Source organism: Chelmon rostratus, chromosome 19, assembly GCF_017976325.1.
Source record: "Chelmon rostratus isolate fCheRos1 chromosome 19, fCheRos1.pri, whole genome shotgun sequence".
Classification (NCBI taxonomy): domain Eukaryota; kingdom Metazoa; phylum Chordata; class Actinopteri; order Chaetodontiformes; family Chaetodontidae; genus Chelmon; species Chelmon rostratus.
The window spans coordinates 9,528,491-9,801,395 of NC_055676.1; the positions used below are offsets into that span (position 1 = coordinate 9,528,491).

A 272,905-nucleotide genomic window follows, 5' to 3' on the forward strand; every position below is an offset into this window, starting at 1 on the left:
TACTTATTGTGAACAACCTGTTGGAACTGGTCCAGGTGGATAATGGCTTCACAATTACATGCTTCAAAAACACACACTTTTATGTCTCAGTTGCTCCCAGGTTCTGGTCCCAAAACACCACATGGTAACCATTCCCCAAGGACCCCCTCCTCAAGAGGCTACTTCACCCTCTCAGGTCTCTGGGGACATATCGGCGTTCACAGATGCCGTGCACAGCAGGTAGAACTGGAGCCTCAGAGGAGAACCAGGAGCTACTGGAACTGACAGCAGCGGTCTTGCAACATGAAGCGAGTGTGCAGGCTGTTTTGGGTGCAGCCTGCACTGCTGTTGAAGTTGAAAGCAGCAGAAAACCACTAGTTTGGACATCAGACGCGGTGTTCTCCACAGCCTCAGAGCACTTCAGAGTCTGGACCTACGAAACGTCAGGGCCGACGCTGTGGCTTGACATGTGTTTGCAAAAATCTAACGGCTGAAAATGCTGCTTTGTCTCTGTCCTCCGTGTGAACCCTGAGCTGTTGGCGAGACTAAAGCAGGAGGAACTGAGAGATACTGGACCAGACAGTGATAATTCAGTTGACACAGGTGCCACCACGACCACGCAGCAGAATCATACAGTGGCTCTTACACACTAAAAACCACTGGGTCGTGCTTTTTTTACAAGCAACAATTGAACATTAACTTTACTTCAAACCCATGAGTGGAAACCACATAAGACAGGGAGTTGTTTTGACCCTGTGTTAATGTTCATTTTTTATATTATTCTTGGGTTATTGACCCAAACTACAGTATGGTATAGCTGCAAAAGCTGTTTTGAACTTGCATGTTGCTATTTGTTACTGACTGTTAATAATATGTCTATCCTTTGCAGTATCCTTTGCATGATTTTATAAAACTAACAACCAAGCTTATTGTGCCTAACCCTGGGTCAAAAGACACGCAAATGAATTCTACACCACTTAACACACCTCATGATGATGTGTGTCCAGGCATTATTTTGCTTAATGTCATTGCTGTAAGACCTGTCCACCTAAGCTGTTATTATATACTTATTCAGCCATCATCATTGTGCAGAGGGACCTGAAATATATGTTGGCAAAACCCGTGAGTGAGCTCTGTATCATCAGGGAGCAGCTTAATGTCAGCAGACTTGACAATGGTTTGGGGAGCACTAAGTCTATTGTGTTTGGTTCTAGACCCCGGACAAAAATAGCTGAGAGTTGTTTAGAGAGCTGAGGTCTTTGCATCCGAGTCTCCCTGTAATTACTCTAGGAAGATTAATGCAAGAATTAAATCTCGAGTCACAGACTAATCTTCCGAATAAGGATGGTCTTGCGTAGATTATTGGCATATCGCTTAGTTTTTTTTTTTTCCCTGCGATGTTAGTTCTTGTTAATACGAAGGTCAACCTGTGATGCTAAAAATGCTGCATGTTTCTCAGAGCAGAGCAATATTTTGGGTTTGTTTTTTTGAATATATTTTCTGATGTACAGGATGTGCATACACAAAATACATACATACAAAGAAAGGAACAGCCTTGGCATGAAAACAACAACCATCCATACACAAAGAAAGAGAAAAATGCCTTCCAGTAGCAACTAATATGCTAATACTTCTGCTAATGCTATGCTGAAGATGCTCATCATGGTGCATGTGCTTCATATTGTTAATGTTGGGCCCACACACAAACTCAACCAGGCACGGCTGTGATGAGGCCCCGGAGCCGATCTCACCAGAAGCACCGCAGCGTGTTTCAGAGGTGGGTCTCCGCCCTGCTCCACTGATGACACACACCTCGGCTTTTTCTGATCCTGAGCAAAGCAGGAAGGGAATAGAGAATCCAGTCAATTTTCAAACTAAATCTGCCTGTGCAGCCTCTTGATTGTGTATTAACAATAAACACAACTGGCTATGTAGCCTACTTACACATGGTTGAAGCACAAACATCAAGGAAAAATATGCAACTCTCCGAATCTCTGCATGACCTTCTGCTGCAGCGCGTCCCAGGCGATGCCGCCGCCCTGAGCAGCACATGTGCTTCACTCAACCTCTGCTTTTCATTTCAGCACCCGTGTTAAAAGGTTAGAGCAGCCACACAGGCTGTGTGAGCGGCACGGCCACAGTGGCGCGTCATGCACAGATTCGGAATGTCGCCTATTTATTCTTCGGGACACGTGCAATTCTGGTCAAAAATAGACTGCAGAGGTGATCTGTCGATAGCCATATTGACACGGTAAAAGCACTAGTACACCTTTCACTACCATGTCAATATCTCTTTCTGCAGAATATGTCACACGCAGGGAAAAGAATACATAAGAATACAGTGTTATTCTCTCTCGCTCTCTCTGTACAATGGTAAACAAATACCATGCCATCATCATTACTGATGGTCATTATCAGGCAAGCTCACTGTAGAAAGATAGGACTGCAAAGTAGCGGTGTGGACAGCACACGTGTGCAGATAGAGTAGGCAGCAGGAACAAGCTGCCAGTACTATTAAAAGCAGACACGAAACTTGAACATTTTCAAGGGAAAGGTTGAAATGTTGGTCTGAGAAGATTTTTCCATAGTTGTTGAATATTACTTTACATTATTACAGCCACTCTGTCAAGGGACTGATGAAGTTGTACAGGAAGGAAACAGTATTGTGAAAGATCATGTCATTATTTGGCAGAGCGTCAGGTCTTTCGATAGGCCACTGCACACCCTGGACTCTGACTCTTTCAAAGGGCTCACAGGAAGCTGTGGTCCTATAGTCCTATAATGACCAAAGAGCTTTTTACTTTTTTTTTTTTTTTTTTTTTTTTTTGCATTTACTTGGTTTTATCAGTCCTTCTAATTATGTTCCTTGGGTCTAATTTTGTCTGTGTGAAAAGAGGCACTTTGGTGTAGATTGCCATCTAACAAACTACCATGATGAAGAATTAGTAAGTGTTTAAAAGGACAGCGGTTTTAAAACTCTCCACTTAGTGAGAGTTATGTGTGAGTGCTTTCTACTTACTGAAATGTACTTAGAAAAAGTCTGTGAGACGAGAGTTTGTGCATATGTTCAGTGTAACAATGATTAATTCCTCCTCCCTGTTCATTGAGTGATTCCATTTAGCCTTAAAAACCTGTCATAGTGTGTGAGGTTGCAAAACTAGCTTGGCTTATTTTCAGGTTTCATTTTCCAAATAAAAATTTGGGGAATAATAATGTGCCTGTTTTGCATATAAATATTAATAACAGACTAAATCAGTGAATAATACAAAAAGCAGTTGAAAATCATGCTTTAAAGATAACATTTGCAACACAGCCAGTCTTTAACTATTTCATGTAGTTTTACTGAAAACAGTCTGGTGAATAATCAGCAGCTCTTCTATGTTATTCTCTTCACATTTACATGTTTTCTGAGCTGTGCTCATTGCAAGAAGTATGATGCTGAATATCTTCTTTCAGAAGGAATTAACAACGTTGACACAAATTCTGTGTAAAACTGTTAAAAACATAGTATTTTCGTTTTTTTGTTTCCTTTTTGCATGTAACAATGGGTGTATATCTTATTTTCATGGTCTTGGTGGGCAGAGGCAGCGATCCTTAGTGTGATAACAAATGCAGATTCTCAGCCTGACAGGTGTCCCGGCAGGATGTGTGAGGAGGAGATGAAACCGAAGTTAATAGGAAAAAGGAGGACAGCCGCATGACTAGGACATTGCTTCCATGATGCATTACTTGGCTGCATCCCCTATGGTGCAGCTCTTTATTATCTGTCAGGGTCACAGCACCATTGAACTGTGGGAGAGCAGGCAATACTAACTGGCCCTTCCTGTGTTGACGTTTATTAACACTGGAGAAATGAAGGCAAGGAGCCCACCCTCCCACACGTACTGTACAGGCAGAGATGAGAGCAATGCTGAACGAATCCAGCTGAAGCGGTACAGAGCAGCCTTTTCTCTACAGTTAAGCATACACATCAGAGCCATGCCTGACCCTGAGACGAACACAAATAGTCACTTGGAGAAAGGTATCAACAAATTGTTTTTATCATGCAGCTGGAGGAACATGGTGGCTGAGAGGAAAAAGACTACCTCTAGGCCTGTGTACAAGAGCCCCAGGCACTGTTTCAGAGAATCGCTTCCAATCTAGGACACAACTCTCACAGAACCTCTGGGCATCGGGATCACTCCCCAGTCTGACGAACGTGGATAGAAGAAAGTTGCGTATCTATTGCATGTGCAACCTCTTGCCCTCTCTCATTTCACCATCCAATAACAGTTGGCTCTCTTTTGACACTTAAAGGAACAACAGGCGAGGACACGGTCGATGTTGAACCTCTGGACATTCATCTTTTTTTATAGCAGTAATGTTGCTTGTGTGCATACAGCCCTCTTTCAGCCAGGATATCAGATTTCATTATGCTGTGCTGCAGCTAGGCTGTTGCAGATTTAATCAAGGGTCTAATCTTACTATTGTCACTAATCACAAACACATCTTAACATCAATATGCATTCCACACATGCAGGACCTGTCCTCAGCAAACACTGAGCAGGGTGCGCTGCATCTTGTATGAAATCAAGCAGTAAGAGAGAACCATGAATTAAACATGATCATCATAGTGGTGCAACTGAAACCCCCTGTTCTCTCACATCAAATGTAACCTGTAATGAATAATTTATCATAACACTATAAATCCACTTTAGAGCCCTAATTGGATTAATTTGATCATTAATTAAGGGGAGGATGATTGAGGGAACACCCCGCTGCTGTTGCAGAGCTACAGCTTGATTTTAGGTCACTCATTCAGTAAATCTATAGCTTCACATTTGGATACAAGGTAGAGATCTCACAGGCCTGTGCACAAACCAAAACATAGCAATGTCTGGCTCACGTATGATTGATGAGTTTAGCTAGAGAAGGGGTTGATGGAGCAATTGAAAGCTGTGTTAATATCTATAAATGATCATCTCTCTTCATCTCTCTTTGTCTAAAACAAATGATTTAATATGAAATAGAAATCATTTCTAAAGCCTTTTTAAATTGAGGCTTTTATGGTAATAGGGGCACAGTACTCCACATCCTGAAGTGGCCCCTCTCTAGCTCTCTGGTTCTTTGCAGTGAACCATTCATATGTTTATGCCATTGGTTTTCTTGTCTGTCTTTCAGTGTCTGAAGAGTTATGTAACAGGTGAAGTGAAGAGGATGCCGACTTTGTTTAATGAAAGATACCTCCAGACAATTGTTGTGGTCTTGCGTGAAGTCGTGACGTGACAGAAATTGTCCGGCTTTTCTCCCCCTGTCCCAACTCTGCCATGCCTCATTAATCATCCATCAAATCATCATCCTGCACAGAACAGAACTGTCTAAGAGGCTACCAAAAAATCAGCACTTACCCACAACCCATTCATTTTTCAAAGTATGTTTTATCAACAATGAAGTCCACATTTACAATTACATCATAATGAAAATGCATTATGAATTTTAAAGTCCTTTGCATTTTACTCAACTTTTTATGACAGTCAAATCAACTTCTCAAAACCTTCTGTCACAGTAGCAAGCAGCAAACAGGGGTGGAAATGTGTTCAATATTAAATGTGCATGAAGTAAATATACATATGAATAAGCTGTGTAAAATACATAATTCAAGCAAGAGTTTGTGTTTAAGAATTTATTAAAATGAGAAATCATATAAAATATGTAAAGTAATATTATGAATTAATGTCATACTGATCGTTCACGTGTCCAGTCCAGCCTCAGCTTCCTTTGACATCCTGGCTAACCTCATACCAAATGACAGGTGACAGTGAACATGTGGTCACAGCCAAACGCTGCTCCTTCAATTTACTGCGACTGGTGTAGATATAACAGCAGAGGCATGCAGGTCTGTGTCATTCAAGTAACCTTAAGGGGGGAAAAGGAGAGTTAGTAAGTGCTGTAAAAATATGAAGTGTCAGTAAAAAAGTGAAGTACTGTAGCAGTATACCACAAAAGTGTTCTTGAGTAAAAGTATTTAGCTACTTTATACTACTAATATAAAAATACTCAAAAGCATGAAAAAGACTCATGTAAATTGTAGGGTGTGGAAGTATTGGTGTTCAGTTATGATCTAAATTAAAGACAACATGGAGGAAAACTTGAAAGAAAGAAATCAACAACCTCCATCTTCACACATTGTCACTTGTTTGTCTGCTCTGTTGTTTATTATTTTTGGTCATATTCGTGAGCTCAGCATGCACGGTGTCTTCTCACAGTGGCGGTGAAGTTAAAACTTCACATACTGACTTGTACTATATCACTTGAGTTGACATGACAACACATCATAAGGCACAACAGCTGTGTGAGCAGGATGTCTATCAGCATGCACGGTGACTGCTTCCTGCTTCTGGTGGAGAGCGTCAAGAATGTCCCACAGGTTGCCTATTTATACCTTCCCCCTGAAAAAGGAGTGCCTCCCACAGCTGCTGGTGTACCCGTGTTGAAGTGCTCCAGAGCGACGGAGGGTATACACGTGATGTCACTGTTAAGCGCAGTCACCATGTCAACTCACTGTAAAACAAACTTAATTCAAATTCGACAGTAACAAAATAAAACTAATTACCCTCTTGTCTTTCCAGTCTTACAACAATCACAAACTCTGGTGTGGTTCATGTGAAAATATTCCAGCTCTAGACGTTGCTTTTCCACACTGGTGAAGCCCAACCTTCCTCTACTCTCCTAGTTCAGGCTCTCCTGTCCTGGCCTGCATCATCTCTGGAGTCAGAGTCCTGGTCGGAGCCGCTGTAAATCACCATGGCACCATTTTCCCTGTCGTCAAAGTGGTCTCCTTTGGTCTTGGGACTGTGATCAGTCTGAATCCAGCCATGTTCACTGGTCGAGGGCGGGTGATGGATTTAGCGTCTTGTATTGTGTCTTTCTTCATTACTGCAAGATTCTTGGACCTAACAAGCCGTCTCCTCGTTTCTCTCCTGAATCCCAGGTTGGTAAATGTACAAATGCACTTTGAAATTAAACGGGAGAGGTGTTGGCTTTTGCCAATATTTAGTCAAATTAAAATCTCAAGCTGATGGTGTGTCACAGCAATTTCATGGCATTCTATCCACTAGCCAACTATTGCTGACAGGCATTTCACTAAAAAACACAAATATCTACCTCATGGTGGCACTAGACGAAAAAGTCAAGGGACCACCAAAGTCAGCATGTCTGTAATGGCAATCAGTCTAATAGTTTTTTTTTTTTTTCAACACTCTGTTTATTGATTTTTAATACAATATAGACAACAAACAGACAAACAGACAAACATTTTCAACTACTGACTCCCCCCCTTAACTACAACATTCTCGGAAGACAAAGAATAGATAAATTATAGCAAGTTATTTATAATAATGTAGTACTAGTAATAATAATAACAATAATAATATAATATTGATGATACATACACCCCATACACGTACATCCATGCATGTATACGCAAAAATGTGTTGTAAACAAAGATTTTCTGAAGAGCCAGAATAAATAAAAATATATATACATAAATAAAAATAAAATAAATAATAATAATAACAATAAAACAAAACAAAAGCAGATATAAATAACCAAATAAATAAATTCACTATAACTTGGTCATAATACCATTCTCTTTTTTTTTTTTTTTTTTTTTTCTTCAACCATAGAGCTCCAGCTGTAATTGTAGATGCCATCCCTGCTTAAATTCCCCATTCAATTGTCAGGCATTCATACGGTCATGTTATTCATAAAACAGAAAAAAGGTGTCCACATTTCATAAAAATCCTCAACTTTACCTCTAACTATGTAAGTTAATTTCTGTAATGCCAGACTGCCAGACATCTCCCTAGTCCACTGTCTTGAGTTGGGTCTTTGAATTTCTTTCCAATTTAAAGCAATTACATGTTTGGCTTGCAACAGGCAGAAATTTATAAGTTTGCGCTTCCCCACAGATGCTGAAAAATTTCCAGGGTATATGTGTAATGAACATATTTCAGCCTCCATGGGGACAACACTTCCTGTTAGTTTAGAAATAAGTTCTAGGACCTCCTTCCAGAATATCTGGAGCTTCTTACATTCCCACATACAATGATAAAGGGTGCCAATTTCTTCAGTACACTTAATGCAAGTATCTGGAATATCAGGATTAAAATGATGTAGCTTAACTGGAGTGATATAAAACCTGAGTAGCCACTTATATTGCAACAATTTGCATCTGGTACTTGTAGTTTGAGTTTGGGCTTGTAAGCATGCCTTCTCCCAGTCTTCTACAGAGATATCTAGTTGGAGATCGTTTTTCAAAGCAGATAGATATGAACTGGAGTTTTCCTTAGAACCTGATAAGAATATATCATAAATTCAGTCTAATAGTTGCTGAGATAATTCAGTGTGGACCAAAGTGGTGGACCAACCAAACAACCAGCCAACATTGCCAATTTATCATCATTTATCACTCAGACCATGACATCTTCTTGCCAGTTGTCTGTTTTTGTTGTTGTTTTTTTCACATTTATTTGTTTTTGGACACTTCTGGGCTTCTTCTGTCATCCCCACTTTAAAAGACACAATCATATGAATTATGGATTATGTCCTCAAGCAAACTCTACTCACAGAAAGTGTGCATAAAGGCTTGAAAAAGTCAGCGGGAAAGCCCTGATATGCACCCACTGTAGATTTTATGGTGGGCAGGCCCTGAGCTGTTGTGGACTTACTAGAACTGTACATCAAAGTCTGGGAGTCTGTGACGGAAAGATTGGGCGAGAGAGACTTTAAAAGGAAGAAGGAAGGAGAGAGAGAGATGTGGAAGTGGAAGGGGATGCATTGGAGGCAGTGACACATGCACATACAACGTGTGAGAGTGATTAATTACAATTCGTCCTTTAGTAACATCGATTTGTCTGTCCAGGGTGATATTGACAAGTCCTCCAAACTAAATAAATGTTATTGGAAACATAACAGTAAAGCACACTGGCAGGCTAAATAGAGTTTACTACATTCAAACTTCCCAGGGGTGAGTGAAATTTGCATTTAACCAATTTAAGTTTGTAGACTATTTATGCACGGCAGGGTGTCTCAGGGGGAAGCAAAAACTCTATGTCAAACACCACAAACAGAATTTTTTTTTTTTTTTTTTTTTTTTGGAATTCACTTTTTAACACAAACAGAATTTTTAAGAGTCAGAAGAAGGGCGGTGTCTTGCACTTGTCGCTCGTGCACCATACTGGACATGAATCAGCAGGGCCTGCTCAGAAAGAAAAAATAATGTGGACAATTGGACACTGATGAATTTAAGATTTAAGGGAAACCGGCTTGGTTTTGGTCTGGTTTAGGAATGCTCCTCTTGCAAAAAAGAAAGAAAAAAATGTGGATTTTTATCTGTTTTCACAAAATTGAGAGCATATGGAAGGGAACGTAGACAGATGCCAATTTTGGAGACGCTCTGCCAAACGATCTGATTGGTCAAACATGATTTCCAACATAATTAGGTGGATTATAGTTATATGCTATGCCATATTGATTCTCACTTATGATAATCATTGTAGCTGGTAGTGGATGCACAAAGGCTATGAAACCCTAGACAGTCTATTCTGTATTCTGTTTATGGAGACAATGGGAATGTCTTCTGATAGCAGTAACTCTTTATTAACCTGTGCAGAGCACATACAATAAAGAGCTTTATCTTATTCACATTCCACAATCAATCGGCAGAAACACACAGAATAACGAGCAAAGAGATTAAATTAATGCTGCACTGACATAAACGAAATGTTAGTCCTTAAATATATTAACAATTAACAAACATTGTCTCCATTTTCAAACAACAGCCTACTAAATCCCACAAAAACACTCCCAAATCCCACTCCTCATTGATACTACATGATATTATTCAATTCTAAAGCCAGTTATTAATTATTATTATTTCATATATTTTTAAGAATATCAAGGTCTGCAGCTAATTTGGCACAAAATGATTCAACAAATCAACATCTTGAAAAGCCGGTCGATCTCTCTGACTGTGTGTTAAGCTAGTTTAAAACAAACATCAAAGAGAAAGAGTTTTATGTCAGTCTTGAAGCTCATGTGTCTGAGAAACATGACATCTGTTTTGGGGTTGCACAAGGCAGCTGCCTTGGCCCATTACTGTTCTCACTATACATGCTGCCATTTGGTGACAACATTAGAGAGAACAATGAATGTTTCCATAGTTATGCAGATGACACACAACTGTATATCTCTGCTGAACCAAATGATGCTGCAGCTATAGACTCCATTACTAACTGTCTTTAAGCAATAAATAAATAGATGAGCAATAATTTCTTGAACTTAAACAAGGACAAAATTGAAATCCTAATAGATGGCCCTAAAGCAAAAAGAGATATACTGTTTAATAATCTGGGGAAATTAACTCCCTGGATTGAAGTTGAGGTTATAAATCTTTTTCCAGCTCAGAAGCAAAACTGAAGTACAACCATTTATGAATTGAAGAGATGCTGAAAAACTGATTTAAGCCTTTATTTCAAGCTGACTCAATTAATGTAACTCACTATTTCTTGGCCTCCAGAAAACACTGAAAGGCTACATCTCATTTAAAACTGCAGCTTGGCTTTTAACCACAACCAATAGAAGAAAGCACATTAGTCCAGTTTTAGCTGCTCTGCACTTGCTTCCTGTAACATTCAGAACTGATTTTAAGGTCTTCCTCCTTGAGTACAAAGCCCTTAATGGACTAGGACCGAGCAACATTGCTAAGTCCCTTGTTCACTGTTTTCCTTCTAGAACACTATGATCATCTGCTGCTGGTCTATTAGAGGTTCTCAGCAACAGCCAAAAGAAAATCGTGGATGCAGCCTTTGTCCCTTACGCTCCAACACTCTGGAACACACTAGCTATAGATATCAGGGAAGCAGCTCACTGAATATTTTAAAAAGAAAGCTGAAAACTTATCTCTTCACTTCAGCCTTTAACTATGAACCTTTCAAACTGATTTTCTGCATTCTATGTACTCTATTTTTTATTTCATTTTACTACAACTATTCAGTGGGTTTTATTTCTATCTATGCATTCTCTGTATTCTGTTTTCATCCTTATTCGATCTTTTTTTTCTATTATTATCAAGTGGATTTTATTCTCTGTCATATTTCACATTTAGTTTCTATCCCTGCTTTTACTTTCATTCTACAACTTGTTTTATGTGAATCACTTGATGCATGCAATTTCTTTGTTGTAAAGCACTTTGAGCTGCATTTTTTGTATGAACGGTGCTGTACAAATAATGTTATTGTTGTTATTGTAGTTATTATTAATTTCTCTGGGAAATAGTGCAAAGACGATGAAACACTTTAGGTAAAACGTGCAGAGTAAATGGATGTTTTAACCTTCTGTTAATACAACGGTGAATGACTAAAGCTGCTTTTCTGCCGGCAGTCATGCTGTGAGACACAATATTCAGATGCTACAATTATCATAATGTTGTGGCTATATGACAAGTCTGACTGACTCTGGAAGCAGTAAAGTTGAGAAGTCTTAAGCCTTCAGCAATTTTTCATGTCTTTCTCCTCTGAACCAGCGATGAACGACTGCAGCAATGGATGCAAATAAATAAAAATAAAAATAAATGTGCGAATTTGTGCATGCGCACAAGCACATCAGTCAGCCTATGAAATGGTTAGTGTGCTACAGGACCATGTAGCTCTTAATGATTGTTAGTCAGTACAGTATGTTCTTTCATTACCTGGTGGATTTTGGTATTATGTAACACAAAAGAAATAAATAAGTATATTAATCTTTTCTCAGAAGAAGAAAGCAGTGGGATGATACAGCTGTTTCATGTCATAATTATCTCCGCAGCTCAGCAAATTGTTTTGTGCTTTGTTGTTCTCTCAAATATGGTGAAAATAGAAGTGCAATGAGGGGTACAAAATAAAACTTCTTTGCATTTCAGAGACATATGCAGTTTCTCCACTTCATTGATCTAGCTTCTGCTGATATGTATATTTAATTGGGTGTTCTTTAACTCTTTGAATGCTCACTGGCCACATTTTAATTGAAAGTCTTCCAGTTTCAGTAGCTATAGTAGTAGTGAGAGTATTTGTCCCTGCTTTGTGAACAACGGATTTGGTTGGCATCTTTACATATCCTTAAAGGGCACAAAGATAAAAGAGGATGTATACAGTACTGACTAACTGCAGTTTGGATGGAAAATAATTGAATGACCTTTTGTGGAAAATCTAGTTTGAGATTTCTCTCTGGTGACGCAGTGAAAGAGCAACCAAAAACAGTCAGTTGACTCGAGGCTGCATTCAGAATTTTAAGAAAAAAACGTACTGCCTCTAGCCTTTACTCTGAAAGCCCTATCACAGCTTGTGCAAGGGCAATTACAAACCTTATTAGACAATTACCAAAGAGACATTTCAAATAATATACTATTGTTGAGAAGAAAAATAATAATTAAGGAATAATCATATGCACATTTGTACTGGAGATTTTCTGCAATATAAAAACAATGCCTGGACATTTGAATATGTCTTTCCATATGGGCTAGTTGTGGCTCACGGTGGATTTATTTCATTTCATTTACCAGTGACCATTTTGCATGATTGTGTTTTTAGATTGGATGTCTCCTTTGATATTACACATGTGTCAGCTCGACATTTTGTTGCTCCATTATTGAGGCCCTGCGCCAACAAGACTAAGAGCCTCCAGCAATGCTAGCGGCACTGTGAGTTGCACTTAGGCACGGCAGGTGCTTTAGAGCTAAATGCTAAGGTGGGCATACTAACATGCTCACACTAGCAATGCCAACATGCCGGTATACATAAGCAGGTAAGCAGATATGATGCTCACCATCTTAGTTTTGCATGTCAGCATGCTGACAATTAGCATAAAACGGTGGCAAAATGCACAGCTGAGGGAATGGAAATTGTGGAAGTATGTGGTCATAACCTATTGGACAAATTGATTATGATCTGATGGTGATGAAAATTTGAAAAGTCCGAGGATCACGTGTTAGAGAGCATAAGAAGCTAATACAGCTAATCATGAGGGAATGCATGGATGCATGTGCCATATTTCATGGCGATCCATCCAGTAGCGGTAAAGATATGTCCAGTGTGGACCAACCGATTGACATCCATAGCCGCTAGCATGGATGAAAACTTTGCATCACTTTCAGCAATTAAGTTGATGTGTTCTCACAAAGTTAATATTTCTTATGTAATTAATAAAGGTGAGGGTGTCAAGTGGGGCCCATGTCTCACTCTTGCCCCAGGGCACCCATAGGCAGTAATCAGGCCATGTGTAGTTGACTCACATCTTTTGACCCCACTGGCATCAGAACCACCAGGACTTGAGAAGTGGAGATGATGACAAGAATGACACAACTAACCTGCTGCAAGACTTAAAAAAAATAGAAGAGGATTCTTTATTAATTTTTTGTAACTCCTGTTTTTTGTGAGGCTACATGTTGGGCTAAATATAGCAAGGCACGTCAAACCCACTTCCCCCTGTTATTATTTCTCATACATATAACAGTAGCAAATTGTGTTTTCTGCCTCAGCCTCAACCCTTGAGACTCAAATTACGCAGGGCGCGCGTCATGAATTCGGTAGTGTCCAAGTGGGCTAAAAAGGCGCTGAGCTCCCCTCCTCGCCCCTCCCTCCTTCCTCTGGATCAAAACGCTCTTTCGCTGTGGCGGCGCGTGCGTCAAAGCGCGCGGTCTCCGCCGCTGCTCGGGACAAAACCGCACGCAGCTGCTTTCGTTTGCCAGAGCTCGAGACCGCGCCGTCGGGAGGGCAGCTCGCGCGTCTTGCTGCAGGGATATCACCTCTGACGGACTTGATTGAGGACAAGAATACGCACATTTCACCCCCCAAACGTCTGATTTATGGCCGCGTAGCTGAGAGTCACAAGTGCTGCCTTTGCGGGAAACAAACTTAGAAATCCCAAACGTCCTCTCCGCCGCCGGTGTTCATGTGTTTTATGTGTTTGCGCTCAACAGTGAGGTAGACTTTATGCGGGCTGATTTTACCGGAGTGTCGGCGTGTGATTTATCCCGTGGATGCGGCTGTCGGGGTCGGTGTCTGAGCCCTGCAGGATCAGCCTGTCTTAGGGCATCATGATTTTTCCGGCTGTTCACAAGTGGATGAGGAATATTTCTCCGGAGATGCTGCTGCTGGTGCCGATACTGTGGTTTTTACCTCTGACTGGAGCGGCTCCGTCTCTGACTACCGAGCAGCTGGACACCGGGGTGGTAAGTTTTCTGCCTTTTCTGCACTGGGGTCGGAAGTTTTGCTACTTATTGGACATGGCGAGGGGGAAGTTTAGTGGCGTTTCTCTATCACACCCCTCTCCTACAGAGGCCAGTTTATCCTACTTTTGGATGCTGTCCTCTACATACTTGATCTGAATGTTAAGATCTCGCAGCAGTCCAGTGCACGGTGTCAGGCTGGTGGAAGCCTGTTCTCCACAGCAGGGATCAGGCTGCCTGTAATGGCTTGCAATAAATAAATGTAAATGTATTTGTCTTAGCGGAATATCGACCTCCTCCACAGCATGCTGACATAGTCGAAATACTGCACTGGGGCTCACTTCCAGCGCACCGTCAAACCAAACCATAAGATGTTATATCTCCCTTTTCTCTGTCATGCCTCTGAAAAACTGCTCCAGCGTGTCATCTGATGCCAAGTTTGAACAGTTGCAGGGTTTAAGATGGAGTTGTTCAAATGGAGATGTGATGGAGCAGCAGATCCTGCTGAAGCAGTGGAACAAAACAATGTTTGGCTGAGATATTAACACGTACACGGTGTGAGCTGGGAATTTAGTAGTTTAAATTAGTAGTATGTGTTAATTATGGAAATGAGGAGCAAATGAACATCTCTGAATATCCATCTAATTTGTTTTGGGAGTCGATGCTTTAATTATGACAGTTTTTAAACAAATTAGAATGGATCTAACCCTTCCAGTGAACTGTATCTGAGCAAATTAAGCCATTATATAAATATTTTCTCAACTGGTTAGATCATAATATACTTCGGCTTTATATTTGGAGCTTGATGAGCAGCCGCAGGTAAAACAAGTATCTGATAATTAGTAACTCTTGAGACAACATCCTAATTAACTGTTTGCTTTAATGGCTCCAAAATCAACATGCATTTATTGGTTGGCAGTTTTTCTCCACATTTACCACCATTCATCTGTCTCCCAAATCAAATCCACGTCTCAGCTCGCTGATGGACACTACGCTGCTGCTCATCCAGCCTCCGTCTCCTCAGCTGCACTGTTTTTGGGTACAGGCGCTTGAGGACGAACTCTGTTATCAAAGACACTGCTGAGGTATTTCTGTTGCTGGACCACGTCCCTGTGGACGTGTGCTGCCAGGAGACAGCCATTCATCTTCGCGGTTTTGGATACTCTTTGCTGCAGACGTGAATTGTACCCAATCCTCACAAGTCTGTTGAGGACAGTCACATGGTGTTGTGTGGGATTTAGGGTTAAACTCTAACGAACAGAGAGGAGCACTGAGTCATTGACTCCTGTAGTCAGGTACTGTCAGGATGTGCAGAGAACACATCCCTGGGTGAGCCGGTGGGGTGTGCAGCAGATTGATTATCTCAAAAACATGACTGCTGGATTATTGGTCAAACATAAATTTGATTGGTATACGTGCATCACTGCTAAATATTTTCAATGTTTTTACTGTTTAAAGTAGTTGCATTCAAATCGCAGATTCAGCATGTTGGGTGGTTGGATGCGATGGAGCTGGTATCTAGTCGGCCAATCCTTAAAGCTGTCTTGATACCGTATTATCCCTTATCAAGCTGTGTTTGAGTATGTGAGCAAGCACTTGGCCTCTCACTCACCCAGCTGAAACAGAGCAATGTGGGCATCACTGGCGTTCTTCTTCTCACCGCATATACAGTGTAAGCGCAAATTTCACTGGTGTTTTGTTCCTGGTTTGGATCACCAGCCACTGAGAACGCTCCCTGTGTTTATTGCTGGTGAGGTATTCACCTCTGCTCATCAGCTATGTGTTTACTGCGTCTCTCCATCATCTCATGCTGTACAGCTGGTTTATATGAACTCCTGTGCTGGGGAGCTGTCGCCCACAGTTTTTATGAACCTACAAACCAAAACAGTGAGCTGAAGCGAAAAGCTGGCTGGATGGTTATAAGCAAGGCTGCAACTGATTCTTATTGTGTTGATTGGTTGATTAGTTGTCTATAAAATTTCAGAAAATAATGAAAAAAAAATGCTCGTCAGAGTTTCCAAGGTGACATCTTCAGTGTCTTATTTTGTCTGACCAACAGTCCGAAAGCCCGTAGAGAACAGAGAAAAGCAGCAAATGCTCACACTGGAGGAGCTGCAGATGTTTTGCATTGTTGCAAATGACAAATGGCTCAAATGATTAACTGATTATCAAAAATCAGTGTTCCTCCTACCGCTGCCCTTGGGGAGTGGCTGCATTTTGCCGTCATTTACGGTCGCACTAGCTCTCTCCCCTCCTCTGGTCTCTCTCTGCGTTTCACAGAGGGTGGGGGCGCTGTTAGCACGACCTCCCACCCACCCCCCTTGTTCTCTGTCTGACCCTGCCAAAGCAGTCAACCTGGGGGAAACGCTGAGTTGTTTTCACCCTCGGAGCAAATGGGATCGTATACCTGAGTGTGATAACAGAGGCAGACACAGTTCTCAGGTTGTTGGTTTGGGGTAAAGGGGTTTAGGCAGACTGAGGGGAGTTGGGCAGACAGATGGACAGATGGGCACCCGTCCACAGACACACTCCTCCCTATGATGGGCTGATTGACTTTTAAATAAGAGTTCTGCATTGATGAAATTGCTCTCAGCTGTTGAGAGCAGGTGGATAATTGGCTGTTGACAGTTTGAGAGGGTCCTCCCGTCTTGTGTGCCCAGTTGTGTTCCTAAGTGCCACTCATTTGGGACTTGGTCCACAAAAACAAATGTCTACCCACAGAACCATGTCCTGATCTCCAGCTCTGCTGCTCCCCAGTCCCATTACGCTTCAGAGCCACCGCACCGCATCGCTTGGTTTTTAGTCGGGTTTGAGTGCTGAATTTATCCGTCTCCCTTCGTAACTGCTGTACGCCGCGTCCGTAATTAGCTGAACCACAAACTAAAGCACAGCTCTGAGCCATCCAGTTTCTAGTTTTGCTGTTATCCAGGCCAGTATATCACTGCAGAGCCTCAATTTGCAATTTCAGCATTTTAGAGAAGTGCTACATAACAGCTATAATGTAATCTGCAGTATGTTTTCTGCTCATCGTATCAGTTCACTCTTGATGCCTCATTTCTGTGCTAGCGCAGAACGACTGAGCTCCTCAGGGGACTATTCGCCGTTGGAAGCAGTACTACTTGCTTTAGCAGCTGTCATAAGATTGAGGTGACTAGATCAGCTGCCGATAAAAGCACCTTAATTACTATTTAATCTTGTTGAAACTGACCTTGAGGAATGTCTGTGCAGCATTTAATCTCCTTCAATGGGGAAATTTTAATTTCTGTAATTTCTTATGTGCTGTAAAGAGTAAAACCAAACGAGCGTGCAGCGTTTGTCTGATGGGACGGCCACACCCTGCCGGTCTGCTTCTGATTCTCATTTTGCTTTATAATTTCTTCAATGAGAATACCATCTGGTGGTCTGTCCGCCGAACAGAAAAGAAAAAAAAAGCCTGGTAGACGGCACCCTCCTCCACCTACTTCCACAGCTCTCCCTCCCTGCTAGGCCTCATAATACTCAGTTCTCTTGCAGCTAGCCTGCCCGGCACCAGCACCACCACCCCTCATTAGCTCGCCCTTTGCCTATCATAACTGCACATTTCACCAGTATCATATTCTGGCCCCTCAGTCTCTCAGTCTCCTTCCTTCAATTTTCTCCTTCCACTCAAGATTGGAGGCTTTCTTCTACTGGCACATCATGGTTCTTCTGATGAGGCCCAGGGGCTGGGGGGGGCTCAAAGAGAAGACTGGATGCAGTGAGAGTCGAGGGAAATCCTTGAATAAGTAATCAACCGGGGTCAACAAAGGAAAATGGATACATCATCTAAAGAGCGGCAGACATGAAGCTGGGACTATTTTTACTTTCTTGAATGCATCAGCATCATGATTCAGGGGCAGATTTCACTTTCGATGTCACACCTGTAAGATATTTTTAAGCAAATGTCCTCAACAGCTGTGGCAACATGACTGCAGAAAAGTAAACACATGCAAAATCCCAGTTAACCTGTGTTTCTCCTCATTGCAGTGTCATGCTGGATACATTTAGCACCGCTGTCCCGCTTCCATCAAGCCGTGTGACCTTTCTGTCTGTAGCAGTGTATCATGGGACGTATATTCAGGGCAAGGACACTTTTTTTTTTCAGGGACACCAAGTGGGAGATGACAGCGTAGTAGGAGGGAATATGTCATTGTGTGATGATGATGATTGACAGAGAGCACACGGGACAGTTCAGCATGTGATATATAGCACATCCTCTGCTTCCCAGGAAGAGGGAGATGCCGTGGAAACCAGTCCTTCAATCCCTCCTATCCGACCTGTCATCGCGGCTTTGCTTAGTGTTAAAGTTCTCCAGGGAGTTGCACGTTTCTGAGGAGATTGTCAGACTTTATAACCTCTTCAGAGGTGGTTTCAACAAAGATCTTAAGGGCCCTGACACTTTATTGGCTGCCGCTGTAGCGTGGCGGTCTGGGACTGATGTGTGGCAGCTGCAACACTTCTGCTTGATGCTTTAGTCAATGACAGCACCAGATAAATTTGGCTGAATTCTTGACTTAAAGTTGATCATGTAGGAGGAGCCCTGCTGGTTAAACAGAGCATTTTAGCAGAAGGTAGTGTGGAAGCATCTGAAATGAAGTGAACTTAACAAAGCAGCTCCTCCAGCGGGTTAGTGCAAGATTACTCATTTGCAAATGGAGTCTCTGTCGGCTAAGAGAGCCGCTGTGATGAATGTTGCAGCGGTATTCCTACATACACACTTGTGCGTCACAGAACATTTTGTCCCCCCCAGAGATGAACACCTGACATTTAGTTGATCCAGTTGTTAGCAAATTAGCAACTCACTCTAACAATCCCACCAGAAGATGAAGTGTCTCTTTAGGGGCACTGTTGTTTCATTTTAAGGCCTATTCAGACATTACACTTTCCTTCTGATGTCTGATGAGACACAATTTCATTGTTATGCGCATCACATGATCCCTTCTGTCACATTTAAGACTGGAGTTCACTAGAGGAGAGGTCACATTTACTGGCTGTTAAAACACCTTCAGACACCCTGTGTTCCCGGCTGAAGGACGGACAGCGCTCATAACGACAGACACAAGGAAGTGCTCAGAATCAGCAAAACAAGAGTTAGAGTGTAGACTTAAACAACAAGAGTATCGACTTCTTTTGCCCTGCTCATAGATTCATAACACTGCATGTGTGTCCTGCCCTCTCTTTGACCACAATGGTAAATCCCTGTTTGTGTGACTGTGGTACTACTGGATCTGACTGAACTGGGGCCAGTCTCACAAAGACAGACTGCCGCTTAGATCTTAACTAATGATCAGACTTCATATGGACATTTAAATCCATCCATTGCATATTCCGGGAAAATTAAATCTTTTTTTTTTTTTCCAAGCTGAAAAACACGGCTTGCTTTGCAACCACATCAAACAGCTCGGCTTCGTTCATGTTCATGTTTGCCCTCTGGTGGAATTCAAGAGCTACAGCGACATTTCACTCAGAAAATTTATTGTAACAAAACACAGGATCTACAGAATCTGAGGCTTTTTAGTGTGGCAGGGATCAGTACTTTGACTAACTCATCAGACAGCCTCAAGATAGTTTCCTTGGGCAAATTAAACATGGATTGTAGCTCTGAGTTAGCCGCGGTGTCTGGTAGCTACCTTATTAGCCTTAAAATAAGTCTTCTTTTCCTTTCAGTCAAAAACTGCATTTTTATACTGCTTCCATATACATCCATATCCATAATGTTGATGTACTGCACATTGTCACAATTTTTCAGAATAACCAGGACTATTTGAAAATGGAGAAAACCTATTATGATTGCTTCGTTAGGAATCCGTAATCCAACTACTCAGGGACATCTATAATCAAAGTGACTTTTACTCAAATCATGTCACTAACCTTTCTGACCTCATAGGGTCAAGGGTCAGCTACTAGAAAGTGAATTATTTACAAAGGCATTGTCAATGAGTCCTTTACAGCCTCCGCTGCCTTTAAGCAGAATGGGACACAGCCTTACTTTGATGCTCCGTGTGGACTGGATTGCCATAAAAATAACGCACAAGGAGAGGTTACAAGCAAGCATGATAGCTCTTTTCAGGCCAGGGCTTGTGCTATGTTGATTGACAATGAGATGGACCAATCAGTTCGCGTGCAAACCTCACTCTGTGAAACCGGAGCCTGGGGCTGAGGAGAAATTTGTTCATGTATTGGATGTGCATTTCAGAGTAATACGGGAAGACACTAATTCATTCTGTCTCTGCTGTGTTGCTTTATGTAAGCGTACAATGATTGAGCTGATCTGTGGAACAATACTGCTGTGACTCAAGAACTGTAGGCTGCATCTTAATCAGTTTATGTGCTTTTCATTTCAAAAGAAAGTGTGGATATCTAAAACTTCCATTCCTAGTCACAACATGGTATAGCTCTGCCCCTGCTATTTTTGTTTGATTTTACAGTAGTGATGGCTTTAATACTGTGGTCAAGTGAGTGCTGTTATCCACAACAGAGCTGCACGCGATATACTCTTTTTCCATTGGCTAGAACTGACTTCATTACTTCAGCAGGCCCACTCCAGGGCTCCCCATATAGAAACCTCAAATCAACTCCATGTGGACCGTTCTATTTTAACCCCGGGAGCCCCGCCTCTCCCTCTCGTCCTCGACCAGATCAAGGTTTTGGTTGCCATTGCTATTCAAGGGACCAACCAGGTCTTGTAATTACGGTGGTTTCTGGTGTTGCATTGGCTTGCACGCTGAAGCCTAAAATAATCCATAGCTCTGCCAGCTGAACTGCCAATAGACGGCTTTAATAGCACGATCAAGAAAACCCAAAAGCAACAACAAAGCTACTCTGAAATTGCTTGCAGGAATTGGCGGAATTATAATGAATGTGGTTTTGTGCGTGTCTGTGTGGATGTCAGTTTCTTCTCGCCGTAAAATGTGTGTGTGTGTGTGTGTGTGTCACTGCCACACTGGTGATCTCATAGCTTGTCTCTCATTAGCATTTGTCTTTTCTCAACAAGTCACAGTGGAGCTGATGATGGGAAAAAAAGAGACAACAAAAAAGGAAAGGGGAACCGATGACGATCGCTTATCATCTGTGGACTTTCAGCCCGCTCCTGGTCCCATTTCTCTGAAGGTCCGAGTGAAATGAAGAGAATTAGACGGGTGGGGGAGGAAGACCAAGAGAGATTGAGTGGGTGGCGAGAGATAAGATACGTCGCCATCCAACTATCACTAGCAATTAGGCCCACTTTCTTTTAGTCCAGTGTTGATACTCAACTTCCTATCAAGTGAATGTAATGAGCCACTAACAGTCTGCTGAGTTTCAAGAGGTACTCATGATTATGAGAATTGCAGTTTATGCCGGTGTGAGTTGCAGCCTGTACGAGGCTTAGTCTTGCAGCTGGGTCGACGTTGAGAACAGGGCTGTGCTCTTCTTGGTTTTTAGTTTAAAAATAGAGTCAAACGCACACAGAGATGAACACACATGTACGCGTGTGAATTTTTGCTCGTGCATATGCACTGTAGACATGCCAGTTGCCGGCACTCCTCAGCTAACACTGGGGAAACATTTTTTCTTTGTAAGGATCACTATAGTAACACCTGGCAGCTATTTTAATGGCTTTCATCAGGGTAAATGGACAATGCAGTGCATGCTTTAATGCATGTGTTCCTGTACACATACACTTTTAATATTGTACCATTTTATGATGTATGCCATCCCTGGTTTCTGTAAGATTTGATTGATGACTGCCATATTCTTGAATGTCACAGTGATTAAAAATGATCTACATGTAAGATTGATTACCTGATTGATTGAAGTTTTGTCAGAACAACAGTTACTTAATGGCGAATGACCTTTGGATGTGATGCAGTTTTAAATTCCTCAAAGATGATGCAATCAAATAAGAGGAAAAAAAAATCCTCTTTAGACCTTCCCAGAACTGTGACTGGAGCGAATATGATCCTTCTGAGACAATTATGATCGGCACATTTGTGCACATCAAAATAGTATTAAAGTTTGGAACTTTTTGCTTAGATCCTGTAGAACGTTAATTCTAAAATGCATGCAAGTACTGACATTTACAGTCTGAAATGTGCCCGAAGAGATATATACAGAGGCGCACGCAGAGACTTTAAAGGAACAAATTGAAGATTGAGTCTGTGATAGTTAAAATGTGTCAGGTGTGTGTATGTGTGCATGCTTGTGTGCTTTACATCCTTCTCCCTTATCGTCACTATCAGGGTGCAGTGGGTGAGCTTTATTCAATCCTTGTGTTTGTGGGCTTTGGCTGGGTGCCATGCCACATTACCGCCCACAGAGAGAGGAACTTCAAAGAAGGTTCGGGGGCTTTTTCCCTCCGTGGAGCCACTGAAACGCATGCCTCTTACATTAAGCTCCAGTTACAGGGGGATGGTCTAATTGGCTCTATCAGTTTGTTTATCTTTAATCTGTGGCTGACATTTTTTAAGTCCTCTTCCTCCTTCGCACCCCTCTTCATCCTTTTATCGTCCCTTGCTCCTTCATTCAGTCACAGAAGTTTTGATCCATCTATCCATCCATCCATGCTCTTATTTGGAGATGATTTATGACCCGTAATAGATGAGTTTTTGATGAATGTCTGTGCTCATACTGTATGTACAAGGTTTTATGTGTGTCTGCCTTTCGTACACTATTCTTTCTGTTGCCAAAATGTGCATTGCCATGTACCAAAATTGATTGATGATTTAGAGCTGCCAAATTTCTAACTGAAATGTTTACATGCTTATAAAATGTAGAGTGCATTGCATTTTTCATCTTTCAATACATTCTCCAAATCACCTTCCTAGCAAGGAAAAGTCAGCCATTGTTGTCTATCATTCCAAACAACATGTGAGAGTTCCTTTTATGATTTTACTTGTTATCCTAAACAAATATTAGCGATATTTACATTTTTGCTTGTTTAGTTTAAAATGATGTGTTTTGTGCGTGCAGTTCTGCTTTGGAACACCATCTAACACGAGAAGAAACTGTCAGGTTTGGTCTGGAAGTGTGAGCATGCACAGTTTACACATAAAACAATGCTTACATGTGCTCGATAAATGAGGCTCTACCTCGTTCCAGTACATGGAAATGTGTTCCGCAATGTCCTGCCTCAACCTAATTTCTCCCAGTAACCTTGTTTGCTGTCTGCATGGTGCCATAGTGTCCCTTTTTAGCTTTCCCCTTAACTCCTGTCAGTCACATTCTCCAACTTCTTTCTTCTCTTCTTTTTCTGTCTGTTTTCCACTTTCTGCATCACCCTGAGCATTATCTGTTTCTTCATTCTCTTCCCTCTCTATGTGTCCTTCCCTCACTACCCTCTCCCTCTGTGTCATTTCCTCTTTGTATTCTCTTAACATCTCTGCCTCTCCGCCTCCCTCCTTGCTGCCTCCAGGAACAGACAGGAGTTGAGCCTCGGCTTTCTGTACAACCAGCTGTTCCTAAACCAGGGATTAGATGATTCACTTACAGTCACATCTTAATCCCCGTTGTCACACTCACACGCACACAAACATGCAAATTAGGACAGATTTTCCTCCCAAGTGTCTGGGAAGTGACACTCACACCTCAAACTGAATGGAAACTGGGTGTCAGAATGAGCACATCCATCAGAATGTACTGAACCCTTTCAACAAGTTAGACTTGTGTCCCATTATATGCACATTGTGTTTGCAGAAAAGCCAAAACACTTCCTGAAGAGAAGTGATTGAGTGGGTCAGCAGGGTGGCGCATGTGCCATCTGCTTGCTCGAGTGTAACTGATGACTTTTATTGTATGCCATTCCTTTTCTCTGTTGTTTCCCTTTCCTGTTCACCATTCCTTATGTACAATACGCAACAGTTGAGTTATACCACATCCTCATTGAAAGTAAAGTCTCCTCATGAAACACAACAGTGGAACAAAGCCACAATCTTTATATTTACATACATTTAAGTGGCTTGTCTGCCAAAGCAGCAGTTAATTTTCTGTTTGGGTTTGGACTGTAAAAAATCTCTTGTAATATATAAAGACATAATGATGTATAGGCATAAATTCAAAGACTTTATGCTGAGCTGCTGAGAAAGAGTCCATAACTCTGAGCGCTCATTCTTTCCACTGTGTTGGGGATTATTTGCAGTGGTGAAGTATTCAGACCCTTTAGGTAAAAGTACTAATGCCACACTCAGAGGATACTCCACTACAAGTCATGCAGCCAAAACCTTACTTAAGTAAAAGTATGAAAGTATAATGAGTACATTTCCTTAAAGTAACAAAGTAAAACTACTCATTATGCAGTAAATTGTTTTTGGATGAGTTGTACTGCTGCATTAATGTGCATGCTGCATTTTATGTTTAAGGTTGAGCTAACTTTTACTACTTTATAAACTGTTGGGTAGTTTAATGTAGAGCAGTGTATCATATTCTGTTAGTTTCCATATGTTTGTAGTGTCGCTGTCCTGTGAGAACCGCGTATCCCCAAGCAGTCAACATGTCACAAGCTCCAAAAAACAGCCTGTTTTCAGCTTTGTTAACAACATTTCCCAGCTAATCCAAGAAGGCTTTAAATGGTTTAAGTAGTTTAAGAAGTGGGGTAATTTTCTCAACCCATAAAGGAGCAATAATCCTTCAGTTTATTACAAACATTCAAAACCACAAAATTGGGAGATTTGTGGTTTTCACTGGACAGGAAGGATATGATAAATTGTAATCTGAAAAGTAGCTAGTAACTAAAGCTTTATGTAGGGGAGTAAAAAGTACAGTATTTGCTTCTTAAACGTAGTGGAGAAGCTGTAGAAAGTTGCCTGAAATGGAAACACTAAAAAGATGTACTGAAAGACATTACTTGAGTAAATGTACTTAGTTACATTCCATCTTTGGTGTCGTCTCATAAAGGGATATAAGAGCTTGTATGCACTGTATTCTTTCTGACGCCTACTTCTTACAGAGGCTTTGTCATGTATCTGTTCAGCATATTTCCACTGGAAGTATTATATAATATATGAACAAATAGTGCTAATTATATCAACTGGGCCAGATAATTTGAAGTATAAAAAGAAAATGATGGCGTGAATGTCGATCCATTCAGTCACATAAGGCTCATTGTTCTCAGCTTTTTCTTATTTTCACAGAATAATATCCAGTTTTTTAAATGAAGTGAGTGTTTCAAACCGGATTCAGCCAGATTTCACGCTCCCACGCATCAAAAAGTTGTGTTTCCTGCTGCAACAACAAATCGATCACTTATTATCTATTTTCACTGCTCATTGCAGTTAAAAGCGACAAGACAAAGTATGCTCCTGGCAATCGAAAGTGAAGAGTGTAATGTGGAGAAAACTAAAACTTCACACACTCCACGTAATGTGATAAAATACAGTTTTGTCTGATAGGCAGTATACAAAATCAATAACGGAAGCACAAATGCAAGTCTGCCGCCGCCAAAACTGTCAAGTTGTTAACCAGTGTGAGCAGTCTAGAGGCCGCAGTACAATCAACTTTCACTGTAACAATGGAAACAGGCAGGAATGCTTCAAACACTACTTGTTTTGTTGGATATTCACTTGGTCAATATGTTGTGAATCCTGTCAATTTACCACCCCACAAAAACGGTAAAATGTGTATTCCTTGTCTCGCAAACCACAAAGGTGCCTCCGTGGAAGTGTCTATGCCAGCCATGTCCAAACTATTCCGTAAAGGGCCGTGTGGCTGCAGGTTTTCGTTCCAACCAAGGAGGAGCGCACCAGGCTGGACTCATTTAATCAGCTGATGTCCCTTTTCAGCTGATAACTAAGGGATCCCTTGATGTTGATTGGTTGGCCTGGTGTGCTCCTCCTTGGTTGGAACGAAAACCTACAGCCACACAGCCCTTTATGGAATAGTTTGGACATGCCTGGTCTATGCTGTCTGGTTGAACTCATACTAGAATTTCAGATTTTAAAAAAAGTGAAATTATCAACACACACACATGTCAGACTTCTGCAAAGACACTTACTAGGTAATAATTGTGAACTAGCTCATTGGGAATGTGAGATTTTAAACGCTGTATTTTTGGCCTTGTTTTTCTGCGAGTAGATAATTGTGTTTTTCTTCCAATCTGTGTGTATTAGGCAGCTGGTAATGGGACGCTCCCACTGCGGTGCAGTGATGAGGCTCAGGGGCTGAAACACATGCTTCTACTGTTGTGGAAATCAAAGGTTGTCGAGAACCGTGTGAGCTGGGATTTTTCTCTCAAAGCTGTATTTACAGTGAGTCGGCACCGGATAACGTTAGAGCTGAGGGTGCTGGCTTGCCCTCTTTTTAAGATCATGGTCACCAAAACAATACTCAAGGCCGGTCATTGATCTGCTCACGACACCTGTCTTGCCGGTTGACCTGACTGCACCTTGTGATACACGAGGGTCTCTGAAAAACTGCGAGCAGTGCTCCTGTGGTGTGCTGCTTTTCTTCTCTGTGTTATAAAGGTTTTGTAGCTTCAGTTCTCTCTCTCTCTCAATAAAACAATCCACCATTTAAGCATTCAATTTGTTACACTAATGAATTCAATTCTTTATACTCATTAAAATAAATGACTAATCCAAATGAATACATACCTATCTTAATTCAAACAGTGGATGTCCCAAAATCATTTGCTAAGTCTAATAAAGTAATTCCGGACCACTTTTTTTTATTATATTTGCTATGTTAATTGGCAAGATATGAAATTATGGTTGCTAATGTTGTGGCATGGCTTTTTTAAAACTGAGCTCCACTTGGAGGATTTCCAACAATTAGAAAACTGAGGCTGTAAACCCTGACTGCACACATGCATGAAAAAGGAGAGGAGAGAGAGAGGTCATGTTCAGTTTAAAGTGATGAGATGAAAGGTGAGGGAAACGCATCAGCGTAGACGAATGATTTCTTGGCTTGCATTAATCCTCACTCTTTTACCGCCTGGCAATCTAGCCTCAATTTTCTGTTCGATTAAACGTGTCATTCAGGCTACATGTCACCCCCAATTTCCCTCTCTTTCTATCCCCCTATATTCTCCCTCTTTGATCTTATCTGTTTGCACAAATGAGACTAAATCCTTCATTTCTTCTGCGAATTGTGTTTACGCTCAGGTCATGCCATTGGAATGGCTTCAGGAGTTTCTCAGTCAAACACACTTAAGCTTTCATTCCTTGGATCCTCACATCATCCCAGTGTAATACTTTAAATAAACCATCTCTCTCTGAATAAGCTGGTGATACAAATTGGGAAGCTGCTACAACTGCTTTGAATAATGATGGCATCTTCCCCAACACCCATGGATGTTCTGATAAGAATCGGTTGAGAGAAATCTCCTCAGTGGAGAGCAGCATAAGATGCAGAGGAATGCTTGATGTGATGTATTTGCATCTGTCTCATACGTGTTTGTTGGCTTACATGTCATTGAGTTGAAACTTTGCTCTATGTGCAGTCAAAGCTGTTTCTGTTTTAGGCAAAAATTCATTTTGGGGCCTTTTGTTTGATTTTTATCTGATCTTTATCTGGATTCGAAGCTCTTACCACTCACATCATGATACTAACTACCTAGTATCTTCTCATCAGTTATATACAAAAGCAGAAACTTTGTACCATATTTGCCCAGATATAAGATAACCTTGACTGTCAACACCTTTTTTGGAAAAATACTTTTTGTTTGTTAGAACACATTTTCCCACAGGAACTTTTAATCCAAGGATAAATCCTCACAAGTGAATAGTTTGATTGCTTATGACTGCCAAAACAACATACAGCACCACTGGAGAGTTCCAGTGACAGGCCGGAATGACGAAGGCAGACCTTCGTCCTCACATGGTTAACTTTGTGAACAGTTGCAGGTCTCTCCACAGCTACTTGGTTAGGTTTAGAAAAAGGTCATGGGTTAAAAAAAGTACAGTTCCATAAGTGACGCAAGTTACGTATGTTACAGAAACTCAAATAAATCACAGAAGTCACATGTGAGTCATTGACCCACCTGGCCATTATGTTCGTTGTTAGGGTCTTGAGTCATGGTGTGAATGGGTGTTAAGATGGCTGAGGAGGAATTTTAGGACTGCAACGACTCTCAAGGTGTGAACGACCCTGCAAGAGGATAAATACTTGGGACTTCCAACCAGAGTTAGAGCTGAAGAAGAATTTTGGATAAGAGGCGAAATGTCCTCTAGAACCTCAAGAAAGTCCAGTTTGTCAAGCCCTTACAAGTACGGCGAACTGGATGACTAAGAATCCTCACAGACTTTTGGTTTCACACAGGACAGCGGCCACCTGGGCGAAAGTCATATGGTTGTTTGGCCCATCTATCCACACCACTGTCCTCCATGTGCAGACTTTCTTGCTCTTTACACCACATCACCTGACTTCCTACTTTGCTCCTGTCATAGTTACTACAGCCTCTAAAGGTCACTGCCTAACATTAAACGCGAATATGGTTTGTAATAACCTGCTTGCACGGTCGACCCACTGTATATGGCCGTTTTTCTTGGTGAGAACAGTATGATTTCCTCCATGTAAATTAAATGCTGATGCTTCCACTGCGGCATAATGTAAATCCCACATTAGCTTGGCATGCTAACGTCTAGCTTGTCCAGGTAAGTTTTCAAGTACAGCAAATTCATTTTGCCTGTCAGTCACATACTCACACACTTACTCTCTTTTCTCGGACTGTAAGCATTTTCTTACCTCTTCATCACGATATTTCATGACTGTAGTAGTTCTTGGCTGCTTGACTGATCGTTTGGGTACCAGTCCATTTCTGCAGTAAAGATACTCCCAATGCAGGGACAGATTCCGCTGCATTCAGAGGGAGACGCGAACATGTAAACAGCTGTGGACATGAAAATATCAAGTCCCAGATTTTTCAGATGTAATCCCCCTCCCTCCCCAAAAAATCATATATTATATGTTATATATATATATATATATATGCCTGTCAACTGCTCAGTTATCACTTTTAGCTGTTCTTAGTCTCAAGCACCAAGTGGTCACACAGAACATGTCTCACTCTTCAGTACCGTCCAAAGCAGAATTTGACCAAACGTCCATGAGGAAGTGGTGAAATTCACTGCAGCAAAATTTAGTTCTGTGTAGAAGTGTAAATTATTGAATTCATGATGGCTGAATTGAGCTGCTTCACTTTCAGGGTCCTAATATTGTGCATGCTGGCTCACTACCATACCGTCATGATAGAGGGAATTTTGAAAATTGTCGGGCACATCAGTTGTTGTCGTCAAAGAAGTTCCTGTTTTTTTAAAAGTGAGCTCCTCCTCCCAGCCTCCCAGCCCCCCAGCCCATCACAGTCATACACCGAGCCCTGCAGAAGGGTAAATTCAGGACATTAAGCTTCAGTTAACTGATTATTTTGCAACACTTATTGTTGAACAAGCTCAACCAGGTTTGCTATAAACAGATTTAGGCTTTTGGCAACTTATTCATCCCTTTAATTCTACTGTTCCCATCTGTTCAGGCAAGGTGAAATCTTTGTATTATAATGGTCAAAATTTTGATGATCCCTGACAAATTGTGACATTTTTTGCATGCAACCGCCCCCCCTCTTTCCTCTCAGAGCAAAAACAAGAGTCTTCACATTTTGTTGTCAGCAGAAAGCACCCGAGAGGCAAGTAAAAGCTTCATCCTTAATTGGCATTAATTAATGGACTCACACGATGGTATCTCAGAACTTTCAATGGAACATTCACCTTTCAAGTAGCTTCCCTCTTCAAAAGTTTTTCCTCTATTCTAGGGCAGCTTCATAACCTTTTAAAAGTCCAGGAAGTCGGCCACAAGTCTGACCTCATCCTCGAGGTAGTAAGGAACAATATAAACACTTTAATGGACTGCGCTACTTCATGACCCTTTGAGAGTCAGCGGGGTCGTGAGGTTAAATGTCTCCCAGTGACTCATTTCCTGTCAGTGAGACTGAAGATGAAGGGACTCCACAGCTGTTCATCGGGGCTGAACAGAGAGGTATTGTGGGACATTGGAGGCCACATGCACGGGACCAAAACTGATTCTGCTGTTGAGGGATGTTGCTGTGGTGATATCATAGTCACAGAAGTCATTTCTTGTGTGCGTGTGTGTGTGTGTACTGACAGACTTACATTAAAGGTCCATAAAAAGGATGACATATCACAAGTCAGACTACAATAGTAATGGCATAACGACCACCTGGTAGTGGTGATGTTGTGAAGTACGCTGAGTAATGACTCCTATATTTTTAAACACAAAATGCATTTGTTTCTATTTGCAGCTCAAAGTTAAACAACGGTGAACTTTGACATGCAAGTCTGCTAGAGCCAACCAGAGCTCACACTGAAGCAGGAAACTCATTCGTCAACTCAGCAGTTGCACGGGTTTCAATTACAGTGAATGAGAGATGAGTGAATATTTGCAGAGGCTGATGCATGTGTGGAAATGTCCTAAGAGGAGTTACAGTAAAGTTCGTAGGAAGATAATTTGCCGCACATATTTACCTTTTTAGTGTTGCACAACATCAACAATAATATAGCTTATCTTTAAAATATTCATGGTTTCATGATGGTGTCACAGTTTAGTTTTACTGTTCATTCTCCATCTAAATGGAGAACTTATTTCCATGCAGCCAATAAAAGCGCTTCACGGTCACCTGACCATGTCAGACAACATCCTGTAGCAGCCTGCTGCACACTCATGAATTGTATTGATATGGTGGTATAAATTTCATTTATTTGCTGTTACATCTTGTCTTTCAGCATCTTCCATAAATGCTGTTAGTCTATAAACAAACTTTTTAATTGTGTATTATATACACAATTAAATTATACAAGATTTTGCATTTCATGTGTGCAGTGTGTCTTTGGCCTACGTACAGTCAATTATATGTAATTTAACAAAGAGGCAGAAATAGCAATAATAGTTCTTATACTTTATAAAAAACAGCTGCTGCATCTAGAACTGCAGCGTGCTCCGGTCCTGCAGGCCTATGACATTGTTGCACTGGGACGCCCCAGCAGCTCACCTGTTAGACTGGGGGGCCACATATCAAGGCTAAGTCCTTTCTGCATCATCAAAACAGAAAGAAGCAAAATTCATTAAATCACTTAAACACTGTCCTTTTCTTCCTCAGAGTCGCTCATCCACGCACTGCCTCAACCCTTCCGTTTCTACACCGCTACACTGATCACTGATGCATCGGCAATTCAGCAACACTTCAAATCTGTGCCCACATTAATCAATGTCTCACACACATGACGCTTGGCCTTCTGCATCAAATCTATTTTTCTTTGGCTGGGAGAATCTGTTTTGTTGCTGAAAGTCAGTAAGCAGTTCCCTCAGTCTGTTTGCTATGTCCACAGCTACACATTAAGAAACAGATTATTTAATTAAGGGAATTTGGGGTAACGCTCTATCTCAGACAGTGCTGCCTCCCATCTCCAACAAGCTCTATACACAAGTACTATAAATATACCATACCATAATATACTATAAATACCAGAAGAAAGATGTAGCCCTGCTTCATCTCACTTGCACTATTTGTAGTCCCTGCACTCTCTTTCTGTCTGTCTTCCTTCCACTCTGAATATTTCTCAGGAATTTGTAGCTTCTTGTGTACTCCAGATCTTACTGCATTAAAGGATTACGGGGACCAAGGTTCAGGATTATGGAGATAAATTATCCTTCACATGCAGATACTGCAAGACATATTTGGAGTAAGTCAAACCCTATAATACCCCCTCCATGCCTCAATTACCCGTGTATGTGTGCAAGAGTGAAAGGCAGAATGAGTGTGCAGCACGTGTCCTCTGTGAGTTGTTTCAATGTGGGTATAAATAAAAGATCTGAATGTGTTTGTGTATGCATGTACTATTTGGTTAGTGCATAAGTGTGTGTTTGCATACTTGTATTAATGATCTCAATCTTGTAGAAGGTGCTGTACTCTAGCGGAGCATAAATATAATATTTTCAAGATTGGTTGTGCATTTACATGTGCGAGCTTGTGTTTGTAGAGCTGTGTCTTGCAGTATATATTGTCACAAGTCATTGGAAGAGAGTAGGTGGATGCAATATGAATAGAATCTGATATCACAGTATATGTAGCTTTTTACTGTTCGGGTATATGAATAAACAGCAGCAGTCTCAAACTACTGGCCTTTAACTTGTTTAGGATTTACTGTTACAGTGCACAAAGTTTTTTTGACATTTTTTCACATTTGATTTTTCCCTTAATCTTTCATTTTGCAGTTATTTAAGTTACAAGCAAGCCTGCGCCAACAGATGTGTGATTTATATTTTAATCTCAGCCGTAATCACCAAAAAGCTATCCAGTAACCAGGGGTAGGAGGGGGTGGGGGAGTAACATCACAGCATGCCAATGAGGTGCAGACTTGGGGTCCAGAAATGTAATGGACCCCTCACTTATAGTTAAAACTACAAGCCACATACAAGTACACTACAAGTACATTTGTGCCTTTTCTCTCATGTTTACATGGGTACTGTAGAAAAAATAGTCTTTAGGTATAAATAAACGCTTCAGGGTGTGGTTGCGCCCGTGAGACACAGCTGAGATGTGAACCTGCAAGGAGCCGGAGAAGACAGCTCGTAGACTTTACCCAGGTGTCAAAGGTATTACACAGCCTGTCTGCAGTCTATATAAAAGTATGTGTGACAGCATCACAGCGTCATGTTCTGTTGATGCTTACCTTTCATATCACAGGCCGGATTACATGAAACACATTAACTACTCCACTCGAGAGCAAAGTTTTGGTGAGCAGGCATATGGAGAACAGGGGTACAGGGTGTCAGATCCATGGAAAAGAGACAGCAAACAGGTTTGTAATTACTGTTTTAAAATTCACTCGTCAGTCGTGCTGATGAAGGGGGCTCAGACAGGCTGCTCCATTGGAAAAGTCTCTAAATGCACAGCAAGGCGCAGATTCAAGACATTATTTTGATAACACCTTAGTCCTGATAGTAAATTAAACTCAGGAAAAACCAATTGTGGATCATGCCTTCAGTAGTCGATATATGATCGACATAAGCCTATTATATATCAACTGTAACATTTCCAAGCTGTCTCACAGGTCTGACAGCGGCAGAACAACTGCCTACTGTTACTGGAAGGAGCCTCGAACGTTTCCTCAGAGTCGATGGTTGATTTCATGGTTGGACTTCATTTATGCAGGACAAGCGGCAGCCAGAAAACATGCAGTGAAGGCAGAAAATGTTGCATGAAATGTCTGAATATGTATATGTGCATATTTACTGTATATGTAGGCGCAGGTATATGCATAGTGTGGGTACTGCAGTGCAGCCATTTTCTTGTAACCCAGGGAGAGAAAAGCGACAGATTTTAGTCTTCTGCCTTCATGTGTCTTCTGTTTGTTTGTAAAAGGGTGTTTTAGGTAACAGCTTAAGGCTGATGAGCTTTTAAGGGAGTCAAATCATATTTTATGTAAAGGTAATATGATGCTATGATAGCAAGTAAACATATGAATGTAAACAATGCAGGCTTTGCAAATGTTTTATGAGGAAGGAAATACATTCAGCACATTTTAAGACCTCAAGTGTCACTAAACGCAAACAGAAGCTTTGTTTACAAGAAAACACCACAGGGTCCTTTAAAGTGTTTAAAAAGATTGTCTGTCTTAGTAGTAATGGTTTTAAGATTACCTTGCCAAGTGTTAAAGTGGTGCCCCGGTAATTGGAGTTTGAGACCAGAGATGTCATGATACAGTATATTTCCTGGAAATTCATATCAGAAGCTGTTTATAGGTAAAGTTACCAACTGGTATTTGGCTCATCCATCGAAGTAAATACCTGAGATCAAAGTACTCCAACACATTAATGCAAAAAACCTGTTCATATAATCCATGAAGACCTGGGGCCAGTTTCACAATTGACTTGGAAGCATTGATCATGAATGCTGGCAGCGTCACGTGTGACAAATAACTGTTGCTTGCAAATCACTAAAATAAGTTAGCCACAAGTTTTGCATTTGTTTGAGTGAACCATGTCTAAATTAAGTAATGGGAGAGAAATTTATTTCATTGTGAAATATGGCCCCTGCTGATTTCCAACATTGCCAGAGATATCAGGGAAGGGACAGCTACCTCCGTATAAACAGAAACATCTCTCACAACTGACCGTTTTTTATTGTCTCATGATACAGCTACACCATATATCATCACAGCACCCGGCCAAGGAACTCAATGTATACAGAGCATGGAAAAAGTAAGAAAAGAGCACACATTGAAGTAAACAGATTTGTTAGAAAGGATGCCTTGAAACAGAGGGCTGAATTTGCAGAGTGTTCCACGCGGAGGGAAATTGATTGTTGTTGCAGTAGGTGGTACATCAGCAGACGAGTTTTAGGAGGCTGTCTAATTGTACCACAGTGAAGCGCATCAGTGCAGCCCTGTCTCCCACAAAGTATACAGCGAATGATGAATGTCATCTTATTGACAGGGATGAAGTGTTGTTCAGAGTGATTAAATGCCGCACAGCTGCCGGTATTCAAATGACACAGCTAAAAGAGGAAGGAAAACGCGGGTATGTCGTTTCGCAGAGCGCTGGAGGGACTCTGCACCACTAATGACGCTTTACGCACACAAAAAATGATGGCTATGCAGGAGACCTATAGCCTCAAAACGTGCTTTCACAGAAATATTTCTGTGCAACATTAAATATTAATGGCGATATAAGCAGCACTTGAAGTTAAAGTATGGAAAGAATATCAGAAAGTGTAATTTATTAATGGTTTAACACTCAAAAACTCAGTTAATCTGCTTCATTGGGATGGTGTGGGGGTTGGCTTGATCAGACTTGTTCAGTTTTGTAAGTTGCATTGATGTACCGTGAGTCACTCGCTACCAAAAATGTTGTGCCTGAGAAAATACTGCCATTCACACACTGTAAACTCACTGGTACTGACCAAGTCAGGCACACAACCACATGTAACACTAATTTTTTTTTTTTTTTTTTTACACTTCAGCGTTTGTACAGATGAAACAAACAAAATACACCCAGTTAATGCTTCAGGCACATTTTGTTATCTTTTGGCAGAGCCCGGCTGTCTGTTTCCAGTTCTTTGTGCGAGGCTAAGTTAGCCGGCTGCTCGCGGTAGCTTCATATTTACTGTACAGACATGAGAGTGTTATTGATCTTCTCATCTAACTACTGGCAAGAAAACAAGTAACCATATATCAAAACTTTTTGCTTGGAATTACTGTGGGAAGCACAGAGTTTTCATGGATTTCACCCTGGAAACGTCCACCGGTTGTTTTTTTTATATGTGGAGTAGGAGTGGGCAATTTGACCTAAACTTTATATCACAGTTATTATATCATGGTATTACAAAAACAAAAGGGATACTCCACTCAAAACATGATTTTACCACTTTACATTTTATGAGCAATGTAAGGTATCTCTAAGGAGACAAAAAAAAATGGATGTGCTTAGTGGCTCCAAATAGGAATGAGATTGAGGTCTAGATGTGCCTACACATGGGTGTAGTAACCTTCCCCAAAATGTAGGCTAATTAATAAATGTAATGTGATTAATTCTCAGGCAATGGCTAGGATTAGATATCAAAACAGCATTTATTTGGCAGAAAACCTGAAGCACCGGTCAGTGTACCACAGAGCATGTCTATGAAGTAAATTTACCTACAGCAGCAACAGTTGGTTGATGCAGAAGCATTTTTCCTAATTGCTTTAGGTCATATTAACATTTGAATTTCACACAGCATATCAGAGACTGGTGATAGCACAGCAACTATGGACCACTTTGGATTATGTTTTTGTACTCGGTCCTGATTTGTCTGTTTTACACTGCTGGTATTGCAGCTAATAGAACACCAATTAAAACACTGATTAGTCTATTGGTACTTATCAAAGATTATATTCAATTTATAACATGTATTCAACTTTGGTTTGTGGCAGAAAAGTTAAAAAAAGTGATTTCCACGTGTCCTTTTTAGGGCACAGTGTCTGACCTAACTGTTGTTTCTGATGGGTAAAATAAATGCATGACAAACCGGATTGATACGATTAGCAGTTCTCTGCCAGCAGTCCTCTCTTGCCTTATTTGCAGCAACAGTGTTGCTTTTTGCTCTAATAATTCATAGCTGTCCATAAAAACAACCTGTTCCAACCTGTTAGCCAGAAGAAAGCATAACCATTCATCAATTTCGTGCCGAAAAAGAGTGAAAAGCCCCTTTAATGAGAAGAAATATATAGAGATAGAGATTTATAGAGTTCAGACAAAACACGTGACTTCCTTGAAGCAGTTTACTTAATTCTGTATTAACATATTTCTTTATTTTCATTTGGGAAGGTTTGAACCCACCAATCAAAGCTGAATGGTAATATACCAGGACTGCACAGGTCATTTGAGCAGCAAGGAGGCTAAGTGGTAAAGACTCCCCGGGCCTGAGTCGGGACATGGGGTCAAGCCCCCACGTCAGCAAGCATTTGCCCTGTTGAAGTCATTGAATTCCAGCTTGAGGGCTGCTGGACTGCAGCTGAGCCAGAGCTCCGACTTCACTGCAGGGAGAAAACACAGAGAAGGAGGAGAAAGTTCATGTGGTTGTTTCCATTAACCGTTGTCAGCTATATTACAAATGGAGCAGAACTGCCCTATAGGTCTCATCATCGTCTCACAGGCAAACCCGCAGTCACATTTCTTTGTCGTCCAGAGTGCAGCTAGTTTGCATTCAGTGAAGTGTCCCTCTCTCCTTTCTTTCTATGCATTTAAGGACAAATTGCGCGAATAGTGGGCGGTGATTTGTTCAGAAATTAACACAGACCATTTTTGAGGATGGAAAGTTGAGACTTTGTGCTCCTTAAACCTGAACTTTACTGTGCTGTTCATTACTTTTGATTGCAATCCAGCCCTTTTTGTTTAATTAAAGAGTCCTATTGTGTTGGTTTTACAAATACTTCTATATTAATTTCTACAGAAATGGATGCCAGATAACTTTATGTGTAGCCGTAGTGTTTTTCACTGACTTTTCTTGTCTGAGCTTTCTAATCTTATGCAAATCCCAGCACTGAACTGAGCTCCCCTTCACTTGCAGAAGGTGTCTTTAAGGTACACTGTAAAGAAAGATATACCATATTTACTCAATAAAATTGAGGCAACAGATTGCACGCAATATTATTAATTAAATATTATCAGATTTGTAATTGAGTAAATTTTAATTAAATGAGACCCTTTGGAGTTAACCATTTAATATGAGTAGATTTAATTAAAATACAAAAAGGCAATAATTAAAACCTAAACAAAAATATTGAGTATATATCAAAAAGAGAAATGTCTAAATTAGTAAAAAGTATTAATAAAACATAATTAAATTCTACATACAAGTACCATGTAATTGAGTAATAATGAAATATCTTAATCAGTTAATTTATTTGAATTTACTCAGTGGATTTAATTAAATCGAAATATTATTCTTACTTAGATATATTGTGTTTATCTCATGATCTACATTTTAAGGTGAGATTACACTGGGTACCAGGAAGAACAGAGGAAATAAAACTCAGAAATTAACAAATCACACATAAAATGCTTGCCAAAATTAACATTTTTATTATAAAAGTTATAGCATTTCATTGCAAACTTTTACAAATTATGACCTTGAACACTATTTTGTGAAAACAAAAATGTGTACAGTTGCCAGAGTACCTGTCGAGAAGAACTAAGAAACATTAGGGCATGGCTACACTGTCCTATCATGGACAAGACAAGGTACCGAATTTCCAGTTTCAAATGTCCTGTGCTGTAGCCTGTAATGGGTCAGAAGATCACCTCTTGTCGTTGCTCTGTATCCACAGGTTTTACACTGCCATCTCATCTGGGGGCACATAAGAGAAACACAGTCATGTTAATTACAAAATGTGCCTTTCTGTTTAATTGCAGATAAAATAAAAACCATCCATGTGTCAATCACATGCATATGGTGTATTGTAGGGCTGGTTGGTATATCAATATTTGCATCTCTTTATTGTCAACATATATGTACACTGATGACATCCAGTCTAGCAAGAAATTAAATTTTAAACAATTATAGCCTACATTCTAGATGTGAGAGTTACTCCAAAAACAAACCTTGTTAATTTAACTTTATTTCAATATTTCATATTTTAAATGAATTGCAAAACCTAATTGTTGTACACTTGAACACATAATTACTATCATATAATAAGTGATTGACTAAATGTTTACTGAGTTTTATGCAAAGGTAGAACAAACAAACAGATCACAGCAGCATGTCCTGACACGCCCCCTACCCCACCCCCACCACACACACACACACACACACACACACCACACGAAGTTCGCTAAACTTTTAAACTATCAACCCTGCATATGCTGGACATAAAACGAATGGTACCACATTGCTCCTCACATATTGTCAGAAGAATTTTATTGACGCAACCGTGATGTTAGCTCGCCGACCTGATTCGACTTTTCGCGGCTGGCGGGAGATTATGAGTTAAGAGTAACAGTAAACCTCAATAAAATTGAAGCCCTAAAACGTAACACTGACTTAATGCGTTTTCGAGGTAACTTAACGTGATGACAAAACAGCGAAAGAACAGAGATAAGTGATAACGTTACCTGCGTGGTAAACGGTCCAACACAACGCGGAAGTTAAGTTAACGGAAGTGCAGCAAGTAGAGTTTGGAAATAAAAGCTCAATATACTTAGCGCGATAATCCTGATCATTTCTCGATATGGAAAAGTGTCTGATCGCAACACAAACCCCAACATGATTATCGGCAGGATTTAATAAGTACATGCCGAGGACATATGAATAACACTAACGCAACATGGGCAACACCATATCGGAATAATAACCGACATCTTTCAAAGTAAAAGCTTGTGCTTTTATCAGCAATACGAACGTTTCCATTTTGGAAGCGAAACACTATCACAATACTAGCCTATATTAACATAGTTAACATAGTTAGCTAACAGAAGCCGGCTTTCTGCTGCTGAGTTTCTCTCTCTCTGTGTGCTATGCTCTGCTCATGTTGTATTATAATTCAGCATGCACCATAGACATGTATTGACTTCACCATCCCAGTACAGACAAAATACGTTTACTTACCACAGTTAACCAGATTACATAGATGAGTAAAGTGGAGGAGGGTAACTGCCCATCTGCATGTTTTGCCTGCCAAATTCAAAAAGCGCGGTTAACAGGAAGTGCTTTTCAATTAAAAATTGACAGGTTCAATTAAGTTGGATTTATTCAATTTTCTCTCCGTTTAGAATTGCATGAACAGAAAGCTTATATTTAATTAATCCAAAATACGCTGGTTTTATTCAAGACATTTTTATTTGAATTTTACTTAAATAATCACGACAAAATCAAGGACACATTAATATTGAATATACTTTACCAAATTCATCAGTTAAAAGCTACATGACCACAGAATCATTTATTACAGTGTAGTCGTAGTGTTGCAATAGGTTGCTGCATTTTTTAGATCAGATACTAACTAACTTGAAAACCAAACCAATAGATGCAGTTAAAGTTTGCTCTGCACTTCTGTCAGAAATAAGGTGTCTTTTCTCAGCTGATTTCTTTGTAGTTTTGTCACTTTTCTCCAAAGCCAGCGACCAACCGAGAAGCTAGACTTAAAGCAAGACTCAAGACAAATAAAGATGTGAAAATCATTTTTTCCTCTCCGGTGGTTTTCTTAAGATGACCTTAAAGTTGTGATTATTTTTTTTGACAGGGAGCTTTTATTTGTCTGCTCTCCTCTATCTTCCTTGCACAAAATTTCCGCTTCCTGAATGAATAATTAGTTGTTTTGTCGCTTGAAGCAGCACTTGAACTTTACACCATGCCATTCAAGATGTTCTTTAGTTCTGCTTTACAAGTCTGGCACAAGAAAGTAAAAGAGTCACCATTCTTATTTTATGCAGAACACACGGCAATCAAAACTTTGCTGCAACTGTTGAGGCAAACAACTTACTACTGTAGCATCAAAGGCTGCAGAAAGGCTTCTAATTTGGTGGTATGCGGGTGTTGGACAGTGTGTGTGTGTGTGTGTGTGTGTGTGTCTGCGCTTAACTGTGTATCTTAATGAGCCATTAAAGAGCAGTCAGTTATCTGTGTCCTCTCAGTGCTAGTTGGACACTTGGAGAGGAGGAATTTGTTTTACAGGAGAGATTTTGTGTTTTTCTCCCGCTCTGCTCTCATTTATTTCTCCCATTTCTCTTGTCTTTATTTCGAGGGTGAAGACCTCAGAGGAAAAGCACCATTATTTTTTGGTTTATTACTTGAGATGCATGTCAAGCTTTTCTTTTTCTTCCGCTTTTATTCTTACAACTGTCGCTGTCATTGTGAGAGTGAAATGCTATTTTTACTGCTACTACTGAGTGGTTTTTTTATCATTCTCCTCATCCAGTAGTCTTCGATTATTTATTATTTAATTTATTTATCTCTGTTTAAACTCAGCGACTTGTGTGCAGCCTTTTAATCGTGCATCCAGCCTCACCTAAACAGAGTAACATCCCTGTATATAATTCAGCAGTGTTCAGCATGTTACTGAACTCGCTGGCAGGTTTTACAGACCCCACACCCCCCACCCCACCCCCCGTGAGCTACGGTGTCAGGTTTTAAATTAGTTGCTGGCTCCACAAAAAAGTTTGATGTAGCGAGTTTATGAGTAGTGGTGTGAAAACAGGGAGTTGCGGTTTTGTCGACAGCGCAGATGTGATCCATCACTTGCGCACCTTGCTCACAGGAGGAACTTAATCCTCCTCTTCCCTGTCTGTATGCATGCACAGCCGCACATCGCACGCAGATATGCACTCACGCACGCCGTTCGTACAGCTTGATTTAAAGATCGTTTCTGCATTATTATAACTTGGGGCTCATTTTCATTGAACTGTCTAATATCTGGGACTGTGCCAACATCGCTTCAACAATGTCTAACAGAGCAAAAAGACACATCAGTTGTCAGGCAAGATGTAATCAAGCCAGCAGTTTAGATAAATGACTGTATTTTGAGGTAATAATCCCTCACAGTGCACAGGAAAACCGTCTGTGCAGGCACAACGAAAGCAAGTCAGGTTGGTCCAAGATAAAGCAGGAAGTCACATGGCACTCTACACAGTACGTACAACAGATGTTTTAGCAGTTTGTACACAAAAAGGTGAGATATACGTTTGCTGTTTTATACAAGCAATAAATATTACATGACAATGACTGACTTTTTAAGATGTAATACTTTTTTCATATTTTGCAAAACCATTCACAACGTATATAAAATTCTGAATGCTCAAGCCTGCTAAAGTTAGTCTGGATTTGGCACACCGGCATTCATTCCAACCGTTCACATTCTTTTTATTCCATATATGTTTGGCCAATTTGCATTTTGTTTAAATCCTATACAACTTGTCTGAGCGCCCATGTTTCCTGCAGCATCTGATGTTGCTGAGTACAGTGTTACTGCTGATAGGAACTATGAATGGCTAGCAATGGAAAGCTTAATTGCCAAACTTCTGGAAACATTGTCATCGCTTTTGTTCTTTGTTGATCCATAGAGTCAATTTAACTTCCCTGCTTTCTTTTAGATTATTTCCCACTTACCCCTGGCATTACAGTATGAACCACTTTCAGGAAATTGTTGTTGTTCCTCATCCTGCCTTATGTTGCTGAGGGTCAATTCAATTTCCCTGTAAAGCTTTCCCATGCCGTCTGCAGGGATGGCAAAGCCAAGGAACAGGAGGCAAATACCAGCCAGCAGAGTTAGTCATTGAGTTAATGGGATATCGCCATGTTGTCAATACAGAAGGGATGCCTTACTATTGACCCGTGTCACTCACCACTGATGAGTGCTGATCAAATCTGCCATCTCTAATTGGCTGTCAGATCATGGGACGGGAGCAGGAGGCTTCGATGGAGCTGAGACAAATGAAGGGAGGAAACAAGACAAAGAAAGATCTCTAGGCAAGAGAGAAAGAAAGAGGGAAAGAACCACACTCAAGTTGCAGCTCGGTTGTACCCATCAATCTAAGTAGAACCAGCATCCAACCTGAATTTATGTGCAGAGACACAGACGGTAAACATGAACAGCTGGCAGGCCTTCTCAGCAGCTTTGGAATACTTGGAGTCCTTGAAATGCTTTGGATGACTCTTGAACTCTCGTGTCTTCTGTTTCCCCTCCAGGACTGGCTGAGTAAGTTTGGCTACCTCCCGCCCCCTGACCCAGTGACTGGTCAGCTTCAGACCAAGGAGGCCTTGACCAAGGCCATCAAAGCCATGCAGAAGTTCGGGGGGCTGAAGGAGACCGGAGTCTTCGGTATGTGGCTGCGTTTGTGGGGAATCACGTGGGAGAGTTGGTACTTTGGCTGGATGGACGCAAAATATATGGAAAAAAGAATGATTTATTGCAGTCCAGTTAGGAAAATCACAAAGTATAGCCTCAGAAATTTCCATAGAGCTGAACAAGCATCTCACTGATACATCCTCTCCTCTCCTCTTCAGACCAAGCCACACTGGGTCTAATGAAAACACCCAGATGTTCTCTGCCAGATGTTGCCGAGGCAGAGGTGACGATGGGCCGCAGGAAACGAGGCCTGACTCCTCAGAACAAATGGAATAAGAGGCATCTATCGTGGAGGTAGGAAGCAATGAAATATACGTAAGATCTACTAGACAAGGTTGCTATGACTGCAATACTGTAATTTACAGAGTATCCGAATAACATGTGCAGTAGGTTAGAGTACTTACCATTACTGTCTATAATGAAATATGGTGAAAATACACACGTCCACTAAAGAGTCATTTGTGTGATACTAAAAGGTCGACTGAGTTTTAAATGTGTGAAAAGTATAAATATTCAGTGGTTGTCTGGTATTACTCTTAAGGCTCAATGCACTGTTACAATTTTTAGGGTTATTAGGTTAGTTGAGTATTGAGTAAGGAGAATCATCCAGTTGAGTTTGTTTACTGTAATCAGTGTAATCTGAGCCTAATGCTGTCCTGTGCAGGTTCAGTCCAGCACATCAAATCAGTTTAGTGCTCTTAGCATTAAGTCAGAAACCCCCACCCCTCCAAAATCTGTGCATCTTCCAGTAGATTAGATTAGAGGACTCTTCCTCTTGCTCTCCAGATCAATTCTGGCTCAAAGGAAGGGCGTTCTGTAAAAGTGGCGAGCTGAATGGAGAGACCTTTAATAAATAGCAAACATGTCTGTCCTCTCAGAGGATGAACAAAGACGCAGATTCCTCATTAAAGTTATGAAAATGAAATGTCATTTGAAGTGATCTATCTATCTATCTATCTATCCATCTATCTATCCATCTATCTATCTATCTATCTATAAACTTCTCGAAGCGCTCCTGCAGTATAATCCAATTCTCTGTTGTTCAGCGTATCTTCAGAACATTCAAAGCTCTACACAATATTGCCAAATGCACGACTACCTCGTCACATCATCGTCTCTGCATTTCTCAGAAGCTTTGCCAGAGGAAGCATATTAAATAATCGATTGGAAGAGAGAGGATTGTTTGCAATATGGTGAACACGATGATCAGTAGCGGAGGAGTGGATAATGCTGCTGGAGCGCTTTGAGAGCTTTCTATGGATGTTTTGAAAAGTTTTTGGCCGTGACTCTGGCTCACTGTTGGAATCAATTCCAACTGCTGTGAATTCGAGCTGATGAAAGCTGTCGTCCTCTGCAAGAAGCGTGATTCAAACTTTTTAGAGGCGCCCGTCAAGCCTGTAGGTGGTGAGTATTTGGTAAAAGTTAGATTTGAGGTGGAGTATTCATTTTAATGGTTTGAGAAAGTCATATGTGTGACTCTCAAAAGAGCAAAGGCTCTGAGACAGAGAGAGGGCTGTTCTGTAGTTTCCCCGTGGTTAAAATAAAATGGTCATCCGTGATGACCTGCGGAGCCACAGCATAGTGTTCGACAGCTGAGGCGGAGGCACTCAAACATATAGTTGGTCTGAGCTATTTCACACAAGCTATGACGGCTGATTCAACAATGAGCTGCCATAAGCTGGTGTGTGGACCCCTGTGTGTGCACCACTGTGTGTGTGTGTGTGTGTGCAGACTATGAACACACTCATAATTTAAAAATCAGAGGAGCCTGCACACACGCATGCAGTATATATGCACTTACACACAGGCGCGTATGCATTGCCTCCCTCCTGGTGGGCTTTAACTTGCTTTCGTCTTTGTACTGCTGCCAATCATACAGCGCGCGCGCCTGTCAGCTAACTCCGCTTTGAAATAAGACAGGTTTGTCTTCAGTCCAGTGAAGCACCTTTGTATTCACAGCACTCAGATTTGTAGAACAGTGTGCTGGAACAGTTGTGGATTATGCGCTGGCTTCAGATCCAGAGAGATTTCCATATGTTTCAGATTTTCAGTAAAGCACCAAAACAAAGCATTGATATTATGCGTGGATTGGCCTCCTCTGTAATTCTCTGGGTATTCTTTCTGTTTCTGCCTTTTGCGGCTGATGTTGCACTTGCAAAGCGATTTCCTCACTGCCTGGTTTAGAAAATTATTTTCATCATCTAATATTTCATGGTGTCTCTGCTTCATTAGATTATATGGGCGAATAACAGGCCTGACAAAATGGAGATAATGCGCAAAACAGCTAATGAGCCAGATGCAATCTGACAGGCATAGTAAATGTTAGTATTCTGATCCACCACATCAGTCAGATTAAAGAAAAGTATAACTATTTATATCGCTGCGAAATACAAAATGCAGCAACATATCAATTTGAATTATTGTATAGCCAGGAAGGCAATTTATATGGACAAAACTGTTTATTGATTCTTTGTCTTTTAAGTCAGAAGTGAAGACGACATGATGTTAGGACAGAATAAGGAAAGGCCTAATGGAAATAGATGGATTCATATGTTAATCGTGTTCAAACCACAATTGCTGCTGCTCTCAAGGGCTGAGAGTTTACTGGCGGCAGGCATTTACAGGCCTTGGTGTGCATCTGATACTTTTGACGCTAAGGACTTTTTACAAAGGCTGGAAGCTGGCACGAAATACAAAAGATTTCCATACTGTATGCTCTTTATCTGTGATTGGTTTTGACAGTAGTTTTCATGCAGCACTGCTCATCCCAGTTCCCAAATTAGTCAATTAGGATTTATGGTATTAGAGTTTCATAACAGTTTGTTCATGAGTGAGAGTGTGATCAGTGAATGGTATACAAAGTTGACATTAATTAGAGCCGCAATAAGGCAACTGTCATGTTAAGAACATAATGAGGTTATCTTACTCACATTAAGATCGCAATCATTTCGAGAAGGACTTAGCTAGCGGAGCTCAGCTACTCGTCAGTCTTGCTGTTGTCACGCAGCACTGGACGGTGCTTTTCAATCTGTGCCCAGGCCACAACAAAGTGGACGAAATGTGGTTTGTTTCAGTCCTGTCAGAAAGTGTCTCTGCCTGTGGCGACTGTCAGACAAATCACAAACCACAACAGAAAAGATATTACAGTTCAAGACTTTTAACAACAAAGTGCTCCACGATATCACCAATGATCAAGAATTAAGTACAGTGTAAGGATTTGTTCAACAGAGCTATACTAGAAGGTATGAAGGTGCACAGGAAGTCCAGAAAGGTGGGACCCCGTACCTCCATCCTGATGCTAACAGCTCATATTCACCATAAAGATCGTGTGAGGCGTCATTGAGGATTGCTCGCCCTTTCCCCGCCACTCTGGACTCACACAGCAGCACCTGCACTCTTCCTGGACATATTAACAATCTTAACTGTAATCATCTCCTGTAAACAACATCTGTGTTTAAATCTCAAGCACTGTCCTTAGATATTTGCTATGTGTTCGCTCACAGCTTCTATACAGCCACCATCAGTAACTACTTTTTGGTGTGTCCTTTTGCTCGCTCTATAATTAAAGATCATTTCCTTACTCTTCCTTGTATTAGCGTGGCACCAATTAACGAATTCATCCACACATACACGATACACCTGCAGCAGCCTGAGCTCTCAGGTGAATGTAGACAACAGTAAATAAGTGTCCAAACTCCCCCGGGAGATAGAAGTGTCTTAATGACAAGAACAGAAGCTCAGTGTCCTCAGAACAACACAGCTCTGGAAGTGTGTCGTTCTGGCTCTGGTTTACATAGAAACAGGGACTTTTAGCGCCTGCAGCATTTCGAATGTGACTCTTTGTGACAGCCACAGAGCTAGCAAAGGTCCGCGGCGTTACGGAGAGACTGTTTAATCCCAATATCACATCAACGCACTGTAAGAAAGGACAACACACCTACTTATTCCTCACCTCGGCGAGACTGACAATAGCTTTTTGAATGGCACTTCGCTCTTCTCCTCTGCTTGTTCACACACATCAATCACATCATTGTGCTCTGAAAATGCGCAGAGTAGGTGGTGAGAGTCAGTTATTTCACGGAGGGGGGAATAAAGGATAAGGGGCTAAGCTGAGTAGCTATTCATTTTACGTACTCTGATTCAAGTAATGTGTTTTTCCGGCAATATAAGTAAATTATTTTTGTGATGATGTCTGTGAGTCTTTGTGCCCAGGCTGAGCCCTTAATCCCCGGTTTAACTCCTGCTTACCTCTTTTTCTCTTACACACAGGCCAGAACGGCACCCTGAGCTCAGCCAAGTATGTTGCAGCCGAGTTGTGTAGCAGCCCACTGTTAGCTCATTATCTCATATTGTTAGCCCATTATCACAGCAGACAGCCTGGCAGTCATTAGCAGCCCGGCTGATAGCTCAAACAGATAGGTGCAGCGAGCAGAGCGGAGGAGGGAAAAGATGGGGTGGTTGATGAGGATAATGAAGAGCAAAGAAAGACAACAAGTGGTAAACATGAAAGGGAATATTGCATCTTTTCTTGCAGGAGGTGGGTCATACTGGCTAAATGCTGGATTGCAACATCACCGACTCTCATCCGTCTCTTTAAACTTTTACTCATCTTTCTAATGAAGTAAATGAACTGAGCACAAGAATGAGCGATGTGGGGACATGAGCACGCGCTTAATGACCATGAAAAAAACCATCATGGGTGTGAGTCTGCAGTGGCATCATGCTCTTAACATTTTAGAGTGTATTATTATTGTGTTAATGTGCCCTAAAGCTCAAAGGCATTGTTTTGCGAGACCTGCACGGGGCAGCCGTTGTCAAGCACTCTAAACCCAGCAAGGCTTAGTTAAAAACAGTAGAGCCATATTCAAACTGGATGGATGTAATGAAAGCATTAAATGTGGCCATAGCCATAACTCAGCAGTAGGGGTCCATCAAGGCACTAATTATAGCCATAGCTCACAGTGGTTAGTGAGTGTTAGGAAATGCCACAGCTGTATCAAAAGGCATCAGTATATTCCTAGAAGTAGCTCAGAGGCTATAAAAGTAATACCATAAAGCTGCTAGCAGTAATAGCCGGGCAGACCACAGCATGACAAACGTTTTTTAATTCTCTGCTTCCTTTGGCACCTATGAAACAGTTGGATATATCTCGTTGAGGATTCATCAGCTAATTAACTTTGTCCAAGGCCCTCTCTATTTGCAAATGAATAAAAGCAAGTTGAATTTGATTTCCGCAGAACGTGGCACTCTGACCTGAAACTTCAAAGTGGCAGGGCTGAGATTTTCACTTTAAGAGGTTACTATAGCACCTCGTAAGGGGTAATCTCTGATATTTCTCACATCCAATTAAGGAGGCACTGTGGCTATAAACTGAACTTAGATAAGATAATAGTATAGTGATGCTAAAAGCCATGCTAACAGCTCTGTGAGGCTGCACATAGGCATAGCAGTTCCATTCTATCATTGGACAATCACAGATCCAGATCAGATCACAGAGTTTATTGACACCGTTGTGAGTAACTCCAGGTTATTGAAGGCCTCATTACTTATCTCCCTGCTGCCATTTGAGGGCACCAACCTGTGAAATTGCTTGATGGAGCCGTAAGAATAAAAAAATAATTGTTATGAAGTATTATCTTATTAGGGACCCATTGTATTTTTCTCCAGATTTCACATCACCATCTCAGGGTTGGTGTCTGTGACAGTCAAGATAGACAGAGAATGAGGGATGAGGGAGTCTCGGACTGAAAGGGGGAGAGAGGCATTTGTGGAGAGATGGGAGAGTCATGCAGAGCCTTTTAATTTCGTGTCTTTCATCTTCAGCCTGAATGACATCATGTGTGTGTGTGCGTGTGCGTGTGTGTGTGGCTGAGAGAGAGAGAGCGAGAGAGTGCGAGGAGGATGTGGCAGTGCGCTGCATGAATATGTGTCTCTGTCTGAGAAATATTTTCGTGTTTGTGAGTGTTTTTGTGCTGCTACATGTGCGCATCTACAAACACATATGAGCACATGAATCACAGTCTGCATTTGAGCTTTCAATTTTCAGGGTAATCAGCTTATGTCTGCGGAGGGTAGCGGAGCACAGGAGGTGAATATTATTTGTGTGTGCGTGTGTGTGTGCGCGTACTTTTTAGCATCACTTTTGATGTCAGCTCATGTCTCTGTGGAGCAGCAGAGCTACGGGAGGTAAGAGCCCGCTGAGAGGCTGAAGGCGGGGGACAGCAAAAGAGCCTTAGAGTTTTCTTCATCTGTTTCTCTCCCTCCATCCATCCCCCTCTTCCTCCCTCTCTGCCTCTCTTCATCTGAATCATCACTCTGCGCATGGAGAGGCCTATGAGAAGTACGTGGAAATTAAAAGTCAAGCAGGTGAATTGCAAGAGGAGATTGTGTGTGTGCGCGTGTGCACGTGCAAACGTTTGTGTCTTTCATTTCATCTTACGCACACATAGGACGCACGCACAGACACACATTTACCCCCACATAAGCCTAGTTTGCTCTTACTCATTTGTCAAATTAAGGTATAACTCACGCCAGGGATTTTAAATAGGTACAGAAAATGCAGTCCGCCTTAATCAGCCTTCTGTCTGTCCTGCTAATTTCAAAGTCCGCTAAATCACTTTCTCCTAATCTTTGGCGGAAGAAAGCAAGAAGCAGGCCTGTTTTCTGTCTTTCTAATGAAATAGTAGCCTGGAGCATCATTTTAAGTGAAATTGTATGCAGTGCTGAAATCAGGCGCCCTATTTGCCTTCTCCATTAGCTGAAATATTGTTTGAACTACAGTAAACCGCAGAGTGATGCAAATACATTATCTTTAATTGTCAGGTCTCAAGCAGTCAATCTAAATGTAATTTTCAGAAATGAACACAGCCTTACTCACTCCCACCATTTATCGTGGAAGGCGTGATGACCAATTCATCATAATGGGTTATTTGCTGCTGTAAGCTGATATAACTGCCTGTGGAGAGCATTCGCAGAGTTTCGTTTCTTTCAAACCTCGGATTTCGCCCCCCCCCCAACACTCGCGCCCGTGCATCACCGGCGTCTCCCTCACGCTCACAAGGCTGCTACACGAGCCACTTTAAAAAAGCTTTTGTAATGAGGAGCATTTTTTGTGGGTAAGGAAAAGGAGACATCAGATACTCTGTCAGAGATGGAAATGTGTCTGTGTGATCACTGATCCCTCTGAATGTAGTAGCCTGGAGAAAAGCTGAAACTTAAGGACTCATCATTCTCATGGAGAACAAACTCCGTGGTTCTGACTAAAGTTAGAACTGTGGAAGATGAAGCCATGGGGACTTGTCTGAAATATTTCTGCAATAGGACAGATTCCACTTTTTACTCCGTCTTCTGCTCACTCTGCCTCAAATTACAGTCGGTCTCTGTTTTCTAACTAATTTTGTCTCTCTTTTCTTCCCCTTCCCCGTTATTTTCTTCTTACCTACATCATCCCGTTCGGTCTCTAATGCAGGTGTAGGCCCCACAGGGTGTCCCTCTGAAATAAGATTAACAATATAATCTGAAATTGTAAATCGAGCCTCCCGTCCACATGCTCTCTTACACACTCAGTAACACGCACATCCTCACCTCGCTCGCTTGAATTGCGTCTTATAAGTTGGTGAGTTGTTTGCGGAGGGTAAGCATTTGCTTTCAAACCCCTGCGATAAGCTGTCAGGGTGAGCACAAGTTCGCTGAGTGATCGCTGGAGTGAGCGCAGGATAAACAATCCGCCTGTCATCCTGTTTCACCGAGCTGAGAGCGCCTCAGACGCAGGAGTCTGCAGGTACGGTCGTTAAAAATTTAACAAGTCTGACTCACACTGGGAAATGCTTGAAATGGTCAGCAGATATAGATGTGAAAAGCAACAAGTAAGAAGATTATGTCATATGTGATTCGATATTTGAAACTTTGATACAATACTAGTACAAGAAACAATATGTGATACCTCTTTTGATACCACGACAAAAAGAAAGAAAATGTCCCAGGCAAATAAAATAGGATATTTTTTTTCTTAATATAATGTTATTAGTTGAGGATCAGTTGATTTTCTTCCCTGCTGTTTCATTTGTGCAGCCTTGGTTTGAAAATCTGATTGCAGATCTGTTTTTTTAATAGCTTCGGTACTTTGGATACTACCAAATGCATCATATCATTTTAAACGTGGCATAAAAGTTTCACAGTATCGATTGATTGTGGGATTAGCAGCCCAGTATCCCTCGAAAATGATGCAGATAGTGTGTGAATCTGCAGCTTGATTTGCATTTGTATTGGGTGAATCTTTTTTTTTTAATTCTTTTGTCAACAACGCCAGTGTTGTTAAAACAGATAAAGAAAGATAAAGAACCAACAGACGTGGTAGATGAACCTTTGAAGCCATCATAATGAACCGCCTCTGTGCCACCACCATGACCAGAGATCCTCGACTTGTAAAAGAGAAAAAAATAATAATGAAAACGGTCGGGTGGAGGCTTCAGTCAGAGGGATGAGTCACCAGTCCTCAGCAAGAAGTCCTTAATCATGAAGAATTCAAGTGTGAATTGAAACAACTGTCAAACGAATGATTTGTTTGACAGAAACTTGGCTTTCAAGATGCCGGATTTAACAAAAGAAAAAAAGTGTGATGACAGAGGGTTTTTTATGAACGAGACTGTTTGAAGTGACAGGACTTCACTCTCTGAACCTTTTTGTGTCCTAAATGTTTACCCTGATTGGCACAGTCGGAGCTTGACAGTCCGTAGCAGGTGCCACTTGTCTCCGCTGATTACACATAATGAGGTTTTTGTGGTAGTATTGTTGTGTATATGCACCGTGAAGCACTGTGATACTGTCATTCTGAGCGTAGAAAGTTCTAATAATAAGATTGCAGTCCTTGATTTGACAACACTCGTGGTTACTGTGTGCGATTCGATGCCAGAAGAACATCTGGTGCATCTGTTTGCAGTGCAGCCAAACAAACTCATGATGTTTTAGTGAAGAAGTCGCTCAACAGTTGGCCTTTTTCCATCATGCCATCAGCAGCTGCACACAGTCTTGAACTGTGGACATAATGAAAGTACAGGAGTTGGCTACCTTGATGGGGGGTCGTAGAGGTGCCGCCTATCATCTGGCTGCTCCTTTTTCCTCGTTTACTCCGGGCAATATTTCAAACGTGCTCTGTTTCCCGAGAATCCCTCGATTTAATGAAAATCTTAAGAATAAGAACTTTAAGACTCATTACACCAGCGGTTCCCAGACCTTTTCTCTCACGCCTACGGCGGAACAACATTCACTCAGTCTTAATCGCCGTGCTAACATCAGAGCACTCTTTTTTTTTGGTGATTCTTCCATAATGAGCCATATTCATTCAACTTTCGCTGTCATTATGCCCCCCAGTGCTGACTGTTCTCCAGTCTAAGAACCACTGGATTTAGACCGAGTTGAGCCGTACTGCTGACAGTTTAGAGATAAAAAGTCATATAGTGTGTGATATAGAAGTATTCTGATCTCATGCTTAGTTATTATTTTAAAAGGTTTTATTTTTTACAGCTTAAATCAAGTTAACAAATGTATGCTGGAGAACGAGAAAAATATATTTAACTGGATTAAAACAGCAGCTACACAGAAAAACTGTGTGGTGTCCCTTGAGTAAGGGAGAATTAACTCATAAGCCGATTTATCCACTGATACTGAAAAGTCGCAGCTCCTCTGAAGTGCACTCACCTTCAGCTTTCCCTACAGAGTATACAGCCCTTTTTGCTATCGAGCATCTCTCCGTTCACCATTTCACCCACATTTGCTTTTTTTTTATTCTCAGTTTCATTGCCTCTTCCATGGAAATGGCAGCATAAATGCAGGTGGTTTGACAAATGGTCATTTTTTGTTTTGGCACAGGTACATGCAAGACTTGATGTTCTCCCAAAGATTTCTCGCAGCAGCTTTTTGTACATTTTATTTCCAGAATGTTCTCCTCTCACACTCAGAGACCAAAAACTTCTGTTTGTGCTTGTGGAATTCAGTTGTAGTGTAGCATTAAACTATGCCTCGGGTCTGTCTGTGACAGTCGATATGTGAATCAATATCCATGTTTGTGTTCCTTTTTTGATTGAGCTACAGTCTTGTCTCATTTGATGTGCGTCACAACACTTGAAAAAGAGGTCAAGATTGTCGATACTGTCCAACCGTCCAATACGTGGCGTGCAGCCTGGCATGATATGCTATCTGGATAACCCTGACCACCTACTGTATGTTGGTATATGCACTGAATGGGACTTTATTGGAAGGAAGTCATTTGAAACTGGACAGTTTCCCGTATCATAAAGTACATTCAGTGTTTTTTGATTAATCAGTGCAATCATATCAAAGATGACTCTTTCAGTGTGTGATCTTTAAATTCAAAAGTACAGCCCCTTGTTCATTTAAACCAATTTCTAGTAGGTTGTAAGCTGATTGTGGTGGAAAGACAAGGCGATGCTCCTAGGCAGCATTTCCTAGAGCGGGCTGATGGGACCAAATCGCCTCTTGTATTCAGGCAAAGTGCTTTTGTGGAAAGAAGGCGAGTGCATCATGCAGAAGGAGTAGGAAGAGGCAGACTTACGGGTGGAGAGAAAACAAAGGGAATGAGAGAGACAATGGGAGATTTGAGGACAGGAGATTTAGGAGAGGGGGTAGACAAACTTAGCATGACGTTTGAGTGGTTTTCTGTTTATTCTTGTCCTGTTTCAACTGTCGCTGACAGGAAGAAATAGCTTGAGAGATGTTGAGGTGATGTGAGGAAGGAAGAAAATTAAATATGGATTGGGAGGGAAAGGGGAAGACGGTGAAAAAGCTGATGAAATGTTCCTGAAAGCTGATGCTGTAATCTCCTCGACACTGTGTTAGAAACTTACATATTATCAGTACATGTGAGCAGCAGGAGCATGTAACCATGAAATACAAAAACAAAGGAAATTTTAGTTTTCATGCAGGTCTGACCCAGTGATACACACTGCGTAGCTTACCATTAGGTTTTTGTGCTTTTATGCAATTCAGAACTTCAGCTCCTGCTCTTTTTCTGCCAGCATCTACTATATACCATCCCTTCCTGTTTCCTTTTTCTACTTCCTCTCGTCTCCCATGCTCAGTTCTCTCTTCCCTACGCTTCGACCTTTCTTGTATCTTCTCCGTCTTCACGCTCATCTCCGTCACCCTCCTGCTGCCTTCAGATCTGCTCTTCGCTCACGGTGTGGTAGAGCGCAGAGCAAAGTGCAGACACTCGCAGAGGCAAAGCGCAGCACAGAAACTGTTCACCATGTTTCCAGGCAACAGCAACAGTGCAGCCGCAGACTGTTTCGTGTACGATGCATTTGAGCATTGCTACGTTTAACATACATAAACAGCTAAGCTAACTTTAGCATTAGGTTTAGCTAACTTTGTTAAATGTATGCATATTCACAAACATTAAATATGTTGACATTTCACCATGCACGACTCTTCCTGGCGAGATCGTGGTGTGTTTCTAATGTTATTATAGAGTTCAGGGAACTCTGAAGCACAGTATGAGTCCATTTGGGCGCCACCGCTCTCCCCAAACAATGGCACAGCCAGCACAGAGTGGTTTTACCTCTAATCATGTGTGGGCGCCTCCATACTTGACGCACTCCTCTTCTCTTCCTCCCACAGATTTTACCTCTCCTACCCTTTCCTCCTTTCATTTCCTTTTCTTCTCCTCATGTTTCTTGTCCATCATATTTCTCCATTTTTTTTGCGCCCCGCTCTCTTGTCTCCACTTTCACTTTGTTCTTCCATCAAGTCTCCTTCATCAGCCACCTTTTCTCTCATCTCCTTTCTTGTCCTCCCACTCCCCTGTGTCCTTACTTTCCCTCCTCCTCCTTACCCCCTTTTCTCTCATCTTCTCATATGTAATATATTCCCTCTCTTTCTTCTCTCAGAGTGAGGACCTTCCCTAAGGATTCGGCCTTACTGGGCAGGGACACTGTTCGAGCCCTGATGTACTATGCCTTGAAGGTCTGGAGCGACATCGCGCCACTTAACTTCCACGAGGTGGCAGGAAGTGATGCAGACATTCAAATCGACTTCACTAAGGCCGACCACAATGACGGATACCCCTTTGATGGGCCCGGGGGCACCGTGGCGCACGCGTTTTTCCCCGGAGAGAGGTTCACAGCCGGGGATACGCACTTTGATGATGACGAGGCCTGGACCTTCAGATCACCAGGTAATGAGCGTTGCAATCTGCTCTATTAATCCACACAGCGTGTGTGTAACATCCATTTGCTTCCAGCAGCACAGAGTGAAACAGAGTGTGTTCTCCTGGTATGTTTATGTTTGTATCTTCTAAAAGTGAATCACAACTTAAAGAGCTGAAAAACGACTAAGACTGACTGTAAATAGGAACTATTTCAACAGATTTGTTCATTACTTTCATCTTCATTTTTCAAGTATTTGTCCATCACAGCTATTCAACTATTGATCCATTACTTTTAGCTTCATTTCAATCTCTCTGCTCACTTGCTAACTATCAGGCACTCTCAGTTACAACTCATGGTGTTACTGTGTTACACTGGAGAGGTTGATGGGCAGCTTCCTGGTTGTTGCACAGCTTCCAGAGATCAACATCAGCTACTTTTAATCCTATTTGGCTCTTTATCTTCCTCCTTGCCCAAGCATTTTTAGTTAAGTTAGCTTTCCACGTCCCTCCTGGCAACTGCAGAAATACCCCCTGGGGTAACCCTGGTTGGGAATCGCTGCTGTAGGTGTGGTAGAGCGCTTAATTGCTTTCACCTTCATGATTAAAGTACTTGCAGTGTTGTGTGCACCAACATCCTTAAAATGTCTACAAAACAGTGAACGTTTTTGCAGTGGGATCTGTGCACCGCCCCGAGCGCCTGGGACATGTTTTTCAAAGCGAAGTTGCTGTTGAGTCATGCTGAAATGTTTAGCTGATTAAGGAATTTGTCAATGGACCTAAAATTAATCCTCAACATAATAATCAATTAACGGTTTAAGCTCGTAAATCAAAAGTTCCCAGCACTGCCTGGTTCCACTTTCTCAAATGTGAGGATTTGCTGCTTAACTTAGTCATTTTGTAATATAAATAATAAGTCTTTGGGTTTTACAGTCTAGGTCTGAACAAACGATTTGAAGACTTCATCATGGCCTCTCAGCACTTGTTATATGCATTTCTTACAATTTAAACTTTCACAATCGAGATGATTGAAAAACATTGTTTATAGGTTAACGAATATTAATTTGTTGCAGCTCAATATTTGAGAGTTAAAATCTAATTTTGCACACCACAAAATAAAAATTCTATTATCCTCTTGTATTGAGGTGAAGGCAGAAGTCTCAGATGTGCAAATCTCATAACCTGCTCCAAAAATCTAAATTATCTGCATTATTAAGTCTGTTATTACAGCCATCGACACGCAGGCTGTGTTTCCAGTGAACCCTATTCATTCAGTGCGTTTCTGCTTTGAGCTGTGTGGCCTAATAGATTGGTTTATGCAGTGTTATCCTGAATGATCTGGCCAAATTTCTTTCATCAAACACTTTTCAAAGAGCTTGATTACCCGCTGAGGGAAATCTGGGAGTTTGAAATGAGGACAGGATGACGGCGCCTCGAAATGGAATTCAATCAGCTCTGCCAATCAAAAATAGACAAGCTTATATTAGAAATATCCATTATTCTGCGACAGCTGTGTGAAAACACAACACAGTGCTTTTGTATTTTTGGCTTTGGAAAGTGGCCTCCGCACGTTCATGGATTCATTCATTCACTCTCTCACTCACAATACAATATCTGTCCCCTCTGCAGACATCAGTCACTCGCCTCCTCTTTGCACTCGTGCTGAACTGTCTGTGTCCTCGTTATCTTATGACTAATTGTGAATTCCAGAGCCTTTGCTGCGTTAGTGTTCACTCTGGTGCAAATGAAATTATTGGTTGTACAACAGGACCATTTTTCAAAATGCGACCAAATCGTCACGTTCTGATAAGAAACACGACGGTCTTGTCACTCAGCATCATCCTCATTTCTCCGCACTGTCCTGTGCTTTATTTAAAAAGGGGAGGGGGGGAGGCGGAAAGCAGGAAAGGGTCGGGGAGCATTATAAGTCCACTCATCCGGATTAAATGAGCGGATGGAGTGATCTAGTCGCACTGAATGCATCGTCAGGCAGAGGCTGTCACGGTGCGGTCACACGAATGACAGCATAAATCATTAACTCTCCTTTCCTCTGACTTGCTTTCTTTAGTCTTCCTTTCATCTGGATGACTGAACTTAAAATGACCTTCCTCTCTCCTCTCAGTACCTCCACCCATCCCTTCTTTTTCAAAGATGGATGGACAAAAGAGGGAATGGTGATAAGAAGAGAGGTGGAGGCGACGTGAGAAATAGTTTGGAAAGACGTTTTTGCCAAATAAGTCAGAAGGATTCAAAGTTAAGCTTGAAAGTTCATATTTGACCTTGAGGATATTATTATGACACAGCAATCAAAAGTCAAGGTCCGCTCACCAGTGAGGCTGTCATTGGAATAAGATTTGCTCAGCTGTAGTACTTTACAAACCTAAACCTTTTTGACCCAGTAACTGTTAATTACACTGCAACAAAGACTTCAAAATAGGACAGTGTCTGTCACACTCTGTCGCAAAGATTATAGATTATGTGAAATTAAGTTCGAAATATAAGAGAGCAAGAAAGAATGCATTATAAAATGTTTTGATAGTGTTATCTCAAAAAAGATAGCACCCTTCTGCTGTGAGCAGTGGTATAAAGTAGTCCATTGATCCCAGGGTACAAAAAATAAATTACATGCAGCATTGTGGAGCAAAATAATATCAGGCTGCATTAGTTGGGGTGATAAAGCAAAGGTTTGCGAGACAAGTGGCCTGAGGGTGTAATCCTGAGAGAGTTAATTCAGCACCAAGCTAAAATGGATAGTGGCATATGGTTTATGGGAAGTGATGCACAGAAATTAATTGTTGCCGTAATCGTCCATGGATAACCTCCCATGTAACTTAACATAACAGCAAAGTTATTTTTTTGTAGCCGTTAATGTAGCGTAGCACCAATATGCATCGATGCATGCCAGCGTTTCTCCCTCGTGTTTCACCGCTGTCTGTCCCCGCTGGCTGGCATGATGTTTGAGCAAAGTTTGAGAGATGCCAGGCAAGCGTGCATGTGATATGTCATGACTCTCTAATGACCGCTGCAAATTTTGGTTAAAAACCGGATAAGAGCATGACCAGCGCATTCGCTACATGTAAGCTTTGCAAAAAGAGCTTCAATATCAGCAGTTATGGGGAGGCAGCCCACCCCCACGAGTCGTGCGACGGCAGAGATGGCGTGAAAGCTTGGAGGTTGAAGGCAGGTTGGTAGACGAGCTGGGGTGTTGGCTGATGAGTGGGAGACAAAGACAAAGAGAGAACGGTAAAATACTGGAAAAGACAAGGAGAAATCACTGCGCCTGTGAACTGGATTTGGTCCTGACATTTATATGCTGCAGAGGTGAGACAACAATCTGGCGAAGAGTGATTGGAGAGGCGGGGTTGATGTGCCGCAGGCTGATGGGAGCCAGTAACCAATTTATCCGTGAACCAATCCAGATGGGATTGTGAGTTTTTAACCAAGGATGACCTAAGACTGTAGGATCAGTGGGGATAGCCATGGCCTTCATACTGTATAATGCAGTTCTGGTTACGTCCTTATAGGTTGTGAATGGTCATTTTAGGTTAGATGACCTTGACTTTCAGTGAGTAGTTTTTATTTTCTGATAGTGTGTCAACTCCATGACAATGAAATTCAAATTTCTATTTCTAATTATTTCTGCTCTTTTGGGAAAATTGATGTATGTATGTGTTTGCCTGTGTTTCTATAGAATGATGAATAGTACCTAAGCAGGGGCAAGAGTAATTGTTATGCCGTATATACCACCATCTGCAGAAAAGTCCCCGAAGCCAAGAGACGAAGCAGTGCCAAAGGTTTGTGATATGTGGGGATGCCATTACTCCTCCTCTGATTCCAAGTCAAGCCCTTTTCCCTTCCAGGAGAAACCGAATTGCATGACTTGGCAGCTTATACCTATTTCTAACTACACCTCTTTCTCACCTTACCCCCACACGTCCAGAGCAGAGTGATTCCTGGATGAAAGATAAATTCATGACAAAACCTGACATGGAAGCCTCTCTTCCAAAGCTGGAAGCAAAAGCAAGAGAGATCTGCGGGCAAGCGGCATTTTATGAATCAGCAGCACCGACAATATGGGTGACTGTTCCACACAGACGCGATGGCGGTAGGCCTATACGCTGTGTGATTTCCAGGGTTATGTGTACATTAAATGTGCAATGCACTGAGAGAAACAGAGCTCAGTTGCATTGCATGCACACTGAGCATCAGTGCTATATTTGATGTTTCTGCAGTCTGAAAAAGTTGCCATCCGTGGGCCATTCCCAGAATGAACTCTGGGAAACAAGCATCCAAGCAAATCATCAATTTTTTTAACGCCATCGTCATTTTACATCGCCACATTTTTCACAATTTTACACACCAAGAAGACCCACATCACCCTGTTTTTCTCTGCAGTGGGATTGGCTGTGCTGCATTTCACAGTGCTGCTGTGAAGCTCTTATGCATTTTGTCCAGATTTTCCTTATCCTGTGAGGGGCTCAGATATTGCTTCACCATTTAACCTTGTCATTTAGTGCACCGTCGCCTGTCATAAGCAATCAGCAGCACCAGAATTTCAACTCTGGGAAAGGACTAATATTTTTTTGAGACCAAAAGTTCAATCTCTTGTCTGATATCATCAGATCTGAAGGATGAATTTGATGTGACATTATATTCTCCCTAAGTGAATTTGAGGCAGTGAGGCAAAATAAAAGCATGTCTTTCTTAGTCACTGTCGACATCACATCTGTCTGCTAGCTGTTAGCTGAAAAGGAATTAAGCAGGGGAGATAGGGATCTGACAACCTAGATGTTAATGGAATAACTTTGTTTTCTTCATTAGTAAGAATGTGGTATTCTTCCAAGCAGAAAACAGCAGATACTTTGCACATTTAAAAGCTCAACCTCTGTCACAGATATCACAGATCTGAAGTCTGAAATTGAGTCATTGTTTCATCCAGTAATGTAACTGCTGTCTACAAGAAAGATCCAGTGTTCTGTGGTGCATTTTGACCTCATGTTTCAGATTAAACCTCAACCTGATGAATAGAGCTTAGAGTGTGTGCGTGTGCGTGTGCGTGTGTGCGTGTGTGTGTGTGTGTGTGTGTGTGTGTGTGTGCGTGTGTGTGCGTGCATGCAGAGAGAGAAGCTGTCTCTCCCAGCTGCTGAGTCTGTGATGAGGCCAGGACCTGTGTGGATCTCCCTCCTTTGTTTTGCGCCGTCAGGGCTGTGAGCCATATGTTACAGGACAGCAGCTCAATCTGCTCCAATTAGACCTCCCACCAGGCCCTGGCGATGGCGGCGGGGGGGCAGCAGCTGCATAGATGTAGGTTTGGTTAATGGCAGCAGGCCAGTAGAGGAAGGAGGGGCCGGAGGTGTGACTCTGTGTTTTTTTTCCTTTCTATATTACTAAAGAGACATTATTGTCAAATTTTAACCACACTTGTACTGACGAATTAACCAGTGAAATAGCTAAAACTAAGCCTCGGAACAGCGTCCGCAGCAAAGTTTTTAGTTTTATTTAGTGCTAATTTTAAAGATCGTGATGACAGGCAAAAATAATTGAGGGAGACTGATGGATGATTGTACCCCCATTGTGGTTGTACAGTGAGGGGCCCTCGACGTGGGAGAAAGTAAGTATATGGATTGATTGTGTGAATCATCACACCTTTCAAGGACACTTCTTTCTTCCATTGTGATGAATCCAGTGTAGGCTGAAATTCCCATCCTGTGCGTCAAACTTTTTCATCTGCACAAACTGCTATTTTTAACCCTTCTAAAGAACAGACTTGCCCCAAATGTCTCTAATCAGCTCCCCAAAGATAGCCACAGACCTGGAACAGCTCTCTCTTCTTCTGTGGAGTGAAGTTCAGCTCATCTGCGGATTATAATGCTTTTTGTTTAGCTGTTGACTTCGCCCTGTCTGTACCACTCTGAGGCTGCCAGACTGACGCACCGAGGCGGAGAAAGTAGCAGTAAATTAAACAACTCTTAATTTCTTCAAGTCACACTCTGCCGGCCCCACCACACTCCTCACAATTCCCTCCTCCAGCACCACCAGCTCGCCTCTACGGCATCACATTGTTTAGCTGATTCCATGTGCCGCGCTGCTCGTAAGGCCGCAGACGCCCAGTCCTGCCCGGCGTAGCTCTGCTCCCAGAGAGCTATCAGATTCATGAATTGTTGTTCTTAGCAATTTTTTCAAAAGCACGGTAATCCCTTGAGAAGATGTAAACTTGTTAGGTCAGCCCAGAAGGTAAAACGTGAATGTTGGTGCTTCAGCAGATTGTAGCGCTATGTAATCGTCTTAAGAAAAATGAGCCTTATCAGACAAATCCGTAGCTGAGTAATTGCCTTTGCTAATTCTCCTCCACTCTCTCCCGGTGCATTGTTCTCAGCAGGACCCCAAATCTGAGTCCACTAAGGCCAGCTCCTCATGTGTATGATGATGCTGAATAGTGGAATATTAAGCACCACATTTGGTGGACCAGTTCACCCCTGCTGTGTGAGTGATGGCTCTGCCGTCCATTAGGAGTCGTGAGAGGCACAGTCTCAGGGAGATCAAATAAGTGTAGGTCTGGAAGTGCTGTTTTCGCTTTGACAGGCAGCAGATTGCTTCTATTAATTATCACTCTGCCAGCAATCTGCTTCTGCAAACCGATTATCCCGACTGAAACAAAGGCATCATTAAGCAGGTGAATTTTTCATGCCGTTCAATTTTGTGTGTGTGTGTGTATGTGTGTGTGTTTGTGTGCACGGTACTGTGGTGCACATGCATCCTGTATTGTGTACTGTTTATGTCTCTGTGAGACATATAACCTTCTTATCAGATAATATGACATGCACACATGCGACCAGATGCCCCAATCAACTTGGCCCAATCCTGATTTTTCAGCATTCTGCAGTCATCTTGAGTGTGACACTGTTGTCCCAATGATTGTTAGTCTGTGTATTGATTTTATTTTATTCATTAGGGACTCGGGGCGTAGCACTTATTACTATCCCGCGCGTTTCTTCTTCTTCTTCTTCTTCTTCTTATTAGGGACACGGGGCAACGTCCCGAGTCACTTATTACTATCCCGCGCGTTTCTTCTTCTTCTTCTTCTTCTTCTTCTTATTAGGGACACGGGGCAACGTCCCGAGTCACTTATTACTATCCCGCGCGTTTCTTCTTATTATTATTATTATTATTTTTCATCTTCCTCCAAGTTTTCGTCCCTTAACTCGCCCCGCAGCTTTGAGAAAACCCTCGCAAATTATATATCAAAACGTGCGTATTGTTCGGGATCGGTGTGCTATTACTTTACGACGCGAAAAACTGCGATAAATTTCCCATAAGAAATGAATGGGACGGGCGAAAAAAACAAGATTGAAATTGGAGTTTTTCAAACATCTGTAGCTCAGGCATACATTCACCGAGAGACTTCATTTCAACTTTAAAATGTAGACCCAAGTCTGGTCTATTAGTGTGTTCATCCACATTTTGATTGGTCCTATAGTTTTTGATCAGTCACTGTTCAATGACAGTGATCGTTTGGAGGGAAATTTTGAGATTATAATGGGTGTGTATTGCGCGGAATGTTCGCCCTAGAGTGCGTGCTAGAGTGGCACAGAGTCTAAAAACGATCCTAAAATCTTCTCTTTTTCTTGTCGCTACGGCCACAAATTACACTCTACACGCATAATTTTGGGATCAGTTTGTAGACAAACTTGTCCTCTTTCATGCGATGTCCTCGAAAAAGCTGAGAGACTTACTGAATTTAAATAGTGAGGCTTTTTGTGCAGCCAGCTCCCTCCTGCTCTCCCATTAAGTCCCATGTTAAAATTCAGAGCTGTTTTGTGAGCAAAGCAGAAATGCCTCTTGTCTTTAGCTCGCCATAAAACAAAAAGTTGTTGTCTCAGGAATAAAACGAGGAGATGGTCGGACTCAGGAAGTTCTCGGGAGTCCGATGATCTATAGTACACTCTGATACGAGGTACGGTTCTCTCACCAGAGGATTTAGTTCGGGAGGTTCGCCGAACCCAAATCTCACTGCATACAATACAAACTCCTGTTCTCTGAGTCGCAGAGTCTTTTTAAGTCGACCATTTTGTCATTTTTCTAAAGAATATCTGGACACAAAACACACGTACATCTGGCCCAGACTTGTCCGCATCTCACAGTGTAATCGGTTTTTTGATAGCAGCTACGGTTTTGACACAATCGCAAGTTGTTCGGAAGAAACCGACAGCGAAAAAGCCGCTTTTCAGTTAACAGGTGTAACTGTCATTAACTGTCATTTACACACACACCGGTCAATAACCCATGCACACACATCTGCAGGACAACAAGCCTGAGAATGATTATCTTAACGAGCTCAGTCAAAACAAGGGCATTGTTTGAAAACAATCTCCGTCCAACAAGCAGTTAAACTCAGCTTCAGAAAGCTCTTTGCCAAAGAGGTTGAGACAGTAGTCACACAAATGCAGAAGTTACACAGGCACACACGCACACACACACACACACACACACACACACATTCAGACACATATATACTATACACATCTCCATGTAGGAGCAGGTTGGGCTGCTTGTGTAGTTCAAGCAGACACACACACACAAACAGACGAAGACACACACATACGCAGTCACACACAATGACAGATACATAAACACACACACACAGACAAATGCATAATGAAAACCCCATCCCCCCGCCCCCTTGTTAACGCCGTTAGCTCTATTAGCTCTGTTAGCACAGTTAGCTCTGTTAGTGTTAGCGCCGTTAGCTCTATTCGCACCGTTAGCTGTTAGCTCCGTTAGTGTTAGCTCTGTTAGCTCCGTTAGCATTAGCTCCATTCATGTTTATTGATTCAGTTCATTAATTCATGTTAACAGAGACATGAAGCAGAGGAGAGAAGCAGACAGACAGCTGAGGTGATCAACAGAGACAGACAAGGAGAAAGCCACAGAAACACAGCTGAGAGCAATTCATTAATCAGGGACTGACTACCTCTGATATCTGCTGTTTTCTCACATTACAGCCTTTTTCAATTGTCCGCTGCTTCGCCATAGTTTCTCCTAGAGACTTCATTCAAACTTTAAAACGTAGATAATTTTTTCGGCTCGAACGCACCCTGTGTCCCTTTCAAAATTTCCCAGGGGGAATTTTCTAGTTTATTTTAAGCCATTTTCGCCTTCATTTGATATGCATATATGTCAAGATAGCAAAGGAAACATGGGTAGAGAACTGTGGTCAGAGACGTCCATTGAGCAGTCGTGGCTATGATTTAGTGTGTGCGTGGCTTCATTCTCTTATGCGCCTGTTTCCCAGCCAAAAATTTGTTACAACATGAAGTGCAAGTGTCAGACAATGTGCGCGACTTCTCAGCTATGCAATCACTTTCAGAGTTATCTGTGTGAAGCTCGCAGGCAGCGGTTAAGGTTGTGGGACCACTGACAGTTCAGGAAAAGAAAAACTCTTTCACTGTCCTTGTCATTCTGTGCTTGTCGCTCTTTTTTGTTTATAGAGGAGAACTGGGCAAGTTGTGAGTGTAGTTACAGGCTCAGAAAGATCAAGGAACATGGCAGCAAGTGATGAGGAGAGAATGTAGACTCCTGAGGCTACGTCATGTTGTTAGATGGTAGTTATATAGGGCATGCCTGAAAGTGTAATCTAAAGTTTGTGTTTCAACCCAGCCTTTAATGTCACATCACATCTTGTCCCTGCCCTGGCTTTCACATTTCCAGACAATGACAAATTATTCAAGTACAATACAGAATAGAAACAAATACGGCAACACAATACAGACACAGAAAATAGCAACTGGATCAGAATCCAGAGACAATAAACAAAACGTGAAGTTAGAAGGAGAAGGAGGACAAACAATCCTGCAGCAAGAAACCTTACCCACTAAAATACCCTTACTTATTTTTGGTTTACCTTCCCTCTAACATCAAGTAAATATGACATGAACTGGCCTGCCGTGATCTGTGAAGGGTACGTATGTGTCATTCATCCAAAAGTGAGTCCATCATCATGACTGATTCATACAGACTGATTAATATCATTTTACACATTGTTAGGATTTAGGGTCAGGGTACAGCAGGAAAACATGTCAACAGAGGTATGAGTGAGAGTCGTATACGTGCATGTTTTTGTCTACCGAGGTTGGCGAGGTGTGTTGTGGCGGCACAGCAAATTTGAGCAACTGTGCCAGCGGAGTGACTCGCACTGTCAGCGAGTTTCGATGGAGAGACGGGAGATAGTGGATGAGCATGCAAGCACACAGCTCTGTTAGGGCTCACTGAGCATTCAGGGATTGTGCTCCTGTGGCCTGTAACCACAGACAAGTTGTGCTTAAGCTGAATTTTTACGACTTTACTCTTGGTTCATGTTGGGAATTTGAGATAAGATACTGCAACTCTATTTGTGTTTCCACTGCTCTGATATGATTCTGATAAAGACTAGAAAACTGCTTGAAATCATGAAAACATTTGCTTTCATCGATCTAAAGTATATAAGATTCATTAATACAAGTGAAGGTGCTTTATTTGCAGGCCATGGCGTTACAAGGACTCACGTTACATTTGAAAGCAGTTGCGCTCGCTGCTTCTTTCCGCCTGTGGGCTCGTCGTCCTCGTCTACGCGGAGCCGAGCACTGGAGGCCAGAGCGGTTACATCATACCATATCACAATGAAGGGTGCACTTGCAAGCACTGCATTCATCACACAACAAATGATGCTTACCTGGAGCACCGGAGGCTCCGTATAAACCAAGGTGATTTCATCACGCTGTGTGAGATCTGACACAATAGAAGCACCTGCCACAGTAGAAGTCCACAGCCAGCTCAACTTTTCAGCTTAAGTGTTGTAAGATTCGTACAACACGGAGAAACTCTGGCCTTTATATACCATATGTTCTGTGTTTGTTTTTGGACGACTTGGAAACGAGCTGTTGCCAGGAACAGAGAGGCAAAAACTCCCCCTACATGTTAAATAGTTACCTCAGTACATCACTGTCAACGTAATTTTCACAGAGTTGAAGAGGAATGAGCCAACCACAGCAGGAATTGATTAATTATGTATTACACAAGGTTGTTCCAGGCCCATTATTCAGTTTGTATTTTGTCAATTTCTCATTAACTTTCTTTTGTACTTATATGCTAATACGGCTTTTCTTTGCTGTCTGAATGGGGTAGTGGAGTGAGGAATGAGTGGCAAAAGATATCTCTACCACAGCTGACATTACCACTGAATGCCTATACACCTTTCAGATTGTAGCGGGAGTAGATTACATAGTTATGATAACAACAATAAACATAAATACACCTTTAGGGAATACTGCACTGGGCTCGCTCCTCAGACTACATATAAAACATATATTGCAATGCAGTTAGAAGAAGGAGGAGATAGAGTTTAGGATTAAGGCTGCAAGGGAAACTCCCAAGAACAGGATTCCCAAGTCTAACATGGTGCATACTACGTGCTTAAGGACAATGGAGGAAGATAACCAGCAGTAGAGCTTTGTGACACGGAGACAGCAGCTGTTGTTCGACTTCATGGTGCTGGTGTCCGTTCTGTTTACCAGTCTGGGGAAAGCAGATGTATTGATGAGGAGCACTGGGTGATGAGTCAGGGGGAAGAAGCTGTTCTTGTGCCTGGCTGTTTTGACTCCAGTTGTCCAGAGATGCTTCCTGGAAGGGAGAGTTTGGATGATGTGCGTAGAAGAGGTTGGTAATGATGTTCTTGGGCCTGGAGAGGCAGATATTTTGGAGGATGGGGAGATTGCTGGCAGTGATCTCCGGTTACTCAATTATTTGTTTGGTCTGGCCTCATCCCGTGTGACCCAAACCAGAGAGCAATGATTTGTGTAATGCTGGACTGGATGTTGGATGTGGGCCACACCGTCGTTGTCGACTAGCTGTGTGTCCTCAGCTGGTGCATGAGATGTGTCTCTGATGAGCCCTTTGATGAACTTTGCGCCACCACTCAAGTTATCTCTTAGGGTTAGATTATTTGTCACTAAATATTTCACCCTGTGACCGCCAGGTGTAACTGTTGTGTTGCTAATGGACCCATCTTACAACTGTGAGATTGAAAGTGTTCCTGAGCCCATCTAGCAACATCCTTTATACAATCATGTCAATCACAAAGTGGTGAACCTCGCTCCATCCTCACTTGTGAACGACTGAGCCTTTCCAGGATGCTCCTTTCATACCCAATCATGATGCTATCACCTGTTACCAATCAACCTGTTTACCTGTGGAATGATCCAAACAGGTGTTTTTGGTGTGTTCCACAACTTTCCCAGTCTTTAGTTGCTCCTGTCCCAACTTGTTTGAAACAAATTGCTGCATCAAATTCAGAATCAGAGGATATTTACAAAAATCAATGAAGCTGATGAAATAAAAAGTAAATATATTGTGTTTTCAGTTGAGTATATATTTGTGTGTGTTGAGTGTACTGTTTTATTAATGTTTTACACAGCATACCATTTTTGCAGGGGTTGTATAAATAAAACACAGTAATACCTGTTAAGTTTAACTTATCTTTTGCCTTTTTGGAAGTTATGTTAGAGCTTTTCATGTTCCAGTGACTTCCTGTTTATGCAGGGTTTTTGATTGGATGGTGCTATACATTTTTCCAAGGCACTTTACACACAAGTCTTTACTAGTTCAGGCATTAATTGTTGTTTAGGTACCAAGAACTGAGTCGAGGGATTTGTGAAATATCGGTGCAGTCCAGGAGCTCTCAAATGAGGCCATTAATTGCAGACAAAAAGTCCTCAAACAATATCCTTATATAAGTTCCCAGGCTGTCAGAGGTACTCTAGGCTCATGTTGACTGCATCCTCCGTAAACATACTAGCCCTGTAGGCAAACTTCAGGGCATCCACAAGGGCTGTGTGATGTTTCTGTGATAGCCAGATGTCTTTCAAAGGTCGTCAAAGATCAAAGGCACTCCAGCCTATGACCTGGGTTTTTGAGGACTGGAGGAATGGAGACAGGAAGAGTTTAAAGGTCTAGTGAATGAAGTCCTTAAATCCCAACTTGCAATGAAAGCATTTAGGGTTATTTGAGTTCATAAAAAGATGCTTAATGGCTCACTGGTGAATCCAACAGAACAACATTGAATGTTATGTATTCAGTAGTCTGTATAGAGGTACACAAACATCTTCTGTCTCTCTACCTCTCTCTGCCTTCCCAAATGAATCTGGTTCATCCACCTAATTCTCTCCGCTCTACTTTGTCTACAGGCATTACATTTATTCTGTCAGCTTCGCACGGACCATAAATATGATGATATGGTACATGCTCTGTTCTGAGCCCCTGTTCTCTCACTCCTTATCCTTCCTTTTGTCCACCTTTCCTCTCTGTGCCTTGTGCTCCTGTAGATTAGAGTTGCCATTTGGCTTGTGAATACCTCAGCTGGGTACTGTAAGCACGAGTGCATGTCCCAAGCCGAGGCCAACCTGAGGTAAACTGAGTGCAGACTTGAGCCTGGCCACCAAGGAACTCTAAGCTAGCTTGGCTTGCCACGCAAGCTCTCCATATTTTTGCAAATCTAAATCTCCAAGCCCCAGGTTTTGTCTTGCTTCGCAGAGTCCGACAAAGAGTTTTGGAGGCTTTTTTTTTTTCTATTTCAGCTGAACATGGAGTGGAATGTGCTTTAATAGCCTGCAGCCTCTTTAGGTGTCTTTCTGCATACGGGTTTTGATTGCCAGCCCAAGGAGTCAGGCAGTATTACCATAGTTATCTCACTGCACCACACGCCTAACAGCACTCAAAGCCCCCTGAGCTGTCTGTCACGCCTCTTAATTTGCACCATAAGAAGATGAGTTGAAAAAGGATAAAATACCTGAACATGGGTTTGACTGAGTCAATTTAGGATGCACACTTACAGCGGAAAGGTCACACTGGTGACTGTCACCTCGAGGGCTTTCCGAAGCCATTCACTGAAAATATTTCATGCACTGTTCATACATTTGATATGTCTGACGATTTGAACCATGCTTTTGGTCACGGGTAAGAGGCTGTTTAACCGTAACCCATTCGCACATTCGGTAAGTCTGAAGCTGCAGCTAATACAAGTTGTTCCATACACAAAACTATAATGTGGTTTTTATAGTGCATATTGAATATGACAAGCTTCCTGGTGGTTCCAGTGTGTTTTTATGATTTTCCATTTCATTATTTAGTTACTTAAAAGTAAATGCAGCCACCTTACTGTGTACGCCCAAACATATTTGCAGCCAAGAGTAGTGGAAAAATGAATCTAAGTGGGCTGCAAGTCGCTGTGCGAGTCACCATCTTATGTCTAAATTAGTGGTGAGAGCACAGATGTATCTCTGTTGTAACCCCACAGTACCTTTACTCACCGTGGTCCCATATGATGCTGAGCAGTGTCCACATTAAACTCAGGTTGGAGTCAGGTGTTTGCAGGTATTTCTCAGGTTGTTGCCTCATTATTAAAGAGCCACAGTTTCATGCAGTTTCACTTGAACTTTTTACTGTATCTTTTGGGATTGTGCTTGTATGACGTTTTGCTTTCCCTTTCTTATCATTTCTACATTATTTTATAATATTTTGCCACATCATTATCTCTCGCTGTCTCCTTCAGACTCTCACGGGATGGATCTGTTTGCGGTCGCAGTCCATGAGTTCGGTCATGCCATAGGCCTCGTCCACACCTCAGCCATGGAGTCCATCATGAGGCCGTACTACCAGGGTCCTGTAGGAGACCCTCTGAAATACGACCTACCCTATGAAGACAAGGTCCGCGTCTGGCAGCTCTACGGTACGGAACATGAAGTCAACTTACACTGTGTGTACGCGTGAAACAGAGAAAGAGCATCCAAATAACTATGAAGGGCACCTTATAAATGGAGGTAATAGTATGTATGACATTCATGGGAAGCCATGTTTCCAGGATATTTGCAAATACTGTTCTCCACTTTCTGCACCTCACTAAGCCTATGTCATTATCTACTGGGCATACAATATACTTTTCATTATTGTGTACAGCATTACATCATTGCCTCATGGTTATTATATCATGAAATTCAGAAAGAGCTAAATTAGTTGTTTATTTCGGTGTTTTTCTGCCTCTTCCCAACGTCAGTGCTGCTCCGTGCTGTGCAGTCACAGAGTATGTGTGTAAACACAGAGGCATATATTACCCATATCTGCATTCACAGAATCTCCCTCTACTCCACTGACCATGACTCATGAGCCTCTTCTGTAATTATGCGTTTTCCCGGTGCAGTGGTGGAAACGCCGGCTTTCTGGTGACACCTCTGCAGAGTGAAGCTGCGAGGGCCACCTCATGCAGGAAGCAGCGATTGATGAGCTCTTTAGACGCGAGGTTATTGATTTGATGAAAAAAAGGATGGAGTTAATTGGCCCTCGTTATGGCATGTGACCTTATCACAGCATTTTCTGATATAGGAAATGGCAGTGCGAGGAAAGAGAATGATGACCATGAAGAAAAGTATCAAGAATGAATAAAAAAATGTTCATTTGTTGTATTTTCATTTGAGTTGACATTTGACCCTTTTAGGTGTCAGAGACTCAGTGTCCCACACAAACCGACCAGGAAACCCCTCCCAGACGGCAGAACCTCCTGTCCTGCTGGACCTTCCTGAAAACAGATCCACTGTTCTGTGAGTAGATGTATGAAAAATACACTTCAGCCTCCTCAACAATCTCCTCTTTATCTCTAGGGCCTTCACTCATTCTGTAAATCCTGTTCAATGTGACACCGCCTGTGCTGTAATGGCCAGAGAAGTGCAGCAAAGTGGAGCTTGCAAGTCAGGACGCGTTTTCTCAGGACAAGTGCTGCTCTTTGATAAGTCTTATGGCTTCAGATGGCAGGTGGACGGGGACGGGGACAAGCACATAAACAGCTGCAAAAATCCCATAAACTTTTTTAATGTCCGCCATGTTTTCCAGTTTCAAGATGATATAAATTCTTTAACTAGGCATGTTTACACAGCTGTAAAAATGTGGCCATTTTAAAACTAGGGCCATAATAGAAGTTCATCAGCACCCATAAGAACACTATACTCTTAACAGGCCTCACACAGGTGTTATTCACTGCAGGTAACTGTATTGGATGTCAATATGGAGAGATCTCTGTTTTACTGATGGCTCCCTGTACATCAACATAATTATATTGTGTTTGTTTTTCCTTACTTTTCACTTCTACTGAGAAACAATACGATGAATCCATGCAGGAATACTCAACATTTATTGTAGAAACAGCTTTTTTGTAGTTTGATAAGAAGTCACGGCGTGCCGGCAAAGCAAATTAGCTAAGAGAGTGAGCTTGGGAGCCTGCCTGTCTAATTAAGTAATTCCCCAAAGCAGGTTGGGCGGCTATCAGCCTGTAGTTTTTCAGATTATCAAGGATAATTAGACTTAATTTTGTCCATTTATGTATTTTGAGTGTACATACACACACTCACACGCAGACCCAAACCACCGAGCACTAACTTTAAAGCAGCCCCCAAGAGGTCCAACAGAAGAGTTCACAAAAATGTCTTCATTCTCAAGGTCTGCAATTCAAATTTGTCTCAGAGAACACACACATGGGCACGCACACACACACACACACACACACACACACAACAGTAAACACGGCAAACAAATTGAGGCAGCACTGAGATGGACGCCTAAGCTGAACAGGCTGCAGTGGGATAATTAACATCTTTTGCTCCCCAGTTTCAGACTTCCACTGCTTTCATTAATCATTTCCCACTGACTCCATCAGGTCGTGATGCATGGAAAAGCTGGATTAGGCCTGACAAGGGCACCTATACTGACCACTAGGCAGTGGTGTCGTGTTAATAGAGCTCTGAATAGAGACCTTTGTTGGTGATATAAGGCCTGGCGAGCTCCCACTCTCAGCCCTGTGATACTAATGGCTTCATCATTGGCAGGCCAGCCACGTCAGTGCTTTAAATCACTTAAAAACTCCGGAGATAAATGCACTGAGGGACCTCACCGTGTCAGCCCGATAGCAACTCCTCTTTTGTTTAGCCTGGTTTCACCGATTCATGCAGCAGATTAAAAGAAAAGCGTGAACAAAATTTAGATGCATGAGAAGATCTTGGAAAGGATGAACACATATCTAATTTAAAGAAAACAAGTATTTGATTTTGCAACAAAGCAACTTTTCTTCACTTTCATGAATATGTAAAAATCATTTTAGGTAACGTTAACTCATCTGTACAGAAACATCATCAAACATTTAAAGTGTTAATGTCCAGTTTTACATAAGAGGATCTTTTTTTTCCCCTCTTTTCACAATCTTCTCTCCTATTGTCTTCACATCTCTCAGGCTGGCGCGAGATGCCCCCGACAGATGCACCAGTCACTTTGATGCAGTGGCCCAGATACGAGGGGAGGCCTTCTTTTTCAAAGGTACAGAGTCAGACACACCGACACACAGACACAAAGCTACAGAGCTGCGTGGGAAAAATAAGAAATTTGCTAAATGAGAGGAGGCAAAGCAAATTAAAGAGAGAGAGAAAAGGCAAGAGGACGAGGATGAGCGAGTGGGCTAGATGAAGACACCCGACAGAGCCCGTTGAGCCCTGCTGAGAGACTGCAGTCCAAAACTTACATCAGGCTTTCATGCTTGCCCTCTGGAGGAATGACCCCGAGCCTCCCACTGACAACAGAAACAAGAAACAGGCTCGTACACCCTCAGCAGCAGCCGTGTTAGCAAAATATCCCGAACTTTAACTTACATTTTTAAACCTTTTTTCAACTTTTGAATCTTTCATATAACTTACAAGAGATGACAACCAACGCTTACAGATCATTGTTAATTGTTAATTTTGCCCTGTGAATGTTGAAGGTTTTTCTGACATTTCAATTGATCGCAGTTCTAGTCAGCTTATGATAGATGTGATGGTGTCGGCCTGCCACACACGTTTAACCCCTTAAACCAAGACTAATCCTTGAGACACATGGCTTTTTGACTCCTCGAAACACATGACTCAGCCTGTTATATTTCGGTTATTGTCCGACACACAACATTATGTTTTTTGAAAGGATGTCGAACCCTCACTTTCAGCCTTGGACTAACAGCAGAGTAAAGGAAACAGCTAAAGCCTTTTGAGAGATAATAAATGAATTCATATCTCCAGTTAAATCGTGACACAACTGATACACAAAATCAAAGAGTTCAAACAACCCAACTCGTCGACCTTGAAACTGGAGTTTTGCATGCACAGTGCAAGTTGCCGTTTATAACCTCTCTCGACAAACGAGCCAACGACAACATCAACCATGTTAATCTACATGAAGTAAATGAGAAAAGTGTGTTTAGTATAGTACCTTTCACAAAGTGCTTCACAAAACAATACGTTACAAGACAATAACAGTTAAAGGACAAACAATAAAACATGATCAGCAAAAGACCTTGAAAACACACAAAATGACAAACACTAGCCAACGTAAGGCGAGACACAGACCAGTTTGAAAAATCAGTCTTTAGATGCTTTTTAAAGGCCCCAACAGAGACAACAGAAACAAAGTCTGTAGGAAGAGTGTTCAACAGTGTTGGAGCTGCTACTTTAAAGGTGCACCTTATGTTTTCAGTCTAGTATGAGGGACAAACATTATCCCAATGCTCTGAGCAACCTTGGAAGCTATGCTATCCGAAGCAATGGACCCAAGACGGAGCCCTGAGGCACACCACAGAAAAGAGCAATGGATTCAGACATGTAGGGGCTAGGTGATACAAAAAAACTTCAATCTGAGAGAGAGGAAGGGAACCATTACATTACATTTATTACATTAATTAAAATTTGCACATTTCCCCTTAGGGAATGCATGAAAAATAACAAATAATGTGGCTACCAGAGCCATTATTATCCTCCTAACTCCAAACTGTCCCTTCCCTCTTAGGAAAATACTTCTGGCGACTAACCAGAGAGAAGCACCTGGTGTCTCTGCGTCCGGCTCAGATCCATCGGTTCTGGAGGGGCCTCCCGACCAACCTGGACAGTGTGGATGCTGTGTATGAGAGGCCTGGTGACCACAAAATAGTATTTTTCAAAGGTACTGTTGTATATCAAGTCTACATTCATGCACATACATGAGTCTTAAAATGTACAAAAAGTAAGCCTGGTTCTGTGAGCATCCAAGGTCACAGGATGTCCTTCTATTTTCTTCTTCTTTCCGCTCTCTCTTGGTCCCACGTAAACTATATTTTTAAGATCCATTTGATAGCTCAGATACACTTTTTAAAGCACATGGTGTAGTACACACAGACAGTGTGTCCAGAAAAAAAAAAAACTGCCAATGACCTGCAGACTTTTTAAAGTGTGATTCATCCACGCTATAAAGATGCAAGATGAAAAGAGGCAGTTCACACCTTTCTGTCAATGTGGCTGGGGCTTTGAAGGAAATTATGATTTTTTTTCTCTCTATGTGATAGGGCAGAATAAATTTAATTTAAAAATGGGTGCAGAAACAAGGGCATGTTTCACTTTTGATATAAAGTGTAAAACAGCTTTCCTGGCAGAGAGTGTTCTTCATTGGCTGTGAAACAAAAATACGTGTAAATCTTATTCTTTCAAGAATGTCCGGTACATATCTTTCAGGTCGCTTATCTTTTTAGATGTATCATCCCAAATGTGTGTGATGAAAAGAACCACTTTTTTTTTTTTTTTTTTTATCCACCCTCTTCAGGTCTGAAGTACTGGGTATTTAAAGATAATATCGTGGAGGAGGGTTATCCTCGTCCAATCAGTGACTTTGGCCTGCCCTTGGAGGGAGTGGATGCTGCCTTTGTCTGGCTACACAACGACAAAACCTACTTCTTCAAGGACAACCACTACTGGCGCTACGATGACCACCTGAGGCGTATGGACCTGGGCTACCCTAAAGACAGCACGCTCTGGAAGGGGCTGCCACCTAACCTGGACGACGCCATGAGGTGGTCTGATGGTGAGTAACCTTAAAAAGACCTTCTTCCATCACGAAAGAAGATGATGCTGACACATGCGTCCTCCAGCTCCACCTGAGAAATCCACTCACAAGCATGTTGGGAGACGCAGTCCCTTTAGTCCAGGTCAAGACTCAAAGAGAGGTGATCTTAACTTGTAGCTCCTTTGGGCTTGTCAGACTGTCAGATGGATTAAAAGCAGTCACTCTGCAGAGAAATTAAATTTTAACCCCTGGTCCATGAGAGCCACAGTCTCACTCTTCGTTAAGTTTTAGAGACTAAAGTTGAGGTTTGGAATGAAGGCAAAGTGACATAAGGGTCGTTTTGCAGTTTAAAGCATCGGCGCTTCAAACAAAGTGCTTGTCAGATTGTTTAACATTGTCCGAAACCCTCTTAAAGGGGCTGTGTCCAACAATTTTTGCAATTTTCCAAAACAGTGTGAAAATCATGGCAACTTTACGCTGCGGTTGGCCCGGTGCACTGAGATGTGAAAGGAGGCAGAGCTTGAAAACCTTTCCTTCAGAAGTGGTCGGACGACGCGTCACACAGCTGTCACAGTGTGTTTATCATTGCAACCACGTTGCCTAAAGTGTGTCAGTCTCTCGACCTCTTTCGCTTTTAAATTAGAATCTAATGTGCTGACTCCAGAGCTGAAAGTAAAGAGAGCAAGTACAAGTTTATTTGTTTGATATCCTTCTTGGGCAGATGTCATAGAATGATTTACGATTTAAGACAAAAGCCAGAAATAAAACACAGATAGATAAATAACAATTCCACTGCACCATAACATGGCAAAATACCACAAAAGCAATTGTCTCACTTCTCTGTTTTAATATCAGGTGACTTTTCTAATGAACTTCCAATCAATGTATGTATGTGTGATAATAAAGCTCTTTTGCTACTTTTTCAAACTTTTTACTCCACAAAATAAATGATCAAAGCCCCCAAAGATGATCCATCACCTAGAGCAAAAAGATGAGCAGAGGGAAGCCAATGACTTATTTTGACCTCTTCTGTCTTGATTATAAAGAAGTTCTGATTCAATGTATACATGATGAATCACCACTGTCATCCTTGCAGCCAAAAATGAACACATTTCTCAGAGAAAAATATAATTGTAACACTCCACCAGAGCATCGGACCACTGGTCGCTCTGGTATTTGTGGCGCCTAAGGCAAGATCGCGCAATATCCTTCTCGGGGGAATTCCTCAAAGAGGAATAAATTACAAGAGATATATGAGACGAGGGGGGAACAATTATGCAAGTTAGCTAACATGCAGCCTCAAGTTTTGGAAGTTTTGCAATCACATTACGATTCTGAGCCAACGTCCCAGGAGCAGTGAAACACTGAGATAGTTGGAGTGACTTCTGGATATGTGTCTTTTTAGCCATGGTAGCAGCATGACTCAATGTGGTCGGACACCCTGCCTTCTATTTTGACCCAGACTTAAATATCCCAACTGTTGAATAGATCACCATGAAAGTTTGTACAGACATTCATTGACCCCAGAGGATGAATCCTACTGATCCTCCACCCTTTCCTCTGGTGTTTTGACTGAAATGTATCAACAACTAACAGACGGATTGTCATGAAACACACTTTCATTTCCCTTCAGGATGACTTTTAATAACTTATGTGATTCTCTGGCTTGTCATCTGGCACCATAACCAGGTCAAAGCTTCCTTTCCCCCAATACTTGACAACTAATGTCAAAAGTAATGAGTTTAGTGCCAACTAGCGAATGTTTGGATGCTCAAATGCTAAAATCAGATGGTAATTATTCTGAACAGTATAACTGCTAAACATTAGCATGTCAGCGCTATCACTGTGAGCATGTTAGCATGCTGATATGAGCATTTAGCTCCACAGAGCCACTAGCATGGCTGTCTTGTGTGGCAGTGACATTATATTGATGTTTGAGCCGGAGTGCAGGGTTTTGTACCGTCTCTTGTCTGTCAGCACAGTTCTTTCTTACTTCCTGTCACAGATGATATTTGGTCAGTCGTGTGGTGTGTTTGTAAAGACACTTGACATGGCTTTCAGAACGTCATCAAAAGCTTGTATTTACAATCAGCAAATATGAATCTAAAGTAACACGTGGTTGTTATTAATCTTGCTTCGTGTCAGAAGTGGTTTGAATTAAAATGTAATGTTTGCTCATAGATGAGATATTTCATCTGAGAAAATCTTTTCCTATTTAATATTTCTTGTCCTTCATACAGTGCATGCTGCCATAACATTTATTTTGATATTATTTGAGTTTATTTTATTTTGGCCGTCTCCCTAGTTGTGACCATGCACATTTTTTTGTTGGCATAGCTGCAGTATGCAGATTAGAGGCCCATTTGCATTTGATTGTGTTTTTCATGTGTCAAAATATTTTTTTAACCTTTTTATCTGTTATTTTGACATGGCACACGCGGGCTCTTTTTGCCAACACTTTGCTTCACATTCACTCAGTCAAACACATTCAAACCTTGGAGCTCGCCCAGTGTAATCACAGCGAGCGGCTCCACCGCAGCAGCTGAATGTCAAGGTCACAATGCCTTGGTCCATCAAAGCATCATAGCTGCAGTCCTCGGATCACATGTGCATGTTAATGAGAGGTGTAAAGTGGTCTAACAGAATTTGTTTGAGAAACTTTGTGCAACCTTTTTTTCTGTTAGGCTGTTGTGTGTGTGTATAGGCTCTGAATCATGCCGGGGCATTCTTAGTTTTTAAAAATACCTCCAAAAAACAGCCGCTGAGTCTGAAATTTGAGGCCACTCGCAGTGGGAGTCAGGATGTCCCTAATCCCCCCTGCAGCATGTGAATACAAGGAAGCTCTTTCCCCTGTCAGGTGTTTAGTGGTCTGTGTTGTGTCTTCGATCTTGCTCCAAGCTCTTTGATGTGTGTGCGCACATGCGTGTGTGTGTGTGTGTGTGTGTGTGAGGAGAGGCCAAGCCCGACTCGGCTTCACCCCCCCGTCCATTATCACCGCCGAGCCTGTAAGAGTAAAGCTGGAAACCTACATGCATAAACGCACATAGACGGACCGTGGGGCCTGGGAACTGGAGCCACATTAAAGCCCGTTCTCCATTTGTTTCACCGGCTCAGGATGACTAGAAAGAGAAAAGAGACAGAACAGACAGAGGAGGACAAAGGAGAGAGGAGATATGCTGACATGCTGTTATGAAAATAGAGCAGAGAGACAAGGGGAAGAGGGGGTGAAAAGAGGAAGAGAAGAGGAATTTAGACAGGAGGAGATATGGGGACACCTGAAGAGAGATAGCGAAGGAAGAAAAGGAGATGTTAGACAGATAGATGGCTTGACTCAGAGGACAGATAGAGAAATCATGGAGAGACGGAGAAAGGCAGTAAAGCCACGCAGAATGGTTGCTGTGGAGGCAAAAAAGGAGCAGAAAGGGTATTAATGTAGCTATGATGATGATAATGGTCATAGCTGCTGACATCAATGTGGCACCCAGGAACAGTTTAGCCTTTTAGAAATGGCCAGAAAATGTAAAAGCAGAGGAAAATGACATTTCTCAGACATCAATATTATCTTTAACCTGTAGAGGAAGTTTACATAAACCAGTCAGCATCCATCATTATAGTGTCATATTAGTGGAGTTGTAGTCACCTTTTCTTTTGTCCTTTTTCGGATCAAGGCTTTAAAATCTTGGCCTGCTAGCAGTGGCAAGTGAAATGAGCTACATAGCTAACGCCTGCTGCAGCTCGTCCCTCTGTGCTGCAGAGCTCCGTTGTCCAAAAACTACTAAAAACACATCCGAGAGCCACAGCATTAGAGTTTGAGACATGTTCCTTCATTACCATGAACATGGGCACTGCACAATATTTTGAGTCAATTTCACATACGCAGTCTTTCTACCGCAAATACTAAGCAGCGTACATTAATCCACGGCTGAAAATAGTGCCCAGCACTATTTACTCCTGTTGAGTTACGTTTGCAAAAAAAAACTGCAGTGCCCAGGTGTTTTAGGATACTACCAATCCTTTGTTGGAAATGAAACTGTGTATTTCTGACTCGTTTTTAAAGATTTAAACAACAAATCAATGAATGGACCTGAGGCTGAGAGCTACAGATGGCACAGGGAGGTAGATTAATCCACTGATGTTTTTGTCCTGTTCATGGGATTTGTTGACAAGAAAATTATACAGCAACACCAGCCTTATTCTTTCATTCTCATGTTTTGTAAATGTCTTAAATGAGAAGTCCCTGAAGACCAGACATTGTCAGGAAGTTCATCTAATCGTACCTTATATAGTGTGAGTTTTATGTGTTGGCTCAGGAAATGATTCTCGAGTTATTGGCCAGCAGTGGGTGAGATGTGACATGTATTCACCACTGACAGCTCCAAGACTTTTAGTCTCTGAGGAAAACAAAGTAGAATTTGAGGAAGACAAAGTGGCGTTCAGCCCTATGGGCTTGGACTTCCAGTAATAGTGATCGATGGATAAGGAGAGTGACCTTGTGAGTGTGTGAAACTCTTCTGCTTCTATCTAAGATTAAGTTCAGTTCTAGACTTAGACATCGAGGACATTTTCAGAAAGTGAGGATATTGTGGTCAGTCCTCGCTGCAGAGGACTTCTGAGGGCTATTTTAGGATGTGTTTTTATGGTTAAGGTGGGGCTGAGAGAAATTAATTATGTAGGATCCTTGTACTTTTCAAGGTTCAGTATGTGTTTCTGCACACTATATAGCGTACCTTATTTTTATTCCTACAAGCTGCAGCCCAGCTTGAATATATTCTCATGATTATGTACAGGAAATGGACTCCACAAGGTGTTATGAGCCCTCATCCACTTACAAGAAAGCTGCCTGGAGTGGCACCACTGCACATTTTAGGCATATGAGCACCAAAAAGGGCAACAAAAAGTCTATTTTCAGAGCAAAACTCATCAGAAGAAATGAGGGTTTCTCGTTAAAACATACCCTTCCTTGGAGTTCTTGTCAGGGTTCAGCGCTCTGATTTTCTTTAAAAATGAAGGCCAGAGTAAATGTAACTCACTGATTCCTGAAGGGCAGAGCCACCTACGGTAGAAGTGAAAAAACTTCAGGCTTTTTGTCTTTCAGATGTTTGGCGTTTATTATCAAGGCCAAAGTGTGGATAAAGAAATGAAGAGCTGCTTCTATAGCGCAGCAAGTTCTCACTTTTCTAAGGAGCTGAAAAAGCCGTGCTGCTGGAACATATTGCTCACAAATAGTCTTTGGTAGATTCACTCGCAGCACGGGTCCTTGACTGCTGGAAAGCCCTCTGACGTAAACTGAATGTTTTTAATCAGTCTCTGTCCTCACTGTCTGACCTCTTCCAGTGTTTGAATGAAAGCAAGGCTTCATATCTGTGTGACATGACAGTGTTTTCTATAGATTTTGTGAGATATGCATTTAAACACAAAGAGCATTTTCCAGACAGTTGATGGGGAACTCATTGCTCAGACTCTGATTAGCAACTTGAGATGCTTTATGACAACATCTTAGCTAATCTCAATAAACAGATATCTGCATGTAGATGCAGATAAAAGCTAACAAAAAGCTAAATCATCGTCAGACCATAGCCAGTGTGTTCCACCTCTTACGTCAGTACTGCTCGGACTACAAATGGACTACAAACGGAAACCAGAACACTACAAGAGCAAAGTCACTCGCCTGCAGATTTTGCATTGATGCGCAGATATCTGGTTGAAGAGATGACTAGTTTAGAAGATGAATGAGCCACAAAACGACCATGTTTCCTCCTCTCCACGTCTCAGTCACCATTTAATGAAGAAAATGAATAGGAGTCAACAGCATCAATGCAGTTGAATAGCTGAAAGTCAATAAATTCTGTTTCAGAGAGTTTCATGAAACTGACTTTGAGTTTGTAAACCAAATTCTGTTTAAATGAATTTCTGTGCATTCATTATTTCATGTTGACAAAATCTTTTTCTTTGTCCCACTTTAACGGTGCACAGCACATTCTGGAGTGGTGTTTTCATGAGAGGCTCTTTTCTTGTGCCAGCGCCCGGTTTGGTATTTCGGTGACTCTAATTAACTTAAGTACCCTGAAGTGAAAGGACAGGCGCAGCAGGGGGGTGTGTCAGTAACGATCAAATGGCACAGTGCAATTATGGTGACAAGAATGCCCACAAGGCATTACTTTGTTCTGTGCTGGCCAGCATACCCACAGAGACCCTACAAAATGACGTGACCCCTGTTTATGTATGTAATCCTTGCCATAATAATACCAGCAAGGCAGAATCTGTTCTGGTTCCTTCTCTAAATGGCAGACCAATATGCACCTTCTCTCCAAAGGCTCTAATGTATGGATTATTTGTGCATACTCCGACTGGTGCGCAAATATCCAGACTCTTCCAGTCAATCTTGAAGCTATCACTAGTAAAGTTATTGGCCACAATTCAGCTATTCTGCACGACATCCAAGAATATACAGGATGCATCTGCCACCTTAGATTTGGTTCAGATCATCAGAGTCCCAAGGTGCACGATCGCACTTCCACAGCAACTAACGGCAAACGGAAAATCAAAGCTTGTGACAACACACAGACGGGAAATACTAGCTTAGCTGTTATTTTCATATGGAGAGAGTGGAACCTACCATCTGAACAGTGAGCACACCAACCGCTAATCAGGTTGTTGGTTTTAGACTAGTCTTGTGTCAGTAGACCAAGGGCTATATTTTTATGCGAGTGCACTGAGGAAAGTGCAGATTTGAGACTGTGAAACGCTATATTCTTGAGACACGGAGGTTTTTGCAGTAAGAAGAGAGTCATGAGTGAAATGTTTTAATAGAAAACAATTCAAAATTTATCAAACTATTATACCATATTCACATTTTTTTTTTTTTTTTTTTTGCAGCATTCAGTTTAGTGAAATGGATGTAACATAATGTATCGAAGCAGGCGTGTCTCGCCAGTCTCTTCGTGCCACACCGAACACTCACTGCTGAAGTGCTTTTGTGTTTGATGTAACAGAATGTTACCGACCTGACCAGAACATTTCTGAGGTCGGGTGAAGAGACAGCAAGACAGTTACATCGCAAGGTTGATTACATCCAGCGCATTTTACTCCCAGGGTTAAATAAATGTGTCCAAGATGTGCGTCGCCGTGTGATGTAGTGGTTTACATCTGAGAGCAGGGTCTGATTTGAAAAAATAAAATCCTTCATCCCCAATCTAAAAATGATCCATCCTAGTTTGTGAGCTCATCTGGACTCTTCTGTGCAGAATGAAAAGTATGGTTCTCCATGATGAAAAGTGCCTGTACATGTTCACTGATATGTATCTCCTGTAATCTTACCATGTTTCAGATTATTCCCGCTCTGTCTCGAAACGCTGCACTGTGGGTCACGGATTCACGAATTCAAGGCTCTCTGTGTTTTATGTGTTCTGTGCTTGTTTTGTATTCCAGATGAGAGCAGAGACAACTCTGTACCTTGTGTGAATAATAAGATTCACAGACATGTATTGTATTCTGTTCTATGTTCACACACACTCTCTAATACCATCCCTGTGCCCTCTCTCTCTCTCTCTCTCTCTCTTTCTCTCTTTCTCTCTCTCTCTCTCTCTCGCTCTCTATGAAGGCTCGTCCTATTTCTTCAAGGGGAAGGAGTACTGGCGAGTGCCGGGCAGTGACATGGAGGTGGAGGCGGGTTACCCCCGCCTCATCGCTAAAGACTGGCTGCTGTGCACCGAGATGCAGTCGGACTCTCCGGACGCGGAGCCCAAAAGCACGGAGACGAGAGGCAACGTGCACCACCACCCGGACCACGCGGAGAATGGATACGAGGTGTGCTCCTGCACCTCTGACACCGCCTCGCCTTTGGGCGCCCGCCCCTCCCCGTCTCCCGTGTGGCTGCTGCCACCTCTCTGGACGCTCTCGCTGGCCCTCCGCTCTGAACTGCTATGATGCCAAAGCAAGGGACAAAGTTCCTGAGCTGATTGTTGGAGGGCCAGTGGACGCTCTGTGGAAAACTGGAAAAATTCTGTTCGTATTGTATCATTTGGTATTCTTTTTGCGCTAATTTTGCTATTTATTTTACCCGTCATTTGGTGGGAGCTGCCAACTAAAGTAGTCATCCCTACAGGCATCAACCCACTCACAATGCTTTATAAAGTTTTTCACTGAATGGTCAAACTGCCTCATATCTGCCAGGAAAGGGATATTGAATAGAAAGAGGAGCACCAACAGTGGTTATTTGGCTTCATGTGCAGCAGGTTTACAGCAGCAATGCCTCACATACTGACGTGTAAAAGACATTCTGGTGCAAAGGTGAACAGCATGCCAACACACACTGCTGCCTATTTTATGAGATCAAACCAGATGCTTTATTACAGGGTCAGTGCACCAAAATTAAACCAAAACCATATTTTGACACTTACTTCTCGTGGTGTCCAGCCACATAGATGTTCAGTTTAATGTAACGGCTTCTGCTCATCCCAGTACAGTGGAGGTTCTGTTCAGCACACTGGAAAATGACGTCTCTTTGCAAAAACAATGTCAGTGTTACCCTGATAATGCGAAGAACTCCTTGAGACTATTTCCTCTGTTAAAAGCAGTTCCAGTGAAAACAGTTTACAGCAAGCAGGGACGCTGTTTCTGAAAAGACACAGTGTTGTTGAACTTGAAGTTTCACAAGTCATTTTTCATTGTGATGTGCATTCAGCTTCCATTGTATTGGATGTGTCTGAAACGGGAGAAATAACCCCAAAACTGCCTGCATGGCAGGATAGCACCAGAGGTAATTGAGCATATATATATATTGTATAAGTTAAGGTCTGAACTAGCTTGACTAATGTGTTTGTGATAACCATGAATGTTTGGCATCCTGCCCTCGCAGGCAGTGTGAAAACTTCTTACTGTGCGAGCTGGTGATGGATGGATGAGTAGGTGGATGGACTCTGTCTGCACCGGTTTTCTTGCCTAAATCCCTCAGCTGTACTCTGAAGTGAGGAACTGCTGCTCCTGTACGTATTTCCACGGGCTGCTCATTTTCACATCTGGTCCAGAAGCATTCCCCGCTCTTGGTTTAGTTAAATCTTTTGTATCAAATTCGGACGAAACAGTAAACCTGTTTATTTTACAGTGTTTTGATCAGGCCATAGAGTTTATAGAGCCTTTTTGTGACTGTTGGATACATTTCATCACCTTGCTCCTTCTGAAGACAAGAGTCACATTTGCCCCCTGGATTTATTCTTGCTGTAAAGATATATTTACCTATAGACTGATATATTTGAGTTGAAAGGTTCTGCAGTTATTGCATAACCGAGTGGACTGTGTATATTTCAAGGTGTGTTTTCTAATGTAAAATATTTTTGTAGAAAAATAAAAGAATCTGAATGACTTTATTGACGAACCGTGGACAGATTATTTGGAGTACTCAGTGTTGCGGCTGCGTGGGCTGAGTGTGTAATTATTTAGCGTCGTTGAGAAGGAGCCCGGCCTTGAAGACAGATGAAGGTAACATGACAGCTTGCAGACACCAACTGAGAGCTGCTCTCCATCTCTCTGATGTTCTTAAGCATGTTTCCTCTTGTAATGGTCACTGTTGTCCATCAGGAACGCAAAGCACATCACGTCAATCACGCCACACACTCGAGGACTGAGTACGCCATATGAACAGATCGGCTGGCAGAGGATTATGCAGTATACCCGTGTCTCTTAAGGAAGTGGAATCAGAAACGTAATGTCACCTCATGTGAATATATTCTCCGGCTCAGATGCTGCTAATTCAGAGATCAAAGTTAACAGGATGTCAGGCCTGTCGAGTCTGGGTAGACTCACACACACACAAGTAAGCAGACTAGGGCATAAGCTTGTTTTCAGAAGTGCAATAAGTCAGAAGTTCTACAAAAAAATAAAAAAAAATATAGTCTGTGAATTGTGAGTTGATTTCTGGCATTTAGGTCTTTATATCAATCTAGAAAATATCACTTTCGTTATTCCGAAATATATCATATTGTGCTTTCCAATTCTTTCAGTATCATGAAAAACTGTGCAAATGTCTATATCAGTAATACACTAACCTTACTTATAGGACCAGTGTGTAGGATTTAGCAGCATCTAGTGGTGAGGTTGCAGATTGCAACCAACTGAATATTCCTCACCTCACTCCTGCCTTTCCAAGCTTGTAGGAGAATCTGTGGTAGCCACAAACAATGTGAAAGGCACTCAGTGGAGTCAGTGTTTGGTTTGTCCATGCTTGGCTACTGTAGAAATATGGCTGTGCAACATGGTGACTCCACTCCCTCTGTAGATACAAAGAGCTAATTCTGAAATAACAATGTTGTGACTATGGATATTACATTCAATTTCTGCCATCTTCTGCCAATAGAGCCCCGTAAATCATACACACTTTCCTGTCCTTTAAAATCAGTTAGTTTTTGTTTGTATGATATGATAATAAATATTGAGTTTGCATCTTTTTTGCGTTTTTTTTTTTTTTTGCCTACAGCTATCCTAACCATGCACGAGCACAAATACAGCATGTGTATGTCTGTGCGGGTGTTTGCGTTTGTGTGGATGTTCGCTGGTTCATTCTTCCCAACGGCTGCAAATGAACCTCCACCAAAAGAACACCGACCCAAAACTTCCCTCTGTTTCGAGGTAAAAAGAAGTTTAAAAGTTTAAAAAGTCACTCAATCGCTGTTTCTGCCAAGAGCAGCAGTTTTCTTTCCCTCCTCTTGACACACTCCAGTGGTATTAATTAAGCGGTGTGACTCTGCATCCACCAGGAGAGCACCTGCGCCCACGGGCGAATGCAGCAGAGATGGGTGACTTTCAAGCTGTATGTCCTTTTCAGATAAATACCATTAACAGACCAGTTACATGTGTTTAATTTAGTAATATTAGAAAGTTATCGAAAATTTTGAAGTTCTCATTTTAAAAGTACAATTTCACTGAATTTTCTAAAATATTGTCATCACCCATGGAGCTTCCTCTATAGTTGACACATGGTACCGAGTCTGCAGATGGGCCAGGCAGAACCAATCAATCACTCTGTAACTAAAATATTCAAGAGTGGAGGAGCTGCTTGCAAGGCTGAGGGCTTGTGGTGGGATGGTTTGCAGGCAGAGAGCGTACAGTGAGAGGACAAACAAATGGACAGAAAGTGACAGATTAATAGACAGATACACAGGATTAGACAAGAGGCAGCCTGACAAATGGAAGCCAGAGAACAATACAACCCACAAACACACAAAGAAAAAGACAAACAGATGCAGAAATAGAAAAAAAAACAATTTCCACAGAGACAGTGGCAAAGATAAAGAGGCAATTTAACTGTAAATACATAATCTACAGAAGAGAAAGGAAAGGGTTTCCACACAGTAGTTGTTCATACAATCTGTTACAGGACTGTTCTGTTTATTACAACTTCTCACTGTCATTGTTTTCACAATCGTTTCTATCAGTTATAACATTCTAACCATGAAATAACTCCTCAGAGCTGGGAACAGAGCAACAGCCTCACATTCAGGTCAGATGAGATGATCACACAGGTTTTAAACTTTTAAGCCAGATTGTGTGTGTGTGTGTGTGTCACAGTGTGAGGTCTGACAACTTCTGTCACTTTTGGATTTTTGGGGGACATCACATACACAATGCAGACTTACCTTGACCACAACCGCAACTTGCCTGATCCTAACCCTGACCTTAACCCAAGTCTTCAGCTCAAATGATTTACCTTCCAAGGACTTGTGTTTTCATCAGGAAGTTCTGAACATGAGTTTAATGGTGTTCTCTTCACTCTATAATTTAATGATGATGTTATGGAGTGCAGCATCTTTGGTCTCCACGAGGGTGTCAGACCCTACACCGTGACACACACACACACACACACACACACACACACAGTGTTTCTATCACTTTTGGGGACATTACATAGACTCTTTTTAATTTACCAGGAGACTTATGACCAGAACCACTACTTTGTTAATCTAACTCTGTCCAATCCTTAACCCAAGTCTTCACCCTAAAATATAATGATTTCCAGTGTGAGGACTTGTGTTTTTTCCTCATAAGGAAGGTGAGTCCCCACATTGTCCCTGCGGACACACATCTCTTTTCTCTCCACAGCATGAATAATAAACACACACACGAACACACACACGGTTGTTTCTATGTCTTGTGGGGACATGACACAGACTTACATCCATTTCCTGTAGACTGACCCTAATCCTACCCACAACCTCTAACTGCCTAACCCGAACCTTAACCCAAGTCTTTCCCCAAGAATTTAGTGGTTTATGTCACAGGGTCCAGGATTTTTCAGGAAATGTGATGGAATCACTGTGTGCGTGCATGTGCTAGTTGTGGGGTTGGGGGGGTTTTCTTTATGAAAACACAAGTTCTTGTAAGGTAAATCATTAGAGTTTAGGCTGAAGACTTGGGTTAAGGTCAGGGTTAGGAACAGGCAAGTAGCGGTTGTGGTTGTGATTGTGGTAAGGGAAGTCTGCAATGTGTATGTATTGGCCCCCAAAGTTCGAAAGTGATGGAAACACTGTGCTAGTTGTGGGGTCCCAAAACCGGAAATCCACTCATGTTGTGAGGTCCAATAATTTCATAGGGACCAAAAACCTGGACCCTGTGACATAAATCATTAAATTCTGTACTGTCCCCCAAAGTCCGAAAGTGATGGAAACACTGTGTGTGTGCGTATGCTAATTTGTTTTCCTATAGTTGTGGGGGTCCCAACAACGGAAGTCCACTCATGATGTGAGGTCTAATAATTTCATAGGGACCAAAAACCTGGCCCCTGTGACCTAAATCATTAAATTCTTGGGGAAAGACTTGGGTTAAGGTTCGGGTTAGGCAGTTAGAGGTTGTGGGTAGGATTAGGGTCAGTCTACAGGAAATGGATGTAAGTCTGTGTCATGTCCCCACAAGACATAGAAACAACCGTGTGTGTGTACGTGTGTGTGTTAATTATTCATGCTGTGGAGAGAAAAGAGATGTGTGTCCGCAGGGACAATGTGGGGACTCACCTTCCTTATGAGGAAAAAACACAAGTCCTCACACTGGAAATCATTATATTTTAGGGTGAAGACTTGGGTTAAGGATTGGACAGAGTTAGATTAGCAAAGTAGTGGTTCTGGTCATAAGTCTCCTGGTAAATTAAAGAAAGTCTATGGAATGTCCCCAAAAGTAATAGAAACACTGTTTGTGTGTGTGTGTGTGTGTGTGTGTGTGTGTGTGTGTGTGTGTGTGTGTGTGTGTGTGTGTGTGTGTGTGGGATAGCCCACCACAGACCGGGAGGTGGTGGTCACAGGGGGGAGCAGCAGCTGTTGTTGTCGCTGTCCGTTTTGCATTTCGCCTGTCCTCAAGCACACATCAAAGAGCTCAGAGCAGGACCCCTGAAACCGGCACAGATGCAGAATTCGCAGCACAGACCTCTAAATACCTGACACGTCACGGCGTTTGAGCCGTGGGAGACGCTGCAAGGAGACGGGATGACAGAGTGGCTGCAGCAGCCGAACTGTAGGAAATGCAGCTGTAAAGGCAAAACCTCTTTGGATTTTACAGGACATAAAGTCAGGACATAAATGCACATGGGATATTCTGCTAACTCACCTACAGCATGATTAAACACAGTCACATACTGTATGAGTGGGTTCAGTCATGGTACCTGCACGTGCATGACAAATATGTAAATGTATTTAAATATGTGAGCCACTGCTGGCAGGCCGTGGATCCTTTCCTTCAACCTGAAATCACACCTGATGGCCTTTGCACCTGTTATCAGTGGCAGGCTTTCACTCTGAAGTGAGCCACCCTGAAGCTGAGGCACTCACAGCTGGAGTGATGTCACTTCAGAATGTGTCATGGGACTGTTTGAGAGGATGCTGACCGCGAGATGCAACATCTGTTTCGTCGCCAAACGCTGTAGCGCTGCTTTCGAAACATGCATCAGGCGAACAGCGTGACTTTTCAGCATGTATATTCTTCGTGACTTATTCAGATAATGAGGAAAGAAGTTTCAAGTCCTGGTTTGAGCTGTAGTTTTGGTCCTATGTTTGGTTTGTGGGGGTCTTGCTCTTTCCTCCCACAGTCCAAACAAATGTAGGTGTTTGTGACACAGTAAGCAGCCATCGTGAGTGAAAGCAAGTTATGGCTTAGCGTCTTACATAATGACTACCTCAGACTGAAAACGTGTGAATTTGTTGTCAAAATTATTGAAAATGACAACCTAAAGCACTTACTATTTGTTGGTAATGTGCTGCCCCCTGCTGGCGAAACAATATAACATATTGACAAGAGTTGACAAACCAGCAGGATGATGGTCTTTGTAAATCAGGAGGCAGATCAGTCATGATCTGGCTGATCTAATTCACTTAAAGGAAGATTTCAAAAATCTTAGAACTCAGTTGATACTTAAAACAGACATGTATTGTTAGACTTGCCTCATTGTCACCCTCTCCAATGACTGATTAGAGACCTAATAATGAGTAGTGTTTGAGCGGGTCAAAGCCCCCTCATTGTCTCTCTCTTCATTCCTTCTGATTTCACCTGAGCCAGCTGAAGTGGTGCTGTCAGCAGAAGGATCTGCAGGGGTCTCAGCTCTGATCTCCTCAGGTGTCTCGTTAAATACATCCGCGGGCTTCTGTTCAGAGACTCTGAGTAAAGGTCTGCCTCCTCTGGGTCCCCCTTAGACACTCTGTCAGTTTGTCTTAGATCTACAGCCACTGGAGCTTCTGACCGGTCCAAAAGTTTTATTATTGATAAATATATTCTGCTTTAACTTCTGAAACAAACTTATTTTTGTATAAAGCTCTGAACCCGGGATCCTCACTTTGAGGGCCCCCTCTCTTTATTATTGTCTGGGATGAGAAGAAACGTCCTGTCAATTTCCTCCTACCTTTTTTATCTTTAGCTTCCCCTTCCCGTCTCGAGAGGTTTCTTCTTCTCTTGTGCTCTCTCTCAAGGGCTTCTTGCTCATCTTTCATCACTTTCTCTTCTGCCTTCACTTTCTCTTGCCTTTCTCTTTGTCTTGCCCTTTTTCCTCCTCTAATTTTTCAGTTTAACTGTTTCATTAACTTCAATTCCTTTTCAATTTCCTTTCATTTGTCATGCTTTTCATGCTAAAAATCGAAGATTCGTTACTCCTCTTGCATGAAACCCTGAGTTTTAAGACGTCCCTAATTAGACCTTTACAGCACTTACAGTATGTTTACTTCTCCTGCTCATTCTACTTCTTTTTGAAATACAGTTTGGCTTTGTCTATCCTGTCCAAACATTAGATTTCACCACAAAAGTGAGAATTAATAGTGTAATTTGCAACCTTCATGCTTTTCTGTGTTGGTGGTTTGTAGCTGATCGGAGATGGAATAAATTTCATTCATCATACTCCTAAAAGTGCAGAGTAGAAACTGGATAAATGTAAATATGTCTTTATCCTCTGTAATAATAGAGTACCTCTTTGGCAATGGCACTAACTTCCTCCTAATATTGGTTTTGCTCCGGTAAAATAGCATTATGTGCTGTTAAAGTGCCTTCAGACAGAATACTTTGCCTTATTATATTAGGTGCAGAAAAGCTTGTTTTCCCAAACGCATGTGTCAGCGGCTCAGCAGACCAGGGAATTATTATGGGCTGGAGAAAGTACTGCTGTATTCGATTGCATTCTGTTATCTCATATATGTGTGTGTGTGTGTGTGTATACGTATATGTGTATATGTGTATACCTATATATATGTGTGTGTGCATACACACACACACATATATATGTAGAAATCTATGTGTATGGATAAAACATAGGGCTAAAAAGAATTTTGTAAAAAAAAAGATAAAGAATCAAATACACTTGATAACAATGGTAAAAATAAGATTTTTCCACATTATGCTTGATTATATTTGTTCCTACACACTATATGAAATACCATGCTATATATTAATATTATACTATGCCACTGCCTCTGGCTTATTAAAAAACTGCACTACTGGTTTTGCACACTCATTTATTCACACTATTCAAAGTACTGCATATACTTAGCTGTCTAACTTTGAACTTTTTGCTACCCTGCTCATCTACCTTCTCTCCATAACTACAGCACCTCTCTGGTCTTCTTGTGCTGCTGTAATACAAAATGACGGATTTCCCTCCTGAAGTTTCATAAGATCTTTTCAGGCCAGTGTTAAATGGACAACTGTTGGGGCTGGAGGCTGAATTGCATTGTGGGTATTAGGGATTTCGATGACACATTCATCAGTTGAGCAACAATACAAGGCGGATATATGTATGCTAAAACAATGTGAGTTAGGGTGAAGTAGAAAATTAGTTGAGAGCAATTTGTGCCTTTAAGGAGAGGTCCAGTAGGTGGCAGTATTGGCAAATAAGAGCTTTAGATAGTTTTAAAACAGGCACAATGTTGAACTGAAACAAACCACAGATATGTGTTAGTTTATTGCAAAGCTATGGTAAATCTTCTATATCTAATCCTACACACTGCATTTACTTTGTTAGATTAAAGCACTGCAACAACTTGACTTTAACACAAAAAGGCAGCTTCACTGTTCTCTCTTGATCTTTGTCCTACATTGGTTGACACTGCAGTTGTGGTTTGTAAGATGCTGGAGGAAGTTGCTTTTGAAGGACTGAAAGTGTTATGAATACCCTCTCCTCACACAAACACGAGGATCTCTTTCCCCAGAAATGAAATACCTCGCTTGGGGACTACCTTAGTATTCTGCTTTTGAAGGAGGACAAAGGATTATTCATCCCAACCACTCACTCAGTTGCCCGCTGCGTCCAAGCGGTGAGCAGATCACAGAGCCACGTCTCCGCGCTACTACCGCCAGGGTCATGCACTGCATCCTCCAGCTGCAGCTTAGGCTTACTCGACGAAACTCTCGAAACCACAGCATTTCCTGTGCCATGAGATATTTTTACTGCAGCAGAACTGACGCATTACAGAAACAAGACACATGGTTTGCAGATCACTCTGCTGGTGAATTCACTGCAAACCACTGGATAAAACCGTGAAGCAAATTACCTGAATTCCAGTGCAAATCACTGACGTGTACGTTCCCTTCACAGCACTGCCCAGTCAGTCTGAAACACCATTAGCAGAGCCGAATGTTAGCGATATCCTTCCCTACATGAGCGTGGCTTTGTAGCATAGTTGCAGAGGTGACACAGGCCGCAGGCAGGAACAGACTGGATTCCATCTTCCAGCCTCAAGTTGATTTAAGCAGAGGAGAAATGTTTCAACATGCCTACAGCTGCAGTGGAAAGGCCTCATAAAGGCAGCAAGCTGCTCTCTCCGAGACCGCTGTAAAATCAGGAGGTGGATCATTCTGCTCCAGTCGCTCGAATTAATGCTGCCATTTACGCACATCTACATACGTTTCTGCAAACCACGGATTTGTTGAAAATTTCCATTCCTCTACGTTCATACTTAGCGTTTCTTTATTTTTACATTTTCAATTTTATGTTTTTGACAACGCCGTGGTTAAGGTCTGGCTAGGGTTATGCACAAAAAACACTTGGTTAGGGTCAGGAAAAGATCCTGTTTAAAATGCCCAATTTAGTCACCACAGGCGTTCAAATAGCTCCACTGTGAACCCACAACCACGGCTCCGGCCATCCAACACGTTCTCATACCAGCAACGCACAAAGCCTTCCAGCCAATAACCTTTCTAACATGCGGTTTTTGTTAGGTTTAGGCACCAAAACTACCTGGAAAAACTGTTCACCTTTGGTTTCTCGTGGGACATGAACCTCGGCCTCCTGGGTGAAAGTCTCGTGTTTAGCCTGGTGGGTCTCCTGCAGGCGCTAAAGGGTACCTTGTATGAGACGCCGAGGGGCCTGACCAAATGTCGGTATGTAATGCTCTGGGAATTAGCCCAGGCTTGGATTTAATGTATCCTGGGTTTGTAGAAACATACAATGCCAACGCTTCATTTTGTGCATTGGGCTGATGGAACTTTTGAAACACAGGTTCAACACGCTGTCACACTTTCTTTTCAAATCTAAGTCAGCAGCTCCTGAAGCTGCTTAAAGGCAGCACTATATTTAGTTTGCAAGTAGAAAATAGTCCATGAAGCAAGTTAAAGAACAAGAACAAAAGAGCAAATCATTCTTTTCTTCCAGTTGTCTGGTTATTCTGATGGCTGGGATTTAGATCGTGTATGTTTCAGCTGCTCCTGGCAGTAGCTGGTCTGGATCGCTTCCCAAATCCAAGCACCCTGAGTTTTTCAAGGGTGATGAAGCATTAAGGTCAAACAAATCCCAGTGTCTGACCTCAGATTAACACATTTTGATGCACGCTGCTGATGGATCTGTGAGTGCTCAGAACAGTCCAGCTGATAAATGTAGACTTCTTGTTCCCTTCATGCACCGGGTGGATGTTTCGGCCGTGCCGCTCTGGTTTGCTCGAATGTCACTCTGTTGTCACCTTAGGGCAAAAATTACCCCCCTAAGAGAGCCTGTGCACGCCATACAAACAGATTTTGGGCATCTGGTTTGGTGTCTGTAAGGACAAAAATACACATACGTAATTTGATGTTGTCTTAAAAGCATATTTAATCAATTATTAGTTTGTTTTATACAGAATGTAGTAGTGTGGTTAACGTTTGTTGTACCACTGAATCGCTTGTTTCAAGAATCTTGACTGATTTAAATCAGCTAGATGATGAACTCTTCTATGAACCGGATATTTCCATTTCTGTTGAGAATGGAGGGTTTTAACTCCTTATCTAGTGGCTCTCTGTTTTTTCCTGACACAGCTTTAAAGTTGCAAAATTCCACTCTGTCTGACAGTATCATAAATGTCCTGTATGAGCTTGTTCCAACTCTTCATTGGAGCGAGGAGCTGATGGAAAAATTCAGACCCCTCAGGTTCCGTGTTTTTTTTTGTTTGTTTTTTGTGGCTGCACCATTCCACCAAATGGAGATACAGATAACATTTTACTTGCCCAAAATTCAGCCTGACATGTTTGTCATCTTTGGAAACTTTCAGATCTCTGCTTTAAGTTTGTTCTATGAGTTGTTTTTGTTGTTGTCGTTCGAGTAAGATTAAACTCAGTGGGCTGTAAACTTTTGAAAACTGTCCTCCAAAGCCCAAACTGCTGCTCTTCCCTTCCTCCCATCAGCCTTTCATGTGAACGGGCTGCTAACTGCTGGCTCCATCAGAGGGCCCTCTCTTCTCCCAGGGTCCTGGAGGTAGCATGAAGGGGTGGGGGGTGGTGCCAAATGGCCTCATAGGATTAGCAGCATTGTTCGCCATTGTCAAGGCTATACCACGACTCCAATCACCTCTGTAATCTCCTGACTTGTTTTCAATACACAACCAACGCTGCCAGGAAGGGACCTGTTTGTCTGCTCTTCCATCCCCCCCAGTGCACTTTGAGAAGCTGTATGACTGGGACACAGGTAAGCACCAAAAGATTCTTCACAAGGCTCATCATCTCAGGTAGATAACTATATTCTAACTTGGTGTCTACAAACTCATTGACGTCATCATTGTTGCCCCTAAAACTGTTCGAAGGTCTCTCATAACAAGAACCTGGCAAAAGAGAGTAGAAGAGTGTTTATGTTCCCATTCACTGGAACTTCATGCAGACCTCTTTAAAGATCTAAACATCTCTTTCTTTGAACTTCTTCATACATTATGTCTTTCTGATAAAAAAAAAAATAATGGTACGATTTTGCACAAAATCAAAATATGTCCAGAGATTTTCACCCTGACAGAAGTACTGAAATGGCTCACGTACAGGTCATTGAGCAAAAGGACACCAACATCTAGACAATGAACTTGTGAATTTACAACATCAGGTAGCATTCTCACCCGCCCCCACACCCTGCTCTGTCTGCAGCCCCTTGGCTGTTTAGACCCCACCCTCCCTGTGATGACCAATCAAGTTCAAGGCTCAGACTTTTCAAGGCCAGATAACCACGACTTGAGTGTGAGAACACCTGAAAGCAGCACTTTTTCTCAAAACGTCCGTGTTGGTGGCGACGACAGGAGGACATACCAACATGCAACACATCTCTGGTAAGTCTAATTAAGACCTAACAGTGTGACACTGTAATGTACTGTAATGATTTGTTTGGTTTTGGGCTGCAGGTAAATAATCACAAGGTATGTTTGGCCATGACGTACTGAAAGATTGTTAAATTAACCCTTTTTTTCCAATTTCTACCACAAAAAATACACATTTCTCCCAATGCATGAGAAACTGTGCAATCAAATTGTCATGTATCTTTTACTGAATTAAAGAGGACTGTTGAGTATCAAATTAGATCATTCCATCTCAGCAGAGAACATTCTAAGTGAAACTGTTCAGAGCGATGTTGATGGGAAGTTGTGCACGCTTTGCAAGAATACATTTTTCCTGTTTTTGATCCTTCTACAAGCTCCATGCTGCAACAAACCAGTCATACATTCTATAAATATGCTTTCTCTGCAGACTACAAATCGAATCTAAGCATGTCCCGGGCCCCTCCAGCTGCTGACGCATACCAGCAGGGCTGCATCAGGATGACCCTGGAGAACGCTGATCTCTGGAGGTCCTTTCACAGCATCGGAACAGAGATGATTATAACAAAGCATGGAAGGTAACAACGCTAGCACAGTTAGTCGGCTGCGGAAGTAAGACGCTGCTGCTCTCAGGGCATTGCTCTGCTTTCTGAAAATACCAGCTTTGTGTCATTTATCACATGGGCCAAAACCTACAAAAAATTGCTTGTACAGAGGATGCAGAGCAGAGACTTTTGACTGCACATCACATGACCGGATTCCATCATTTCTTCAAAGGCATTCAGACCATTTACTGACTCATGACTGTATTTGTTTCAGGAGAATGTTTCCACACTGCAGCATCAGTCTATCTGGGCTTCAGCCTTTTGCCAATTACGTCATCATGGTGGATATGGTTCCTGTAGACAGCTTCAAATATAAGGTAAATGCATAACGCAGCACACACTGCGTGCACTGTCACACCCCTACATTCAGTATGAAGCCTCTCAGTTTTTTGAATTTCATAGTTTGCCATGTTTTGTTTTGTTTGCTGGACACTTAAACCAGCAGACTTCAGTATGTAAAATGCAGCAATCTGCAGCCAGACACAGGTCTGCCCACTCTGGGCCGTCTGCATATCAAAGCCCTTCATTGCTTCCTGTTTGTGCACTCTCGGCTGGAGGCCCAATCAATTAGCATCCCTCCTTATTCACGATCGGTGAAAGAGGGAGCAGCCAGCCATCCATACATTCAATGGCTCTTACATCAACTGCTGTGGCCCATTTGGTCACACATCTTGCTTTTAGCCCACACCTGAAAACAATGAGGTGCACAATAAAGGGAAAGTACTGTGGGAGAGCAATGAGGTGAATTTGCAGAAACAACAACAACAAAAAAATGATTTCCTTTAAAATAGCAAAGGTGACCAGGAAGACCACATAATGTAAAGAGCAGTCCTGCAATAAATCCTGCCAACAAGAAGGTGTTCAGGCTCCACAGCTCTCCTGCATGGCACTACTCATTATATAAAAAAAAAAGCATTTCATGATTTCATGCTTCACGAAGGCCTCTGATTAATCAGACATCACCCCAGGTCTCACACTTGGTAACCTTGCATCCCTCCCCCATTTCTCTGTAGTGGAAAAAGGAGCAGTGGGAGGTCGCGGGGAAGGCAGAGCCCCAGCCCCTGTGCAGGACATACATGCACCCGGACTCCCCCGCCCCAGGAAGCCACTGGATGAAGCAGTCGTTGTCTTTTCTCAAAATGAAGCTCACCAACAACACTTTGGACCAGCACGGCCACGTAAGACACCATCTTACACGCAGAGTTCAAAAATATTCTGTTTGTTTTTACTTTGCTCAACTCACCTTTCAACCCCCCCCTCATCAGATCATCCTGCACTCGATGCATCGCTACTACCCCAGGTTTCACGTTACACAGGCAGACAGCCCTTACACTGTCCGCTGGGGCCCATTCCAGACCTTCTCTTTCCCAGAGACGACCTTCACTGCAGTGACCACTTACCAGAACCCAAAGGTATGAACGTGTACGGCAGTTTTAGGAAAGACTCAACACAGAATCACAGATGTTCCCGTTTGATTGAAGCAAAACACTGCACCACTAACAGTTTGACCACTATGTTTTCTGCCTTTTTTAAAGATCACCAAATTGAAGATTGACCACAACCCCTTCGCCAAGGGATTCAGGGAGGGAGGAACCCACTCCCACAGTAAAAGGTAGAAATTACGCCCTTAAAATGTACATCTTTAACCACCTATACTTTTTTTTTAAGTCAATATGAACATAAAGATAAACAACAGTGAGAAATTAAATCCGATAGGGGAGTATAAGTGTAAAGGAAGCAGCTATAAGTGCTCTATTCTTCCATAGATGTCGTCCGAATAGAAGCCCTCCTGCAAAAAGAGCCGCACTGGACAGGAAAGCTCTCTGGAACAGTCCTCCAGGTAAGTTTTTACTCATTCAGCTCGTGTGCCAGTGTCTTTACAATATTATGAGCTCCTACTAAACCTTGTATTTCCCCCTCAGGCCTGCAGAGGATGCCCTCCGCCTCTCAGTCGGCGCAGGCAGGGAAGAATCAGGCCTCCACGCAGCAGTCACTGAAGGGGGGCGACCTTTCAGCCTGGGCTCTGGAGCAGGACCCATCTGAGAGTCTGCACGCCGAGCCCCTGGAGCTGCACGAGTACGACGGCAGCTGTGAAGAGCAGATGGTGCCCGCATCCGTGTCATACCAGCCCTACAGGTATAATTTAAGAAATCCAGGATGAGACGAAATCTAGCGAGACTGGAAGATGAAGCATTTATAAGAAGTTTGCATGAAGTTTGGAAATAAATGGCATAATAATTGCACACACTTCCCCCTGATTGCATGAACACACATGAGCAGTAAGCACGATGGTGCGTGAAAACTAACCGAGGCGTCACTTCCTGTTCTCCAGATCTGCAGAGTACGCAAGATTTCCGCTGCCTCCTAACGACGCAGACGCGGCGCAGTCCCGCGTCCACCCTCCACCTCACCCGCTTGCCACAGATGAACACAACGCCCAGCAGCACGGATACTACCACCACCCTCACCACCAGAGCCACGGGGCAGATTGGAGCCAGTACCCGCTCTTCTCCTACTCCCTGTGGTGAACTTTGACCCTTTGCAATGCTGACATCACAGATGGAGGCTAAAACCACTAAAGCCTTGAAGGAACGCAGTTATTAAGAGACAGACTGACGGGCCAGCCCAGCCTTTGTGTTAAAAGTGTACAAATGTGTATAAAGTTATTACCCGGAGCTTGTGCCTTATGTGGGGGTCACTTTATTTCTTGTCAGTTTCATGGGGCAGAAAAAGGTGCGTGTTGTCTCTTTATACTCCCGCTCACACACATGCTGGTTCAGCTCGAGCCTGCACGGCTGTCTTGTGTTGAAGCAGATGCAGTATGTGTTTTGAGACACGCAGTATATATATTGTATTCAGTCAGCAGGGAAATAAGTTTGAAATTTAATCTGCAGGTGTGATGAAAAAAAACCCATCTGTACACTAACAGACCTTCAATAAGACTGTCTCATATTGAGGTATCAAGGGTTTTCAGAAAAGCCTCAAAGGGGTTTCCTCTTGTATTGACTTCATGCTCACCTACAGCTGGATCTGCTAACATCACAATGTAGTGATTCATTAATTAATGATGATCAATATACAGTTTTAGAGTCATATCAGATAGGTCATACAGAATCAGTATCTGCATCAAAAGTGTCAAAATTGTATATTGGTGTTTAGATGTGGAAAGTTTTGTCACAATAAATGGAGGCGAATAACAATGAGCGAACCTGTGTGACATTCAGGAATTCTTTCGAATAGATAAAGGAATAGCTCATTTGATTCTTAACAGGATGGCCTGCGCGGGGTAAACTGTGAGCGAATGTAAGTGACAAATCCACGAACAAGACCAAGAGTCCACAGTGGCTCTGTACTTTGGAGAAAAATGCTCAAACATCAGCATACTAACATGCTCCCAATGACAATACTGATGTTAAACAAGTAAAATATTTGCCAAGTTCACCATCTTAGTTTAGTTTTTTGTAAATTCTGTGTAAATCCATCCAGTGTAGATGTTGAGATCTTCCACTGGATAAATAATGATCACCAAATCGTCAGGAGTCATCCTCTGGGGATCATGAATGCATGCACAAAGTTTCCAGGCAATCGTTCAGATATTTCAGTGTTGACCAAAGTGGTGGACTCACTGTGCAACCCTATCCAAAAAGCAGCACCAGAACTGGATAAGTGATTCATGTTGACCTGCCGAGGTGTAACATACACACTCTAACATACAGGTCTCTGCACACCAGAGGATCTAATGTCCTGGAAACTACTTCATGACCCCGCTGCTCCACTAATCTGTTGCTATACCACGACTAGCTGAGACACAATTAGGGGCGAGAAAGGGCGAGAATGATCTCTGCGCAACGAGAGACTGTCCTGAGCAGCGAGCCTGACCTGATAAAGCGATGACAGACAGCGAGTGTGGAATTACCATTGTAGTCTGGCATAGTTTCCCCAGCAGAAGGCAGGAACGTCTGTGCTGTAAATGTTTTACGAGAGAGAGAGAGAGAGAGAGGGAAGCCATATCTGGGACGTTTATAAAGCTTCGGGGAGCACACGCTGCAAAGGAACTTTCTAGAGCACCAAAACTGGCGTGTTTCTGTGCAACATCACTGCAGAAAATACAGAGAGAGGCACCGAACGTGGAGCAGATGTGGTTTCTAAAGGGTGCTTCGTCAACAGCAGACATATTGACTGTAAGGACGTTTGAAAGTGTGACACTCTGATTAGGGGACGATGGTTAAAACCTCCAGGTCTACCTGAGGTAGCTTGGGTCACCTGGGTCCGCATAGCTCATCTTGGATTCCCCTCACCTCGCTATAAAATGAATTTGAGACCACGCATTGGGTCAATTAGGCTGCTTTAGTTATGACTCCAGCTCCGAGGGGCACGTGGGCGTTCAATCGAGGCTTTTTACTGAGCCGACCAATGTTCTTGACTTCTGTTTTATACTCAGACAATATCAAGGGGAGGGTAATTTAAAAAAAAATCCTAAGGGAAGAAGTGCCAGTTTAAGCAAAAAACATCCATGAGAACAAAAATCTTTTAAAATGATTATTACCAACTTGTTTTGGATGTTTAAATTTCAGGAGCAGTTTGTACATTTCACTGGAAGTTTATATCTATCAAAGGCTGATTACATGAGAGGGACTGGGGTAAGTTCCTGACAGCTTACAAGCTATTCTCAGCCTCACTGTGCCAGTTACAATGCTGATTAATTCATGGCCTTACATCTTGTCCATCATGACTACTTACTAACAACTAATGGATAAAGCACCAGGGGCTCTGAAACACATTTACACACTGGTTCAATGACAAAACTGTAAGCCTAAAAAAGGCAGCCTGCAGACTGATAGTGTTCGACTTCATGTTCATTGGCTTAGTTTTGACAAATATTACGATCAGCCTGATGGTGTCAGTTATTCTCTCTGTGAGGGCTGCTGTGGCTCCAGAGTTACTGATAACGCAGGGGGCTTCAACAGGGAGGTGGTGTGTTCATGTACAACCAAAGAACAAGAAACCTGCATGTTCTCCAGTTCAAAGGCAGTGTTTCTTATTTCTTTATGCACAAAAATATAGTCCTCCTTTTTACGGAAATCATTTATCTTCGTATTTCTAGACAGCACACATTCACTGTGCATCCACCTCTGTAGGCCAAATACTGTACAGTTTGAGGGTGGTGGTGGTAATGGACTGTAGGAAGGCCTTCATCGACCGTGCCACACATCCATTAACACACACACACACACACACACACACTGTGCCCTGAGGAGAGGTCAGAGACTCAGCTAAGTTTGATTCATTATGGTCATTCTCGCCACAGCCACCGCCTATCACAGTCCAGAGGAATACATTGATTGGCTTTAATGGCAATTTAACCAGGCGCGCGCGCACACACACACACACACACACTCACACACAAGGCACAAGGCATCCAGGGACTAAATACACAGTTTCACTAGTCATGGAATAGCTGTAAAAGGCATAATTTGAAAACCTTATACCAAAAAAATCCAGACATCCGTGCTAATGTAATCTGAATCTTTTCAGTCTCCCGACTTTTAGTGAATAGAAGGTTGACTGAGACGAATAAAGAGAAGTTTAGCAACAAGATTAAGGGAGTTATATAAATCCTCTGCTACGTTTCATCTGCTAGTGTTTCTAACTTTCTCAGTTTTTAAGTCTAAAACGTAGAATTACGTCTCCATGTAATTCAACAAACATCTGCATTCTAACCTGAGCATTAGCTGTGATTTAAACTTGATTAAGTTTGTCTCTGTGACTTGCCATACTTGATCCAAAATTCATTCACTCCGACAATTTTATAAAACCTCATAAGCCACCGCATCTTGTTATTAGGATGGCATGGTGGTGAGGGATAAGCAAGTATTTCCAGGCTGCTACAGGACGAATGAGTGAGCGGTCTCAGACGTGTTGTTTGTAGAGACGTGCTACATGCCTTGGCTTTATGTGTGTAACGGTACCATTCTGCACTCATGGTAAATTGACTACAGATGCATGTATGCTCATGGCTGCCGCACATGGGAGCAGTCCCTGAGGAGGGTCACTGTGAATGCTTGGAATCCTCTTTCATTTAGCCTGTCCCCCAATAGTGCCTGTTTATACCGCACATACACACAAACGAATTACACTATGGCAACAAGGTCATGCTTTTTCTATGACAACATGTTCACCTTTTAGTGGCACAGTCAACAGATACCTGGCTGCTATCATATTAACATATTTAGGACCTATTGGATTATACTTATTTATTTGCACCTGGTTTGAAAAGTGCTGAACAAACAGCAAGTCACAAAACATGCCCATCTGAAACATCGCCCTTGAAAAGTTTTCCATTCCCCCATCTCTAGGTCAGCTGACTTTCCTTTATTAGCACTTCATTAAAATTCATTAATTGCTTCCTTTCTCCTGGGCACAGCCAGAATCAAAACTGGAACTGTCAAAAATTAGAGCAAGAGCAACTGTCCTGTGCTCTAGATACACAACCTGTGACGCCAGGCTGCTGCCAACACGTCCGCACCCAGCCATCTGTGTTAAAGAGACAACACGCGTATAGAGGACAGAGATACCAGGCGGAGCAGCTTAAAGAAGTAGACGTAAATTTTATTTACTTGTTCTGTACATAAAGGGTCAATACCAGCACAGGTGTTAACCATGGGAAATATTAACACATGTAAATGGTATAAGAAAATAAAAGGCACAATTTTCAATTCTTAAGTAAAAGACAGGCTTTCCTAGAATATGGGAAGAGAGCACAGTAATACTGTTAATGCCATTACAAAACAACTCAGAAGCATGAGAAAAGCAAGTTCACCTCAAGAAAGGAGATAATCAGGGTGTATTGCTTAATTAGTAGATTTCATTAAGTCTGATGAGGAAAACCCACACTGGCTTGTTTGCACGGACCAGGAGGGATCAAATTAAGAGAAACCTTTATTTAATAAGGACATAAATGACATTAAGCAGCATTTGGCCAGGTAGAACCATCTCCCCGGCCAAGAGGTCATGCACAGAGGCAACCAGCAGGCATTTTTCCCTTTTGTAAATGTCACCGTAGGTACTTTTAATTACATCACTCGTTTGAACAAAAAATGCTTGATTTAATAGCGGACCACAAACTAACAAAGAAACAAAAGAAGACTGGGATACAACTAAAAGCTGCACAATGTTACTCTGAGGGAACGGCTGAGCAACAATCTGAACGGAAAGCACTGGGTGGGGGGTGAAATAGTTCATTTTTACAGCAGAAATCTAGCGGTCGGCACTGTTTGCGCAACTGTTTAATCCTCGGCTCCTACTGATCAAATAGAACTGGTTGCAGCACAATATGAACAAAGATGCTTTCCACAACTCCGACATGGGGTCCGTTTGCATAAGGAAACAAATTGTGCACAGACCATATATTTAAGGAATAAAGCTGGTTGAAATCCTAACTTGACAAGAGTAACATCACATTAAAACATAGGGTTAGAGAGGGGATTGCATGCGCTAAGAGATGCATTTATCTTACTCTCTGAAAAAGGCATTGACGGGATCTCATTGGCTTGCTGAGACATTCCCTCCTTCCCAGACCTAAGCCACTGAGTGGAGCGTCTCACCTCAGTGGACAGCCTACAGTCCTCGTGCCCACGCTGCATTTTTAGCTAGCCTTGTAGTCAGATGCTTGTGGGAAGTGCTGCCCCGGGGCGACTGCCGTTGCTATTTGACTTGAAAACCTGCTCAAAGCTTTGCGCTCCTATGCAGAAAGTTGACACGTATCTTCTAGTGCTTGGTGCTGTTGGCACTGAAAACCTGCTAATCTCTAAGCAATGTCCTTTTAGTTTTAAAATAATGGGAAGGACAGTAAAGAGAGGTACCACGTGGACATGCAGAGTCACCTCTTTACCATACATCTTCTCCATGAAATGTTGATCGTGTGGCACAAAAAAAGAGATGAAATCACATATGACCGTGTCATGTCTTGTTAACAAACGATAAATTAAGTCTTGTCAGCCAGACTTGAGCTATATCCTCCTCAAACCCATCTGTCCTGCTTCCACCTGACTCCAGTCACACATCACATGCACATCAAAAACCCTGTCAACCTGAATAGCTCATGGCCAATAAGTGTGTGTACGTGTGTGCTTGTGTGTGAGATGGCAAAGGTACAACAGTGACTTGATTGTTTGGAGAAATAACATTTGACTGGCTGGTTAGCTCCTCACTGCCTCAGTGCTCCTCCAGGTCCGTAGGGACATTGCATCTCCCTACTTCGTACAGATATCCTCACATCAACGAAACAAACGCACACCAACACGTTCTAAAGTCCCCAAGACTTCAAACATGACAAATATTCAGAGAATCAAATAAAAACCGGACCTGTCATGATGTAATGTGGTAAATATCTATTGTGAACACACACACACATGCACTTATACATACACACACACATACACACTCACACTGATGCCCAGTGATCGGGAAATGAAAAGGACTCTAATGCAAAAACACTGCCCAGCCTAGAACCAAGACATGGGGAAGGGAGCTGGGAGAAGTGGGGTCAGGTTTTAGTTTGGATCCAAAGTCCAAAGCTGTAAACAGTCAGTAAGCCTTGCAACGGTTGGCAACAACATAGGGGTCGCTATCATTGTACAGCCCCAAGCAGGCAAGCATGTAACCGACCGGCGACGCTGGCGGGAAAGGTGGTGATAGCCAGCACGTTCAGGTGCAGGTCGATACTGGCGAGAGGGTTCAGTCGAACTCTTAGGTCAGTCACTCTCATCCGGATTCTGGTGGTCTATGATTTTGACATGGGTGAATGGGAAGAGGCCCCTCCGTCCGTTCACCTCTCCCTCCCACTGGCCGCTGATGTTCATCCGTGTAACCTTGACGATGTCACCAACCTAAAGAGAGAGAGAGAGACAGGAGGCAGTGTTACAGGAGGAGCAGGGCTGGTCTGCAATAAATCTATGAGTGAGTTTAAAAATGACATGCATTACATATAACCTTGACTCTGAAAAGCTGAGGTGATGTGTAAAACATAAATAAAACAGAACATGATAATTTACTAATCATTTTTGACATATACTGAATAGAAAACAGTACAAAGACAATATATTTAATGTTTGACCTCATGAGCTTCATCGATTTTTGTAAAAATCAGCTTATTTTGAATTTGATGCAGCAACATGTTTCAAACAAGTTGGGACAGGAGCAACAAAAGACTGGGAAAGCTGTGGAACGCTCCAAAAACACCTGTTTGGATCATTCCACAGGTAAACAGGTCGACCGGTAACAGGTGATAGTATCATGATAGCCATGAAACGGTCATCCTCAAAACCACAGCACACATAAAAAAAAGAAATCCAACTGTAAAGACTTTTCTAACTTCATGTCTACATGTAACCTCTGGTCACTTGTGGCTGCACTAGACTTGATTTGCTATGTCATAATTAATGAAGCAACATAATGACTTAACAGTTTAACACACAGTTGAAGTCAGTTTACACACACCTCAGCCAAACACATTTAAACTCAAAAGTCCACATAATGCACCTGCAGATAAAGTGAAAAGAGTCACAGGGTTCATTTGAATTTTAAGATGGAGATTAACTGCTGCACAAGACTCGATAACGATACACATAAAATGAGACAAGAAAAATATAGCACAGTTAAGGGTCAACACATTTCATAGCCAAAGGGAGAAACAAAATGCAATTGGTACGTGGCCAATTTTTATTTAAAACCAGCTCCCAACTACACTAACAACGCATGTGTGAGCGCACACAACATCTAGCACAACAGACTTATTAATACACACTTTAAAATAAAAGGTGTTGTCAGAGCTCCACATACGCATTACGCTGTGGTTTAAACAGACGTCAGAGCTGCCGCTCAGATGGGTTTGTGACACTGAATGTGACCCCAATCTGTTAAAGCCATATGTTCTTTATCAGGATTAGAAGGGAAAAGTCTCCATCGTCAAAACCGTGATTGAAACGTGAATGTGAGGGCACACCATTTGTAGCTTTAACTGCAGAATGAGGCTTCAAGGACATCCAGTCCTCGACATTATCTCTATCAATAATCCTTCACGCTGCCCCAGAATCACAAGAATGCTACTCAGTCATAAAAAGCTTCTGCGAAACCTGCCTGTCAAAGAACGATAAAAACTGGGATCAGCCTGTTTGAATGAACAGCGTGGTGCAAAAAGATCGCTATCACCTTTATTCAATAAAGGCTAGAAAACATAACTGCCACCTAACACGTTTTCACCTTTACATCTCCATGAAGTTTCAGAGGAGGTTGGTTGTGATGAAGACTTTAAACAAAATCTGGAAGAATAAGTCCGTGTTAACCTAATACTTTGAAGTATTTTCTAACTAGAATTACAAGTTCTAATACATCAAATTAGCTGTGACCAAACAATAAATTGGAGCATAACCACTTTAAAGAATCAAACTATTCTGAAAAACAGACAAGTGCTATGCTATAAAAATGAAAAAAACAGCCTAATATCTCTAACCTGATTTCATTTGTTCTGGACTGCCTGTCTCTGAAGTGAATAAATAATGACTCACAGCTTCTGCTTCTTGAACCCCAGAGGCCCCAGAATAGCCACAGTACAAAACTAAAGGGTTTTGCTGTAAGCTATGATCTACTCTGAACCAAAGACTGAGACCAATCGAAGAGACATGATGAGACGACGCACGGTATGCGTTTTAGACCACAACATCCAGAAGAAATACGAGGCTTTCAGCTAGTCTCTCTCTAGTGATTGGTTTCTAGGGACTCTGGTGACTTCCTTCTTTTGATTTAACTATTCACAACACTCTACTCACGCAAAATGGATTTTGGATTTGTGCTTCATCTACGACCTACTCACTTAGGCTCCATCTATTTAGGCTTAGTTTCTATTCCAAAACTTAAAGAGAGAATATTTAAGGAGTACAGACTCCTAAAAATCCTTGGTTACAAAGTGTAATTAATGTAAAATATTGATAGATAAGTGCTGAGACACTGTAAGAATAGCTAGAAACAACTGTGAACAAATTAGTTCATTAAAACGTCAAATTGTTGCAGACAGTGGAGATGCAACTGAGTAAGGACTTTAAGCCAGTGACGATGCCAAGGAGGAGGAGCAACAGCATCCTAGAACAGCACCAATTGTACCTGGATTGTAATTCAGCACACAAGTCTTAAGAAAACCCTGAGTCTCTATTATCTATTTCCTGGTCTTCAGGGGACCGTTTACAAACCACACTTCCAATGAAAAAACTTGAAATGAAAATAAGATATTTTGCAGCTTTCACAGCAGCAGTTTTTTTAACTAATTGAACGCTTTGAGTTTTGAATCTTTATCAGGAGTCCAGCCCATCTTTGAGCTGCACAGTAGATATGAGAGCCAGCACTGCTCCTGCTGGATAGAAAGAGGGTGCAAAAAAAACCCAGAAAGACCGCTTCTGCACCTACTGTTACTCGTTTACTTGCAGCCAATAAAAACAGTACCAAGTACCAACTGCATTGTGTCGCAACCCTTCCAAAAAACTCGAGACGCTGTGTACAACATAAATTAATAACAGAATGCAATAATTTCCAAAATGCACCGCGTTTACCGACAAGTTTTACGAAGTGTTCCTGAGTCCATGCAGTAACATCCTTTATACAATCATGTGTTCACAAACTGGTGAACATCACTCCATCCTTGCTTGTGAACAACTGAACCTTTCCAACCAACCAAGTTGATGCTTTGAATGTTTTGCAAAGCATTTCAACTGTAGGTTCAAGCTTGTCACTGCCACAAGTTGCAGTAACTTCTAATACCCTGGTTGACATCCCCAAACAGCATAAACTAAGATCTAGAGCAACACTCAAATGAGGTGCACAAACCAAAATGTATCACACTGACACAAACCAGCAAAGACTATGACACATCTACAGACTCAGCTTGGTCAGGACCTACACACAATGTGTTCACAATGAACTTATAGTTTCTTTATTTATTTTACGAGAAAACTTTTGAGAATTAAAACCTGACAACAACAAAAAAAAATCTATGTATGTTTTATAGGACAGACGATGAACTTTGCATCACATTTTTCCTTTCAATGGTTCATGTGATCTTTTGTTTTGCACAGTGGTGAATTAGTATCAGTTTGAAGCAGTTAGAACAGCCTCTCTTCATCCCCAGGATTAGCAAAATATGGAAGTTCAGATACAGTTTTCACAACAGCGGCACTTTTGAGGTGTGGTAACGTAGGCCTGAGAAGTGTTGCTGAAAAAGAGGCAACGTCAGTACTGTATCTCACAGCCGCTCTGCATTTTGCGAGATGAGCAAGTTCTAGTGTTTACAGAACAGCGGGCCTTTTTGGCAACTGGCTTACAATAGAGAAAGAGTTTCAATTAACTGGGCTTCCTATGAGCAATAGTGATTAAGCACAAAATATCTTTATTAGCTAAAACACCCATGGGAGGTTGGGACGTCTCCAACTTTTGTTGAACAATTAAAAACTGAAGCAAACATCAGAATCATTGACCACTGATAAAAAAGTTGATTCAAATGCATTTGTGCTGCAGCAATTATACATGTTAATGTGAAACACTGTTTGGGATATTCTTTGGTTACTCAAGGGCGCTCCGGAACAGAAAGAAGCATGCGATGACTTATACGTCTTTTTTAGGTGGAGCACGTTTGACATGAATGACAGTACAACATGTGCTCAACCTATTCATACAGCATGTATATCTAAACTCCAGTATGCAACTTTTGTGCCATACACTTCACAGCTACACCTTATGATTATAAGGTATGGCATGAGTGCCAAATAAAGTCTTGTTTTAGTTTCAGTTTTCACATATCTTTGCTTGCCCAATTGTGCACGCTCCCTCTTTCTCTACTGCACAGTCTATTGCTGTTTGTGGAGTTGGCTAAATGAACATTTAGTTTAATAGAAATTTCCATCCTTACTCAATGCAGCTGTTGACAAAAGATGGGCAGTAGAGGACGCAAACCCAGGCCAGCTGCCATGCCTTGTAGACCGATTCAACTCAGGTCTGTCTGAGGAATTGGGGTATTTTCTGAGGTGACTGTTATCAGTTGACAGTTATGAAAAAGGGACCCAGGAGAGAGCAGAGGGGACAGGACTAATGCCAGGAGCTGTCTAATCTTCAACATGAGTACCATTCACCAGCGTTGCTCATGGTCCAAATTTATACTCTCATTTCTGTACAAGAGTAATAGGAACGTCGTGTTTCACTGTGCCCAGCTGCAGAGGCCTAGTTTACTTCCTACATCCACTAAAACGGTTCATGTTCAACTTTCCCCTAAGGGCATCACCACAGCCCAGTCTGCTTTCAGAGTGGGGCATTTTGGAGCTCCAGGTTATACGTGATGTGTGCATTAGGCATTACAACACATGCTTCAACATGTTGCCACAGCTAAAGCAGATCTGCATTAGCCGGAGTGCACCGCAGAGAAAAACAACAGTGCTGCTGACGGAGCTGCTGCTGCCTCTTTAGCAGCTAGCTGGCTAGCAGGAAGCTTGAGCCTGGGCCACTGGGAGCCAGAGACAACTGGTAAAATGACTGTTTGTGGTTCGTCTAACCACAGAGTCCCCATCCACCTTCAATTTATAGTTGCCAAAGTGTATTTTACATTTATCATCCATCTAACACCAAACAATAAGTCTGGCATTCATTCATTCTCAGTGAACACTGGCAACAAAAACCATCCCACCACCCCATCAGCATGATGCCGGGGCTCAGAGCAGCAAGAGAAATCACCTGCAAATAGTCTGACTTCTCAATTTCTGCAGAATAGCTGGGTAAGCCAGACTTTCTCTGAAGCAGTTGGTCACACCGCACCAAGCAGGAAATGACCAGAGTGGCTGCTGTTTGGTTATGATCTTTTGGTGTGACCACACAGCGAGAGCACAGTCAAGAAGACTGGAGTAGAGTCGCAAGTAATCTTAAGACCTTTTCACATGTAGAATCAGCAAGATCGCTGTGGTGACTCTGTACGTTGTACGTGTTTTCCCTCCATTCTCATTATGCGCTACTGCACTTTCAATAGGTGCTGCAGCTACACTTTACAGGAAACTGTGCAGTACTAGAAACATTCCACTTTAGTTATGAAATGGATGGTCTCTATACGAATTATTTTAAGTGTACAACTATCTTTTGAAAAAGAGAAAAATTTGAGACATTTCAAAAATAAAAAGTTCAACACTCAAAATAAATGAATTATGTTGTCCCATTTGTTGGTTTTTTCCATGCAAAGGCATATTGCTTGATACGGTCAACATTTATATGCTTGACCTGGAAAACTTACAGCATCTCCTACTACAGACCCCAGTCAGGATGAGATGAACAAAAAACCTAAATCTTCTGTCAGCCTTAAAATTATTGTCATCTGCAGCAGATGTTCATCACTGCAGAATTTTTAAGAAGTATTCATCAATTCATAATTACTTGTGCAAGCAAGCCTAGGCTAGACCCAAGTGTCATTTGTTAAACAATTTGCAATTGGATGCATGTTTTTTTTAAGCAATGTGGAATAAATATTGAATCAAAGGCGTCAACACGGTAGTACAGCTTCATCACTGCTGGGTGTGCTCTCAGGTGCAACAGAGCACACTTGTGACCACATTCAACCACTAAGGTCGGAGGTAATACAGGCTTAGAACTTCTAACAAGAACCGCAGCAGAAAACTGCTTTTCAGCTCGGTGGTAAGAGAACCTTTATACTGAACAGTATACTACAAGTTGAGCCCCTGGCAGATGGAGATTTATGGGATGGTGCTGCAACACAAATCAAAAGGTAGCACTGAATAAAAATCTGACATGTTGGTCATGTGACAAATAAAGACATTCTTAAAAGAAATAGGTGAGAAAAAGTGAAATCTCACTTTACAGTACCTCTAGAGCAAGAGCTGTCTTATCATAGGCACATGGCACTCGTTTCTGGATGGCCTTTGCCATGACGGGGCCGTTCTGCATGGACGGTAGAGGGGTGATAACTGCTCCAGGGGTGCCAGGGGGCAATGGTGAAGGTGTCTGGGGCTGGGCGTAGGCGTGGACAAGGGCGTGGGAGGGCTCAGGGATCCCATAGCTGTTGGAGTTGCGAGATCCGTGGGAAGGCTGGCCAGGGTGAGGCGAAGGTCGTACCAATTTCTCCACATAGGGCACAGGGATCATCCCGACACGTCCCTCTTTACTCTTGGCGCTCCACCACTGCTCCTCTGGCTTCTCCAGGATGATGAGGATCTCCCCCTTCTTGAAGGGAAGGTCCTCTGCATCGCTGCCAGTGAAGTCGTATAGAGTCCGCACATACTCCAGGTTCTCCTCTGGGCCAACCATGGGCAGGATGGGACAACTCACTGTGCTTGGGTACCTTGAGAGATTATAATAAAGAGCCAAAAGAAGGAGACACATTGTGGTTACCATAAAAAGAAGGCAAATGTCAAGTTGCTGAATGGCATCAGGATGTGTGTGTGTGTGTGTGTGTGTATATATATATATATATATATCCAATGTAGTGCAAATACAGTGAGTCATGTGCTCCCTAAGGAACACCTCCACATGAATGTTTACTAAATGTGGCACACACACACAAGTATTAAGAAAAAAAGGCTTATGTAAGGAACAATCTTAATGCCCATCTTAGTACCCAATGTCCTGGAGCAAGATATGAAAAAAATGACACATAGACACAAAAACACCATCATCAGTGCTGAAATAGCTCGATGTAATATCTAGTTGGAGTTGTGGCTGCATGTCAGCAAACATTGCTACGAGAGCACATACAAACCATGAGCTTTGCCAGCATCTTGGCTGGTGATCATTTATTTTTCCAGCCTGGTGGCACTGGGACACATCACATCCTGACTGAAGACAGAACAGGATGTGCGGGGATGGAGCTTGTGTGTCCACCAGTTTCAAACTGGATGCTTCATGGCACATTGGCTACTGCGGTCTGACTGAAAGTGTGTTAGTTCTGATAAAAATAGGCAGCCTAGTTAACCTAGATTTGCCAGTCTGATGCTATCTATAAGGCATAGGGCTGTGGTACTTCATCATGGTCTCCCCACTGTCATGATAGTTGGCAGAGAGGTATTTCTGTGACTTTCATACCTGGGGGCTGGCTCGATCAGCGTGGTCGTATCCAGGTAGTGGATTTTGTAGAACTCCAGGAGAGCAGGCAGGTGCTCAAATTCCTGGTCGCCAATCTTAAACCTCTTGCTGGGCAAAGAGTTGATGATATAGTGAGACACTTTGGAGTTTTCAGATACTGACAGCACGTAGTCGCCGGGGCAGGTCGACGAGTCTCGAACAAGAAACATGCCATGTCTCTGTCCTTGTAACCTATTCTGCGCCTCTTGTCGTGACACAGGTCCAAAATACCAGGCGGACCGATCGGCTGAATCAAAGCGAGCAGTTGACATTTCTGTTCAAAAAATAAGTTAATATGAGTCTACAGAGACGAAAATTACAAAACAGACTAGACAATAAGTTAAAACGCTTCTGCGTGGTTGGGATTGGCCAATCGCAGCAAATTGGAGGATTTGGAAGATGCAGGGCAGGGCATTCGTCGCCCTGTGAGGCTTTGCACAAACGCTGCAGGCTCCGGAGACTTCGGATTAAAAAAAGGCAACAGCCAAAAAACCAAAACAACCTGACGCTTTCAGAGGCAGGCTGCGACTGGCTTGATCCAACTTCGGAGCAGTCCGGTTCCCGTGTTCAGCAGTCAATGGCTGAGTGATTGTTTTAGCGGCCAAAATAGCAAAAAATACAAACTTACGACAGACGAACATCGACGGAGACCGAAGCAACAAATGATCAAACAAGCTTCCCTTTTTCGTTCCGCCTTCCGAGAAAACACCAGGCTTCTCTTCTCTTTATTCTCTAATAATTTATCTCCTCCAGTCAGTGTCAGTTATGAGAGCGGAAAAGGTGGCCTTAGTTTTTCGTCTGTTTAATCCTCATGTCTGCCAAAGGTCGCCAGTAGCCGCGGGTCGGAAACTGAAATGATTAGTTTGTATCTTCTCGATCTTACGATAAGGCACACGTCATGGAAATGCGTTTTTGAATCCTCTTTCTCGAGTCGGAACAGACTTTTGAGGCAGCACAGCAAAAAAATGGCGGCCCGCAACACGTCTTCACACAAAAAATTGTTTCACGGCAGCGGCTCGTCTCCTGCGCGTGCATCTCAGGAGCCAATGCGTTCCGCTGTAGCAATCGCGTGCATTCTCAACCGCTCACGAGAGATCCCGGCTTAACGGCTCAATATTTTATACTTTCCCTTATTTCTGTTCGTCCCCCCCCTCTCCCGGGCCAGCAGAAGTGCGAGTACGAGACCGAAAAATGGCGACGGGAGGGCAGGTCCCGCTTTCTATCCGCACGTCACTGACGCCTGGAGGGGGAGGTGGGAGGAGGAGGAAAGGGGTGGGCGGGTGACGAAGCCGCGGACAGCCCCTCCCACCCCCGTGCAGGGAGCGAGGTGTCAATCATGTTTCCATGACAGAACAATCCAGCAGCGATTTCATCATCACAGGGCAAACAAGCGGCCTGTCTATAACAGCAGCACGACCCGGTGCTGTTTCGGACAGTCCCATTTTGCTTTTGCTTTTTTGAAGCAAAGTGCCGTTTTAAAATGTGAAAAAGAGCTAATTTTATTTATTGATTGATTGCAGAACCATCGTTATAATAATAATCCTTATATCTGCGTAAAAAAATTGATAAATCTCAAATGATCTTCTACATCCATACCCTGTACATAAGTGATTCATATTCAAGTAAAAGTAGTATAAGCAAAACTAATAAGTATTTATAAGCTTCAAAAATAAAATTGCTGGCTGCGCAGGCAAATGGCTCCTCTGAGTGTTGTATTTTCATATATTATATTATATGATTGTTAATTTTTAGACATTATCGTGAGTAGCATTTTGCTGTTGATTGGGATGGAGCTAAGTCTACAACAATGCATCATATTTTACTAGCAAAGTAAGCTGTAACTATAGCTGTCAGCTAAATATACCGTCAAAAAGTGTTTAAAATGTACTGAGGTCAGTATATAAAGTATATAAAGTAGCATAAACAGTAAAAGTACAGGCAAATTGACTCAGTAACTTTCCTCCACTGCACACTTCTATAGATATGTCAGAATAATTTGAGATTTTATGTTCATACAGCCGAGATCACTGGGTTCCCTGAGCAGAATACCAAGAGTTTAATTTCACTATTATTGCTGTATAATGATAAATGAGTGATTGCAGATTCAATTGTTACAAGTGATGACACTGATATCTGACAACTCAATCATATCAGAAGGGCTCCCTGAGGAGAAAGGCTGCCCTACTAAACGTGTGCATGTTCTAATGTGAAGCTATGACAGGATTTTCTTTGCAGCCTATTATAGTGCATGTCTGCAGCTGACTGTGGCTTCATGCGTAGCGCATATATTTGAACTGTGAACTACAGTATATTTGCTCAGGCAACAGTTATTTCATGCCACCAGTAAAAAGTTTTACATATTTCCCTATTTTCATTTCCTGTTGTTCTCCAACTTCCCCCTTCGTTCAATCTCATCATAAGTATTATCTGGCACAGGACTGTGACACATCGATTTGGAGCTCCGCAACCAACCCAACCCACAACACAATATGCTGAAAGGGAGAGAGTGAATTTAAATGCAGGGGACTGTGCCTCGACAGAAGCCCTAATAAAGAGCAATATAAACAAAAGAATGTGTTAGAGGGTGATGACTGAGCATGACGAGCCGTCTAATATGGCAGAGCAACTTCTGCTCATTGATGAAAGTAGAATGTATAACGTGGTGGCTCTGTTCCTCTTGTTATTGAGGTTTCAGTGACTGTGCCTCATGAGGCTGCAGCTGGCTCCGAGCAGCTCTCATCACTGCAGCACTGTCTGAATGTTAATAGATATGCACCCTCTGGGTCTTAATGGCCGGTGCCTGCCAATTCCCACATTTCAACAAAGACGCAGTGATGCAACAAATTGGAAAGAAAAAACAAACAAACAAATGAGGCCTCTGCCTCCACAGAAGTATAAGATACAAATGCTGATATTTAGGAACTCATATTGTTTAACTGTGAATTTAATCAGAAATGACTTCTGTTTTAACCGTACTATTAGTTTAAACCTTGGTTTTAGCCCCACAGACATACACACACACACACACACGTATTGCTACCACAATGTTATGACAGCCATTCGCATTAAGATGGATTTTTTGAGAGGTCATACTTTTGACATATATATAACTGCATTTCTGACCCCACCCTAAATGCACAAACTCCAAGTAGAATATGAGTTAAATAAAATCAAGAAAGTGAGAATCAGTGAGATTTTGGAAATGCGGACCAGGTCAGTTATGTCACACCTGTGCCTAACCTGCAGTCAAACATCTGAAGGCTTTGAGTGAATGGATGCTCGCTGAAGCGTTTCTTCAGAAACACCCCCATCTAGTGGGTGCACGCAAGAGATAGCGTCTGTCTTTAGACATAACAGTAAAGCTTGAGATGTTTTGTTTTTTTCATTTTACACTGTTGTACAAATTGACAGACACAGAGCTGTCAAGCACAACTGTAGCCTCGAGCACATCCGGCGGAGCACAAATGCATACAAGGCTACCTTGACAATTCCTGCCAAGGAGCAGAAGGGGTATGTTGCTCTCTCCTCCTCTGATTTTACAGAAACTTTTAGGAGCAAAATCAGTGGCCCTTAGGCACAGGATTGTATTTCTAACCATTACCCCCCGGCTAGCTGACAGAAAATACAAGACTGCTCAGGGACTGCAAAGCATGTAGAACTATTTTCTTGGTTTATTAACCATTTTTCCATTTGAACCATTATAGCAATGAATTTTCTTGCACATTATGTTTTAGAAATGTAGCCACTCAAAACACAGCAATGTTGGCGAAGAACATTCTGTTAGGCACATGAGAGTTGAAGAACATCATTAGAAAGGTAGCCAAAACCACACAGTCATGCCGGGGGTGCACCTTGTGGAGGCTTGGTGATGTGGATTTGTAGAATGTGTTGAAGTTGAGCTTTGAACAAAGTTGCTGAGTGGTCTTTTTAAGCCTGCTGGGTCAGCCATCCCCTAAATCTATTGTTGTTGACACTGATGGTACAGTCAGAGTTATTGCATGAGATGTTGCTGACAAAGTGTCGATGTAATTTCGGAGTAGAGTGGGCTCCGTGCAGGTGAATACAGAAGAGCTGGCACTGAGAGGTGCAGTTTCAGATGTGATTTACTGTAGAGCCTTCACGAGACGACCACACAGTAACTTCCATGTTAGCGTGTGCATGAGTATTAAGTCGTATGCCATGATTAACACACCGGATTACTGTAAAATCATTTGATCATGAATGGATATGTCTTCTTAAAGGTTGTAGAGGTGGAGTATGCTAAGCCAGGTTCATGCTGGGAATTGTCTGCCCCGCCTGGCTGCGTGCAGTTCTTAACCTGCCCTACGCTGTTGCACAACTCGAAGCAAGGTTTTGATACATGTTATGAAATTAGGCCAGGTGCTTTTAAACTTTGTTGGCTTTCACAGGCTGTATACCATCTCAGTTAGAAATGACTGCCAAAAGGTGAAGACAGTGGTTCCACGTATTGGCTTCTTAACAATGACTGTATAATAATGCCTTAAAACCAGCGAGGAATTCCAAGAAGAGAACAATTAAACTGGATCACACTATTTTGAGTTTACGACTTTTAATTAAATTTCTTTTTGCAGAAGATGAACCATGAAAAAAAAAATATTAATGCTATTTACAGCAAATATCACAACAGAAGTTAAAATTGTCCTCAGAGACTTATCTTCCTCATGTTTCAGTTTGATGTCTTCTGTTTACAATTTTTAAGCAAACACTTGCTCATAGCTTTAGCCAAAACTCTACACATGTCTAAACTTGTGGAACACCTCAAAATGTTAATGCAGGAAATGCTGCAATCACAGCATGGCAAGTCTGTGATGTTGAAACAAAAAGTGAAAGACATTTCCATTTTCATCCTCAATGACCTGACTGTTCATCATTACAATAAAACACAGAACTTACATAAGCGTAGGCACATGGAAACTGCACGAAAAACAAAAAGAATCATATTCTGTGAGAAGAAGAGGGACCAGCCTGGGAGGAAAGAACACGAGGACAGTGCTATTTTGTGTTAAGACATTTTAATAGTTTTGTATTGTCGCGATTAGTTGTATTGTAGGTGCATGACTGCCAATGCTGGGCAGGTTAAAACATGACAGTGCTCCATACAATGTCAATACAAACCAATACAAATCATGCCTAAGAAATAAGCCTGGTGGCGTATCCTATATCATTAATTGCGTGTGCTTCTGGAGGTTTAACTTTGGTTGTTTGCACTAATAAAAGTTTGGAATACTTAGCTGCATTAAAAGTATATGAAATACAACAATTCCACCATAATTTTGGCAGAATTACAACCAATGTGCAGTGAAAACGAAACTAACATAAGCAGCCAATGTGAAGTTAAAGAAAATGGTGAAAAGTTATTGAAAAGGGATAAAAATAAATGTACAATTCCCAGTACAGAGCTAGATTTGTGACTTCATCTTTTTGTGTGCAAAATTAAAAGCTTTTACGCCAACAGACCTTCATTTTTGTTTCTTTTCTCTTTACATATTACCTGTCCTTCATAAGTACGTTTCTGAACCCATCATAGCATCTTTAAAAAAATCTAATCACAGGATACTTCATAAAGATATCCATAACTGAATTTACTCCACTCTTCTACACTCAGTTTTTGTTGGTTTGGTTTGTCTGAACAGCTTGAAAAGCCCCAGTCCTGAGGTGCATGTAGCTGACACTGTGGTACTTCTGTTCCTGTCACTGCACTGTTCTTTTGAAGCGGTCTCTCTGCACAGCACGGGTCCTCCTCTGTCTCTCTGCTATGGTGGAGCTGAGGCTCTGTTTGAGGGCTGGGAGGACCACTCCAGACTGAGAGGATCCAGAACTGGGAAAGGAAAAGTATGCAGATTTTAGACATGAGCAGCAGTGTTTACAAGAGGCAATAAACACAGGGTTATGGATGTTTGAGGAATCTGTTGCATAGAGGCAAAGGGAGAAAGATTAACATACGTTTTTTCTGGAAATGTTTGAAGACCAAGTTTTGGAAATTTCTTTTCTTCTGAAGATTTGCTGAACAGTATGAAGAAGAGAAACCCTTATCATAACTGTGCTCTTTTTTCAAAGAAAACTACATGTTGGTGAAGACAAAAATGATAATATTTACCGGGTACCATCAACAAGGTAGGCCTTGGTCAGAATGTAGTTTTCTGGGGTGATTTTCTTGCTCAAAACAATATCTCTCAGCAAAGCCTTCACACGTACAATCTAAATGGCACAGAGTTGTCATAAAGTCATGAAATATTTCCACAGAAGTATTTATAAAGATAATAAAAAATAAGAAATTCTGTACTTTTAAATTGCACAACAATGGAAAGCAAACGTAATTTGACTAATAATGTCTGATGACGGACACTTACTTCCTGAGACTGTAAACTGTTAGCACTGTAAAGCTGCCGAATGATGACCTCACACTCCTGTAGTGTGGGAGCGCGTGGTGGCTGGGAGTGACTGCTGTGAATTCGCAGAGGCTGTAATGAGGTGATGAGGCCGCCCTTCAGCTCTGGGCCATGGTCTTGCGTGGCAGATCCCAGAATTTCGCTGCTCTCTCCAGTGCTTCTCGCCAGTAGCCATTGAGATGGTATCATTTAAACGTGACATACAAACTGTTACAGGCAGCTTTGCCTGCAAACACCTAGTTGCTACACCTGCAGTTACTGATCAAGACAAATTAATTGGCCTTGTTTGTACGAGACTAGATGTACAATATGTCTTGTATGGAACAGGCTCCAGGGAGTTTGAGCCCTGATGTGTTAAAGAAGTTGTGATGTGATTCTGATCAACCTACAGCAAGAATTTCACTAAAGCCACATCAACTGCTTGTTGATGGTGGAAATGTGTGGCTTTAGCTGTACAGAGAAATATGGATTTTGCACCTAAAAAGATATGACTGTGATTTTTTTTTCTTTAAGCCACACAAGCAATTGCTGCAGGAAAGTTATGCTTAATCAAATGTAACTTTTAACTTTACATAATAATGTACAGCATTTTTTTTATAAATAAACCCATGGTATGGGCCCTTCCATATGTCCCTTTTGTTAAAAAAAGACGATACCCCTACCATTAGTCAGAGGATTAAATTAAATTGACCACATATTGGCCATTTACTTCATATCTGACAGTCACCTGTCAGCATTAAAACCACATGCTCCCCACTGCTGTCACTAACACCAGTTTGTGAAACTGTCTTTTGCTTCTTCACATGCTGTTACTGCGGTGCATCACTGCAGGTGATCAATGTGTTCTCTGTTTCACATCTACTTAGTATGATTAATGTTGCTTAATTTCAGTCAAAATTTCTTAACCAGCATGTTATTTCTTATCAGTGTTTTGCTCTAGTATCTTTTAGAGCTGGACAACACATCAGAGGTGGACCGTAATACCATGAGGTGAGATATTGTCTGATTTTTTTGTAAAATTATGTTACAGCTTGAATGAGCATTTTCTTGTTCTTAATGGCTGAATTGCAGTTGAGTGACACAAATGTCTGTGCTTATCTGATTGCTGTAGCTGCGAGAAAATTAATAATGAATGCCACTACCTGATTGTCATCATAGCTATGCTTATTATTTTGTCTCTCAAATTGTTTTTTGTGTGAATTTCTTCAGAAAAACAAAAACTAAAAAATAATTCCTCTGAATCTAATCACATGACTTCAGTATTGAGGTAGGCAGGCAGATGAATACTGAATAAGGACCAGATGTCAGTGGATGGGAATTCACCTTAGTGCTTGGTCTTGTGAGGGTCGCGTGTCCTGCAACGGCTCCTCCAGGTAGAGTCCTGTACGGGCTTCACTTCCGTGAGTGGGCGGCCTAATGCCTCGTCGACCGTGTATCATTCCTGGAAGAAAGAGGACCCAAGATGAAGATAGTTAGAGTTTAAGCTAATTGTACACCTAATTAGCCTACCATGAGATACTAACATCCAGAACACAGCCTTTCTATTATTTGGACAAGGGCTGGACAGAGATTTGCCAGCTGTCAGAGATTTTGCAAAACTGTTGTATACTAAACTGTAACTATTAAAGTGGTTGTTTGATATATAACTATATTTCAGTATAAAACCCTTATTCTAGAAAAGTTGGGGAGCTGTGTAAAACATAAATAAAAACAGAATGCAATTATATGCATTCTGTGTTTAGTGACAATGGTTTTACTAAGTGTTCCTGAGCCTATGTACTAACATCCTTTATCCAATCATGTGTTCACAAAGTGTTGAACCTCGCTCCATCCTTGCTTGTGAACAACTGAGCCTTTCCACGATGCATTTCATACCCTATCATGATACTGTCACCTGTTACCAATCAACCTGTTCACCTGTGGAATGTTCCAAACAGGTGTTTTTGGAGCATTCCACAACTATTTTGTCTTTTGTGGCTAAATAAACATTTATTTACAAATCAATGAAGTTGATGAGGTACAACATTAAATATATTGTCTTTGTACTGTTTTTAATTGAGTATATGTCAAAAAGGATTAGCAAATAATCACATACTCATTTATTTATGTTTTACACAGCATCCCAGCTTCTTTGGAATCAGGGTTGTATATCAGTATCATCATATAAAATTACATATCCTGTGATTCTATCCATACTGCCCACTACTTTAAACTCCAAATCCTGCAAGAACATCAGTAGGGTGACATAAAAACATCAGCAAATCAAGATTACATCTTACCTTTTCTACTTGACTTGGGAGGCTCCATTATTAACTTATACTGCAACTCTGCAACATCCATATTAAGAGAATTTTAGTGTGTGTTGGAAAGGCACATACAAGGCACAATCATGTAACACAGTCCCAGCAAACAGCCCATGTTTCCATGGGGGCCTGACTGCTGTGATGGCGCGAAGACGGATGACTGGGGAGTCCCCTGATGGGTGGTGAGATGTGGTTATATGGAACGGCATGTGGCCTGTTCAATGCAGTGACACCGGATCTCTGTCCACCTCCCACTGAGGGACCGTCAGAAGCCTGGAGTTGCTATGCGACCATCATACCTAGATTGAATGTCTGTCTTTTCAGCACCATCAGGAGACGGTCAAGTCTTTGTCATCAACTTAAATTAGACTGTTTTCATTGTCAATTAACCTGTCAATAACTTTCTTGATTAATTGATTAGTTGTTTGGTCTATAAAATGTCAGAAAATTGTGAAAATATTAGTACTTCCAAAGCACAAGATGACATCCCCAAATGCTTTATTTTGTCCACAACCCAAAGATAATACGTTTACTGTCATAGAAAAGAAAGAAAGTAAAGAAACTAGAAAATATCCACAATTAAAAATGTGGAATCGGCAAATTTCTGACTTTTTGTTCTTAAAAAAATAATGCAATTTGAATAATTGGTTATCAAAGTAGTTGTTGATTAATTTAATAGCTGACAACTGATTGACTAACTGTTGGAGCTCTTTGGTACTCTATTCTTCTATAAAACTGAAGACTGATCACTGAGCATTCTTAGCTTAGCAATTAGCATTCTATTTCAAAGTTGACAAACGTTCCTGCAAATCTAAGTGAGGCCAAGTCAGAGCACATCATCACACCCCCCTCCCCCCATCAGTAATTAAATCTTGGTACAGTATAGCCTAATATTGTGGCTAAACTCCAATCTCACTGTCAACAAATATTAATAATGTATCCCGAATTATTCGGTTGCATATTCCAGTAAACAAATACAAACACGTTTAAAGTATAAATTACTGGAGGAAACGCTCATTCTCTAACATTTTTCCACCGCATACTGGATAATTCACCTTTATTCTCGCGTCTGAGATACTCTATCTCGGCATGGAGCTTCTCCAGAGTCTCCTTGTGTTGCTGCTGGAGGAACTGGATATTCCTCTGCATGGAGGCGACGCGGGGGTCCACGTCGCTGTGACAGGACACCTCCGCTCCTGGCCCCACTCCACTGTCCGCTGACGGGACGGCAGGCATCAGCTGCTGGTGCACCGGTAGACGCAGTGGACAGCGAGGTTTCCCGAGGCGCCCAACTCGGGTCCATTGCGGCAAATTCCGCACCGGTGGAAGGTTATAACTTGACATTGCTTTGGTTCATTTAGCTTAGCTTGCTAATGAACCACTCTTGCCTTCTTTGCTAGCAAAGCGGCGACGACGCTAACAAGTTGACAAGGCAGCACACTAGCACCATTAACGCAAACTGTGTTTCCTCTTACCATTGTACTCCAGTTCGGCCAGGTTAACCTACATTGTTGTTCTACAACAGCCAACTAACTAGTTAAGCTAGCTAAAGTATGTTGCTTGTAAACAGCTCAGGCAGCCGGAGTTACTTTTGCTCTCATTACATGTGCATCCCCCCGCACACGACGTTGCCGTGACAACTAACTGTTTAGGTCTTATTTTTTGCCGTAAGCTAAAGCTCTCAGGCAAGTTGCGCAAAGTCCCGCCTACTTGATTTGGATTGGCAGCGGCATGGGCTAGGTATTTAAACATAACCGTTTGATTGGTAGAGCTTGTTAGGGGCGGCACCAAACCTCGGAAGCGCTGACAGGGCGAATTAAGGGCAATTAATTTTGGTCCGCCTGCAAATTATTTGTTTCAAAGTTTTAAAGAACAATGTTTCTTAAGAAAAAAATGTAGTTGAAATAAAATTAAAAAGAACAGCACAAAGGAGGAAGATACAGTAATCGAGGCAACAAAAATATTCATCAATATGCATCACTATATATTGTGTAATGCCATTTAATGAAGGAAATTAAACTAATGAAAAGCGGTGACTTCATGGAATGAGAGGATGTGTTAAAATAATCTGAAACAGAACAATATATTTTGGATAATGACAAGCTGTAATGTTGCTTGACTTGTGAAATGTTTAAACACTACTATGTTCCTTTAAATAGACTTAAAGTCCCTGATATCCAGTTTAATTGGTCTTAGCAGCAGGTTTAATGGGTCAGCACAGACTGTAACTCTACTTGCCTTTTCAAGATCCCTTGTACAACATCATACAGCTATGGGGACTAATGACGGAAAACAATTATGATTAGTAAGGCCAAGATGAGCGTGGTGAGGTTTATTGATCAACTGGGTGCAGGTTCAGGTGTATAGAATTGTAACATTTGTCACTAACACAAGCTTCTCTTCAAGTAAAACTTGAATCTTCATAACCACAGGGACATGACAGCAGAGGAAACTCACATCACCTGAACACAAATTACCTTTCCTTTCACTTTATTCATGTTGCAACTCTCAAACAGTAAAGGTTACATCACACACAGGGACACTGAGATAGTGTGTCTGTCATGGATATGACAACATTAAAATGCTTTTGCAACAGTAAGAGACAATATGGAAGATCAGCAGAAGGCCAATTCTTTGGAAATGTATAGGTGGTATGGTACTGTTCTCTCCATGCCTGCAGCATCATATACACAATAACAACAATAACTTAATTTACACTATTTACAGGTAATATAGAATTAGTAAAGTGAAAACACAAAATGAAAACATTCAGGTATGTCCTTATCACACATAAAAAAAGAAAAGTAAATCAATGACAGATCTATTATGGGAGTTCACATAGCAGAATCTTCATGAAGGTTACACATTTCTGTCTTTGCTGTGTGTGATGCTTTGAACAGTAGCTCTGGAGATGATAAAGAGTCAGTATCTCACTAAAGGACACTTCAGCAGAGTGGATTTGTGCCTGTACCGTCTCCACACTTCCTACACGAACCTGCTGTGCCACCACCATTCTCTTCAATTATTTCAGCTCCTGCACAAATGATCTTTATGGTGCTTTTGACTCTGACCGAAGATAATCATCATTAGGATGTCTGGTAGCAATGATTGTGGGGAACAATAAAAAGTGACACATGCATCGTTTTTTTTGTTTTTTTTTTAAAGGTAAGATGTCAACAGAGCAGCATGTGTAAGAGTCAGAAAACCTGTGGATGAGTTGATATTAGAAGCGTACGCTCAAACAAACCTTAGAGACACGCTACAAACAAAAAGGCCACAAAGCAAATACACATGTATGTTTAGAGAATCTTCACTGAGAAGAACCTTTCCTCCATTCTGCTCCGCTGACAGTGCTACTATATTGGCTTCATAATATCAGCATAAACCATCTTCAGCCCTTACCATACATCAGCAACGCATTCTAAAATATGCACTTTGTCATCATCTTAATTAACTTAAAAAGGCAGACGAAAATACACCTCAGGGAAAAGAAAGTAGTACTGGGCCTGGTAGTGGGTTACACCAGAGGAACCCTTGGTTTCAGGGGATGTTTCAGTTTCATATGTTTAAGTAGGATCTTACTATATCCACGCTAGTCAACTGGAATCAAATCAAATCTTTCACATCTTGTTACAGAGCAATGTCACTAGTTCTGTACAAAGCAAATCCACTGTCCAAACCAAACATCACCCCACATACACATGCATGCACACAAACATCTCTCTGAAAGCAACCAAAGTCGAGGTTGACCTTTCCAATTGGCTCACAATTTAGGGGAGTAAAGGTATCCTGTTGAAACATATGGCTAAGGTCAATATCAACAATACATAAATATTTCAGATAAAATACACTTATCAACTAGCACTCCAAATCAACGTTACACTTTTCAAAATTAAACACAATCTTCACACACTGACTAATCTGAAATAGAACACAACACAACCGATGCAGGTTTTCAGTGTAAAGCGATTTTTCTTTTCCTTTTTTCCAGAAATCTTCCTATGGTTTCATAGCTTATACCATCTCTGTGTCAACATTCTCACACCTAACATACGTTTACCTTTCAACAGCAACTATAATACAACTAAAACTGCAATAAAAGTATGGAAAAAGAAATCTCTAAATCAGCAAATCTGTCTAGGTATCTACAAAGAGTGAACATGTTTAGCATGCTCCACTCAATATCATTCTCTACAGTACTTCAACAGTGCAAAACATTCAGACATTAGCCCCGGGATAAGTCTAAATCCAAATTGCCTAACACTTGGCTAATATTAGCACTATTCCTCTCCTGTCAGCCCGACATTCAAAATTCGATTATACTTGCCAAACTCTGACATGATTGATTGATAACGTACAAACAGACAGAACATGGAATTGTGTGAAGAAACTACCAGCAACAGCAGCATCTAAGCTTATGTACACCTGAAGAATACATCCCAGGTTATTGCAGCATCTTTAAGGTGATTGTGATCAGGGATGCTATCAGACCATTTTCACTCCCCCTTAATTAAAAGCTATATGTTACATGTAGCAGTGGGATAGTGAGTGTTTTCTGGACCCCTTTTCTGCCTGCTGCTTTAATACCCGCCAACATTTGAAAAACAAAAATCCCTCTTACATCATTGTTTCAATGATGGGATGTGGTTTTTGACAAGACGCAAACATAGGATCAGTAACGTGTCCTAACCAGCATAGGTACCTACAGTGACTCTAAAGTACAACCTAGCAAAAAAGTCATTTTGGCAACAACTGTGTAATAGTGCTTGAATCTGCTACCAGCTAACAACGGAAGCGTTGCTATTTATACCTTCCTTCAGCAAGCAAGTTAAAATTAGATTAAACCAGGAGAAATAAACCCAGGAAAAGGTTTAGGACAAACACACATTTGAAGAGTATGATACTTGGCCATACCCGGTCTTCATCAGCACACATCCTCATTGTACGTAGTTGTACAGCAGATACTGCACTTTCCCTCCAGCGACTTGGTAAAATATAGCACTTAGTCTATAGAGTTGCCTATTGCAAATTTGTAGCATATTGTAGCGTATTTGCAGCCCCCTCCACAAAAAAAAAAAAAAAAAAAAAAAAAAATTTGTTTATGTTTGGATAAGTACTGTATGTGGGTATGTGACTACTTGGCAATAATCGCTCCTGCATGTGTTACACCTAGTGAAGGGAAGCTTCTTCCTGGCAAAAAACACCATTTCCGATGCCAGGAGCAAAGTCCTTTCAAACAGACGAGAGCGCAGACATTCTTTCACGGCACAAGTGCTTCATGTCCAACACAAGTTTGGTGTTGGGGAAGTCACCGCCACTGTCCAAACCTCGAGATGAACGGCAAGCCATTCAGAGAGCCCACACCCCGGAGGTTCAGTGAAAACTGAAGCCTTGTGGTTTTCTTGTGAAAACGAAAGCATGTCTAAGTGAAAACCATGAGATGTGGGTGCAGATGTAGTTCCTTGGTAATGTGCAGGGTGCAAATGACTGACATCATATCCACACTCCAAGAAGCAGCGGAGGACTCTCAAACACAGAGTCCTGACTGCAAAGCTGTAAGGCGGCGTTCAATGCACTCCTTACCTGCAGACACAAAGGAAAGACAAAGGAAAAGAAGACGGTGGGTGGGTCGGCGTTACAAGTCATGGCCATGTTGTATTATCTTAACCAGATGCTACGGACACACGGGTTAGTTCTGTTTTATCTATGTTCATTAGCTCTGTGATTAACTGCCTACCTGCCCTGGTGGAAATATTCATTCTAACAGATGGAACATGCACAATAATAGGTGTTGGCACAGACTGGAGAGATCCCTTCTTTCTGTGAGATGAGCCGACAGGCATGCTTACATTTGCTAACGCTGACGATATCGTCCTGTTCGGTGAGCAGCAGAGACAAGCCCTCCATCAGCAGCAGAGCTTTATGGTAGCGCAGGGCTGATGCTTCCCCTTGGTGGAACATCTCGTCCAGTGCAGCAGCCTGAACCTGAGATGACACCCGCATGCTGAAGTTAATCAATTAGTCTTAAATTAAAATATCAATATAACGCTGCTGGGACATGCGATGAAAAAATGAGAACACTATCATTTACTGACTTTTGTTTTCCTTGCTTTATGTGAAACTCTTTCCTGAGCGAATATAAATCTCATTGTAATCCATTATAGTTACTGAGAAAAAACATGGCATTAAATTACAGTTACTAATGTTTGTGAATACATCCAAATACAGTGTTCTGTTCAATAAAATGCTTCTGTGTAGAATATAACACTCATTCTGTTGCATTGCATCTTGTCACCATAAAGGAATGTCTTCTACGACCATTGATACAAATCTGCAACACCATCAAGGGTGTGATGGCTTACAAGGAGCTCTCTCTACATCTATACAGGCTGCATTCATTGGGCAGTATGCGGTCAAACTCTGAGCCTTTGATTGGCTGTCTTGTTTGAATTTGAATCATGCATAATCAGTGCTCAGTATTGTGGTGAGGTTTACGCCGAATGGTTTAAACTGATGGTTTTTGGACTTTTCAGCTTTATGTCCCAGTTTACAACATTTGTTAGAAATGTAATCAGTAAAACGAATCAAATGTAATATGTTACATTGCTTTGATGAGATCATTAAAATAGTTGCACTACATATTATTTAAGAGAGTTAATAGTAATCTTTAACCCACTACACTTTAAAAGCAGCCTTATCAACACTGCCTGTGGCCAAAAAGCCATAATTTTGGAGCAAATGCATGTAGCCTAAGTTTAGAAAGAAAGTGAAGAGAGGTAGGAAGGGAACGCCAAGGCTAATAATCTGTGTATCTGAGTGATTACACTGTGGCCTGCTAGTTAGTAACCCTCATGTCCTTCTCTGTTTCCCCACTGTCTAACTTTTCCTCTGGCTTACCATCTGCACAGTGTGGCTGAACAGCAGCCGCTCAGCTGTGATGGAGGTGATTTGGTCCATTAGACGGTGCTTCCTGGAGAAGAAGCGCTCGAGACGGGTGCTGAGTGAGCGACAGGACGCCACACTGGACTTGTACAGCTCATTCAGCCTCTTCACTACTGTATGTTGACAGATCATTTGAAAGAATATATTTTAATATGCTACCATTCTGTTACGATGAAAACTGTTTTTAGTTTAGCTCTAATATAAACATCTTCTACCTTACAAAATAAAATGGCTCATACCTTGTTTGACCGTAGCAGATGGGTAGAGTTTGCCCTGTTTGACTCGCTCCATGGCTGTGTGTAAGGAAGTGGACAAGAGCTCTGCAGTCTTAAGGTAGAGAACCAGCTGTTCTGCATGACTGAGAAGGGAATCACACACACACACACAGAGAGTACTTAAAACTCAATTATAAACTGACAAATGAAACATGAATGCAAACAAAACAATGCTGGCATTCAATTATAAAAGTTTGTGAAATATCTGTATGATAGATGTGTACAGCAAAGTTGAGAAAGTTTTTTTTCCCATTAAACACCAAGCTCCACATTATCAAACTCATCTGCAGTTTGTTTTCCCTAATGCCACAGTCAGGACGGCCCCACATCGCATCCTCATTTTTCTCTACGACCCGCTTTCTTTATTTTTTATTGTATTTATGTCAGCATGTCTTTGCTTGCTCTTTTGCAAAAATGCATTCATGCTTTTGTTACACCAAGCAGCAGAAATGTTGACATATTTCAGTCAATACTCCTGAGTAGGCTCGACAAATCTGCTAACTACAACAATAAAGTCGGGCTTGGCAGGTATTTTGGCTAATGCATCCAATTAAAAAAAAAAAAAAAACAGCATCATTGCCATGAACAAAACCTCACAGCCATAGCTGATATGACCTTACCTCCACTCTCGGCTTAGTGAGCTTATCTGATCTGCTACCAGGCTCTGCTGCTGAAAGACGGAGGGATGAGAAGATTCCCCCAGCTCCCCCAGCTCCCCCAGCTCCCCCATCACCGCGGCCCCACGCGCTCCAGCCACCTCCATCAGACAGCGGGCAAAATCCAACGTGAAGCGCAGGCTTTGCACAGTGTCTGTATGCTCCTGCTGCACTCCGACAGAGACAGGAGGAGGTTTAGGGATAGAACTTTAAACGGGGGACATCAGAAGGCGATTTCGCATTCAGTCCGCATCAACAGAACACAGGTCATTCATTCTGCTCTCAGACTCCACCTCAGGCTATTTTGTCATGATGACTCAAACTAAAGACTCTTCAACTACACTACGCTCGCCTTTCCTATTTTTCTCACACTCCACGCTCTCTGGAGGGATTCTACATTTCGAGATTTTGTGACAATGAACTCCAGATTGATGTACACAACAAAAGGAATCATTGCTGCATACATAAATAGAAGACACTACTTTTCCCCTACTCACTACTTTCCAGAGCTGTGCATAAAACCTGCGTCTGACCTCCATCAGCGTCTCCTCAGGCAGCTCGGGAGCCTCGAAGGTTACAGGACCGCCCATGTTGGCTGTGATAGGATCAGTGAAACTGTAGCGAGGACTAGAAGGAGCCTCAAAGCCATCCAGATAGGTGCCTGTCTGTGGGTAGCGGCTTGTGAAGGAGCCTGCGGGGCTGACTGAAGTGAACGAGCCTGCGGGAGTCAGAAAAGGAGAGGACAAAAAAGATCCAATATTTCATATATTTAATACATATTTTCTTCATCAAGCATTTTCATTGCTGTAAAACAAATAACAAAATGTACCAACTATGCTGCTTGTTTTTGGCATTCACACTTTTTGCTAACCACTTTCCAGTTAATGATCAACATCCACCAGGAGTTACATAAATTTGTCTTTTCATAAAACCTCAAAGTGCCAATTACCAATTGGAAAATTGCTCGTTCAGGAAATCATCTGGGTTATGACTCACTAAATGTAACGACACCTCGTCACAGTTGACCTTCATTTCAATCTTGGCCAGTAGAAAATCAACCTTTCATGCTTACCTACATGACATTTCATTAAGTTTCATGGAAAGTGAAAGTAGCCTCCCAGTTGTATATGCTGTACAATGTGCAGAGCATCATACTAATGTGGGTTTGTAGAATTTGACTACCCCTTGCTGCAGAAGGGACGTGGAGACAAATAACTTGTATTTAGATGTGTTAGGATGTGCGTGTGCTACCTGAGTATTTCCTCTGTCTGGAGATATGAGGTGGGGTGCTCCCACTGGGAGGAGAGCCCACAGTGAAAACCACCTGTACTGGGCTGTTGGAGCCAGGTGCAAGGCCTCCCCCACCAGCAGGGGGCACTAGAGGGAAAAGAGCAACGGTTGACAGTAGGGGAAGGAGGTGAAGATAAGCTGTGTATATTTTCATTTTACAGTAAACACCAGAAACTGTAAGACTGTGAATGAATTAAAAGAATCAGCTGAAATAGCAATTTATTACTTTATATTCTAAATATTAGAAACTGTTGTTATTCTAAAATGAATTGTTGCGGTAATTCATTGTTATGTCAATGACATAACATTGATATTGGGTCTGATTGCTGAAATTTGCAGCCTATGGCGAGCTTATACCCACAGTCTACATCTGGTGAATCAGACTACACGCTGGATTGAACCACATAGATACACTGAAATCCCTTCAAAGACACTCGTCAATGTCAATCCACAAACCTGCCTACCTGTTATGTCTATGGCTTTTTCAGAGGTGAGGTTCTCTGTGCTGCCTCGGTCACCCACAAGTCCGCCTGGTCCAAACGCAGCCATCAGCAGCATGTCAGACAGACGACCGGCACTCTGAGACCTGCACCCAAGAGACAGGAAACACAGAAAGAAAGAGAGAAAGTGACATGAATTAGGCAGAGTGCATTGTGTCACATACATTTTTACTGGTTCATTTAATAAATAAACCCAGCAATGCAACTCTCCAACTCGAAGCTAGTTTGTTTTAAACCTCAACCATTGCACAAGCACTCCTGTCTATCCTGTATCTGTCGGAAAACAATCCTTCCTGGATATACAGCATCAGCACGGCAAACATAACACATAGCAAACAACAGCAACAACAACAGTCTAACCTTTCAAAGCCCTTGGTTTCATCACTCAGTCTGTGGATGCAGTGGGCAGGTTGGGTAGCCTGTGTAGGTGCTTGTTGTCCTGGGTCTCTGGGCTCTCCTGGGGCAGTCCTGCTGCACGGGGGGCCGATGACCAAACCCTGTTGTGTCAGGAAGGTCATAAGGTTCGGAGAGCTGGGAGGCTTGGGGAATTCAAATGGAGGGATGGCCTGAGGAGAGAGGTACCGGAGGTTTTTTCTCTTGTTCTATGTATCTCAAGAGAACACACATGCGCGCACACACACACACACACACACACACACACACACACACAAACACACACACACACACACACACACACACACACACACACACACACACACACACACACACAAACAACTGACTCACCCTGGAGGGAGAGCCCAGGATGGTGGGGAGGGGGCTTCGCTGCATCAGCTCACTGAGTCTGGGGGAGGAGTGCAGCGGGCGCACAGTCATCAGGCCTGTCGAGGGGGCCACCACCGGGTCTGAGTGCTGCTTCCTGATCTTTTGCCTGCCACCGCCACTGGCACACTCCAACAAACAGGGGGCACTGTGGAGCCGTGTGCCCAGTCCTGTCTGTGGGTGTTGATGAGAAGTCGGCCGGTGCTCAGCGTGCTGAGGAGCTGGGGGGACGTCAGATGGACAGAATATTTCTGCTTTTTTGACAGCAGGTGGCATGGCCAAATGAAATGTCAGACAAGACAACACATCTACCAACAGACAGCAGACACGGACAAGTCCTGCCTGCTGCTCAACTCCCCCGCTGCCCTGCTGGCGTGCACGTCCAGACAGCTAAGGGACTGTGCCAGCATGAGACACAGGGGAGTAGAGAGCAACTGCTGGTGAGAAGGAGAGTGTGCATATAGAAGTCTGGCTCATTTGTCAACCATTAACTTTGAAAACTGCTGACCAGAATGACTGAAAGAGACATTAGCAAATGCTAACCACAATCTTATTTCCTTGTTTGTCTTCAGTTGAATTCTCAGGCACCACTTCGAACAAGGCAAATGTCTCTCTAGGGCTGCACCTAATAATTACATTATTAGATGATTAATTGCTCTTTTCTGTTGACAAATATATTGACTATTTGCTCTTCAACCCCAATTCAAAAAAGTTGCGATGCTGTGTAAAACGTACACAAAATCACCTGTTTAGAACATTCCACAGGTAAACAGGTTCCTTGGAAACAGGTGATAGTATCATGACTGGCATCCTTGAAAGGCTCAGTCATTAACAAGCAAGAATGGAGTGATTTTCACCACTTTGTGAACTACACATATCACACTATTATTGCACTACAATAAAGCCAAAAAACAGTTAGCTACAGTACACTGATCCTGCTACATCATCTTTTCATTCAAGGCGTGGATCCTGTATAGAGAAAGCTGTAATCTGCATCTGTGTAAGTAGTTCACAAAGCAAAGACCAGCCTCTGAGCTACCTTGTGGGGAGAGCTGGAAGGGTCTGGCACCCCCCAGGGAAAGCCGGCGATTGGTGGTGATGGCTCCCTGGCCGTAGGGCGGTGAAGGCCCGGTCCGAGCAAAGCCCAGCAAGCTTCCACTGCTGCAGCGGCGCACTGGTGTCGACAGCCTAACAATACAAAGTTCACGAGTCATTGTGGTAAAGTATAAATGCAAAATTTATATTTGCGACAGCTGGGACTTGTGTTATGTGTGCGTTTGTGGATACAGACCGTGGTGAGCCATCCTGTTTAGCAGAATGGAGGTTCTGCTCCATGCGCTGGTAGTTCTGGAGCTGAGTGGGGACCGGGATAGGCAATGACTGACCATGGTTTCCATAGTTACCACCATAGTTACCTCCCGGGAACTCACTGGGCCTGCCAACGACAGGGAGAAGAACACAAAGTGCCGAGGGAAACAGAGTCAGTGTGTGGACACACAGTTCCTGACAATCCTGCTAAACTTGCAGTGTTTGTAATGTAAAAGCACACATTTTAGCATACACAATTAACATGAAATGAGGTTAATTAAAGGCTATGTTTAATTATAGAAATATCAAGTAATTGAATCTGCTGTCTTGTTTTTTTTATATAAAACTTTGTATGCTGTTTTTGCTCTGTACTGTTTGTCGTTGTTCATTAATCTGACCTGCAAATGATTACAGCTTGAAGCTATAATCAAGCATAGTGACATTTATGTTTGAGCTGTACCCGTGTCCATCTTAAATAAATTAAATAATTATAAAAATCTACTCCACCAGGTACTTTGGTTTCACTGCTTCTTCTACAATCAACCATTTCTATGTGTTACAGTGCCGTATGTACACAGCAACCTCTTTCACCACAAGCAAACACTCAGCTTTGTGCTGTTACCTGACAGGACTTGGAGACCCGCTGTAGGAAGGTGAGTGTGGTGGTGTTTTGGCTTGGCTACACAGACCAGCAGAAGCCAGAAGAGAGCTGATAAAACAGGAGAAGGGACATAGGAGACACGTCATCAGGACTGTTTTTGATGGATGAAAGCATTATGTTCTCACTTTTACTGTCAGTTCAATTACGGATCATCACCTTACTCTCCTTAATCAGGTGTATTCCCTAACACCGTCACACAGCTACACTGCACTGGCATGATACTCGTGACGGCAATCTATGAATAGCCAATAGCTGCTTCTTAAAATTGAATTTACAAGCACACTAACTGTTACTTTAATCTCAGTTTTCTGATTGACTGCTTTAATGACACTTGCTGCCTTTTATTTTTACTGTTTGTCAATTTAGTTCAGTACTTAATTGTCCTACTGGGGGAAATTCAGCCTGCAGCGAAAACACAAATAAACAATGACAGTATGCACATAACATATATATATATATAAAGAGTGGATAAGATAACGTGCTTTCCTGTCATCCATTTCTCAGAAATAAACATACATATTAACCTGAAACCCTGTACCTCTGTCCTGTTCATGTAATAACTTACTTTAATAAAAATGTGTTAATGCAAACGAATCCCTATTGTATTTCACATGCAGTTTAGTGTTGTAAAGAACATGATGCAAATATTGCTGTAGATCAAATGCAATTTAATCAAGGTATTCAGCTCGTATGAAACCTATATCCCTAGACTGGAAAGTTCTCGTGAGAGAACGACTGTTGTTTTAATAGAATGTGTATTCTATTCCAAAATAGAACATTCTAAAATTGAATTTTCTGAAATGCAGTCTCCCAATTCAGAATGTAGAACGTAATCTTATGTTGGAACTGTGCAATAGAATGTTCTGGAGTGAAATGCATGCAGTGTTCTACACTACAATGATCTTTTTCTCTTATGTTCCAGAATAGAACCTCCTACAATAGAATGCTCTGGAATGGAATGTCCTGGTTCAGCATGGAATGTTCTAATATAATTTTGTGGTAGTGACAGTTCTCAAGTTGATTCCAAAATCAAAACATGTAAACATCATGGTCATTCCAGTTCTCCAACAATCGTGTATGTACATATAGCTACATACTCCTGTTACACTGAAAAATCTAAAAGTCAAAACTAAAAAAAAAAAAAAAAACTACTTGTAAATTCAAAGCCAGCATAAGCTTGCTTCTTACCCGCTGTTCATCAGGCTGTCTGGCAGCACTTTACTCTCACATGTCAGCTCACCTGCTGGAAGAACAGCAAAATCAGCCACAAGTGAAAAGGGCATTTGCCCAAGTATTTCACATTCTATAACATGAATAAAAAACATCAAGAACAGAGACTGAAAAAACAGCCAACAGAGAATAGGTGTCTAGATAGACTTGAAGTGGGCTTATAAATGCCACGTAAAAGCTAATCTATGGCTTTGCAGAGCTGCATTTGACATTAAGGCAGTGATCACATGAAAAAAAAAACTTTTCTTACTGGTGAAGTGAGCGGGCACCATGACAAAGTCATCTGTGTCACAGGAAGAGGAGTTCTTGCTGCTGATGCCCCCACCAGAGGAGTCCTTGAGGAGAAAGCCAGCGGCCTCCTGGGTAGGGGAGGCCAGAGCTTTGGCACGCAAATGCTGAACCTCAGCAAGAGACTGCTGCAGAGACAGGGAGATGGATAGCAGAAGATAAGCTAAGAAAGGAAGCACGAAAGAAATGATGAAAAGAGCAAGCTATGAGGGAGGGCCGAATAGGTGCTGACTTGAGTTTAAAAACCGCAGCCTCATTACTCAGACACACAGAGAGAAATAATGCAGGAATAATAACCACAAACCGGTGGTGAGGCGAGGTGAGAGGTGGAGGAGCTGCTACACGAGCTCGCTGATGCAGAGCTTGGGAAGCAGGTCATGGACACAGTCGGAGTCGCTGTAAGAAAATGCAAAACATTCGTTAGGCAAGTCAAGGATGTGGTTTGGCGAGAAAAAACGAATGTAAACAGAAACTTTGTTTATTAGCAAGCAAACTCCACAGGGCACCTATCATGTCTTAACTAAGAAATACTAGTTTTGTATTATGCTTACATGTGTGTGTGTATGTGTGGCTGGCTCTACTGCTGCATGGAAAATTCGGTCAAATTATTCCATTATTTTGAGGATTACAACTTATTTTGGAGGAGATGTGAAGTTTTGCAAATGCATTATGTTTATTTACTTATAGTATGCGACATAGGACACTTTGATATACTTGAAAGTGCACAATACAGAACCATCTTCTGCACAACTAATTACCCAGCCAAGCTCTATTAAGAAGCGTATTGTTTATTACTACTTACTCTTTTTCATGGATGAGCTAGCCTCCAGGAAAGGATGACCAAAAAACTCATCTAGTGACACAAGAGGGAATATAATTAGGTGGAGGAGGTGAAGCAAACATTTCCTAGATTAAGAATCGATGCAACAGTACGAGACACAAATATGATGAGCTGCACAGTTTTCTGTGTGGGTCTTATTCCTTTGTGTTTCGGCCACAAACACGTTCACAGGAATATTTGTTACATCTGTTGTTTGTGACTGCATAAGTATGTTTAAAATGCTGCATCAGTATGTTATCAGCGTAGGTCAGCATCAACACCATATAGCCAACTGTTTGATTCATTTTACTCTGCCTGATGCTCACTAACCGAAGTCCATGCGGTCCTTGTGGTTGCGCTGCAGCAGACCGAGCAGCAGGTGCCTCAAATGGCTTGAAGTCTCTCTGGGGATGCTGCAAGCAAGAACACCACGGTCAGTGTGTGCTGCTGTGCGGAGAAATAACCTCATTGAGGCTAAAATAATACAAGAGAAAACCTTTACTACGTATACAGCTTGTTAGATACGCACTGGTTCACTCTGTCGGTTTTCAGTGGAAACAAAAGAAATCTGGATTCCCTACAGAAAATGAAATGAATGGTAACCTTTTCGAAACATATGCCGTCTTTCACAGTTAGCGTGTTTGTAAACATTCCTGAAAACAGGACCTTTGGTGAGGCTTTCATTAGGCAGCTTTGAGGAACTGAAATTGAAAAAATGTACAGACACTGTGCTGTAAAAGATGAGGTTATATGGGGATTTGTTCGGGGCTTGTCATCTCTAACAATGTTGTATAGTGACTGCTGTTCAGCTGGCATGTCTGTAATTGGCAGCATCTCTGCAGAAGACTTCTTTTGGTGACTGATCTGAATATCAGATTTTAACAACGCTGTTGCAACACAAAGACATTTTCAGAGTCAGAGCCTCCACTTTTTATTGGTATATTTTTTCCTGATGATGTATCACAATTAAGTTTCTCATCCAAGTCTATGAAACAAGTGTAGGAAAAAAAAAGATCATTAACCCTGTTGATCACATGAAAAATACACATGCTGTTATCTCCCTGTAGCTCCTTACTTGGGGCTGAGAGTCTTGTTCTTTTCATAGAAGAGCCGGAGGTCCTGGGGACTGCTCGCCTAAAGGTGACAAAATGTCAGAGAGATAGTTGAAAACGTGTAAATGTCTGTAAATGCATGCAGAGTGATGGCACAACATGCTGCTGAGGCTCGAGCCAGGCACCGCTAATGATCGGGTGAAGACACAAAACCACATTTTAAAATGCCTCTCAATGAGGTGACGAGTGAAGCTACTGGGCCGCTTTCAGAAATGCTGCAGGACTAATTTAGGTAAGGCGGTTTTTAAGAAGTTATGTGTTTCATCTTTCACAGCATCATCCGAGTCAGCTGAGGCAAATTGCTGGGTTCAAGCTCATCTTCCACATGACTGGTGAGGGGACACCGCCTGACTGAATACTTTCAAACAAACAGACCGAGCTGCGGCTTCTGAACAAGGATGAAAACATGTTAAAGGAGCATTCAGCAACGCTTCACGTCACTGCATTTTATAACATGTGTTTTCCATCACTTTGGACACATTAACACATTCGCTTCAATTTCATTATCTCGAACAAACATACTTCTGCACATGCCACTCACATACTCTTAATTTGGCAAAACAGATTTCGTGTGAAGACCATTACAGACGAGCAGCCAGTCTCCAAAATAATGTCACAGATACAGCCATTACAAAAATGCGATTTCACTGGAATAAAGGCTACAGATAGAGAGCATTTACATTTATCTTTAGCCTGAAGCCTATCGATTGTGGAGTGTGGTGTAAGAAGTTAAGAGAGGGATGAGGAACCAAGGGGAGAGGAAGCACTGCAGTGATGTGGCTGCAGAGAGAAAGTAGCTGCCGGTCCATCCCTCAATGACAGTTACTATTTGCCATGCAGGTCACAAAAAAACAAGCATGCTACACTGTAGCCCTCATCAATCAGCATACAACCTGTGAATGGAGTGTTTACCTGAAAAGGAGCCTTCCCAGTCAGGCACTGAAACACGATGGTTCCTATGCTCCACAGGTCAGCCTTGGCATCATAATTTTGGGACATAATGACCTCAGGAGCCTAGTGAGGAAAAAATAGTGAGATCCCGACACTTTGGCAGAACTCTCTGATGAACAAATTGTGAGTTACTTTTACTCATTCTGATTCGTTTTAGAGACTGTATTCAGCTAAGACTGCAAAATTAAAAGAACTGGCAGCGAGATGACGATGAAGAAACGTTCTCTGCTCAGAATGGACTATTAACTTCTGCTTTCAGTGAAAATTAGTCATCAAATTTGAATAAGCTTCGGTTTAACAACCAGCTAAAACATTTGAGTGTGCAGGCAATTGTGCTCCCTCATATCTCTGCAGTAAAAACCCATAAAAAGTGCTTACCATGTACATAGGGGACCCACAGAGCGTTGCTGCCATCATGTTGTTCTGAAGGTACCTGGCAAAGCCAAAGTCCGCTGCGGAGGGAGAAGGTGAGGGAGGGAAGGCGGGAGGCATAAAGATCAAGAGAACCCATAAGAGGACGAGTTAGCATTCGGTGCTGGAAGAGGGTGCAGGTAATATTTCTTTTATGGATTATATCCATGCAGAGAATGTGCAGATCCTGAGAACAATCACAAAGTCATGAAATCTGAGAAAAATAGAAAAGCATGTCCCACAGACAAACTGCAGACGGATGCAAAAAATCCTGTTTGTCTGTCACTGGTTCTCAACTGAGCGGTCTATTTCTAAAACATATACATTGTAATACTATAATACTACTAATAATAATTATAATTAACTTTAGTTACATAGCACTTTTCAAAAACAAACATACAAGGTACTTTACATGGTTGAAACAGGATTCAAATATTTCAGGACTGAGGCAAGTACAATCAGACACTTAAAATAAGACAAAATAAGGAACAAAATACCCAACATGAAGATAAGAACAATAATAATAACAATACAGATAAGACATGTTAGAAATGAGGTGTGGTGGCAGCATTAGTACTAGTTCTTAGAAGTGGTTTAAAGGATGTCACTGATTCTGCTACAGTGGAGCACATAGATCATAAAAATAATCAAAACAATTGCTGCTACCCAAAGCAAGCAAGTTCCATTTATGAGAATTATAAGCACGGCCAGAAAGAGTATTGATCAGTCATGATATTTGGCTGACTCTACTCATTACTCATTTATATCACTGAACGATGATACATCAAGCACAAAGCCTATTTAACACATCAACAAAGTCATTTTGAACTTCTGCCTGTGCCACTACGGGTTAGATGCTTTAGATTCAGTGCTTTCCCGGAGTCATGAGGCTAATAACATTCTGCAGTGTCTGGGACTGACACAGGCCCTCAGAGCAGACCTCCAGAGCAACGAGAATTAATAGGCTTAAGGATTAGCAGAACAACACACACTCGCTCTTTGGACTTGGTCATGACGCTCATTATGGCAAATACTTGTTACACCAACATCACTTTTTGGGTCAAACTCAAAACTGCTGAGACACATACATCATGTATTTGTGAAGAGCTCATTCTTTGTATTCTTTTCAGCAGTGTTTCATATTATTATTCATACTCTTCAAATGAATTAGTAATTGTATTTGTTACCTTGTGCATCTTGAATGTGTGTATCCTTCATCATGTCAATTTCTTACACTGAGCACAGTGCATATAGAGTATAAAAGCATAACATACATATGTATGAGTGTATGTATGTATATGAATGTTTAAGTGTGTGTACAAGGGCATGCAAATGTTATGCAAATAGAAATTATTTTCTTTTTCTGTGCTTTTTCTCAGCAGGCACAACAAATACAGTATGTTATATCATGCAAGTGTATATATTATTTATTTGTTGTATTCATTCCCTTGCTTATGTGCGTTATTATGTTTTGTTTGTCACTGTCTATAACGCTGTTGGGTGTTTAAAAATATAATAATTTTTAAAAAGACAAGAAAAACAGTGTTTTATTAGAGGAAGACGACCGACACTGCTGAGGGAAAAGGTGAAATTCTCTATAAAATCAAACCAATTTCCTCTAACAAGTTTAGCCGTACAATTCTAGTCTGGTAAACTACCTCGAGGAAATCATTATCAGGTCCTGCTGCAGTAAAAGTGTCTGTGAAGAGCTTGAGCACAGTGTAGAGACTTCCATGTGCCACTTCATGAGATGCATGAGATCGTTTTTTGCTCCTTTAGGAGGGTCCTGGTACTTTTCTATTAAATCCCAATGCATGCCCACAAGCTGTGGTCTCGTGTGTGAAATGTTTAAATATTTTTGCTCTTCTCATTTTGACTGTCTCCCTGTAGTTGTTTGCCCATATCAATAGATACTACAGGGGTAGACCAGCGCTACTCATGCTAACCCTATGAAAACTGCCCGTTGTAGGTCAAGCCCACTTTGTTTACAGGCGGCAACAGAAAACTGATGATGAAAGGTCTCCCGCAGCGCTAAACCTACCGATCTTGATGCAGGTGTTGTTAGAGTGCGACTTGCGTCCTGGTGGGTAGGAGAGAAGAATGTTCTGGGGTTTGAGGTCCCTGTGGATTATGCCTTTGGTCTGTAGGACCCTCATGGCTCCTGCAATCTGCTGTAGGAAAACCCGAATAGTGTCCTCACTCAGCGTGCCTTTGGCTGCGGAGCAACAATAAATAAAAGGTCAATTAACTACAAGTTAACTCTGATATGCTAGGTGTGCTGAGGTGTACAGTGCACGTGATATTAACTACTGGCGTTGGACACAAGGTGGGGGTGTAGTAGACTGATAGGAACTGCATGACCCCCATTTCAAATACTCCAAAGTCTTTGCAGATCAAACTAGTTTTTCTTACACATCATGTTACATCAAGCAGACCCTCTCATTTAAACTCTAAAAATATCTGCAAGCTGTATTATTTTTTTTATGTTGTCTCACATCAGCCCACTGCCACCCCCTGCTCCCTGTCCCTTCCTTCCCTCCAATCATCTCCCTCGTCTCACAGTGGGACAGTGCGGTTTTATGTGAGATTCTCTCCCTTGTCTAGAGTTTCTCCCTGGCTCCACCTCCATCCCAACTGATTTTTTTTGAAGCTGACTCAGGCTCGGCTTGGGCCAGGAAAAAAGTTTTGTTCATGAACCACGGCGGGCAGCGGATCCCAACCAACTTGTGAAACTTTTTTTTAACCACGCAGGCAGAGGCTATTATTGGAACAGGACGTCTATTTAGACTCTGGGTACCTGACAGACAAAGTTAGCAGCTACAGCTATAATTTGTCTGCACAAGACTAGCGGCTAACGTCTTATTTCCCACCCTGCCCACACTGGTAGTGAGCTGGCTACTGAGAGCCCTGCAATTCATGAGATCTGGCAAACCTGGACACACTTTGTTTAGAAGGGATAATCTGCAGGATTTTCCTAAATAAACAATGTATGGACTCACTCAAAAGTAATCTCTCTCAAACATCCTTTGTGAGCCACTAGGAGTGTGTGGCAGTTTATTTATCTGCAGAGACCCTGCCCTCTGCCTACACTGTTGACTCAAAAGCGTATTTGCAAGAGGTGGAACACTGCGTGTGTCACATATGATGAGTAAAGACAAAAGGAGACAGCAGGAAAGTTTCTCTGTGGGTTTATTAGGCTGTGTGTCAAAGTCTATTTTAAGCCTTAGGTCCTCCAAAGTTCATGAAGCACCAAATCTGTCTCCGTCTTCAGGGGCCAGATAAAAGGCTACTTCATGCGGTCATACAGGAAGCCTATAAAAACACAGCTGTGACCTGAATGGATGCCTTGAGGCGTAAATGTTACTGTTAAGTTGCTCCCTTTCATTTGCAGGCTTTTATTCTTCTCAGCAGATCCAACAGAAAAATTACTCTTCCTCTTTTACTTTTTTGATGTCTCAACTAGCAGTTCCTGTCCGAAGATAACTTTCTGAGGGTTGGTTTCGTGTTTATAAATGCCTTCATTGGTTGTTTGTAGCATTTTCAATCTAGAAATGAAAGATTATTCCCCTGTTGGACAGTGTGAGTTCATTGTAAATTGGTCCTGTTGTACTTACAGTGTAGGTAGTCAGCAAGGTCGCCCCCATTACAGTACTGGGATTATAAAAGAGAGACAGGAAGGGAGAGGGAGAGAGAGGGAGAGATGAAAAAGAATCACATTAGGAAACATGGAGGACTGTGATTTGAATCAGAGGCTGACATCGCCACATCTCTGAGGTGACTAGAAAGCAAAGGAAACCGAGGAAAGGATGAGGCGACGCTCTGAAAGGCTGCCTCATAAGTCATTTCCTTTACTGTGACGCAGAGATGAGCATGAAATAATGAAGGTAACGACAAATGGAACAAGTCAGTGTTCTGCTCCTGCAATGCTGTTATTAACCAGCAACTACCGGTTCCATCGGTATCGTGAAAATGTACAAACTGTGAATGTTTTGGCATACTAATGTTTATGAAGTTGTGTCTGAGTAAGCTTTTCTGCTTGGCTGGAAGATGGTTGAAAGTATTGTCGCTTCAATACTCACCTTTTTCGACACCATGTGTTTAAAACAATATCATCTTCGTTAATCATCATGCATTCGATAATCTCGAAAGTAACAAACCTCAAACACAGACCTACAATCAGATTTTCAACCCAGGGCTGCACAAGTGAAACAACAGGAAAGAAACTCCAAACTCCAGATCCACAAGTTGCGTTGTGTTCAGTGACTTTTTCTGTACCAGCACTGTGTGCAGGTTGTGAATGAATAACGGGAGAAAATTATCCTACTTTGTGTGTTTTGGACTTTTTTTCTGCCGTGGTATCAGAAGGGGTATCAAGAATGTTTTTTTTATCACTAATACTGTATCAAAGTCTAAAAAGTCTGGTATCGTGACAACATTACTTGGCTTGCTTGCACAACACTGCTTGTATCTTTACAACACCCATCAGAAGAACAACCAGGCTAAGGGAAATGAATATAAACAGTGGCATATGCATTTAAAAATACTGAAATGGCCAAGTGTGTTTCCAGAACAGGAAGCACAACAGGCGATTCTAGTCAGACCTGTGGCTCTTCATCAGATAAACGGTATCAAGCCACAGTGAAAGGCTAGCAGCATTTGGATGCTGACTGGCGTCCATTTGCCCCCCTTTGATGCCTGAGGACACAGCTAATTATAGCCCAGGCCCTGTCAGAGCTGCCTGCAAGAGCTGAGACAATACAGTGCTGAGCAAACAAAGCCAAACATCACAGCAAGCTTACCTCCATTACCAGGTACACTGAGCTGGCAGTTTCCTAAAGAGAGAAGAGATAAGAGCGGAGGTAAACAAACAGTGACACACGCAGGAAGGAACAGGTGGAATTGGTGCCCATTGATCACATTCAAGCAAACTAAATCGGGTGATTTGGATTGGAAACGTATATACGACAGCCTGAAGGGTCACAGCAATTAAGGATTGACTGCTGAGACAAAGAGCTGTTTTTATGAAAGAATTACAGAAAAAGAGAGAAAAAGAACACAAGTGAGATGGAGATGTCAACAAATATCAAAGCTTTGCACAGTAGTAGGCTGCATAAAAATGCTAATTTTGTAAAAGTGGATCTATGCCAGACTCCTGCACCGCTGGAAGAAATATGGCCTGTTCTGTGCTGCATTTGAATAACAGAAAATTCAAAAGTAAAAGCATGCCTGGCATCAGTGAGAAATGATGAAAACCCTCCACTCTGCTACATTAATACTGAGCCAGAAACAATCAGGGAGTCGGATGGTTGGCTCAGCTGTCAACAGCACGATCAAAACAATCGTTCAAACAAGAGCAAGTGAGATGGAGTCAACTGTTTTAACTCATGAGCTCCCACAGCAACACCAACAAACACTAAATAGCTATTAATTTGCTAACAACTTGGATACGTTTTAATAGTGCACATTTGGGGGCGCTCTAGTAGTTCTTCTAATGCCTGTTATCTACTTTCCTGTGCTGTCCTCTCTCTCTCAGACAACCTGTCTGGAGCACGAGTTTGAAAAAGAAAACATAGCGCAGCCCGCTTGAAAAAGCCCTCTTATCTCACGGCAACAGATGACTGCAGTCTTTCACTCTGACCTCGTCTCAGTATCTTGTTGAATCCACCAGTCAGAGGCCAGACTGTTTTCTACAGTTCAGCTGAGTCAGGCCTTTTGAAAGTGGTTGTCTTTGGCTTTATTGAAGGTGGACAGCGAGCAAGCAACCATCCAACAAACCATCTGGTTTCCACAGGCTGTCCCTCTGCCGCATTTATCGAACAATATTGCAGCACCACACTTCTGTCTGATGAAAAGTTTGGTGCTTCGCTGAACATTTATCGTGACTGACACATTTATAGTGCTGTGGCTTGCTATAAAATACAAGGCTGATTTGAAAAAAGTTGGGACGCTGTGTAAAACTTAAATAAAATCGAATGTGACCATCTGCTAATCCTTTTTTGACATAAGCTCAATTGAAAACAGTACAAAGACTTAATGTTTCACCTCATCAGCTTCATTGATTTGTAAATATATGTTTATTCTGAATTTGATGCAGCAAAACATTTCAAACAAGTTGGGACAGGAGCAACTAAAGACTGGCAAAGTTGTGGAACGCTCCAAAAACACCTGTTTGGATCATTCCACAGGTAAACAGGTTGATTGGTAACAGGTGATAGTATCATGATTTGGTATGAAAGGAGCATCCTGGAAAGGCTCAGTCATTCACAAGCGAGGTTCACCACTTTGTGAACCCATGATTAGATAAAAGATGTCACTACATGGACTCAGAAAGACTTCATAAAACAGCTGTCGACATATTTAAACACAGTGTGCTTAAAAATTGATTGCATTCTGTTTTTAATTACAGTTACACCACGTTCCAACTGCTCTGGAATCTGTGTTGTGCTGAGAACATCAGGTCACTTTTATAGTGGCAACTATTGCCTGTTTCACAAGAGTTAAACGGTGTGTAAATGTGTGTAATAAAATGTTACGTCAGGGCTACAACTAACAATTACATTCCCAAGTGTTTAATCTGCCCATTATTTTCTCCATTAATTCTTTGTTCTATGAATAGTTAAATGTGTTCGATTTACTATGATATAAAACAGAGAAAAGCAGCAAACTCTCACATTTGAGAAGCTAGAACAAGAGGGGTTCTGGTATTTTTGCTTGAAACATGACTTAAAAGATTAATAGATTATCATCATTCATCAACTTTTCTGCTATTTGCTCTTACTCAAAGCCTGTTAGGGAATAGAAAGTGGCATTGCGGAAATCTTTTGTTGCTGTGACTGTCACACTACAGTTCGCCTTTAACTCCAGGACAACCTAGAACAAGCCGATTATTCTCAAACCAACTTGGATAACACAATCAGGTAAAATGTGAAAATCAAAGCAAATGCATCTCCTGGTGTCCAATGTTTGGCTTGGTTTCAGCTTCCTCCTGACCCAATTAGATAGCTGGGTGGTAGGACCCCCTGCTCAGAACATGTACACTGCCTGCTGCTGTGCAACAACAAACCTGTAATCTTAGAGCCCAGCTCAGACTATCTTAGATGCCCAGAGAGAGGTGCCACTGTGAGTCAGAAAAAAGATAAGAAAGTGCCTGAGTTCTGCACGAGCAGGCGCATTATAACAGGCTGCAAACGCTCTACTGTAAAAGTAAAGTAAATCCCTATTTGCCATCCATACAATCTGGAGACTGTGCTGGAGTGTTTGAGCAGCTAGCAGTGCTCAGCATGTGAATGTCTGCATCCCTGGTCATGACTTTTTTTGGGGAACCTTCTTTGCATGATGACTAAGCCCTCTGACCAGAAAAAGATAAGCGCAGAGGATGAAAGGTCAGCTTGTATCAACAAAACAAATCTCAGGGTCTGGTAATGAAGCTTGCTCTCATCCACACATAATATGCTGTTTTCAACTATGAGACTTCATATGGGATAAAAAAAATAATAATTAGCTCAGCAATGTAGCAAAACATTGAGCGACCAGAAACACTTTTGTCAATCTATGATAAGACACAGCAACACAACAGCATGTATGTTAGCATTCCTGTAATGCTTACATTTTCCTTGCTCGGTATTCAATTCACCAACTAGCACATTCTATGCATTAGAGGGATTTTTTAACCAGATGGTGGCGTGTTAGTCATGGACCAAAAACACAGAAGAAACACCTGGTGAGATGCGATATGTACTTGTGTTGGGGCAGGGGGTAATACTGTCTAAACCAGGCATGTCAAAGTCATTTCATAAAGGGCCATGTGGCTGCAGGTTTTTGTTCCAACCAGGAGGAGCACACAGGGCCAACTAATCAAAATCAAGGGTTCACTCAGTTATCAGCTGAAGACTGAGATCAGCTGATTAATTAATTCCAGCCTGGTGTGCTCCTCCTTGGTTGGAACGAAAACCTGCAGCCACACGGCCCTTTATGGAATCAGTTTGACATGCCTGGTCTAAACCCTCTGGCACGTGTTGCCACAGACTGGTTACTAGGCTACAGGTGAGAACCTCGCTGTGAGAGTGGATTCTTACTAATCACCTTACAATGTGACACACTAGTGTGGCGCTCAGCTAAGAGGTTAAAACTGGTATTTATGTCTGCAGTTGTGTGGGAACAGCAGAAATATTCGTGGCAAGTGGAAAGTTAAGACACCACTCCTTCACCTTCATCAAGGAGATCAGCAGGAACAGCTCATGTGACTGTAGAGTGATGCCCGGACTGGTTCTGATATCATCTGAATCTGCATGTATGCATAAATCATCCAGCCGCCACCCACCCTAACAAATACTTTTCTCCAATCAGGAGACCCAGATGCACATGGACATTTCACTCCACCTCTACCGGTCCCTGTAGGGCAAGGTGGAGCTGCTAGCACCAGACAAAGTAAAATTTTACCAAAGTGTCAGTTGTCTAGAATAATTCATGGTATGGAAAATCTGTGATAGCAACTTTGTGTATGGTTAGGTCTTCATGGTGGACATTAGCAAGCACCTCTCAGAGCTGCACCTCGAGCTCCAGAAAGCTTCTCAGCTCTCTGCTTTCAAATGTTAAATATAAGCTGTGGCAAGTGCAAATGGAAAGAGGAAACACTGCGTTCTCCTACTCTGCAAGAACAAAAGCTGCTGTGACATCTGAATATGCAGCTGAGTGTGACAACTCCTTCAGGCGTTTGGTGAGAGGTTTCAGGACATGAAAAGTAAACAAAAGGAACGGAACGTATTCGCTGCAGCTGATGTGCCTGACAACCTACAACATGACATAATCGAGCTGCAAAGCAACAACCTGCTACTGTGAGCAGCTCTTATAAAACGGACTCCTGCAAAGACTCAGTTCTGCTCGACTGACCGACCCAAACCTGGAAAACTAGCTGCGAGTAGCATCATCACCATCTGACATCAGGCGCCTCACTAAAGAGAGGCAGCTCCAGCCATCGTAGAGGTTAGCGTGATATGTGTGTTCAATAATGTAGAATGACCCTCAAAGGATGTTATAAAAACTGAAATGGTTCCCCACCTCTGCTGTAGGCTATGTTGCCTTTTAAATTATATCGAGCAATGGAAGTTCCAAGTGATTTCTTTATTGTGTGTTGTATTGATGCATGAGTGTTTTCTTTAACCTTAATGCTTTCCATGTGCGCAGTAATATCACTGCAGCAAATATCATGACATTTAAGCAGCAAAACTAAAAACTGTAGTTGTAAACTTGACCTAACCTAATTAACCTAATTAAGTTTTTTGATGCAGCTCTGAGGGAGCTCAATATTTATCAGAAGGACAGCTGCTTTACTTCAAACCATTTCCCTGTATGAACCTGGACTGTGTGTGTGACCCTCTGAATGAAAAGAAGAACACAAATCATTTATTTACATTAGATCCTGACCGGTCCTGTCGGCATGTCCCCAAATTTAAATAATCATTGAAGTTATGCTGCTGCGCCTTGTGCAGAAATGCATCTCTCATTAAGGATGTATTATCTCACCCACCTGCAACCCATCCTCTATTAATCAGAATGCTAATTGTTATGACCCAGCCCACCCGATCCGCAGATAATCCGCTGACATAGACTACATCCCTACGTGAACACGGGGGACGGTGGCCAAGCTCAACGGGACACAAAGGCAGAAATATTTGCCTCATGAGGATTTGCCGTACATGGACAAGCAGCGGAAAACGCGCCTGAACGAGATGAAAAGGAAACAGTTTTCAGAACAAACAGATGTAGCAAAGCCTCATTTAACAAGCAGGCAAAGCAAAACTGTTCAAGCTGCATTAGAAAGAAGTGGGTCATGGTGAACAGACAACAACCCATCTGCTCTACTTTGAGAGCACAGACTGATGAGAAAACTGGGACAATAAGAGGTGTGATAATAATGTATGCAAACACAAGCATTGACACTGCGCTGTCAGCCTGTTCCTGACATAATCAACATGGCATTTATGAGTGCGTTATTACATACCTGAAAGTCCAGTAATGCAACAATGTTGTCGTTCTTCAGTTCCTGCAGGGATGACAGAGAAATACATTACTAGGATGGTATATACTTTATAATTTACATTCTTAACTTTAAAGAGATGTCTAGTTTGACTTGTAAAGTTCAATTAAGGCCTTCCGCAGTGTGCAGGAAACTTAAGCATATCTACTTTCACTATGACACCCCCATGTTGAAAAGATGATCGTGTTGAGATAATCATCGCTCACACCTCTCACAAAATGTTGTATTGCCACAACAGCAGCCAAATGATACAATAAATAGTTTCTAAACCTTATGAATACCAACATTATACATCTGATTGGAGAAACTGAAAGTGTTCTTTTTGCCCAGGTTACCATTCTTACTATCCCTTATAGTGTTTAAGTACATACACTAACCTAATAACTGCAAATCAGTGAACTCTTGCAAAAGAGTGCTATCTGTGAGCTTGTGACTCACCTTGAGTATTTTGATCTCTTTCCCCAGCAGTGTCTGGGATTTGGCCAGGTTCTTCTTGTTTATGCACTTTACTGCCACCTCCCAGTCATGTTTCTAGAGAGAAACGTCGCATGTGAAATCATCACTTTGGTGGATGAAACAAATGCATTGCAGTATGTCTGTCGACACCACAGTAAAGGCATCAGTGCCTACAGCAGATTTCCATTTGTCAATGGCACAACAAAGATGATCTATAGGTTAAACTCTTTCATACTCTTGGTTAGATGGGTTTCTTAATGGAATTTGGAACTGATTGCTGATGATCTGCTGACACTAATCAGCCAAGAGGTCTGGTTACTATAGTGGTTTCGTAAAGAGAAAGCCTCTATTATATCATATTTCCTGAAACTCAATGCTATTTCCTCGTCAGTGCATTTTCTGAGGCAGCTTATTGAAATGGATTGACTTATACATGCAAAGTGATGTGTGCTATTAGATGCCAGTATCCCCTATTGAGGATGCAATGTATCTGTGTGGCAATTTAATAATGAAACAACAAAGATGCTACAGGCCTACATTCCCCCCTATGCGTTGTATTTGTCTAAGCATATGTGATAAAATCAAATTACTTTTAAGTCGTTATAATGTATAGTCTCTGTCTGTCTGCAGGTGTAGAGATGTTTCACCACGTTCATTAATGGCCTCAGTGTGCAGCTTTCCAATGCAAACAATTATCTCTGCTGCTTTGCATACAAACTGGCCACGTTCATGGATCATCATCTGCATTACGAACCTGCCGAAACACGAACACCCTCATAGAGTGAGTGCCCATGCGCTAACGTAAGGGGTCGCAAGTTCTTGAGAAGTATTTCAGCATTTTATCCATTAGCTGCCTGTTATTTTAAGGAACATCCTGTAGGCCAGGCATGTCCAAACTATTCCATAAAGGGCCGTGTGGCTGCAGGTTTTCGTTCCAACCAAGGAGGAGCACACCAGGCCAGCCAATCAACATCAAGGGATCACTGAGTTATCAGCTGAAGACTGAGCTCAGCTAATTAAGCTGGTGTGCTCCTCCTTGGTTGGAACGAAAACCTGCAGCCACACGGCCCTTTATGGAATAGTTTGGACATGCCTGCTGTAGGCGCTCCCAGGCCTCTTAAGGCCGTACAATGAAAACAAACACACCAGATGGCCAATAAAAAGGCGATTCACGCCGTAAAATACAACCAAACCAATCGAGCGACGACTCGTTTCGTCAATATTAGCAACAGCATTTATTTACCAAAAAGCAATGCTAATGGTGGACTAGGACGATACTCACCTCTCGATGTCTGCCTTTGAAGACGACAGCGAATGCGCCATGTCCTATCAGGTCCTTCCGACTGAACTCAAATTTCCCCACCGTCTCCATTTTGTGCCAAAGTCTTGATTTTTCACCACTTGGACGCGGACAAACGACCAAGAGACCCCAGGACACCCTTCTCGAAAGCAAGTGCTCCTTTCTCCTCTGTCAAGTAGGGGCAGCAGCAGGGATGTTCGCCCCCTCTTCCACTTGCCATGGGCTGCCTTCCTGACAACAAACTGTCCTCCTCTCTCATGTTCCCAGCGCACGTCTTGGAGCTGAACTCCTAACGAAGCTGTGTGCTGATTTCCATGGCTGACAGCGCGGCCGTCACGAACTTAGCTAACTTATCAAACCGGGATTCGGAGGAGCCTCGGTGTAGCTGCGGCTATCTCTGATGGGCCACCTTAAACAGCAGCTCGCTGCGTTTTGTTTATATACAGGAGAGCCTAGCTTCTGTCGTCTGAAGCGTCCACGCAGCGATAAAAGCGCTGGCTGTGAACTTAGAAAGAAGTTTACAGTGTCTACTAACCAGCACAGACTGTGAATACCTCCTGTTATCTCTTCTGGACGAGTCGCCGAAAGTCACAGCATCGGTGGTCCCAACAAAGCAGCCAGCGTCCTGCCTGTGCCGCAGAGCGCATGCGCAGCGCAACCACAGCTGTAGGCTTGACGTCAGAGGACCAGGATCCTCAGCGGGCCAGGGTCGTAAAGTGAAAGTGTTTGGACGTTGGTTTCAGACCTGTTGAACTACTTTAGCTCAGACTTGTGCACGAGAAACTGCCTTTTATCATGCACAGTGTGGAACATCACACTAGTAAGCGCGTGTGTGTTTGGATGCGTGCTTTATGAGTGCAGACTAAATAATTAAACTACTATGACGCGAGAGAGAGAGAGAGGGAGTGTGTGTGTGTGTGTGTGAGAGAGGTGAGGGGGTTCAGAACATTGCAATAATCCAGTAGACATGAAAATAATTACAACAGAATTAGAAAAAGGCATAGTGATTACCTCCGCATTCTAAGATAATTCTATAATAATTTCACATTTGTTCTGCTCAAAGCCATGCAGGATATAAAAGTATGTGTCGGACAGCTTTGACAAATTCACAATATAATGCTTCTTTTTCTTATTGATAAAATTAATGCCTTATAAGATAAGCAAACGGTAAAGGGATGACATGTTAGGGTCAGACTCAAAATGACCGAAATGGCATAAAACATGATGAAAAATAAAATCTGTATGTAAAATTGCACAAAACTGCTTTCTACGAATCCTGAAAGTGAAACAAAAAGACACAGGCTTACTTAAAATTTGTCCCACATTATGAGTAAAATGAGTCACTTCTTTTATAAAGGGAAGGAACAACACCATCTCCCCTCAGTTAAAGTTTGATTTGGTGACCTCGCAATTTAGTTTTATCAAACTCACCACTAGGTGGAGAGAAGGACTGTCATCATCATCATCTCCATCATCACTATCGTCACGGTTATCATCACTGGCATCATGATGGGCTGTGGAGGGGGACCTTCAAACACCAGGTGAAAAATGTTGTGTTGTTGTGTGTAAGAGAGCCGAGTCTGCATAATCACTGCACAGTTATTCCATGAATAGTAGAATAGAGTGGAGGGAGAGGCACTGCATCCTGAAACTCAAAGCTGAGGTGACTGACAGAGCATCACATGTCCAAAAAGGGGAAGAAAAGTAGAAATGAGGCAGAATTACGGCAAACGAGGAGGGAAGCGAAAAGGAATGAGAAGGGGGAAGACTGTTTAATGTTTAAATGGAGAAAAATGGCAGTTGAGGAGATGAGACAGCAGCCGAGAGAGGTTGAGGTGATGGGAAAAATGAGAGGCAGGATGGGAGAATCCTGTAAAAGACGGCAGCAGAGGCACATGAAGCAGTCGCAGATGGCAGACATCATATAAATGCACAAAGAAACGATACAGGAAGGAGATGACAGCAAGATCAAGAGGGCTTCCATGAGGGGAGAGTAACCAACACTTACATTATGTGCGAAATATATGCAAATTGTTCCTGTAATGTCCATTTGTGTCTGCATCCGGCATTATGTAAGCTGTGTAACGAGCGTTTAATCAACTTTTAGTTCTTCTGAGCAGGCAGCTTTCCAATGGCTCTTCTGGGGTGCAAAAATAGAGGCTCTTTAAAACGAGGTAGAGGAGAAGAAGAGGGCCGCTGTGAAGAATGGTGACTGTCTGAGGAACTAAAATGATGGGGTCACCACAATCTGTTCAAAACAGATACAATCAAGAAAAAGACTTGACCATCATCATTTATTTTCCATATTTGTTTAGAAGGATGTAAACTGTTTTGTTCACCATTTCTGGTCTTGCTGCACCCCTGAGAGTAAAGTATGAAAACATCTCCTTACTTTCTAATCTTGTACATCCCCCTTTGTACTGGCTGTAGACAGACTAACCTGCTTTGGGGGGCCTTTTTCCTTTTGGCCCAGCAGTGTTAACTTAAGGATGTAAGCAGAAATGTGAGATGGTATTGAACAGGTGTTGGTTGCAGAGACTGGTTTCTAACTAAATGATCACTAGTTTCATGCCAGCAACATCACTGTATATATTACAGCAGTACGGCCTGCTCTGCTAACTGTCCTTCAGTCCTGTTATAAATGCACAACACTCCATTAATTATACAGATCTCTCGAGAATTAAACATGCAAAAATTAATGAGAAGCTAAATCTAATGCAAGGTACATTTATTTATATTTGATTGGTCGAGTTGATCCATTTCTGACAAATGCGGGTTACTTAATTACCAGATATTGTCCTTGAGAGCAAAGTCTTCCTGCAGACAGGCACGCTTGATAAATGTGCAGATAATTTAGCATTACAACAATAGCAAAGAGGCCGCGATGTGAATTCATAACACAAAATTGCAGCACGAGTTTCATGGACACACACAGTCCAGCTGAGGGGTGTGCTGGTCAGTGCATGTATGGCAGGAGCTATTAAACTTTGGCTTTACATCACGCATCCCTGTATTGAAATTGCATCATTCTATACATTTCGATCCTGATGGCCTTTGCAGATTCCTCTGGGCCCTTCATTTGTGTGATGGGCATTTTAAAAAGCTTTCTCTATATTAAAGCACCAGAGGAGGGCAGTAGAGGACTGCAAAAGAGTGCATCTCTGTAGCACTGTGATCACGTTTATCATTTTAAAGCACCATCAAGCAAAACGTCATGGAAACAAGACAAAAGTGCAAAAAAATAGCTATCTTAAGTCATTGTTTTATGCTAACATTTATTTGATCCCAGTCTCTGGACATTCATTTTCCATCAACATGGAAGAATCTGTGAATATTTTTAACTCGGGAAATGATGTAATCAGTGACAGTGGCATGAAATGAATAATCTGCAAACACTGTCTGAAGTTGTTAAGAGAACATCTTTTGAGAAGTTGCAGTGTAATCGTACATTAATGATAATATACCAATTATTCAAAGGAAGATGACTTCTTAGGCATTTAGTTTTCAGATGTTTTGACGCAGTGGAAGGACCACTAAGATCACCTTGAAGCATCCCACTCTCAGCCCACTCTTCCCCGGCAATCCGGCATCAAAGAACCATTGTATCTCACCTGATATCATGTCGGATGGCAGCTGGTTATTGTGTAATACTGGTGCAGTATTGGCCAACAACGCTGGCGCATGCTATCATGAATTAGTCATAGTTGTTTTCCTGAGCCGAGAATCAGGCTACTTTCACGGCTCTGTGCAGGTCTGCATGCAGGCGCACTGCTGACACCAGTCGCTGTTATTCTGCTGCTCTTCAGTGTGTTTCGCTGTGCTGGAAAGTGAGACTTTGCAGGGCAGTTGGTGTACTTAGCTGTAAGCAGCCCACCAGCCACCATCACAGGTGCCTACTCTGCAGGGGTATGCTCTGGTTTTGAATATTTTAGCTGCTCTGTGGTCCCCTCAGAGTGATTGATTGGTTCTCCCCGGTCCACATTAAGCCTCGGCTGGTGACAGTTGGTGCAAAGGCCTTCGGGTGTTCACTCTGGTAAGAGAAGAGACTCCATAGCCGGCAGTGTCCCAATATACGTGCACACTGCATACAGACCTTCCAGAATATGGTTTAACACACAGATATCCACACTTGCAACACACACACGTGCGTACAGAAAGGTACAACAAATCATCACGTCTGTGCAAGAGCTTAATGACCTATTTTGTCAGGGCACACTGGCAGTGTAATGAATTTTAGCCGTGTTCAACCATCCTAATGATCCATAGCAACTAATGCAGGTGAAAAAGCACATAAGCCTACTCTCACACACAAGGTAATGCTATAATGTTTGTTTATTAGATTTGTTTTGTTGTATTTTCCCATTACAAAAGTCAAACCCACATTCTTTGACTCCTTATTCTACCTATATTTATTCACCTTAGTCTATCACTTCCTTACTTTTCTGGAATAAAATGAATTAAGGGTCCATGGTGTGTGTGTTAGAACATGTTTAGTGATGATATTTTACCTGTTCACACAGATACATTACGGGGACTTACCTCGAAACTCCTTGCGCTACCTTGCGCATTATAAATCATGTTTATTGAGAAGAACTTTGCCTCCTTGACCGAGGGCCTTCAAGGCTACTCTCCACTTAGCTAATATCAAGTGTTGTGACACTGTGCCTTACACTAGCCTCTCGCTGCGCAGCTGATTGGTCGCTAACTTTTTCATGTAGACGGATAGCTCCGAATCTTACCGTGAAGGTCACCGCTTTTTCAAATCCATCCCCCCGCTGAAATGAACTTTTAGGACTTGATCAGCATAATAGTTTTGTCTTCGCGCTGCATTGCTATGTGTGATCCTGCCAGTAGGTCATGCCAGATAATTAAACTGAGAAGCTGAGGGAAATTCAATACACTCCATTACAACCGAGGGGGCCTTGGACTCAGGAGAGACTCTGGTATTCAGAGACTGAATATAAAGCTTTTCTAAAGCGTCGAGTAGCCGTAACTCCAGTTGGAAACACAAGACTTCAGCAGTGTCGCATTACAGATGGGTGAAATTAAAGTGGCTGATTGAAGGATGGCCCTGTTTTCAAAACCACTGATCAGGCCTTAACCTCGTGGACTGTCAGAGACTATGAAGCTAACAGGCGCCTGGGCTGTTAGGAGCTGTGTTGACTACTGTCAATAACACATTAAGGGCTCATTTTGAAGGACTCTAAGAAGTGCTTAAAGATTTTGCATTGCACTTCTGCAGCATCGATTGCTTCATGACGGACAGCTCTTAGAAAAGGGATGAAAAGCAATGCAGCAGATACATTTTTTAATTCCACACATTCTTCTTCTTCTTCTTCTTCCTCGTAAAAACCTGGAGGCTACATTATCCACAATGCAACTTAACCTCCGACAGTTTGCTCATATGTCGCCTCAAGCCGCTGGTCAGAACTTCCTTCAGGCTTTACACCCTCAGATTTGTTTAATTCTCGAACTTTTAGTCTCCAACACCGAACAATGCCTCAAGTGACACCACTTGAGGCAATTTCTCAGACTTTGATGTGTAAAATCGATGGTGCTGATCAGAGCTGGAGCTGCGACACGTTTTAAATGACTGCCAGTTATTGTAATCTCAAATTGCAGCGACTATCTACGTGCACACCTCAAACCTGTTCCCATGCAAAGCCTAACACGTTCGTTTCGGTCGCATTGGCGAGTCAAGTTCAGCGCACTAGCTGTTGGATGATAAATGAGAACAGCAAGCTTCAGACAGACATGTGTTGCTGCTTTGTCACCACTGGATGAAGGGCCTCGGGGGCCTTTCACAGCCATCGGCTCCTCAAATGTGTCAGTTTGCCCACCAGAGGAAGGACGGACTGAAAGTCCAACGAGATCAGAGCGTTTGTGCTCTCATCAACCGTCACATACTTTGTTTTTTAAAAAAGTCTGTTGCTCCTATCCTCTGCACTCCTCTACAGCGTAACTACGGTAGAATAATGATGAAATTACTGACAAAACAAACAAAAATAGAAGAATTGGTGATCTACTGTATATTCTACCAGTCTTGTCTTTATGCTTGCATTTTTTATTCATGCTTTGACTACCCACACTGTGGCTTCACAAGCTGCTCGTACCCTGAATCTATTTTTGCAACACTAGTGGACACATGCTCCATCCCGGTGAGCCTCTCCGTGTCTAGCGCTGCCACTTTGGCACACCGCACGTCAAGATTTGAGGTGATGCTTCTGCTCAAACTCTGGGCTGAGCAGAAACGAAACCCTTCCATCCTGCCGAATGCCCCGGCTTGTGTGGGCAAGAGCTGAATTCAGTGTGACCTTTTGAGGAATGTGACGGCAGAGGGCTGCCAGAGCCCGGTCTGACAGGTCTGCCAAATGATTCTCTCGCTGTGTAAGCTTGAACCAGCGACTTCTGCGGACCCTCCTCCCCCCACACCTCGCTGCCATGCATCAACTCGGATGCTTTCGACAGCATCACTTCTCCACAGTGCAGGGACTGCGGGAACAGTTGTACTTTGGTGCGTGCAGCACACACACTGTTTAACACGCTTTTTAACACAGGACTCCACAGGTCAGTTCTTCTGTGCAGGCTATTGGCATTGCTTTTCAATGTACTGTGGTCCTCAGAGTCTGTGAATTTGGCCTCTGTCTGCCGAGGGGCCACCGTCATCAGAGGAAAGTTGTTCATCTGTTTATGGTGGATTCTTTTGTAATTAAAAAATATTTTGTCATTTACTTTTCTCCATATGTTAGCCATAGCTGTCCAAATATTGTTACATCTGTCTGTCTCTGTGCCTATTTGTCTTTCAGTTCTTTGAGTTTTTCAATTTTTCTGTATGCCCCCTTGCTAAAACCCAAACCTCATCATCAGAGCTGAACCAGTGGTTTCACCGAGGCTTCCAGATGTTTGTTACCAGTAAATAAACCAGGATAAAAGTAGCAACAAATCATGCCGAATACATAATTTGTATATTTTGTGTGTGTATTTGTAATGTAATCAGTTCTGATTATTCTGTAGGTCATCCAACCTGAAACAGTCACAGTTCAGGGCTTCAGGAGGCAGAGAAATCTTTAATTCTAATGATGCAAATCTGCCTGAAGCAGGCAAAACCAGGTCAGGTTGTGATGTATCAATATCAATGCAGTGAATGTGGAGCTGTTGATAACAATAAAAGGATTTTTGGACAAGCAATATCTTTCAACTCAGCAGTTCTACTCATAAATACAATTAGAAATACTGCAACATTTCTCTGATGCAGTACCTGTTAACAAATACCTACAAAGTGTTTTTCATTCTAACAATTAGGCGTGGTTCAAGTAGCAGCTCAGCTGGGATAAGTTGGACAGACTGCTGAAAACTGACCTGTCCTGCTGCATTTGCCCGTGGGAGCAGGTGCTCTCCCGGTGGCGGCCGAGCCACACCAGTTAATTAACACCACTCAAGTGTGTCAAGAGGAGCCAGGAAAAATTGCTGCTCTTAGCGGCGTCACAACCTGGCCTGCAAGGCGTGAAAGGGAGATGCAGGGGGAATAACAATGGATTCAGTTTAAAATAACATGATAATAAATTACGAGAAATTGAAAAAGGCATATTGAAAAGCAACCCATTACAGCAAAACACAATGGCAATTGTGTTTGCGCATGTACTCTCAGGATGCAGAACACAAAATAGAATTGTAGACAGAATAATACTCTATCAAGCAGGATAGCAGGAATAAAGGTTGATGCTTTTTAGAATTACCTCAAAAACAAATGAAGTTTGCTTGTGTTGAGGTCACCTGTAGCCTCTTTGTTGATTTAACTGCTGTGATTTTGATGTCAGGATGCAGTCTGTGACTGGCATGGGGTTCTTGGGGTGCACAATCTTTCTTAGAACTAATCTTGTTTGTCACCCACAGTTTCACTTGATCTCCAGATGGGCAGCATCTGAGCTGCTGAATATTTATTTTTGGATTTTGGAACTGACATTACTTCTCTGATGTACTGAAAAAGTGCAGGTACGTATACATAATCCTCTGCCAGCCAGTCTGTGGACAATCTGTGAGTGTGTGGCGTGATTGACGTGATGTGCTTTGCATTCCTGATGAACAACAGTGACCATTACAAGAAGAAACATTCTTAAGGACATCAGGGAGATGGAGAGCACCTCCCATTTGGCGTCTGCAAGCTGTCATGTTACCTTCATCTGTCTTCAAGGCCGGGCTCCTTCTCAACGACGCTAAATAATTACACACTCAGCCCACGCAGCCGCAACACCGAGTACTCCAAATAATCTGTCCACGGTTCGTTAATAAAGTCATTCAGATTCTTTTATTTTTCTACAAAAATATTTTACATTAGAAAACACACCTTGAAATATACACAGTCCACTTGGCTTTGCACTAACCATGGAACATCTCAACTCAAATATATCTGTGTCTATCTTTAAATTGTAGGTAAATATATATCAGCAAGAATAAATCCGGATGCTATCTTGTGAGGTCCGCTAATGACATCACCAGAAGGAGCTTTGATTGATGAAGGAAAGTTGTCCAGCGGTGAGGAAAAAGGCTCAGTGAACTATAATATGATCAGAGCAATATGGAATCACAATATATCCATATTTATTACAAAAAATACAACAAAACCGGTACTGCCTGTGATAATGGCAGGGAATGCTTCTGTACCAGGGTTGAAAATGATGAATTCATGGAGATACAAGAGCAGCAGTTCCTCAAAGAGCGCAGCGGGGCAGGTAAGGGATTGAAGCTAATGGCATTAAGCGACACTGAGAAACTCTTGGATTTGAACTTTCTGTCATACAGGAAGTCATTAATTGGTTTCACCCCCCAGAGCGGAGGCTGTCCTTTTCTTCATGTGGCTGTTCTGGATGGCATTCGCCCGTACACCTGTTTACAGCCCTGGCTGCCATTCATCTTCCTGTCAACATCCCATGGGGCCATTCATCTGTAAACCTATCTATCCATCTACAGTACATCCCAGGGTACGTTTCTCCTGTCTGTCTAGATACATGCCGCAGTGTCAGTCACCTGTTAAACTGCAGTATCTATATACGCTGTGCCATTGTTTGCCCTGGTTTGAGCCTGTCAGGCAGCTCTTCCTGTCAGGCTGAATGTACAGGCTCTTTCCCAAGGAAGGATGGACCCAGAAACCAATAATGGTCATAACTGTAAACGTAACTGCAACCAACCTAAACTGAATCTCTTGATTGGTGGAGAATGCTGGGAAAAAAGCTTTTTTGCTCTCTTGCCAAAAGTAAGATGAGAAGATCGACCAAGTCTTAGTTAGGTTAGCTTAGCACATCTTAAAGACTCCAAACAGGGGCAAACTGCTAGCCTGGCTCTGTCAGAAGATTACAAAATTCATCTATCAGTGCACACAGTAACTGTAAAAAGTCAACATGCTGATTTTACACCTCGTTTTTTTTCTTACCATGGACAGAGCCCGGTTTGCTGTTTCCCCATTTCTAATCTTCATGGTCTAGTCATGCAAGCTGTAGCTTAATACTTACCAGACAGACATGAGTGTGGTACTGATCTTCTCATCTGACTTAATAAGCATATTTAATTTCCCAAAACGTTGAACCATTCCTTTAAAGTAAAAATATACCTTTATATCTATTCACCTGTCTACCTGTTAGCATCTCAGGATGCCATTTATCCACTGACCTGCCTACATCCCACAATGCCGTTCATTATTGCTGTAAACTTGCACATGAAAAAGTCATTATTATGGGTGCTGTTGGAATACTGTTGTATTTTATTTGAGCATATTTCTGAACAGCCCCATTCAATTAACGCCCTTGCAAAGATGAGACGGTTTAGCCATTCAAGAGCAAACTAAGGGATAAAACTTAAGGTTCTGTGTAAGTTAATTTGTACAGCATGGTGCTAGCATTGTCAATGTCACTGTATTGATGCCTACTAGATATACCCCAGTATGATAATATGATAATGCGTGTATGTATGTACTATCCATACTGCAAGGCGCTTTAGATGACCACCAAATGGCATGTGAAATAAATAACAGCAAAATAACAGCGAAAACATACCAATCGATATTTATAAGAACAAAATGTTGTACCAGTGTCCATTGGCCCTCCATCAAAGAGTCTCTTTTTTGCACCCAGCTTGAAAACTTTGTCCCTTGCTTTGGCATCATAGCAGTTCAGAGCGGAGGGCCAGCGAGAGCGTCCAGAGAGGTGGCAGCAGCCACACGGGAGACGGGGAGGGGCGGGCGCCCAAAGGCGAGGCGGTGTCAGAGGTGCAGGAGCACACCTCGTATCCATTCTCCGCGTGGTCCGGGTGGTGGTGCACGTTGCCTCTCGTCTCCGTGCTTTTGGGCTCCGCGTCCGGAGAGTCCGACTGCATCTCGGTGCACAGCAGCCAGTCTTTAGCGATGAGGCGGGGGTAACCCGCCTCCACCTCCATGTCACTGCCCGGCACTCGCCAGTACTCCTTCCCCTTGAAGAAATAGGACGAGCCTTCAGAGAGAGCGAGAGAGAGAGAGAGAGAGAGAGAGCGAGAGCGCACAGGGATGGTATTGGAGTGTGTTTTGAAACAGGATAAAATACTAGAGAAGAACAACATAGAACAGAAAAAGAAACTTCACCTCGTATTTGCCCTTAAGGGAGACAGAAGTGCAACAAGGATGCAAATGAAGAATTAAAACACTGCAAACATAAATATATTAGTAGCATTATTGAGAAAGACAAATGTATAACTAAAACTACGGATGTTCTTTTGCTGCTTCCTATAACTTATTTTTGCTTCCCCTCCAGCACTCATCGTACCATTTCTCCTCCTTTCTGCACAATTCTCATCCAGCTCTTAAACCTGTGATTTCTCACTCACTATTCACCATGAGTTGTCACCACATCTTCCTCATTTTTCTCTCCTCTCCTCCTTCCTCCATCTCACTGTTCTCTTTATCTGAGGCTTGTGGATGCAGCCTAAAGGCAGATAAAGGCTTTGATGTGGCTCTAGTTATGTGAATTTATGTGTACTTGTATACATACATGCATTTTTATGTCTCTTTCCATTGAATTGGGGATTTTTCCCCACCCTCTTTTGCATGTGTCTTGTTCCTGCACACACACACACACACACATACAAACAAGGTCTTTCCAAAAGTGAGGGTGGGCCAAAACTATATCCTCACTCTCAAGGTTTAAAACTCAAATCGGTTCTCACAAAGATAGCTGTACAAGGACACACACACACACACACACACACACACACACACACACACACACACACACACACACACACACACATCAAAGGGCTTGGAGCAGGACCTCTGAAGCTGGCGGAAGCTCAGACACAACACAGACCTCTAAACACCTGACAGGGAGAAGAGCTTCCACACATTCAGCTGGGAGCTGCTGCAGGGAGAGAGAGGTGATGCCTCGCTCCCACTGAGAGTGGCCTGGAATAAGGACGGACTACCTCCTGCTAATTACTTGTTTTTGTGCCAGTTTTGAACACCTACAAGAGCTCAATCAAAGCCTAATATGTACAGCCAACTGGTGGAGGCGTTCCCTAAAGGGGGTTTGCTTGGTAAAGGCTGCCAAAACAATGCAAGTTAAAGCAAACATTACTAATGCCTATGGGACGGTAGTATGTCCTCAGCATTTGACCTATTGTAATTGCTCAGGAACAGCAGGTAACCTTTCCCCACCACCTGGGGACCGACTCAACATAAGGCCCTCATTGAGACAAAAGAAATGTCAGGACCAAGCACATTTAGTCATCAGAGTGTCATTTTCTTGGATAAAATCACAATGTTTCACATTATCTGGGAAGATGTTCAGTAGTGAAACTGAATTAAAGCATCCCCCCTTCAACTTTTTTATATTACAACATAGTTCTTCTTCACCCTTTCAGTCCACAGAACCGTAGCACAGCTAACCAGTGAACTCCATGAGGTTTATTTTGGCAGGATTGAAAGCAACTATGAGTCCATAAAAGCATCATGACTGATGAACAATACAAGCAAAAGTGACTTTAGCTCTCAGCTCAATGGGTAAAACACTCGACACTTAGAATGTGAGTAGTTCATTAAAGCATCATAATGAGCCTAATAACATTGGCAGCTATTTCGGAAACTCTTTACAACCTCTTCCCTTATTTAAGTGAATGGAAAACAAGCTAACTTTTATGTGCACATGTTGCTTGGATTCCAATAAGAGCATGCAAGCAAGGAGGAGTTACAACCAAGCATGATGGCTCATTTTACTCTTCAGAACCAGAGCTGCGATATGTAGGATTGACAGCGAGATTGAAACCAACACCAATCAATTTTTTGCCGAGTCTCACTTGAACAGTGGACCTGATGCTGACATCCTACCGGGACTGAATAACATCATGGCCGTCGCCATCTTGTTTTTTTGAAGCCATGAGAGGACAGACCTGGGGCGGATACGCATTGCTTCATCTCTATCCTGATTGGCTCTGACTGAGAACCCGAGTACAGGCTGTAGTAGCAACTTGCTTTATTATGTATTTTCCTATAAATGGGACAATTATTTACAAAATGAACATCATGCTGTGTTGAAGAAGACTTGAAACTGGCAATTGAGGTAATAATTCAAATGAGAAGTAGGGTGATTTGCTCATAAGCTTACCTACACTGGCTTCACTTGTCAGACCCAAAAGCTCTGTCCACTACTTACACTGTCTACGGGTTCAGCTGTTGTTTTTTCAATACATGGAAATGTTTAATCTGTTTAAAAAGGTCAGTTCACACAAATCAATTCATCCCCATACGATGAAGCTGAATGGATTTTCTTTTATTATATATTCTCAGCATATGTGCAGAAATATGTCACCATATTCATCTGTGTTAACATCATTCAAGAGTTTCAGCGACAGTGTGACAGCTGTCTTATTGATTTATTTCAGACTTTGTGATTAATTAAGTCTTATACTTTTATCCTCCACATCCTCCTGTGGTGCCCAGTGACTACTAAACTGATTTATGAGACAGGCTCTCTGTTCACACCTGTTTAGCCAGGGATTCTAAATCTCAATGAACTTTTTGATAAAATTTTCATGTTCGAATTCTGAGCGAAACATTAAACAAATACAACCAGGGTCTAAAAAAAGCTGGGACACTGAAAATAAAAACAGAACGCAATCACGTGCAAAGGAACGGCTTTAACGATTATTTAAGTAGGTAAGAAAAAAATCGGCGAATTAGAATCAGTGTTTGATCATGTCAAAGTGCAAAAGGGCTTTTCATCTCTTACTGACAGAGATGGAGGAGTGACAGACTTCAGACTTCAGCAACCAAAGCGTGTTTTCAAAAGTCTTTCTTATTCTATTTCAATCTGGCACATCAGTCAAACACCGTCCTAAAATGGGTCTGTGAGACACCAAGAGGGAGTCTCACTATTTTTGAGCAGAGGAATGAGGGAAAGGTACAAAAAGACAGATGTCTAGACAGGCATTAATACTATTTGTTCCAAGTTTCAATTTTAGAGTTTATTGCACCTCCACGGCAGCTCTGCACTCATCATTTCAGATGTCAGACACAGACAGTCGGAATGGGGATTGTAAGCAGAGTCAAACTGGCACACTCAACAACTTCTACAATGTCTAAATTACCTTAACATCCATCAAAACACTCAACCTCTTACGCAACACTGTGTTCATACTGCAATGAATTTTTCAGTGCACGCTAATGACGGCTCCTCATAATGGGCAATGCCATTCTAATGCCACACATAATCGCATGCAGCTGTGAGCTCACACACACCGTTTCACTCTCACATACACGCGTGGGTTTTATCGTAGGCGCTGGACGTTTTATAGGAGGTAAAAGACCGGCATGTTTTACATGCACGGACGCACAGCCTGTTAAGATCACCGACATGACAGAGGCGTGACACGCTCCGGTAACGACCACATTACAGCACCTTGTCCTGTAAACATTCACACTCAGGGGACCAAGAGGAGCATAAAAGGAGCGGGGGAGGTTAGGAGGAGGAACACACATCATCAGCACACACACACTAATTGAATAATATAAACTAAATCCGCATTTGAATTAATGCATTTTATTGGTGCATCGGTTGTTAATTTAAATAGCTGGATGTGAATTCCACCTTGGGCATTCTTTTACTTATCGGTCCAATTACATTGACAGAACTATTTTAGCGAGTTGGACACTTGTAAATGCCTGACAGCATTACTTGTACATGGAGGGAATTGCGAAAGCCATATCTTAAATGTTAGATGATGTCTTTATGGAGTGTGTGTTCAGAGCTTCTAAACTCTGCTCCTGCGAATGTTCCTGATAACTTCATCATTATACTGACTTTTATACTGACTCATGTTCCATGAGTGTGTCTTGTGCGACATTAAACCGCTTCCATCCACCCACCTCAGCTTGTTAATTAGAAACAGTCAACAAAGGCAGGTAATACATGTGTCATAGCTCTGGGACCTGATATTAATATCTACTGTGTGTGTCACACACATCATAGGAAATCTGGATCTGTAACAGTATTGCAAATGCGCTGCTTCTGCCACACAAACCTCAAATAACGCTAACAATTGTTCCTTTGTCACAGACGGTTTGTGTTTCTTCTGCGTAAACAAGAAATCTGACCTCTGGCTCAGAGTTATGAAGCGGAGCTACACTGATTGATCAAAGATTATAATTGATCTGATCTACACGTGAAAACAATCATCAGGGACGGTTGAAGATTTTTTTCAACTAACTGTCATTTGCTGGGTCCAGTGGTGGACCATATGTCATAAAGCCTATGAGCTAACTTTTGGCAAACAGCAGAGAACAATCCTTGTGTCGTCCATCTGGCGCTGACACTTCTTCCCCAACGTGTTTGACGAATTTCACAGACTATAATCACATTCTGGAACCAGTTTAATTATATACTGTATGAACAGAAGGCAGTGCTCATGCTGCCACAATGAAACCCTTCTCGCGCCTGACAACAGATGAGCAGGACGCTCTCAAAAAGAGAGGAGTCCTGGCCGTGGTCAGAGTGGCCATCGCTCGATGCTGCAGACTGCAGTCCGCGTAAGGATGGTACTCACACATGTAAGTTTAGCAAACTACTCAGGCTGAAAGTGGAGATGAGCAGAGACACCTTGGGAGCCTAATAAAGTACCTGTTATTCCCAGCGTAGCCACTGCAGAGTGAATGTACAAACTGAGGGCAGCCACAGTGAGAAGAAAATGTTCCACTGAAACAACTACCGAAAAAGCTATTTGCCACACTGCCATATGTTGATTCTGAAGATATAAATACTCAAATGGTCACTGGATGCTTTTTAAGACCATCAAATCAACTTTAGTATCATTATTTAAAGTGGAACAGAAAAATATCCCTTTTTTGAAACAGAGGATCTGGTGCCTGTGAACGCACCTTTCCAGTGTTATCTGGATCGGTTCATGAGGGCGAGAGTGTTTCATGAATAATTAAAAAAAAAACATTTGCTAATGACCATCTCAGCTTCCTCTGTTGTGTATTTCAGTCACAGCCAGCACACGGACACAGTATGCCAGAGAAATCATGTGGTTGCTAAGACAAGAACATAGATATTACAGCAGTATGAAATGATTTGTTGCGATGTGGGAAAAGCAAGACACAATGAAAAAAACACTGACCTGATATATAATAACTGATTTGATTCTTGTTTCATACACTTGTATTTTCTTTAAGTTACTCCATTTATCTGTACTTATCTCTCTCCTTATGCTGCTGTAGCTTCTGAATTAGCAATCAGTCGCCTTATTACACATTCAGCAACTCCTGAGAGAAATATCTACATCTGTAGCAGCCAGATCCTGCACTACGTTGATCAGAAGCTAGAGTATTTGATTTTTATGGCTTTTTCGCCTTCCTGAGTTATGGAGCTGAATAATAGGCAGAAAAGTGTTTTTGCAGAACATTATGGTGTTACAGAGAAGTCGACCTGTGACCTTTTGGATATAAAATGTCATCACATCATCATTTCATCCTGTGAGACATCTGGGTGAAATCATGTCCTTATTAGCCATAAGTAGAGTAAGTTGAGTTATGGCCAAAAATGTGTTTCATGAGGTCGCAGCAAAATCTAATCAGTTCATCCTTGAGTTGAAGTGGATGTTTCTGAAGAAATACCCTCAAGGCGTTCATGAGATATCACTTTCACAGTGATGGTGCATATGTTCGGACGGACAGACAAACTGCTGTCACACGAGGGCATAAAAGTAGTGAATCATCCATTCCAAACCGTAACCCTCTAAAAAACATTTCAGAATTAATAAATGATAATTCTCTCTGCATTGAGCGTGCAAGTCAAATGACATATTTTCTGAGTCATGGGGTGGTTACAAAATTCTGACTGATATAAGACGTGTGAGTCAAATCAAAACAGGAGCAAACACAACCTGCCAGCAGATTGAGAAGTAAGTCAGGAAATAAAAGTACAACTAAACTAAACTAAACAACACACACAGCAAAACAAAAAGCTCAACTCAAGCTCAACTTAGTCTCCATTTGCTTATTTGCATGGCTCAGTCAGTGCGAATTGCTGTTTACTGGTGTGTACTGGTGTGTGTGTGTAAGAGCCACAGTGATTGTGATGGTGATGGTGGGAAGGCTGGCCGCTGCAGGGTAGTAACTGCTGCTGTTCCACGTAGCAGGAGGACTGATGCACTAAAGCTGTACGCCAGTGGGTGGTCTGTAAAATGCACGGATGCCCAAAAGGGGTAAAATCAGCACTTTCCCTCATTGCCTGTTTTCTTGCTCTGGAGCCATTCAGGTGTTTTAGGGAAGGCAGCTGCAACCTGACTGCTAACTGTTCACATGACAAACTTCAGTTTTATCTTGGAGCAGGAAAAGGCTGAGTGGTATCAGAAGATGGATCTACAGTATAAAGGTTAAAGCAGGTGGAACGATCTCTGTTAAACCTCCTCGATTAGATTAGCGATCTTGTTAACCCGTCCCAAGGGTTTTTCAAACAGCGTGCCCCCCGTGAGTCTGACCGACTCCACTGAGCTCACAGCAGCAGGATGAATTAATAAGGGGAGTCCAGCTTGTAAATTCATAACACCCAACACGGCTCTCCACTGTGTTTGCAGAGGAAAGGTCAAGGCTGTTGTTGGATTCCAGTCCTACAACCTCTTTCTGGTAGACTGACTCAGTGTCTGTAATCTAAAAAGTTTGTTGCCGGGAAACTTGAGCATCTTGCATCCAAGAGGTCCCTCAAGGCGAATGTACAGCCGTACTGTTCATTTTCCATAACCACAGCTTACTTTTTATGGGTCACTGATTATTATTGTGTGCGTACTTGCCAAGAGCCTTTCCTGTATATCTACAAAATACCAAACAGGCATGGGATGTACGTGCCTCTGCAGTGGGTGATTAAAACCGCCCAGAACATCATTGGTACGCATCCACCGAGCGCCGGTGATTTCAGTGAGGCGAGGACATTGAAAGACAATACTCGCACCGGCCACAGCCTGTTTACTCTGCTGCTGTCTGGCAAGTGATACAGAAGTACCCGCTGCCGTACCACCAGACTACAGAGCAGCTTCTTCCTCAGGCTGTGAGACTCCTCAGCTCATCCTCCACACTCCACCATAAATAATAGTTTTATTTGTATGACTTATTTATTCATCCATTTATGTAATACCTATTATGTGTACCTGAATTTTTGTAGCATAAAGGGACTACACCTAACATGTGTTGCAGAATGATAAATCAACCTTGTACCTTGTATATATTTATATATATATATATATATATATATATATATATATATATATATATATATATAGTTTTTGTGTAGACACACTGTGTGTGTGTGCAGGCAGTGTTTAGTGTTGACTCGCATGATAAAATACTTCACTGATGCCGTTACCTGTTAGGAATGATAAAAATGATCCTTAACTTAAAAAAAAAAGCTTCCAAAATGTTGCTGTAGGTATTCACACAGATTGGTTTATGCTCACTTAAGATAAGTTAGTGTTTATAGCCTTTACAAGCTGAGCTGCCAGCTGCATGACGGCCACACCAACACTTTGCTTAAGCAAAATTTTCTCATAAAATTTGTTGTTTCCAACTCCAAGTTAAGATTACCTGAGTGACGCAACTTTCCCTGACTTTTCACAGCTCCCTTTAGAGCCTCATAAACTTTAGAAACCTGTGTTCATATTTCGAGCAGTTTTACACTGATGGGGAAATTTCTTTTGGTGGATGGGTTTAAATTTTGTGTTATTTCGAAATGAGGTACAGAGCACAAAGATGAAAATGTTTCAGTCCTGTTCTTTCACTGAATCTACTCATGAATTTAACACCCAGCACGAACTAAGTCAGTTAGCTGGAATAAACAGCAAAGAAAGTGTTGATTTTTAAGGTTACTCACCATCAGACCACCTCATGGCGTCGTCCAGGTTAGGCGGCAGCCCCTTCCAGAGCGTGCTGTCTTTAGGGTAGCCCAGGTCCATACGCCTCAGGTGGTCATCGTAGCGCCAGTAGTGGTTGTCCTTGAAGAAGTAGGTTTTGTCGTTGTGTAGCCAGACAAAGGCAGCATCCACTCCCTCCAAGGGCAGGCCAAAGTCACTGATTGGACGAGGATAACCCTCCTCCACGTTATTGTCTTTAAATACCCAGTACTTCAGACCTGAAGAGAGGCAGACAGAGGTGACAATTACTACAGAAAGATTTAAAAACACATGTCAATTGTGCTTTATATAGAGCAGCAAGAAGGCAAAGATACACCCAGCCAGTCAACGAAAGCCACACAGACAAATACAAAATGAATGCTTAGAGCTACTTGAAATGAGCTCAAGGTATTTACCTTTGAAAAAGACTATCTTGTGGTCCCCTGGTCTCTCATACACAGCGTCCACACTGTCCAGATTGGGTGGGAGGCCCCTCCAGAAGCGATGGATCTGAGCCGGACGAAGAGACACCAGGTGCTTCTCTCTGGTTAGTCGCCAAAAGTAATTCCCTGTGACAGACAGGAAGTGGTAAGAGCTCTGAGCTTCCTCACAATCTCCTTGTGAAGGCTACTACAAGAAAAGCCATGTTCGTGATAGTGTTATAGGTCCTTCCCATCCGTCACATTGACATGAAGTTTAAGTGATTTCTCTTTAAAAAGTTTCTTTTATGTTTGGCTACTTTTATCTACCTGTAAATACAGCAGTTGGACTTGCACTTAAGATGAGAGGTGTAAATAATTAGGAAGGGGAACCGATACTTAACATCATGTACTGTAATGTTTTAAGACAAAATTTTTAATACGACTTTATCTAACATGTTTTTGGCCATGAAAGCTCTCTTGCATAGTGAATATACCAGCCTCGCTGGCCAATAAGCCAAAATTATCTATTTCAAGCTCAGTGGATAGCAAGTACACAGCAAAACAGTCTGGGCCTCGTGGGACCATTTGGTTTAGAGTGCTGAATATGTGATGGTGAGCGAGCCTGCGAGACGAGCCCTGGGAGCCACACATGGCTTGGCTTTCTATTGATCACTGGAGCCACCACTCCATCCAGTGCCCAGCCCCCGTCCCTTACTCTTTCACTTTATCTCCTCTCCATTCACCTCTTTTCCTCTCTCCTCGCTCACTGTCACTCTCTATCTATCTGTCTGTCCATCTGTCTCTCTTTTGTTTACTTTCTCATTTTAAGCTCGGATACCTTTGAAAAAGAAGGCCTCCCCTCGTATTTGGGCCACGGCATCAAAGTGACTGGTGCATCTGTCGGGGGCATCTTGCGCCAGCCTGAGAGAGGAAAGTTGGAGGACGGAGGAAACAAAAGTTTAAGGGAAGAGAATAATGACGGAGGAAGAAAAGTTTTAGAGACACAGCATTCAAATTCACGCTGTGAGTGTTCAGGCCATATACATACCTACCTAATTTTTACATTAAACATAAAACAAACTTCTAGTAATAGTAGTATAGTATAGTTCACAAACAAAAGAACCAAATCAGGCGTTTTCAGACAAAAACCCCAACTATGTGATAATTGCACGCACCTGCTGAGAGAGTCTGTGTGCATGCATGCACATGTGTTTCCTTCAATTAAACAGGCTAAAAATGAAGTGAAATGCGATCACTCTGACACGGTGAGGTGCCTTTATCTCGGGGCTAATAAGTGATTTAAAGCACTGACGTGGTCGGCCTGCCAATGATGAAGCCATTAGCACCACAGGGCTGCCACTGTGAGTGGGAGGCCGCCCTCGTATTATCAACAAAGATGGCCATTCAGAGCTCTATTAACACAACACCTCTGCATACTGGTCAGCTTTTGTGACCCTTGTGAAGCATAATCCAGCTTTTCCATGCAACGCGACCCGACGGTGGTGGTGAAAAATGAGTAATGAGAGCTGTGAGAGGCCGATACAAGTGAGGAAAAGAAGGATATATATATATATATATATATATATATATATATAGTTTAGAATTGCTGCATAGTTTTTGCAGGTTAGTGTGTGTGTACGCATGGAGGTCGTTGAGCATTGGATGTTGTTGTCAGTGTAGTTTGAACACACAGTTTGATCACTCCCTGAGCAAGTTGTCCTCTCTTGATCCTGTTAATTCGAGAGAACATCCGAGCACAGTTAACTCACTCGCAAAGCAACCAGTCTCTGTTCATGTTTGATATTAATTAACATATCAAACAACTTTAGAAGGTTAGAACTATGGCAAGTTGGTAAAAACAATGTTTTTCAGTGCATAAATGTTCAAAAATGTACAGAGCTGGATTTTTTGTCCTGCTGGTTGATGTACTGTAAATTATAACAATACTCAGACATATAGGAGCCACAGTCCAGGAAATATAAATATAATTCTAATGAGACTTGGCTACTGCTGTGAGGAGTCATGTTAAGTAGCAGACAGACTCCTGAATGCAGGTCATCTCTCAAAATTCACCTCTGGGCCAGAGCGAGATATCTTCACATCAGCGGAACAGAACCGTACTGAAGCTTTGTATTGATATTCATACTTTGTACTGATATTCATACACTGTGATGTCCCCATCACCGTTCCTGTGGTGCCACCTTCAAGTCAAGTGGACCATTATTTTAAGAGGATGAACCCTGTGGTGATTTTCCTTAATCACAATGCTCGGGTCAAAATATCCACCAGTACATATCAACTTATCATATTTCTCTCTTTAATACCCCTCTCAGGCCAAATGATCAGAAATGGTCATATTTGTGGTCATGGTGGCTGGACGATTAAATTCCTGCTTACTGTGGTGATCCATCAGCCTTTTCCACCAACACATTGTCACGACTCTGAGCCATTGACCTTTGTGTGTGGAACGCTTAAGCCAATCTTTACATTTTTTGGTTCTCATAGAGTAGTGATTCCCAGCCGGCGGTACCACAGACTTGCAGATCACTGATGTGTCCTGACTGTGGTGGCTCGAATGGGACTTGTGCAGCGGTGGCATGAAATATCTACTATCTACTATTGTACAATTATATCCATCTACCAAATCTACTTTAATTACCAACATGGCAGTAACATGCACTGTATTACACTGATGTGTTAAATTTTTAAAATTTCCTTACATTATAGATTAGCTGACACTTTTGCCCAAAGGGTCTTAGAATAAGTGCATTAAAAAGATTTAAAAGATAAATAGTCCTACCAATCACAACACAACAGAGCGACACCATGCATATATAACATAAAACTTCCATACTTTATTGTTTAACTCCTCAAAAAGAAAGAAATTGTACCTCCAAAAGTAGGCTACAAAAGAAAACAATGCACATTCATCAGACAGCTGGCTAAAACTACAACCCACCTCTCACTGGGCAGATAGCCAATCATCTTAAAAATCAGGCATTAACAGTTGGTTAAATGGTTGTGACATGCGGCCTCTGCCACTCCGCGTGTGAATGCAAACTTAACCTAAACAGTATTTCATGCATTTGGATGAGAACATGATTTTAACATCCACCTTTGTATCATTAACAGCTAAACAACATGCAGTTTAAAATCAAATCAAATCAGCACAGATGGAACGGCACAGGTCGTGTCGATGAAGGAGTTCAACTGGCAGTTTGGGAATCCTGTCCTGGATGCTCCGCACTGCAGCATTTACGGGCTGTTATGCGTCTTTTTACTTTAACTGCCTGTCTGTGTTCATCTATAAGGGACATTTATTACAGACTCTGCTCCATCATCTAAACCCAGGCAGTGCACAGAGAGATTAGGGCCTGAGGGAGCTTGGAAAAGAAAGAACCGCGAATATGTGTGCGTTAAGAGGGCCAGAAAAGGAGAGACAGAAAGGAGCGAATGAAGCATTATTGCTGAAGAGGTTGTAGTGGATTGTTTCACGTGGTTGACAGAAAACACTAAAAGGGCATCAGATATTCTACTTACAGGAGAGTGGATCTGTTTTCAGGAAGGTCCAGCAAGACAGGAGGCTCAGCCGTCTGGGAGGGGCTGCCCGGTCGATTTGTGTGGGACACTGAGTCTCTGACGCCTTGGGAGGACACATGATTAAAGAACACACAAAGGACAAGGCAACTGATTTTATCATTTATTCATCAAGAAAAGACGACGTCTGATTGTAACATCTCAAATGTGAAGATCTGCTGATTTCTTTTGTTTGTTGTATTTCACTGACGAGTTGATTCTATTGACTTGTGAACTGTTGGTCAGACAAAACAAGCAAGCTAAAGATATAAACTGGCGTTCTGTTAGCTCAGTTCCTCCCGTTTTGTGTTATTATACATTTATCATATTGTACCACAATACAATATGAAATATACGGTATGAAAAGCTTGCTCTTACTTTTAATTCAGTTCAATTAATCTCACGGTCCTGTCCATCAGCAGTCTTTACTGCACTTCATTCTCATCCTCAGCATCATTAGTTTTTCCTACACGCTCACACGCACACACACACACGCACACACACACACACACTGCTGCTCTTTAACAGTGAATGGTGTGATAAGGTCATATGCCATAAAGAGGTCCAATTAACTCAATGCATGTTTTCATTAATCAATAATCTTGTTCTACAGAGCTCATCAAATGCTTGCTCTCCCTCTACCCCGCCCACACACCACACACACACAGAAAGTAGATGGATGTTCCCTCGTACCGTAGAGCTGCCAGACGCGGACCTTGTCTTCATAGGGTAGGTCGTATTTCAGAGGGTCTCCTACAGGACCCTGGTAGTACGGCCTCATGATGGACTCCATGGCTGAGGTGTGGACCAGGCCGATGGCATGACCGAACTCATGGACTGCGACCGCAAACAGATCCATCCCGTGAGAGTCTGAAGGAGACAGAGAGAGAGGGAAAAGGAAATCACTACCATGTATCATGTTTTTATTTACATTTGTTTTGCATGTGTTTTCCTGTTCAGCTACCTATTAATGTAATTACATTGCTGGTGTATGTACCATTAGTTGATATATCCAAAAAATAAACATCTACTAAATGCTTGTGTCATGCACTTGCATTTGCACTGTAATAAAAGCCTCCAATTTTGAAAATTGCAAATTTGCCCCCCCCCACCCCCCTGCTGCCATTTAGGTGAGCAGTCAGTTCAATCAAAGAAACAGCTTCAGAATGCTGTAGACAGCATATTTTTCCTTCCTACAATCATTTCTGTCCAGCCTAGTAGTAAATTACTTGACAAGAAAATTGCACACTTAAAATCTTAGACACAGCTCCTCTTTCCTCGCTCTCAACTTTTCAAAAATGATTCTGCTCCCTTTTGAGGCTGGAACAGGAAGCAGAAGATAGGGAAGCAAGAGGTGCAAATATTGTTGAAGGAATCATGATAATAAAGGTTTTCACTTTAAGGAAATGAGACAGTATTAGCACCAATAATGAGGCATCGATTACTTTTCGTTTAACTGCCTCTAGCTCAGCTTCAGCTTTGACATAGATCACCTTGCTGTTAAAAGTTTGTGACTTTTGTAGAACCAGCACAACCCCTGTTTGCATGTTTATCCCTTTTATGAGTGAACTCTATAGGTTGCAAGTTAAGAGGCGTGACAGACAGCTCTGGTGGCTGCGAGTGCTGTTAGGCATGTGGTGTTGTGAGATAACTATGGTAATACTGCCTGAGCCCCTGGGCTGCCAATCAAAACCCGAGTGCGGAAAGACACCTAAAGAGGCTGCAGGCTATTAAAGCACATTTCCCTGATGTTCAACTAAAAAAGAAAAGGCAAAGCCTCCAAAAACTCCTTGTCTGGCTCTGCTAAGCAAGACAAAACCTGGGTTTTAAAGATTCAGATTTGCAAAAATGTGAGTGCTAGCGTGTCGAGCCAAGCTAGCTTAGATTTCCTTGGTGACTGGGCTGAAGTCTGCATTCTGTTAACCTTATGTTGGCCTCGACGTGGGAACATCTCAGTGCTGCGCTCTGTCAGAAGACAAAGGACAATTGGAGACATGCTCTTGTGCTTACAACACCTGGGATGTTCAAAAGCCAAATGCCAACCCTAATCTACAGGAGCACATGGTGCAGAAAGAAAAGGTGGATAAAAGGAGGGATCGAGGGGGAGAGAACAGGGATCCAGAACAAAGTAGGTACCATGTCATCGTATTTACAGTCCATCAGAGGCTGACGGAGAAAAATCCTCACGCCTGCGGACAAAGTCAGAGCTGAGAGATATTTGTGGGTGAACGAGACTCATTGAGTTAGACAATCGTGGCAGAAAGAGAGCAGGAAGGGGAGGGAGAGGAAGGCAGAAAGAGAGGTTTAGAGCACAGGCAGACAGAAGCAAAATGATACGACTGCATGGCTGAGGGCATGAGAAGCAGCATATAACCAACTAAGGGGCCTGTTTTCAGGGCATCATAAGGTATTGCATTAGATATCTCACTACTTTAATGCGCAGTAAATATAACATATTAAGGGGTACCTTGGATATAGCATGATGTATCCAGAATGCTACAAAAATAACCTGCAGCACTGAGATGAAAGTTTAATCAGGACAGTGCACCATACGGTAGATGGAAAGAAGCTGGAGCACAACTAGCTGAGGGCTATACTTTACATTTGACGTGAATCATTGTAGTATTGTGACCTTGCCTTAAACTGTACCATAATGACGAAACAATCAATATTTTTTTCATTTTCATATTTTTTACTGTGTTTAGAGCACGTCAAACTATAATAAAACTCCTGGGATAGAACAATACATTCAATTCATTTGCTCATGTAGGTTAAATTATCAGTGGGCTGGGCGAGCACTGGGATCAAGCACTTGTGTGGTGAGAGAGAAAAACGCAATATGAACGCGAGCCCTGAGGCTACTGTTTTATAATCAAAGAATACATTTATTCGGGCACTCACATAAGAAAGAAGCACAGGCAGAACGGCAGCTTTACATGAACATAGCATGAGCAACAGTCAACTTCTCATGACCTCAGAAAAACAGCTTTGTGTAATGCATTTAACCAGCTAATCCAAGAGGGGTTTGAAATCATTTATTTAGTTTAAGAAGTAGGAGAATTTTTTTAGCCCATAATGGAACACTTGAGTTTAATCAGAAATATTCAAAATCACCAAATTAGGAGATGCATGGTTTTCATTGGATAGTAAGGGCATGGAAATTTATAATCTGCAAAGTAACTAGTAACTAAAGCTGTCAGACAAATGCAGTGGAGTAAAAAGTACAACATTCGCCTCTGAGATGTAGTGCAAAGCGGCACAAATGGCCGTACTCAAGTAAAAGCACCTTAAATTTGTACTCAAAAACATGTACTTGAGTAACATTGCCTGCAGAAAAATATAGCCTGAATCCTGTTTCCTCTGCTGTGGCTCTGCGCTGCTCTCAAGTTATCCTGCTCTCCACTGTGTGTGTGGAGGGGTTCAGCCCCACCCTCGTGCAAACAGGCAGCAATACAGCCAGCAGAGGCAGAGAGGCAAAAGTTACCTCCCAGCCCCTCGGTTCCTCTCATTGTTCCTCTCTCTTCCACAGGACATCCACGGTCACATCCACTTTTGTCAAAGGTAGCTCGAACACTGCTTTGAGGTAGGAACTGGGCGCGTACTTTGACATGGAGACTGACTGGCGGTTGTTGAGTTTATTTCTGCTGTGACATGCTGTTAGATGATGTAAATATTGGTGGGGACACGTCTGTTCTCCCAAAATATATGCAAACCTACACTCATGGCCAGAGCTAACATATGCATTTTATTCCTTCATTTTTTAGCCTTAGAGTGGGGATAACGTTACCTTTACCAAATACAGGCTTACTAGATTATTGGAAAATACAGTGCAGGCTTAATTTCATTCCATGCTCCAGTACAGCTCAGACCCTAAACCTTATTCGGTAAATCTCAAATGGGAAGCTGATCGTCATATTAATATTCCTGAGGAGGAGCGGACTTGAATCCTTGGAAATATATGAAAAAGGTGTCCAGAGACACAAATGTTAGACCTCTGCACTTGAAATATTTATCAGTCTATTGAGCTCCATTTAGGCTCCAAGAGATGAAACTACACTAAAAGACAGACAGATTTATATGCAATGATAGCTAAAATTTGGAAATCAGTGAACGCTGACCAAAATACGTACTGAGTGGGGCATTTTATAGTTAAAAAATAAACTTGTCAATGCTCTCTGGTGGACAAACTATATAGCGATGACAGTGTTTCCAAATGGCTTCAGTCATATCCTCAGCATCCCTGTATGGCACTTTCTTGCTAAGTATCCTGCAGGATACAGACGGACAATCAGCTGATAATATCCCCCATGCCCATATATTGGTCATGCTCTGTAGCTTTCACTTTCCAGATGATCTGTATGTGTTAGGAAAACACTTCCCCTTTTTTAGATGTTGACCAGCCCAATGCACAGTGGAAACAAAGAGCTGTTATGTCATGTCAAAAATTAATTGGGGGCAATATTAGTCTGCATCAGCTCCTTTTGTGAACATTCAGTGTTAAATTAGGCAAGTTGGCAGCTTTAGAAAAATGTTCCTTTAAGCTACTGAACAGACCGGATGGCTGCCCTGCAAAACAGGAGATGTGTGACTGTCACGCCCTGATTTAATTAATACATTTTCACTTTGCAACAATGAGCACCCATCAACATGCAGATGCATCTGGCTTAAAACCATCAATGGGTAAACACTAAGGAAGAAGAAGGGGTGCAACCTGTTGCCTTTCCTGACCGACAAACTCAAGCCAGTGCAACAAATGCAGATAAAATAACGCTTCCATGGGTGAAAAAACAGGATTGCATTGGGATTGTTAATAATTTAGCACCAACCAACTCTTTTTAATGGTCCAGTATTATGAAAGTAACCAGAATTCACCAAAACCATCTCAATGTGAAATTCTAACTGTAATGCATTAAATATTCTCTATAAAGCTGCAATATTTTGATATTCAAGGTGCTCTGTGGTGATCTCTCATAAACAAACAAAAGCTATGTTGGCATTGAGCGTTTAACACCAACACAGTGCAATACTGTATAAATACTATATTGTTTATATCCATGTTTCCTTTCTCTTTGCTTTGCTGGGGCACTGCCGCATTTATTGGCACATTACCACCACCTTTAAATCCGTGGAATAGCGTGACTCCATGGGTAGAAATGTGTACTACATCGCATGCAAGACATAAACACAACACAGACCCAAACTCTCCACAGGGAACCTTTATCAACAGATCAAAAGAATTACCGTAGTTCATCCACATATAAGAAACAGAAAAAGGCAAAATAGAAGAATAAGATGATTGAGTCATGGGCTGCAGAGGTGCTGCATGCAGGAGAACATTTATTACTAAAAGTGCATTCTTACTGCTGTGAAATTACCCAAATGTCAGGGTGAAACATTTGAATACCCCATTGCTTTAGAGTTACATAGTTAATTGGATAGCAGTTATCCTTTCTAGACCATTAGAAAGAAGGAGAAGATTTGAAATTCCATAATTAGCGAGGACCTTGGCCTAGAGGTAAGCCCCAAATTGCTGAAGGCATTTCAGTTGACAGTCTCAAAGTAAGAGTATGAGAAGAGATCATAAGGGCAATATCTTGTTTTTATAGCGTACAGATCACATTGTCTCTAGCAGAGTATCTATATCTAAAATCACATAAACTGTTCTAAAAGAATGTCATAAAATCAAAGGCAGCAGTGTGCAGCGCAGGGTTGTTTTTATTGGCATTGATTGGCCATAAGAAGCAGAGGGCTTTAGTGCAGAGTACTAAGGCCTGATTTACGAATGAAAAACTGTGATGTGTTTTATTTGATGTACATTTCCTTTATCGTGGTGAGTGAAAGAAGTAACCTTGAAAGCAAGAACGTCAAACAAAGTAAGTTGATTCACAGCCAGCATCTTTTCACTCTGGCTCGCAGTGAAGGTTGTGTTTTTAACACTATGGCTTCCACCAGACTCTCGCCCTCACTCTTATGGCTGGAAACATATTTCCTCAGGCAAATATTTTTCCTTGCTTTATTGCTGAAATCATTGTGTTGAAAATTAGATTTTTGAAAAAGAAATAGACTGGACTAGACACACCCCTGACCCCTCCCTCCCTCACCGCCCTGCTCCCATCAACTGAGCCCCCGTCTCCGCAGATGATTCTGTAAACTAACACACCATCACGCCATCATGTCCTGCCACCGCTGCGGCCCGCGGCCTCTAATTGGAGCAGATTGAGCCGCTGTGGCATATGGCTCACAGCTTTAACAGGGCAAGAGCAAAGAATGGAAACGAACACAAGTCCTGGCTGCGTCACAGACTCACCAGCTGGTGCAGTCAGCATCATCTACACCCCTGCCCCAAGCTTTCAATTCCATCTCCAGGGAGTAGGACAGCACCGTGGGCCTGAGACCCTCTGGGAGCATGTGCCATGAAGAATTGAAGTCATCATCATGGAATTTGCACACATAAGCATGATTTTTCTTGAAGAAACTGTAAAAAATAAGTGTCTGATCTGCAGGGGCTATTACTAAGAAATACCAACACTGTGATGGAAGACTTACTCACATTCTTGATATAAACAGAAGAGTTGGAAGAGATGATTGATACCGCTCATTATACGCCACATACAAAGCTACAGCCAGCAGCCGGCTGACTTAGCTTAGCATAAATAATGGATATAGGGGTAAACAGCAAGCCTAGCTCTGCCCCGTAGTAACAAAATCCACCTACTAACACATCAAAAGCTCACTAAATAACACGCCGTGTCTTGATTGTTTAATCCATACATAAAGGCATCTTATGGTACCTCTGGACAGAGCCAGGCGAGCTGTTTCCCCCGTTTGTAGCATTTGTGCTAAGACAGATTAGCCAGCGGCTGGTGGTAGCCTCGCTTCATATTTACTGTACAAGCAGAAGAATGGGATCAGTCCACTCATCCACCTCTTGGCCAAGAAAGTGAAACATCACAGCAATACCACAGTGTGAAATTATTCCATTGCAATGTACTGCATTTAAAACATTTACTTCAGTAGAGTAAGTGCTGAAGTAATAGCTGCAAAATACACATGTAAGTAAAGGTAAAAGAAGTACAATATCATATTAGGTTATTTTTATTGACTCATTAATGTGTAAGCAGCATTCAGTGTTGTAGCTGCATTTTATAGATTCATTTGAGCGTGCATTGTAGTTTACAAGATGATCATTTCTTTTTGTACAATCTTAATCTTGCAGCTAACTTGTCACTGCAGCTGCCAAATAAAAGGAGCAATTCTTATCTCTGAAATGTAGTGGGGTAGAATTTTAACATGGAAATGTTCCAGTTGAGTTCAAGCATCTTCACCATTGTACTGAGTAAATTAACTTCCCACCATCGTTCCTCACTATAAAGACGCACTGATGTCTCGCAACTCTGGAATCCTCATCACTGTGTCATTTTGTCCAAATCACTCTTTTATCGACTGTCACTCAAGCAGCTGTTCGTCGACACCACAAATTATAGTGTTGCTTGCAGGTCTGGTAGAGACACATTCATTTCAGCTTTTCATTGGCACGAATCAAAGGAAACGTTTTGCTTCAGTGAGTGAAAATGCTAAAAATAATAATCACTCAAAATATGGCGCTTTTGTCTGTTGTCTTTTTTCTCTTCTCAATTATCCGCTGCGACACTTAAAACACTCAATTCTTGTGAAAACCCTACAATCAAGTGGGAACAATATAAGAGAACAGTTAACTTGACTTTCTGCTGTTAAGTACTAGAAATAAGAAATCATGGGTATCAGTGGCACATTAAGGTCGATTGTTTGTTTGTGGCAGCAGGAGGAAATGAAAGGATGCCTTTTATGCCTCCTAATAAGCTTGTGATAACAACCACCGCTGCTTCAGTCAATACACTGAGTCCTGTATCTGAAACCATTGTATGTTATATTCATAGTTCTAACATATTAAATATTAATTATAGAATTTGGAACATGAACAGAGGGAAGAAGCACAGCGTGGATCCAAAATACAGTCAGCGTTCTAGTTTTTGGATATAGAAGTCTGGGTGAGTATGGAAATTCAATACAGTTTTCAGGCCCTTTTTCAGTTTTCTACACACGGACTCCTCCAATCTCCTCATCTCATAGTACTCTGGGAGCCTCTAAGAAAAGTTTTGGTGAAATGTTTCCCAGAACATCACTCTATATCCATTCTCCCCCATCATCCTTATATCTTCCAGCCTTTTTTGGTTCAAACACACTGCCTTTCTCATGTTAATATAACACATGCACATTCAAGGGCAACACTCACAAGCAAAGATCCTCACCTGGTGATCTGAAGGTCCAGGCCTCGTCATCATCAAAGTGCGTATCCCCGGCTGTGAACCTCTCTCCGGGGAAAAACGCGTGCGCCACGGTGCCCCCGGGCCCATCAAAGGGGTATCCGTCATTGTGGTCGGCCTTAGTGAAGTCGATTTGAATGTCTGCATCACTTCCTGCCACCTCGTGGAAGTTAAGTGGCGCGATGTCGCTCCAGACCTTCAAGGCGTAGTACATCAGGGCTCGAACAGTGTCCCTGCCCAGTAAGGCCGAATCCTTAGGGAAGGTCCTCACTCTGAGAGAAGGGAGAAGACAGATATGTCACATAAGAAAGAAAGAAAAGTGGGGATTCACTCTCAGGTCAGCTGTGTTTACTTCCTTAAAACGCCCTGCAGCTGTTTTCAGCAAACTCACCTTTCACCATTTTACACCTACCCTGAGCTCTCCTCTGCACCGCCAACATTTAAAGGCATATAACCCCATTTAGTTTCACTGCCCAACCTTTTCTTGACAAATAAAACCTAATAAACGAATAAAAACACCCTCAACCCTTATTCTTGATCTTTAAACTGCAATTTTAGCCAAGCTACCAAAAACCTTTTCCTCCTTTTGGATAACATCTTTCATGATTTACAGCGACATTTTTTTGTTATTATGTAGCGACTTCGGTGCCCTTTATAGTTCTGAAGTAAAAAGGGACAGAGTTAAAAATAGCCCGCTTTTTTGCTGCCAATAAAGGTGACTCTTTCTGTCTGATTTTTAGTGTGGCTTTGACGTAGTGTATTACAGAAGATTGACTCAGGTTCCCTGAAGCAGGTTCTAACTGGAATAAATTGCTCCTTTTATGAAGAACTGTCCCCTTTGTGTTTGGAAAGAAAAAAGTCTAAAGCACTATGTTAGAGCCATGTGAGTGATGAATGAGGCACACAGTTTAGCAGATGGGAAGTAAGTTTTAGTCCTTCAGTTTTCAGATTTAGCTGAAGGGCAAATTTTGGAGTGGGCAGGTTCACGTTAATACGCTATTATGTTTCATAATACACTATGAAAACACAGCTAAGAACATCTGTGTCAGAGCACAGAACACTTTCAAACATTAATTTGTTGTCACAGGAATGTAGACTCTCATCCACAGTCAGATGTATCAAACGTAAAAGGACTCTACTGCTGCAGCCGATCAGTCCAGATTTCCACAGGATGACCCACAGATAACAACAGGTGATAGTCCAGACTGCTCTTTAGGTAGAAGGTGGAGTATTGCATGTCCCAAACACAGGGGTCGTTCCTTTTTGACATATCATAGTTAACAGCTGGCAACATGACTTAGCACTTTTGTCAACATGTCCTGTTAATTGGACACAACCTGTGGCGAAACCTCTACTGTATGTTGCAGGTCAGCAGCTACCTGCAGCTGAACTTCACTTGAAATTCACAGGAAAAAAAAGGAAAAATGCTCCCTTCAAGCTCTACTGACAAGATAAATAAATCTATCCAACGAGGTTGTAATCTGTGCTTACACCTCTTTGGAGGTTTGTTTATCCATCTTAAAGCTTTTATCCCGATGACCTGCTGGCATTTTCTTTTTTTACATGACAGGGCAACTTCTGAGTCACAGCCACTTTCGCCACCCGCCACATTTCAGGCCTTTCATCCCCGCGTGAGCCTGAGCAGCAGCTGCTCCAACAACGTAGCTTGTAGCTGACGTTGACCAGACCTTTGCTGCCGAAGTCAAACTTCTGAACACCTGCCGGAGGAGCTCACGCCTGCGAGATCTCTTTAATCTTCTCACTCGCTTCTCAAGGTACACTGATACAGGTTCACACGCTTGCGTAAGCTCTGTCTTGTTTACCTCAGTTTCAGATTTGTTCGCATTCATCACTGCTTACTTTTTATCCACTCTCGAATGTTTGGCAATTCATCTTGATATACATACACACACACACACACACACTTACATATACATACAGCCGGCAGACAGACAGACAGTTATTCTTCCCTCCCTCAGCTGTCTTCATTTGTCTCTCTTGAATTTTTGTTGCCTTTTTTCTGTTGAATTAATCCTTGTTTTATTTACCGTTTTTATGTCTCACTTTGAGAGGTCAAATGATGTATGTGTGTATAGCGTATGATTGATTTTCTTTCTTGTCCTCCTCCTGTTTCTGTGTTAAAACAATATCTGCCTCAGAGACAACGGGTCCTCCAACAACCAAATATGTGGTTGTTGTCAGCTCATTGTTCTGTTTTTTTCCAGCCTGAGACTTTAAGCCACAGCAGGCAGCTGCTTTCAGCAAAAAGTCTCTAAAATCGCACTCTGCCTCCACCTGCCCAGCACCACAGAAGTGAGTGACTTGATGGTGAACAAAGCAGAGCATTTAGAGCCATTTCCCTCAGGGGTTGTTGGAGAAAAAATAAAAAAACAGAGCTAAAAGGAGGGTGAATATCAGATTTACATTAGCCAGGTGGACACAAACACGACTCCAGATAAATTCTGACTTTTCTCTGCGTCTGCTGGATGTACAAATAGGCAACGGTTTGCCCTGTCAGTGTTGTGTTTATGGTAATTGCAGGTTTAAATCTGTCAGACTATTCTCAGTCACACTCCATAGAACCAACACCGGGTTCATATTCTTATTGTCATGACGAATGCTATACATTAAAAAGCACTGAAGTAGTCCTGTAAACATGATTTGGTATAAAAATGTATACAAAGAAAACCGTCACCTCTCACATCACTTCTTTCCAATAAAAGCTTTTGAAGGTCATCTTACTAACATCCATAGTTTCAGCCTACATTAGCAGGAACTGTCTCCCCCTCCTCACTGCTTTGCCCACTTTAGCTGCCTGTTGTTCTGCTGTTACCATGATGTCTTTAGCACACCCAGTGATGCGAAGGAGTCCATTAGTGCGGCTAATTAATGTATTAATTAGCAAATATGTCTTTGTCAACATGCTGTCACGAAACACATGGACGGTATTAGCAACGTTAGCTTAAAGCAATAAGTCGAAGTAGTTTGAAATGAGTTTTACCTCATTGCGATGCAAATTTATGCAGCAAGTCTCTTCAAAATCTAATAAGATCACCTGCTCTGTGGGGAGACCTGTGGTACACAACAAGTATGTTTTTTGTGTTGATTTGTTCACAAAAATGTGCCGACACAGTCCACTTATTCACACTGACAGAGCATCTGACCCTCACTGCAAACCACAGTTAGCCAAGGTCACTGCTAATGGCTCAACCTCCACAGACAATTCACCTGCTTATTAGTCCTAATTCAGACGGACGAGGGTGGGCAATTGTGCACGTCCGTGTGTTTGTGTGTGTGTGTTTGGCTGAATGTTGATGAGCGCCAAAGATGGAGAGGCAGAGTGCTTGATTTTGTCAGGGTGTAAGTTCGTATGTGCATCCAAATGTGTGTGTCAGCCTGCGAGCGTGTGGATGTAATTGTGGGCAAGTCGGCCAAGGTCAGACCGGTCCTGCCCTGCATCTCAGATGAACCCAGGAGTCCCAGGGAACCGCATGTGTTTACCTAAGGAGACTATAGCTGCATAAAAAATGAACCAGGTGTCACATCCCTGCGGTGCCGCCTTTAAATTTGGCTATCTTTACAGAGCGTGGCAGGGATCCTGTCAGTTTGTCAATATTACACCTTGATTTTAACAACCTTATTGATTATGTTTTCATCAAGTGACCAACAACAGTCAGATCTGATGTTTATTAAACAGCTTGCTCACATGAAGTCCATACCAGTATAGCATTTTCAGCTACTTCCAAAAAAATGCATGACTATTTTTTTCCCACCACATAGACTATGGAAAAATCAATCATTTTATTCTATTGCACTGTGGCATAATATATATTTATGTCCACTGTTGAAAGAAAAATCTGGTATTTGTTTAGAGAAATTTAAAACATGCTGGGCACTATTTCATCCAATTAAAAACTCTTTAAATAATTCAGAGTTGCTGAGGCAAAACATTTTCTATTTTTTATGGCACAAGGCAGTGTTCATTTTAAGGTTCAACACAGCGTCTGAAAATGGAAATACAAAAGTGTTTTGGCTTTTCTTTGCATGCCACAGGTGAACTGAGCAGGTATACCCTATATCAACCTTAATGTGTTATTTTACTTGACAAAAAAAATAATTCACTAATTTTGTCGGCAACTTAATGAATTAGGTCATGTTGAAAATATGACAAAATTCTTGACCGAGACTCAGATTACGATGAAATAAAAAGTACTCCAGGAAATTAACCTTTAAATAATGACATCTCTTTTCTGTTCATGCTGGATGACCCCAGTCAAAATTCCTTTTAAAACCTACCTATCTTTTTCTTTTTTCCAGCCATGGACACAAAATACTAGAAATACACTCCTAACACCGGCAAAAACATTTTGGCTACCTAAAGTTTCGTACAACCACAACTTTTTACACCTCAGTTTTTGTACAGTTCAAACAAACAATACATGAGAATTATAGTGCTTCAGAGATGCTAATATATATATATATATATATATATATATATATATATGAGAGTCTTGACAGAGGCTAACCGTTTCTGCCTGTTTTCAGCCTCTGATTTGAGCTAAGCTAACCGCAATAGCTTCATACTTAGCTTACAGACATGAGAGAGGTGTCAAACCTCTCATCTAAATCTCTGCAAGAAATTAAATAACCATATTTCCCAACATGTCAAACTATTGTTTTAAGCCGCTAGTGATCTCCTTACGCTTTTGCTGCATGCTTACAACCATATGCTATGCTAACACCAAACATCTAGACTGTACATATTCTGTATTTAGAATAATGCATTCCATGAGAGTTGGCTGAATGAGCTACATCAAAATATTATGTTGTGCATGAGCATCATTAGTGGAACTTTAATTGAACTGTTCATCTTTGTGGCGAACTAGTAAGACTGCTGATGACAGTGGAAAGTTGTGGTCAAGTGTTTGTGGGCGAGAGGTTAAAGCAGTCACAGGTCATATCTTTGCAGGGTTTTCTCAGCTCAGCTCTTAAAGACTACACATGCGGCTCAAGCTGATGACTGTGTGATCATGTTTACTTTCTTGAAATTTCATGAGCGTGACTGATGAGCTGTTTGAAAGTGATAAGCACATGAGCTTGCAGAGTTTGGAGACAGTGTAGTAGAAAAGTGCAGATGTAAGAGTTTTTGGCGGCAGCAAAAAGCAGGAATCATCAGTGGCTGAGGCCTGTTTAACAGCAACAGAGCTCCTGAGTGTGCATCATTGACCCACAAATAAATATCTGAGAACAGAGTGTACTGTCAGACGTTTCCACATCAATCAAATATAATACCTCCATAAAGAACTGCTTACATCAAAGAACACCCTGACACTACTGAGCGGGCAGACTGTGAATCTTTCGCTATGGTGCTTAACTGGCAAACAGAGGATGGAAGAGGAGGAAACGGCGTGAGGAAGAAAGAGAGGGAAGCGAAAGAGGCATTGTTACACACTGATGGGAATGAAGAGTAAGCAAGCAAAGGGATGGCAAGTCGATGCCACAGTATTCATGATTCTACACTTATTTGTTCATTTAATCAAATTTGCCACTATTTGTAATCTTGCTGTTTTATATTTCTAATTTGTTTTAACCAAAGAACAACAAGTTACTCTACTTATTCTATTTGAGTTATCTTTCAAGTGAAACTAGCTCTGTTGCTTTAATATGTTTTACTGTTCAATCAAAAGAATACGTTACAGAGACGTTAAGTATAATGAGGTCTGTAATTTCAAACACATGATAGTTTTTAATCTGGGATTTAACCCACAAAAGAAACCTTTTTTTGACTGACTGTGAAATCAGCCTTTTTACTGATACCGTTCCAACAGAGGTAATCAGAATGCAGACAATAACTTGTTTTTTGTTTGAAAGTAACAAACAACTTGACTTCTTTTAAAGTAGGATGTGCTTGTTTCAGAGAAATTGGATTTGCGAAGATGTTAGTCTCTCTTAATTTCCCTTGTCTGAAATTGGAAATGTTCAATTCACTGACTTGTAAGGAGAGGACAGCTACTAAATGGATATAAACACAGGTTTTGGAGACTGCTCAAATCATTTCCGAATCAATAGGAGGAGGGCCACGATTTGCAATGCATTTTATGTGCATCGTATTATTCGGGCAAATTAATGACAGCCTACTCTCCCTTTTAAAAATCATGCAGCAGCAGGAAGATAAAGATGCCAAACAAAGTATTACATGCACACACAATGCACAATACAGCCTTTCAATAGGCTGCATTTCTATTGCACTAGAACACAGTGAGATTCATTTCCCTACAATCAAGACAATAGATGTAATGACAGGAAATGAGCAAGCAAATTATTGCAAGTTAGTGTAATAAACCGCCTAGTTATCGCATACGTAAAATGGCCGTGGGGAGATCTTTTCCACAGTTGTAGAGAGATTGTGTGCTTATAGGAAGTTTTATATCCGACAGATGTAAAACTTGCTTTATTGAAAATGTGACCCTTGCAAGCCAGACTATGTTATAAATATGTAATGAGGAGGGAAATTAGTTTTACCATTACAGATACTGCTATAACACACCTCTAGAAAGTAAGTTTTAACTGACATAAAAGTGTTGTGTTAGTTCAGTGCCTCAGCACTGATAAAAATGTGACGATAGAAGGCAAAAGACTCTGTATGAGAGTGCAGTGGATGTTTCTGAGAGTGAATGCGATGATTTTACACCTCAGAAAACAGCAGGCAATACTCCATAAAGAAGCAAGCAAGGAACCATACATTTTAAAAAGCCTGGATAAAAAATGCTTTCATTAAATGAAACCCCAAAAACACTCCTGAGGCAGCAGTTCTGTATAGAATATCAATGTTTTACTATGTTGTGCTATTGATAAACCACACCATATGGAAACCTCTGAAAATGTGACTGAATCTGAAATCAAAAAATAATCCACAGGTGTTTATAATAAAAGCACGCTAAATTTACCATCTGCTTCGTGGCAGGAGCTCCAAGCTGAAAGAAAATCTACAAAGGACAGGAGGTCTATATATCTCAATTTCCAGTAAAACTTGGCCGAGAGCTGCGAGTAGAAAGGTGGCTTCACTGGACTGAAAAGACAGGCTGCGGAGTGGGGCTGAGCTGAAGGCATTGTAAGGCGCGTGATTGGCAGGAGCAGGATGGGGAGAAGGAGGGAGAAAGAGAGAGCGAGTGATGAGGAAAAGCAAAATGTTCCAGTCATAAAACAGCGGGTCTTCACTGCAGTGTGCACGCTGCTCCCCTGAAGCAGATGTTGACTCTGTACAGCAGTTTGGGTGCAGTGTGATGCTGGATTGCTGCCACACAGTTTTCCAGGTCACCTTACGAGAGCCCCCATGAAATCATATCTTGACCCAAAAAAACGAATGTCTGTATCTCAGACTGAAAGCCTCCGGCGGGAGGATGCGGGGGGATTATTTCAACAAGGCGATGCCACAGGGACAGAGTCATCATGTAATTTGTTATCAATAAGCCATAACCACCCTGCCCCCAGTGACAAGTGATTCATCCCTCTGAACTCATCCCCGAGCAGTCTGATCTGTTACTTTTGCAAACCAGTGTGAAGCAGGAAACTGGTCACCATATACTAAAGAAGCTTACTCCCCCCGGTTGATCCTGCCTGATTGAACCAGCCCATCACTGGGAAATACTCGTATATTGGACGATTCTGCGCCCTCATAATTTACATCCAGTGCCAACGTTCGGTGCCAGTGGAGGAAGTAATGAACCCTTTATGAGATGAGGCAGTAAGTTAGGATGTGGAAATCGGGTGGCCTACCATGTTAATGACTTGCCGTGTGTTCTAGTTTCCGTACCTTAATCTTGCCGTAACCATAGATGAATTGACATAAGAACAATCCCAACCAACCATACTGCAGTTGACTGGTGCTGATACTGTAGAAAGAAATAATTGAACATTGCCAATTAACTTTTAACAAGACAGTCTTTACAGTCATGCCAGCAGCTCTGTGAGACTGCACTAGGGCACAGTGGTGCCTTGAGCTGAATGAACATCAGCATGATAATATGCTCACAATTACAATGCTAACATGGTGATGCTGAGCAGGTAGAACATTTACCATGTTCACCAATTTAGACTGTAACCCTTAAATTCTGCTCATGGCCATTCTAGACAATACACGTGTAGCCCTCTTATCCCTGGTAGAAGCACAAATACCCACAAACAAAAATGACCAAAAAAAAAAAAAAAAAAGACAAATCATCTGATCAGAGCAAGTCAACAAATTCAGGCAGGTAAAACGCTCCGCTTCTGAAACACTCCTGGTGGGGTTTGATTGTCCCTAAACAAAAAGAACAGTAGATGCTGTTTTTGCAGCTATTTGGTAATAAACCAGAGTACTGATGAAAAGTCATGAGATCACCAAAACTACAAGTAACACAATTATCTTAAGGGGAACATGAATGTCAGCAGAAAAGGTTATGCTGAGGCATCCAAAGATATTTCACTCAAAACAGCAAATGTCAATGGCACTTTGGCACATTTGAGGAAAAGTCATGAGATCATCAACATCAAGAGGCTTCATCCTCTGGGAACATGAATGTCTATACAAGACTGCCATCCTGAGAGCCGTGCCACTAACATGTGCCACTAACATGTGCCACTAACATGTGCCACTAACATGGCTAGAAATGTGTTAAAGTAACAAAGGATTTTACAGAATTGTCCAATATCTGTGTTGAGTGATAAAGTTGGGACAAACCACTTCTCATTACAAGTGAATGACAATGGTAAAAAGAAGCTATAATAAACATGTTACTATCTAATTCTGATTGATAGGGGCAGATTTAGTATAGGCAGGATACAATAAAGTGCACATTTTTTTCTTCCCGCTGCTACACATGCTGCTGTAATGCCCAAATTTCCCTGGCTGGGGATAAATAAAGTTTTATCTTATCTTATCTTAAAAACTCATTACATTTTAAGAACTAGACATGGGTATACTGTATGTCTGTTGCTGAATTCAAGATTTGGTAGCTCTCTTCAAAGTCTTCATGTCTGTGGCAAAGTTCATGCGATCAGGTAGCAAGTTTTAGACCTTTGCTCCTATTGCAGGAAAATCTCCCCGAGCACGAGATGTTTTGCAGAGTGGAACTTCACAGTTGCCACTTGATGCTGCTCCTTTGGATCCGCTGCAGCTCTGCAGTTTCTTGATGTATTTGCATTTAAAATTCAAACACAACCTACATATTGGAAATCAATAAAGTTTGTAAAATTAAACTCTTGTGAATACTTCAAATGACTGTACCTTATTTGCTTTTTTTCCAAGATATTTAAGGCCTGATTGTAAAGACACTCAATGGATTTAATTACAGACTGGCAGACGGGGGCCAGGTAGTTAAACCATAGGACAGATATGAGAATAACACTAAATTTAAAAACAGCAAGACACATTCAAATGTCAAGCAACTTTTTATTATCTTAAAACAGTTAAAGTTAAACCTAAATAGTTTTGCAAAAACCTCATACATACTCATAATAACAGGATATTTCTAATAAAACATTTGTTCTGTGCCTTTCATGCTGGATCTGGCAAAAACAGAAAGGTCTTTGAGCTTTCTCTCGTCTCAGAAGGTAAAGAATGCTGATCTGCGAACCAGCCACGCTCCATTTTAGATCTCAAACACTTCTCAAGATCAGTAGAAAAAGCAGACGGATATATGTTTTTTAAATCATGACTCACATTCATCCTGCTGCCTCATCATCTACACCATCTTCTCTCAGGCTGAGCTCTACTTGAGTTTCTCATCTGCTTTTACAGTAACTACCGCAGCCCCCTCGCTCCCTCGTGCTCCCACAGCCTTCTCACCGTTCCTGCTTATCGACCTGTTTCTTCAATCCTCCAGTGCCCTGATGTCCTGCTTTCCCTCTGCATGTCGCTTCATTCTGCTTTTCTGCTGTCCTACCTTAGATCTATTAGCCTCCTGAGTTCATCACTGCTTCGGCCTGACCTTGATCAACCAGCACTTGTTCACAAAGCACATTACTGGCACCTTTGATTTGCATTCTTCTACTTACAGGAACATACCTAACAAAAACAAAGCCCCTTACCCATGAAAGCAGCGTCCCTGTTGTTAGTTTACAGTACCAGCTGAAGCACTGTACATACACTTGCAAATCAAACTCACTCTCTCGATAAACTGTATCTCAGCATCACATGTCCTAAAAGCATATCCAAGATTTTCACAGCCTACCTGTGTGTTTCAGTGTGTTGCTGCTGTCAGGTACACACTGCAGCTTGTGGCAAGGCAACACCCTGCTAAACTGAAATGCCGTACTGACCTGTCAGCTGTAAAGCTGCCTGCCATCTAAACAACAGCAATTCACCCACGAGAAAGGCTCAACACTGTAGCGTGCATGGGCGTCCATGTGGTTACTACATATATGGATGACAGCAATCAACTTTAATGTAGGTTTATTGTTTTTTTCATATTGTTTGGTGTGCCAAAATGTCTCACTATCATGTCTTATTCTGCAGCTGTTAGATCTCTGATGGTGTAATCAAAATTGGCATATTTTTTTCATGTATAAATATAAACTTTGCAACTCCAAAATTTACATGTGTAACACTCGCTGAGCAATCAACATTCAATACAACGAACAAAAGAGCTGCTTGTTGGAATAAACTACGAGGGGGAAACTGATCAACTGCCACCCTGCGCGCAGACAATAGTGGCTGAAATGCACTTCAAAGCACAAGTCGACTGTCACTTGATTTTCAACAAGACTACAAGTCTACAGCCAGCAGCTCTGTGAAGCTTGGCCACAGCAGTGCGTTGAGCTAAATGCTAACATGGCCGTGCTAAAATGCTATGGTGCTGTGCTGCAGGTTCACCATCTTAGTTTGGCGTGTTAGCAGGCTAACATATGCTAATTGGCATTGAACAGCTGAGGTTAATGGGAATATTGTTACTTTTGCAGGTATTTGGTCATAAACTAAAGTATTGGTTGAGTTTTTACACTTCATCCTGATGGGGCATGAATGCACGTAACAAATTTCATCCAATAGCTGTTGGGATATTTCTCTGGACCAAAGTGGTGGACCAACAAACTGACAGACTGACAGTGCCATCTGAGGAGTCATTCCCCGAGCAAGGGTCCAGACAATACACTGTTTTGTTTAAGGTTGGGCTGTGATTGGCTAGTTGTGTCAGCACATAATAAAATAACAAGGAATTGTCTTATTTTCCACCTGCAATAGCCATTCAACTGGCTTCAAATTCAAGTGTCTGCATGCATCGTGATACAAATACTAGCCGTGACTGCAAAGTGCATCGCTTTAATTGGTAATAAGAGGATAATTGATCAGTCATGCCATTAAACAAGGTAGTTCAAAACTGACTCCTTTCATCTGCAACAGCACTGTTGGCTGGAATATGGGAAAGGTTGCTGCTCATGAAAGGGCAAAGAGAGCAGTGACGAGATTTTATCAAAAGTTGTGGCCTGACTGTGAAGCGCTGACCCTTACACACTCTCACCGGCAGGAAAAGGGCAAACACAGAGAGAAATCCAGCTTCACGTGGAAGTGAACAGTATGGGTATGTGTTGTATGTGTTCCTCTTACTCTACGTGTGCGTACGCATGTACTGCTCATGTGTTTTTCAGCATTTTTTGCTGTTGCACGTGCTTGTGTGTGCATGTGTGTTTGCATCTACTGTATTAATGTGTCAGCCTTTTGCCACAAGGGCACACACACTACATGAATTGGCCGAAACACCAGCTTAGATCATCTCCTTGCTGAATCACCCTCGGTACCGTGTGTGAATACGCAAAGGCCAACCATATGCTTCACTGCCTCTTCCTCTGCTGTCTAACATTAAGCTGTATCCTTGACAGATGGTACAGCTGCACTTAACGTGACTGCATTATTTCATCATGTACAGTATTAACTGCAGAATGACTCTGTGACAAAGCTTTTTATCTTTAGGAATCATACAAATGAGTGTCTCTGAGAAGCACCACAAAGACCTGGGAATATTCCATGCAGCACTCTTACTGAAATTTTACGCATTTTAAAATCATACACATCTAATACACAAAAGCAAGTAGTTTCATCATCTGAGTTTCTTTAAGGTGTCTTTAAACAGCATCCAAAGAATGCACAGTTGGCAAAAAAACACTCATGTGATGCACTGAGTTGGACTGAACAGGACTGTTTAAGGCTTAGACAACCTGTTCTCACTTGTGATTGAACTATACCAAAACACAAACACTGAAACACTGCAGTCTGCATTTGTACAATATTATACTCATTATTTCATCGTACTCTCAATTCTCGTGCTTTGTTCCCTCCAGTCTGGTAGGATGAACTGGAAACATTTTCAGCAGTAGTTGGTGGCTTCTTCTACTTGTTTCCAATGGGTTTGAATAGTTTTACACACTGCTTGCACAAAAAAGAAGCATCCTCCATTTTTTGGAGGAGCACTCTGAGCATTTAAAAGTTTGAAAATGTACATATTTGAGCTCAAAAATGCTGGAAAAATAGAAAAATTTGATCTTATAGACAATTATGAGAATAACATTAAAACATTTCCAGGCATTTCCACCGCAAGAACTTTCACGGGGGACTAAGAGTGCCTTACTTATCTGTTATTTCTTATTGTTAATTATGTGTGACATACAACAACATGATAAAACCTGGACCTCACCAATGGTCCATTTATCTGTGTCTTTATTCTATTTATTAAGGCTACTATTACCAGCCGATGTTTACGCAGCAAACATTTTACCTGGTCTTCTTCAAAATGTCGGTTGCCTGTGCTGCATTAGCGCATGTGTTCGACTACTCATTGCACACTTACGTACATCACTCAAAGCTCCTCTTGTGCTGGGTGAGTGCCTATTCTGAAGAAGATCGACGACTTGCTCCCAATTCTTGCAGCGTGGACATAATAAAAATCTTAGAACTATGAACTACTTTAACCCTAAAAAAGTCCCTGCTTGGGGGGTAGTATGACGTACAAGACAAGACAACAAGACAATGTGCCGAAGGACCCTTTTAGTTTATTGCTCGGGAATAAAAGTAGTGGGCACTTTGGATGGAAATGCGGCTTAAGTGATCCTTTTTATACCTTTTAATGTGGTCGCCAAGCAACAGTAAGATACCTTTAATTGCCAAAAATACGTCATTGTGATTGGGTCCATTGACTCAATAGTCTCATCTATGTGACGCAAGCTTCGGCATTCAGTATTGCTACAGATGTAAATGATGAATGACTGACACTGACTTCTGGATGTTCAGATCCTTTTATGTATAGTGTCTGGTAGGTTGTGTACTTCATGTAACCCTACCTCCACGATAGATGCCTCTTATTCCATTTGTTCTGAGGAGTCAGGCCTCGTTTCCTGCGGCCCATCGTCACCTCTGCCTCAGCAACATCTGGCAGAGAACATCTGGGTGTTTTCATTAGACCCAGAGTGGCTTGGTCTGAAGAGGAGAGGAGAGGTAATCGCTGTTTATCATTGTGTAACAGACTAATGTAGATACATTAATTAAACATAATTAGTATAGCACAGTAAATGTGGCTTTATTCCTTTAGTTTTATGGCAGCTGGCAGACAAAGATATTTAACACAAGAATGCAGATTATGTTCAACATGAACACATCATGTAAAGAATGCACAAAAGTGGAAGACAAGCACCACTATGGTTCAACATCTGTTTGCAAATGACTGTTTCAGTAGCTGTAACTCACACTGTATGTTCTCATATGCATACATATGTGTGGCCGTTTAGACCATAAATCATGCACACTCTGTACGATACTCTCTTACATGCACAATCACACTCTCTCACACACTACTGTTTGGGCCATAAATTATACTTGCTCACACACACTCACCATTACGCTCTCTTAAAGCCCTTCACACACAATATAATGCTGTCTACAATCCACGGTCGTGTACGTGAGATGGAGTAGTGGTGTGTAGGATAGAGAATGATGCTGTTTGAAGAAGAAAATTGTGATATGTGTATGCATGTGTGTGTGTGTGCGTGTATGTGTGCGTGCATGTGCAAGGCTGACAAACTGTACTGTATGTGTGAGAAATGATGTGTACAGTACGTGAGGGCAAATAATAGAAGGTATACAAATCAATAAACCGTTATTCTGCTGTGCACCACTATTATCAATCACATATATGTAGTAGACAGCAAATCGTCTGTACAATTCAATACAAAAAGCTCTCTAATGTTCAGTGGTTGTTGCGTCAGGATGGTTCTGATTCAACACAGTGGCAGTTTCTAAAGCCATAATTTGTGTTTTTGTTGGTTGGATTGTATTATATTGCATTACTTTGTTGGGCATGCCTTGTATTTTCTTATTTTTTCTGTAGTCACAAAGTAAACACAAACATAGTGACTCCGTCCATCCAAGTACGGACTCCCTCACATAATCCTCCCTTTTCACCATAAAGAACTGCAGCCACATACCGAAGACTCCGGTCTCCTTCAGCCCCCCGAACTTCTGCATGGCTTTGATGGCCTTGGTCAGGGCCTCCTTGGTCTGAAGCTGACCAGTCACTGGGTCAGGGGGCGGGAGGTAGCCAAACTTACTCAGCCAGTCCTGGAGGGGAAACAGAAGACACGTGAGTTCTAGAGCCATCCAAAGCATTTCAAGGACTCCAAGTATCCCAAAGCTGCTCAAAAGGTCTGCCACCTGTTCATGTTTATCGTCTGCGAGCACTGTGTGTCTCTACATATAAACCCAGGTTCTGTGAGAGCTGTAAGACTGAATGCCACGGCTTGTATGCATACTTCCTAAACAACCATGAAATTAACCATTAAAAAGATATTTTTTTCACAGCAGATAGTTCAACATGCCAAAAAAGAAAAAGGCGAAGCACAGGTCCAACAATTAACATGAAAAATGGCTGCATTCCATTTAGGTGATCTAGCTCCAGGACCCTGGTGTTATGCATTTTGGCTCACTGCTCATGGTTTACTGGGACACTTACACAGAACACAGCCATAATTCACATGCTGTGTGCTGTGAATATTGTACAGAAATCATCACACACTGCTGTGACAAATGAAAACACTGGATTAGATATTGTGCTATTATAAACCTAAATTAATCATGCAAGTGGCCAAGACAAAAAATACACCATGTTTAATTTAACGAATTGATATTCTGAATTCTTAATAGGGCATCAGCAAAAAAGAAGAAAAAAAAGGAAGGTAGGGGGTGGAGGAAGGAGAAATGGTCTGCCTGTGATCTCCATAGGTCTGTTACACAGCAGACATTTTAACTTGTTATAGTGAGAAAAGCACAGGTGTTACTAATTACATTAACAATGGCTCCATTCTGTTCTAGTGTCCCAGTAAGATCATTAATTCCATTGTTTACACATGTGCTATTCCTTCTCTGACGTGCCAAAATATCTTGTAACAAAGACCCTATTCATCAGCTTCCTGCCCATGTTTCCAGCATATCACTGCTGGATTGGCTTCATAACGTAGGTGAGTGGTGCTGAGGAGTCTTTCCTTTGGTTGCTCACGCAGTTTAAGACATTTCATTTGTATTCAGGTTGCGTCTGTTTGACAGCGAGAACTATTCGTTTGCTGAAAGATTAATTTTCATTTTGAGTCAATCCATACGTCCCTCACACACCCAAATTCACCCTTGTCTTTGCTGTAACTCAATCTAAATGTTCCTCTTTGTGTCATGCTTTCTGTCTTGCTGTCTCCCTTTTTTGTTGTCTCTTGTCCTCTCTGTCCTCCATCCCCACGCCTCCATTATCTGCTAGCCGGTCTGACAAGTGCTTTCAGTGTGTTTTTGATCAGCGCTCATCACAGATGAGTGACACATATCGAAAGCAGGGCGACTGTTCTCTATTGACGACACTGAGAAAATTCCATTCACTAAATAATTGACTTTAGTTCTTACAAAGCTGCCTGTGGACTGATATTTGCCCCCTCAACCATGCAGCAGATGGGGAAAGTTTGCAGAATACAGATGACCCGAGACTCATCCGGGATGATGAGGAAGAAAAGCTATTCTTTTTTGGTGGTGTATAGGAAGCAGAGGGAAAGGGATATGTGTGTGAATAACAACTCAGACAAGAAGAAGGTTTTTATTTTTTTCAAAAAAGAAAATGCAAACATGTACCTGGATTTCTCTCTCTGTCTTTTTTTTTTTTTTTTTTTTCTTTCTGTAACTTGAAGCCCTTTAAACTGTGGTGAAAAGTGTCTTCTTACAACAGCAAATACAAGGCATGGAAAAGGAAATCAGGGTAAAATCTTGTTCAAACTAAAAAATGAATCCAATACCATAAATGGTATTGACTAAATATGTCAGTACCCACTAATAGACTAAAAGACATACCATATCTCTTATATCGACAAAATAACTACGCCCAGTGTTTATACACGCTATCTTTTATTTTAATGTCCTGGTAAATGTCAGGGCAGCCCTCCTCTTTTCATTTACTAATAAAGCTGGAGTAACTGTCTCTGTGATGGTGTTTTTTTTAGCATCTGCGCTCACGCCAGGTAGTTGGAACCCGGCTTAGATATAAAAGGTGGTTGAGGGCAGGTTTATGACTGAGGCGTGCTTTAAGTATATGATCACATATCCTGCAGTTAAAAGGTTAGAAACATGAGGGGGGAATTAAGAAAATTAATGGCGGGAAAACAAAATGTGGTCATTGTACAAAAACTGGAAAGCTAAAAATAAACATCTGGTTTAGAAGTCTGATACAGCTGACATGTAGTAGAAGTGTGGTCTGGGTCAAAGACATTGGGATTCTGGTGCAGTTTATGCTGAGCTGGAGGTTATAGCTAAGCACTTTAAGGTTCAAAAGTCACCCACCCCACTTTTCAGTGACTGAATGATATGTCAGCATACTGAATGCTTTTTTCCTTGTCAGTCACAGTTCAGGGTCATTTCAGTCGCTATGGATTCACCACACTTGGATCCAGTCCCATGGATAGTTGTGCTTCACCACCCTGCTACTGCCAAATAGAAATTGCATGTGGCGCAGAAAAGAAAGAAACATGGATGTACAGCAGGATTATCCAGAAAAGTGAATGTGCTGCACACCAATGCAAAATGAAGAAAATAGAAATACCATGTATACAACCACACAAGGCTTGTCTTGTCTTGTTTGGCTTGTTGAAACTAAGAGAGCTGTTTTAAAACAGCAACAGGTTAGGCAATATGTGCTATACCTTTCAAAAACAGAGGCATTTCAGAGTGGTTTACATAAGGCACAGAAACACATGACAACATTTATGGACATACAAAATGGGAAAGCTACCAGTAAGTAAAAATAAAATAAAACACACAGTGCAGTCCCTGCATTCAAATTAAAGAGCACTGCTGCTTTCCCATAAAAAGACAATAGAGTCTGGATAATGGCTGGACTTTGGGTGATCCACTGCTGAGTGGGATCTGACTGGGTGTAATTCATCCGACAATTGAAAGGCAGTTTATTGTTAGATATGCACATATTGGGGCGGCTGTGGCTCAGGTGGTCGGTAATCAGAATCAGGTTGATGGTTCAACGCCTGGCTCCTCCAGTCTGCATGCAGAAGTACCCTTTGGCAAGACTCTGAACCCTGATGGTGGTCCCATCATTGTGTGAACGTGTGAGTGAACAGATGGATGTGGCCAAGCGCCTTGAGTGGCCAGTAGACTAGAAAAAACACTATATAAATGCAGTAAATTTACTATTAGTACTGTATATAGTTTACTTCATATATAGGCTGTATCTAAAACAACTGAGAGGCATGTTCAGTAAAGTGTGCAGGATGTAACAAGTCACATTGCAACAGCTTGTGTAAACCACTGTGAGTGCACTGCTGATGCTCAGAACAAATGTTCAGTAGTAAAATGCAAGCGACTCCAGGCCACATTTGATTACAATAGATTCCAAGCGAATAAGACGAAAAGAGAAAGGTGTTGCGAAGCGAGGGCAAACATCTCACTCTCATGCGGAGAGAGAAAACACTGTATATGATGAGGGGGCTGACGCAGATGGCTGAGACTACAGTCTTCTTTAATCATGCATTATTAAGACAGGCAGACACATAAAAAGATGTCTGACACTCCAGTATTCCCATATTCTTGTACTTCAAATGAGAAGAATGTATTCAGTAAACATACTCTGCCAAAGCCTGCTGCCTTTTTACTGAGCCTTTTCTAAACAATCAAACCTCTCTTTGTAGCACGCCGATGTGTTTCAGTTGCTCTGCTGCGGTCGGCACAAAAGTTTTCTGCTTGTTTCTTGTCCAAGTTGTAGAGCAGAACTAAAGAACGACTCATTCGACAAACAAGCAGACAACTTAGAGTGCATGTGTCACGTCTTTTCAAAAGGCTGCATGAGAGAAATGTAGAGGTAAGCAGAGAAGTAATTGTCCTTGACACATTATTACAGGGTACAAGAAATATAGAAAACTCCGGTTCTTACTTCTAACTGCCTCTTGTGTTTTATTTGTTTCATTAAGCAGACAAAAGCTAATTTAGGAAAACACATTATTTCAAGATAGTAGCATCGTAACAATGCTTTTTGATTTGTTTCAGAGGTAAAAGTACATTTTGATTTTGGGGTGGTTTACATTCACTTCAGGATGGTTAAATAGTGTGTTGGGACGGTTCCAGGACGGTGGTGAAAAGCCACTGCGGAAACCAGCACAACCTTTATTTAACAATGCGGGAAATTAGGGGGTGGAGGTTGAGAAAAAAATAAAAGTCTGGCAGTGAATGTTAAAAACTTTGTCATTGAACATAATCCGAAGTTTTGCAGAGTCATCTGAAATCAGCGCTCCGTCTGCTGATAGGCTTGTTTATTAGAAGGTGGTGGACACAGAGCAAGGTTGTTGTTCCGTGCTGTCAAGAATCCCAAACTCCGCCATTCATCTGACTGTCAGGGCTGCCTGCCGCTCAGAAAGGTGACTGTACAGCAACTGTGACTGACTGCAGGTGTCAGCGTGTAGGAACGAGCGAGTGAGCGTGTGAAAGCAAAATACAGTCAGAACAGACGCACGGCGGGTAGAAAAAGGTGAGCAGACATGGGGGGAAAAGACGGAGAAAGACTGAGGGAGATGATCTCTGATAAAAGGGGCTTCTTGAGTCGTAAGATCCACTCATCCTCAAGGGAGCCTTCTGTTGTAGAGCCTTGTAAACATCAAACCAAAACACTGACTATGATTTCACACACCACAAGAGAGAGAAGGAGTGTGTAAATGTGAGTCACGCATGAGCTGCATGAATAACATCGACCAAAAAGAAGAAGAAGAAGAAGAAGAAGAAGAAGAAGAAGAAGAAAAACACACAGATGCACAAACTAACACACAAAGTGTCTCCCATGATTCCTATTGGCCTCATTCCACCTGAGCGTCCGGAAAATAGATATATGGCCTTTCAGAGCGCGTAGGACAGCAGGTCAGTGTGTGACAGGTAGTTCCACTTCCTGGTGTGTGTTTCAATACCAACTTTTATGGAGACTTTAATCAATAAAAGGGGAGTGTTTGCGGCCAGAGTCTATCGTCAGTCTGGTTTAATAAGTTCCTGTGGGCACTTGACTACTTTTTTTCCAGTGTAAAAACGTGCTTCCTATTGAAGTGGCACGAATTCAAGCTGACTGCAACTTTTTAACAGCTACTTTTCAAGGCAACAAAGCGAGTATTTGCACTGAAAAGACAGATTTAAGGGTTTAGGTTTCATACTGAAAATGCAGATTCACAATATGTTTAATACAGAGCACTCTAAAACTCATTAAGCAAAAATGACTGAAAACTGAGACAGTGTTTAAGTTTATAAGAAGGTGATTTCATGGTTCATTCGGGAGTTTGAAAAACAAATTCATTTGAGGGAGTTTAATGATGAAAGTGCTGGCAGAATAATAGGTATTGATCAATAAGGTTAAAGCCTCAGCATTTGCTCTGCATGCACCAATAAAGACTGGCTTCTTTGGGAGGAGTGAAAAGAGTCTTGAGCAGCACGGAGCAGCTAATCATCTTAACAGGATGTTTTAATCAACTGATGGACTCCTTGACATAAGTACAAGGGGTCATCATGCAAAAAGGGTAGTGGGACAGGCCGTCGGAGGCACACAGTGTGAGTTGAGTGATATCCTCAAATCAACAAATGAGGAAAAATGCACTTTCTTCACGTACACTAACATGAATCCAACAAATTGCTCACTTTTCAGCAACATGGATGACATTCTCGGCCAGTCTGTTGTCCACCACTGTGGCCCAGATTGAAATATTAAAACAGCTGCTGGATGAAATTTTGTACACCAATATTCCCCAGAGTTTGATTCCTACTGACTTTGGTGATGTTCCCTCTGGTGCCACCACATGCTTCCCAGTTGTGGTTTTGAGGGAAATGTCTTTACGACTATTGGATGGATTGCCACAACATTTTGTAAACATGTTCATGCCCCCTTGAGGACGAACTGTAGGAACTCTGGTGATCCCTCATCTCATCTAGCTCTCTCTTGTCCACCCCCCCCCCCCCACCCCCCCTCCTGGCTGACTCAGTGTTGCTCCTGCACATCCTGGCATGAGGTCAGTAAATGAACATGACTGGCAACAGTCTCCTACAAAACAGAGAAACAGGGGAAAGAGGAAAGTAACAGCGTGTGAAAAGGGGTAGATTGAAGAGAAAAGAGCAGCGAGTTAGCCAGGTGAGGGACAGAAACGTAAAGCTAAGCTTGTCAGCTGGTTGTTATCACTCGCAGGTCCAGAAGTCAGATGGGGAAAAGGGAGAGTTGATCTCAGGCGAGAACAAAGAGTGTCGGGATGGATGTGACTCGGCCCACAGACATATATCTTGTACTGGATAAGTGCAAAGAATATGTGAATTGGTTGAATTTACATAAATATAACAATAATAGGCATGTGTTGAAAATAATCAGAATTATTTTACCAACTAAATTTTTTTTTTTAACCTTTACAATGTTGTTTATTTGGAGGATAAAGCATTCTATATTAAAAGAATTTGGTTGTAACTCTGTAGTCTGTATTTCTTGTGCGATGCGTGTTGAAAGTGCAGCTGCCTGACATATTGCTGCTTTTTTTCCCGGGGATTTCTATCTGCCTCTTAATGAGACACTTTGATCTCCCCCAGTTGTTTTAATTTACAAATCAAGCAGTTTGGAAGAACAGCAGCAGCAGCAGCAGCGTAAAGATGAAAGAATGTGGACTACATAAATACACAAAAATCAACGTATTAAACAACAATATTTCACGATTTTACACGTTCAAAAAGGAAGACATTGTGATTACTTTTAATATAGAAAAGTAAACAGAACAGAATTTCTTTTCCCTGGGCTCACCGTATCCGTTCTTTTATGTCTCTTCTTCTCTTCTACAGAAGTTCTTTCCAAATCTCCCATTTGCATTCATCATTATATTTGCACCTTTATGTGCAAACATGTGCAACACATCAAACAACTTAGTTCTCAGATTAGTGAGACAGTTATGCAACGATAGGCAGAATTCAAAAGGATTAGTGAAAGCAGCGAACGTAAACAGTTTAAACAAATGCAGCAAAGAACTTACTGATAAAGATAATGATTATGTAACATCATTATATTTCCCATCACTCTGCGCACTGTTCACTGCTTCACTAAGCTGGCACACTTTCAGTTACACACTGATCACAGGGAGCTGCACAGCAAACTGAGCACGAAGGCGCATACTGTACAAACACAGAATCCCTTACAGGTTAGTTTACGGCCACACGGCATGGACTAGCTTATTTATCATGCCTGCATTTTTAGTATTAGTGCTACTGTCTTGTGGGTAAACGAACACAGCATGTACACTCACAAAGAGAAATGTGTTATTAAACCACGTGAAAAGGCAAAAGTGCTGATTTTTGCTCCAAACATTTAGACGGGGAGGGGGGTGACATTGCTAAAATACGGAGGTAACGGCTCATGTTTGTAGACAGTCTCCTCTGGAGAACATTCAGGGTGTCACGTTCAGTTGTTCAAATGAGAAGTGCTGCAAACACCGGAGAAGTTCAAAATCTGGCTCCGTCTGCCGACATGCAGTGGCTGTGAAAGTCTGATCATTGAGTTTGGAAAACTAGAGAAATCGTCAAGCCCAGCCCCAGGAATACACTGATGCACCTTAACATTAACCCCCGTAAACACATACAGAGTATACTGCACTGTGATAAGGACTGAATCAAACCAAGACCAGTATGATCTGTCAAAACCCAAAACTTTACAGAAAATCTCATGTTCAAATGGAAAAAAAGCTGTTACACACTTGCTATATTCATGTTTAGACAACCGCACGTTTATGAATTAAAACATTTACGTGTCTGTCTTTGTATTTGACTTGATTGACTTTATTTGACACCCTGATGAAAACTTGCAATAATAAAGGCTTTTTATTATACAGTGGACTCAGAGAGCCTTGGATTCTTCTTTGTGGATTGCAAGAAAAAAAAAATAGGGGTCAAAAGATGATTATCAGGATGCAGTAAAAAAAAAATAACTTTGTTTGTTTTTACTGTGAAATAGTGGAAAGTTTCACCTCTTCTAGCCTCAAAAACACTATTCAAATGAAACAGTGCGAGTAGGGAACATCACTAGGCATTATGTAACCTGTGACAGGGGGCTGTGAAAGGGTATTGTATTGCTTAAAAGTGGAAAGCCAGAAAGGTTAGGAGCCACTGCATTTGGGCATAGTTTGCCACACAAGTTATCTACTTAGAAACACTGCTGGAACTAATGTAGTGATCAGTCCAGGTCTCAGCTAAACATCCAAGAAAACGCAAAGCAGCAAGGAAGTCATGAGCGTGTGTAATACATTTCTGAAGTCTGTGATACAGCTCCAGAGTACTCTGTTCCAGTAAACAACAAATCCAGTTTGTATTTTACTCACGGTTCTTTATAATACGAGTTGAAAATCAATCTGCACGAAATTCTCAGTTCTGTTGTGCTATAATTTAATAGTTCTCACATACACATGCACACAGCCTCTATGCTTCCCAGCCTCTCTCATACAGCACTCGTACAAATTGTCAGTGGGTATTATTAAATCGCCCGAGCTTTTCTTTGTTCTATTTCATGCCACATTATCTGTGAAATAAAATTTGTTTGCTCTGAAATGCTGAGCCCTGGTCACTGTAATCCCGTTATACAGTAAGGACTACAGCAGGTAAACGGCCGGAAGACATTTCGTGTTCTGTTTCATTCCTCCGTCTCTTCCTCCGCTCCCCCTTTTTGTTTTCTGTCGCCGTTTTCTCATTTTCGTTTTATCCTGAGTGACACTACACCTTAAAGATAGAGGAAAGAAAAGGAGTGTCTGTGGACGCTGAGAGACTCAGAGAGGCGCCTATAAACAGCCACTAAACAGAGCATTCTGTATTCAACTCAACTGCGTTCTCTCATCCTCCTGCTACAGATTAAAGTCATTCCAGCATCATACGACACATCCTGCCAGATGGGGTGAGCCCTCTTCCTGATTCCCCAAAAGGTCAAAGTTCACCCTGCCATCCCTTCAGCCTCTGCATAAAGCTCAATCTGTTTCATCCTCCCTCCGTTTGACAAAAACTCCCACTGTTCTTCCCCAACGAACAGCTGCCGAGTCCCATCAACCTCCGCCTTTCTGACAAGAAATGAGTCACCGGGACACGTCTAACCCCGCGAGCCTCGCCGTCTCTCAAAGTCCGATGAAGTAGCAGTGGCCACTTTGGTGTTTATATTGTTGGTTATTGCCTCGGGAACAAGGGCAGACCTCTAAGGTTATGAAGCAGAAAAGTGCTAATACAAAGCAGACAGAAGAGTCTTCATCAAATGCATCCACGGCTCTTTCATACTGACACAGTATATAAGATAACACAGGAAATGCTCTAAAGCTCCAAATGTGGATTTAAAAAGTTTTGGAAATCAATCACTCGACTAATTCCACGCAGCAAAGGGTAGGAATAACCCTTAAGAGCAGCTCTCAAGTGATCAGATGATTTATCACATGTGTGCTCAGAGAAGAAGAGCCAGTCGGATGAGGATTTAACCAACATCTGTCCCGTTTTTCTTTCTTTAAAAAAAAAAACCTTACAACCTTTCAGTGGTTATTCTGCAAAAGCACTCAGGATTTTGAGGGCTTTTTTTTTATTATTTGTAAGAACTTTCGAACATCTCTGGGAGCAATTAAAAGGTGCCCTGTGAAGAACTTCAGCTATGTTTACATTCAGTGCTGCTTGTCAAAACACATTGTGTGTATTCTCGGGGTCATGCAAACGTGCATTTACAAAGCTGATTTTTTAAGCATTTCAAATAATGGTTTGTTTACATCAGTTTGCTTGTTAGCTGTGTTCTTCCTCGCTGCAATTGTTGGTGCCACGTTTGTTCACGTGTCATTGGGAGCAACTGTCAAGCAGTGTAGTAACAAGGAAGCAATGACTGATTGGTTTGGGATGAGCTTGGGTTAAAATGATTTAAAGAAACCGGCCTGCGGAAACAAGAAGAAAGCCAAATGGAGCAAAACTGAAGGAAAAGTTTGCTGCTCGCTAAAGAGATACACCAGCAAGAAAAAAAAGTAAAGTATAAAAAGGGGAATCTAGTACCACAGTGACAGCGCAGACCAGAAAAGATGCAGTGAAAGCAAACAAAATCAGTTCCTGTCATTTGCATTCCTGACAAATGCGAGAAAGTGGTGCAACATCCTTTATCCAAAGCGCATTTAGAGCCAACAGTTTGCAAGAAAGCAGCAGCTGTAACTGAAAAACTAAAACCAGACTTTTCAGAATGAAAAATATTGCTTCAGAGGATGTCTGGCTCATCATTATGAATGCTATAATTGCAGTCGATCCAAACTACGTTTCACAAGGTGTGTGCTCGTCTCTGCCTACAGAAAATTAAACAATTTTTCTAGCAGTTGATAAACATAGGCCCAGATCTATAGACTGAATATGATTTGGTTTTATTCCAAGATGGCACACCGAAGTTCTGTGTGTGTTCAAGAAATTACCCAGTCTCACAGATTGATTGTTGTCTTCAAAACAAAAACAAAAAAATCCTCCTAGTCCACCAAAAAGTCTATTATAAAAAATCCAGCCCCATTCTGTGTCACATCACACAACATCTCTGCGCTCAGCCAAGGAGATTTCTCCAAACCGCTTCCCTCCATAACACCCAGGGAGCGCACGCAATAGCTGCCGCGATGCTATCATTCTCCAAAGCAGTCGGAGCAGCTTTTCATTTTATATCACCAGCTTATTCTGAGAAGTCGTTTACTCAAAGCATTACACTGGGATAATATAACAGACAGGCAATGACAGCTTGTGTGTTTGACTAAGGAGCTCATAAAAACTGAAAGCAACGGCGGGCTTTTAGAGCAAACACCATTTCCCGACGAAGTGAAGGATTTTGTCTCACCTGTGCAAACAGAGGAGGCGAAAGAAACAGGGTTTGAGAAATAGTGGGATCGAGAAATTGCAGGTGATATGCTGGGGATGGTTGCACAGCCTTAGAAACATGTTTGATCACATCACAACATTGCTGTCAGATTGCCAGGCAGTAAAAAGTGAGAATTAAACTGAGCCTTGATATCACTTGTTTTCTGTGACGCTTTCCTCTCACCTGTTGTGTCACTTCTCACAAACAAACAGGTCTTCCTTGTTTTCGTCCTGGGAGCCAGACTCTCTAGTCAACGACTAGACTTTCCACCAAATGGAGAGCCAGGCCACACCTGTGATTTAACACCCTGCATGACTGGTCTGATCTACCACATGGATCTTCAAGGCTGAAGAGGAATAAAGATAATTTCTCTCTCAGCACTGACAAAAACTAATGAGAACATCACTGACTGTAAATAGACAGTCACCCATACTCCAGCTAATCATCATGTGCAGTGGAAATGACCACCTCCAAACTTAAAAGTGCAACATTGGCAGCAGGAAAATGAGGTATTGAGCATGCTTTGTTATCTTAAAGAGTGATTTAAAATCACAGCTTTTTTTTTAGCTTTGATAATGTGACGTGTTTCCGAGTAACATGGAAAATGGGAGTGCTGTATGATCGCAAACAGAGGGCATGAATTAGCAAGCTATGAGTCTTTGTTCAGACAGCAGGCAAATCAGATTTGTTTCTCAACTCAGATATTTCAGACAGACATCACCAACCTGTCTGCATGAGTTGCTGTAGTAACGACACAAGCATCAGTAGCAACTTCGGCTTGTGACGCTTTCCATGTGGGAAGCATGCGAGATGGAGATCCATCATCTTGCCCTCCAACAAAACTCCCCTCCATACCAGACAGCTCTGCTAGTAGCAGTAGGGATTCTGCTCAGCGGCTCTGGATTTCGACGTCATGTCTGAAATTTGATTTGAGTGGTAAGAGCATCTGGACTGAGGCGCATCTGTTGAAATATGAGTTTAATTTTCGCATTTCTAACCACCTCCAAATGTGGCTTGGATACGATTTGCAAAAATCTTGTCTCATGTGTTTTTTGCTGTCAGACTGTCTAATCAATTCAGATACAATCTGGATGTGGCAAAAGAGGATTTAGGCTGGCAGTCCAAACAAGGACCACTGTAAGGTGACAATTCACTTCAACTCATGATTGACACGCAATTTGGTACAAACAGTCATGGACTCCAGATCCTCTTATTGAGATCAACATCTCAATGCAGCTACTCACTGAGATGTTGATAAGACACAATCACACACATCTTTGAAAATGTCCAAAATTTAAAGTTTCAATCCATCCAGTTGGATGAGAGTCCATTGTAATTCATTCTCTTTGTATGCTAAAAAATACTGGAAGGCAGTCTTGACAGGTTCAGTATTTTTTTGAGGTGGAAAAAAAGGTTAGCCAGTCCAGGGATCTGGTTGATAAAATGAGTTGTGATGTTCTGAGGCACTTTTTCTAAACAACAAGATTGTGTGTAGTTCTTTTCTTGTTGCTAGTAAGGATCAGCCTGTAGTACACAGTGTGTACTAGAGTGCAACACACAGTGTATCTTCTGTACCGACGGGTGAAATATGCTGATAGTCAAGCACTGGCATGGTGGTCGAGTGCAGTGGCTTTCTTTTTGTGGTGTTACCCTGCCATTACCATAAATTTGCAACACACATTCATTCACTCGGGAACACAAAACAACCTGGACAATGTTTTTTTTTTTTTTTTTTTTTTTTTGTATTCCCCTGTTTCTTTAAATAACCCGAAGACTGACTGAACAAAATGATTGTCCTGGCTTTTCCTAGCTTTCACAAATATACACTATTTTTCTGCTGCAACACGAGGGTGCAGGGCAGCATAAACAAACATTCACATGGGCCATCATTTGTTTGCATTTTCACCATCTTGCAATTGTAGTTTTGGGCTAAAATCACCCATTTTAGCTTTTCATTCATCCACAGGAAGACTGAGTGACAGCAAGACAACAGGGTCACAGAGATCTCATTAGACTATGGCACTATTTTTATCTACTATATGTTGTGTATTTTTATCCACTACTGAATGTATAATGTTACTGCCTGCTATGGGTTGGCTGTGAGTCAGGATGAGGTAGACTGGATATTTGTGTATATGGTTTACAGTACATGGTGACTGCATTTTCTGTCATGCATATGTTGTTGATCTTATTGGATCACTTGTATGTTGTATAAAAGAAGTTAAGGCCCAAGGTTTTCACTGGGTTGAAATGTACTGCAATAATTCTAATGCTCATGACAACAAAATGCCCAAATGCCTCTCCTTTTCTTTAGTCTGCTCAGAATGGGGGTCAGTTCACTTCATGGCCAAGTCTGGGAAAGTAAAGGTCAACAACTCACAGAGACCCGTATGTCTTTGTGCCTATGGCAGAGGCACAGACTGTGCTTTTATTAATTAATGAATTCATGCATTTCCTTAATAAGAATAACTTAAATCTCCGTCATAAAACAAATAAATGTCCAAAATGTAAATTAAAATGTGTAGCGGGTGTATTGGAGGTAGAAGGCTTGCAGATTCCTTGTGTATCACTCGCAAGAGTGTGTGATACAGCGTGTTGAGTGAGAGACTGAAACACTTCTGCTGTGTGTGCACTACACTGGCATATGTTGACCCCCAGGTCACGCTTAATCCGAGATGTTCCTGCAGTATTTGCCCCTGTGTGCGCGTGTGTGTGACATTCACACTTTCAAGGATGATGTCAGAGACTGTAAGAAGGACAAGTTAAATGGAAACTTGGAGAGAGGCGCATCGTTTCTCTCGTCATCTAATGGTATGTATGCGTTAGAGACGCTGCACAGAGAGAATAACTGACGATAGTTGGAGGGACTGTACTGCACAGGCTGCTCACATCTCACATCGCAAATATTAATGGGACTCTTGCATTGATTTAAAATTTTCTGCCAGATTCATCAGTTTTTGTTTCACAAGCCAAAATGTAAAACTTCAATTATCAATAGTTGTATATCAACACTGAGTCAAATGACTGTGCGTAATGTGCTTTAGGCTCTTTTAGCTGATGAAAACAAATAAACTCCCTGTGTGTGTCAGCAGCACAACATGTTAGCAATTAGCTGTCAGGGCGGTGGGGACTTAAGGGGAAACTAGGAGGGGAACTAAGAGGGGAACTAAGGGTTGAACCCAAATGCAGACACACAAGGGGGCGCTAGGTCCGATTAATAAATTTATTAAACTCAAGGAAACAAGACAACCAAACTCAGAGGGCTAATGGCTAACGACACACAAGGGTAACAGAATTCAAACAACGACACAACACAGGGAAAGACAACACATCACTATAAGACACATGAAAGCAAGGGACGAGACTATGAATAACTAACAATGAATACAATAAAGAACACAAAACGCTCCCGAAGGAGGAAACACAAAGGGCTATGAAAAATGGAACTGACTACTGAAAGAACTAGATAAGAAACTCACAACTCAAATTACCTTCCTAGAAAACAGAAACGAGAATCTAAATAACAAAATAATCAAACAGAAAATCACTCTTTATCGAGGAGAACAAATCGGCAAGGCTATGAACTAAGAAAAGAAAACAGAGACTAAGACTCAGACCTGAACAGAAACACGGACATGAACAAAGGTAACGCCACAAGAACACAACTCGGACATGACAAAGGGCTCACAATGACAAACACTCACTTACTGGCTAGGACTAGGACAAGGAATCAAGGGCAACAGGGATACATGGACTTGGCTATGAAAACACAGACAACGACCCGACAAAGACAAAGACAAAGGGGAAGACACGACTTAAATACACTAGGGAGGAACACTAATGAGACACAGGTGGAAACAATCTGACAATCACACGGGAGGGAAAACACAGGAAGTAAAGCAACCCAAAGACACATGACATGAACCTTCAAAATAAAACAGGAAGTAACCAAAACCAGGCAAAGACAAGACACAATGGGAAGCTTAACAAAATACAAACAAGACATGGCAAGGATAGAGACTAATACAAAACATGGCACGACTGAGACAAAAGTAACTAAATGAGGCAATGGCAAGAATCAACAAGAGAAAAACTAAACAAAACCGCCGTGCATGGCACGAGTCATGACAGAAGCTGGTAATAAGCTAAAGCGGTTCGCGAGCTAAGGTGCCAGATATTCTATAAGGACTTGGTGGGGCCCAAACCAGAGAAGGAATATTGAGCAGAAGAAGTAAATGTTTGAGTCATATTCACCATGTGGTCAGACAGATGACTCTAAACGAATGCAACTGTTTGCTTCACATTCTCACCACAACTTTGTAAAGTGATGATATTGTGGCTGTGTATTCAGCTTGCTGTGGAGTTTTTCTGTCTCCAACGGCCAAAAAAAAAAATCAATTACTGCATCTCTAATTACTGTTTACTTTCAGCATTTCCCCTTACTTTAATCACTTTCCATTTTTCTTTCTTTTGCTATCTTTCCAACCATCTTTTTCCACTTGGGAGCTGATTGTCCTGACGCTGTGGCCCTCCCCATCACTAAAGAGTCAAACTGGAGTGAATAGAGAGATAAAGAGCACAGCGAGAAGGAGTGTCAGGAGTCTTGGAGAATATACATAAGGTCAGGAAAGATGGCGAGCAAGATGGTTGAGCTGCTTTGTTCAGTGCTCAAAGGGATTACTGGTTACTGATTATTGGATGGGTTGCTGCAGAATTTGGTGCACACATTCATGGTCCCCAGGAAATAAATTGGAATAACTTTGATTCTCTGACCTTTGATTTACCAGCATCAATAGTCAACACTGAACTTCGCACTTTGCTTGATGACCAAATAGCCTACCTGCCAACGTCATGACATCCCCATCAGCCTCAGCTGTACCTTCTGTTTAGTGTTACGAGCATGTTAGCATGCTAATGTGAACGTTTAGCTCCAGTACAGCCTGACAGAGCTTCTCTATTAACCAAAACTGATGACATGCAGCTGACTGAGCATTTTAACCTCTATCTGACAGTGAAACAAAATATCAAACTTAATTGCAATGGTTGATATTAAGTATTGATTTATTTCACTCCTTTACACATAGTTGTTAATAGCTTGTGGGAGCAGTGCTAAAACTGTTTACATAATTTATATAATTAATAGAACCTGCTATTCCAATCCAAAGAATTATGAGCGAAAAAGACGTCGGCTCGGTTTTCTTTTTGCAGAAATCAATACTGCTACAGATACAATGCCAACTGGTGTCAGGTATTAAGGGTGAATGGAAGGTGAGCATGGCTGTATACAATGAGAAACAAGCCATGTACTCTATCACTGCAACTGCAAAAGAGCAGCACCAGTTTCAAACCGCAGCAAAGGTGTTTTGGACATATTAGTTTAAGACAGACATAAATTGGCACAATTCAATTTGGGTTTGAAGTCTTTTTTGTCAGACATGAAGTTGATGAGTTGATCCAGCTCCTTCCCAGTCTGAAGAAAAGAGAATACCTGGTCATGTTGGCACACATACAATGTATGTCACAGTCAATACACCTGTGTGGATAAACCTCTAGAGAGTCATATAACACGTCATAAAGTGTCATTTGCTGGTATAGGCAGCGCTCACAGGAAGTTCTATCTGTCACGTTCACAGAAGCAGAATAACAATTGGCATTGAAAAGGGAAACACTGTCATTGAAACACTTGTATTGGCACTGAAAAATGTTCCAACTCTCATTCCAGACCAGCACCGGTGAAACATTAACTTTAACCTCGCCTGGTTTTGTGTGGAAAAACAACAGCACGGTGAAACAGACTTAACATGCTGGTGGTTTGGGAGTTTCAGGTGAACTCGTCAGCGGAAGCCACTGCTGTATGCTCGGTGTGTGGTCACACCAGAGATTTCATTAGTATGCAGATATGTAAATCATACTCTTTGCCCCTCCCCTCTGACCCCTCCTCTTCACGCCAAGGAGGTGACAGAAAAAAAAAAAGATTCTCACTGAAAAACACATCAAAATCAACAAATATCAAATCAAATGAAAAACATTTCAATGTTTGTGTTTTATTTTTCAGCAGGAAACTTGTTTCACTGACAGCGTTTCCTTTTTCAATGCCAGATTTTATTTTCGGTGACACACGAATTCTATCAGCGAATAAGTTTTACCTGAATTCTGTCAAAGGTTTTTTGAAGGTGTGGATCACATGATTTTGTGCGCTGCACTCTGTCGATCCATGTCCCCCGTCACCATGTAGAGCTTTTTGAAATACACAACGCCCGTTCCTGCCATCTGAAATGATGATGACTGCTGCCTTGGAGGCACATTAAACTCTAAAATTGAAGCAGACAACAAAAAGCGTTCATGTCTGTCTAGATATTATCTATCTTTTTGAACCTTTCCATCACTCCTCTGCTGAAAAATACAGCGACTCACTCTTGATGTCTCACAGGCCCATTTTAGGACGGTGCATAACTCTACCAGATTAAAATAGAAAAAGAAACACTTTTGAAAGCACACTTGTCCATCTCTGTCGGTAAGAGCAGCCGGATGTGTAAAGGTCTGTTTGCACTTAACATAATCACATAATGATTCTCATTCCCCAATTTTAAATTCTTATTACTTTTACTTCATGAAAGTTTCACCAAAAAAAAAAGAAAATTATTATTATTTACAGGAAGGTGGTACTGCCAAAGCTCTATACACTACTCACATAAAATAGGAAACAGTTTGAGAGGAAATAGAAGGGAAAAAGGAAAACAAAGAAGTGACACAGCCTCTGGGCCAGATTGAGCACAAGGCACTTCTGGATGTGAAAGGGACAAACGCAAAGGAAGAATTATGGGTAATGGATTTATTCAGGAAAGGATTCAAAATCTGGCCTGATTCCAACATCATCTTCATTTCACATAAATATTAAAATGCATTTATAATGTGCAAGATAGTGGTCGCACTTGGAGACCAGAGCACTTGCAAGTTTTAATCCCGGACTTCATAAATGTTTGACTTCTTATTCTAATAAAATTAAGATGAGGTCCAGTAACATTCATGCTTCACAAAGGAGGCATTCAGCACCCATGCAGGGCTCAGAAATCTTCAAATTAAGATTTCCCAAGATGGAAATATTTGATTCAATAAGGATTATCTTGCAACAGGAAGTGCCAAAGCAACATCCACCAATCTTATTTGCTTATGATCTTATTTGCCTTTTGTTCATCGGTAAAAACAAAATTTTTAAATCCTCAACGCTGCTCCAGATTCAGCAAATATTTATCTTGTCTTTGTCATGATATATGTGAGTAATGCTTTTTTAAATGATGAAGGGACACAACACGTGACTCTGTTTTCTTAAAACAACAACTCATTTCAGCATGATATGAAATGAATAAACCTATTTCAAAAAGGTACAGTGCAAAACAAGTGGGCAAGCCAAATCCCACTCTGAGGCATCATAGCTTGGATTGCGTCTTGCAAATCATTTTAAGTTCCTCATAACTTTCTCAGCATTTTGTCGTCTCGTTGCTGCGCAATGCGATAAGTTGAGGCCAGAAGGCAGCTGGCGTTCACATCCGTCAGTGAAACCCCTCCAAATGTGCATCATTCATTTCTCACCCACGTCTACTGTGTTTACCTTCTGCTGTCCTCTCTTGGCTGCGAGACATATGCATAAAATATTAAATCAAACCATCTCTTGATTCATCAGTTCATTTCTCTGTGCAGTTTCCAGCTGATGCAGCATTAACGGTGGTAGGATTTCGTAACCGTGGTTCGCGCTTATCAGGAGCTTTAGTGCCACTGCTTCAAAAAAAAGTTCCCGGATCCAAACGTTAGATGACACGATCGCTATCTCTGATGAAGCAAAGTATTTATTCATTTATTTATTTATTTAAAATTACTTAGGAGGGATCCTGCTGCAGTGACGGAGGTCTAGTTTCCGTCTCCTTCCGTCAAAAACAGAGGCCAGGTTTGTTGCACTCTACATGCTACGGACATCTGCTGCTGCCCAGGGTGCTTACTGGAGCAAATCAAAAATTGCTCAGCACAATCTTCAGATTTCAGATCAAGTGCCGAGTTTTGCTCATTAGAGGGGGGTCTGCTCGCGTTTCAAGGTTTAATTATTTCCCACTTTTTACTCTCTGTGTTATGTAAATGCTGACAGTGCTGCTCTGAGTGCTATTGTGCTGCCGTTCCTATCAGTACGCAAGTGCATACAGATCAAACTGCTTAAAAATAAAGAAATAAATAAAACATTACCTCCCATGTAGGCGTACTGCAACAAGATCAAGCTATTTCATTAACTTATTTCTGAATATACACAGAAAAATGCTGATAATGCACACCGCAAATACAGTAGGTTGGAAGGACATTTTCTCTGCAGGCGCTCTACTTGAAGCAAACTATACACTGGGGTGAATGTGCAGAGAAACCTGATTGGAAGTAGAACACACACACATCCACGCACACATACATTGTGCCTCCAGTAGCCATAGCATACTGAATCTGATATATCACAGTCATTATCGAATAAAATGCAGGCATCAGAGATGATACATACACAGTCCGCTCTTATGTCCCTTTACAAGTGGACACCAGAGAGCAAATAACCATCAACACTACAGTGAGAAACTGCACCTTCCAATAAGTAAAATGGAAAGTGGAGGGGGGATGCAATCATCTGTGTTTGGGAGGCTGACCACGTTATGACCAGACATGGACCATGCTGTATATTAATTGCTGATATAGCGATGTGAGATTAGATATCATCTACAATTTTCCTTTAAACATCTTGAAACACTGTTTGTGTGCTGCACTCTCCTGCAAGAGTTACAATTACTAGAATCTAAACAGTATTTCGGTTGCTATGACTTCATTTTGTCTTAGCGGGCCTGCTGAGCTAAGAGGCCTCATTGGATGAGGGGCTGTTGATGTGGTAGATATTGCTGGCTGAGATAGCACAGTATCATTTTCCTGAGGGGGACTTCAGAAACACATGGGTGGGAAGGGTCAGACGAGCACTTTCATGCTTATTTCTTGGCTCTTGGCCTCATGCAGATTTTAAGTAGAGAGCAATCGGTGGGCGGTTAGCCTCTTTGCCTCGTGTACAACAGTACACGCTGTACATTGTCTGTGGTTCAAACACAGGTTGAGAGGCCACATGCCGCTGGTGCACACAAGGACGTTCACCACACGCACGCATGCAGATTTCCTAGGGAAGGCGATGTGAGAGGTTTTAACAGAAGTCAACCCTCAACTCAAGTGTTTCAAGCAGGGTGGGAAATGAACTTTTTAATATGTGACATCTGCCTGCCACTGACAAATTCACCAGCCGCTCAGTAGTAAATTATTACTTTTCACTTTAAATCTACCATCCACTTTCACATTTTAACAGCATTTGGCTGGTGCTAATTCCTCACCCTGGTTTTAAGTATGTTGAGCTTCAAGTATTCTTGTAGAGCACCATGTCGGCAAGCGGGCCGCCTCACATCTGTAAGGCCGGTAGGGTTGTAGACTCGACATACAGTACAATCGGTACAGGAAGATGAAAGAGTAAACAGCCCTGTGGTGCAGCAGAGCTGGCTGCTGCTTCATGCGCCATCTGAACACGATGCCACATAAAATCTGTTTAGTTAACATCGGCATTCTTTCTTCTCCTCTCTTCTCTGTCTTATATTACTCTTCACCAAATGCTGGGTTTAGTCATATAATATCCTTGGGCCAGCGCAGCGAATCAAGAGCAAGCTGACACATCTGCGCCCTCAGATTGAATAAGTGAAAAGCACATGGCACAGAGTTAAAACAAACACTGAGAGAAACTCTGAATAAGGAGAAGCACCAAAACACGGGGAGCCAAGGCTGGCACAAGAATCGCTGTGAGTCAGTGTTTGAGTGTTTATCTTCACCTCTTCACCAAGAAAACATTTAGCCAGAAGACCATGATGATGTCTTGTCACACTGTGTTGGGGCTACTACTTACTTTATTACCTGTTCTATCAATTTTTACACAATAAAATGCCAAACGCTCCCACAACCCTAGGTGATATCTTCAAACAGCTTGTTTTGTCAGACAAACAGTCAAAACCCAAACACATAAAGCCGACAGTGATGTGAAACAGAGAGAAGCAGTGAATCCTTCCCTTTGGGAAGCTGGAACCAGCAAATGTTTGGTATCTTTCCTTAATAAATGACCTAAATCGAGGACTGAAGACAGCCAAGGAGCGACACACAATAATAATCATCATTACATGTTGGAATCAAAGCCACTACGCTGCAAGCAGATGGCACCCGCCCCGGCCTGCCGAAGCACTCAATCACCTCATTAGACAAGTGCTACCATATAATGTGCTTATAATGGAACACATGGCTGACTTGTTGTAAGGATACGTTCTGCTGGATGTGTTTGCTTTAACACCCACTTTCCACTCGCAGCCGCATGTCAATGTTTAATTACACATATCTAACTCTCGGATATAATTCAAATATAATTCAATTTAGTGGACCCACGTAAGGCAACAAATTGTGTGCGTGTGTTTCTGAGAGCGAGAGTGTGACAGCCAGGATTAAAATGCGGCCGGTAAGTGAATCATTTAATCCCTGGCTTAGAGACAGCTGGTTCTACAGAGATCTGAGACACAACTGCTGTCTGTTGACTGGGGGAGAGGAGGACAGGAGGAGACAGGCGGTGAAAGAGAAGGAGAGAGAGATTTAAAATTGGTACCTCTCACCTAGATCTTCAACATTAAGTGACCTAGACATGCCTGGTTAATGGAGGCTGCCATTTGTTCAGCCCTGTTAAACATGGCGCAGTGAAGGAGGGAGAGATGGAGGGACTGATGGCGAGTCTGTAATAGAGGGAAGTGATCTGAAAGGCAGTGGTGGTGGTATCTGATAGACACAACAATGTAATCTAACGCATGTAACGACTCGAGGTGTGCACAGAGGGTAGAGCGACCTGGTGCTTACAGAGACCATCTTGACACACGCAGCGGTGCATGTGTGGCCATTAGTTCTGTTGAACATTTTACCAGTTTAAACCCTGGCATGTCAATATACTATCACTACCATTGCAAATGGGAAATAGGCTGCACTTCCACAGCCGTTTTCTTGCTGAGAAGGAAAAAGCACTTCAGAGGACCTATCATTTGGTGCCACGCCATTGTCTTGATGGCCCATTATTCTGATTCCTGCATGATTCCCCCCCCCCCGCCTGTATTGCAAGACCTGTATTGCAAGTCTGATTGGCTCTGACCCTGACATTTGTTTCTAACCCCCACACAGGGCTGGGGAGGCTAGGGAGCAATTTGGGGTTCAGGGTCTTGCTCAAGAACATTTCGACCTACCACCTGAGCCATACCACCCCTGTAACCAGCTCCTTGATTACACAGTATATCTACCTTCCATTGATGCTTCGGATGTTACTTAAAGTGGGAAGAACTACAAGAGGAGTGTAGCTGGTTTCCCCTCTTCATCCAAGGTTGCTAATGCAGCTCAAGTTGTTCAGGGAAGAAATGAAACAAGGTGAAAGAAAAGCTTCGCCAGTGTTATCAATCCAGCTCACAACTGTGTGGATTTCAGCTGTAACTGCTTACTAAATGTGGACTGTAAACAACACTTGCATATGCTACCATAAAATCCCTCCCACTGCAGGCCAAGAGTCATAGTATGTTTCCATGAGGCAGTGGTTAAAGTAATGTGTGTGTTTACTGAGGTGTGAACTTTTTCCTCTTGTACAATGTACATTTAATCCATCAAATTTTTTGCTACACAAGTGCAAACACAGCATTTCCAAAGACCATTTCCAATCCAAGACCAAGAAACAAACAGGTCTTTTTTAGATTTTTAAATTGAAAGGTGCACTTAACGTAGAGAAAATAATATATCTGTATATTGTATTGTATTGTAATACAACATTAGGTACAAACTGCAAAGTATCACAATAGAATCCATTGTTTTATGTGTCCGAGCTGCTATATGTGGGTTCACGAATTGTTCTTGTGGTCCCATCAAAGTGTGGAGCTCTGCACCAACACTACAAAGGTGTCAGTCTTTCCACAGCTGTCAGGGTGTTGTGAACATCTGAGCAACATTGGACAAAATTATCCACCAAATGGCATATTTTATGTTAGCTCCAGAGGGGATTCACACAGAGTGCACACAGTAAAAATAAGTCAGCCTAGGTTTAAAGATAAACAAACTGATGGCTTTTGGAGCCAATTAGGACATGCCCCTGTAACTGGAGTTTATTTTAACAGGCAGAAGATTCAGTGGCTCCACTCAGGGAAAAAGCCCCCAAACCTTCTTTGAAGTTCCTCTCTCTGTGGGCGGTAATGTGGCATGGCACCCAGCCAAAGCCCACAAACACAAGGATTGAATAACGCCTGCCCAGTGTCCCTGCTGTGGCATTCATCCTATATGCCACAATAAAGAAGAAATATGCAAAGTCACACACATACATTCGTTGTGCATACAAACACATACAAATGACGGATTGCATGACAGATATGCAGAACCGTCACTTACGCACTCGAGAGTGTGAATTTGTGAGCGGATTTCAGTATGCATAAAGTGTTACGCGTGACAGTCAAAATAAATCCAGCGAACTAAGACAGATGTGTTTCTTCTCTATGGAGTTTTATTTTTAGGTTTATTGGCTCGTATTGCCTTCCTGTGACACTTTTAGAGATGGCATCTCTGTCGGCTCCAAGTTCAAACAAGCTGTAGGAATATATATGAGTGTATATATGGATCAAGTATATAATTTATAGGCCCGGGGGTTTAGCTTTGGGGCCAGTGTGTGACAACACACACAGAAAACTGGTAGCAACTGGTGTTAAACACATGCACACACACTCAGACAGACACTATCCAGACCTCTTTGTATGTTGGATTGTAACCCTATAAAACACAATAAAATAAAAATGCGGCTGTTGGTGTGGGCATGAACAGGAAACAGTGGTTTATGCTGGTTCCACACCAAATGTGCTAGATTTAGCTCATGGGGGGTGCAGCATGTAATGATGAGCGTTACGTACTTAAAGCATTACCATTCTGCAAAACAATCAACCCCCCCAAAAAAAAGTTGGGACACTGTGTAAAAGGTATTATTTATGTTTTAAACAGCGCCACAATTTTTTGGGAATTGGGGTTGTAGATGCTGCGTCGGAGTTCAAACAATCACACTATCTTACTTCCACCTGGTATCTCCACTGTCTCTCTGAAGTCCCGACAGTATCAAGGAATAGAGTTACATAACTACGACTACTTCTCTGTTTTTCTCTACAGTGAAACTGATGCCATAACTTCTTGACATTATAACATCTGCCTCCTGTCAGTGCCAAAATGCCAGGTCATAGAGGTCAGGACAAGCTCAGATAAAGGTTGTGAATTAGTGTTTCTTCGGTCCCATCAGATTTTGTTGACCTTTGTTCAGTTAAGCTTAACTTTGGCTACAAAGTCAGATGGAAAATCAGGGCAGTTAAGTGCACTTTGTTCATGAAGCTGCTCAGCAGAGCGTGGTCTCACACTGCACTGAAATAAATGCTCCTTGTAATGATGTACTTGTGCCTTCGGTGTGAAAGCAAGGATTATGTTCCCTTGACACAGGATTTTACAATTCTAAATTGTTAGAGTGGCAGCAACAATTCACTGATCCATCTCAAAGCTTGCCTGGTAAACAGTAGCTCAGTGTTACACAGTACCTAGAATGTGTAGTAGCATGTATTTGTATTTGCCCATTGAATTGAACGGGCAAGAACTGAAGGAGATTTACATTTTTAGCTGAGTGATTTGAGGTTTATTTTTGCCTGAGCTCCTTTTCAGGCAAGACTCAGGGATACTGTTACTCTGGATGCAGCCTAACATTTTGTAAGTGTGTATGCTGTCCTTCTACGTGATACCTCATGCGTGCTCGTGCGCCTGACAACAAAAGCAAAACACCTCCTTGCCTGTCAAACTTCTCACCCCTACAAGGCTTCAAACTTTAGTTGGTTAATTTTCACACACAGGCCGTTTCACCCTCCAGCATGAAAAAACTTCATCACCTGTTATATTCTAGCATCCCCTCCCAAAAAAGGTCAACAAGCAATGAAAAACAAGGAAGTAGTCATTGTATTTAGAAACCCCCACAGCTCCCAGCTGTACAGCACACACCACATCATAGAAGCGTTATCTGAGAACCAGAAGGGAAGAAGAGGTAGGATATTGTTATGATTGGGTGTGTGTGTGTGTGCTTTAACTGCAGAAAGTCATGCGCTCTATGGATATGTGCTGTTTATTGGAAAGAGAAGCTGAGAGGAGTCCTACTGGACCTAACAATAAAATTGCTGCAAGTGGATGAGCTGCTTTCCTGCACAGCCAAACACTGAAGCCTGCAGTAGCGAGTTCAGAGCACAACAAAGTCAAACTTCAAGGCTGAAGAGCGGGAAGTTAAATCTGACAGAATGAGGTGCAGAGGGAGTTTGCTTGCTTTGCTATTTGACACGACCGTAGCCTGGAAATAAGTCAAAGTTCAAGCTCTGGCTTGGCAATACATCTGGCCTGGGAATGAAATGGGGTGCTGTGGCACAGCCACACCTCCAGACTGACACAGGCAGCTTGTCCATGCATATATTCACACAAGCGTTTGAGCCAATTCATTTCATGGCCTATCAGTTATTCTTCTATGTCTCCTTTCCAAACGCATCTCTTTCTCCATGCCGGATGTCCGCGGGGTGGTGGTGTGTGTGTGTTTTCAGTTCACCTCCTGTGGATAAAGCTGTGATGCTATATGGTAATAAGATGCTTGCCCAGCAGAGCACAGTCCAGCTGCAACGCTAAGAACAAAACTGTATATCAAGAGGTAGCAGGAGAGAATCCAAATGGAGGTCATGTTACACACATGAATGACAGTCTGGTGGTCGGGGGAAAACAAGCTGAATGACTGTTGTTTTTTCAATAATGTCTGTAGAGGTTAAAACAGCATTAAATATGCACAGCTGAAATAACACATTCACGCTCTTAGAGGTATGTGCACACAGGACGCAAAAAGGAAACTAAAGTGGAGGATACGATACACAAGGTTTAGCTGTATGCAGCACCTGTCCAGGTTAAATCGGAATGTGCAAACCTTGGAGTTAAAAACAATCCAAAAAGCTCTCCGCTGCTTCAGGAGCTAAACCAACACACAGGTGCATCATGCCCCATGCTGTAAACTGCACTGTACGGTACTGAAAATCACTGTTCTGCATAGCCCAATAGGAAAAACATAAGCAGAAACCACACACAACACTCACAAAACCAGGCAACCAACCCACCAATAAACAACACAATACATGCTTCTCTACACATATACTGTCTGCAGAAGAAGACATGCAGTATACAGTAATAAATCATCAACTGAACAGTTTCATATCGTCACCTTAGGCACAAATTCCGTATCTAGCCAGATCTGCTTGACAATTGCACAGAGGATAAAAAAAGCAAAGAATTAGACTGAGCCTGTGTTCATGGGACAAAGATAGAGAAGGCAGATAAAAGAACGCCCTACAGTCCTGGAATATAATGAATATGTTTTTATCATGCTGACAAAATCTGATAAGCCAACTAGATAGGACTGCGGAGAAACAAAGAAGTCTGAGAAGTATAGGAGAGTTAGTGGAGCTACAGGGTTTAAATTTACCTCAGCAGTACTTCAAATAATAGAGCAGCTTTATGTAAGTGCAGTTATGACGAGTATCTGGTTGGTGATGTTAGAATGCACCATCTTCTAATTTTACATACATTAAAAATGCAAACTGCATTGCACTCTGGTACCTTAGCACGGACAGCTTCTAGCATACACAGGATACAAGGATTGGTCGATTGAGCAGTCAGTTCCTTAAGGCAAAATTAATCAACTTTTTAAACTTATTTAAAGCAAAAATGCCCAACTTTTACAGGTTTACAAGGTACAAGGTACTAATGTGGAGCCATTTATATATAAATCCCACATACATTTGAGAGTCCTTCTGTGCGCATTTATTAATACTAAGCCTGATCTGACTCCATATTGGTTGAGGTTGTGTGAGAAAGTCAGAACATTCTCCAACAGTGTGAATATTCAAGTAGGCCCTAGACAAAAAAAAAGATGTGTTGCTTTGACACTTGCTCGAGGGTGCTCTGCTTGGCATCGACAACTCCTCTACCTCCAGGTGGAAAAGTGTAATGTGAATGTTAGTTAAAATGCTGAAATATTTGATCTTTCCGTGACCTAGTTTGCATACATATGGCTCTTATCCAGCTTCTTTTACCCCTCCGCCAATTTGTAAAATTCAAAATGTGTCCATTTGGATTGCAGGAAAATCCAAAATGACAGTTCAGATTCAGCCAGAAGGAAAGCTGTAGACTTCGCATATGTAAGATGGCAACAAAGTAAATAACAATCAAATGTCATTTTATCTAGTTTATATTATAATCTGAGTCAGGCCGTATTCATAACGCTATTTTGTCAGTAAGGATAATACAGAACTCTTTAGAAGTCTCTGGAGGAGCTATAGAAAGCTTATCAGGATCAGTTAATTAAACTTGTTTGAACTAAACAAGATATGGAGCAGAATGGCTGTCCTCGATTAATATTACATTCATCAGGATGAGTTAAACGACACTTCATCATGGTGAATTAAAATAATCAGACAGGTTGAGGTGAGTAGTCAGCGGTTTAGCTGGCAGCTGGTGCTTGGGGAGCTCTCTGAATTCAGACTGAGGAGTTTTCTGCATCAGCGCGTCGATCGATCAAAACAGAAGCGCAATGGAAAATCCATTATTTTTCCCACTCCTAAAAATATGCAACTGCGAGGAGCGTTACGTCATTCACAGTATCTGAGTCCAGTCTCAGAACTCGAGGGGAGAAAAAAGTTATATTCAGTCCAAACAGGTCGGGCAGGGTGTTTTTGCATTGCACTGGGACTCTTGTCTGTGAGTCAATACGTTTAATGCTCGAATGAACCCAAGCTGACCTGCTATTGTCACAGCAGAACGAGGTTTCTGACAAGAGAGCGTTAACTATAAAGCACAGGAAAAACGGATTGTATGTATTGCTCTTATTTTTAACTGCAGCGTCTAATTAATTAGTTGGAGCATCACATTGCTACCAGTGTTGGTGTTCTTTCTCTGGGTCTGGGATTTTTTTCTTGTGAAAATTAATTTCTGTCTGTTTCCTTCAGCTCTGTATCAAATTGGGTCCAACATTTTGGACCACTAAAGGCATCTATTGAGTGCATGGACAGATGTCTCCAAAGCATAAGGGCTTTGTAAACTAAAACAAAGCTCTGCGGCACTCTGAGATCGCAATAAACTATTTATTGATGATCAATTGAGGTCTTTGCTTGTATGATTAGTGTGTGCTGGTTACCAGCTTCTGTTCTTCAGCCACGATCCTGAACTTTGATGCAATTTCTTCAAGTAGACTTTATAGTATTTGCAAAAACAATCTGATCACTAAATTACTTTTGTGGAGGATACGCAATTAGTTTAATTGTCACTTAGGGAAAAACATACTGAGAAATAACTCTTTTTGTTTGTCTCCCATGGGCTGTAGAGAGAAAAAAACACTGCAAATACCTAATTAGGCAATGAATAATTGCCGAGCTAATGGGCACCTCAAGATACAATCGGGAATGTAACAGTCACCCTCAAAATTAATGGAGCTGTGTATTGTGCAGTGGGACAAAGTGATTCCGCTCTCAGTAGCAAAGTCTGATTTTTATGCGCTAATGCTTATTACATCCAAGCTTTTATTATGATGCTAATAAACTCACAGGCATTGGCTGAACACCCAACGTTTCCCAGTTTTGTAATTTGTCTCTCTGTCTGTCTGTCTCCCTCTTTCTCCATTTCACTTAAGACATCCAGACAAATTTAATTCCAAAGCACACATCAAACAGTCTTTCTTTCCCTTCTCCTCTCTTCCCTTTTTTCCAGCTTGATATGAAATAAACTAAAACCATCACTCCCGTGCCAATGAAAATCGGAGAAGCACAGTTCAACAGCCTCTTTCTTCATCGTCACGCACACAAACACACATACATACTGAATTTATTACAATTCTGCCAGTTTCAGAAGGCAAACTTCAGAGGAGCTCTGCTGTTGCTTTGGGGTTTCCTCCAGTTCAGTTGGTGGGCCTCTGGATTATTTTAACTTGAACATGCAAGCCGCAGAACTCAAGAAACCACCATAATTACAAGATCTGGTCAGTCTTTTGAATAGCTTTGGCAACCAAACCTTGAGCTGGTACATGACGAGAAGGGGCAGGATGCCTCAGTGAAAACAGGACGACCACATGGAGTTGATTTGGAGTTTTTCTACATGGGGAGCCTGAGAACAAGCCAGCTCGCTTCTAACCCACAATTAAAGTAAGTCATGACACCACTAAGAGCCAGCAGGAGAGAGAATTATATGCAGCTGACGAAAACAGTAATTCCTGCTAAACACAGTTCGGCCCATTACTTGTGTAAACTCACATACTTTGACGCTCAGTTGCGCCAAAACTCTGTGTCAACGTGATTAAATGCTGTGTACAAACAAAAGCAGAAATATGCATACACATTACTGTAAGATTTATAAAGCTGTGCATATGCATGGTTCAGCTTCATAAAAACCGGACGTACCTGCTTTCTGCTCTCACAGTTAGCCATAGACGGATGTACACACCCTCAATTGACTGAAAATGCCCCTTTCTGCTCCCCCAGTCTCTCAATGAAACACAATTTCACAGTATTGCATTGGCTAAGTCCTCAGTCAACATCACAGCAGCAATCCCTATGTCTGGCTGTGGCTAGTTTTAACACCCATAGGGCCCTATTTTCATGCTGCCGCTGGTCCTGACCTTGAAATTTGCTTTTCCCGTCTGTGTGGTATTTTGGTGCCCAGAGCAGAGTGCAGGACGCACAGGTGGGAAGAACTGGCACAAACTAGTGGCTGCTCATTCGAACAAGGCAGCACAAAGACAGTTGTTTGGTGCAAACTGGGACTGGACATCTCAGAAACATGTCTGTTTCTGGTGCAGAGTCAATCTACTGGCAATTTGGTGTCTTTGAGCAAACTAAGCACTAATTATAATTCAGTTAGTCAGTCAGTAATTATAAAACAGTAATCCAAAATTGAATTACACAGTTTTAATTCAATAAGTCTCAAGAACATGCATTTAAATGACGAACGATTAGTGTGGTTAAAGCAGCACTGTTGGTAAATCAGTACCCATTTATCTATTAGTTAATATGAGTGGTTCGTACAGTACTTCAGTTCCTTAAATCCCTGCAGTCATTTGAAGGTGGCAGGACAAATACACGTGTTACATCTGCTGCCTCACATTTGAGAAGTGCTGCACCAGAGTCATCATGCACAACCATTTACTTTGATTTAATCACATGCAAACGACACCTGCCTGGTGAACAATAAGAACACGCTTCTCTTACAACTCTGTATTCTGCCTGTTTAGGCAGCAGATGTTGGATTACATGCTCATCAGTTCTGTAATTCGCTTTTTTTTTTTTTGTAGTCGGTGTTTCTGATAGTGGCTTTTTCCTGCAGGTTTTAATTGAGTACAATATGAGGTGACTCTTTAAGATGTGACTTACAGTAGCATAATGACTGGAATACCGCCGGATTGATGCAATTATATAATTGTCATCACCAAACTATTTTTCTGTTGTTTCTTTCTATAGCTTTGTGCTGCTGCATTTTTGTGCTGGTTGTTGTGCTTGCATGTTTAATTAAAATAGGGCCCATAGTGTCACTAGTTGACAGGGAAACAAGGGAAAACACCAAAACCATAAAATATCTAAGGATATTGAGTATACAACAACCCTGAGAATTAACTTAATGTGTCTTTAACTAGTATAGTTCAGAAAATCAGACTGAAAGATTCAGTTTCTCGTCTTATTGTTTGATTCAACTTCATATCACTAATGCTTGGTCGAAAAAAGCATTGTGACTTCTGTCTCAAGCATTGCTCCCTGACTGCTCATGGTTCTTCTGGCCTCTAACTGCTATGCTTCGATTTGATATTGAGAGTGTGTGGCCAAAAGTCTCGTGAGACTTATTTTATAATGCCATCTATTCGATTCACAAGCCAATCAAGCTCTGTATTCATGCTGTCAAACTTTATCTGGAAATCGATGTGTTGTCATTGTTTGAAAGTGTCACGCAGACGTCTTGCAGCTGCCACGCATCAATCCCAAGCCGCCATGCTACAGTGGCAGCCAATGAGGTGTCAGGGCTCTTGAGACCCTTGTTGAAATGGTTTTGGAGGAAATCATAAACTCCTCAGTAATGCTGACAGTCTTCTCAGAAACTTGCATGTCTCTGGAGAACTTTTACACATAACAAGGCTGAGGTGACAGACTGGATAGGAGCGGATTGAGGGACTCTTTTCCCACTTCCCGGGAAGCTGGGGATGTGCTATATATTACATGCTGAACATTGGCTCTCTGTCAATCTTTATGGAGAAATGTGCTCTCTCCAACATTCAAGTCCTCTCCCACATGACATTGCTCCTGAAATAATCTTCTTGCCCTGAATACGAGTCCCATGATGCATTTCTGCAGACAGGTCACACACAGCCTGATGGAAGTGGGGCAGCAGTGCTAAAAGTATCCTAATGATCCAGGCTGCAAATGTAATAACAGATATACATGGAAACCAGCATCCAGAGTGTTCTGGTTCGATTTAACAATCTTGCATTCCTCATCACTCACTTAACCATTACTAACAATAAACCATTATTTTTATCTTACAGGGTTAGGTGACAGTCAAACATGCACTAAAGTAGCGAAGCATGTGAGCAAATTTGCATCTTCGTGGAGTTGAACTTTGATTCAACCTGCAGTTGATGGTCATTCACATACATTCGTGCACATGTGACCATGCCCTTAGGCTCATAGTGACTGATAAATCAAAGATAAAATATTTCACATAAGCATCTTTCTCTTCATCTAGCACACGCTTTTGCTTCTTTGTCACTTAGCTATTTCAGTGCAGGAATCCTCCCATCCTACTTTCTTTGACTGTCACTGAATCCCATTTTCTATTTGAGTCTCCTGTATCCCTGGGCCTCAGGGTGTAATCAGAAGAACCGCAATGTGCTGGTGGAAAGAAAACCTCCTACTTGAAGTGCAGGAGTAAACTGGAAGGAAAGAGAGCAAAGGGACTGAATATAAAGCTGTAGAATTGTACACAAATTTCAGGCAAACATGGTACTAGTGAGGGGAGTGGTACCGTTGGTTGCCAGACTGACTGTATGAGAAAAAGACCTTGGAAATGAAATGACTTCCTTATTACACCCTTCAGAAGAAAAACTGAATTATTAAAATTAACATTTTTCCATCTTGCGTTCCTGAACCATTGTTGGGTGGAGGTTGGAGGATTAATAGTACTTGAAGAAAAAAACACAGAGACTGTGAGGATATTCTTCCATGAACATGTTTGAAGCCAAACCCAAACTCTAGTTCAAATATGGATGTACTGTGCATTTTCTTTATCAGAATAACAAGGACTATATTGAAGTGAACAGTCCCAGTCAAGATTGATGGATTACATTTACGTGTGGAATCAAGCACTTTTTACTCGACCTGTGAAGGTGTCAAATATGTTCAAATAGGTTCATTGTAGAACCTTTCTGACTTCTTAGAGGTTGAGGTTTATTAAAGCATCAAAATCGATGAGGATAAAAAGTTAGAAAAAGTTAAATACAAAAATAACATACAGTCGAGAATAATAAAATATGCTACGTTATGCTACATATGCTGTTTGATATTTGTATGCAAGTTAAGAGTGTGTGTGTGTGTGTGTACAATGCATGGTGGGGGGTTGGAGGCTGGAGTTGGGATGGGTTGTTGAGGAGAATGATGGCCTTAGGGAATCAGCTGTTCAGGTGTCTGGTGGTCCTGGTGCTGATGGAGGATGGAAGCTTTCTGAAGAGGAAGTGAGATGATGCGTTCCAGAGGATGTGGGGTACCACAGCGATGGAGGAGGCGACGACACTATCAGTGGTGTCAGCTGCGTGGATGAGTAGTGGGGGATGTGAAGGGGGGTGTTTCAGCAGGTTCATGACCATCACCGTCATGCTGATGTTAAGCTACAAGTTATTATCTTTACACTATGCTGCCTGCCAACTCTTACACAGTGCCTCTGTTGGCCAACTCAACATTGTCATTGATGAGGCCTCGGACCATGGTGTCATCAGCACACTTGACCAGCTTGATGGAGGTGTGGCAGGAGGTACAGTCACTGGTGTAGAGGGAGAATAGATATGGGGAAAGGAAGCAACCTTGTAGTTATAGTAGACAGGTGGCTTCCCAGGCACCCGTATTGCTTCCCGTTGGTGAGGAAGTTCATAATCCACTCGCAGATGAATCATGGGTACCTGCAGCTGTAGCAACTTGGTCTGCAGACTGTTGGGGTCTGACATACGTGCCCAGGTGCTGAAATATGTGATAGAGGCTGAGGTTAACAGAATTGTCCATGGAGAGGTTGGCTCTGTAGCTGAACTGTGAAGGATCCAGAGGGTGATCTATGATCGGTTTGAGGACAGGATGACTGTTTTGAAGTACTTCATGAGAACAGATGTCAGAGCAACGGGTCTGTAGTCATTCAAGCATGTGCAGTAATTCTGTCCTTTAATAAACTCTGTATAGTCTCATTTCCCATTAGGACAATGGAATGTAGTCAAAAGTGATGCACCAATGTTGCTTGGATTGTTATAATAACATACAGAAAGACCAGGGCTCCTGGATCGGTTCACATTCAAGCCTCACTTAAACAGTGACTGCTAGGACGGACAGGTTTAAACCTCATGTTCCTGAAAATAATTTGTTTCAGGGTTGGAGATTAACTTTTTTGTCTGCCTGTCACCGTGGCTTCCAAAATCAACCAGGCACACTTTTTTTTTAACCAGTCACCTTCTTGCATTGACCAGCACTGTGTAACTGCATGTGAAAAACATCTATAAACAGTATGCTCATCTTCTCCAACTGGGCCATCTTCAGTCTCATTAGGGCACTTCACAACAGCTGTATCCTCTGGGAAGGATTTATCCTTGACAATCTTTCTTACCTGGATGTGGCATTTAGATGATTCATGGTCTTTTATGGCATCCAATTATTGGTTTTTAGTCCCAATAATGAAACTATTAGTTCACTTATTGGCATCTGAAGTGTGGTGGTGATACACTGAACAGAAAGCTGTCTGTCTCCTCGTAAACTTGCCTGTATCTCCTCCCAGAGGGTTTTCTCTGGAGACCCCTTAACCCCTGCCACCCAATGCCACACTGTTTTTCTGTGACTTCTCGTTGAAGAGCCAGAGTGAAAGTAGCAAACTAGCGATCCAGTCTGCGTTGTGTCACAAATCACTATCAGACTACTACTTATTTACCCGCTACTGTGGCTGGTAAGTCGAGCAAATACACCCACCACAACAGTCACAAACGTTTGCCAACCCTGATTTGCTTTGTAGCTGTTGCTTGACAAAGTTTCAATACCTGATAAGAACCGGTCATTTTGATGTCTAGCAGGGAGGCAGAGTGAGTGGTGGAGGTATGGGAGCAGAAGGGGGGCGCCTTCCAGAGGAACTGATGCCAGATGGTGGTGTCATCAAAGAAATTAAACAGGAAAATGAGAGTGAGAAATGGACTGGCAAGGTGTGGTTGTCCTTCTAGGCGCGCGCACACACACGCACTCACACAGTCTGTAAGGTTTAAGGATTATTGGTCATGTTTCTTTAATGAATAAAATTCCACAGGTGGCTGAATATACAGTAATTTAGGTCATTTATCAGCAGCTAATCTGTCAGCTCACTCTGGCCTATCAAAAGGGAAGCCCTGAATGTTCAGGTGAATAGTTCCTCTGGGAAGCTCGGCGGTTCTCTTTCAGTGGAGAAAATACTCCTCACGAGGAACATAATACGATGAGCAGAAAAAACAGAGCGTATTATGTTTTAGTTGTTACGACTCAGTTCCCTCAAGTGCTGAAATTGCAAATCGGCAATATGCAGTAATATATCAAACCGGATAGCAGCAAAGCTATATAATGAATACCTCTGATCTGTGCTGGAGTGTGCGGTTCAGTTACTTAAGGACTCAGTGTGTGGTTGTTATGAAGACACACACCATACGTAAGATTCACTATCTCAACTAAATGCCAAGTGATGCAGCACCATGGCAGTGAAGTGTAAAGGGACTGGGTAGGAGCAATGATACGGTGGAGAGCCGAGGATGGCTTTGTGGTAGATGGTGGTTTTCAAGTCCTGAGCAAATAGTAGTTATGATCAGACGCACACACGCATGCATGCACGCACACGCACATATTGTGGAGAGAGAATGATGTGTACAATCATCTGATCGTATCTGTGCCAGTGGTGCAGACTGATGCTCTCTGTGTGTCCTCTGGCTCCCTGCTGCACCCCAGTGACAAGAAATCAGTCAGTGGCCAACTAATCATCATCGGAGCTGTCTACACTGATACTTTCTCGCTGTCCTTCATGATGAACTAGAAGCTGCAGTTAGATGAAATTGTCTAGGTCAATTGTCTTCGCCATCGGTGATCAAACATGAGAATCTATTGTTTTTCTGATGAATAAAGCAGGAAAAATCTTTATCTCTCAGGTAATTGAGACCTCTGTATGTGTAAATTTATTTGTTTTTTTTTACTCTTTATCAGGCATATCCTCTTTCAAAAAGGTGCTGCAGTGGCCTGTACTTCACACAAGCCTTCCCCTCTAGCAGGGCTTTTCAGTGTATGAGATGGTCGCTTACTTTAGTGGAATTTCTGTGGATGTTTGCTCTCTACCGCCCCCGATCTCCAGAGTGATGGAGTCACATTAGGCCTCTGAGGGGTGAACCCTTTCCCTGGAGCATCAGGAGCTTCTACAAAGACATCCTACTTCTATGCCTTCTCTTAAGGATAGAAGAAAGGGTCTGTAGTCCAGCTATTTCTTGGCACCCAAAAAATATTTTTTTAATGGAAATATGAGACCTGTCCTGGACCTACAGGCACAGTACAAAGATTCAGTCCACCTGCTTACTCATAAGAACTAGTCAAGCTGGGTGACTGGTTTGAAAGATAAACTTGAAAGGCACTTTCATGTCTTTGTGGTTTGTAGGCACAAGACGTTCCTACATTTTGCCTTAAGAGTGCAGCAAGTAACTTTTCAGAAGCTCCCATTTTTCAAAGTGTGTGGACACAGTGAGAGAAATGCTGTGGAGCAAAGGAATGCATGTCTTCTTCTTATTCTTCTTCTACAAAGACAAACTCAACATCAATGCCCAGTACATTATGGCTAATGGTCCACCAGAATCCTCACAGGAACTCTGCCCAAAGCCACATGTTGGTAAAACAATGATTGGGCCAAGAGGAAAAGTATTAGAAGAGCGGTTTCTACGGATGTTTTTACTCTACAGATTTATTTCCCACTGTGAAACCTTGCCACTGAAGCTACTCTTCTGCAAGAAAGAAACTACAAACACGGTACAAACATCATGCTGGAGATTTTGGTTTGGGTCTCACTTTAAGATAATGGATTCATCAAAGTGTATCCTCTTTTAAACAGAGATGTACTAAAGATTCAGCATTTTTCTATGCATTGGCATAAAGATTCTCAAATCCTTCACATAGGAGCTTTTAGCAGATGATATAGATATATTACATAAAAAGTCAAAGTAATGTTCAGACTGTAGCTGCCAATTTGACAGCCAAAGTGTTCAGTTGTTGTTTGAAAGGGCTACCTCAACAAAAATAAGCGGGGAAAAGCGGTTTTGCGTCAGGGAAATGGCAAATTTTATTGAATGAACTGTGGGACCTCCATTCAGTGGCATATATAAAGCAAGCCCATAGAACAAAGGTGGACATTTTCAGGTATGTATCCATCACTGAACTGGCACCGTTGCTTTGCATTTACTGCCACATGAAGTGCAGCGAGGCATCCCAGACACAGCAACAAGAGTAATGGCTCTCAGACTATACAGGCTGCATGGAGGCTGCAGGACCACTTTGGACTGAGTGCATCATATAGCTCTATCCATAAATGCAGCAAAGCTTCCACCTTGTGTGTTATTTTTCTGCTGTGGTAAATGGAGGAAAATCGCTGCTGTCACCACAGCTTTTTATCCGCTAATACAGCTTCGTTTGTAGTGTCAGAGTTCACCTAATTTTTCAGAAAAAAAAAAAAAAAGCTTGCGCAAGAGTTAGTGTACAAAACTTTAAAACCTACTGTCTTTGCTCAGGATGACGCGCCAGCTGAAGTGCATTCATGTCGTTTCATAACTGTGTTTTAAAATTAGACCTCTTTGGTAAAATTGAGAACAAACCCGTAACAATCATTGGCTGATGAGGGCAAGTCAGGCAGATTATGTTAATACAATAGCTTGTTTCAAGGCTTTTGTTGCTTGTGGCCAAAGCTACGCGGCAAGAAGGAAGTGTATACAGGCTGTGATGAAAACCCTGTCAGATGTGGCCAAACTGACCTTTTGGAAAAACAGAAAAAAAAATTGATTTAGAGCTGAGGTGCAGCGGACCGTGTCCTGATGTCAAGGTTGTTGGCATCCGACTCTGCAATGAGTCTGGGTATTTCACAGAGACAGAAAACATGGGTAACGTGAGCTTCTCTTAAGAGCAAGTCCTTCGATTATCATTTCATCCTCTGCACAAATTTAGGTAAACTACTTTGTTTATGTTGAAATTCTCTTTTACTTGCCCACACGCAGCCTTACAAAGATTAAAATCCTGATGGCCCACACGATCTCAACATTAAAATGCCTCTCGTGTTTGATTTGTAAACAAAAGTAGAGATCCAAAAAAGGAAAAGTACATCGCCTCAAGGTGGAGGAAAGACTTGAAGCAAAAAATAAGCAAAGGAATAAAAACTGGTCTATTTCAGCGCTCTTGTTCTAGTCTCTGTTGTAAAAAACTGAATCCCTGAGCGGAGGTTTCTGAAACAAGAGTTTGAGCGCTGAAAGGAAGCGACACAGAAGTTGGAATGAGCCGGGGGAAAAAAAGATGTTGCCCGAGGAGTGAATTTGCTGAGAAATGCGGCTTTCGGTGGGGATGAAATTACAAAAAGGAGCAAAGAATTAAAACTTTTTCACTGGAAAATTTGAATAAGATCATATCTTACATAGAGGATGTGTATTATCCATCTGTCGGGACAAATGGCAAGAATACACACATACACATACAGTATAAACGTACACAGATAAGTTTGTTTACAACTCCTGCCTTCACCTCAGCCTTGACTGTGTGTCATACATGCTGTGTCTCTGTGATGATGATGATGATGATGATGATGTGTATTGGCTGCTATACAGCCTGTGTGACTTCCTTCATTCCTCATGCAAAACATATACAATAATATGAGATAATACATTCAATTTACTGTTAATTAGATATGTTGGGGTAATCAGTTAACGCTATATGCTGTCAGTTTGGGCTTTGGATTTCAGTTCAGATGATGTTCCCTTCATCAGCAGCGTTGCCTGGTTTAGTGGATTCGTTTGGCAGCTGCTCCACCTCGGACTACACGGTTGGATCTCCTGCTTTAAACGCGGCGATTGTCTGAACTTGGCATCAGGTCTTTCGCAGACAAGACTGAGGGGGAAGAAAACCCTAATAATTCAAGCTCGACTGTCCCATTGAGCTCCAGTCGTCTTATTAGCAGGATATGCGAGCTTCCTGTGAAAGAGGTCGATACAACGCCAAACCATATCCCTTCACATACATTAATTCATACAAGTCGGAAAGGCGAAAACATTGATTTTTTTTTCCCTTTTCCTCATCAGGTGACTGAAGTTCCCATGCACAACGTGTTTCCCGTCATGCAGCGTGTGCCGCCGCTCTGCCTCTTGCATTGGACCGCAGAGCGGCGTTAAAATTCAGGGCAAGTAGCCGGAGAAGACAGCACCCGCTCTTTCCTGGACGTACAAGAGTAGCCCAAGAAAGAGAAATCTGCCCCCCCACGGCCCCACAGAGTGATAGAAACAGACACACCACATTCACCGGGGCCAGCAGGCACAAAGAAACTTCCGACCCCCGGTCCTTAGCGTTAAGTAGGGAGAAAAGAAAACTTACCACCCCGGTGTCCAGCTGCTCGGTAGTCAGAGACGGAGCCGCTCCAGTTAGAGGTAAAAACCACAATATCGGCACCAGCAGCAGCATCTCCGGAGAAATATTCCTCATCCACTTGTGAACAGCCGGAAAAATCATGATGCCCTATGACAGGCTGATCCTGCAGGGCTCAGACACCGACCCCGACAGCCGCATCCACGGGATAAACCACACGCCGACACTCCGGTAAAATCAGCCCGAATAAGTCTACCTCACTGTTGAGCGCAAACACATAAAACACATGAAAACCGGCGGCGGTAAAAACACTTGAGACCATTACAGCAGTTTATGCTCTGAAAACTGCGATTGGAAGTAACACCTAAGTGGTAATAGTCAGAGATAAACTGCGCTCTCTTGTCTTATATCAAGTCCATCAGAGGTGATATCCCCGGAGCGGGAAGCGCGAGCTCCCCTCTCTGCCGCCGCGTCTCGAGCGCTGGAAAGTCAGAGCAGCTGCGCGCGGTTGTGTAGCGAGCAGCGGAGCTCAACCTCAAACAGAACACAATCACCTATTCAACTTCCGCACACTATTTCCAAAATAAAATCCCCGCTGCTGGGCTTTAAAAATGAATACTAATAATTGACACGAGCGTAATTCTCTATGTCCTTACATCTAAAAATTCCTCGGATGAAGCTTCCAAGCATGATTAATGACGTGGGTTGCAAGATATTAAAAAAAGACGAATGTGATTAACATTAACATTTATTTATGCTCAAATAATTGATAAAAAGTGACATTTTCAAAGCTGCTGCAATTATGTAAGTTATAATTATTATCAAACATTTGCTGGTTATAGTAAGGAAGAATTGGTTAGAAAGTTAAATACATGAGGTTTGTTGGTTCTCAGTGTAAAGGTAGGTATTAATCTACATTCTAAAGGAAAGCATTTAATTGTTTGAATGGTTGATTAAACAAAATGTACATTAATTAGGTAATGACATAATAATTTATTGAAGTTAGATGGCAGCTCAAGAATGTCACACAGATTTGGGTAGACTGCTTTTTTAGATATGGCCAACACATACATATACACAAACTTCATATTTTTAATCATAATGATGTAAAAGAACAATTTTGAAAAAGACTATGCAGAAGCCTGTTGTTCAAGTATCAGATGCTTATTTCTCTCTCCGCATAGTGTATAATATCCACATTTCCATGTTCACACAATATTTACCAATCCGACCCCCAGTCCGATCCGCCTGTATATTTTAACTCTTGCTTTTATTTTGAAGCTTAATTTTCAAACTTCCAGTGCGCAACCTCTGATTTTTTTCCTAGCTTTATTTAAACAGCTGTGAGAGAATTTGAATTCATCTTGGGGCGCCTTTTATTTAATCTCTTTGGCCTTTAATCACGATTCATCACAAAGATAAAACAGCTCATGTCCTAAAGAAGGTAATTAAATTATGGCCATGTTGTTATGGTAGTAATGTTATGTAATATGCTGCAGGAAAAATAGCAGACACAGTTATTAATAACTGCTGCTACTGTTGACTAATAATATTGGTATCATGATAATAATTACTGCTTTTATTTCCTCCAGAGCCAAGCAGTTTTACTGGAGTTAGTATTGGAGTCTTGTTTCCTGGGTCTGACTCACTGACAAAAATGATTGCCATGCCCAAGGTTAAATAAACAACATAAAATCCTCATTTAAAATAAATCAAGTCAAAGGAGGCCTGATGTCAATTAACAGCCTAAAGTTGGAAGTACTTCAACAGCAAGCAATTACATGTTGTTTTCACAGTTTGAAACTTAGGACATCATGGTAGCTTAATGACAAGCAAGATCCTCTAACTGGAGAAACCAAGTTCAAGCTCCCAATATGGCAATTATCCACCCTTATGAAATGCCCTCATGCCAGACTGAATCCTTATTAGTTCTAGCAGTGCTGACCTGAAGACAACCCTGCACCACTGCACTCAGACCTCCCTGTGGAGGGTGCATTTAAAAAAAGGAACATTTTCCAGGAGGAATTTTAAACAGTGAAACATTGTTGTTAACACTGCTGAGAATCACCGCTAACTGCCTCCGCAACATCAAGGTGAATTATCCATTTAAATCTCCGATCATGATGCGGATGCACGCGCACACCTTGGTGCCCACCCACATGCAGGCACCCACATGCATGCATCTTAACTATTCTGTGTTGACTTTGATAGACAGTCTCCTTAACCTCACTGCACTGTTACTAATGATACACAGTTCTCCTTTATTATACCACAGCCTTGTGGTGCGACTGAAAAGAAAAACATAATGAGTGCATGGGCACGGGTAGCCACGTATACAAATTAAGCTTATCCAGTTGATCTAGTGCTGGAACTATCGAATTTCCATTTCAAATAGTTTTCTATGTAATATTTAACAGTTGTATCATTATTTTCCACCAGAAGGTCGAGACATCCAGTGCTACATGATGTGGCTGTTTGTGCCATTTAAGTCCAGGGGGCCTCAGAATGTGCTGGGAAACACTTAGGAATGAACTGACACCCAATTAAACACTTGCATCAGCAGAGCTCACTCCTTCAAGTGAAGAAAGTGCATGTCTCTGAAATGCAAAGATCTGGCACCCCTCATTACACTTCTCGCCATATTTTAGGAAACATGACAGAAGAGCACAAAATTTGCTGAACTGCAGAGATAATCTGCATGGAAACATTACAATGAGTCATTTAATGCATAATACAACTTCGCCAGCCCACTGTTTACTTCCTCTGAGGACAGATTCATTAATTTATTTATGTATTTTATGTTAATAATGATCAACATTGACTGGCTAATCCGGGAAAATTTTATGATCAATCAGTCAAACCACAAAAGGTCACGCACACACCTACATGCATACTTGGGCTGGTTCCATTTCTTATTCACATCCATCACAGCAGTCATTCATCACTGGTCCAGAGGAGAAAGACATGAAATATGTTGTTGTTTTTTTGCTCAGCAGCATTAAGCTCTGCTGTCTTAGTGCTGAAGGCTTAAAACTTCTAAGCTTTACTGCTTCCAGTCCCAGCCACAATGTTATCACAACCGTAGCATCTGAATACTGTGTCACAGCATGTCTGCTGGCATAAAGAAGCTTCAGCGGCGATGGGCACAAATACATCAAAAGTGTACAAATTACAACAACTCAACTCAAACGTATCAAAATGAAATACGAAACACTGGGATGAGAAGATGTATTTCATTAAAATAATAACGATCTGTAATTTGAAAATAGAAAAATACATTCAATACAAATGGATGTTATCACATTGTCGGCATTTAGTAGCCTCAGTGTAGGTCTGATCTTCACCCCCCCTTCATGAGCTCTGCCAATTTCCCACATCATAGATTAGACGTGGCCAATCAGGACACATGTTGGAGGCTGCGACTTCGGGGGTGCATGCAGTTTTTTTTTCCTACAGTTAAACCTATGGTTAAAAATGACATGTTATATAATGCATTTTAAAGCATTTCACACAGAGATACAAGCTTAAAGTATTCTGTAAATTACATCTTATTTTTTTCTGCCCAGGAAATACAAATGATAAAATGCTCAAAAGTAATAAAACATATGTATTTTAAATACATTTAATTTGAATATTTCCCATTTCTAAGCTTCAGCCATTCAGTTTTATATTAACAGAAGGTTAAAACATCCATTTACTCATCTCAGTGTGCTCTGCATATTTTACCTGAAGTGTTTCACCCTCTTCAGGCTATTTCCCAAAGAAATCTAGCTCATTTTCTTTGGTCAGAGCATATAATTATAGGAAAACCCATTGCCCAGTGCGGACGTGGAGCGAATTGAGTTTGCTGGCTTCCATTCTATCAAATGCATTTTAATATTTGTTGTAGCATTTTGTGCCAAGTTGGCTACAGAGCCCTTGTATTGGTGAGGTTAATATCCTGAGGATAAATGAGTATTGTCAAATATCTATCTCTCCCATCAAATCATGTCAGGTAGTATCACAGAGGAGTAATGTGAAAGATTTTGTGTGGCTCAGTGGAATGTTGTTTGATTATGGAGACAGTGTTTGTAATTGTAATTGAATAACATAATTCATACCTAATGTATTTTGTATGCACACTGTCAGACCTCCTTAATGGCCTTTCCCATTAGTCAAGTCAGTATTGTGGTGTTAAAAACCATGGCTTTCATTAATCTCTTTGTTTTATCTACTTTACACTGTTAGTGTTACACTTTTAGTTGCGATAATTATTTTTTTTTTATACACGAGCTGCACAATATTGGAAACTTTTAGCATTATCAAAGCTGAAATCCATCATTTTTCTAATGTTGTTGGTGGTTAGTTGCAGTAATCTCCACCGAAGATGGCAGAGGAGTCAACATCATAATTATGATGACGTCTCACCTGATCTTGCTGTATGATGAGGTCAGGTCAGACATACACATTAAATGCCAGCAGAGCTTGCTTATTTTCACTTGTTTTCTCAAGCAGGTGGTGTTTCTAATGTTTATAACAGTAAGTTATTTTCATCATGACAAAATGTTAAAAGTCGCGCAATAAAATGGATCAGGCGAAAGGAATGTTTATAAAGGAAGGTCATGCAGTACCATGACCAACCAGTGTGAGGAGTCACTGCATCCACAAGGATCTGAACCAGCACCAGCGTCCCACCCGTGAGCACGGCCAGTTCGTTGGAACGCACGACCAAGCTGAATGTACCAGCTACTGCATCCTGGCCCTCTGTGGTGCTGGATGGGAACTTCCCCCCTGTACCACCTGTGCACCCAAAGCAAGGTATTTAAAGTGTACAGTGCATACAGTGCAATGCAGTATAATGCACATGCATACACACTGGTAGAGTTCCTCGAGTATGCTGTGAAAAAAACTAGCTAAAGTTTCTGTGAGGCTCTGCTGTCGACTACAAACTCACCTCAGATCTGCTGGCACAAAAGACCACGTCAGTCACAGGAGCGCCACAAGGCTCAAAGCAAATAAATAAACAATCATTTTGTTTGTTGTTTTTTTTTATTTATATGTGTGAATGGGCGACAGGAATTACTAAAAGGTTTCTCCCACACTGATCCTCACGGACCAAGTCATAGTGTCTAAACTGTTTTTCAGCTACTTTCCCCCCAAAACCCTGTCACATTTCTGAACACATTCATCTGCTCTATTAGCATTCACTCTAGCGCGGCAGCACAGAAAAAAAACATGCATTATGCTTATACAAAAAAAGAGTGTTCTTGAGTTGTTTAAAATGTAGTTTTTCTCCTGTCCTCCACAGAGGGAGCACAGGGCACTGGAAAAAAAAATGTGTTCACTTCGGCATGCATTAAGAACAATGCAGAGAAACAATCTGGAGAGGTCACTGGTCCATCGTGGGTCGAGAGAAATTCTGTTTTGATGAGTGCAAATCCAGCATCTGTCACCCTGGGGACATCTGAATGAGGAGAAGTTTAGTTATGTCTTCATTTCTGCAGATGCATTTCTGGGAAACCGTGAGTTAAAAGTGCTTCTGAGTCAATGAGGCTTGCAACAGACGAGTACTTAATGTTACATGGCCAAAGACCTGACACTAACCCAGTATCTACTGACCACAGGTTGCTGTTGCATCTGCTGTTATGTCTTTCTTTCACTTACAGTTCACGCCACTTGTTTTTCATGGTCATAAAAACTGGATTATTCAGATAGAAAAGCTAGAGTTATGCAGCGATGGAGAAGAGCCACTTCAGTATATGGAGTGTTGTACTCCTCTCACCATAAGGGCCTCATTTTCTCAGCCCCTCTAGAGCTTCCACCATGAGATTGTTTTACATGTTGTATAGTGATGAGTGTGTGTTTATGTGTGGGCTCCAACAAAACATTCAAACTACACTGAACTGCTGTTGCTCCTGCACATCCATTACCATAATAATAATGATGCATCATCCGACAACACCATCATAAAAGCTATCAGTTTGGATATTTATCGCTCCATCCATATCCCCGTCCCCCGCGGACACCGGGGTATCCATTTAAGTCCTGCACGAGGGTCATTTTTAAAATCTCTCCTTGTGGGATCAATAAAGTTTATGTTAGATTTTATAAGGGGTAAGCCTGTCAGATTTTCTCATCACCCTAACACAAAGACACTTTCATTACACCGCTCCGGTTCCAAAGATAAACGACAGTCCAAACTGAAGGCGGAATCAACGTCTGGGGCACTTTGTCTGAAATACAGATTTTATTTCCGTTGTTTCAGAAATGTGTTGGGCTACATGGAATTTTTTTGTATCTTAAATTAAAGGGACTAATTCAACATTTTGAGACTTACCCTGATTCACTTTCTTGTCAAGAGTTAGATGAGAGGATTGATACTTTCTCATACCTGTGAGACAGTTAGCTTAGCTTAGCATAAAGACTAGCATGACTTAGCCCTGGTTCAGCCTTAAAGTTAACCCATTACGTGTTTGCTACATTAAAAAAAATCAATGTTATAGTGACATGTAATCACCATGAGGTTGCCAGGCAACAGAATCCAGGAGGCCACTGCTTCCAGCTAATAGTTCGCAACACAATCGCGCAAAAATCCGCAAATTGTTTTTAAACTTATGTTTTGGACAGATTAAACAAATAAGATTCAGGTGTAGCTAAGAGAGATTTACAGGCACTAGTCGGTGGATTTTGTTACCTTTGAACACAGCTAGGCTAGCCATTGTCCCCTCTGCTTCCACTCTTTATGCTAAGCTAAGCGAGCCGTCTCTGGGCTCTGGCTTCATAAAAAATTTGAGAGTGGTATCATTTTTCTCATGTTTCTTGGCGAGAAAGCGGATTAGCGTTTGCTAAATTTAAGAACTTCCATAAAAACCAATTCATGCTGATGGCTAAGCTACGCTGCAAAGCACAACTGCAAGACATGCAACAAACGTGAGAGTACAAAAGAAGAAAAGCACATAATCATTCACCATGTGTGCACTGGAAAGGAGGAAATGCGCGAGGTGTGATCCTCAGAGAAACAATGCTCTCATCCACAGAACTGGTTTGCCCTCTAAAGAAAGGAAAGGGTCTTTCACTGTCAGCGTTAAGGTGGTGGAAGCGCTGAAACGAGCCCCACACCTGCTCCCCTCTTGTTACGGTGACTGCTCTAATAGAAAACGTGCTCTGTGTTAAGAACTTGTTCGTCTCATTGGCTGGACCTCAGCGCGAGCCATCGGTGAGAGCCATCAATGATTTAGATCAACAGCACTCTCCGCGCTCCTCAGCGGGATCCGCAGATGAGCGGAACACTGAAACTTATCAATTTTCCTCCAATTTCCTGCGGTGGCACTACAGGCAACAGCCCTTCACTCTCTCTCTCCCTGCCTCCCTAACAATGTGCAACATCTCCTTATCAATCATACTCACTGCCTGGTAAACAATTGTGCTGAAGGAAGTGTAATTAATGAGCTAAAGGGATTTTTCTTTTGATAATAAGCCTTTTGTTTTGATTCTTGTCAGACTCCACAGAAACCGGGCACTGTGGGGAATTTCCTTCTGTTTCGCTGCTGTGGAGTCAGGAAACATTACAAGCGAGGGAGCAAGATGTCATGTGACAAAGGTGGGACCTGAGCTGGTGACATGGAGGTTACACACTAAGCACACCCCTCTCTCTCCTCTCTGCCGCCTCTCCCACAAAGCAGTCAAAATACATTCAGCTTTGTCTGAAGTCGTGCCACCCCCGTGCAAATCTGCATCTTTCCATTCATTTTGTACTTGATAAACTTTGCATTCTGTCTGAACCCGCTGCAAGATAACAGGTTCTTATTTTTTTTTTTTTTATTTAATATGTTGTGAATGTACACCGTGATCTCTTGTGGATGCATGTGTCTGTTTGAACAGCAAGAAAATATGCAGCCCTGTCATGATTTTGTGCCAGCGACGGTGGCATTTTAGCTCTCATGGAAGCTGGTTACTAGGATCTTAATATGTGAATTTAACAGTTGTTATTTCTGCATGTAAACTAGCAACAATTTGCATATAGCCGCCTTCATCTCATTCACACTTTTCGCCATTTGTTTTTCATGAATGTAGCTGGGTGGCTGCATAATTAGATGACTTCCACAATCTTAATATGACCTTGGCTGACTGCGTCTTCAAATGGTGGAAACAGCTGTCGGTGGGCACAACACTGGGCCTATTTGAATTGCTGAACAGATGTGGGCGTCGACTCACAGGTTTGGAACCGTGGCCAAAGAGACAGACTGCTATATCCGCCAAAATGTAGAAATGTTTCCAAACTGCATAATGAGCACGCCATATATCTTTAAGAGGCACTGAATTTTAAGCAATACATTTTTTATGAGCGACTGAAATTTGCTTTCCAATTTCCATTTCAAAATTGCTCAAGAAGTGAACCGGAGGTACACAGACCACCTGCTCTGAGTCAGCTAGATAGCTCCCGTGTGGCAGGATAAGTGGGATGCGGTGGTTCAGCCTGACTTCCTGTACAGTGACAGTCAGAGTTTGTGTCTGGAATTAGAGATTGTTGCCATCTCATCCTTTGCTGGGAAGGTGTTAGGGTCCAGAGCGGCGACCCACGCCAGAGTGACCTGTTAAATATTGGGATTTAGTTCAGCAGCAGAGGACAAACTCACCAGTTTTTGCCCTCTAAGCCCCAAGAGCTCCATTAGAGGGCCCCGACTTTTTAAAATGGAACATCAGTGATGCAGAGCAACTCTAGTTCTCAGAACACAGGTGGACTCCTCCGACCAGCTCCCCTGCTGCTCCACTCACAGAAGACTCCTGTCTGCTAATGCTCGTTGGATGAGTATGTGCATACAACTTTTCAGATGAAGAGATGAGCGGCTTAGCCTGAAGAAGCCTGTAGGAGGGTGATCACACACAAGGTTGCAGTGTGCGCCTATTGGATTTTACTTTCATGACATGCATACTGATCACAGAATGCATTTCCGTTTGTTGTTAGTGCCAATAGTATGATTACACGCTTGATTAAATCTGGTGCTGCAGCCCAGTTGCAGCGCGCCATAATGCAATCTGACATCCTGGCTGAAAGAGGGCTGCATGCAGACACTGCCACTGTAAAAAAGATGAATGTTTAAAGTTAAAATCTACCGTCTCCTTCCTCTTTGTTCCCCGGAGTCTAAGAGAACTCCAGCAGGAGTGGGATTCTTAAATGAGGGAGGTCAAGAGGGTGTAGATCCACAGGCTGCAGATAAGCATCTGTCATCTATGCATGCTAATCAGAGTGTGTTGTAGCTCCAGTGGGTTCTTGTGCCCAGAGGATCTGTGACAGTGAGTTCAGCCCTCACACAAACAAAAGTGGAACTGCAAGTAATCCTCGTCCAATCTAACAACAAACTGATGGTATGAGGAAATTGCAGGAACTGTAACCCAGCACTGTTCATGAACTTGCAAAATGTTGCTGTTTTCCTTTGCATTTTAAATACATTTCACAAATATGGCTGAACCAAATCTTTTGCAGCTTTCCTTTATGTCACAATTTTCTTAATCTTCCCATTTTCTCCTTTCCCGATTCTCCTAAACACAACATTCTTTGGTGCACCTTTTCAGTTTTTACAGCTGATTTCAGCTCCCTCTTATCACCTAAATGCTTAATAGTATCACTTTGAAAATCTAGTTCCAGGTCCACCTACAAAAATCAGGTGGAGAGCAAAGCTAAGGCCCTGTTCAGACACTTAACAGTTAACAGACATGGATGTATTTCTCATGCCGGCCTTGCTGGATTGGATTTCATCTTCTCACTGCACTGGCGCTGTAAAAGCATGTTCTAAGTGATTGCACAGATATGACTATACACACCATACACACTGTACAGCAGTTAATATTGCTTGCTTCCCTGCATATGTATACGTGTTGGGTGGTCTATTTCGCTTCCATTTCTCAGTGCTAATAAATGTCAGCATGGGGAGGGATAGTTAGCATTGCTTGCTTTCCCTCAGTTCGACGGTGCCAGGACTCTGACAGATAACAAACAGCTGCACCATAGGGGATGCGGCAAAGCAATGCATCATGAAGGCAATGGTCTAGTCACCCTGCCCTCCTTCTTCTTCTCTATATTCCCCTCTCATCTGCTCTTCACACATCCTGCTATTCCATCGCCCATGTCATTCCCATAATTTGTATTTGTCAGTGTACGCCGCTTGCCTTTGAACGCCTGCTGTGACTCGCCTGCAAGACAATACAAAACATCAGCAACTAGTGTTTAGCACGTAGAGCAGTTCAAAGAAAAGATCAATCCTGCCTCATTTGCATTGTCTCTGTGTGTGAGGCAGCGCCCAAGTGCTACAAGGTTACATGCTTTTCAACAACCTAAGGACTTCTGCTGGCCAGAAAAGTGCAAGTGCTTAGAAAAAATAAGGATTATAAATTTCTCTCAGTTTCTCTAGTACAAGAGTAAGCACTCTTTAAAATACAGGAAACAGATAAGTAAAAAAGAAAACAAAATCCTGTGTTTTAATGAGTCTATTATTATTATTATTGGCACTTTTCACAAATTTTCTTATAATATATCATTTTAGCTTGGTACACGGTTCTCTGCACCAAAGTGCTGTCTGCCTTTCTATGGAACAGACAGAACTAGGTCATGGAAACACCCTAAGGAGTCCAATTAAAGGCTCTAATATTGGCAAGTAACAGTTGAAACAGTGGGGTTAATAGCTATTTAGTTATCCAGCTTAATTACCAGCCTGCAGCTTCCTGTAAGTCCTACAGGGCGCAGGTTTGCACAGTAGGTTGCTCAAAGACCTGCGTTTCTATCAAGTGCATTGTTGGAGTGAAAGACTTTCAGGTTTGGTCAAATATTAAAGTTTTAAGCCAACAAACAGTGAAATTATTTCCATTTTTTTGACGATGACGGTGTAGGTAGCCCTCGAGCATCATTTTTGGAGGTGCTCCTCCAGTGTAATATTTTGACTGGCCATCGAAGTCAGGTGACGTAGCATACAGGGCAAGAAAATCTGCATATGGAGGAGGTTGGGGTGGTCGGGTGGGTTGCACACAGGACCTTCATCCAGGAGTCCCTATGTAAAACCAAAACTGAAGAGTGGCTCCTTTTTAATTTATGCACATTTCATAATATATATATAACTGAAGTTACATAACCATGATCTTTTCCTAAGCCAAACTAAGTCATGTCTAAGTGTGACTGTTTCACAACCTTAACCACTATTGTTCTCAGTGACTTTACTAACCAGATGTTGCATATTAACTATTGCTAACTTGACTGCAGAACCCTGCATGTTGAAAAATTATGCTGAAGGGGTACCCAGTGCCTGAAAGAGTGACGCCCAGGGATCGCGACCACGTGTCCGTGTGTGATGAGCTGGGAGTGAGTATGTGTTGAGAAAACAGAGTGAAATACTAAATGGAGAGCAAGAAGGAAGGAGACTGAGGTACAGATACTTTACAGATTGTTTTTAAGATTCCCCACGAGGCACTGGCCATTACTTACTGGAGGAGTTTACAATGCCATATGTTATGGCTTTGACAGTTTTGCAGGCCGTGTTAAAGGCTTCACACGTCCTCTGGCTGTTTGGCAAATGCTGATAAGGGAAAAGACAGCAGGAAGTTCTGACTGTGTTGCACTGGCAGTCAGCGCCTTGCTGCTGTGTGTCCTTGCCCGAATCTGTGAGAGTTGGAGGCGCATCTTTGAAGTACAAAAATATTGTACTTGAATATAATAAGATGCCTGTAAAAGGACCGTACTGTGCTACAGCCACTGTCCCTTGATGTCTTGTTGAAGACTTCTTACTTATGGGCAGCTTGTTTTAGGCATATAAATACACAGAAAATAAAATACCAAGAATATAAGTGTATAAAAACACCAGGGACACCTTGTTTTAATAAATGAACTCAATAATTACAATCAGTACCCCTGAGTATTTATTAAAAAGACAAACGATTAATCAGCCCATACCCTGCAAATTAGTTTATGCAGCCTGCCTTTTGCTTCTCTGATGTGTGAGATACAGTGATACTATTATATTCCAGTGAATAAAGATCAAAGGCATTCAGTGGAAATACAAATATGTTGTACAGTGAAAGTTCATAAATATCAATCCTGCCGGCACCTGATCCCACCTGAATATCAGATAATTACTGACTAATTGAAAGGCAGCCAGCGACTCGCAATGCTGTAATCGCAAGTTAAAATTTGCATGGCGAGATCGCAGGGCTCGTGGCTCTTGGATGATTAAATGTCAGAAAATGGACAAAGACATTCTGCAAGGTCTAGACTGTACATGCACCACATGTGGGCTGAGGTCAAATGTACATAAGGTCCAAATGTGGTTCGATACAGTAAAATATTGCATACCACCTGCACTGGGTGGGGCTCCTATGTTTGTAAGGCAGTCTTAAAAAAATCATGCAGTTTCGGCCTATTTTCAGTTTGGCATTTTGGCTACAAACCTCCTGTTCCACCTGAATATGAAGGCGCTGTGGTGAGTGGTGGGAATTGGTGAATTCTTTGCGACACGGTGCATCATTCTGCTAGAAGCATCTAAAAGGAACACTGTGACTGTGAAGGGATAAAGCAAGCCTACAATGACTGCGTTTACTGTACAAAACACTCCAGTTTTTGTCATTATTCCAAAAAAAGACAATATTCCTACTAAGCTGTTTACATGGCTTATGAAAATGCATATTCCACTAATATCCACATTTACATGCAGCTGTGCATACTAAAGAACACAGGCTCCTTTCATTTGTTCTACCACCTTCTTGAAAAGCTCGCTATGCTGATATCCAAGCCTTTCCTAATGTTTAAAAGTGTGTGTTTCTCCTTCCTACCAGAGATGTGGGCTTTTCTTTTTTTTTTGCATGCGTCTCTACACCGGCCTTGAAAACTGGCTAGTTGGTTTGTTTACAGCACACAGAGCTGATTGCAAACAGGCAAGAGGCCGTGTAAAAACCCCAAATGAGAGCATAGTCTGAATGTGCTACATGCATGTCCGAAGAATGCTCCTAAAACCCAGGCATATCCCACATGTCTTATCAGAAAAATGCTCCAATCAGAATAAGACTTAAATGGGATATTACTTTAATATGACGTGTCTAAAATTCTTAGTATTGTCATCTTTGGAATAATTGTGGAATATTAGCGTGCATGTTAACGTAGCCAATGCTGAGGTACACTGTGGCATCTAAAAGTTCCTCACACTGTGTTAAGGAGCTCAATCTGCCAAGAAGCCAGGATGGATTCACGTGTTTTGTGCCACCATCTTCGTCATTAAGTCACTTATGTGGTGCAATAAATGCAAGAAATTCTTGGATGAAGCTAAAAGGATGTATTTTTGCATGTGATTAATTCTCTGGTGGGGCTTTGTTCAAGTCAGCGAGCTTCAGAAAATGTTTCGGCTCCTTTTTCACTGACAGCTGTTCTCAAAGTGGCTTTCTTTGTTATTTCAACATTATATCACTGCTTGCTTGTTCAGTGAAAACAAGTTGAAAATCATCCTGCACAATTAAATTTTTAAAAGATTTGCTCGCAACAGGGTACAAAAAGGTTGTCAGAATGCATCCAAAAGTCATTGTTTAGCCTGCCAGCCTGGGGTTTTAGAGCCATCCCAAGAATAAATTAAGCCTCGTCCCTAATCACTTATTGATAAGACAAAATTACACATTCATAAAAAGGCATGCCCACTGTAGATACAAGGCACTCCCCCAGCAACTGTGGGTCTTATTATTGACGCCATTGTCAGTATAGAGATCTGTCAGTCTGGTGTTAGAGATTCATCCCATGCACACAAGAATAACCCTTTCCCTGATTATGTATTCACATGAACACAGTTCAAATAAAAGTGCCCTGCTCTGGGCTTCCTAAAATATTCCATTTCCTCTTTTGATTCCTCTCTTAAATTAACATTAATGGAATCATCAGAGTGCAAGTAAACAGAATGCAGCGTTTCTGTGCTGCTCGAGCACACATGGCTCTGTTCCCGCTCTTTCTGCTGTTTATCCACCGTCTTAGTGGTTTTAAGCCTTAAACAACCAACTTTATTTGATCATACTTTATGATTATTTTTGACTCGGGGAGCGCTGACCAGCCATCAGCTCAGCTCCTCATTTTGAAATTCCATTTGGCTTGATAAATAAATAATGTTATTCTCCATCCCGCCCTCATCTGCGCACCCCCAGTCCAGCTTATAAATTCTGCTTGTTTATGTGTTTGTGTGTGAGTGTGTGTGTGTGTGTGCAATGGATGTGAGTGTTTGTTTCAGGCCGCTCTTGGGAATAAACGACGAGTAAAGAAGCGATATTTCTGGCTGTTTCAGTCGATTGTAGCAGGAGAGGAATCATCCTGGAGCCTGGAAACGCTGGTGTGTGGACTCAGTGGTTCAGCAGCATCAAGCACGTCCACAGCAGCTTGGAGAAGCATTCAGATCCAGAGTCTATGCACATTCTGCCGAGTTCACACACTTCTTCCTCTTTGCCTTTGTCAGAAGTTTTGCGAGTTCAGGCTTTAACAGTCCTACTCAAGGACATGCAGCTACTCCGGCATTGTTGCTGTGCTGCTAAAGAGCCTTCCACTACAGGTGATTTCAGTGTTGGTCCTCGTCTCTGTTTGAGGCACTCCGTGCCCTTTATACTTCCACCATAGAGACTGAACAACTCAGGGATGCTCTGTCCCTGACTTTATCCAGACGAAGAGCTTGGCACTCGAGCCAGAATTCACGCCCCGAGTCCTAAAGTGCCTTACAAATCCCAGTTGTGCTGTCATGTGCCATTGAGTGTTCAAAGCCTTGCAAGTCTAGCGTGAGTTCTTCATTGTTCAGTTTTCAGAGGAGCCCAGGTGTCCTGTTAGAGGGGCCACTGGGGCGTTGGTTTCTTCTCCGACCAGCACTCTTCTTGTCTTCTCTGCCAGACAGCCAGGTTGTTCCAGGCTCCCGATCATTACAGTAATAAAGTCCACTGTGCTTCAGACAACTTTTTACACTTTAGCAATTTCTTTATTCCCTTTCTTTGTCAGTGAATGTAAATTCATTGTTAGCCGTAACTTTATTTTGCCTTTCTGACTACATCCAATTGATTCAGTGTAGCTTTTTGTGATGGATATTAATTGCAGTTTAGTGGCAAACTTTTTTTTTTTTCTGCAAGTCTGCAACACATCAAATTGTGTAAAAAGTAAAGAGTCTGATTAGCATCTTGGGTAAATAATCAGCAAATAATAATAATTGATTGGCCAGGGCTTTGTTGAAACCCTTAACCCCTTGACACCTGAATTTATTTAGAATTATATTTAAAATAGTTCTTTGTCCTTTTGCATTCAAATTGATCCTAAATTAAGAGGAGTTGGTTTCTGTAGCACATACAATAGATATAAATTTAGGTAGGTTCACCAACTAGAATAGGGTTCAAACAAACAGTCTATATGTCCACTTTTTTCAGTGCTTAAATGCTGTAAAAACATCTTTTTTGTGTAATCAAAATTCATTTATTTCATCAAAACAGCCACAAAATTGGCTTACAACCATTACATTGTAACAACAATTAGAACAGGCGTTCTTTCACTTTGACTGGTCCGACGAGAAACCAGTGCTTGCAAAAGGTTCCTTGGTGTGTCTTGAATATGCACAAACCGGCATTAGAGGAATGCATGCGCAATTCGGCTGCAATGTGGATTAAAGCGGTATGATGCGAATTCGCGACAGTCAGCGTTAAGGGGTTAAAAGACAGCAAAGGGTGGTTTCCATTACTATAGTACCTTATAGGAACTGAGATATAGAGCACAGTGGCCCCACATTAGTATGTGATGTTTTTGGAAAGATAAATGTACCCTTCAGAAGGGTCAGACCTTCAAAATGTCAGTTCTAAGATTTAGTAAAGCATAACCCACTGGCAATCTTTAAGCAGCTTCTCCAAGAAGTTGTTGTCCCTCATAAATCGAGAAAATGTCCTCTGTGCTTTCTTTGAGGCGCAAATGAGTGGAGAGAGATTATATTTTGCCAGGCAAAGGTTCCCACTGAGATACAGCTCATCACCTTCAGCTACTTTGCAGCAGCACTTCTAAAGGGGAGCTGTCTTAATGTCGCCAAGATTGTTTACAGGGTGTGGGCCGTTAAAAAGACCTCAAACAGTATTTCACTATTAGGATGATGATTTAGCCCATTTGTGGGGAGAATTCATACTGATTTTATACAAATTGCATCAACATATTATTTGCTGATGCACGCATATATCTGTCAGTCTATCTGTTTTGCCCTCCAGAACCTCTCCTTCTTCCTCATCTATCTGTATATGCATGAAGCAGAGTCCTAGCTGCAGTTGTATCAGAATGACTTTTAAGTTAAAACATGTCCTTGCCTCAAGCCTGGGCGCCTATAATGAACATTTTCTCTCGTCCACTTGTGTCTTTCTATTGATTGCGTATGCAGGCACTCCACCAGGAACATTAGCTTCATACTGAAGGCATGTTTAAGGAGCAAGTTAATTACATTCAGGGAAGTGGGCTTATTCAGTTCTTGCCAAGAGTTAGAGCAGATTGATACCAGTCTCATGTCTGTATGGTAAATAGCCTTCCCAACAGCGTCAACGACGTGTGTTTATGTTCAAGTGACAAAGCCCTCCAGTGGCTCAGTAATTATGACACAAGCAAGGTAACGGTATTAAAGAGTGCATTTCTCCAAATGTATGAGTAAGTCTGTGATCAAGGCATATTCTGAACTTGCAAATACCATCAAGGCTGGCATTTTAATTGGTGCTTGTGACATCTTACCGCAAAAGCAACTGCAGCAATAAATTAAGTGCAGGTAACAAAAAAGTGATGTTTCAGCAGCTGTTGTCCACTTTAACAACGCACATTAGCACACATGTTCCTGTCATGGTCTGATGATGCCACTTAACAAAAGCGTAGCACACAACTACACCTAAAATGGCTCACTCTGAAAGGAAGCATTCAGGAGGAGCGTGTTTTACATGCGTTTTATCAGCAATACTTCACAACTTTCACTTTGGCTACTTTAGCATTTACCCAACAAAGACACACTGATGTTCACTGTAAGCTGAATACGAGCGCAGTGAAAACAAATTGGGGATGTCAGTTTTGGCCCCAATTGCGCTTCCTCCAATCAACTAGTTCAGAGTCCAAAATTGGTCCTTAAATGTGACACAGACAAACTCAGAAAGAGGCTCTCTGTGACACCTCATAGCCTCCTGTCTGTCCCGGTGACACTCCACTTAAATGTTCCATTAAACACTAGAGGTACTACAAAACTTAGGGATTTATTTATGGCCGAGCATCACTGAAGCACACTTTAAATCCTGCTACACACATACAGGGCCATTTCCTTGAATGTAGAGCCTGAAATAAATGTTCATTTGTATATCACAGGCCTGCAAGTAGTATTTCAGCAAGGCAGGACTGAGGGAAGTATTATCCTCAGTCAATCCTAATCATATAAACTATCTGGCCGTATGAATGTAAGAAAGGATTAATTACAGGATGAACGAGGATCCATAGACATTCCCATTTTTCAATTTAACTGGATTATCATCATCTTCTTTAGCTGCATGAAATTGCCTAAGCTGCCCAGACTCCGATACATATTTGCCCACAGACACTTATGTGCCCTTCAGTGAGCAATAGAGGAGAGAGGAGAGGGAAGCCATTATCCTCCACAAGAAGATCCCACATCCATATCCCCTTCCTTCTTTCTGTCTCACTTTTAATCTTCCTCTGCCGCCTACCTGTTTTCTGTCTCTCTTTCTGTCTCTTTCTCCCATGAGCGCGTCCTCCCCTCTTGCTATTTCTCTTCATTCTCTTATTTTTCTCTTTCTCAGTGTCTTTCTTCCTCTCGGGTCTTTTTACTGTCCCACGCCGCTGTCTATCATTCTCTTTGCCTGTCTCATCCTCCCTCTCCCTCTTTGCCGTCATGGTTTCTGTCCCCTCTGCCTTCATCTGTCCTTCCACGTTCGTCCAATCTCTGAAATGAATCTGGTTAATGGGCCCAGCCTTTGTGCAACCGAGCAGAGCAAGTACCACGACGCTGCATGTGCACCGAGCTGCAAACGAAACATGCACCTTTGCAACGCATGCAGACATGCACACACAGGCACACGCATGTATGCACACTGCGAGCAGCTTTGCAAATAGAAACGTTCCTGTATTCAAGCACATGCCCAGAAACACATGTCAGTAACCAAGTACATTAATTCAGCATTATTTATCTCTTTGCTGAATAGTTGCTCTGATCATTCTGCCGGCGTCCCACAGGAAAAAGAAAAAGTCTTTGATTTATGTGTCCAGTGATTTGATTGGGTAACCCTTTCATAGCACTTTATTAATTAGCAGCTGGATACAAGTAAATGGCAGGGCGGAGCGTACCAGACAGGACTAGTGGGGGGTTGGGGCTTTTCTCTTAATTACCCCACTAACTCCGGTGTCTGAGGAGACAGGAAGGGCATCAAAGAGCATGTGTAATAAAGTCCATAACCCACACAACCCAAGCAGCCAGCGGAGAATTTCTCCATCATTTGGATCTTTTCTGCAGCCACTGTATCTCTCTATGTTGCAGAGGCTCCTCCACCTTAACTGAGTTTGCGTATATCTGCTCAAACTCAGTACACAAATCATCATGGGAGAAAATAGGACACTACTTTTAGTCTTGTAACAGCACTTCAGTGCTTTAGTTATGTGCATGAACCTTTTTGAATAATTCCTGCCGTTTCCTTTAGCTTTTTCCTGTTTTGCATTTCCACACACTTAGAATTAACTCACCCCACACTGTAGACATTTTGAGGTAATTGAGGTAAAAAACCAAAGACCTAAGGGATTGCTGAAATCTTGACTGGATGAGAAAAAAAGGTCTTCCCATCCATCCATCCATTATCCGGGGCCAGGCTGCGGGGGCAGCAGGCTTGATAAGGTAGTTCAGATGCCCCTTTTCCCCTGTGGGACCATTGCTACGAGCCATCCAGACCTTGTATAACCAGTGAGAGCCACAAAGTCAAACATGTATTCTGTACGTGTTGACTCCGCCAAGGTTGCCCCTTTGTCTCCAATCCTGTTTGTGATATTCATGGACGGGATCTCGAGGCATTGCTGGAGTGAGGAGAGCGTCCAGTCTGTGAACCTCAGATCTGAATCTCTGCTTTTTGCAGATGATGTGGTCCAGTTGCCTTCATCTGTTTGTTTTTTTTACCAGTTGATCTACGTTCCAACCCTCATGTGAGCTGTGGGTATTGACAGAAAGAATGAAATCAAGACAAGATGCCGAAATGAATTTCTGACATACAGTGCCTGGACTCACCCTTAGACAGGATGAGGAGCTTGGATATCGGGGGGAACTCAGAGTCGAGTCACTGCTCCTTCTCATCAGAAGGAGCCAGCTGAGGTGGTTCAGGCGTCTGATCAGGATGCTTCCTGCGCGCCTTCCTCTGGAGGTTTTACAGGCACGTCCAACCGGGAGGAGACCCAAAGGTAGACCCAGAACTTGCTGGAGGGATTATATATCATATCTGGCTTGCTTGACTTGCTGACACTGTGACCTGACCCTGGATAAAGGGTAGAAAATGGCTGTCTTTATGGTTACTTTAACATAGATTAAAAACAGCATAATTCAGACACCATGTATACTATTAACATTTGAAATACTACAGTACCACAGTTAGAGATCTGGAGAGGGTGGCAACATTTGGTCCTTTTTATGTGACGGGCCCAGCGTGAGATGTATGGAGAAGCACTACTTTGGTCATTAGTTCAAATTTATTGCATTCTGCAATCTCGACATCACATTTTTCTCTGGGCTAACGAGTGATCCATCAGAGTGGTAGCAGCATTCACTCTTTGCTTAATCTCATTCAGTCATTGATGTTATTTATGCTACCATAGCTGATTCGCCACAATACTGTATAACATTTGTCGGTCTCAGCGGAAGATTACCTTCATCAAACCACATTTTGTAAAGATGTGTCCATTGAGAATCACACACTTTTCAGCTTTAATTAATCCTATTAATTTTGTCGAGTGTAATCGAGCCAGCAGAGGTTAAATTTAGGTAAACTGGAGTGAAATGGCAGCGAAGCAAATTAATATGGCATGAAAACATGTACTGTGTGTCTACATGGCATTAATAAATGATCTGTGGCTAATTTTAATCTGAATGTTTTCCCACATCCTCTTGTAGCATCCTGACATGTGTTTGTGTGTATGCCTTGGTTTGTATATAACATTACAAAAAAAATCAGACAAAAGGATTTTCTCACACACAGACTCCTCTCAACATTTATAAAATGACAAAAAAAAACCTTTACAATTTATCCAATCCAATTTACATTGATCACACGCTGATCATTGTAAGATTTGTTTAAAACAACAAGGCTTTTTATGAACAACTCCTCTCAGATTTGGAGGAACAGTGCATGCCAGAAGATTATTCTTGCATGTGACAAAACAAAACAGTTACATCAGCTACATCTGTTTACATCCTCCCCCCTCGGTCTGCGCGGTGCGGTTCTGTTGATGAGCGCCGCGGCATCCACCCCGTCTGACTGAACGCACGAGTCGGAGCGCAACTGAAACTGTATCCTCAGTCTTTGCATGATCTCGGTCTAATGAGCCTGGAAACAGCTGCCAACACATGGTTTTTTGAATAATAGATGCGATGGGCCGGTGGCTCCACCGCTAGTCTAGCATCACTGGCGGTGAGTGGAACCGATCTGAGATACAATAACAGAGCTATCGTTGCTCCAACACAATCCGCATTTACTCTGTGGTGATCAGACTTTTGAGTTGTGTCTGAGGAGTGTGATGCCGCCACACGCACGTATACCGTAAAGACATATAGAGAACAGGCTACCTTGCATTTGCACAGTCACAACCTTTGATCCCTTAACCCCGTAATCCTGAGATGAGTTTGGTTCATTGGACGAGTGCCTCCTTTTGTAGCATGTGTCAGTTCGTGTTTGAGTGCACACACCCCATTACTGTGACTTCATCTGACAGTGAGTAAGCTCATGATTGCATCTGTGTTCTCCTCTTGGAAAGATCAGTTGCCCACAGGCTCTAAGAGGAATACCTTTTATTCCATTCCCCGGCACTGGCTCTGCTGGCAGCGTACAGAGCCGCTCCATATTCCACTGATCTAGTCCCTGTGATGAAGTGTCTTTTTGTACACTGTGTACAGGAGTTCTTCTTCCAGCTGAGGGCAACAGCGGAAATCCCTTCCTGGTGAGACGATGCTGAATGCAGCTGTGGAACAAAAGACTTGTCGTTGTAATAATTCACTCATGCGGGGGAATTTGGCGTTCCTGCGCCGCTCGTGCTCATGTTCAGCTGGCACAACATGCTCAAAACGGCTGGCTGTCAGGTGAATGTGTTGTTTTTCAAAGTGAAAGAGTCGTCAAAATGTCATCGCACTGATTTGGCTTTTTAAAATTCCATTGAATTATTCGCTTACGTTTTATTTTCTCCCCAGGCCGATGGTAGGACAGGTAGGATGGAGGAGTATACGGCTAATAAAATGAGAGTCAGGGCATTATGATTCATCCTTTGTAACATCATTTGGGCCAGAATGTGTGTATAAAAAGAAAAAACCCAATTATATCCAAACATCTCACAGCATCAGTAAGGATTGTTCCAGCCGGGCAACAAAAATAAAACAGACTGAATAATTCATCCAGATGATGTAAACCGCTTCATTTGGACGTACAGATGAAGGTAAGTGTACCTGTAATTTTGGTAAGGATCCATCATCACACAAGAGTGAGCACAATTACGGCAAACAGGGAGGGTCAGAGTTGAACTGAGAGGCTGGTCTGCCAGCTGCGAGTGCCACACAGTTTTGGTAATAATTCTGCCATTCACCTCCGTTTTCTCCTCCTGAGCTTGTTACCCCGTCGGGCCTCATTTTAGCAATGCTACTGTGCTCCCAGATCTCTGCAATTACTTTTGTGAGTACAATGTTTTGATAACTGACAGCTGAAGGCCTGAATTAGAAACACGAAACCAAAGTTGTGATGAACTGGAGTTTTTCTTTAAGGTTTGGTTAACTTCAGGCAACAGAAACAACTTGGTCAAAGCTGTTCTAATGAATATTTTATATTTATAAAAAAAACATGGATAGTTATCACCCGACTCAACCTCTAGCGGCTAAAGAGCCAGATATTTCCTTCACAGGTTGATGAGGTTGAGGCTGAATACTGGACTTACAGTCATTAGAATGATCAGAAATATGACTGCCTATTAATGCTAATGTTGCTCTGTATCTGCTGGACATCTGCTGCCATATAAAGCTTATGAGGGAATAATACCAAAGATGAGCTTACAGCTGGCTGCGGTGACCACAAAAAATACTACAGGTTTAAAGTTGTGCCTTTATTTCTGATAGAGGACAGCCATTACTCCATGAGCATAAGTGGCTGTAGAGGAGTAATATAAACTTTTGAAAAGGCAACAGAAGCTGTCATTTTACGGGTGAGTGCAGTCTCAATCTGAATGGAACTTCTAGCATGATTGCATTTATTATTTATGTTAATGATTGTGTATATTTATTAAGAGCTATAGACCTTCACATATATGATACTATAAGCTCTCGCTAGAGCCAATCAGTCTGTTTCCTGTGCCTGGAGTCACATTGTCGTCTCTTGCATGCTATTACCATGGAAAAGCAGCTCTCTGCCTCAGCGAGGTACCAACCGTCATAAAATCCAAACCCACGAGCATCAGTAGACCCCAAACGGCTGCAAAGCTCCTACCAGCGCCACACACTCTGCTACCCTTGTCACCACCCTGACCAAGTCACCATGAATGTCAACATGCAGCCCCTCAAAATCAACAAACAGCAGCAGGACTCCCACAGACCCATACGAAACAGCCATGCCTTTAAACCAACGTGTTATTAGTGAACTTGTTCATCTGTAACTCAACGCGAGCCTCAGCGGGGATCCACAGCAAAGCCGAGCATGTGTGCCGCTTCAATAGCAGTAAACACAGGGCGCTCATTCGCCTGTTTCATTTTCTAAAATCTATCGATCCCTTCGTCTCCATCCCCCACGTGAGCGATCCATCAGAAGCCGTTGAGGTCGTTCAGCCCAAATTACAATTGATCTTTTAAAAGTTGACTGCAGGACACCAGGGACTAAAGGACATCTTTTCCAGCTCAAGGAGAGCTGCTTAAGTGAGTAATATAGGAGGGACTCATGCTGTGTCAAGTGAGCACCTCCTCAATTAGAGTTAAGCTTAAATATCAATGGGATCAGAGGAGAGGATTCGACTGCTCTTCTCCCTTCCGTCTGTTCGCGTGGGACGGTCTTGTAGCAGCCAACTTCTGCATGCAGCCCTGTTTCACGGCACAGATAAGAGCTATTGTAGGAGAGGCTTTTCATTGGTCTTATGCATCTGCAAGGACGTTCCAAGGGCTACGCATGTAAAGATGCACTTATCTCTCTGCATTAAAACCAAGGTGCTCATCTCGGCCTAAGGCTTTGCACTTAATATTCTGCAAACAGCTATTTAAGGGACGCCAAACGCTTTAATTCTTCGAGTAAACTGCTTCCTGTTCTCAAAAAACCAGCTTATAAGTCGAGTTGAGTTACGGAAATAACCCCATTTTCATTCTCGCCGCGCTGCTAAACGAATGCTCCATGAACAGAGGATTAAAATGCAGATTGATTCATACAGTGACTTGTGATACTTTCATTATCTTTTGATTACATTTCCATTTAGAATTGAAAATGATTATACCCTCTTGCCTGCCAGCAACCGCAAAATCTCAGGGGTAGTTCCAGGCAACGCAATGCGGGATTCTGCTCTCTGGTTCAAAAAAAGAAAGAAAGAAAGAAAAAAGCCACTTTTGTTTTTCGCATGAAACCTTTTTTTCCCGGGATGGGGATATCAAGGGAGATATGATGAACATGTTCAATAACTATTTTATAGCCTGCCACTTTGGTCCAGATTGAAATATCAACGATTAGATGGACTGCCATGAAATTGAGTCCAGACCTTCCGTAGAACCCAGGAGATGAATCCTTATGACTTTAGTGATCAGCTCACTTTTGCTCTATGCCCCCGTGAGGTCGACATTTATGTTTTTCCAGTTCTCACCCCCAACTCATCAAATACTGCAGCTTGTTCACTGACCTTACGCTTCAAACTGTGACGCTCTGAGTTCCCCTCTAACATTAGTTGTGCATGTGCACGTGGTCAAGCTAGTGAGTGCTAATAAATATGCAACATCCAGTTAGACTTTCAAAATAAAGCTTGCTGAGAGCAATAAAAAAAGTGCTTAATGTTGTGGTATAATTGCAGTTTGGTGAGGTTTAGGAACCAAAACTACTTGGTTGGGTTTTTAAAAAGGTCATTGTTTGGTGGACTTTTCTCACTCTTTATACTGTGTAATTTGATGCGTTGGGAGCGAGAACGGTCCATCTATAGAAGACTACCCTGCAGGTTGACAAATTATGCTGAAGGGGGACCCAGACCAAGTGTATGTGACAAGGCGGTAGTGAGAACGGTTTGGTTTTTCAGTGAAATATCGGACGGACTGCCATGAAATCTGGTTCATTTCCCCCACAGTGTGAACTGCTACCATTTTGGTGATCTCTTAACCTAACCATAGCCATCATTGAGTCAAAGTTTTCATTTGTGCGATGTTTTGGTTTGTAAATAGCAAATGCTAGCATGCTAACACACTAAAACAAGATGGTGAACACTGTTCCTGCTGAACCTCAGCGTGTTGGCATTGTCACTGTCAGCATATGAGCATATTAGCAGGCTGGCATTAGCATTTAACTCACGTACAACCTCACAGAGCTGCTAGCACTGTTGTTGAGATGACCGTCGAGTATCGAAGTCAGCGGCTGGAATGGTTGAACAAATCTGGGAGCCCGTGGGGGACACCAGCTTTTGAGCATTAAGGCTCCATCTGGGTCCCCTGAGGTCCCCATAGGAAGAGAGAACAGGAGTAGGGATAATGGAGGAAGGGGTATGGGCATGAGGAGGAGAGAATTTAGGATGAGGTCTTAAAAAGAGGTGAAAAAAGGAGATGAAGATGGCCAGTATGTCAAGAAAAAAAGATTAACAAATGAAGAATTTATTAACCATCAGCTGTAAAACAATAATCACCTCATCCTGTTAGATTATGACAAGAATTCATAAGATATAAGATATAAGATTTGGATGTCTTCCGTATTAATTTCTGCATTTTAATACGTCGGCTTCCCTTCCAATCTTGCGGCTACAGTCACACCATATTAAGGAGGTGGCTCATCATCTCTGGTGCTCAGAGATGATAAAGGATGCTTTCCTTTCCCCTCTTCACACCTGTTCAGTCAGGTAAAGTGAGCAGAAATGCAGTCTTGTGTAAAGAACGCGTTAAATCAGGCATCATACATTGTACCATGAATCTTATAATCATATCCTGTAATCAAATGTTCTCACAGTTGACCTCCGTCGACTCGCGCAATATTATTCTCTCCAACACACACCCTGCATGCTGCAGCCTCCTTCCTGCAGGACAGACAGCACCAGTGTTTGGAATCCAATAAAAGCTTCAAAGAAATGTGAACCATGGCATCTCCAAATTTACATTCCCTGGTCTTATCTCAGCCTGAACTTCACAGTTGAATAAATGTCTGTCATTATGTCTCATAACTTTACCCATCATCACTATGCTGATAACACCCTGCTCTCCTTTTCCTTTCAGTTCACTGACAGTGCATATCTTGAACTGCTACATTAAAGGATAAGGCTGTCAGAATATTAGATTTTATATTATTATCTATACAGATATATCATTTTAGGAAATCACTTGTTTTAAATATAAAATATACATTTGTGACCGGCCACAAACCAGCTAGAGACTTTAAAAAGTTTTAAAGGTGGACTGCCACAGTGTTGGTCTGTGGTCTTTAATGGGATTTGTTGACTAAAATTCGGAATATCAGCAGCGTTTTCCCTTGAAATCTCCAGCTGCATGTGTGTTAACCCTAGATTCAATCTCAGTTTCTGCATTTCTACAATTTTTGCAAGACTTCGACTTAATATTTTCCCAACATGAATGTATGATCTGCGTCTGCACTCTGTGCCACAGATTAAACATGATCCTTTCCCACCACGCTGCCGGCTCTTTGTTCGGTTATCTCCCACTCGTAACGGAACTCCCTCCTAGCCGTCTTCTTGAACTCCATCCAGGCCTTACCGCCTCTCAAGAACACTTCAGCCTCTTTCGCCCTCCCAAGTCACCACTACGTCCTCTCTCCACTGGCTGCCCGTGCCAAGTTTAGACCTCTGGTGCTGGCACGCATTCCAGACCTCCAGGCTATGGTGCAGTCCTACACACCAGCGCTCTCCTGCTATCAGCCACTCGTCTCTCTCTTCTCTGCGATGAATAGATTAGCCTGCAAAGCTGGTCTTCCCTCTGTCTCCCCAGTAGAGAAGTGACCTTTTCACTTTATTCACAGCAGCGCAGTCACTCTTCATCTCCCTTTGCAGGCTGAACACAAGGGCCACATATTCCTCTGTTTCTACCGACTCAAATAAACTTTTTCTCCTCTCCTCTACGTCCCTCTGCGGCATATTTCATTTTACCACATACTGTCTTACATCATGCTATGGTTGTGACCACTGAACTCAATTTAAACTTCTCCTGCTGTTTCCCTCACTTAAAATTGCCAAAGAGAATCATTTGGACGCTACCGAGAGAGAATGATGTATAAAAATGTATAGGTTATGAGTCTGTAGTCTGCTGCACTGCTGTATGTCAAGGAGCCAGAATGGATTAAAACATCTGAGAGCAATTCATTACCAATACTTTGGATGTTTTTTGTGCTAAGCCCTATGAGGAATGTCATTAGTCTGCAAGGAATTTAATAATTAAGAGGGGTTTTTTTTGGCAGACCAAATATCCCCTGTGAGCTTCACACAAATTAGGAGCATCAGGTTTGAGGGTGGAATAATGTTCAAGGTGTCCATGGCACTGTTATCAATTATCCTTAAAGATACAGATACAGATGGATGGATGGATGGATGGATAGATATTTCTTCCTTTAGCAATTAACTCATTAGCAACATCAGCACCAACTGACTGGAAAACATCCTTTAAAACCGAGGTATTTGGAAGAGAACCAAGATGACAATTCATCCCAGATTAAAGTTTTATGATTCTTTGTCTGGGTTTGTCTGGTGGATCCAACTGACTGCACAGGCTCGATAGGGCTGGCAAAATAAAACACCCCAGGGACAGTAGAAAGGGATCAGCCAAGAGTAACAGGACAGCGGGTCATTACACACAACACTTGTCTTGTGTGTTGTGGGGCTGCGGTGGAGGAGTGCTGTCAGGAGTAAATGTGTGTGAGTGCGCGTGCTGCACGGTCACTCTTCAGTGAAGATGCGCGCACAGCCTTAACCTCTTGCCGTTCATTCATTCATCGCCCATAATGAACTCACCGTGAACTATACTGTCATATAAAGCTGCCTGCTAAATACAACGGCAGCTTCTTCATGCACTGGCAGCGCACACTGTGGCCACTTTGAGCTTGTTTGGTGGTAAAAAGCCATTGTTCTACAACAAAGTGGAAAGTGAGTGAATGGAAGTTGGTGCGCTGGATACCAGCACTTGGCTTTGGCACCAGTGTGTGAGTCTGCCCGTGCTATAGGAGTTAATATAGATATTTTTTGCATTTGTTATTTCTGATTACACTCTTATTAAACTTGTTGTTTTACGTAAGTACTAAACCTCAAGCATGCTCTGACAATACTTGCACTAAAACAATAATAAGTAATTGCACTACACGTATTGTTGGAATATATCATGTTTTCAGATAATAGATAAATAAATTATTTGTCTGAAGATGCAAGTGAAAAAAATGTGTATTTGAGTATGAGTACTTGGGTATGTCACGTTAAACTGAAACCACAAGGTCACCTTTGTACTCATGTCATGTATTTTACTTAAAATGAAGGTAAAGTGTAAGGTACAAAAATGCACAACATGTGCTTGTTGACCTGTTCTTACACGGTATGAGTAATTAACCTCTGAGCTCTATCAGCTCAAAATGATCAATTAATAAAAATCTGAGAGTTTTCAATCTGCACATGCTGCGATATCCGCATCAACATCATGTTTACTTGAGGTGCTTCTTTGCAGTTTTGCACACAGCTAACACTCTGGCTAACACTAATTTAGGAGGAACAGACAGAATGGGACTACAGAAGTCACGTTTTGACTCACAGCAATACATTACATTACATCATCTGTCAATATGAATCTGATTAAAGCACAAACAGTTCAAACTAGACTTCATCAGACTATGATGAAGTACTATATTTACGAAACACTAATTTAATGAAAACATTATGTAACGATTTGAAATGGATGGACAAGTTTTAAAGGTAGAACTCAAGCAGCCATGATGATATTTGTCTCATGTAAAATATTGCTCCCTCACTCAGCTCACGTAGACACGATCTCAGCCAGGGAATAATAACACATGCCACGAATAGACGCTTACCTCATTCGAACCGAGGAAACACGCACGGGGAAACTTCATCGTCCCGGTCTGACCTACTGACCCCCAGACAGTCTGCGCAGCGAGCTCACGGCCTTCAACATGTTTAACAAGGAACATGAGCTGTTTCCTTTGGTCTGGCTCTCTAATTAAGCACTGACACGGCTGTTAGACTCTCAGCGGTCCTGCCTGCCGGAGCCCACGGCTGGTCTCAGAAAGTCTTGCTGAGGGACGCTGATTTCAGCTCCCTCGCTCTCGGTCACTGACACTGCTGTGCTGAGGATTTGTCAAGAGAAGCTACTACACCTATAATATTTTAACAGGGGACAACAGGATGTATTTATACAATGATAATATAAAGGGAGAGCAACAGGGGAATGGGTCAATACAGCCGCTATCAGATTGAAAAGGAAAAACAGAAACTCCTTTTTCCCTGTAGAAAACACAGAGGGACAGAGTGTCACAGCTCTGTTATTGGTTTTGCTGCTACGTAGGTGGTAGAGGTTATGCTGTTGCAGACATGCTCATGGCCGGCTGGTCAAAAGCCAGATCAAATGCACGCTACTGCTATTAAAAGGAAACCCAGCAGGGCCATCGCGCCTGCCAGTCAGAATGAAGCTCAGACAGGTCACGACCTCACTCTTTGTCGAATGTGGAGAGGCTGGCGTGTAATATCAGAGCGAGCAGGAGACCACTGCTGCTCGGCCGCGGAAGACAGACGCCGTGACACGGAGGGGATGAAATGCTGTTTTGAGAAACAGAAAAGGTTGATGTTTCGCTTTAATCATTTGGCAGCCATGAGAAAGTTGACGGGATGATACAATATTTAGGGTCAGAGGTCAATCGGAGACATTAAGACATGGCACCCATAGGGTCTGTGGCGTTCTCTCTGGAGGATTAATGCCTCTAATTAAGAGGCATTCCTCAGCCACCACTCCAACAAGGCTGAGCTGAATAGCACTCCCTGCAGAGGGAAGCAACCACTCTCCTTTTATTAGGAGATATTAGATGTGACTGGACTGTTCCGCTGGCTGGAAGCTCATTATCAAAAAAACTGCATTACCTCAGCATGCTGTCCTTAACCACGTCTGTTCATGAAGAGGGGAGAGAAATGGAAAAGAAATATATATAAAAAAGTCTTTGATAAAATGTAAGAAAAAAGAAAAGGATTTGCTTGCGCATTCCAAGAAATGTAGTTAGGATGCACAGACAGGCCAGCGAGCCGATCGGTGAATAGGAGTATAGCCTTTAGAGTGAATGCAAATCAGGCAAGACCAAAGGATAGGATGCGCACTGTGGGAATGACCTGCTCTCCCAAATGAATATCCTCCCAGCAAATCCTCACATGCAAGCAGACATGCTCAGACAAAGCCAAAATGGTCCCATGCAAAGCCTTCAGAGGAGAGAGACAATACAAACTCCCGGGCTGGAGGCTTGGTGGCCCGCGGTCAGGCATTCAGCCCCGCTCATTATAGGTCCTCCCCAATTACAGTGGAACTGTCTGCACATCCAGCGTCACGGTTATTCAGGCGCCATTGTTTAGGCAGCTCTGCCGATGTTCCAGAGCTTGGAGCCTGAGAGAATGGATATGAAGGAGTTTATGTTTTCGGGAAACAATGGCTGCTTTACACTGAGTGGGGTCCAGAGAGGCAGGGCTGCTATTCTGTGAGAACAGGCCAAGAGACAGCAACACACACCAGGAGAGAACATAAGTGGGCTAAAAACAGGAACAGGACGTTTGCTGCTGATGTCCTCGCACTCAAGCAGAAATCCAAGTGTTGCTTCCCTGTTTGTCCTCCCACAGTCTGACTGTCCCCCCAGCATGTGAAGGGAGAGAGGGGATGCAGAAAGATAACAAAAGAAAGAAAGAGTTTGGATACAGAGCGAGATTAAATCTACCTGGAACCTGTTAAGGAAAAAAAACAATCTGCAAATATCCAGAATCACACTGAGATGGACTGGGCTGCATCTTCCCTTACAGCACAAAGGAGTGAAGACACAAACAGGAAGAGTGACGAGAGACAACAGGGAAATACAAAGACAAACAGAAAGACAAAAAGGCTGGGGTACAGAACATGATCAGACAGGGGAAAAGTTAATTCATAATGAGAGCTAAAAGAACGTGTATATAAAGAGCTAAAACGAATGGCTATCAGAGTTCCACACAAGTGCACAAGTTGGTAAGTGGTTTTGAAAGCACCGGGGAGAACGTCTCCCTGCTGTGGAGCTCCACTAAGAGGAGCGAAACAATCGAAGCATGCACTTGAAGGCACTCAAGACATTTTCAGCTGGCTTTAAAGTAGATGCTGAAGAGAGAGAAGGTGAAGGGGAAAAAAAGAAGGTAAGGCTCAGTGGCGTCCATAGCTGTACTCACATAAGTAAGTGTTGTGCATGTACGCGTTCCCCGTTTTGATGCACAGCGACCTGCAGGCAGCAGTGAAAAGCCCAGCAGTTCAGGTTGATGCCATACACAGCTTCAACAAAGTATGATTATACAGTACAAAATCATCCCAAAACACCTTCAAAATATTTATGACAGACGTAACTTTAAACTGCTTTACCATCGATTTTAACACTGTCGTGTATTTACACAGGCCGCTGGTGCTTCTGCAGGCAGCCGTGTCAACACCTTTCCCGCATCAGTATGTTAGCTGGGATTCCTAAGCAGTCGTTTGGCAACGTGTGAAGGAGCAGGAGCAGACCTGAGGTGTTTCAGATGAAGGCAGGTGAGGACGCCAAGCCTTGGCAAGGGTGTAGGGAAAGGGGGGGTGGGGGGTGCAGGTGAGGTAGATGTCCTGGCAGCTTTGCACATCCCCTTAGTTCATATCTGCGGGGCGACAGAGAAAACTGGATGCACACTACTACAAGTCCTCGCACCGGAATGACAAAAAGGTCTTTTTTGTTTCGCCTGTTAAAAATGAAATGTTACAAGACACACATGTATTTGATAGGACAGGACAGGACTTCCTGCGGCTGGTTGCCTGGCAATGGAACAGTGAAGGCAAGACTCCAGGAAGTGAAAAAAAAATCTCCCCAAAATGTCAAACTATTCCTGTTCGATACCACATCTGGTGAGGATTTCAGTGCATGGCCTCTGGAGTTGGAGTCATATTAACAATTAAATGATAATTAAAAAAAACTCAGTGTTCACTCGGGTCAGAGAGGAGTTTATTCCGGCGTTTTTTGAACTTTTAATTTGTTCTGTTACTCTGCTGAATTATATTGTAAGGCGTTCTTGTTATTGTGTCCATCCCTTAAAAAGCCCTTTCTCCCTGGAAGCCCAAACTGGCCTCATGGTCAATGCCACTGCAGCAGAGACATCAAGACAAATTCCTGCACATTTGCTGATTCTGACCGATGAGGTACAGTATAAGCCTAATGGAAGGCTAATGAGGAGTATATTTTCTTTATGTCTGTCTTTCTCCCACATCTGGAAAATCTCTCTCCCTGCCTTGGTGCCCGCCACCCCCGCTCGCTCTCCTCTCCCTCTCGCTTCCCTTCTCTTTTTGTTTGCTTTTCTCCCCGTCCTTACGTGCGACTAAAGAAAAGGAAACCAATACCAAGGCACGATGCTACACATTCTCAGGTGAAATTAGCTGCCGCTCTGCATCGCAATCAGAGCCCCCCTCTAAAATTCATGCGCGAGTCGGCACTCTGTTATTCCATCGAAAATGATTGTCTGCGTCTACAGCATGCATGAGAGTGTGTGTTCGGATGACAGATTGAGAAAGAAAGACTTGATGATGAGTGGGCTGGGGCTTTGATGTAGCTGGAAGGATGGTTTGGATCAAATACTTCTGCTATGGCATAATGTTTTCTGTGGAGGTTTCCGATTACTGAGACACTTTGCAGGAGCACGAGCCTGCATGGAGTGGCTGCGTCTGCTGAGGGGAACTGGGACTTGTTGGTTGGATATTTACTCTTGCTGGTTTCTCAAACGTTACCAACCCCAGCTTTAAGTCCATTTTAAGTAGGAGTCTTGAATGAAGAATGTGTAATGAAGTATTCTTAGACTGAGGTATTGGTATCTTTACATAAATAAAGCATGTCATCCACCACTGTGTTTTGCACAAAAACAAGCAGTATCAGGGGTTCCAGACCTGTCAGCAGATACAAAATCTGTATCAGAGTGGTCAAATTCAGTGAGACAAAGCACAAAATGTATGGCGTGTATGGATTTTGCAGCTTATTTTGCAGCATCACCCCACAGCAGATGGTCTTGGATGATATTGTTTTGGGGTTTCAGTGTGGACGGTGTGTTCTTACAGCACAGTCTGAAATTGCTTGTGCCGACGTAAAACCTCGGATGTGTATTGTGGACACAAATCGGAGCACAGTTCAAGAAAGGAGCGTAAGAGGGGGAGTCCATCGGACGGCAGTCAAGAATAGCTCCGATGTTCAAAGAAAGCGCTGGAAAAAAAGAGTATTTTATAACAAAATCTTTCAGTAAATCACAGCAAGAAAATAAGACCCCGGCTGACCTCGGGCCTCCATACTTATTGTGCACTCTGAACAGCAGGCTGCTATATATCCATCGACAGCTTTCAACAACAGCCGCTCTCGGCAGCGAAGGCTAGAATTTACTTCATCTTTTCCCCACAAGCATCATTACCAGCAGCGAACACACACCACGGCACACGCCAGCGTTCTCTCTGACCTCCCTCGGTGGCGAATGGGACCGATGTCCCGCTGCTTGTTTCCGTTTTTCAGGGGCGGGTGTGGATTCGGTGTTGGTCAGCAGGGAGAGAAGCTGTCGGGACGCCGAGCCTGAGGAGAGTGTCCGAAAAGGATCCTTCTTTGCAGGCTTAAATGAGACGGCAGAAGGTCAAAGCCTGGCTGAACAAAATGAATCTCGTGCTTGGTTTCCCGCTCGCTGTCAATAAAACGTGGACAGAGACCAGACGAAGCCGATGTGTGGTCGTCCTCCTGCTCAGTGGCTCTGAGCGCTGTCTCACCTTTGTGAAACTAGGACTTCTGCCAAAACAATTGAAATGTAAATGCGGCCCAGAAAACAAAAAGCAGTTAACCGCCTCGCCCCTCTGGAAAAGTCAGAAGTTGGATTTGTCATTACTGTCTTTTCTCCTCACGGACCCACACGGTGACCCAGACTGGAACTGGCTCCATAACACAGCTGCTAATCTGATACAGCTCAGCTCGTTCTATTAGAACTACAGGAGTATTGTGTGGTTGCTATGGACTTATTATTGGATCACTGGAGACACTTCTGGGTCAGTTTAGTATCTGTTCTGGAGCTTTTGTTACGATCACATGATCTTCCTCATCCTTTTCCCAGTTGTCATGGAAATGTGGGTAAGAGCTGGTACGAAAAATTCCCCCGACACACACACACACACACACACACACACACACACACACACACACACACACACACTAAAATAAACAGACACATAATGTGAGGATTTGCAAAACACTGACACCACATATTTAAGTGAAAATAGCACAAAGACAACATATCAAATGTTGAGACTGAGGAATTTCATTGTTTTTTTTAAACCTCATTTAGAATTTGATGCCAGCAACATGTTTCAAAAAAGTGGGCCAGGGTCACGTTCACCGCTCTGCCCTTTTAACAACACTGTGAGTGTTTGGGAACTGAGGAGACCGACTGCTGTCGGTGTTGAAATGTTGAAATCGGAATGTTTTCTCATTCTCGCCTGATGTACAATTTCAGCTGCTCAACAGTTCGGGGTCTCCCTTGTCATATTTTTGTGTTTCATAATGTGCCAAACATTTTCAGTGGGTGACAGGTCGGGACTGCAGGCAGGCCAGTTTAACACTACGGAGCCCTGCTGGTGGAATACGTGCTGAATGTGGTTTCTCATTGTCTTGCTGAAATAAACAAGGCCTTCCTGAAAAAGACGTCGTCTACTTGGCAGCATATGTTGCTCCAGAGCCTGAATATATGCTTCAGCATTAATGGAGCCTTCACAAATGTGCAGACTACCTGTTTGTCATGTGTACTAATGCACCTCCATACTGTCTGTCCTCTTTAGCCCGGAGGATGCGGCGTCCATTATTTCCTTAAAGAATGTCAAGCGTGGACTCGTCAGACCACAGGACAGCTTTCTACTTCGCCACAGTCCATCTTAAATTTGCTCGGGACCAGAGAAGGCAGCGGCGCCTCTGGATCTGGTTTATAAACGGTTTCCTCTTTGCATGGTAGAGTTTCAGCTTGTTTTTGTGGCCGCAGTGATGAGCTGTGTTCACAGACGATGGTTTTTGGAAGTGTCTGAGGTCCACCGGTTTTGGGTCTTGTCCCTCACCTACAGAGATTTTTTCAGATTCTCTGGAACTTTTAATGACATTATGTTCTGTAGACAATGAAATCCCCAAATTCTTTGCAATTTTACACTTTGAAGCATTTGCCAGCGCAGCCTGACACAGAGCGGTAACCTCCACATCTTCACTTCACAAAGCCTCAGCCTCTCTGGGAGGCTCTTTTTATACCCCGTCATGTTACTCACCTCACCTGTTGCCAGTTAACCTCATTAACTGTGAGATGTTCCACCAGGTGTTTCACAACTATTCCACTAATCCACCAAACATGTCCTGGCGTCAAATTCCAAATGAGGACATCATTTTCTCAGTTTGAACATTTGATATGTTGTCTTGGTGCTATTTGTTAATTAAATATGTTTCAGTGTTTCAGTGCAAATCATCACATTCTCTTACTGTTTAGCAGCATTCAAACTTATTTGGAAACTGGGGTGTAAGACCAAGAATAAATAGAGCCTTCATTCTTGTTTTTTGGGAGGTCTGCTCTTCACCTTTGCAGGCACGCTAGTAGTCACTCAACATCACAATTTTTGAATGGAGTTTGGCATGTGGCTCTCTTAAAATAGGGAGGTAGTATGAGGAAGGTAGCTTCTGACCCGACTCTTGGCATATTATGTTGGTGCAATATGACACATACGTTTTAATACATATTTTAAGACTCGCAGTGTAACCGCATTAGCAGTGACGCAAAATAAATGCTTGTTGTTACTGCACATGGACAAAAGAAACACCTGTTACTGTTCTGATAGACACTCCTGACAGTTGAACCTGACTTGCTTCTATACAGAAAAACTCTGACATGGCAAAAATCAGGATGTGTTAAAACACCTCTAAAGTCTGACGCGTCCACGAGAAAGGCAAATAAAGGAAAATGAATAAGACAAAGTAATATCTATGATGTCTATATAAAAACTATTCACCTATTTATCATTCGTGACAAGCTCTGTCCATTACCGCTTACATGCGATGAAGCCAGTACATCATAATTTGAGGACACAGCATAAATCTGGATGACGGCAGCTCCAGCCTGCATTCAGCCCGCTCAGACGACAGACAAGAGAGTTGTAATGATAACAGTTGTCACTGCGGACAATATCTGCTAACTGTACAGCACCAGCGGAGCCAAGATTAGATCACAGGATTCAGGCCTCAATTCAAGTTATAGGCCAGTAATTATGCCGTACAATCAAGTACGTCAGCGACGACAATCATCCAAATTCCCTATTCAAAGATAAGTATGGTTTTTGACTGGGATTCTTGGCACATGCTCCTTTTTTCTCCTACATTGTGGTTTTCTGTTTATTTTCTGATTCTTCCATTTGAAAAAAGAAGATCTGTTGACTCTCAGATCCCAGGGGCTATTATCCTGTTGTTGTTGCAGGGAGACAGGGGATGTGATGTGACTAAATATAAATGCAGCGACGACAGGTGTGTTGGTGAGCGTTGTGCTGTTTGTCACACGGCTGGTAGCGAAACACATAATCTGCACGCAAGTCCGTGTCTCTACATGTTTGAGTGAAGGATTTCTAACAAGTGTTATTTCATTTCTGCACAACACAAAGTGGACCATGCAGCGTTGTGCAAATCCTGCAAATGTGAAGCTGATTTGACCAACGCTCTGCTGAAATTCCTATCAAGGAATGCAAACGTAATTATTTTTTTCACATTAACCTTCACAGAAACGGGAATAGCCTGCAATACCGCAGACCTGCAGTGGGTAATGGGCCTTTTTCTTTTGGGGCTAAAAGCAAAGCTAAACTCTGGCAGCAGCAGTGGGCCAGAAAATCTGGCCGGAGAAAGCAGAATGCAATCCCTATCCATTACAACAATCCACCATTTACTCCTGAGCACTTCTCTTTCAATAGCTTCCACAGAGGTGCAGTCCTGGCAGCAGCCAGGTGCGGTGAACGTGCAACACTGCATGATGTACTAAAGCCCTGCAAAAGAAGATTTGGATTGAGAGGCTGAGAGATACTCAGTGGCACTCTGCAGTTTGTGGGTTCCGAGCACCAGAGCCAGAGCAGCAACGTTTGGGGCTTTAAGAAGAATTTCTTATTTAACTTATTAGTCATATCAAAGCAAACCACGATGAAGGATGCACTTCAAAGTAGCACAACAAACCAAGCTAACAAGAAATGCCAAGTGTTAAAAGGCGTGATGTGACATTTTGTTTATAGAAGGATGGGAGGCTGAGGAGGGAACAAATGACGGCCGAGCGGACACAGGTGACTGCTTCAGGTCAGAAAACCTATTACAATACACTTTATCTGAGGCCACGTTCTGTATCACCGTGGCAGGAGTAATTTTCACCTTGACAGCAGTACTGCACGCAGACTGAAGAAGCAGCTGGGAACACGGGGTAGGACAATACAAGCGTGCCCGCCTGCGGTTTGTTTGCAGGTATGGATCAGGTATGTTTCCGTTCAGGCGCCATCCTTCTGTCTGTATTCATCCCCTTATGCAACACACAAATGAGAACTGCAACCTTGGAGAAAAAAACTGACAGAGGAAGAAAAATAAAGAGCTAGAAAGAGCGCACAAAAGCAGATTTGGGCGAGCAAACAAACAAAGCTATGAAGTGGAACTGAAAGAAAGTGGCAGGCGGAGGGATCAGGCGCAAATACTCCAGCATCCAGAGTCCAGTCTCACTGGTAACATGGGTGCCTCGAGAGGCCGGACAAAAGAGCTGGCGATCCACCAATATGTGCAACACATTTTACTGTCTCGTGCCGGCGAAAACACAACAAAACACTGACCCCTTGTATGCGTCTCGCACGTGTCTTGGCTGCACAGTGGCAAAACATTCGCACCACGCAGCGGGTCATATTAAGTAAAATGGCCTTTTCGGCTCAGACCCACTGTGGAAGGGTATCGGGGGCGCCGCGTCAAATGGACGAAGAGCGTTCAGGACAGCCGACACATTAAGCGGGTCTGAAGGCTGGCTGTGAAGCAGATCGTCTGCTCTGTTCGGTGCTGAGTGGGACAGACTTTAAGCCACCAACTACAGCGGCGGCGTGAAGTGAAGAGGAGGGCACCTTCCTCCCAGACAAAGATATAGCAGCCTCATTAAGAGCAATGGAAACGAGGCAGAGCAGAATCTAAAGAAGGCTCAGTCTTGCCGGTGGTAATCAGAGCATTGGATCAGGTTTATAGGATAGATAGATAGATAGATAGATAGATAGATAGATAGATAGATAGATAGATAGATAGATAGATAGATAGATAGATAGATAGATAGATAGATAGATAGATAGATAGATAGATAGATAGATGAGAAATCTCTACATCTGTCTCATCCTAGACTTTGTTTACTGCTGGGACTTCTGCCAGTCTGCTCTCCTTCTTCGTGCCACATGTCTTAATTAGACCACTGTGTCTCTGTCTGGGTCCGTAGCCAAGGTGCCCCGAGTCCTCACACCATGTGCACTTGGTCCTGTAGTTGGCGGTCAGACTACATCTGTCAAAGCCACTTCAGCGGCCCTCGAAATATATTGGATCCGTGAACCATGATTACACTGAGGTACAGGGGTACTTCTTTCCAGATGAAACATCAAACAGCCACGCACTGGAAATCATACAGTGGATCGACGTAATGTCAGATCCCGTCGAAGTTTGGTTGTGTTAGTTGTGTCCAATCAGATCAGTAGACTTTGCAGCATAATCTTAATACGGACTAACAAAAAGATTAGACAGAGGGTTTAATCATCTTAATGTTCAGCTGTAAAGTCATTAATATAGGGTATTATTATCTTTAGTGAACCCGGTATGGATCCCGTCCTCCTCGCCACAACCTTCCTTCATTCCCTCGGCCAGTTCCTCACATGTGTCACTGAGTTACGATGCATTCAGGTGCCCGTAAAAACAAACAAATCACTCCCCTGCCCTCACGTTTCTCTCTAACTACTTCCCTGAGTCACTTTCCGCTGCCCTGTGCGCTCTCTCATTCTGCATTCAATGTCTTACTCACACACACTCACACACACACACACACGCACACACAACCTCTCCCTGCCAGTATGAGTTAATGAAATTGCAAATGCCAGGCAGCAATTTAGTCTAGAATCAATCAGTGCAGATGTGATGAGCTCGATTTGATTACATATAAAATTGTGATTTACAGTAATGTTTGGCTGGGGCCTTGTGGTTATTATTGTCGCCACTGACGGGGGTATGAACAGGCGAGATGGAAGTGGCTATTCACATGACTTATTTGTTTTGTGTTTTTGATGGGCTGCCGGCACTAATGTGTCGGGAATACAGTGTTGACACTGTTGCGGATGTCTGTTATTGTCTTCTGAAGATGTCAAACGCTGAAAAATTAATTTTTAATTTAAGAGAAAAAAAAAGCTAAGCATGCAATCATTGATTGTTTTGGCCACATGGGGCAGCGCAACACGCTGCAAACTCAAAATTTATATGTTGCCTCAAAGTCAGTGTGGCGAACATCTGCTTCTTTACAGATCAGGAAGGAATCCTTAGCGTTCACCTGGTGCTGATATTACCGTGCCCGTGTCGTTAATTTGGTTGCTGCAGGACCATCATTGGAATCGACCAATCGCAATGCTGTGATGTCACGTCATGAGCAAATTAAGCTTGCGCATAAAAGCAAGCAGCAGAACAAGGCGCAAGCATTTACATGTGTACTGTATGGAGTGTTGTATTGTTCTGACATGGACGAGCAGTCGTCCTTCAGTGATGCATGAGTGCTAAATGGGTAATCTTGTAGTTCTGCAGCATCTTTGTTTAGCCTCTCTAACACGTGGTTAGTGTTGTGAAAGCCAAGCCCTGACCTTTTCCTAAATCTAACCAGAAAACTGCAAATAAAGAAAGGTGGAAATGGAATAAATAAGTGAACTACCGGTAAGTCTAAAAATAGCAAGTCAACAATATCACAATAAGTTCCACACAGGTCTCCCAGGTGAAAGTCCTGTGCTTGACCCATCCATCCACCTGCTCCCTCCGCA

At 42.1% G+C, this 272,905-nt stretch overlaps 6 protein-coding genes across 7 annotated transcripts; 2 read left to right on the forward strand and 4 right to left on the reverse strand.

The window, feature by feature from the left end:
• Positions 1 to 13,826: 13,826 nt before the first annotated feature.
• Positions 13,827 to 83,819, forward strand: LOC121623128 (matrix metalloproteinase-17-like). Its single transcript, XM_041960303.1, has 10 exons — positions 13,827 to 14,224; positions 42,381 to 42,513; positions 42,699 to 42,834; positions 54,444 to 54,730; positions 69,282 to 69,458; positions 70,221 to 70,323; positions 72,003 to 72,085; positions 73,580 to 73,732; positions 74,366 to 74,623; positions 82,206 to 83,819. Exons 1-10 carry the CDS (start codon positions 14,090 to 14,092, stop codon positions 82,529 to 82,531), a joined length of 1,791 nt encoding a protein of 596 aa, XP_041816237.1. The 5' UTR covers positions 13,827 to 14,089; the 3' UTR covers positions 82,532 to 83,819.
• A 10,779-nt stretch (positions 83,820 to 94,598) lies between these two features.
• LOC121623520 (T-box-containing protein TBX6L-like) lies at positions 94,599 to 97,732 on the forward strand. The gene is made up of 9 exons (XM_041960810.1): positions 94,599 to 94,614; positions 95,030 to 95,177; positions 95,419 to 95,521; positions 96,218 to 96,382; positions 96,470 to 96,616; positions 96,740 to 96,816; positions 96,971 to 97,044; positions 97,127 to 97,340; positions 97,537 to 97,732. Exons 1-9 carry the CDS (start codon positions 94,599 to 94,601, stop codon positions 97,730 to 97,732), a joined length of 1,140 nt encoding a protein of 379 aa, XP_041816744.1.
• A 4,066-nt stretch (positions 97,733 to 101,798) lies between these two features.
• On the reverse strand, positions 101,799 to 112,544 carry crkl (v-crk avian sarcoma virus CT10 oncogene homolog-like). Its single transcript, XM_041960600.1, has 3 exons — positions 111,321 to 112,544; positions 110,106 to 110,580; positions 101,799 to 104,092 (listed from the first exon to the last, which is right to left on the reverse strand). The coding sequence occupies exons 1-3, from the start codon at positions 111,629 to 111,631 to the stop codon at positions 103,958 to 103,960; spliced, it is 921 nt and encodes a 306-aa protein (XP_041816534.1). The 5' UTR covers positions 111,632 to 112,544; the 3' UTR covers positions 101,799 to 103,957.
• A 3,595-nt stretch (positions 112,545 to 116,139) lies between these two features.
• Positions 116,140 to 121,677, reverse strand: si:ch211-222n4.2 (uncharacterized protein LOC101885505 homolog). Its single transcript, XM_041960539.1, has 7 exons — positions 121,128 to 121,677; positions 120,049 to 120,096; positions 119,093 to 119,210; positions 117,731 to 117,926; positions 117,478 to 117,578; positions 117,324 to 117,383; positions 116,140 to 117,198 (listed from the first exon to the last, which is right to left on the reverse strand). The coding sequence occupies exons 1-7, from the start codon at positions 121,414 to 121,416 to the stop codon at positions 117,072 to 117,074; spliced, it is 939 nt and encodes a 312-aa protein (XP_041816473.1). The 5' UTR covers positions 121,417 to 121,677; the 3' UTR covers positions 116,140 to 117,071.
• A 721-nt stretch (positions 121,678 to 122,398) lies between these two features.
• On the reverse strand, positions 122,399 to 149,710 carry ulk1b (unc-51 like autophagy activating kinase 1). 2 transcript variants are annotated; one of them, XM_041960050.1, is made up of 27 exons: positions 149,071 to 149,710; positions 147,771 to 147,863; positions 147,297 to 147,338; positions 142,096 to 142,128; positions 140,911 to 140,947; positions 139,338 to 139,511; positions 137,264 to 137,337; positions 136,847 to 136,948; positions 135,898 to 135,956; positions 135,153 to 135,235; positions 134,805 to 134,855; positions 134,307 to 134,398; positions 133,965 to 134,130; positions 133,673 to 133,724; positions 132,446 to 132,532; positions 131,807 to 131,950; positions 131,555 to 131,703; positions 130,480 to 130,736; positions 130,096 to 130,301; positions 129,700 to 129,821; positions 129,197 to 129,322; positions 128,479 to 128,663; positions 127,910 to 128,112; positions 127,254 to 127,372; positions 126,970 to 127,127; positions 125,922 to 126,057; positions 122,399 to 125,655 (listed from the first exon to the last, which is right to left on the reverse strand). In XM_041960050.1, the coding sequence occupies exons 1-27, from the start codon at positions 149,158 to 149,160 to the stop codon at positions 125,600 to 125,602; spliced, it is 3,096 nt and encodes a 1,031-aa protein (XP_041815984.1). In that variant the 5' UTR covers positions 149,161 to 149,710; the 3' UTR covers positions 122,399 to 125,599. The 2 variants fall into 2 exon arrangements, with proteins under 2 accessions (XP_041815984.1, XP_041815982.1); XM_041960048.1 differs by having other exon boundaries at positions 133,673 to 133,727.
• Positions 149,711 to 157,568: 7,858 nt separating this feature from the next.
• On the reverse strand, positions 157,569 to 233,520 carry LOC121623137 (matrix metalloproteinase-17-like). Its single transcript, XM_041960314.1, has 10 exons — positions 233,208 to 233,520; positions 194,231 to 194,363; positions 193,091 to 193,226; positions 179,768 to 180,054; positions 172,173 to 172,349; positions 171,444 to 171,546; positions 168,742 to 168,824; positions 167,898 to 168,050; positions 167,463 to 167,720; positions 157,569 to 159,566 (listed from the first exon to the last, which is right to left on the reverse strand). The coding sequence occupies exons 1-10, from the start codon at positions 233,340 to 233,342 to the stop codon at positions 159,241 to 159,243; spliced, it is 1,791 nt and encodes a 596-aa protein (XP_041816248.1). The 5' UTR covers positions 233,343 to 233,520; the 3' UTR covers positions 157,569 to 159,240.
• Between the last annotated feature and the right edge of the window lie 39,385 nt (positions 233,521 to 272,905).

Excerpts from the sequence above, each read along its gene's own strand:
- ulk1b (XM_041960048.1), bottom strand. The coding sequence starts at position 149,160 with ATGGAGACGGTGGGGAAATTTGAGTTCAGTCGGAAGGACCTGATAGGA. Across the intron at positions 137,338-139,337 it reads CAACACCTGCATCAAGATCG|CGGACTTTGGCTTTGCCAGG; the intron begins GTAGGTTTAGCG and ends CTCCCTCCGCAG. Across the intron at positions 126,058-126,969 it reads TCAGCCACACTGTGCAGATG|GTTCAGGCTGCTGCACTGGA; the intron begins GTAAGCCAGAGG and ends GTGTCATCTCAG.
- LOC121623128 (XM_041960303.1), top strand. The coding sequence starts at position 14,090 with ATGATTTTTCCGGCTGTTCACAAGTGGATGAGGAATATTTCTCCGGAG. Across the intron at positions 42,835-54,443 it reads AAGAGGCATCTATCGTGGAG|AGTGAGGACCTTCCCTAAGG; the intron begins GTAGGAAGCAAT and ends TTCTTCTCTCAG. Across the intron at positions 72,086-73,579 it reads GGAGGCCTTCTTTTTCAAAG|GAAAATACTTCTGGCGACTA; the intron begins GTACAGAGTCAG and ends CTTCCCTCTTAG.
- crkl (XM_041960600.1), bottom strand. The coding sequence starts at position 111,631 with ATGTCAACTGCTCGCTTTGATTCAGCCGATCGGTCCGCCTGGTATTTT. Across the intron at positions 110,581-111,320 it reads CTGATCGAGCCAGCCCCCAG|GTACCCAAGCACAGTGAGTT; the intron begins GTATGAAAGTCA and ends TAATCTCTCAAG. Across the intron at positions 104,093-110,105 it reads AGACAGCTCTTGCTCTAGAG|GTTGGTGACATCGTCAAGGT; the intron begins GTACTGTAAAGT and ends CTCTCTCTTTAG.
- si:ch211-222n4.2 (XM_041960539.1), bottom strand. The coding sequence starts at position 121,416 with ATGTCAAGTTATAACCTTCCACCGGTGCGGAATTTGCCGCAATGGACC. Across the intron at positions 120,097-121,127 it reads TCTCAGACGCGAGAATAAAG|AGTTGCAGTATAAGTTAATA; the intron begins GTGAATTATCCA and ends TGGATGTTGCAG. Across the intron at positions 119,211-120,048 it reads TCCCAAGTCAAGTAGAAAAG|GAATGATACACGGTCGACGA; the intron begins GTAAGATGTAAT and ends TCTTTCTTCCAG.
- LOC121623137 (XM_041960314.1), bottom strand. The coding sequence starts at position 233,342 with ATGATTTTTCCGGCTGTTCACAAGTGGATGAGGAATATTTCTCCGGAG. Across the intron at positions 180,055-193,090 it reads AAGAGGCATCTATCGTGGAG|AGTGAGGACCTTCCCTAAGG; the intron begins GTAGGGTTACAT and ends CCCTTCTCTCAG. Across the intron at positions 172,350-179,767 it reads CTGGACCTTCAGATCACCAG|ACTCTCACGGGATGGATCTG; the intron begins GTGAGGATCTTT and ends TGTCTCCTTCAG.
- LOC121623520 (XM_041960810.1), top strand. Across the intron at positions 96,383-96,469 it reads CTTTGGACCAGCACGGCCAC|ATCATCCTGCACTCGATGCA; the intron begins GTAAGACACCAT and ends CCCCCTCATCAG. Across the intron at positions 96,617-96,739 it reads CCACTTACCAGAACCCAAAG|ATCACCAAATTGAAGATTGA; the intron begins GTATGAACGTGT and ends CCTTTTTTAAAG.